This window comes from Lynx canadensis, chromosome B2 (genome assembly GCF_007474595.2).
Source record: "Lynx canadensis isolate LIC74 chromosome B2, mLynCan4.pri.v2, whole genome shotgun sequence".
Classification (NCBI taxonomy): Eukaryota; Metazoa; Chordata; class Mammalia; order Carnivora; family Felidae; genus Lynx; species Lynx canadensis.
The window spans coordinates 75,830,751-76,085,456 of NC_044307.1; the positions used below are offsets into that span (position 1 = coordinate 75,830,751).

Consider the following 254,706-nt stretch of genomic DNA (forward strand, 5'->3'; position numbering starts at 1 on the left):
TGATGGTGGGTTTATGGTACTCATAGCAGAAATTAATGCCTAATTGCAATATAGGTGCTTTTGTTTTTGATAAGCAGATACATATACAGACAGATTCTGTCAGGGTCCTTATTATCCCCTTCAGATTAGCATGAGAAATCATTGCCCACATGTTTTTCTCATTAATATTACATTAAATGTATTATATATAAGTATATGTGGATTTAAATATATCTATATGCCTAAAGATTTTATTAAACTATACTAAAATGTATGTAGATTCCAACTATTTCCAGTTCTTACTTAAAATTCATACAAGAGATATACTCTGCTGCATGGAGCAGCGTTGGGGTATGAAAACTTCCTTGAGAAATAATTCAGTCCATTTCTTTGCCCACAGCTAAACCTATTTGCTACATTATCTGGGCAGAAAGAGAATACTGATTTGTCTTAAAACTCCCTGTTCCAGTAGGTCCCTCAGTCCTCCTGAGTAATGCTAACATTCCTGTGTTCAACTGCCTCTTCAAACGCCACCCTCTACTCCAGGATACAATACTAAAAAAACACTATTGAAGGATAGAAATTAAATAACATAGAGTACATGATTTATTCTACAAATTGCACACATATTTCCATTCTGGTTTGCTCTTAGCACACCATGATTACCATAGAGGTGCAGCTGGATCATAACTTCAGTCATCTGCTTAAATAATAGTTATTAGGCCCTGGGCAGTATATAAATGCTAGGATCTTAGTCTGTGATTACTAAGGCTTCTTTTTTGTTTTTTGGTTTTTTTTGTTTTATTAATGTCTATAACTTCTCAAAATGAGCTCTGTGGCTAACTAGTTGATACTAAGCTAAATGACTGATTTAGTCAATACAGTGCCTGACAACGTGTAATCAAAATTCAAATAAAATTCAAGAACAAAGTTGGTTAAGAAAAAAGAAAACAATGCCGTCAAAATTATATGAGCTCATGGGGCGCCTGGGTGGCTCAGTTGGTTGAGCATCCGACTTTGGCTCAGGTCATGATCTCACAGTTTGTGAGTTCGAGCCCGGTGTCAGGCTCTGTGCTGACAGCTCAGAGCCTGGAGCCTGCTTCTGATTCTGTGCCTCCCTCTCTCTCTGCCCCTCCCCTGCTCATGTTCTGTCTCTCTCTCTCTCTCTGTCTCAAAAATAAATAAAACATTAAAAAAATTTTTTTTAAATTATATGAGCTCACATGAAACCAAGTATGTTGCTACAGTGTAACGTAATTTTTGTTAGTCTCTTATATACAAAGAAACGACATTTTTAAAAATCATATTGTTTACCTAAGATTGGTAAAGTCTCTGATGCTAATAAAATGTACAAGCTATGTAACATTCAGCTTACTACATACAGAAGCTTTAATCATCTGCATGGCAGTTCTATATTAAGGCACAAGCCAAGAGCAATTGAAGAATTTGTCATATAGACATCCAGATCGAGTTTCTACATTGAATTAGATACAAATAGACTCTATATTTAGATCAGCTCTCAGAGTGGTACTTTAGTTATTATCTCTATCTTTTAAAAAAAATAATGGTGGAAATGAGTCATTTTAAAGGCAATAAGCTTTCAAAAGTACTCTAATTGACAAATTCATGCTAAAAAAGGATACCATATAGATTGGCACAGGAAACAAAATACTATATGATGATTTAATTACCCAGAAATTCACAGGTACTCCATCTCAGGGAAGAATTCATCTTAATCCAATAACAATTACCTCCTATAAAGTTCTTGTCTGTCGTGGGTCGTTTCCTATTATGTAGGTGTTCAGACTTTATAAATAAAACCATGGTTAGAAATGTCACATTATGGCATCCTGATCGACATTTGACCTGGCTAACCCAATAAAATTTAATCACGGATTTTTAACCTGTCTTTTCTATAAATGCTAAACAAACAAACAAACATAGCTAATTACTTTTACTGTCATGAAATATTCTAGTCTAAAATGCATGAAATACTAAAAGCAACTTTGTAGTGGTGGAAGCATTAATATAATGGAAGACCTTGGAGGGAATATATTCCACGGAACAGAAATTCTCATTTGAAAAGGGCATGCATTTGCCTGAGCTGTTTTCTTCCTGTTACATAAGGACCTGGGAGTGGGCCAATGGACATCTTGCCACAAAGAATTGACAGATGCCTACTGAGTAAAAGTGGAAACAAGCCAGGGAATCCAAATTGGCACACTTCATATTGACTATGAACAAAACATTTGCTTTATGAAAGATATGCAACCGGTTTTCCAGTTTTGACAGAATTCTTATAACTTTATTAGCACATTTATTGCTTCCTTCTCTGAGATTTCTTAATAGCAATTCATATATTCACTTATATCAAGTGCAATGGTGTTATATTTTATTACAGACTGAAAAATAAACTCCAATATGGTATGTGGCCAGAAATATTGAATACTTCAAGATTACAGGCATACACCCTTGCTTTTGAGATGGCATTAGAAACCTGTGTGTCCGCGTGAGAATTATCAGTTAGTAAAAGTAGTAGGAAAAAACCCAAGTTTTTCTGTAAATATTCATTACTCCATAATACCACAGTTTACTGGTGCATTTGTTATGAGGATGAAATCAGGAAATGCACTGCTTGTTGCATTTAGTGAGTAGGTGTTTAATCGCTGTTATTTTGCTTGAAATTCACCCTTCCGCCTCAAAACAACAAAACAATAAAACCTGGGTACATCATGAGTGCATCGTGGTGTGAAGCCTAAGAATTTGGTGTGAAGCCTAAGAATACAAAACTAATTTAAAAGTAAATATATATTGGGGCGCATGAGTAGCTCAGTCGACTAAGTGTCCGACTTAGGCTCAGGTGATGATCTCACAGTCTGTGAGTTCAAGCCTTGCATCAGGATATGTGCGGACGGCTCAGAGCCTGGAGCCTGCTTCAGATTCTGGGTCTCCTTCTTTCTCTGCCCCTTCCCTGCTCATGTTCTGTCTCTTTCTGTCTCAAAAATAAATAAATTTTAAAAAATATAAATATATATTTTTAAGGAGAAAATAAATCATAACAAATTAAACGTTTTTTAAAAGCTGATTTAAAAATCCAGATAAAACATCATACTTTTTGATTGCTTTCTCATATCACAACAATTTTGTAATAGCATTTTTCTACATTGAGAAAAGAAAAATAATTCATTTTTTTTTTTGCATGGTTGATTGAACTTTGGTTTTTATTCTATCTAGTCCAAGGAAGTGGTTTTTGTTTTTTGTTTTTTTGGGGGGGTCATAACTCATTATTGAAAATGGTATGTTAAATTTTAGAATTGTTGCCAATTTTAAGAAAATATTTATCAGGTTTCTTTCTTACATAAGTTGCAAGATTTGGGGGGATTTCCACTTTTCTCTAAGTGACTAATTTTAAATACCCTTTAACTGGCAACACTTGACCAAATTTTGCTGATTGTCTTCAAGTCATGATGGTTGGTAGAGTGGACAAAAGCTGTTTCTAGAAGCTATTCTCATACCTGGTCGACCAGCAGTAATTTACTATACGCAGATGTGACTTAGTACCCCATGATTTGAATAAATTTGAAAAAAAAAGTATCTCCAACTCAACTTCCCCTCAATCACATCTCATGCTGAGGAGAGGAAGTTAAAGTGGAAAGGAAATGACCTTACAGCCAATCGCAGTTAAAATATCTTACTCTTGCAAAATTTACAAAACGTGACCAGCTAAGTACATTGCTAGGGCTCCTCCCAGGGCTTTAGAAGGGGTCCATGTAAGAGAGGGGCCCTAAAGCTTAAACTTCATTACCTTCACCTGAAACTCACCTGTACTTTTCATTTATCTTCATCTTTTTCTTGCCTGCTAAGCTCTGGCCACCTCTCTCTTGGTCGCCTTCATTGCTTCAGCTTCCCATGTTCTCACATTGACCTCTATCCCTACATTGAAATTGCTCTCTTGAATGTGGTAACATTTAATAGCTTTTCCTTTATTCTCATATGACTTGTTTTTATAACATTTTGGGCTATGGATCACATATTCCTTGAAAAGGCCATTTCCTTCGTGTTTTTGGTGACTCCTTACTTCCCTGTTTGTTCTTCAGCCTTGCAACCTTCGTTTTCTTCCCCATTCTGGCTTGTCTTCTTTCACCTCCCATATTATAGGGATCCCTAAAGTCCAACTATATGCCTTCAATACTCATCTCTCTGTGAACTTTAGAAACAACCCTCTGATCTTGTGGTTCCAAGAGTGATTTCGAAATCTCTAACACCCATCTTGCCCTTTCAATATGTTACAATTTCATTTTTCCACCCATCCAAAGGACAGGCCTTTTCAAAGTCACATCAAGGCCTTAAAATCAAATATTCAAAACCTAGCTCATCCTTACCCTCCCTAAACTGACTCCACATTCGTGTCTAGGATATAAATTTTGGAGTAATTTTCTGCAAGGCCCTTTTTGTCACATTTAAATATCAGGTTGTCTCTAAAATGATTCACTGAAAATATCCCTTTATCTATTTCTCAGTATAAATTCCCATTTCTTTCTATTTATAAGCTTTGAACCTAACTGCCAATGGTGTACCTTAAGTAGCCAAATGTTACCCATCTTTCAGAGGTTTGCTCATGACTCACATCTTCCACATAGTCTTTCCTGAATTTTCCCATTAACACTTATTTTATCCACATAGCAAATTCCTTCTCTAAACTGGGTCTAATTTTGGTCCTCCTAAGTTAAAGAACAAGACAGAATTTAAGGACTCCAAGAAAGCTTGAGGCCAGTCAATTTCTCTGCCATGCCTTAAATTATTCTCTGCTGAGAACAATATTTATATTTTGATATTACCCTTACAGGTGTTTGATACTCTGTTGTGAGTTTTTTCCCCAAATGTCCAAGCATATTTGAGCCTCTATTTTGGGGGGTGAGTAAATAAAGTTATATGCATCCAGGTTATTGCTTCACAAGAGAAGGTGGCATTCTCACTGTCTTTCTTACCTCTTATGTGACAAAATGATAGGTCATAGTGCTACAAACGTAATTCCATGTCCTCATATGAAGAAGGTTGGTGGGGGGGAGACCCCCTCTATTCTCTGAAAGTAACAATAAAACAGCAAAGAGAAACTGCTTTTCCATTTGCTACAGTTTGTGAAATTTATCTTCCTGGAAAGGCCTTAAGAGATCCCTGCAATAAAGAATAAGTCAACGAATTCTATTCATTTCTCACTGGTGAGGACAAATATGCAGTTGTAGGGTTGACATGGACTTCAGGGCCATGCAGGAGAAATTGACCAAGGATCTTCCAGAAGCTATATCACTCTTCTCTGAATTTCTCCTCTACTGATAACCTATTTTGGGGGGGAGGGGGTGGGGGGTGGGGTTGGGGGTATGTAGGAGAAGCAATGCATTCCTGATACTTCCTAGAGATTTGGTACCAGAAACAAAATTTTAAGAAACGATTTCTTTATGGAGGTGTCACATTTCAGCCCACAAACTGAGGGAAAGTAAGAAACCCTTTAATATTTGAGTTCCAGCCTCAATGGGGGCAGGGTTTTAGTTAATGTATTATGCCATCTGTATTACCTAATTATTTACTGACTTCTAATTATGTATTATCTCCCAAAAGACTATAAGCTTAGAAAGGGTTAGAAATGTCTCCTCCTCCTCCTCCTCCTCCTCCTCTTCCTCCTCCTCCTCCTCTTTCTACTCCTCCTCCTCCTTCCTTTTTGAGTTGCCAGCTAGTGCTTGTTAAATAATGGATACTCAGTAAATATGTGCAGATTAAATAATTAAAAGGATTTTTTTAAACATTGACAACAATTCTATATATCTGTTGCTTGTAAGGGAATAGATTATGTTCAACCTTGTTTGCCTAAATAGACTTTGTAAGCTTAATGCTTATTATATTTCTAGGAACTCTTGAAACATTGGGAAACATGGGGAAAACCACTAAGATTTATGAAAGTAATGACACATGCACAATACTCCAGTTGTTTGGTCCTTCATTAAGACCAGAAAATCTGTCAAACTCTACCATCTGCCATCCAGAGAATCAGAAGATTAAAAAAACACAAAAATTAAATCAATTGATGAGTCAAAAAAGAGATAAAAGCTAGAAAGGCAACACATACAATGACTAATAAAGTCTAAAACAATGGCAGAGCTGCAGGGGTAGAGAAGGAGGGGGTGGTCGGGGGAGGTCTGATGGTGATTATCTAGTTGCCATGTCACTGCCAAACTACACGACAAGAAGATGTAGGGGGAAGATGACGAAATTAACTATTTTCTCCCCTCATCATTACCAACCTCCTGTTGCTGAGACACAGGAAAGTGTTTAATTTCAGGGAGACTGTTGTGTTTCAATAATATGACTGTCTCTGTTTCTTGGTTAAATCTGTAATCAATGGTGGGAAAAAAAGTGAAAAGATCGAGAAGCTCTGATTTATTCACAGGAATATAGTCACATCCTAACAGGAGCATGATGATCTAGGGTTGTTCATGTTTTTTTCAGGATAACCCAGCCCTGAAAAGAAACATGCTTGTGAAGAGAACTAGAGACTGACATCACATAATCCAAACCCACACCCCGATTTCACGGGTGAGGAAACTAGGGCACAGAAAGGAAAGTAATCTTTGTCCAAGATTACGCTGATTTCACATCTTAATGGAAAAATTCTTCATTCTTAATATATGCTATTGTGCCACAGTGCATTTTAGTATATTCAGGTCATTTTATTATAATAAAAATAGAATAATATGAGTTAGTTGTGATTGTACTATTAAAATATGATAAAACTTAAAATTAAGTAAAAGTGGCTAGCAACCATTACAATTACTTTGGTTTTAATAAGAGAAACTGAAGCATAAATAAAGTGTAACTGAGAGTCAATGTAAAATAACAACACCTGAAGTATACAGTAGTCCCCCATTTATGGTGGTTATGTTCTAAGACCCCCCTACTGGGTGCCTGAAACTGTGGATAGTACTGAACCCTATATATATACTATGTTTTTTTTCCTATACATACATACCTCTTTCCATTCATAAAGTAGGCACAGTAAGAGATTAACAATAATAACTAGTAATAAAATAGAACGATAATAACAATATACTGTCCTACAAGTCATGTGAATGTGGTCTCTCTCTTCCTCTCTCTCTCAGAATATCTTCTTTATGCTGTACTTACCCCTCTTGGAGGATATGAAATGATAAAATGCTACGTGATGAGATAAAGTGAGGTGAGTGATGCATGCATTGTGATGTAGCCTTAGGTGACTATTGGCCCTCGGAGGATAAGTAGGGAGGATCAATTGTTTCCGGATGGCGACTGACCTGGGTAACTGGAACTGTGGAAATCAAAACCATGGGCAAGCCAGTACTATTGTACCCTGCTTTTGTCTCTCAAGTGATCTCAGATTGTATATACTTTTACAACCTAGTTAAAAACCCTAATATAGTTATGGATTTATCCATTTTTAAATTTAACTCATTTAGAATAAAAAGGAAAGACAGTAGCTACACTTGTGGTGAGCACAGCATAATGTATAGATTTGTCAAATCATATGCTATCACTATGATGCACACCCGAAACTAATGTAACATTTGTGTCAACTAGACTTTAATTAAAAAAAAAAAGAAAGAGGAAAGAAAACATTTGAAACATTTATATTCTACTGTTGTAAAAATTCAAATATAAACATTTTATTTAGTACCTTAATTCAGAAAGTTTTGAAAGGATTTATAAGCTTTGTGTCTGTAAAGTGCTTAGGAATATCTGGCACAAAGTATCTTTAAAAGATTTTCTTTTAAATTTTCTTAATTATTATATTTTTTTAGTTTTAGAGAGAGAGTGAACAGGAGAGAGGCAGAGGGAGAGAGAGAATGAAGCTTAAGCAGCTCCTTGCTCAGCATGGAGCCTAACACAGGGCTCGATCCCAGGACCCCGGGATCATGACCTGAGCTGAAATCAAGAGTGAAGCATTCAACCAACTGAGCCACCCAGGCCCCAAGATTTCCTTTTATTTATTTATTTTAAAATTTTTCTTTATTTATTTTGAGAGAGAGCGAGAGAAAGAGCATGTGCTCAAGCAGGGGAGGGGCAAAGAGAGAGGGAGAGAGAATCCCAAGCAGTCTCCATGATGTCAGTACAGAGCCCAACTTGGGGCATGATCTCATGACCTGGTGAGATCATGACCTGAGCCCAAATCAAGAGTTGGACACTTAACCAACCAAGCCACCCAGACACTCCCCCTCCTTTTGAAAAATTACTTTAAATAAAGCTAATATAAGCCAAATTTCCAATGATCTCCAATCTTAGTTTGGCCTCCCACAGATAAGAATTTAAGTGCAAACAGTTTGTTCGGGAGAAGAAAGTCACAACCAGAGGAGAGTGGGAAAGTGAGACAGGGAAGGAAGGCAGCCAATATAGGGTGAGTGCATGAGGAGGCAGCCATCACCATGTATGAGTGAAACCTAATCCCACTGGGAAAATCCTGAATGCCAGTGTAGACCATGTACTCCAGAAGGATGCGGGAGCTGGGATAGTTACACACCAGCTCCCATCAGTCATTGAATGAGGCCTGCTCTGGGGAGGGGCAACATTTCCAGCCTTTGTCAGGCCTACCATATTGGAGGCAGAGGGGTCTCACATAGCAAGTTCTTGGTGCAGGTGTTGGCAACTGGAAGCCCAGCCAGTGTGCCTCACCAGCACCTGCGGCACCTCTCCTCCATTCTGCCCTTCACTCTAAGGGACATTGGTTTGTCTATAAATCTGTATATCCAAATAGGATTTACTCTTGGAAATAACAAAATAGAAGAGCAAATTATCCTACCAACAGACTCCATCGTGTTGGTTTGTGTGAGGGCTCCACAGAAGCAAATGCCCAGTGAGAAGATCCAGGCTCCCTGTTTCAAGCTGCTCTGATGATCAAACACATAATGCCGTGCATGGAATCACAGAGTATGAATTAGTGGGAAAGGAGACGAGGGCAAGGAGCCGAATCTACTGAGTGTATTTCATGGATCTAGGGGATCCAGATATCTGCTAGCAGGGCTCTCTCCCTCCCAGTACCATGAGTAAAATGATAGTTATTGTTGGGCTTTATGGTCACCCTTCTTAGTTTGTCTGTTCATGAAACCCTAACATCCTGTGGGCCTCCAAATCCCTAGTTTATGAGGCAAGGAGTTTTGTAGTCCAAAGGGAGATCAAGCAGCTTATCCTTGGTCATAAACTTAGTTAATGGTTCAGCTAAAGTTGGAACTGATTCCACATGGTCGAGGAGATGGCAGGATTCCAAGTAAGAAATCTGTGCCAGCTCACCCACTCTCCTCTAAGGGGTATATATTTCCATTCTCACCCACCCTCTAATTTGTCTCATTCTTTTTTTTCTTTCACATAAAGGTTCCCAAATTGGCCAAATGGCCAAATGACCAAATAGATGTTTTTCTTCTTAGTGTTCTCACTCCGTGGTGGCTATAGGTTATGACTTGCATCTTCTTTTTTAGGACAAAAGAAATAAAGTGGTGAGTTAAACTCATGGCATTGGAGGATGCAAAGAACATTCCTACCTGCCTTGTATAATTTGTATTCATCTGTTTTTCAGCTGTATGCCCACATAAATAGAAAAATGGATTTGTGTGTCTTATAGTTTGCCCCAGCTCTTCCCATATTACTTTCTTTAGAACGTACTCTGACATTTTGCCCTGAAACATCCTCATTCATTATCCAAACACTAATAATCAAAATTATTTAACTTTGAAAAATTAATTAAAAAGATTTCCTAAGTTGGGAGAAAAAACATTCAAGGAAGAAATGTCATGTTTTAACAAGAAAAGGTGATAAAAAGTGGAAAATCACGTGCTCAAGTAAAGTGTGATTTTCACCCTCTTGTTGGATGCCTGGCAGGATTGCTTAAAAGAGGAAAAAGAGGATCAATTATGTGATTTATATTTGCACGTTGAAATTTGTTCCTAGCCTGAAATCAGATCTCTCTGTTTACTCAGCCATACGATGGAATCATATTACTCCTCTGGCTGATGACTCACAGGAAACACTGGGTGATTTTTAAACAGAAAAGTAAGCATAGCATTCTTTTTTTGAGCATCCTGAAAGATAGGGAGATTAAAAAAAAGGATGGAAAATGTCTTCCCACAGTCACCACTTGGTAATCCTCATCAAGTTCTAAAGAGAGCAGAAATATTGACAGATTTCTCTGGTCTATGCAATGGGAAGTATGAAAAGATGCTGTTACATTGTAAGTGGATTTGTTGAAAGGTTTTCTTCTCAGCTATAACTCCAGGGTGTGTGTGTGTGTGTGTGTGTGTGTGTGTGAGAGAGAGAGAGAGAGAGAGAAAGAGAAAGAGAAAGGGGCATAGGACTGGGAAAGCAAATCTTATAAATTATCACTAGGCTTCTTATACATTTCTCTTTTATATCTTTGGAGAGAAACATCATGAAGGTTTACAGTATATAAACATATAGACTATGATTATAATGGAAAAGCAAAATACAACAGTTATCAAAATTGCATATTAAAAGCTTTCATAATCCAAACATTACATTAAGTCATCTTTGGCAGAATATCATGTATTTCTGTAAAAATACACACACACACACACACACACACACACACATATATATTACTTAGAACCCAACATATGCATTTTACTGTGTTTTAATTGCATCAAGAATACTGGTACTCAGCAGAAATTGGATTTAGGATTGCCAAGAAAATCCTGCCAGTTTAGGGTTTATTTATTTACTTTGCTTGGTTTTTCAGTTGATGCTATTTCAGTTATTCATTTAATGCTCTTGCTAATTTGATCTATATCACATGTCTCTTAATCTGTAGTCTAATAGACACTGGCTTTTAGGTATATACTTATGATAGAAATTGTAGTTCATTTATTCTCAAGCATGCTATTCCTATAAAATGCTTCAACATTCAAGTCAGACCAAAGAATGGGCATCAAATCTTGATTTCCTAGTGAACACTCACGTTCTTCATTTACATCTTAAACTGGAACTTGAGACTCATGGAGTACATAGGGACCTCCGATTCTTAAATGAGAATAAAAATTATGAAAAGATAATATCAACTTTATAGACACTCGCAATTGCCAGAAATATCTGGGAATAGTGGCAAATCACCTTAACTATTTCTAACAATGATCCACTTAAGCAGAAATTTTAATTAATGACAGAAGAAAAAGAACAAAAGCATGAGGTTATTCTGGCATTACGTACAGACATTCTGGTCTCCAGGTAGAAAATGTAGCATGTTGTAATCCTATAAAAATAGAATCCCCTGAGTCTGTAGAACAGAACCATCCAACAGAACTATCTGTAATAGTGGAAATGTTCTATATCTGCTTTGCACATTACAGTAGCCACTACTTATGCGTGGCACTAGAAATGTAGCTTGTGCAATGGAGAAACTGAATTTTAAATTTGATTTCATTTGGTTAATTTAAATTAAAATATCCACAAGTGGCAGGTGACTACCATATTGCAAAACATAATTCTAGGAGAAAAAGCTCATGTTTTATCCTCAGAGAAAAACTATAGGAGTGGCAGAGATGAGACAAAATTAGAAAGTTTGAAATCAATGGAAATGGAGAAAATATTTGTAAGAGACACATCTGAAAAATAGTTGTTAAGTAAAATATACAAAGAACTCTTAAACTCAACAGTAAGAACACAAACAACCAGAGTAAAAAAAAAAAAAAAAAGAAGGCCAAGGACTTTAACAGACACCGCACCAAAAATGGTACAGAGAAGGCAAAGAAGCATATGAAAAGATACCCTACATCAAATGTTGGCAGGGAAATGCAAATTAAAGCAACCGTGAGATGTCACTATACATCTATTAGAGTGGTCAAAAATCCAGAACACTAACAACACCAAATGCTGGTGAGATGGGGAGCAACGGGACCCTCATTCACTGCTGGTGCGGAATTGCAGAACGGTGCAAACACTTTGGAAGACAGTTTGGCAGCTTCTTGCAACACTAAACATCCTCTTACCATGTGACCCAGCAGTAGTGCACCTTGGTCCTTGCCCAAAGGCGTTGAAAACGTTATGTCCACACAAAAACCTGCACGTGGATATTTACAGTGGCTTTATTCATAACTGCCAAAACTTGGAAGCAACCAAGGTGCCCTTCAGTAGGTGAACAGATAAAATCAGTTGGCATAATCTGAAAATATATTAAATTACAAAAAATTTTTGTTACTGTTTTAAAGAGAGAGAGAGAAAGAGTGTGAGCAGGGGAGGGGCAGACAGAGGGAGACTCAGAATCCGAAGCAGGCTCCAGACCCTGAGCTGTCAACACAGAGCCCGATGGGAGGCTCAAACCCACAAAACGTGAGATCATGACCTGAGCTGAGGTTGGACACTTAACAGACTAAGCCACCCAGGCACCCCGTGAAAATATATTGAATTTTAAAGTAGGCTCTAACCCTACAGGTTTGGAGATCCTTTTAAAAAAAAGATTTTTTTCAAGTCAGGTGTGATTTCTCTAAGAACTTTTGACTCAGCTAAAAATTCCTTGAAACCTTCTCCCCTCATAGAGTTCTTTGGCACTGATGTCGACTCTATGCGTATTCTTCTATTCCTTCCTTCTCAGCCTCCATTTCTGGTTCCTTGCTTCCTCCTTTTCATATGCCTCCTATCTGGGGCTTTGTCCCCTGAATCCATGACTCTGTCTTTGACATCTGCTTGTTCTACTCAGTCTCTCTGTTCACTTTTCACTCCCATAACTATGTTTTTGATTCCCAAACCAGCCTCTTGAGCTGCAGACTTACAGTAGGCTACTTCATCCTAGCTACTATTTTTTTCTGCCTGAATGTTACACATAAACCCAACATCAGAAGATTTGGCTCAATAACCTCTAATAACTTCTGACACTATTAGGCTACAGGTCAATCCTATTGTACCCAAATTGATCTTATCATTGACCTTTTTCCACATCTCACCTTCTGTGGGTGGCAACACTATTCTACTCTTGAGACTAGAGATACTGGTGTTTATCATAGTGTCTTTTCATTCATCCTCTGAAAGCAATTCATTAAGAAACCAATCCTTCAAAATACCAATCTTCCCCTGTAAAAAAATTTTTGTAATGTTTATTTATTTTTGAGAGAGAGAGAGAACACAGGGCAGTTAAGGGGCAGAGAGAGAGGGAGACACAGAATCCGAAGCAGACTCCAGGCTCTGAGCTGTCAGCACAGAGCCCGACGCGGGGCTTGAACTCAGGAACTGGAAGATCATGACCTGAGCCGAAGTCAGACACTTAACTGACTGAACCTCCCAGGCGCCCCTGTCAATGTGTCTTATATTCACTCTTCCTGCAGGCCAAGCTGGAGGCCCAGGTTTCTAAGGGTTAAGGCACTCTGGGCCTGGGAGTGGAAAGGGGGTTGGCTATGACTGACCGATCAAAGCACAGGCCACTTGGGGTTCATGTTCCATGAATCAATGAGAGGTCAAGGCAGCAAGTCTATGGGAGAGCATTGAGAGTAACAATGAGAAGTGTGGGGAAGGTGTTGTAGTGTAGAACTTGCAAGATGGAGAAAGCAGCTTTGAGAGACAGAATCCGGAAAGAGTTCCAGAAGCAACTAGATGTAGGGTAAAGGAACTTTTATGAACTTCCGTTGATGAATTCAGGGACAAGAAGCGAGCTGCTGAGATTAAAGAGTCTACTAGACATGCTTTTTTTTCTTTTCCCGGATACACCACCCTAATCAGCCCTCATACCCATATTACTACTTAATTACTTTATTACTGCTTTGTCTTAATTGTGTTACCTGTGGCAAGTTAGGAAGCTATCAGAGCCTCAGAGCCTCAGCTGCAAAAATATTCAAACCTATATCATAGAGTCATTTGCTCTATGTGAGCACTTAGAGTTTGGCATGTAATAAATGTTAAATCATTGGCTATTACTACGATAGTGTTATATTAATATTATTACTTCCATAACAGTTTTTTCACTTGTCCATCTATCCCCAGACTCTATCACCTCCATTCCAACCTGCATTCATTTTGTAATCATTTCTTCATGGTACTTCCTCTGGCCTTCAGTTATTCCCAAATTACCGGACGACCAAGCCCAAACTCCTCTGACTATCATGACCTCCAATAATCAAGCCCCTCCCACTCACCTGGGTATCTCTTTGCAACCAGTGCTTCACCTCTCCTTCCTTCAGCATGACTTACTATCTCTTGCGGAAGTCATGACCTTTCATGTCCCTTCACCTCTGTTTATGTTGCTCTTCCTCCCTAGAAGGATGTCCTTTCTCACCTTCGACCTGTCTCAATTCTAGCCACCTTCAAGGCCTACCTTAAGTTCTACCTCTTCTATTACAGCAGAGATAGTTTCTGTTGTGCTTTTCCTAAGTGTATGTCTAATAACATCAAGCAGAATACCTGGCACAATAGGAAGTGTTTGATAAATATTTCCATCAGGGCGCCTGGGTGGCTCAGTAGGCTGAGCGTCTGTCAGGTCATGATCTCGCGGTTTGTGAGTTCAAGCCCCACATCAAGCTAGCTGCTGTGCTACCTGCTGTCAGTGCAGAACCCACTTTGGATCCTCTTTCCCCCTCTCCTCTCTGCCCCTCCCCTGCTCACACTCCCTTTCTCTCTCAAAAATTTAAGGGGCGCCTGGGTGGCTCAGTCAGTTAAGTGTCCGACTTTGGCCCAGAACATGATCTCATGGTCCATGGGTTCGTGCCCCGTGTTGGGCTCTGTGTTGACAGCTCAGAGCCTGGAGCCTTCTTTGGATTCTGGGTCTCCTTCTCTCTCTGCCCTGCCCCTGCTTGTGCTCTGTCTCTCTCTATCTCTCAAAACTAAATAAATGTTAAAAAAAGTTTTTAAATAAATATTTAAAAAAGAAAAAAAGGAAAAAAGAAACATTTCTATCCTAATTGTCCTTGCTTTAGTACTCAACATCATAGATTTTAGAACTTGCTATTGTTTAACTGATAGTTTACGAATATATGTCATATCCGTTTAGAAAGCCTTCAGCTATGTGTCACAGAAAACCACATTAATGGAAGGTTTAACTCTATGGATATTTATTGTGTGCTTCCAAAGTTTCATCAACAACTCAAAAAACCCTTTGGTTTCATCATTATCAGACTGTTGGATTTGTATCTATGTCCTTTTTACCTCACCATCACAAGATGGCTGCTCCGGGTATTACATCTTCACATGAATGTCCCAAGGTAGAAGAAAGTACCAATGGCAACTGTGTCATCCCTAGCTAGACAAGCTAGCAAAAACGTAATCTGGGAAAGGAGAAAGGGGATGTCTTAAATCATTCATCACTAGGGACAGGACACATTGCTACCCAAACAAAACTGGAATTCTGTTGGGAAAAAGAAAGAAATGCCTCTTGAGTAGCCATCTTAGTGCCCACCCCTCTTTTGTATTCTTATTCTGTACTGTAGTCTCCTTGAAGGGAGAGATAACATCTTTATTACCCAGAATGCACGGTATAGTCTTGAAAACATAACAGCATGTAGCAAGGGAATTGTTTGATTGTTGAATCCTTAACTGCCATTCAGAGCATTTCCTAAGCCCTTACCTTCTACCTTTGCTTTGATCCTTTTCAGAGTCCAAAGTGGCTACCTATTTGGAAAGTAAGAAAGGCTCAACAGGCACAGTGGGAGTTAGTAGACACATAAATTTAACATACTTTCTATGGATTCCTGTAGAAACTCAGAAGCCAAACTAGAAATTTTGAGAAGCTTTTTTGTTGCTATCTGCCTGATGTAAACATTATGTGCTTAGCTGAGCTGGGAGTCCTTTAATTATCTTTTCAGGAAGACTTGTTGAGAGTTAGATCCTAAAGCGACCAACCAGAGCATCCTCCTGACAGCCCATGCTCTAAAACAGGAGTCAGCTCCAAATAATAGTCCCTTTTCTGCACATTATAGTATTTATCTGAGCACAAAATAATTAACATCTCCAGCAAGTAAAATCTCTGATTGCATCAGATGGTCTCAGCAATTCTCAGGTCACCACCCATCTGGCTGTACTAATTTTGCCATTTGCCAGCATGTGGGTTTGTGTGTGTAGTGAGGGGTGGGTGAGGGAGCAGAGGACCTTCAGGTGTTTGGAGTAACACGTTACCACATGTGCATGGTTAGATTTGTAATGTGGACCCAGTGGCTCCGTCCCTCTGCTCAAGTAAGAGTGGGACAGATGCTCCTGGTCACATCACTCTTGGATTTAAACCCTGATACATTTCTTGCTCAGTGCCTCTGGAGAGCATCACAGCTTTGAAGAGATAAATGTTTTATGATCAATTGGATGAAAAACTATAGCCTAGCAAACTCCTCAGCTATGAAAGGAAAATTCTAAAGATCAAGAAAATAATGACTGTGCTGATTTTAAGCCAGTGGAGAGAATGTTATGTAGAAAAAGAAAAAGAGATTGCTATATAGATTCAGTCTACATATGTATGCCCAGATTATGCATATGCAGATTAATTTCTACACGTTGCCTAAAGATTGCAGTGAAGGTAAAAAATTCCAAGTGTTACCAGATTATTTGGTCACATGACACTCTCTACCCAGATGCTTTGGATTCAAAGTCTTCCTTTCAACTGCTTTGAAAGTACATAAATGTGATAAACAAATCTGCATAGGGGTAAGAGGGAACTGGCCAGATTTATACAATAGTTTTTGGGGAACCTAGGAAATATTCAACTCAGGGTTTTGGATTATCTGAAGCTGGTGATCGTAAAGCTATCTTAAGAAATCATTAAATAAATATAGACGACATAGTAGATGTGTTACTATAACCCATGAATGGTGATTCGGTATATATGTTGAAACACAGTAAAAGAAATAAGATGGGCTATAGATATTCCACACAAGCTAAACATAGTACTTGCAACAAATATTCACGTAACAACCAATTAGAGTTGTAACTTTTTTTCCGTTATTTCAATATGCCTTTTTGTTTAGTTTTGTTTTGCACACACACAAAAAAGTCAACCCAAACTGGAATGAGCACTTGATATGCTCTCATAGGGGATATGATGATCTTGCTTTGACAGTAACAATTAAAGATCAAAGTCTCAGGTGGGAGGTGTGTGGTGACTGGGAGTGGCAGAGAGAAAAATGATTAAAATGGCCCTATACAGTGTTCATGACTGCTCTTTGCTACTGTTGGCTTAGGGTTCATTTTCTTAGACTTCATAAGCCCATGCTGATGTTTCCACGAAGAGTGACAGAGGGCATTAGAACAGTCAGCGTGGTAGTTAGAGTGGAGGTTCTGGATGGATTGAAAGCTGGCCCCACTAGGCTATGACTTGGGCAAGTCGCTTACCCTTTCGAAGTTTTGGTTTCCTTTTTTCTGTGAATTGGAGTAATAATAGTAACTGTCTTATGGGATTAAGGGCAGATTGAATAAAAAATCGTATACATTGTTTAATCCATTGTAAGCCTGATAAATGTTTATTATTACTATTACTATTATTATTTCAGTTATAACTGGTGAAAAAAGAGAGGGGTATAGGAAGGAGGACTTTTAAAACCTATTCCAGACCTCATCCATTCAAAAGAATGAAGGCTTTTTCATTCAAAAGAAAAGTATCTTGATTGTCATACTGAGTGCCTGCTGTAAAGGGATAGGCGTAATACCTTTGGTACAACATAAGATGGTAGTAAAATCTCACCTAGGTGAAATTTGCTTTTCAAATTTCTCACCTCCCTTTGAGCTATCCTCCTCCAGGGTATTGTTTTCTCCCACTGCCCTGGTGGTTTAGAGCCAATCACTGAAACTCACGTTAACGGGCAAAACTGTCAGCTCAGTCACCCCCCTACCAAATCTCCTGTGCCAAGTCCCTTTCCTTCAAATGCCTTTTTTGATGACTGACTTAATTCATGCTAAGCTGTTAAACTATCTGATCTGTTGGTACATTGTATTAACTCTTCCAGATAATAAACCAGTATTTCAATGGTAGGGACACAGGGCCTTCCACAAAGGAGTCCTTCTCATGTGGAATTTCATAGTTCAAAGTGGGCTTATGGGGTAAAACCCTTGGGGCAGATAAGATGTTCAGCACCTGTGAAATCAATTCTCACAGGAAGTTCTGTCTGTATACAGGAATAGCTTGGTGGGAGGTAATGAGGTCCTGTCCTGATCTGATGCAGCATACAATTTAGTTGAAGAGATAAGAATTATATCAATTAAACAATAATTCTACTAATAGAATAAAACCCAAGCACAATATTGTTAGATAATAATTGTCAGGTAATATTGTTCTGAGAATACGTAAAAATGCAAAAATTATTTAGTAATGATAACTCATGTTTTATTGAAATTTTATTATGAAAAGTTTTATTATGGCAAAGTACCACATGTAACATAAAATTTATCATTAGTGGAATTTAGTGTATTCACGGTGTTGTGAACCGTCACTAGTCTCTAGTTCCAGACCATTTTCATCACCCCAAAAAGGAACCCTATGTCCATTACACTTTCCATTCTTCCCTCCCATGAGTCCCTGCAACTACTGACCTGCTTTTTATTTCTATAGATTTGCCTATTGTGGATATTTCATATAAGTTGAATCATAAAATATGTTGCCTTTTTGGATCTAACTTCTTTACTTTCACTTAGTATAATATTTAATATTACTAAGCATAATATTTTCAAGGTTCTATGTTGCAGCATGTATCTGTACTTCCTTCATATTTATAGTTGATGAATATTCCATTTTATGGATACACCACATTTTCTTTGTCCATGCATCAGTTGATTGACATTTGGATTATTTCTATGTTTTGGCTATTGGGAATAGTGCTTCTCTAAATATTCATGCTCAAGTTTTTGTTTGGGCACCTGTTTTCAATTCTTTGGGGCATATACTCAGGAGTGGAATTAATGGGTCATATGATTTAACTATATTTGACTTATTGAGGAACCACTACACTGTTTTTCACAGTTGCCATTTTATATCGCCACCAGAAAGTACGCGGGTTCTAATTTCTCTACTCCTCACCAGTAGTTGTTATTTTCAATTTTTTCTTGATTCTAACCTTCCTAGGTAGTGTGAGGTAATGTCTCACTGAGGTTTTGATTGGTATCTGCCTAAAGACTAATGATGTTGAGCGTCTTTTCACGTGCTTGCTGCCATTCATGTCTTTGTGATAGTGTTTTAAATATCTTACCTCATTTAACTCTTAGCATAGACCCGATAGGTATTTTACAGATGAGTAAATTGTAATTTTACTTTGTAATTAAGATCAAATATATTGTCCAAAGTCATCGCAGAATGGGGTTCAGATTTTCATACTCTGGATCTAAGGGATTTGAGCCTGGAAAATGATGGACTTGGGCTACTGAAGAGTATCTGAACCTCCTACGTTCAGAAACACTTCCAAGGACAGCACAGTTTCCCATCAAGGCATGTTGGAAGGAACTCACCCACATGGCAGGTCAGTTGTAAAGGATGAGCCACACACAGCTGGGTTCTTGCCTGAGGCATTCAACTTCCACAAAGGAGGCTTTGGGGAGCCTCTGGAGGCCATTGGCAATTTTTATTTCCATTTTGTTTCTCATTATTAAAAAAAAGAAGTAGCCTGTCATAATTGCACTGAGATCTAATTTCTTTCACGAAAAGCCGTTTTATTTGATTAACTAGAACACTGAGGCTGGGATATAAAAGATGAAGATGTTAGACTTACATAACCCAACCGGAACAGAACCCAGACTGTATTTCAAAGAGCTTCTGATCACTCAGGATGTTCAAAGAGCTATGGAATAGGACAAGTGAATAAAAAAAGTAGATGCCCTGGAGCCAGTGCTCTTTTAACCCATGGACTGACCAACTCGACTCGAATGCCTGTGCATATGTGAATGTGCAACAGGCTTGTCACGGGCATGCCGTTGGCACCTGGCATTGGCATCTGGTAAGACTTTGTATATTGTCTTGGTTAACTACCCTGCCTCCTCTTTAGATTATTCTGCCATTGATTACATCATTTGGAAACTAAGACAAATAATGCACATATAGTAACGAGAGTTCCTACAACGTGCCCTAGAGATAGTAGTTTCTAGGAAGAGCCCTGCATGGTGAAAAATGCCTAAAGTCAGGTGGAGATTGAGCCAAATGAAAGGGAATTTTAAGTTCCAGTCTACTCTGACCTCAAACACTGAAGAATCTTTTATTCTCTATGAGATGATATTAAAGGGATGTATGGCATGGCAAAGAGAGTCAAATACACACCGGGACTAGTTAGAGACACCAGAGGTTTAATGTCGATAACTTTTAAGTATATTGACAAGCCCTATTAACAAAGCTTGCGGCTCATGCTATGTGGGAGCACCACATTTTCCCAGGTAATTGTGTGAGTAACACTTGCCTGTCACATACCACCTGGACCGTGTGGGGTGTTTTCATTAGCACTCAGAGGCAGATCTCCATCCAACACCAGCGCTTTCTGTTTAGTTTAAAGGAAGTGCAAAATATAAATGTTTACCAAATCTGGACTGGACTGCCTCTTCTCCAAATGAATTTGGTTGTGAGGTTTTTCTTAAATGTATTTCAATGTGGATAGAGCAATTGTGGACCGAAAATAGTGAGATTCACTTGGATACCTTCTCTCCTATGATCTGAGCCTGTCAAGGAAAGATGAGGAAATTGGCAGGAATTTTCTTATCAAGGATGGTGACTTTATAAATCACCATATAAAGTATACAGACTTATGTTTTTAAGAAGTACTTTTTAAGGCAAGTGATTTTAAAAAATATTCTCCCCTCCCCCCAGAATCTTCTGTCCTCATATTAAATGACAAAAATAAAAACTCCCAGCAAAACTAACATTTACGTGAAGAGACAGCATTAGTGAAAACAAGCAGGGAGCATTTGCTGGTGCCAGGCCTGATATCTGGAGCATTTGTTTCCTGGAGAGTTGGTGAGATAAAGTGAGCTCTTTTGTCATCTGGATCCAAGATACGGATGCCTGAAATCCTGTTTCGGTGCAGAGCTTAATCAGAGTTGGATTTGAAGCATGGAAAGCACAAACTCTTTGTAACAAGATCTTTATATATATGACGGCTGTGTTTAGCAAGTACAGCCCAGCTGAATCTATTTGAATTCCCCAGATGTTGTAAAAGTATTTATGTAACTATTTAACAATAGTTATAGGTGTATTTGAACTATGCAATTCCAAATTCAAAAACAAAAAACCAAGAACCAAGATACTGTATGTTAAAAGCTTATGGAAAATCACAAATAGACACTGCTGGCTTTTTAAAAATCTTCTCTGTCCTAAAACACACTTCACTAAGAGTAGTACACCATATAAACACAGCCGGTAGTTTTTCTGTTTGATGCTAATCAAAAAGAACTGTAGTAAGTTTTTTTCCCTTTTACTTTCCATATTATTTTAGTTTAACTTCCCTGTTTTTCCTGATAGGTGGAAAATCAGAATATTGCTGAAAAAATGGAAAGTGTAGAAAATTATAAAGAAATAAGATCACCTATAATTACAACCCCAGCTATTACAAATTTTAATGTTTTGGTCTATTTTTCTAGTTTCTTGTCTATGTATGAATGTGTACACATATCTAGGTACTTGATTACCCACAAAGCTGAATTCATACCTTAGATGCTTTTTGTTCCCAATTTTACTGAATTATAAAATGAGATTTTAACATGTCTTTGAGCATAATATTTTAAATGGCTGCGTATTATCCATTAACAATTTCTGTATTATTGAATAGATTGCTTTTAATTTCTGTTCTTATGAATGATTCATAAGTATTTTTCTATGTAAATTTTTGATACATAAGTTATTTCCTTTCGATAGTTTCTAGAATTGGAATTGGTGAGTAAAATAGAAAAGTAAGGCTTTTCTAAGGTTCAAATATATTGTGCCTTCATTGTTCTGAATGAGTGTGCCAATGTAAATTGTATAAATTCCCAGCACCGGTGGGAAAAAATGTGCCTACCTCTCTCACTATATTCTCATTCAGACTATCTATTAGGGTTAAAAAATTAGTTTCCAGTTTGACATGCCAGAAATGGTACTTTGTTGTTGCTTTAGTTTTCTTTTCTTTAAAATTAGTTAGAATATGGGGGCGCGTGGGTGGCTCACTTGTTTAAGCATCTGACTTCGGCTCAGGTCATCATCTAGCGGTTCATGGATTTGAGCCCCACGTCAGGCTCTATGATGATGGCTTGGAGCCTGGAGCCTGCTTCGGGTTCTGTGTCTCCCTCTCCCTGCTCCTTGCCCACTCACACTCTGTCTGTCTCTCTCTCAAAAATAAATAAACATGAAAAAAAATAAAATTAGTTAAAATATACATTCAAAATTTTTGGTAAATGGCAATTTGCATGTTTTCATTGAAAAATTGTTCATTTCCTTTGACCATTTATCTTTTTTTCTATTAAGTTTTTATTCATTTTTTTGTTTTTAAATAAAAAAGACACCTGTTATAAAAATTTAAACAAAAATAGAATTCCGAACAATAAAAACATGAAAATTACCTTCTACCCAACAGACACATTTTGTTTAGACATTTCTTATAGACATTTGTTTTTACAAAATATACGGCTATACATATACATCTATAGGATTTTTTAAAACGTGAATTATATCATTTGCTCTTTCACTAGAAAGCAAGACATGTTTACTTTTCAGTACTGACAGATATTTGGCATGTTTACTTTTCAGTACTGACAGATATTCCTCACTCATTTACAAAACCTTGTTCTGGGAGCGCCTGGGTGACTCGGTTGAGTGTCCAATTCTCTTGATTTCGACTCAGGTCATGATCTCACATTTCTTGAGTATGAGCCCTGCCTCAGGCTCTGTGCTGACAGCATGGAGTCTGCTTAGGATTCTCTCTCTCTGCCCCTCCCCTGCTTGCATTCTCCCCCTCTCTCTAAGTAAATAAATAAGTAAACATTAAAGAAAAAAAAAAACCTTTGTTCTGAAGTAACACAGCTCATTCCACCATTTATTTATTTATGCACACACTGTACATGTATTTTTATGCTCCTTGTGAGTAAGAGGCTCGGGCCTTTTCTAAGTATCTTCCCCTAATTGAATGTAAAGTATGGATTTAATTTTCCATTATGTCTCTTTCTCAGGGGAGAGGCTTCTGTCTTACAGCTAAGAACACAGTTCTCACTAAAAAGGGCAAAATAAAGTGCTCTATCTAATAGACACCATTCTCCTTGCTCAGAAATGACAGGACAGGATTCCTGGAAAAGGCTGACAGCCTTCCCCCACCCACAATCCGAAACCAGAAAAGAGGAGCAGAGCTCTTCATGACTCTAGCCATGGGAAAAGAGGGTTGAGTCACCATCCTGCAGCCTTTCCTCTGCCGAACTGGTGGCTAAATGCTTGTAGCTGTTGAGCAGGTTGGCACTGGCCATATCCAGAGAACACGCTGGCTGTCTCTAGTATAGGAACTAGTATATATGACCACAGGCCTGTGCAGCTATACGCAGCTCAGTGTCTACCTCTAGGAAATAGTTCAAGAGGCCATGTGAAGAAGAAGCTATAAGGCTCAGTCCTATTTCACTTCCTGCCTTGGAGTGTTCTTTTTTTTTTTTTTAAGTTTATTTATTTATTTTTGAGGGAGAGTGAGAGCGAGAGTGAGGGTGAGAGAGAGAGAAAGGGGCAGAGAGAGAGAGAGAGAGAGAGAGAATCCCAAGCAGGTTCCTCACTGTTAGCCCAGAGCCTGATGCAGGACTTGAACTCACAAATCATGAGATTGTGACCCAAGCCAAAACCAAGAATCAGATTCTTTAACTGACTGGGCCACCCAGGCACCCCATTCCTTGGAATGTCCCAATTGCACTGCTGGGAGAATTGGCACAGTCACCTGCCTGACCTGTCTCAGGTGAGCATGATGAGTGGATGCTGTTATGTAGACCCATCATTCACTAAATATTACTCCTGGAGATCCTGGAAGAGGATCATAGAAAAATCCATTCATTCAACAACTAAACATTTGTTAAGTGCCTCCACAATATTGGAGTTTGGAATCTTCTTGGGTAGCAGGGACACAATGATGAAGAAAACATGATCTTTTCCTCTGAAGAGCTTGCTGTCTATTATAAAGACATTGAATGTGCACAAATGATGATAATAACATATGATTGGTGTTGCGCCAGAAGTGTATCCAGGGTGGGGGAAGCACAAAGGAGGAGATTCCTACTTAGGGAATGAGAAGACTAGGAAAAGGTTCATGGAGCAAGTGCTGTTGGAGCCAAGTGTGCTGGTCTTTCCAAACAGACTCCCTGTGCATCCCTGAAGCTATATCTGACTCCACAGCCAGGACCTGGCAGTCGTCAACTAGCATCCAACAGCTGAGCATGGCCACCCCAGTACCCAGGATTTGGGGTAAGCCCTCAGCCTCTGCAGAAGAATTTCTAAACTAGAGACAGTTGGTCTAAACCTAGAAACATAGTGTGATCTTTCAGTGTCAACCCAGCCCTCAAAAAGGACATGGATGTGAAACCATAGTGAAATTTCGCTTGGCCTTAATCTTTATTTAGGTTTTCCCATAAGCAGACCATGACACAAAGCAAAATCTTCAGGAAAGACGGAGTGGAAAGCAGATTGATTACACAGACCTTTGTGCCAGCATTATGTCCAGCTCCTCCCTGGTCAGGGGTGGGGGAGGGAACACAGCGTCCACACCCAGCTGTGGATTCAAAAGGCCTTGGTTCCACCGTCAAGACTCACAGTGAAGAGGGAACCAGAAATGTGGTTTAGGACAAGAACCTGATCAAGGTGGGGCATTTCTCAGCGGTAACACTTTCTGACACTGTCCCGTTTCATTTTATGAGGAAACTGTTGTTATTAGGAATTTCAATAAGTTAGATCCTTATTACTACAATTCATTCTATGTTTAAAATTAAACTTCAATCTACTAACAAATTAAATTCAAATAATTAAATCTAATATTATGGCGCAAACTTACCATGGGGAGAAAAGTCTAGAATCTATTATTTCTCACAGAAAGAGCATTACTGCACACCACTCATTTATCTGGGGACAGAAACTTCTAATTATAAAGTCAGCATTAGAGGCAGAGAGACATTCCTGAGGGTCCTGGAGCCCCTGGAACTTTTAGTCAGACCTCCACAGCCTGGAACAGCCTCCGCCAACAATAGAGACAGGAGCGTTCATACCTGCTATGTTCTGGTTAGCCCAGTTCAACCCCTACCCACTCACTGTGATCACTGAGGTTTTTAGAAGCCATCCTGCTGAGGAGGTCACCTAGAAAATGGCGACCCTGTTTGGAGCAGCAGCAGGTGATAGATGCCCTGTCTTGGAGGCAGCACACCCTCAGAGTCGAGACCACAGACATTGGACTTGATTGCCTGGGCTCCAATCCCAGCACCATTACCAGCTGTGGGACCCGCAGTTAAGTTACTCAATTTAACTGGTGCCAATTTCCTCATCTGTAAAATGCAAATAAAATTATCAGAAAAAATACTGCCAACCTCAGTTCTCAGGTTTGTGAGACTATAGATGGATTCATCGTTGTGCAATGTTTGTTGTAAATTCCGAAAGGGTCAGATTTCTATAGGAGCATGTCAGCAAGTGTGCCTCCCGTGGATGAGATAACGCTAGGGAAGCCCCAAAATTTCTTCTGAGTTTATTTTCAGAAATGCTTAGAGTTCTGATTTCTTAACTCAGAGGTTTGGAAATTTTTGCCCACAATCAGTTCCTTAACAGCTGTGTCTGTATAATGTAACCTGATATTTGATGTTATGAGCATATATCTGTTCATAATGTCTATACAAAACCTATCTTTTGGGGCACCTGGGTGGCCTAGTCAATTAAGCTGTCTGACTCTTGATTTTGGCTCAAGTTATGATCTCACAGTTGTGAGATCAAGCCCTATAAACTCTGTGCTGGGCATGAAGAATGCTTAGGATTCTCTTTCTTTCTTTCTCTCTCTCTCCCTCTCTGCCCCTCCCCTACTCACGCTCAAGTTCTCTCTCTCAACAAAACAAAACAAAACAAAAACACTCACCACACCTTTCAACTAGATTTGACTTGTTAAAATCTGAGATTTTTAATTGCTTAAAATTTTTGCTTGTAGAAATTGGCTAATTTCATTACATGAAACTTTGCTATGACCATCACATTATCCTGAAGTCCTTATATATTTTCCAGTTCATAAGAGATGTAGTTGATGGAGTAGAAACAATATATAAATATTATCTATTACCTAAAAGTAGATTTATAAAGTTTAACCCTGATCCAATAAATGATTTTATGCAATGGATTATTATTACTTCTGCTCCTATGGCAATTTAAAAATGGAGCATAGTATGGGTGAGAAGATTGCCTAACATTTAGAACGTGAAGTACAGTTCATGTGGAAAGTTCCTCATCATATTGATATGGGCTGCTTTTTCACACCTAAAGTGTTTCACATGGACGAGTATGTAAAATTAAATTCCCCTCAATAAACATTAGCACCTATCGTAGTTTCTGCACTAGTTTAAAAACTAGAAATACTGGGGCAAGACATCAGTGTAGCTCAGTCAGTTATGTGCTGACTCTTGATTTCGGCTCAGGTCATGATCTCATGGTCATGGGATCAAGCCCACATAAGGCTCTGTTATGGGTGGAGCTTACGTGGTCTCTCTCCCTCTCTCTGCCTCTTCCCCTCTCACTCTTTCTCTGTAAATAAGCATTTAAAAATAAATAAATAAATAAATAAATAAAAATAAATAACTAGAAATACTTGAATGATCTTTCCTGGAGAGGAATTCATGATATGACAAAGGAGAAAATCCTCAATAACTGACAAGGTGTGTTCAAAGTGGTGAAAACATAGTGAGAGAAGGAAGAATGGGGCAGGACTGTTTTGAGCAAAGGCAATTTGGGCTGAGCCTTGGAGCATGAGCAGGAGCTTAATGCCTTATCGGGTGGATAAGAGCAAGGGTAGGGGGATAGTAGAAGCAGGGTTTCAAAATATCTGAAAAGCAGTGGTTCCTCCACTGTGTTTGGAAGAGATAGAAGATAGAGGGGCTGAAATGAAATTGGGAAAGTAGCCTGGGACCAGGATGGAAAGAGCCTTGGGAGTTGTATCAGTTTCCTATCGTTGCTGTGATATATGACCACTTAGTGACTCAAAACAGCACATGTTTATTTTCTTACAATTCTGAAGGCCAGAAGTCCAAAATAAGTCTAATGGGGCTAAAATCAAAGTGTTTGGGGCTGGCTCCTTTTGGAAGCTCCAGAGGAGAATCCATGCATGGCCTCTTCCAGTTGCCAGAGGCCACCTGCATTCCTTGGCTCACGGCCCCTCTTCACATCACTCCAACCTTTGAGTTCCCTCACCACATCTCCTACTACTATCTTCTGCCTCCCTCTTATAAATTACCTTGAGCCCATCCAAATAACCCAGGATTATCTCCCATGTTGAGATTCTTAATCACATCCACAAAGTCCATTTTACCAAAACATATTCACAGATTCAGGAGATGAGGATGGAGTCGTGGAGGCAGGACATTATTTTGCTAACCATAGGTATCACACAGTTGTGTAGAAGTGTACCTATGGGACTATCAAGGGCCATCAAGGATTTCTACACTGTAGAATGACGTGGTCATATTTTTATGTCAAAAGATAACATCTGTGGGGTAGAGGCAAAGATTCTGGTGGGAGAAGGTGAGGATCTGAACTGGGAAGGGCACAAGGGGGGAGAAAAGGGGACATGAAATGCTCATAGTAGAATGTAAATACTCAATAACACTCTGAAAATTTTACTGTTTAGTTCTTTCTCAACCATTTCTTTGCTGAAGGAGAGGAAGAGAATGTAATTCTTTCTTACACTCTGGGAGAGTTCAAAAACCAAGACTTCCATAACCTTAGAGAAAGGGATTTGGCTATTTTGGCTTCTTTTGGTTTAGGCTCTAGATTTATTGAGTCATTGAAGTCTGTTATAAGAGAACATGGTGCATGGAGAGGGATAAAGAGGCTGCAGGGATGAGAAGATTGAAAAAAGGAGCATGAGATGGGCGTACTATATGGGACCCCAGAAGCCTGGGAATTAATCTGGAGGAAATGACCCAAGAAAGGAAAAGCCCAGTGCTTAGAGAGCAGGCCTTAGGAGGGATTTAAGTCTGCTTCTATCTTCTTCTGTGATGGTCCAGCAATCACTGAGCAAGAACCTCCTGAAAGATGAGACAGAGACCCTCCTGAGGCTCGCCAAATCATTTAATTTTCCTCCTGGACACACAAGAAGTCTACATTCTCCAGTCCTCAGCATCTAGGTGGGACCATATTCCTGGTTCTGGCCAATGGGATGTGGATGGAAGTAGTGAGTGCCACTTATAGACCTGGAATATAAGGAATCACTGTGATTGACCCTGCCTTCCCTTTTACTGCACCCTGGAGATTATAAGTATAAAGACAATGAATCTACAGGATAGAAAGAATTTGGAGAACACCCGTCCTAGAAGGCTGTGTGATCAGGAGTACCTGCATTGGACTTTGCGTAAGTGAGAAACATTTATTGTGTAAGCCCCTGAAATCTGGGGTATATCTGTTAATGCAGAATAGCCTTGGCTGTCATCACTAACACACCAATTGACTGTACTTTTATTCCCCAAGAAAGCATCACTTTGGGGGCACAAGCCCAGTGAGTTTGTAGGGGGAGGGACATACTGGAAATAAATATGATTTTCTGGGGTTCTTTTTTATTATTTTCAAGAAAGAGAGAGAGGGAGACCACATGAGTGGGGGAGGAGTAGAGGGAGAGAGAGAGAGAGAGAGAGAGAGAGAGAGAGAGAGAATCTTAAGCAGACTCCACTCTCAGCACAGAGCCCAATGTGGGGCTCCATGTCACGACTGCCAGATCATGACCTGAGCTGAAATCAAGAGTCGGACGCTCACCTAACAGAGCCATCTGGGCTTCTTTCTGATTGTCCCCTGGTTGATCAGCCTTTTTCCCCTTGGGGTGCCTGTGAACCCAAGAGGCATCAGATTCTGGACACCTAGTAAAAAACACTGGGATGGTGGGAAGCCTGGCCTGTACTTAGGGGAACTAAGCTGGACTTGCAAAGTCTGCCCGTGCAAGGGACCCTAAGATGGCACAGCAATTACCAACACTTTGGGTACACCGTGTTCTTTCTTCTTTTTAAGATTAGAACAGGGGTGCCCAGGGGGCTCAGTCGGTTAAGTGTCTGACTCTTGGCTTCAGCTCAGGTCATGACAGTGCAGACAGTACAGAGCCTGCTTGGGATTCTCTCTGTCTTCTGTGTCCCTCTCTCTCTGCCCCACCCCTGCTCGCACACTCTATCTCAAAATAAATAAATAAGCTTTAAAAAATAAAATAAAATAAATAAAATTAGAACAAACAGCACCCACACAAATGCTGTTTGCTGCTTTCATGAGCATAATCCCTGAAGCCAACTTTATTTTGGCTCTGCAGTATGTGCTCTGTCTTAGCCTGGGTCCCCCCTGCCCCAGGCAGAGCCTGAAACAAAGATTTGTGCGTGCAAGGTTTATTTAGCACGTGATCACAGGGAGCAAGAGTAAGGGACCTGTAAGTATAAATAGGAAAGAAGAAAAAAACTACTGCAAGGATATTTTATCAAGTTATTCACTACTGGGGACCACTGAGGCTTGATCCCACCAGGGCCTGTGGAGGGATGTATAGATATTTTCAGAACTGTCTACCAAATGATTGGTTGGGGAGAGACATCTATCCATAACCTGTTGGCCAAGGGTGGCCCCAGAAGGCAATCACTCCCCTGACTTCAGGGCTGTGTGTGGGAGCATGCCTAGCGGCCGCCCACAACATTACAACAGCTGCCCCAGGCAGGCAGCAAAAGATGCTCAGGGCGTGCTGGAGGCACGTGCATCTGCGGCAGGCGTCTGATACAGAGTCTCTGTCCTAAAATACCCTGATCTCTTCATGGAAAATTCTTGGGGGCAGGAATTCCTGGCTCTTATTTTGCATTCCCTAGAAGGTGCGAGCCAACGGTACAGATCTGTTCTCTGCCTGATGTTGCCTCACCTCTTCGGTGAGTGGATGACTCTGGGAGGCAGACCCGACCCACCAGAAGGTCCTGGCAGGGTCGGGTTCAGTCTTCTGTGGTTGTGAACAACTTGCAGTGGCTTAGGTAGGGTAAAGGACAGCTCAGACCTTGAACCCCGAAAGAGTATGGCACAAATGGAGGCAATCTGAAGACCCATCTTACACAGTGGTGGTGTCAGCAGTAACACTCCCACCGGGCTGTTCTTTCCCGGTGACAGTCTGTATTCCCTGCTTCCTGCATCAGTTCCTCCGAGATTCCTTGTTCTTGTCATGCTTTTGCTTGAATTCCAGCATCCCTTTGGGTCTATCTTTGAACGCTTGATACACTTCCAATAAATTCCCTTTTCCTTAAGTTAGCCACAGACTGATAGAACCAATAGTGAACAAATATAAGACAAGGTGGGGAGTGCGGTGGGGTGGAGAAGTAACACATTACCCTGCCTAAACAGGTTGGAGCTCACCACATGACTCTGCAATAATTTGTGTAACAAACTACTGGATTCAATATCCAGTATATAATATGTGTATTGCGCGTACATGTGTGCATTATGTATATTACAGCGCATCTATGGCACAGTAGAATTAAATTGTCTATAGAAACCAGCTCTGGCATAATCTTGCTAGAATTAACATTCTTTAAGAAAAAAAAAACCCTCTCATTTCTGCCTCAGCAGCTTATCAGTACTAGTCTTATTAGAATAAGAGTAATACACCTGATTTTGTACGGACCTATAGATTGTTCTTGGTGCTGCTCCCGTCTAACTTTCTCTAATGATATAATTAAAGAGGTATCTGGAAATGTGGATTGAGTGCATACATTTGTTTCAGTTCTCTTCTAAAACCCTACTGAGAAGATGGTAAAGGAATGCAGAAAGGCACACATGCTCAAGGGCAGAGAGAAGGAGGGAACGGAGAACTAGTAACTGAGTCATCAGTTTGAAGAAAGCTGACACCTGAACCAGCAGTGGGAGAAGACAACATTGAGAAACAAGCTGACTCATGCTGCAGAACCCCGAGAAGCCTCAAGAATTAGAGGCACCAGTTATCTTTCAAGATGAGAATGTGGGGTGATGCTGAAAACAGAAGAATTAGTTGAAAGTCTGCATTTGCAGCAGTTAGACTTCCCTACGCCAGCACATGCACCAAGCAAACAATCTCTCCCTGACCAGGGCTGAAGGCTGGAAAGGTCCACCCTGGTAGGTTCTAGATTTGAGGACAACAGGCATAGCTGAGGGGTGGGTGAAACACTATACTGAAATGACAGCGGGATTCAATGTGTCTGTTACGAGGAAGCATCTTACACTCTAAAAACTTTAGCTAGACTATACATAATCAATTGCCACATAAGTTTCAAAAATTTTAATATCTAAATGTCTATTTCAATATAATCTTCTTAGCTATCATTTATAAATGCAACTTCAGGCCCTTGTAGGATCCAGTCCTGCCTGGCTTTTGATAATCCTCTGCTCTGGGAACAGGATGAGTCCATGACCATGGATCCCGGCTCAAGAAAGGAAATCTGCTCTCAATAGACCAACCACTCAGATACTGTGAGTACTTCTAGTGTTCAGCTCTGCTCATTGATTCTTCACAACACAGTGGTTGTAGAGCACATTCTCTGGAGTTGAGTCGCTTGGGTTTGAACTTTGGTTCTGCCAGTTACCCAGTAAGGGATCTTAGACAAATTACTTAATTTCCCAGTGCCTCAGTTTCTTGATCTAAAATGAATTTTTAAAATGCTTCCAAATCTTTGAAGTTATAATATGTTTAGGACTTACCTGGGGTTTCTATTTTAAAAAAAAATCATCTTGGGGCGCCTGGGTGGCTCAGTTGGTTAAGCGGCCGACTTCTGCTCAGGTCATGATCTCGCGGTCCGTGAGTTCGAGCCCCGCGTCGGGCTCTGTGCTGACAGCTCAGAGCCTGGAGCCTGTTTCAGATTCTGTGTCTCCCTCTCTCTGACCCTCCCCCATTCATGCTCTGTCTTTCTCTCTGTCTCAAAAATAAATAAACGTTAAAAAAATAAAAATAAAAATAAATAAACTTAAAATTTTTTAAATAAATAAATAATCATCCACAAAATTACACTGTGCTCCAAGGCAGAATTTCAAGAACTTCCAGTCATGGAGTGAATTTTTGTGCTGCCTCAAAATTCATATGTTGAAATCCTAACCCCCAGTGTGATGCTTTGGGGAAGTGGGACTTTGGGGAGGTGATTAGGTCATCAAGTAGAGCCCTCATGATGGGATTAGTGCCCTTAGAAAGAAGACCCCAGGGAGCTCTCCAGCTCTTTCCTCAATGTGAGGATACAGGATGATGACAGTCTGCAACCCAGAAGGAGGTTGTCACCAGAATCCAACCATGATGGCATTCTGATCTTGGACTTCTAGACTCAAAACTGTGGGAAATATACTTCTATTGTTTATAAGCCACGCAGTCCATGGCAATTTGTTATAGAAGCCTAAACTAAAACACTTTGTTTGCAAAACCATATTCTTTTCCATGCCCACAGATTTAAATATCAAATGGAATTCTGAATAATAGAATATGTGGGTTTTTAAAAAATCAAAACACTATGGCCTAAAATGCCCACTAATACAGGTGGAAGGAATGGTGGAGCAAAAAAGTTACCTTTTGAAACCATTTTGAAACCATCATCATAGCTATTGATTTAGGTAAGAATCATCAGTGGATTCCAAAATTAGTGGTGCACATTTGGTGAGAAACAGGTACTTATATAGTCTCAAAGTATCTCCCATAAGTACTTATTAATCACAAAGGGAAAACAACATCACAACGGAGGAACCGGGCAGATACTACCTTAAGAAAGTGATTAACTTTAATGTCACAAATAACAAGACAAAGTCATTTCATATACCACCTTTAGGATGCCTTGCAAGAGATAAAACATCACTGTTGAGATATTCTCCCCAAATTTGCATAATCTGAATTCATCATGAGGAATCATCAGATACACTCAATTTGTGGAGCATTCTACGAAATAACTGGTTAGTGTTCTTAAAAAATGCTAAGGGCATGAAAGACAAAGCAAGGCTGAGGGACTGTCACAGATTAATTTTTTTTTTTAATTTTTTTTTCAACGTTTATTTTGGGGACAGAGAGAGAGACAGAGCATGAACGGGGGAGGGGCAGAGAGAGAGGGAGACACAGAATCGGAAACAGGCTCCAGGCTCTGAGCCATCAGCCCAGAGCCCGACGCGGGGCTTGAACTCACGGACCGCGAGATCGTGACCTGGCTGAAGTCGGACGCTTAACCAACTGCGCCACCCAGGCGCCCCTAATTTTTTTTAATGTTTATTTTTGAGAGACAGAGAGAGTCAGAGCACAAGTGGGGAAGGAGCAGAGAGAGAGGGAGACAAAGAATCTGAAGCAGGCTCCACGCTCTGAGTTGTCAGCACAGAGCCTGACATGGGGCTTGAACTCACGAACCGAACCAGGAGATCATGACCTAAGCCAAATTCTGCACTTAACCAACTGAGCCACCCAGGTGCCCCCATTTATTTATTTATTTTTAGTGTTGGGACTGTCACAGATTAAAGGGGACCAAAGAGACATGCAAGCTAAATTCAGTGCATGATTCTAGAGTGGGGCCTAGGCCAGGAAAAGAAACACAGGTATAAAAGACATTATTGGGATAACTGGTGACATTTGAATATCGACTGGGGATTAGATAATAGCTATTGTACCATTGTAGCATTTTCTGATTTTGTTAACTGTGTTGTGGTTATGAAAGAAATTGTCCTTGATTTTAGGGTATGCACTCTAAAGTATTTAGAAGTAAAGGAGCATAATGTCTGCCACTTAGTTTTAAATAACTGAGAAAAAATGTGTGTGTGTTTGTGTGTGTGTGTGTGTGTGTGTGTGTGTGTACAACTGAGGAAACAATAAATTAAATGGAACAAAATGTTTAACAACTGGTGAACCTTGGTAAAGGGAATATAGGAGTCCTTATAACCTTTTTGTAAGTTTGAAATGATACAATATTAAAGGTTATAAAAAATATACTATAGCCAAAAGATTACCTCCTGGATATAATATTCTTTAGATGGCATTCAGTGATTAAGGATGATCTCAATAGACCAATTTATCCTGTCATCTCACCTTTGGAAACTTAGAGAAAACTTGCTTTCAAACTGTACTCATGCTATTATCAAAGCCAAGATATCTCCAGACTCCCAAAGTCCACTGAACTTGCAAGTATGAAGAAGGGAATCAATTGTTTTATGAAGTATTCTTCTGATAAAATTTCTTGCAAATAGTTTTATGTTGTGACTGTTGTAGAACAGTGTGGCACATTCTGTTAGTTGCCACCCCAATATTCATCCTTTCTTGGTAACAACCCCCCTGGTTTTTAGGTATGAATACGATTGTTCACAATAAAAGCAGTATTTCCTAGCTTTCCTTGCAGCTAGGTGTGGCTATGTGGCTAAATTCTGACCAAAAGACTAAAACGAAAAATTATATAGCAACTTCTAAGACACCTCCTTAAAAGACATCATTGACCCTTTTACTCTTTCTCTTTGTCTGTGCTACCATAATATTACCTGGAGTGTAGATTGATGGCCGGATCTCTAGCAGCTATCTTGGGCAACAAAGGCAAGGTCCATATCCTATGGATGATGGCACAAAGAGACAGAAGGAAACCATGTGGGTCCCTCATTAAAAAAGAGTTGTCATGGGGCGCCTGGGTGGCGCAGTCGGTTAAGCGTCCGACTTCAGCCAGGTCACGATCTCGCGGTCCGTGAGTTCAAGCCCCGCATCAGGCTCTGGGCTGATGGCTCGGAGCCTGGAGCCTGTTTCTGATTCTGTGTCTCCCTCTCTCTCTGCCCCTCCCCCGTTCATGCTCTGTCTCTCTCTGTCCCAAAAATAAATAAACGTTGGAAAAAAAAAAAAAGAGTTGTCATACCAACCCTGGAATATCTATCTAATAAACTATTTTATATGAGAGAAAAATAAATTTCAATTTTGTTTAAGTCACTGTTAATTCAAGTTTCTATTATGTATCATAAGACAAATGGTATTTTTTTTAAATAAGGGGTGAAGGCCTGACTTAGACTCATACTTTCTTTTTTTTCAAATATTTATTAATTTTGAGAGAGAGAGAGAGCGTGTGCAAGAGCAGAGGAAGGAAAGAGAGAGAGGGAGAGAGAGAACCCCAAGCAGGCTCCACACTGTCAGCACAGAACCCAATGAGGGGCTCAGTCTCACAAACTGTGAGATCATGACCAGAGTCAGACGCTTAACTGAATGAGCCACCCAGTCACTCCAAGAATCTTAATTTCTATAGAGTTTTCAGGAAATGAAATTAAATGAGTGGATCCCATCAATGTCTCCCTCTAGAGGCCAGCAGAGCCTTCATGTAATGCTAGATGATGAATATTTCTGAAGATGAATGAAAATTCTTTTTGTAAAGACAATTCCAAAATGTTACCTACTGCAACATTAATAATTCATCCCAATTTGGTATTGTTTTAATGAATATAATTTGCTTCAAAAATCACATTAACTGTATTTCTTTCCCTACAAATTTTGATCAAAAGCAATACAATCCTTATCTAGTCTCGCAGCTTGTTAAAGATGGAATTTTATAACGATACTGTTTGTTTTCATGGCATTGTTCTCTCATGGATCATAAAGTAAAGGGAATTAGACAACATGGCTTGAGTTATACTATAGGAACAAACAGTTCTAAAAGTTCACTCGTTTAAAACCACAAAGGTTTACTTCAGCTCCATATCTTATGGGTCTTGCTCCATATCTTTCTTATTCAGTTGATGGAATCTCCTCCATCCAGATAAGAGGGAAAGGAACATGACAAATTGCTTATTTGTTCTTATGGCTCTGATCAGAAATGCGACATTTCACTTCCACTCATATATCACTGCTTAAAGAAATCACATGGCCACAGCTGACTTCAAAGGGCAGGGAGTGCATCCTGCCATGTATCCAGGGTGAGCATCGTCAAATTACTGGAGAACACTAATGATGATCAGATATAACATTTCACAATTAATTCTGAGCTCATGACTTCTCATTTCAGTCTTCTCCTGAATTTGCTTTCAGTAACTTTTAAATATAAGAAACTTTGATTGGTTAATAGAATGAGCCAGCTACATTTATTATGATTATGGAGACAAATTGTCCTGAGGAGAGAATAAGATCTAACTCTCCTGATCTGCCAGTGTTTGTTTGTAACTACCTGCTGATGAAAAACAAAATAGCATGGTTTCTCAGTGTCTTGTCGGGTCAGTGTAGCTTATGTTATCTCAGATGAGTGGTTCATTAGGTGTGCAGGAGTCCTGTGGAGTTCCTAGAATGCAGTTAAGGGTTCACAAAATGCTTTCTTTTCCAAACATACCCGTCTGAGACTGCATTTTCTCCATGCCCTTCAACCAAGGCAACGTATTGCAACAAATTGAATGCAGAGCAGATATGAGAATCTAGTCATCTTCTATTCACCCAGGTGTTAAAGAAATTCACAAAAGAAATTAGTTCTGGAAAATTAGGGACGCTTAGGTGGCTCAGTCAGTTAAGCCTCCAGCTCTTGGTTTTGGCTCAGGTCATGATCTCGTTCCTGAGTTTGAGCCCCACATCAGGCTCTGTGCTGCCAGCGCGGAGCCTGCTTGGGATTTTCTCTCTCCTTCTTTCTCTGCTCCTCCTCTGCTCACTTTCTCTCTCTCTCTCTCAAGAGTAAATAAACTTAAAAAAAAGAAAATATAGCCATTTTTATATAAATACATATTTTATGTTAATACACAATGGGTACTTATTTTAAATGAATTTATATATATATATATACTTTAAAATTTCCTCAGTTTTAGTTTTTAATAAAGTAAATATATTTTTAATGTTTTATTTATTTTTTTGAGAGAGAGAGTGCAAGTGGGGCAGGGGCAGAGAGAGAAGGGGACACAGGATTCAAAGCCAAGTAAGGGATGAACTGACAGACTGTCAAGTGAGCCTGAAGTGAGGCTTGAACTCACAAACTATGAGATCATGACCTGAGCTGAAGTCAGATGCTCAACCAAGCCACCCAGGTGGCCCCTGAAGTAAATACTTTTTAAAAGTTTATTTATTTATTTTGAGAGAGAGTGAGCACATGTGTACAAGCAGGGAGGGGCAGAGAGAGAGGAAGAAAGAAAATCCCAAGCAGGCTCCACCCTGTCAGCACAGAGCCCCATAAGAGGCTTGACCTCAGAAACCATGAGTTCATGACCTGAGCTGAAATCGGGTCAGACGCTTAACCGACTGAGGCACCCAGTCGCCCCTAATAAAGTAAATATTGATGGATTTCATCTACATTAGCTAGAGGTCTTTGGAGCCCTCATTTAACTTTTCATTTTGAAATAATTATTCTCATAAGTTTTAAGAGTTTATAGGGGTCCTGAGGCTAACAGGCTTGTGAAAGTAAATTAAAGGAAACCTCCTTTAAAGTGGAGTCAGAAAGCCCTGGGTTGTGGGGAGGGAGATTTCATGTACTACCTCTTGCCATAAGAAGCATACCTTGCATTCCCCAACAGGAAGAAGCTTACTCTACATAGGAGGCAGGAGGACAGAAGAGTTTCTCCTTGCCTAGCAACAGCTCAGCCAATGGGAAACCACCACACTCAGCCAATGAGAAGTTCTAACAGACCTTCCCAGCTTCCTTCTATCCCCAATAAAAGCAGCCTCCCGTCCATTTTCTGGACTCGCCTGCCGGTCACCATAGTTTGCTTGTTTCAAAGGGCAATTCTCTGCCATTCTCCAAGAAACTAATTTTGCTGGTAAAAACATTGGCTCTTTTGTTTTTTTAAAGGTCAACAGACTTAAGAAACACCATCTTAGATAATACCCTGCTTGTTAAATTTCAATGTAAACTTTCAAAAGACAGAACAACTAAATAGTACTTTCTCTACAATGAAGATTTTAAGAATCACTGAGATAATGATAACAAACTTGTATTTACCTACTCAAGGAACACTGCATTGTGGAACCACATCCCATTGCTGGGAAGAGTAGTTTGACATGCCTGCATTAAAATTTCAAATCAACTGCCTATTCAGATTACAAAAGAGTATGTTCAGTTAATCTATTGAATACTACAAAATAGGAATAGTCACTGAATGAAGATACGCCCAACTACAAATAACTAAAATACCTTTTATAGGGGATAAAAATCACATAAGAAAATTCACATCCTCATACCAAAAGTCTGGATGCCGGGTATTTCCACAGATGGTTACCAAAATGTTCCCAGGATCTTTACATCCTTCCAACCTGCTAGTTTCAGGATCTTAGCTCATAAAAGCTTTCATGAGCCCCAAGTCTTGATACCAAAAGTAAATACAAGATTGAGAAGTAGAACATGGAGGTCTGGTGTGTTTCCTCCCATGCTTTCCTTTTAGGCAGCAAGAAAGACTTTTCCCACAATCACTCTGCCACCATAACACTGACTAATTTTTAAATATCATTCGTCAGAAAATAAATAAATAAACATTTTTTTACAAAGGGGTTAGCTGGGTGACTCAGTCAGTTAAGCGTCCAACTCTTGACTTTAGCTCAGATCATGATATCATGGTTCGTGAGGTCAAGCTCCTCATGGGGCTCTGTGCTGACAACGTGGAGCCAGCTTGGGATTCTCTCTCTTCCTCTCTCTCTGTCCCTTCCCTGTGTGCTCTCTAAATTAATTAATTAATTAATTAATCACCATTTAAATATCATTGGTCAGAATTGGATCACATGACTGCCTAATCACTGGCAAGATCAATCATGATTCTCTCCTTGTGACTGAGAAAGAGGATAGTTTTTCTAAAAGCACTTGACTTCTTAATATCTGCACACAATTGGGGTTCTTTTAGCAAGAATGAGGGTGGAGATGGGGAATAGCTATGGAAAAGGCAACCAGTAGATTCTTGTACAATCCTGACAACTGAAATGCCTCGTTGTAGTAACCAAGACTATTATGGGTAACAGATAAAATTGAGACAAGTTTTATGAAGATCATACTTGTCTGTTTTTCTTCTTTCAATCAACCCGTCATTACTGAGAGCCTAATGAATGCCTAGCAGCATTAAAGATGGACAAAATCTCACTTTCTTATATATTCACTGATAGTTCATTCTTCACTTGTAACCTATAAATCCCCTTATATACTTCATTCAATAATAACAAAAAGCCAATTCTACTCAATTTCATACTACTACATTTGGTTTCCCTACTTAAATTATCACGCAAATATTGCTGCTGCCATATTATAGTATGACACCTTTTTTTAATCAAAAAAAATTTTTTTATTTTACAGAGAAAAAAATATTTTAGAGAGAATTTTTTTATTTTAGAGAGAAAAAAAATATTTTAGAGAGAAATCCCCCCGTGAGGGGAAGGAAAGGGGCAGAGGGAGAGAGAGAGAGAGAGCCTGGTGCTTAACTGACTGAGCCACCGAGGTGCCCTGAATAGTATGACACCTTTCAAACCTAATACTTTCAATTAAAATTTGGCTCCCCATTAAACTGGGAGTCATTTACATATTTAAGGAAAATAAATATTATTCTATAATCCAAGTAATTCCCTAAGTAATTAATAAAACTCACAAACAAATACAGAAAAATACTATTTAATATATCTTTCCTTCTCTGGTACAGCCCACGACCAGCTGTCTGGTCTCCCACTAATAGTATGAGCCACCCACAGTAGGTAGGTATCTTCTGCTATGACTTTGTATGGTCCGGATATAGCAGCAATAATTATAGATCATTTAGGAAATGGTCCTGTCTCATTTTTCATTTAAGGCTCAGCCTAAATATCATCTCTTCAGAGGCCTTCCCTGATCACCCTGCTTAAAAGAGGCTTCCCTGATTACTTTGTATTAAATCCCTCTTCAATTCTGTCTATACCACTGTTGCAACTCTGTGATTATCTCCTTTATTTATTTGTCTATTTTCTGTTTCCCAACTAGAATACAAGCACTATGAGAATTGGAAATAAGATATGTTGGTCTTATTCAAACTGTATGTTCAATGCTTAATACAGTTTCTGGCACATGGGGTTGATCAATAAATGTTTAATTGAATTTAATTTTCTTTTCTGAATCATCTCTCTATTTTATGTTTTATTCTAAAAACAAAATTAAAAAAAGAAAAACAAATAAAAACAAAATTTAAAACTAAATCTTGATGTTTATAATATTTTGGCCATTGATATTTAGTTAATATAGATATTAAAATTGTATAGTTAATGGATATTTGACATAAAGTGTCAGATGTGACAAAACATGGTAAAGTATAGTTTTGTAATGAGACAGATCAATCTTTTATGTCAGGTGAATACATTTTTTACATATTGTATTTTTATTTTATATTGTTTATTAGGAGGAGAAATTAGCCTATTTGGGGCTAGCACGGAAGTTTAGAAACATCTAGAAGTGAAGCCATCAAAAACTCTGAATGTTTTACCTGTCAAAGCTAAACGTCTGCAAATACTTTGTATCTTCAATATACTTTGAATTGGAACCACCTCTCATAAACTCTTCTTGCGGCTTTCATAATATACATGCAACTACAATATAAAGCATATTGTCTTTAGGCCATTACACACTACACTTCATTGTTGTCATTAACCAAGTAACAAAGTTGCTGGAGGGCACAGTGAAATCTGGCTGTTTTCAATGGAGATATTCCCATGTATGAGTGTGATTAGCACAGACTTGTTAAATCTCTCTCTGAGCCATCTGTGAGCACCTTCTTGGTTTAAAACAACACACACCAGCTCCACTCGGTTCCCAGTCAGTTTTACCACAACGGTTATCTTTACCTTAAAGCTGGGAAGATCCTCAAATGCCTGAAGCTTAGAAATGCCACCTTTCACTAAGAATCGAATCCTCGAACTGGAAAAAGACTTATATGAAATCAACCATCTCAAATAAGATTTCATTGGCATTAAGTGTTGATCCTAGAAGTTTCAATCCAATTGTAAGGGGGGAAAAAGAGTATTTTAGCTTAGTAAGTTTAGAACCCATTCATGTGTTTAACTTTCTAATAATGCAAAATAAAGATCCTAGTCACTTGAAAACACTTGGCTTGCACTTTAGATCAATCTCAAATTGAAGTGATACAAGTGTTCCTTTTATAATGGCCTCAGTATGAGGGCCTGGGTTCTGGCAAATTAACAATAGTGGAGACTTCAGAGACAGATATTGACAGTTTGTCAACTGCACTCAATAGTTTGGAGGCATTGGGATGAGCACTGGGTGTTGTATGGAAACCAATTTGTCAATAAATTTCATATACATAAAATAAATAAATAAATAAATACATACATACATACATACAAAAAAAAAAATAGTTTGGAGGCCTTAAGTCCTTCCTGCAAATTCACTACAATCTTTCCTTTCTTTCTCTTCTTTCTTTCTTTCTTTCTTTCTTTAAGAGACAGAGAGAGACAGAGCATGAGCGGGGGAGGGGCAGAGAAAGAGAGAGACACAGAATCTGAAGCAGGCTCCAGGCTCTGAGCTGTCAACACAGAGCGTGACACGGGCTCGAACCCACAAACTGTGAGATCATGCCTGAGTTGAAGTTGGACACTCAACCGCCACCCAGGTGTCCCAAAGAGGGATATTTTAAAAAACCCCAATTCAGAAACATTTCCAGTAGGCTTGATTCTGACTGCAACTTTGGTTTTTGAAGCCCAGACTGAGTATGGTTAGGAATCAATACTTTAATGTCATATTTAAAGTTTTTATATCGTGGGGCACCTGCGTAGTTCAGCCAGATAAGCAACCATCCTCGGCTCAGGTCACGATCTCACAGTTGGTGAGTTCAAGCCCCACGTTGGGCTCTGTGCTGACAGCTTGGAGCCTGGAGCCTGCTTCAAATTCTGTGTCTCCTTATCTCTCTGCCTCTCCCCTGCTCATGCTCTGTCTCTCTGTCTCTCAAAAATAAACATTAAAAAAATTAAAAATAAATAAATAAAAATAAATGAAGTTTTTATATTGAGCTATATTTTGCATACCATAAAATTCACCCATTTTAACTGTACAAGTTAATGACATTTAGTAAATTACAGAGTTGTGCAACTACCACTGTGATCCAATTTTAGAACATTTCCATCACTCAAAAAAGATCCCTCACACATATTATGTATAGGGTTTTATATTGGATTTTTCACAATCTTTTTGTCTTATGAAAACATAATTACATACATAAAATAAAATATCAGAAATAAATTAATGAATTTGACTCTATTGTCGCTCAGACACAAATGAATAATTATCCTAGAAATGAGCACACTTTATATGTACAGTCTTTTAAAAAGGAGTCAAGCTAATGAGGCAAATATTATAATTTTCCTTAAGTAATGTTAATAAAATCATGGAGAAAAAAGGATGTGTATAAACTGAGATTGGTCCTGCTTTTGTACAAGCAAAACTGGCATTATTCAGGAGGCACATGGTGGCAATAGCAGACATGAGTCATCACATTCCCCTCATTCCTTCACACTTCTTTTTCTCACCTTCCTTTCTAAGTGGAGACTAAGTCATACCCTAGTTGAGGTCATCCTGTCCATTGAAAAGGGGGGGCAACATCGGATCACACTCAAAATGGGAACCTAGTTCAAACTCTAATTTTTCTTTTCATTTGCAATTATTTCCTGGATAATAGAGAAGCGCTTATCCATTGTTTTTATGTGGTTTTGATCTTTTCCATTTGTCCTCTCCTAGGACCACTGCCTAATACTCTTTCTCCAGAGTATTCTTCACTTTTCTCATCTTATGGTCATACAAAACTCAAAACAAAACAAAAAAACTTGTTGGGGCACCTAGGTGGCTCAGTTGGTTAAGTGACCAACTCTTGATTACGGCTCAGGTCATGATATCACAGTTTGTGAGTTTGAGCCCCTTGTTTTGGGCTCTGCATTGACAGCGAGGAACTGTTTGGGATTCTCTCTCTCTGCCCTTTCCCTGATCACGCATGCTCTCAGTCTCTCCTCTCTCTCAAAATAAATAGATAAACTTTTTTAAAAAGTTTATAAAAACAAACAAAACACGTTAGGTACACAGGCACCATATATAAGGTAAATTTATAATACTTTTTTTTTTTTAGTAAATTACAAAAGTTGGTGGCTTAGATGTCTGTTAGAATATAAACTCCATGAAGGTAGGAAGCTTTGTTTGTTTTGTTCACTGACATAACCCAAGCTTCTAGAAGAGTGCCTGGCACATAGTAGGTGTTCAATAAATACTTGTTGAATGAAGTTTTTATATTTTTAATCCCAGAAGATTATGTACAGCAGGCTACCTCATTGATATGTTATATAAAGCACATGTTTTAGAAATGGATAAATTTGTAGAAAGGCACAATCTACCAAGTCTGAAGCATGAAAAAATAGAAAATCTGAACAGGACAGTTACTAGTAAGGAGATTGAATTAGTAATCAGAAACCTCCTAATGAATAAAAGTCCAGGAACAGATGGCTTTACTGGTGCAATCTACCAAACACTCAAAGAAGAATTAATGCTAATCTTTCTCAAACTCTTAAAAATATAAGAGGAAGGAACACTTCCAACCTCGTTTTATGAGGACAGTATTACCCTGATACCAAAATCAGACAAGGATATCATAAGAAGAGAAAATTTCAAACCAGTGTTCCTGATAAACATAGAGGCAACAATCCTCAACAGAATATTAGCAAACTGAATTAAAGATTACGTTGAAAGGATCATATACCAGAATCAAGTGGGATTTATTCCAAGGATGCAAGGATGGCTCCATATCTATAAATCAGTCAACATGATACACAACATTAACAAAGTAAAGGATAAAAATCATATCATCTCAATAGATGCAGAAAAAGTATATGACAAAATTCAACATCCCTTTATGATAAAAACTCTCAACAAAGTGGGTATAGAGGGAATATACCTCACCATGATAATGGCCATATATGACAAGCCTGTATCTAACATCATACCCCATGGTCTAAAGCTGACAACTGTTCCTCTAAGATCAGGAACAAGACAAGGACAACCGTTTCACTGCTTTTCTTCAACACAGAATTGGAAGTCCTAGCCAGATTAATTTGCAAGAAAAATAAATAAAAGATATCCAAAATGCAAAGGAAGAAATACAACTGTCTCCATTTGAAACTGACATGACATATAGAAGTCCCTAAAGACTCCACCAAAAAATGTTAGCTAATAACTGAATTCAGTAAAGTAGCAAGATACAACATTAATACATAAAAATTAATGGGTTTCTATAAGCTAATAACAGAATATCAGAAAGAAAAATTAAGAAAACATTCCCACTTCCAATTGTATTAAAAAGATTAAATTCCTAGGAATAAATTTAACCAAGGAGGAGAAAGATCTATACTTTGAAAACTTTAAGACATTGATGAAAGAAATTGAAAATGACACAAATAAATAGGAAGGTATTCCGTGTCCATGGACTATAAGAATTAATATTGTTAAAATTCTTTTGATACTCAAAGCAATCTACAGATTCAATGCAATTCTTTTCAAAATTCCAATGGCATTTTTTCACAGAAATCAAACAACCCTAAAAGTTGTATGGAACCACAAAACACCCTGAATAGCCAAAGTAATCTTGAGAAAGAGGAACAAAGTTGGAGTCATCATGCTTCCTGATTTTAAACCGTATTACAAAGTTATACTCATCAATACAATATTGGCATAAACACAGGGACCACATAGATCAATAAAACAGAATAGATATCCCAGAAATAAACTCATGCACATACAACCAATTAATTTATGACAAGGGAGGCAAAAATATACAATGAGGAAGGAACAGTCACTACCATAAATGATGTTGGGAAAACTGGACAGACACATGCAAAAGAATGAAACTGGATCAATATCCTGCACATACATAAAAATCAACCCAAAATGGATTAAAGACTTGAAAATAAGAGCTGAAACCATAAAACTCCTAGAAAAAAAAACCATAGGCTATAAAATCCTCGAGATCAGTCTTGGAAATGAGTTTTTTAGATCAGACACTAAAATCAAAGGCAACAAAAGCAAAATTAACAAGTGGAACGACATCAAACTAAAAAGCTTCTGAGTAACAACAGTAACCATCAACAAAATGAAACGGTAACCTACTGAATTAGAGAAAATATTTGCAAATCATGCATCTGATAAATCTGATAAGGGGCTAATACCCCAAAATATAAAGAACTCTTGCAACTCAGTAGCAAAAAAGCAAACGAGCCGATTAAAAAAAATGGGGAGAAGATCTGAATAGACATTTTCCCAGAGAAGATGTACAGCTGGCCAATAGGGAAGTGAAAAGGTGCTCAACACCACTAATCATCAGGGAAATGCAAATCAAAACCTCAATAAGATATCACCTCACACCTGTTAGAATGGCTATTTTCAAAAAGATGAGAGATAACAAGTGTTGTGGAGGATGTGGAGAAATGCAAATGGTGCAGCCACTATGAGAAACAATATGGAGGTTCTTCAAGAAATAAAAAATAGTGGGACACCTGGGTGGCTCAGTTGGTTACGTGTCTGACTCTTGACTTCAGCTCAGGTCATGATCTCATAGTTTGTGGGTTTGAGCCCTACATCAGGCTCTGCACTGACAGTGAGGAGTTGGCTTGGGAGTCTCTCTCTGTTCCTCTCTCTCTGTCCCTCCCCTTCTCTCTCTCTCTCAAAATAAATACATAAACTTAAAAAAATAAATAAATAACAGGGGCGCCTGGGTGGCTCAGTCGGTTGGGCGTCCAACTTCAGCCCAGGTCATGATCTCACGGTTCGTGGGTTCGAGCCCCGCATCGGGCTCTGTGCTGACAGCTCAGAGCCTGGAGCCTGCTTTGAATTCTGTGTCTCCCTCTCTCTCTGCCCCTTCCCTACTCACTCTCTGTCTCTATCTCTCAAAAATAAATAAACATTGAAAAAAAAATTTAAAAAAAAAATAAAAAAAAAAAAAAAAAAAAAAAAAAAAGAAAAAAAATAAATAAATAACAGAACTGCCATATAACCCAGTAATTGCACATCTGGTATTTATCCAAAGGAAATAAAAACATCAGCTAGAAAAAATATCTGCACCCCCATTGCAGCACTATTGTCAAAGCCAAGACATGGAAACAATCTAAGTGTCCATCAATAGATGAATGGATAAAAGAAAATCAAAACCACAATGAGATATCATTGTTATATATATATATGTATATATATATATATATATATACATATATATAACATAAGAAAGTAATACATACATATATATATATATATATTACATAAAAAAGAAGGAAATTGTGACATTGGGACAACATAGGTGTCCCTTTAGGGCATTATGCTAAATAAAATAAGTCAGGGAAAGACAAATAACATTTGATCTCACTTATGTGGAATCTTTAAACAAACAAACAAACAAACAAACCCACATCCATGTATACAGAGAAGAGATTGGTGGGTGTCAGAGGTGGGGGTGGGTGGGTGTGCATGAAATGAATGAAGGTGGTCAAATGGTACAAACTTCCAGTTATAAAATAAATAAGTCCTGGAGATACAATGTACAGCCTGGTGACTACAGTTAATAATAATCTTCTGTATATTTGAAAGTTGCTAATAGAGTAGATCTTAAAAGTTCTCATTACAAGAAAAAGAACCGTAACTATGTGTGGTGATAGATGTTAACTAGACTTACTGTGATCATTATTTCATAATATATACACATATTGAATCATAATGTTGCACACTTAAACTAATATCATATGTGAATTATATCTCAATAAAAAGCACATATTTTAAATGCATTAGTGGGACTCATACAGAATTCTAAAATAGATTTTAAATGTAACATGAATAAGTTATATTGGCCTTGGACACACTGGAAACAAGCCTCAACATCTGTTTAAATAAGTGGAATAATGAAATAAGTATGTAAATGGAACACTTGGGATATTCTCTTTCTCAGTTTACCTAAATTTGGTCAAGTATAGATTTTAACCATATTTTTATTAATTGGTTATTCCTGTTTTCCTTCTGGTAATGCATTTTTTTCACAACTTTAAGACAATTGATATTGTCGCAGGTTCATTTCTCATCATCACATTACCCCCTCCTTTTTCACCCCAGATCTAGTCACCTTGATTAAACTTGTTTCTTGAGTAATCACGGGTGCATACATTCCAACTGCATGACAATCCTCCCCATGGCTTCTGATCGCATTTCTTCCTTCCTCCTTGGGGACCCCAGGCCATTGTCCAATCCCCTTTATCTAGAGGCCTCTCCTCTCCTGCCTCATCTCTTCATCTTATAAACAGTTTCCTGCTTTTTGCACCCTAAAAACAAAACCCCTCTACTGACCCAGCATCCCTCTTATCTCTTTTTTCCCCTCAAAAAGGTAGTCTCAACATACCGTTTTTATTTTTTCACCTCTACAGCTCAACTTACTGTACGAAAGCTTTGATCTCCAGACCCTCAAGATATTTTAAAGTCACTATACCCCCTTAATTGCCAGATTCAATTAACATGCATCCTTGTCTTGTTTGACCCCGTGTTGGCATTTAATACCTTAGACGTTTCCTTCCTCATTGCGAGTCTTTCATCCCATGTTTCCTCCACACCTGCTCCACAAGTGCACCTTTCATCACCTTCACCATTCCTTTTCAGGGAGGTTTTGTTTTGCTTTGTTCTCTTTTGCATCTCTTCTCACTTCACAGTCAAATGTTGCTCTCCAGAGCTCTGTCCTTGGTACTGTTCTCAAACTACAAAATTCCCTGGGGAGACCAATCAGTCCCTACCGTTTTAAACCACTATTTCTTTTCTTATGACTCCTGCATTTAAATCTTGAACTCTCTACTGAACTTCCGACCGTATATCTCTGATTGTCCTTTGGATATCTTCTCCACCTATATGTTACTAGGTCTTTAAAAATCTATTAATTGTATTCCCTTTCCCCCTGTTACAACTGACAACTGTTCCAGAAGAAAGAGGTTCCATGAGCTCATACCCTTACGTGAAGATGAAGTGGAGCAGATCCTACCAACCAAAAATAGAACACAGCATGACTCAGAAATAAACATTTGTTGTTTTAAGTTTATGAGAGTTTGGAGTTATTTGTTATTGCTACAGAGTCCTGCCTGACCTAACTGATGCAGGATCCAAAAACCAAATTTATTATTTTTTCCCTGTGCACGATTAAAAGAATAAAACAACATAAATGTATCATTTGCTCTTCCTCCTATATTTCCCGTTTTATCCGTCTTTGTTTGAGCCATTGGCATTTACCCACTTAACCAGGTTGGAAACCTGGGGAGCATATGTAGACTCCACTTTCATGTCCACCCACATTTTATGATTCAGGTAGTAGTGTAGATTCTATTTCCTAAGTATCCTTCAAATATGTTCTTTCATTTCCATCCTTACTATACATCTTCTCATTACCTCTTGACTGAGCTATTGCAATGACTTTGTAAGTGATCTCCTTGTTTCCAGTATTAGGCTTTCTTAAATCTGTCTTCCATATGGCTGTCAGAAAGACTTTAATAAAATGTAAACTTTGACCATTCCACTCTCCTGCTTAAAATATCTCACCAGTGCTTACAGAACAAAGCCAAAATGTTTTATTATGGTATATTAGGCTCCTATCAGCCCAAGTCCTTCTATCTCCTCAGCCACATCTGTTCCAGCAGTCCCTACCCTCCAGAAGTGCTGCTCCTTCTCCTCTGCCTCCTGCACCACACGCACAGACTACACTATTTCTCTAATGATCCTTCTAGAAATCCCAATTTAGATTTCTTTTACCCTGAAAGGCTTTCCTGGTTGTCCTGAATAGACTTGTCAATTCCCTCCCTTGTACCACTTCTCTGGTTAAAATGTGCTTTTGAATCTGGCACTTTTCAAACACCTTTGCTTATCTGGCCATTGCAATGGTCATAGATCACAATGACTACAACCTTCTTGAGGATAGGGGAGGATATCTTATTCACCATTACATCTGGAAAGCACAGTACTTATCCCATTACAGACACCTTAAAAGATGTTTATAAAATTGAATGGTGAAACATTTCATCAGATAGCTTAGTATCTGTTAAGGGTTTAGGTTTTTAAAAATAGCTTAAGGGGCACCTGGGTAGCTCAGTTGATTGAGCATCCGACTCTTGATTTTGGCTCAGATCATGATCCTAGGGTCATGGGATCTAGTCCTGGATTGAGCCCCACGTTGAGCCCCAAGTCAGGCTCTGCACTGAGCTTCAAGCCTGCTTGGGGTTCTCTCTCTCTCTCTCTCTCTCTCTCTCTCTGTTTCTCCTCCACTTCGCCACTTGTGTGTTCTTTCTCTAAAATTAAAAATATATATAAAAATTTGCTTAAAATTTGTTGAGGGCTTTCCATGTGTGGCATTATAGCAGGCATTCTATAAATTTGATTTAGCCAACAATAATTCTAGGGCATTAAGACATGCATTAGGTACCTATCTTACTGATTTCATTATCTGAAGCAAACAATATCTCTCTTAATATGTGGATCATTATAGATCTTGAAGGATTAATTACATTATTTTCCTACACAGTAGCTGAATGAATAGCAGAGACACTATGGCTTACATCCAAAAGTTTTATCTACAACTTTTAAGAAGTTCAGCTCTATTATTTAAAACATTTCGAAAAAAATGTGGCATTTGTATATCGTCTTTCCTTTGAAGCATAACAGTTCTTACCAAGTATAATGGCCCTTTGTAATAAGCGAGGGTTAACTTAAATAGGAGAAACAGGGGCACAGAGAGGTTGACAACTTGTCCCATAACTTTTCAAGATTTCATTATCATTCTACACAACCCTGCCTCCATAAAATAATTTTCTCATTATCATTGAGAAACAAAATGCCAGCTAGTGACCGAAGTGTATACATGAAATTCTAGACTTATCTTCAGGGGGCCACTGATTAGATGTTGGGGAAAACCACACAAAGATATGAGAATTTAATACAGAGCTATCTGCCTAAATCACATGACTCCAATCTCCGGCTCTGGTGGCTGGAACAGTCTTTTACGATCCACCTTTTGTGAATTTTTTTATTCTCTACAAATAACAGGCAGAACCCAGTCTATCAATACATTAACAAAGATATCCCTTTGTCAGGAGCCCATTGATTCACCCAGTTTTCATTCTGCCAGAAAGAGGAGTTAAGGCCATTCCTTTTCATTTAGTCCGCATCCCAGCCTTTAGAGTACGGGGATGCCGAACTACTTGCATTTACCACATTCTAAAAAGGCCCGAGTCAAGCAATTACCAGCCACTTGGCCTTCTTGCAGAAATACACAAAACGTGTAGAATTGCTTCATTTTATCCCCTCCTAGACTCTTCACTTGGAAATTGGCTGCTCGGGCGAGTGTTGTTTTTTCCCCCCGCAGCCATGTGTCGAAGAGCGATTAACACTCGCTCGACAAAACCCATTCCCGGGCCATTTGGGAGTTGCACGCGTTCGCACCCGAGGTTCGGCCTGCCGCGCCTTCACGCGCAACCTTTTTGTTTCTGCGGCTAGCTGGGGAGAGAGGGGCGGAGAGGGCGCGAACCGCTCAGTATGCAGCAGGCAGCCGGGGCTATATAAAGCTCGGGTCTCGGACCTGGCGGGGGAAGAGGTCTGGCTTGCCCGAGAGCAGGCAGCCGCCTTCCGCCCAGCCCCAGCCCCGCCGCGCCATGGAAACCTGGCAGCCCTCGGCAAGCGGGGCCGGCGAGCGCGCGCGCCGCCGCCGCCTGCCGCCCGCGGCCCCCGACCGCCCCGCGCCGCGCGGGGGCGCGGACTCCGGCTGCGGCGCCTCCCCCACCCCGGCCCTCCCGCCCGCGTCTCCCGAGCTCCTCCCCTCCGCTCTCCGCCCCCCACCCGCCCCCGGTCCACGCTCTGCTGCGGGCTGTTCTCCCGGGTCTGGGCTCACATCTCCCCTGCGCGCCTTTTGCCCCCCACCCCGCAGATCCGCAGGCCTCTGGAGACCTTGGGTTGATGCCAGAGGCGACGGGGAGGAGGGGGCGAGGCACCACGCGGCGGAGGCGGTGAGTGAGCCGCGCGCCTCGGGCCGCGCCTCCCAGGGGCGCAGATGATGTACCGGGACTGGGTATGCCCTGCCCGAGGGGGACACACGCCCGGCCTGCCCCTCGCTTAAGATCGCGCCCGCCCGAGGCCCTACCAGAGGCCCTGTGGGTCCTGATGCTGCGAGTTTGTCATCCAGAGCAGCGGACACACGGATACGGTCGGGAGCGAGGCTGCTGACAGCCCCGGGGTCACATTCCCTGCCGGCGCGAGGAACGCTAGATCGCGCGCTTTCCCAGTTTCTACAAGGTGAGTGATAACTGCGATTCGTGTCCTTTCGTCCCCAGATTCCGGATGGCCCCGGGATGACCGAAGCCGCAGGAAAGCTTTCCCAATACAGACACCCAGTCAGGTGAGTGACAGGCCTCCCCGAAGGTCTCCCGTTCCTCCAGCGGGAATCGCACCGCCTAGCTCCACGGCTGGCCTTGCAGCATTTCTGTCTCGGGAAATCTGTCTTCAAGGATCGCAGAGGTCCTTTACTAATCGAATTGACGAATGTAGTTCACGCTCTCACCTAAAAGAACTGTTAACCAGTGCACACTGAGCAAACTCTTAAAAAATATATTATAAAGACGGAAAGTGGATGGTGTCGTGAAAGTAGACCGGTGACAGCGTGTGCCAGCAAACCAATTTTTTCTTTTTCTTTTTTTGAATGCTGAAGAGGTCAGGTGAAATTGACTTCACAACAGGCAGACTGTGTATATTCTTTTTTTTTTAAAGGTTTTTTTCCCAATGTTTATTTTTTCGAGAGAGAAAGAGAGAGACAGAACGCGAGCGGGGGAGGGGCAGAGAGAGACACACACACGCACAGAATCCCAAACAGGCTCCAGGCTCCGAGCTGTCAGCACAGAGCCTGTTGCGGGGGCTTGAACTCCTGAACCCTGAGATCATGACCTGAGCCGGAAGGCGGAGGCTTAACTGACCGAGCCATCCAGGCGCCCCAGACTGTGTATAATCTTATTCTCTTGCAAACCAGACGGAAGAATGGTGTTCAAAGTGGCAGTGTTACGGCAAAATGAGCTTGACATGTAAGAGAAAATGGAGTGTAATGAAAATCCTAAAGATCGCTAAACACTGTAAAAAGGATAGAAGTTACTCGACATAACAATGAGGAGCTACTCTGCTGTTCCTAGGCACAGGAAGTCGGCCTTTCTGTAGAATCCTTTGTAGCTTTTATTCAGGTGAAAGGTTATTCTGCAGTTTGCTTGCTTCAGAGAGCTGTGAAATGCAGACATGTATGATATTCATATGTACGTGCTTATAAACAGCATGTAGAAGGCAATATATGTTGGTTAATTTCTTACCATGTGTCAACACTAGTAAGGGACACAGGGAAAAAATAATCACACCCCTTTAACAAGTGTTGTCATGGTTTAGTTTGGTCAGTTTTACCTGTATGGGCCAAACATAAGCACCTAACTCTGCCAGAGGGAGTGGGGAAAGATCTGGAAAGTGTGTATGATAGGTTGTGGTTACCTAGCTGAGTCTCAAAGTTAGCCAGATGGATGGTAGGTGTGGGAAAAGGGGACAGAAGAAATAGCATAGGAAAAGGAATACAGAGTCATAGAACACCATAGCTCCCTCTGGGAGTATCAAGGAGCTGGAATTTGGGTAAGTGAAGGTGTGGTCATTCCAGCAGGTAAGCCAGAGGCCGGATCTTGCACACCATGGTAGAGAGTTTTGTCCTAATCCTGTATGTGGCATTGGGAACCCATGGACTTAATTCTGTAGATGCTATTGGGGGTTACTCAAAGGATTTTAACCAGAAGAGAAGTGTGATCAGATTTGTGTTTCAGAAAAAGCACGAAGAAAATGGTATATAGGCTTAGTTAGAACACCGAAGTGAAGTTGGAAGTTATTGTAATTCAGGCAAGATATGCTAAAGAGCCATTCTGACGCATTGGAAGTGGGGCTGGGACTGACAGAATTTGGGGAAGGCTTGGGTGACATAATAGGGTTATAATGTATTGGATATAGTAGGTAAAGAAGAGGTAGAAAGACAGAATGGCTCCCAAGTTTGTGTCTGATGACTAGATGAATGCTGCACCAACAGAGTGGAAATTAGGGCTTAAAACAGATTTGGGGAACAAGATAACGAGTCTAGTTTTTCATTTATCACATTCAATGGGCCTATGGGATATCCAAATAGATGTGTCCAGTAAAGAGTTGCATCTATAGGTAACGGGCCCACAGTCAAGATCTTAAGTGGAAATACGGACAGCTTAGAGTCTTCAGTAAATGAATGTTTGGGGAAATCATGGTGGTGAGTGAGGTCTTCCAGGGGACTTCGGGAGGAGAGATGATCACTCTTGATAAAACGCTTGGGAAGGCCAGTTTTAACCTGTATACACAGAAAAAGGGATCCACAAAGGAGACTGAGAAGAACCATTCAGCCCGGGGGAGAATTCAGGAAAGTGTCAAGTCCCTGAAAAAAAAATGGTCAGAGATTCTGGGAAGAGTGTGGTAACAATTAAACAACGTTCTTTGGATTTGACAGTTCTAGTTAAGCATTAGAAAATCAATTGTTTCCTGTATAAGAAATTCCTTTCTTCTTCTGAACTACTGTAGCCATTAATTAGTACTTCTTTAAGTTTATTTTATTTTTACTAATTTCTATCTTGAGTACTATTGTGTGTTTCATTTTTAATTTAATCATCTTCTTGAGGATAGGGACCATGATTTTTTTATCTTTGAATGATGAATTATGTCTGGCACAAGGGATCACTAAAATATTTACTGAACAACTGAATTATTGATGATTGCTTATTTAGGCATCAAAATTAAAAACTTTTTTTTTTTTTTACCAGTTGTCTAGAAACATTTATAAACTATATTACCTACTTTTCTGCTCTTTAAAATGGAGTACACTGGGCACAATGTAACCTTCTCTTTGTTAGAACCACTCTGTTATAAATGGGTGCCTGGGGCTGGGGCTAATTACCCTACACTAAAATGACTGCACTGTTGCTGGTGAGTCAGCCATATCCTTCTTTTCTTTTCCTTGTATGAAAAATAATAGAAGGCCATATGGCAAGATTAATATTTGTCAAAAATTTGAAAATATGAGGTAATTGGGTTACATGAAAATTATTGTGTAAAGCCAGTATTATTCTCAATATCTTAATATGGATTTTACAAATTTAGTTGGATGGGGAAAAGGAAGGGAGATGTGATCAAGGTTGGGGTCAGAGGAAGCTTTTTTATACCCCTGGTGTGAGTGCATAGAAAAACTTTTTAAAATATTGCTTTTTGTACTTTTCTAAACTTACATTGGCTACATCTGTAACTAACAGTTAAATTTGTGGGTTTTAGTTGAAATACTAGATGATTTCCGCTTTTCTGGAAGGTGCATAACATTTTGTTGTCTTTATAAAATTGGCTATCAAAAATTTTAATGTAATAGTAGAATTCATTTTTTTCCCAAAGGAATTTGGAAATTGGAAGACAACCTTCTTCTGTATATTGTAAGAATAAATATATCAGTAATACCTGAAGAAAGCTAAATACTGATCTTATGCTCATAAAGGGTTTAGTGTGAATTTATTTGATCCAATTTATAGCTTGGATAAAGATTTAAAAATAATTAACTAGTTATTGATACTTTGGCAAGTAGACTCCCATGAAACCTGTGATAGTAACATTTTAAAACTCTATCTAAAGGCATACATCAATTGCTAAGTATATGGAGCTCTTGAAATTTGAACATTTCATGAATATAAGGATTCTGAATGTGACAAAATAAAGCATATTATGTTGTCTGCTTCTTTCAGACTATTTTGGCCCAAATCAAAGTGTTATGATTACTTATATCAAGAAGCAGAAGCTCTTCTGAAAAATTTTCCAATTCAAGCCACAATTTCATTTTATGAAGATTCTGATAGTGAAGATGAAATTGAGGAGCTGATCTGTGAAAATTAATCTGATTAGTTACTTTTGATGACATTAAAAGCTTATAGAATTTAAATTTAGTGTACAAATGTATCATAATCCTTTAAACTAATTTATTTGTATATAAATTATTAATAAAATGAAATATTTTGGAATTACAAAGTAGTTTGGCTTTTTTTTATCCTTACACTATAATCCAATGTTGGAATTGAAAAATAAGTGCAGTGTACAAATGTCTTGATTGTATTGTAAACATTTGAGGTTTACAAAAGATAATTTTGATCTCTTCATCAAATTACAAATTTAACTTTAGTTATAATTCTGCAAGTATTTAGCTAAAACTTTGCAGAGAGTGACTATATTTAATTTTCAACCTAATCTTGTAACATCTGGTATTTCTTACCGATCCTCATTAGATATTGTAGTTGCAGATGAATATTATTAGATAATGAAGAAAGTCACCTTATGTTACTAATCACACAATATTATGTGTTTGCTTGCAAATGGTGAAAAACATTTTAAATCATTGTCCATAATTGAGAGTGGGAATTAATGTCAGGGCTATTACATTTTAGAGATGTTTAATGAATGAAGAATCAAGTCATTGTCACTTTAATACTCCTCTGCTGTCCTTAAACCCAGTAGTAAAATAGCATGGGTGTTCAATAATTGTAGTGCTACATTGAGGGATTCCCAGAACTAAAACAAAACAAAAAAAAGTGAGTATGACTTACATGGAGTCAATAAAAGGGGAGCCAAAGGCCAGAATTTGATATTTTTCCATTTCTGTCCAAGGGGGAACTAAGAAATTTGGCAGATATGAAGTGATTTTCAACAACATCACCTTCCTTTGTTCTGGTTCCTTGCTCCTAATATTGTCATGTAAAAATTTTTCTCGTGGGAAGTGAATAAGAAATTGTCAGTGATTAGCTTTTTTAAGTTTTTTTTTTAAATCTTTTTAAGTGTTTATTTATTTTGAGAGAGAGAATGTGAGCAGGGGAGGGGCAGAGACAGACAGAAAAGAGTGAATCCCAAGAAGGCTCTTCCCCTTCAGCGCAGATCCAAACGTAGGACTTGATCCCAGGAACCATGAAATCATGACCTGAGCCAAAACCAACAGTCAGACGCTTAATGGACTGAGCCACCCAGGTGCCCCAAGCTTTTTTTTTTTTTTAATGTAGACTTATGAAAGAACACCTTATCATTTAATGAAAGAGAAAACAGGAGCACATTGCAAGGTAAAGGTAACATAGTAGATAGACTATGGTTGTGAAGTTCTTTAGCTTAAATACAATTTTTCACAATAAGCATTTTAATTGCCAATAAAATGTTTCCTAATATCCCAGAATGGTGATAGGTAGAGGTGAAGGTCCAAGATGGTTACCTGGCTAAGAAATCCTCTTACTTGAATGGCTAGATTCACACAATTTGCCTTCTAACCTTAAGGACAAGGCGGTTGAAATAGAGTAAGTTCAAATCATGTGTCAGAGTCAGGAAAAATTAGTAATGGCCTCAATTAGGGAGAGTTATTTACAAGTATATTTTTTCTCCTGAAAACGTTTTCTCTTCACTGGATTCTACACTCAGGAGGTGTGTGTACCCCAAGGGATATACAAAAAATCCACCAGATCACGAATCTGGACTTTGATCATTAGGGACTGGTTTTTACCTGCATAGTATTCGAGCTTCTCTCATCAATATGTTGGAATAGTATGAAGAACCACCGCCATTTATTGATTTATTGGCTACTACTAACCAACCAGGCACTATACCAGGTAGTTTACATATGACATCTCATTTAATCCTTACTGAAATCTAAAGCCATTAGGCAGATGGGGAAAATGAAGCTTTGAGACACTCAAATAACTCGCATAAGGCCTTATTTATTAAATGCAGAGAGATGGCATTCAAACTAAATCTATTTGACTCAAACATAACTGCTCGTCACTCCATCTGGGGTTGTATCAGTAAGCAATTCCCTGTGTCCTTCAGTGAAGATAGGAAGTTAGATGAAGAGGAAATGCTTGTGAGTGGTGATCGGAGCAGGAGACTTTACTTCTTCGACTCATTCGTTAGTCATTAGCGGGGGTTCTTAAAGGTGAAGCTTCACCTAGTAGGAGTGGCTGTTTGCATTTGACACCTTAATTCTTAAAGGTTCTCTTTCCTGTACAGACAGGTGTCTTACAGTAGAGAGTTTCAGAGAAATCAAAATGCTTTGAAAGTGTTATTTTGTGCCATATTTCAAGTAGTGTGGTGGTAGTGCTTAACAATAGACAGACACTTGTGTCCTGGTTTAACAGTCTATAAGAATTTATTTTCAGATTCTGTCAGCACCAAGGCTAAGGAACAGCTTCCCTCTGTCTTAAATGCTACCACGGAATAGCTGTCACCTCCCTGCGGTGCTGAAATTCAGACTTCAGGACTAACGAAGCATGCGTACTTCTCTCTGGTTCCTCCCCTGCCGGCGCTCCGTTCTTTCCTTTGGCTCCGCCCTTCGCGGCCTCAACGTGCTGCGTCATGGCGCGCCTCACCCCGGGCGACCCCGGAAGTGGGTCGGGGGCTTGGCCTCTGCCCGGCCTCGGAGCCGGAGCGGTAGGTGTTACGGTAGAGGGGGTCGATCCGAGAGATCTTGTCCGGCGGCGGACCCCGGGCAGGGCCCGGGCCAGGGGTCCAGGATGCTGAACGTCCCTTCCCAGTCTTTCCCGGCCCCCAGCTCACAGCAGCGCGTCGCCTCCGGGGGGCGTAGCAAGGTAAGCGGGTGACACCGTTGGTCTCATTCAGCTCGCCGCCCGCCGGTGTTCCTTGCTACCCAAAGGTCCATTCTCTCCTAAGGACCCCTCTTCCACCTCCTGTCCTCCGCTCTCGCCTTCGTTCCCTCCTGCCCTTGCTGACGATCTCTTTCTGATCCACTTATGTCTGCAATCATTGAGTTCTCCTAACCTCCCTCCCTCTCACCTACTAGCCCCTTTCTTTCCCATCCGCAATTCCCTTAATGTGAAGTCTTTTCCCGCGAATTAAATTTAGTCGTGTATGACTGGGCCAGCACAGTTCTTGACGTTATCATATAGGTATTCAGTATTAGCTTCTTTCCCTCAGCCTATCCTCATCTCCAGTCTTTTGTTCTACACTTGCCGGAAGGAGTTGTGAGTGATGTGGTTCCCTAAGAGAAGGGAAAGGTTGGGAAGTAGCGACATTGGCCAGTGACCATCCCTCCAAAGGTGGCAACTAGGGAAGATTGGGGAAGCGAGAACAAATGTCTACAGTCCTCCGGAGGGTTTATGGACACTTCTTTTAGTCATGCTGCCTTTCTACTTTTGGTACCTGTTTAATCACTGCCTTTTCTACTGATACCACTTGCTGACTTTGAAGCTAATATGATACTCTTTAACTTTTAGTTAAACATAGTTACTGTTAGCAACAGGTGGAATACAAATGTATTTTATATTTACAAAATTTAATAAAATTGTCTCCTGTGTTCATTGCAACGTAGATAATTACTCCAGTTATTTGTTATTTCCTCATTCTATAACTTCATGTTTTGTTTTTGAAACTTCCACCTGCTTGGGCCACTTCCCCCCACCCCCCAATTCTGAATTCTTGGATCTTAGCATTATTTAGGATCTTCACCGACTTTTTTTTTTCCCCCTTCCACTTAAACCTGGAGTTTGACTCTGGATTAGAATTATGGATTCAGGAATCTGTAGCTTTCATTAGCTTTTCAGAAGTCTGTAACTCTAACAATAGTAATAACATGGCTAAAATTTATTCGGTGCTTACTGTGTATGGTCTAAGTGTTTTGAGTGCTTCGTGTGTATTAACTCATTTAATCTTTACAGTGATCCCATGAAATGAGTGCTTTTGCTATCTCTATATCACAGAAAGGGAACTGTTTAAGACATGTTGCTTTGGACCCCAAAACTTGATGTGATGTGACTCTGGCTGGGACATTTCATTTATTGCTACATGTATCATCCAGCCATCTAATCATCTGACCCCTCCTCCTTGATGTTTGACCCGTTTCTCTCCTTGAGCTAAATTCTTGGCTAAATAAGTATAGCCTTTGCAGAGAAAGAATATCTGAATTAGAATATGAGTTTCTGGCCTTCTGTTCAAACTACAAACAATGTTCTCAGCATCATTCTAAAAGAGAAAGCTCAGAAGCAAAGACAAAAGGTTCACAGATGGTGATGACAAAGGTGAGTCTTTGGGTCCAAAAAGAGAACAAAATACAATTATTGTGCAATTCAAGGGGAAACTCAGACAACGCCCCCTCCCCCTCCTCCTCCCCAGTACTTTATGAAATAAGGTAATCTTGCAGTGTTAGAACCTGAGTCTGGCTTGTATGACATGGGTAGACGTTGAGAAAACAGAAGCTAGTTGGGGAGGTTGTATATCATAATAGTTAAAAGCATAGATTTTTGAGTGAGAAAGACCCAGATTCTTTTCCCAGGTCCCATGACTTAATCTCTGAGTCTCATTTTTCTCAGGTGTAAATGAGAATAATAGTGCCCATTTTATAGGGCTGTTCATAGGATTAAATGAGATAATGTTTCTCTTAGCACAATCTTGGTATATGGTATGCACTCCTCTGTGTTACTTGCCCTTAGGCTTTTATTCAGACCCCATGGATTGTTGTGGGATTGTTGTATAAAGCCCTCAGCACAGTGTGTGTTACAGAATATGTACTCAATATATGGTAGCTTTATTATTTCTACTGACACTAGTAAATAAATATTTATTGAGAACCTACCATATGCTGGAGATGTGGTCTCTGTTTCCAAGGAGGTTAGTCTAATAAGCTAATAGGCTGCACAAATAGTTACAAATGTCATAAGAATTGTAACAGTATGTTATGACCACAAGGGGTTAGGGTCAGAGAAGGCTTCTGGAGGAAATAATGTCTGTGGGAGAGAGGAAGGGAATTGATCCAGGCAGAGGAGCAGGTGTTTCATACTAATCAAGGAATCAGTTCCCATTTAGCTAAAGCATGTAATAGGAAGGAGCAGAAACTAAAACTCAGAGCTAGTGGGGCGCCTGGGTGGCGCAGTCGGTTAAGCGTCCGACTTCAGCCAGGTCACGATCTCGCGGCCCGTGAGTTCGAGCCCCGCATCGGGCTCTGGGCTGATGGCTCAGAGCCTGGAGCCTGTTTCCGATTCTGTGTCTCCCTCTCTCTCTGCCCCTCCCCCGTTCATGCTCTGTCTCTCTCTGTCCCAAAAATAAATAAACATTGAAAAAAAAAAATTTAAAACTCAGAGCTAGTGAGGTAAACTATGATCAGATAAGAAGGGCCTGGTAAACGAGGGAATTTAGAGACATTATTTATTGTAGAGTAGTGTGGAGAGCCACTGAAGGAGGGAGGGCCCATGATTAGAGTTGCTTAACTACTCAGTAGATTATGGAATCCTCGTAGATAAGAGAGAGAAGTGATTTTGGTTTGGGATGGAAAAGATCATTTTCTCATACTTTACTTCATTTACTGGGACCAAGAAACCTAGAGAATTTCAGGGATGGTAAGAAGGGGATGATGTAGTTGGTAGGAAGGAATGTGAAATTGCAGTGGTACCACAGACCTATTAGTTTGGTTATTTGGGGGGAAATGACTGCCTGCAGTAGGTAGGATTCCGGAAAGTGAAATTGATAAATATCTTAGTCTATTCCGTCTGTTGTAACAGAGGGCCATAAATTTTATAAGGTGACTTACAAACAATGGAAATTTATTTCTCACAGTTTTGGAGGCTGGGAATTCTAAGATCAGCGCACCAACAACTTCAGTGTCTGATGAAGGCCTGATTCCTGGTTCATAGCCATCTTTTCCCCACATCCTCACATGGCAGAAAGGCTGAGAGCCCTTTGAGGCCTTTTTAATAAGGGCACTAATATTCATGAAGGCTCCACCTTCAAGACTTAGTCACCTGCCAGAGGCCCTACTTCCTAATGTCACATTGGAGGTTAGGATTTCAACATATGAATTTTGGAGGGGCACATACATTCAGTGTATAGCAATATGCTTCCTTGAGTGTGCCTTCTTTTACATTAAACATTTCTCTGGTACTGTGTAACAAACTAGTTATATAAGTATAGGCAGGAGCTTACTTCCGTGTGACAGAGCCGGAACTAAGACTTGTTTTTTGACTCCAGGTTCAATGTTATTGTTTTACTAGATACCATTCTGATGACTGTTTGTGTGACAGAGTTTCTAAGCCCTACCTCATAGCCCAGGTGTTTTATAGTGTTCTATTTATAATTCGAATATAGCAGAGATGATTTTGACAACCACCTAAATCTATAAAAAAAAATGTAGAATTATTGATTTGAATTTTCTTATTTTTTTGAATGAGGGTAAGAGTAACGAAGCAGCCTTAAGAGAAGTGGGAGGAAGGGGAGGGGAGAGCAGCTGACTTGAAGAAGCCACATTGAATTCTTCTCTTTTCCTTTTTTCAGGTCCCTCTAAAACAGGGCAGAAGTCTTATGGATTGGATTCGACTCACTAAAAGTGGAAAGGATCTAACGGGATTAAAAGGCAGGTTAATTGAAGTAACTGAAGAAGAACTTAAAAAGCACAACACAAAAGATGATTGTTGGATATGCATAAGAGGTACGTGGTTATTTATTATGTACTGCAAAAGGTTTTGGCTGGGCTTTCCAGTTGAGTGCCATATGACCTTATGGTCCTATTACTTGGTGTTACGATACACAATAAGAGAAGAAAAATATACCTTACACTGGGCTATAAAATAATTCTGAATTTGCACAGTATTTCTTAGATAACTATTTACATAGCATACCTGTGCTGTACTCCCTTTGAAAGAAAACAAGTGTTTGTTGGCAGTTTATTCAGTAATACTCTCTGTATAATAATGTCCTGCCTTAGTGCCTTGTAACAGAATCTTTTTGAATGGGAGAAATTGTTCTGCCAGAAAAAAAATGTCTCTGAGAATCGAAAGTAGATCAGAAAGACTGTGTTTAAGCCAAATCTTCAGTTCTCACATGAAGCAGTTTTTATTATTCAATATGTTTTTCTTAGCAATATTAATTACCTAATTTTTATAGCCTGTAGAAAATTAATTTTTTTAATGTTTATTTATTTTTGAGAGCCATAGCAGGGGAGGGGCACAGAGAGGGGGAACACAGAGCTGGATGTGGGGCTCGAACTCATGAACCGTGAGATCATGACGTGAGCCGAATTTGGACGCATAACTGACTGAGCCACCCAGGCGCCCCTAGCCCGTAGCAAATTAGAAACGCCAAACCAGAAATAAGTGGATTGGAGAGAGTGAGCAGAGGTAGAGGAGGGGAGCTGATAAAAGCAGACCTCATGGTAATCAACAACCTGACATCTCGGAGAGGAACAGAAGTAATAAAGGGCATGGAAATGTATGGTGGGCCTCCATAGCGAGGTCACTGAGTCATGCAGACGTGGTTAAATATGCCCACTACCCTCAGTTTAAAGAGTCATTTAGTCATGCAGTGCTGTTGCACAATTGTGATTTTATCATTGTGTAATTACGGTATGTTGTCAGTTATCCTGATCAGTATCCTGATCATATCCTGTAACCAGTATGAGAGAGACCGTGTCATGTCAGTCATACTGTTCAGTCCTTCATGCCTGGCACATAGAGGACATCAATGTGTGCTTGTTGAATGAATGTGCTTAACGTTGTTAAGAAGTTCTATTAGGGAGGTGTGTGGTTGTCATAGTAGGTTGGTGATGTGATCAATGGAAAGATACCAGTAGGGACGATGAGTTTGCTAGAGATGCACAGACAGAAGCACAAACTTGGTGGCTTAAGCCACAGACAATTATTGTCTCACAGTTCTGGAGGCGAAAGTCTGAGATCAGGGTGCCTTCTGAGCGCTGTGAAAAAGAACCTGTTCCATGCCTCTCACCTAGCTTCTGCTGGTTTGCTGCCAATCTTTGAAGTTGCTTGGCTTATAGAAGCATCAGCCCAGTCTGCCTTCAGCTTCACGTTGCATTCTCCCTGTGTGCTTGTCCGTTTCCAAATTTCCTGTTTCAATAAGGACACCAGTCATGTTGGATTGAGGCCCTACTGTACTCTAGAATGACCTCATCTGTTATATCTGCATTGACCCTATATCCAAATAGGGTCATGTTCTGAAATACTGGTGGGTAGGCCTTCAACATACGAATTTTGGGCTGTACACGATTTAAGCCATAACACCTAATTGAGAGTGAAAGTGTTTCCAGTGGCAGGGAGGATGGACTCTCCTAGCAGGTGATGACATAACAGAACAGCTGCTCAACCCCCCCCAGAGCTTCTCAGGGGAATACAACTGTGGCTAGTACCCACAGGCTGGAAGGAGGATTCTGCTAGATGCAAAAACCTCCTTTTGCCCTTTTACAGGGTTTTTAATACCCTCTTTGCTCTCTTTCCATGCTGCCTACCTGTTTTAACAGGTATAAGTATCTGGTACACAGTGACCGCCCCACTCTGCCTGAGTGTTCTCTGCTAGACTGGGCGAAGTGGAGGTCGGTGTCTCAGGAGCATCTCTCAGCTGGTCCAGGCCACAGGCACGTCTGAATTCTGTTTCTACAGTAGGAAGCCACTTCTCCAGAAAATTCACTTCTCCTCCGTATCTTAGTGATGTTAGATAAATGAGGCACTAATGAAACACAGTCATACTTTACTATTCATTTAATGTACTGCTGGAGATAAGGGACTTGTTTGCTATGTTTGAAAAGCAGTATGCACACTGCTCCCAGTTATGTATCTCCTGTAAGAATTGAATGTATGGTAAGACTGGTAAGGTTGTTGATTTGAGGATACATTTATTAAAATTTCTATTGGAGGATGTGTTCTACTCTACTAACAATAAGGCTTTTTTTCCCCTTTGCGTAAAGTGTGTCTTCTTTTTTCCTTCTTGACAAGTTCAGTTTATGTTATCAAGAAACACTCAATTTAGGCCCTTCTCTTTGAGCTTTCTCTCTAGTAGGAGAGGATAAATGACTGACTGTTAGACACATCTGAGTGAAGTGTCATAAGAAGTTCTAAAGAAAATGACATCAGATTGGAGGGAGGGAGACACGTGATAGTGATAGCCTGAAAGCTGGGGACAGGTTTTCACCAGAAAATGAGGAAGTGCATCTAAGTTGAGGGAAAGGCCTAAACTATAAACACAGAAAGGCTTAAGATATGTTCTGGATGACCTCAGCCGTAGCAATTTCTTACTTGACACATCCCCAAAGGTAAGGGAATTAAAAGCAAAAATGAACTACTGGGACCTTATGAAGATAAAAAGCTTCTGCACAGCAAGGGAAACAACCAACAAAACTAAAAGGCAACCAACGGAATGGGAAGATATTTGCAAATGACATATCGGACAAAGGGCTAGTATCCAAAATCTATAAAGAGCTCACCAAACTCCACACCCGAGAAACAAATAACCCAGTGAAGAAATGGCAGAAAACATGAATAGACACTTCTCTAAAGAAGACATCCGGTTGGCCAACAGGCACATGAAAAGATGCTCAACGTCGCTCCTCGTCAGGGAAATACAAATCAAAACCACACTCAGATATCACCTCACACCAGTCAGAGTGGCCAAAATGAACAAATCAGGAGACTATAGATGCTGGAGAGGATGTGGAGAAATGGGAACCCTCTTGCACTGTTGGTGGGAATGCAAATTGGTGCAGCCACTCTGGAAAACAGTGTGGAGGTTCCTCAAAACATTAAAAATAGACCTACCCTATGACCCAGCAATAGCACTGCTAGGAATTTACCCAAGGGATACAGGAGTACTGATGCATAGGGACACTTGTACCCCAATGTTTATAGCAGCACTCTCAACAATAGCCAAATTATGGAAAGAGCCTAAATATCCATCAATGATGAATGGATAAAGAAATTGTGGTTTATATACACAATGGAGTACTACGTGGCAATGAGAAAGAATGAAATATGGCCCTTTGTTGCAACGTGGATGGAACTGGAGAGTGTTACTCTAAGTGAAATAAGCCATACAGAGAAAGACAGCTACCATATGGTTTCACTCTTATGTGGATCCTGAGAAACTTAACAGAAACCCATGGGGGAGGGGAAGGAAAAAAAAAAAAGAGGTTGGAGTGGAAGAGAGCCAAAGCATAAGAGACTCTTAAAAACTGAGAACAAACTGAGGGTTGATGGGGGGTGGGAGGGAGGGGACGGTGGGTGCTGGGTATTGAGGAGGGCACCTTGTGGGATGAGCACTGGGTGTTGTATGGAAACCAATTTGACAATAAACTTCATATATTGAAAAAAAAAAGATATGTTCTGGAACTTAGGTTAAGTGTTGGAGAATTATAAGAAAGAAGACTAGAAAAGTATGCTAGGTTAGATCGTAAAGGGCCTCAAAAGTCAGGTTGATGTGTTCTTTAAAAAAAAATTTTTTTTTTAATGTTTATTTATTTTTGAGAGAGACAGAGACAGAATGCAAGTGGGTTGGAACAGATTGAGAGGGAGGCACAGAATCCGGAGCAGACTCCAGGCTCTGAGCTGTCAGCACAGAGCCCGACGCGGGGCTCGAACTCACCAGCTGTGAGATCATGACCTGAGCCGAAGTCGGGCGCTCAACCGACTGAGCCACCCAGGTGTCCCAAGGCTGATGTGTTCTTAATTTAGATGGCAGTGTGAGCTATCGGAGGTATATGAATGTGGCGACAGTGTCATCCGAGTATGTCTCAGAAAGATTAGTCTGGTGGTGGATGTAGCGAATTAAATGGGACAGAAAGCATTCAGCTCATTATAGAAGTTCAGGTGGTAATAAGTGAACCAGAATGTTGACAAAGACAATGCAAAGTAGGATGAATGGGAGACAAACAGGTTACTGGTAATTTCTAAAACAGTCCTAAATTACAGTAAGCATGTGACTAAATGCAGTCACCTTTTTCTTTTTAGCTGTTCTAATTAAAAATATTAATGATACTTTCTGAAAAGGGGAATATATGGCAAATTTAGCTTTGAAGGGCAGAGATGTTTGGGCCCAATTTTTAATCAAACCTATACCATAGGGAAACATGGTATCATGGTATCATTTCTCCCCCTTGTTAAAATATTCAAATTCTTTACTTGTCTAACAATTGCCTCATTTTTAGTTCTGTTCAAACTTCAGCTGATTGGGTTAAGGGAGACACAATTAGTCTTTTTAAGAAATCTTAGAAAATATACACTTTGGTATGGGTTTTAATGGCTAATATTATGGAGATTATTTTCCCTTTTGAGTATATATCAGTATTTTTGCACATGTTCAGGTTTGTTGAGTCCAGTCATATTCCTGGAAATGATGGTGCACAAAGAGCACTTAGCTGGCAGCAGACTAAAGCATGAACTAAAATGTGAACACTGGCCTAAAACATAAGACAGTATATGGAGTTTCCAATTTGTTCACCTAGTAATCACCATTTTCTGTGAAGTGTGTAATTATTGTAATGTAATAGGAGGTAATTGGAATGTTGAGGGAATGGATAGGAGAGAGAATGCTTTTTAAAAGATCTTGTGGAATTTACCATTAATGCAGACTTTTGCAGTTTTCCTCATTATTGTTGTTTCTCTCTCAAGGACTAAAGGTGATTTATAAACGTGTGAAACTTTGAGCAAACATCTAAATCACTCATCTGTGAGAGCTTCACAGAGCCTAGATCAGAATTTGTTTCCCCTGTAGTATATTTTGTTGTAGTACGTACTCTGTGGGTAGTGATGTAGTGATGTATTAAGTCATGAAATCATTTTTTGGCACCATGGAATACGGCCTTTAATCGTGGTGAGAGTGAGGGCGAGTGTAGCCTGATACTCAGTAACAGTCATTTGAATGACTACTATTTAGAAAAAGTTGGTTACTGTTAAGTAGACTGGCCACTCTGTTACAAACTTAGAGGAGTAAGTTGTTCATAAGGGATTTAATGGGTTTCGTTTACTACTTAGAAATAAACATGGTTTGATTTCTCCTAATGCTGATTATCATATACCAGTAAATTGAAGAGGCCTGCTTGAGACCACTGTAAAAGTGACTTTGGGGGTGCCTGGGTGGCTCATTCGGTTAAGCATCCACCTTCTTGATTTCAGCTCAGGTCATGATCTTGTGGTTTGTGAGATCAACCCCTGCGTTGGGCCCTGTGCTGGGAGTGCGGAGCCTGCCTGGGAGCCTGCCTGGGATTCTCTGTCTCCTACTCTCTCTGCCCCTTCCCTGCTCGTGCTCTTTTTCTCTCTCAAAATAAATAATAAACATTAAAAAAAATGACTTCGAATGGGTCGGTGTTTTTCATGTTTCATTACTGATTAGAAAATATTGGCAAATGGATCCCAAGAAGTAGTATTTAGTCCTATTGTATTTCTAGTCCAGCTTCCTAGATTTCTAGGTACATTTACAGTAAACCTTTTAAAAACTTATTTGTGAGATGTTAGTGTAGATTTTTGTGAGTACAGTCAATCCTCATTATTCATAATTTCAAATTTGCAAATTTGCCTACTCACTGCAATTGCTTGAAACCTCAGAAATCAATACTCACAGTTCTTTCATAGTCATTTGCAGACATGCACAGTGCAGGGAAAAATTTGTTTGACCCTAGCACACATTCCTACTTGAGGCCGAACAAGGCGATGCTCTGCCTTCTTATTTCTGCTCTCATACTGTAAAGATGTGTCTTTTTTTGAGGTCTGTTTAGTGCCATGTTTTTCATATCTTGTGCTTTTTGCTGGTGGATTTTGGTTTAAAATGGCCCCCAAGGATAGTGCTGAAGACCGTGATGTGCCTTACAGAGAAAATACCTGCATTAGATAAGCTCCGTTCTGGCATGAGTGACGGTACTGTTGAGTGTGAATTGAATGTTCATCAATCAGCAATACATGTTGGATAAGGTGTCTTTAAACAGAAACACACTGCAAGCACAGTTATATGTTAATTACTTGAGAAAACTGTGACCAGAGGCTTGGAAGAACTTCATGCTGTCTTTTCCCCAAGGAGCACTGTTTCAGTATTTGCTAATTCATTGTTCACGGTGACTTTGTAGAACATAACCACTGAGAAGAAAGAGAATTGACTAGGCTATTTTGTATTTATACTCCAGAAATAATAAAATAAGCTTTATTCTTTTTGGGTTAGATTAAAAGTCACCAGGAATAGAGCTGATTTTTCCAACAGTAGGCTCTTTTCTTTAAGTTTCCATAGGTCCTTGCTTTACTTTTATTTTGAGAAACTGCAGTATTATTTGTCTCCAGCAAAGAAACCTTTTTTCCCCCCTAAGAACAGCTTTTCAAATTTGGAGCTAACTTTTTAATTTATAACGGAATGCATTATCACAGTCATACTGAGTGTATCTAAACAATAATGTATTGTTATTACAGTTAGCTTGGCTATGCTGTACACGGTCTGCTTTGTGTGCTGTTCTCGTTACTGCTCAATGGCAGATTTCCAAACACCTCTCTTCTGCTATCACTTGCTTGTTTAGGAAATACAAATCAACATTTTTTATAGCTACATTTCCCCTTACTCATCATTTCTTTTTTTTTCTTTTAAATATACTTTATTGTCAAGTTAACTAACATACAGTGTATACAGTGTGCTCTTGGTTTTGGGGGTAGATGCCCATGATTCATCACTTACATACTATACCCAGTGCTCATCCCAACAAGTGCCCTCCTCAATGCCCATCACACACTTTCTCCCGCCCCTCTCCCCCATCAACCCTCAGTTTGTTCTCTGTATTTAAGAGTCTCTTACAGTTTGCCTCCCTCTCTGTTTGGGGAACTATTTTTTTCTCCTTCCCTTCCCCCATGGTCTTCTGTTAAGTTTCTCAAGTTCTACATATGAGTGAAAACATGGTATCTTTCTTTCTCTGACTTATTTCACTTAGCATAATACCCTCCAGTTCTAGATAGAATTTCATTCTTTCTCATTGCCAAGTAGTATTCCATTGTATATAGAAACCACATCTTTATCCATTCATCAGTTGATGGACATTTAGGCTCTTTCCATAATTTGGCTATTGTTGAAAGCACTGCTGTAAACATTGGGGTACATCTTCCCCTATAAATCAGCACTCCTGTATCCTTTGGTTAAATTCCTAGTAGTGCTATTGCTGGGTTGTAGGGTGACTGTTCATGTCTTCTGCCCATTTCATCACTGGATTATTTGTTTTTTGGGTGTTGAGTTTGGTAAGTTCTTTATAGATTTTGGATACTAACCCTTTATCCAATATGTCATTTGCAAATATCTTCTCCCATTCCTTCAGTTGCCTTTTAGTTTTGTTGATTGTTTTCTTTGCATTGCAGAAGCTTTTTATCTTGATGAGGTCCCAATAGTTCATTTTTGCTTTAATTTTCCTTGTCTTTGGAGACGTGTCGAACAAGAAATTGCTGCAGCCGACATCAGAGAGGCTGTTCCCTATTTTCTCCTCTAGAGTTTTAATGGTTTCCTGTCTCACATTTAGGTCTTTCATCCGTTTTGAGTTTATTTTTTATATGGTGTAAGAGAATGGTCCAGTTTCAGTCTTCTACATGTTGCTGTCCAGTTCTCCCAGAACCATTTGCTAAAGAGAGTGTCTTTTTTCCATTGGATACTGTTTCCTGCTTTGTCAGAGATTAATTGGCCATACATTATTGCGGGTCCAGTTCTTTGGGTTCTCTATTCCACTGGTCTATGTGTCTGTTTTTGTGCCAATACCATACTGTGTTGATGATTACAGCTTTGTAGTAGAGGCTAAAGTCTGGGATTGTGATGCCTCCCACTTTGGTTTTCTTTTTCAACATTACTTTGGCTATTCGGGGTCTTTTGTGGTTCCATACAAATTTTAGGATTGTTTGTTCTAGCTTAGAGAAGAATGCCAGTGCAATTTTGATTGGGATTGCATTGAATGTGTAGATTGCTTTGGGAAGTATTGACATTTTAACAATATTTGTTCTTCCAATCAATGAGCATGGAATGTTTTTCCATTTCTTTGTGTCTTCTTCAATTTCTTTCATAAGTTTTTTTACAGTTTTCAGCATACAGATCCTTTACATCTCTAGTTGCATTTATTCCTAGGTATTTTATGGCTTTTGGTGCAATTTGTAAATGGGATCATTCTTGGTTTCTCTTTCTGTTGCTTCATTATTGGTATATAGAAATGCAAACTATTTCAGTACATGTATTTTGTATGCTGTGACTTTGCTGAATTCATATATCTGTTTTGGCAGTTTTTTGGTGGAGTCTTTCGGGTTTTCCATGTAGAGTATCATGTCATCTGCGAAAAGTGAAAGTTTGACTACTTCTTTGCCAATTTGGATACCTTTGATTTCATTTTGTTGTCTGATTGCTGATGCTAAGACTTCCAATATTATGTTAAACAACAGTGGTGAGAGTGGACATCCCTGTTGTGTTTCTGATCTCAGGGGGAAAGCTCTCAGGTTTTCCCCATTGAGGATGATATTAGCTGTGGGCTTTTCCTATGTGGCTTTTATGATGTTAAGGTATGTTTCTTCTATCCTGACTTTCTTGAGGGTTTTTATTAAGAAAGGATGCTATATTTTGTCAAATGCTTTCTGCATGTATTGACAGGATCATATGGTTCTTACCTTTTCTTCTATCAATGTGATGTATCACATTGGTTGATTTGTGAATATTGAACCAGCCCTGCAGCCCAGGCTTACTCGTCCATTTCTATTCTGATCTGTAGATTTTTACATTCTGATCCAGAGATTTCACATTCTCCACCATCAAATGCAGATAATCTCATCTTAATGATATTTTTGGTGAATATGTGAATTACCTGATTTCTAACTTCTTATCTTTAGACTATTAGAGTCTACTGCCTCCTGTTTTGTATTCAACTCTAGATTGAGTCCTGGTTTAGCATTTGAGGGTTACTCACTTTAAGGGTTATTATGTAAATTAATTCATTAAGAAATTACTATGGGGTGCCTATTACTTGTAGTTGTTTTTTTTTTGTTTGTTTTAATTAACAATCATATAGGCAATCCTTCTGAGACAGTTTTTATTTATAGTAACCATGAAACATGGCTTTTGCTTTTTTTTGTTGTTACCTTATGTATAATTGTCCTTCATAAAAAATAGAGAAGATGGAATCGAACTATTCCTCCATCTTGGCTGATTCATTTAGTCAGTTTTTCTTGTCATGCACTCTACCAGGTTCTAGGGATAACTTGGAAATATAAAGTGGAGATGGCTTTTAATCTTATGGAATTTACAGTGTGGTAGGGAACACAAAGCATTAATCAAGTCTGACAAGTATCGTGAAGGAAAGGTACACTGTGCTGTGAAGACGGCAGAAGATTGAGCAGAGATCTGAAAGATGAACTAGAGTTAATTAGGCAAAGAGGAATGGGAACAGTATTCCAGGCTCCCAGAAGAAGCATGTGCAAGGGCTGGGTGGTATGATCATATGAGAGAGAGATCACGTGCACACACATCATAAGTGTTCACTGTGAATATAAGGTGTTTAACATTAGTGATAATCTCTATTCTTTCTTCTCTTCTCTTGTATTGGAAAGACACACTCTTTTCAAAAATGCCTTTCTTTCCAAGACATTTTCTTTCCTAAGGCTAGTCTCTTTGTGCTCTTATCAGTCCTCTCCAGCCTCCTCATGATCTTGGGCATTTGCCCATCCAACATTGTTTAGCATCTCAGTTCTTTCTTTTCTTTCTTCCAGCAGTTTCTTCCATTTAGTCTCCTCATGACTTTGGCCCTCTCTCACTGTTTCTTTCTCTGGGCTTTCTTCCTTAGCACTTGGTGCTGGACCACTATTAGACCATCTATAGCATTTTTTTTTTTTGGCCATTTTTAATAGTCTCCCTATTTAAATTGAGTTTTGGGATACTAATACATTGCTTCTCTCCCTACCCCAAGCATCTGGCACAGGGCATGGCTCCTGGTTAGTGTTCAGTAAATGCACCTTGAATCATATGTATACAGTAAAACCTTGGATTGCGATAACTTGTTCTGCAAGTGTACTGCAAGGTGAGCAAACATTCCTAATAAATTTTAACTTGATAAATGAGCAATGTCTTGCAATACCAGTAATATATGATGCCAAACATCACATGATCACAACTAAGCCAATGGTTCTTCTCTCTCTCTCTCTCTCTGTCTCTCTTTTTCTTTTGCTGTGGGATTGTGGGTGATTGTCTCCATGCTCAGATGCTTGGTCTCAGGCTGTGGTGTTCAGCAGAAATCAGTGATTTTTCAGAACATTGGAAGGTGCCCACAACTGGCACTAGTGTATTTTTTGTCACTTCAAAGCACCTATGGACAGACAGTCTTTTGCTTTTCCATAGAAGAGAAAGCTTAGGAATACTTTGCTTCATTCTACGTCAGGCTGCCTGCAGATATAGACCCTTTCCTCTGCTGCCTTATTGCCAGTTACATTAAATACAGTATATGACAAGAATTTATTAATACTATACTGTAGTCAGCATCCGTGCAAATGTATACAGTGGCCCCCATGCAGGAAAATGTTGAAAAGAAAGGCAGTAAGGAGAAGGAGGAAGTTTATAGAAGAAGGAGAAGATTACGGTGGTAGTTAAGAAGGAAATCATCAAGAAGTATGAATGAGGTATGCGAGTAGCCAAAATTGCAAGATTTTATAAGAAGTCTATGTCTGCATCTCGTCTGCAGAGGAGGAGGAGAGAAAGGTGGAGGAATCCCTCACTTCAAGTGAGATTAGGGAGATGTGTAAAATGTGGGAAACAGTGCAAAATTTTGTAGAAAAATACCGCTCAAATAAGGCTGTAGCAGTGTAAGTGATGAATCTGTTTAACAATAATGCAATGTCACATTTCCATGAAATCCTCAAAAGGAGGCAAAAACAAGTGTCATTGGATAGGTTCCTTGTTAAAGTTGTATGAAAAGAAAAAGATCCCATAGAACCAATAGATAGCAGTGATTCCATTAGTGATAGTGAAAGTTGTCATACACAATAACCCTCCTGTCTCTTGTCTCCTTCACACCAGCTACAATGGTTTTCAAAGGTAAGTGCAGGTTAATTTTTTTCTTTATATTTCATATTTTCTTTATTATTTTGTATTATGTTACAGTTTGTAATCATTTTTATATGAATATTTTTGGGTTGTGGAACGAATCATCTGAGTTTCCATTATTTCTTATGGGGAAATTTGCTTTGATATACACGTGCTTTGGATTACAAGCATGTTTCTGGAGTAAATTATGCTCACAAACCAAGGTTTTATTGTATTTTGATATGTGTAGGAGTTATAAACCACATTATGGTTTTAATTATTTGACAAAATAGTAACCAGTTGAGAAACCTGATATTTGATGTTTCTACGTTATTGGCTCTTGGAGTTTCTTAATCAGTTTGAAACTGATATTTGATGTTTCTACGTTATTGGTCCTTGGAGTTCCTTAATCAGTTTGAAACTTTATTATCTGTGGATAGTTTTCTTATATAGATTCAAGGTCCATTATTCATTTTTGAGCCCCATTTTAAAATGTATTAGTATTTCCATTAGACTCCTTTTTATGTTTCTATCTCTGTGAGGAAATTTCCCCTCCATTAAATGTCATCTACATTTTCTACTAGATTTTTTAAGATGTTAATTATAGTTATTTTAAGATCCCTGTGTAATAGTGCCAACATATGCACGATCTTAAGTCTGGTTGTGTTGCTGTTTTTCTCTTTTGACAATGAGTTCTTTTGTCTTTTTTTTTTTAATGTGACTTTTAATGTTTGATTGAATGTCACGTGTTGCACACTGGTGAACAGTAGAAACCCAAGGTATTTACCCTTAGAAACAGGTGCACTTTTACTGGCAGACAATTAGATCGAGTCAGTCTAGGTAGTAGTTGAGCCGGTTTGGGGGTTTATTGTTGCTAGTGTTACCATCAGTATACCACAGACTTCAAATTCCTCCAGCAGTGAGTTACTGCTAACTTGTTTTTAGTGTGCAGCCTGCAGCGTTGGAGGGTTTTCTCATTGTTCCTGTTCCGCTCTTAGCAGACCGCTTGCCTTACATACCCATATAGGGTCTCCTTCCATGCTCTTGTCCCTCTCCCATTGGCGGACTTCCCTTGCTTGTTACTTGGTGCAAGACTTGTGGTGGAGACAGAAGGGGTTTTGCAATTTCCCTGTTTTAGCCTCAGTCTTAGGCAGGTCCTGTGCACCTGCCCCAGAGGCTGAACTTTTCCAGTGCTTCTGTCACTTCCCCAATGGAGATGTCCTCTGCCTTATACTCAGTGCAGGATCTAGAAAGCAGGCAGGTTTTCTGCCTCTCCCCCACCCCCTTCCTGACAGCTGAGCTTTGCCTTGTATCTGTAGAGGAGGAGGAGGACAGGGCAGAGGGTGTAGGCTGGGAGCAATTTCCCTGTCTTCCTTGCAGTGCTAGAAGACCTCTGTTTTGTATTGGCACAGAATCTGGGCACGAGTGGGCTTTCTGTCCCTTCTCCAGTGTTTATCTTGCATTTGCCTGGTGTTGGACCAGAATAAAAGAGGAGCTGTGTTTTCTTCCCTTTGCAGCAGCAGCAGCTAACTTTTGTTTGGTATCAATACAAGGACTCGAAGGTGAGAGACTTTACTGTACCTTCCCAGCAACAGGCAACTTTTGCTGCGTGTCAGGATTCAATCTGAAGCATAGGTGAATTTCTCACTTCTGCCCCACCAGTAGCTGATAACCACCTTGTATTCATGCAGTCCGAAAGTATAGACAGACTTTTCTTGGCACTTCTGCTCTACCCTCAAATCTTAGAGCAGGCACTACACACCGGTGCCAGCAATATCCCTTTCTCAGCTCTGCTCATGCTGGTTCTCAGGAGCATCTCAGGGGGTGGGAGACTATGAAGAAGAAATTTGTGAGTGGGTACAGGATTTTCTGTGTCTGAGGCCCTCAGATTCTAAATTGGCATCAGTGCACATTTGACCCTTAAGCATTTTGTTAAAATTTCAGTTGTTTTATAGCAACATCTCTTTTTTCTGTGCTTTGTCAAAGATGAAACAATTCTTGTGTCCCATCTCCTCTGAGGGGCTCGTCACTCTGGATTTTAGATAAATGGTTGACTTATGACCTCACCTCCCTGATGGGCTCAAAAACGTTTGGTTTTTCTGGATTGTCTGGCTTTTTCTTTTTGTTAAGAGTAGGAACAAATTTTTCTTGTGGCTTTCTCGTCTGAATTTTGTCATTATATCAAGTAATCTTTGCAGCTGACTTGCTTTAGAAAATAAAAAATAATCCAAAGCACAAGGACATATTTTCTTCTTTTTTTTCCCCAAGTAGTTAATAGCAAGTCAGTCGAGTGCTGGTAGCTATCACTGGTAGAACTAAAGCATGGGCAGACAGGGAAATGATCCCATGGAATAGGGAAAACCCATCTTTTAGAGAGAGGGTGTCTTGCTTAATAGGATGTAAACTTTAAATCCAGCTTAAGTAGATAGCACATGTGACTCTTGCTAATGATGTTTGCTCATTGTTCTCCCTAAGAGAGGTTTGTGAATTGTTTTCAAAATATTTAGACTATAACTGATTGCTCAGACCGTTGGTTAATTTTTAGTGCTTTTGCTGATTAATTTCCTTTTAGATAAATATCAGGGTTGTTTTTCCTTATACTAATGCCACATGAGATGATCTTTGATAATTATGCCCTGTTGACCTTCTGAAGTGCATAGAGGCCTTTTTCACATTCTATTTAAATTTTCTCATGCAAACTGAGGCATTCAGGTCAGACTGTCTTAGCTTTTTTGTAGATTGAATTTACCATCATTGAAGTTGTTTGGTGGAATTAGAAGCTCCAAGTTGTATTCCGGACAGTTGTTACCTAACTTTTCTCTAGGTTCTGTAAAGTAGTGCTGGTCCCATTTTTCATTTTTCTTTTCCTTTTTAAAATTGCACCACAGGTTGACAATTTGTTTAGAAACCAACCTTAATTTTAGAGGCTTTTTTCAAATGTTTGTCCTTTTATGTCGAGAGTGATGAAACAGGGAGCTAAATGGAAGCTGTCTGTGTGTGGACAGAACTTTTCTATGAATTGCTGCACTGGCAGGTGTCCCCAGCCTCCTGTATGCAAGTCTTTAGGGGTAGAATCCTCCTCCTCATCTGTAAATAAGTATTCTGAGGGCTCTGTGGGAAATGGGAGCTGCTGGGATGGTGGTGGTAGGAGGTGGATCTTAATGTTTTGACATGTAAACTTTGCTTCAGGTTTTTAGTTCAGACCTCTCCTCCACTCCCAAGTGTGTTTCCTTCAGTAAGTGTTTCTCTGGTTCATCCTCTCCAGAGAGTAAACTACACTTCTTGCAGGGTTGGGGAGGGGCTGGTCGCTTGGTTGTGTAGGATGGGGGAGGGGATTTAAGGCTTATGTTGCTTCTTATATTGAATTTTGAGACCTTCATGCACCCTGACTTCAGAAGGGCCTGGAATTTCTGAGTCTTACAGTTTTGGGGGGTTATTTTGCACACATTGGCTTTTTATAGGTTCCCCTCCAACTTATACAAGCTTTATTTTTACCTTTCTTCATGCTGCTAAGTATGTTGTCACTCATGCATTTGGCTTTCAGACTTCTAAAACTTTATTGCTGTCATCTCCTCTTCTGATTTCTGTGTCTTTATGGCTTTATGTGTTATTTGTCCTTCACTGTCATTTTAGAAACTTCTCAGGAGTGTGGGAGACAAATGAATGCTTTCAATCTTGAAATGCTTTCAAATCTTGAATTACTATCCACCATCTTGTAAGCCTAGTTTCTAGTCACTGTTCTTAAATACCAAGGCCACGTTTACTTTAAGTTGTTATGAAATCCATTTGTCTTTCATAAATTTCTTTTCCATTTTTCTCCGTTGAAATTAGCAAGGTATTATTACCTAGTTTTCTAAAATAATATGCAGGGTTGAGTTTTAGGTTATAGCTAATTGTCTCCTATTGGACTAACACTCCAGCAAACACCAACTATAAGCTCAAGACAAAATATTTTTTAAAAATAACTATCTAAAGAAACTGGCAAACAACCAAAACAGACAGAAACTAGAGGTTAGGAGTTATCCATATTTAGAAGAAGGAACTACTGGGTGAGTTTCCCATTTCGGATGGTATTTAACTTGAAGTCATGCCCAGCTTGGTACTGTAAGGATGACTAAAACTCAGGGGAGACTCCCAGTCGTACTGGCTTGAAGAACTAGATGACAGAGTTTGGGGCATCTGGAACAACTGGAAAGTGAGGGAGAAAATCCAGAAAAAGAGAAATCTAGAGATGAATATAAACTGTCTAAATCTTGCATAGACAGACCCTGACTGTTCCAGTAAGGCTAAAAGCACCAAATAGAAGTTTCAGTTTTCATTCCCACAGAGGGGAAACAGAGTTTTGGGGTTTGAGTCCAATTAATTGCGTACTAAAACAATCATTCTCTTTGGAGGAAGGTAACAGAATTTAGAGTTTCTGCAACATATTATTTACAATGGCCAGAATATAATCCAAAATTTGCAGACATGCTGAAGAGAAAAGGCAATTATTGGAGAGTGACTCTGAGATGATCCAGATGTTAAATTTAAAAGGATTCAAAAGGATTTTAAGGCACCTATTATAACTATACTCATGAAAATAAAGGAATGCATGTATATAATGAATGAACAAATAGGAAATCTCAGCCGAGAAAAAGAAACTATAAAGACGTGGAAATTTAGAATTGAAAAATATAATACATGAAATAAAAATTTTTACTAAATGGGCTTAATAGCAGATTAGAGGTAACAGAAGTAAGATTTAGTAAACTTGCAGATAGATTAATAGAAGTTATATAATCTGAAAAACAGAGAGGAAAATGATTAGAAAGAATTTGAACAAAGGCTCAGGGACCTACAGGACAAAATAAAAATCTCTAGTATATGTGTAGTCGTAGTTCTAGAAGGAGAGGAAAAGGAGAATGGGGCAGAAAAATATTTGAAAACATGATGGCCAGAAATTTCCCAAATTTGGTGAAACACATGAAATTGTCAATTCAGAAGCTTAGCAGATCCAAGCATAATCAATACAAACCATATTACATAGAGGCACATTATACTCAAACTGCTAAAAGCCAAAAATAAAGAGAAAATCTTGACAACAGTCAGACACACACACACACACACACACAGAAACAATAAAAATGATTTGTTGAAGGAAAAAAACCTACAACATCAGCCCTGAATTCTGTATCTTTAAAGTTACAGAATTCCTTAAAGAGAAAAAGGAAATAAAGACTTTTTCAGATAAGCAAAAACTGAGAATTCAGCACTAGCTGACCTACACCGTAAGGAGTTTGACAGGAAGTTCATCAGGTTGAAGGGTAATGATACCAGATGTAAGCTCAGATCTTTAGGAAATGGTAAATATGTGAATAAAGAGGAAAAAATTACTTTTTCCCCTCTTACCTGTTAAAAAAAGGTAACTAATGTTTAAAGCAAAAATTATAACATTCTACTGAGGGGTTGCACAAAGTATAGGGAATGGAGAGTGGTAAATGGTTTTTATATTAAATGTAAAAAGGGGTACAGTATTAACTCAAGTGGATTGGTTATAGTTAAGGACATATACTATATATCCCTAGAACAATCACTTAAAAAATAATGTAAAGAGGTATAACTAAAAAGTCAGTAGATAAAATGAAATTCTAAAAAATACTTTGTTAACCCAAAAGAAGGCAGGGAAAGAGGAACAGAGACACAGGCAGAAAACTTGGAAGAAGAAAAAGAAAATTTGAGAATAAGAATGAAGACTGATAAAATGGTAGCTCTGAATTCAGCCACATCAATAATCAAGTATAAATGGACCAGTTATTTGAATTGAAAGAGATTGTGTGTTTGTGTGTGTCAAGACCTAACTACATGATGGCTATGAGGGATACACTGTTGGTTTGTTTATTTTAGTGTTTTGTATAATTTTGTCTTTAGTTTTACATTCCCAGTCAAAACATTGGTTTCCAAAGTACCTTAGGTCAACTCCTTTCCTTTTTTTTTCTTTTTTTATTGAAGTATAATTAACACACAGTGTTATATTAGTTTCAGGTGTATAGTATAATGATTCAACAATTCTATACATTACTCAGTGCTCATTACTATATGTGTACTCTTAATCCCCTCTGTGTATTTCACCCATCCCCCAACCCGCCTCCTCTCTGGGAACCACTAGTTTTTTTTTCTCTGTATTTAAGAGTCACTTTTTTTGTCTCTTTTTTTCTTTGTCCATTTGTTTTGTTTCTTACATTCCACTTATGAGTGAAATCATATGGTATTTGTCTGTCTGACTTATTTCACTTTGCGTAATCCTTCTAGGTTCATCCGTTTATTGCAAATGGCAAGACCTCATTCTTTTTTTATGGCTGACCAATATACCACTGTGTATGTAATATACCACATCTTTATCCATTCATCAATCAGTAGACACTTGGGTTGCTTTCATATCTTGGCCATTGTAAATAATGCTGTAATAAACATAAGGGTGCGTGTATCTTTTCAAATTAGTGTCTTTGTTTTCTTTGGATAAATACCCAGTAGTGGAATTATAGATTCTACAGTATTTCTATTTTTAATTTTTTTGATGAACCTCATACTGTTTTCCACAGTGGCTGCACCAATTTGATTTCCTACTGCCGGTACGTGAGGGTTCCTTTTTCTCCACATCCTTGCCAACACTTGTTATTTCTCATGTTTTTGATTTTACTCATTCTGACAGATACGAGGTGATATCTCATTGTGGATTGATCTGCATTTTTTTGATGATGAATGATGTTGAGCATGTTTTCATGTGCCTGGTGACCATTTGTATCTCTTTGTAGAAATGTCTGTTCAGGTGCTCTGTATAAGGGATACATTTTAAATATAAGGAGACAGAAAGGTTGAAAGTAAATGCTTAGAAAAACGTATACTGTCTAGATAGTAAGTGTAATAAGATTGAACTATATTAAAATTAGATAAAAGATATAACCAGACAAAGACAAGAAATCTTACTAAAGAGTCAGTTCATTAGGAAGACTGTTTATGCCTTGTAACAAAGTTTCAAAATACATGAGACAAACATTAATAGTATTGAAAGATAGACTTAAAATCCACAATCATTGTTGCATATTTTAACACCCTCTCTCAGCAGTTGCTAGGAGAAACTAGATAAATATCAGTAGATGTAAAATAAAAATAATGTGCTATTTCTTTATTGAACACAAGATGGCAAAGTAGTCACAGTTTCACTTGCAAAACTGGATCTGCATTTGAATACTGTGAAATAAGCTATGATTTTACTGTGTTAACCCAGTAAACATGTTTCCTTTAGAGCCCTTCATTTATTTTAGAGCCAACAAAATGAACTGTGGTGAATAGTGAAATAAATAGAAATACTACAGGGGCTCCTAAGTGGCTGAGTTGATTAAGTGACCAACTCCTGGTTTCAGTTTAGGTCATGATCTCGCGGTTTGTGGGTTTGAGCCCTATGTCTTAAAACTGGGAAAACTCGGGGCGCCTGGGTGGCTCAGTCAGTCCAACTTCAGCTCAGGTCACGATCTTGCGGTCCGTGAGTTCGAGCCCCGCATCGGGCTCTAGGCTGATGGCTCAGAGCCTGGAGCCTGCTTCCGAGTCTGTGTCTCCCTCTCTCTCTGCCCCTCCCCCGTTCATGCTCTGTCTCTCTCTGTCTCAAAAATAAATAAACGTTAAAAAAAAAAAATTAAAAAAAAACTGGGAAAACTCTAAAGTCAGTTTTTAGTCTGATTTCTCATTAGTACAGGACTTAACCTCTATAAGATCTACAGACCATCATCCATCATGTACTTAAATAGTACCAGTGTCTCAGAGCTCACTGCTTATTTAAAGGTTTGAGTTCAATGTTCAGTATCATTTTTATACCTAAAAACTAATGTTGCCATTTTACACAGAAAGAACTCTTCTCCATCTCGGTAAATGCCCCTCGTTTTTCACATATACTTTTTAATTTAAACCCTAACTGTTACTGCTAAAGACTAAGGCATCATGCAACGCAATGTTTAACTTTATGTGTAAGAATTTTAAAAACCCACAGTAAAACATAAAAGAAAAGAAAATATACCAGTTGCCTAACCTAGCTAACAGTATTACTGTGATTGAGCATTAAATGTAGTCCTGAACTTCCTAGCAGCCAAGTAAAAGAGACACTAGTAACACTGGTCACATGATCTGAACTTAAAAAGTATTAAAAAGAAACAAGCAAACAAAAGGAGACTCATTAGTTTTTTGAAAAGGAGAAATCACCTTTGAGTTTTTGATACTGATGTTGTGAAGAATCTGAGTCCCTATATAGCGGTCACTGACCGCAGATGCTATGGTTTAGCAATATGCAGAAACATTCTTTAGCCATCCTCCCCAGCTCTAGGTAACCACTAATGTCCTTTCTGTCTCTTGAGACTTGCAAATTTGGGACATTTCATTTAAATGAAAGCATGAAATATATGGTCTTTTGTGTTTGCCTTCTTTCACTTAGTATACTATTTTCAGGGTTCATCCGTGTTGTAGCATGTGTCAATACTTCAGTATTTTTTCTGGCTGAATATTACTCCACATATGGATATGATACACTTTCTTTATCTGTTCATCAGCTCATTGACATTTAAGTTATTATGAAGTATGTTGCTATGAACATTCATGTACACGTTTTTGCATGAGCATATATTTTTCTTTCTTTTGAGTATCCACCTAGGAATAAATCTGGATCACATACAGTCTATTTTTAACCTTTTGAGGAACTGCCAGACGTGTTCCATTCTCGGCAACATTGTGTGAAACTTCGTTTCAGAGCACTGTTTTTCAGTTACCACTCCAACTTCCCATAGGTAGAAAAAGCCTTTTCCCACCTGCAGAACCTGAATCACATATCTCAGATAAGTGAACTCACAACTGGATTGCAGCAAGCCTCAACTTATTCTCAGTGCCAGCTCTATAGCAGACACCACAGTGTAAGACTCAAGTGACATTTATACCTATTAATCTATCTCCCAGATTAGGCTCCCATACTTTTTCAGGTTATGTAACCATATGTGAACCCTAAAAGCTCACCGGTAAGGAGTGAACTGCATCCCCATGGTTCAGGCCACACACCCACTAATAATTCGTCATTTTTTCTTTGTTCTATTTTATGTCAGAGAGTCTCAAAGCATGATCCAGGGGTTCCTGAGGGAGCTCAAAACTCTTTTGGTGGGTGGTCCAAGGCCAAAAATTCTTTGTAGTAATACTGTTATCTGCCTTTTAAAAAAATACTTCTTTCACAGGTATATAAGATTAGGTGCAGAAGGTGACATGAGAATACAGGTGTCAATTATTAAGCCACGCTTTAAAGATATGTGCCAAGATTTAAAACAATGGCACTTCTCTAGCTTTTTTTTTTTTTTTGGAAAATATAGTTATTTTTCATAAAAATACCTATTATTTGGGATAATATATAGTGAGCTTGTTTTTATTTTTAATTTAAAAATATTCTTTAAATTTCTTTCTTTTCTTTTTCTCTTTGTCTTTTTCTCTTTCCATCTTTCGTTGTTTTATTAAAGAACAGGGACAGGACCCGTGGGTAGAAAGAGCTGCCTTTTTAAATTTCTTAATTTTCATTTATGAAAGGTAAAAACATCAATAGATATAACCATCATAAACAAAAGCTCCTTCGGGGGTCCTCAATTTTTTAAAGAGTGAAGAGATCTTCAAGTCCCCAAATTTGAGAACTACCGCTGTAAGTAAAAGTGGTATTTTTGTAGTCAGATTTAAAATTAATCTTTGTTTAAAATTCAAACATAGATTTAACTCTAAAGCCCCACATGGTATTCATTCAACAAAAATTTATTTACTGCCTATCACATACATGCCAAGTATTGTGCAGTATTTCTATGTTTTTAAAATTTATTTATTTTGAGAGAGAGTGTGTGTGCAAGCATAAGCTGGAGAGGGGCAGAGAGTGAGGGAGAGAGAGAACCCCAAGTAGCGTAAGTTTCTGAGGATGCAAAGCACTAACTGGTCATTTTAATGTGCGTAATTGTTATTCTAAGAACTTAGTTGAGAGCTCAGAGTTCCAGACCTATTAACACAAAAGAGATAGCTTACTGCAAAAATATTGGCACAGGTACTACCAGTACCTTGCCTAAAAAACTTAGTGTAGCCATTGTTCTGAGTGCATGTTTTCGATTGCACGGCAACTCTGCTAGGATGAGTTAGCTAAAAATGTACCCCTGAATATTGCTTGGGCATTTAAAAGGTGATGTATTTAAACATTAGAGCATATGTTCCTAATAAAACTGTTGTATTTTAACTTTAATTTTTAATAAGTTGTTCTTTTTTATCTATATTTTTCCCTTACATTGAGATATAATTGACATATAGCACTTTTTAAGTTTATGATGTACAACATTATGATTTGTATGTGTATATATTGTGAAATTAACTTGCTTTTATTAACAGTAGTCAGGCAATCTGTCCCTGGTCAGAATTTATAAAACAAAATCCAGAAAAAAAAAAAAGCAGTACAAAGGAGGGAACGGATAGATAAGATGGATGGATGGATGGATGGATGGATGGATGGGTAGATGAGTGGATGAGTGGATGGATAGATCAACTCATCAATAAAGTCAATAGATACTCTCCTTAAATCTTCCCCTGCAACTGAAGGTGACCCAAGTAGATGATCTAAAAGCACAATTGGACTGTAACCAGAGGATCTTGGTCACAGCAATTTTGTACCATTCAGGATTGGTGTTTTATGAATCTCTTCCTGCCTAGTTTTATGAATCTCTTCCTGCCTATTTTTGTTCTTAATGTCATTATTAGGATTTAGGTTTTGCAGAATTTATTAATAGCCTAGCATAAAGTTGAGATTATGTCTGTGGGCCCCCAAATACTATCTGTTTAATAGGCAATCAGTTGTATACATCTGCCATACTTGAGCAACTAAAGCTGTAGGAAGAAGTTGTGTCGTTGCAAAATTTAGAAAGTTGCAAAATTAGTTTCTAAAAACCAGGTAGTAAGGATATAGGAAGCTAGAGGCTTGTTTTTTAAAAAGCATATATAGTACAAACAGAATACAGTGAAGCACAGAAGGAGAGCATAAGGTTCGGTTCTTTGCATTTGTTTTCTTCTGCCACTTTCAAGTTTTAGTTTTCAGGAATGCTTTTGAAAAGGAAAAAGGAAGGACATAAAATAGAGGAAGAAAAAGAGAGAAGAGTGAGCCTCGGCACCAGACGAAAAACATCATTTGCATTTTTGGAGCTAGGTTTATATGTCATAATTAACAAATCATGAGCCAGATGTGGTTGGATCTAACATTTCTTGGGCCGAGACATTAAGTCTCAATTCCTTATAGTGAGGGATTGTCTAGGCATTCCTGGTCTTGTCCCTTTAAAGAACATGGGGAGTTGTTCAGGTCCAGAGTGAGTTGATGAGAGAGGCTGAAGGTCAGTCTAAAGGGTCGGGAGGCTGAAGAGAATTTGTGTGGGGTGTTTTAGGCTTTCTATGCTGATTCTGGATAGCTGGCAGGGCTGCCTGCCTGGTTGTCTTTCTGCTGGTTACTGACAGGTAATGAAATTCCATCAAAGACGGTGCGTGATCGTGTGTTCTAAGTCTCATGTTTTGAGAAACTCTAGTCAAGGTTTGGTTACAGGGGAAGTTTGGGATTCTTTTGTCTGGAAGGCATTCTGTCTTTAAAAAAATCAATTGGGAATAATTCTGATCCTAATCATTATCTCTGGCATTTGTGGACTATGGATTTCGAAGCACTAAACAATAGGAAAAATTCCTTCCAAATTTGGTGGAGAAGATGGATAGGGAAGAAGGAAGGGGGAAACTCCACCAGTTGCTTTTTTTTTTTTTTTCTCCTCAGACTTATTTGGAGGACTGCTGAAAGATTTTGTGAATTTACTTCTTTTTGTTGCCTAAATTGCTTTTTAAGCAGTTTTATAAAGAAATCTACCTAGTTGGTTATTCTCTAAAATTAAACTTGTGGAAAAACTACAGTGCCTTTTTGGGTCTGAAACCCAATCACTTCTTTCCTCCCAAGATTATTCTGTAGATGAACATTTTAAGTTATCTGAGGTGATTTAAATTCATGGAAGTCATAACATAGAGAGGGAAATGTCCTGGATAGAAGAAAACCACTTGTTCTCATGGCACCCTTGAGGTGTCTTCAGGGCTGGATTTATCTACTCTGTAGTTTTCAAGTAAAGGACTAAAAAGCAACTCATTTCTTTGAGAAGGCTAGCAACTCCTGGCCTTCTTGCTTTGAAAACAAAGCAACTCCTCCTTTGTTGTTTCCTGTTCTTTTTTTAAAAAACGATAACCATACATTTAAATGTATGAACAGATGAAATAAATACTCTGGGAAGATAAAGGGTTTATTAAGATCTAAACAATAATCTTTGTTCCTTGGGCAACTGCAGAAAAGAATTGTGCTTGCTTTCCCAGAGCATGCCTAAGTGGCCCAGGCACCCTTGATTGCTTGGTGTTCACTGAGATGATCAGACACATGGATGAGACCTTGATTCTTTTTCATCAGATTCTCCTATCAGGGCAGTAGAGGATGATGAAGTAGAAATATTAGAGAGAGAGAGCTTTTAAAAATTATAAACAGTGTTTGATTATTTCTTTGTGTTAGGAGGCAATTTTCTATAGGGTTTTCAGATATTTGCACGTCTTATGAGCAGAAGTACTGACTGTCTTTTCAAGGATGTGTGCATAGTAAACAACCTCAGGAGGTAGAGCTAGTGACTCTAGAGCAAAGGACCACTTGCCTACTGTTGGGTACAATAAAGAAAATATCTTCCTCCAGAACGAAGGACGCGTGTGCTTACTGCTCGTTATAAAAGACTCGACTTTCCTAAACTCAAATTTCCCCTCTTGTCATGCAGCACATTGAGTGTACAGGTATGATCTGACCCTCTTCCCAAAGGTCTGTAGGAATTGGGGTTCAGGGAACTCATGCAAATGCTGATATTGTGGGTACTGCTAGTGATGTGAGTACCAAACTGTCCTCTGTGTCTGATGTTTTCTGCCGAGGACCCATGAAACTGGCAGGCTAACTTGTTAGCTTGCGAGTATGATGAAATCTTTGACCGTTTATGTTTTTAATACTTAGAAATAATAATGATTTGTTAAAAAGGATGTATTTGAAAAGATTTATTGAAACTTACATTTCTAGTTTGTATAATTTTTAAGAAGTTTTTTTATGATATTATTTCCTCTTGTTTTAATACAGGGTTTGTTTATAATGTCACTCCATATATGGAGTATCATCCTGGTGGAGAAGATGAACTAATGAGAGCGGCAGGATCGGATGGTACTGACCTTTTTGATCAGGTAAGGTGGTGAAATTAATCATACTATTACACTGGGAGGGTTCTCTTAGATTTAGCAGTGTGATAGTTGTAGAAAAAAAATAGTTGCACAAATTTCATATGCATTGGCTTGAATTTTGAAACTTGGGAAGATGCTCGAGAGTAACAACTGTTTAATTTGTCTTTGAATTATTTTACTATAATTTTAGAGATGGTTTCAAATCTGTATCCAGGAGTCTCCTCTTAAGTGCTTGCTGTCTCCTCTGCTAGCAGCTGATTACTCAGTTTTTATTAATTTTGATTATGATGATGAGTGGCTTATGGACGACAGTAACAATTGGAAAAAAGAACAAGCCACTTAGCTTCTCTGCCCTTAGTTTTTTCTCATTTGGGAATTGTTATATATTTGGCTTATCTTGCTGTACTGAATCTGCTTATCATGTAGAAAATCAGATGATTAATGAATAGAAAACTTATTTTTCCTAGAGTGATAGCAGAGATTCTGAATGTATATTTCAAAAGACGTTTATTTAAATTAGTCATCTTTCCCCTTACATTGACTAAAAACAAACATTGGCTCTTATACTATTTTAAAGTTACATAGAGTTATGTTTACTGCTGTCAATAGAGTGAACTGTTATTTTGAAACAATCTTGAGAAGAACAGAAATTTGCTTTTGTCTCACATATACTTTATTTTGTATTTTGTGATGATTATCCACATTGTAGTACTGGGATTTTACCATTTCAGATACCAGAGTCAGATTGGGTTATTTTTAGAGTTGACTTCTGAACAAATATAATTTGATTTCTGTTCCTTCTACTTTTTCATCCATTTTAGGATTTAATTTTTGACCAGGTTGCCAGAAATATAGTTTGTTTTATATTTAAATGTACTTAATGTGCATCTGCTTAAATAGCAGAATCCTATTTGCAATTAGTGTTTTTCCTTGGTTGGAGAAAAGTCATGTTTGGCCATTGGTCATAATAGCATTCTCCTTGGGAGGTTCTTATTGCTGTTTTTTTTTTTTTTAATTTTTAACTTTTAATTTTTACTTATTTTGAGAGAGAAAGAGACAGAGAGACAGCATGAGCAAAGGAGGGAGAGATAGATAGAGAGAAAATCCCAAGCAGGCTCCACACTGTCAGCGCAGAGCCCAACGCTGGCTCCAACTCATGAAACTGCGAGATCATGACCTGAGAGCCATATGCTTAACCAACTAAGCCACCCAGGTGCCCCCTTATTGCTGTTTTAAGGCAAATTCTCATCGTCATTTGGTAGTTGTTATTGTCTCTCAATGCAAGCCAAATAGAAAAGTTTGGAAGCATTTGTGTGAAAAATTGTCTGCCATACTTTTTTCTTATATCTATTCTGTAACCTCTTGATTCTGAATATACTCTTCCACAAGAAGATTCCTCAGTAAAATCTAGTCCTATTTATATTCCTCAGTGTTGTGAAGTTAATATGGACCTTATTTAAGCAAAATTGTTTCGGAGAAGTCACAAGAACTGCTATAGTGTTAAATTCTTTAGCAGTTTAAATAGTATGTTAGTTACCAGATTGCTGCGTTCCCCTTGGCTTTCATAGGACCAGTGATGTTTATTTAAGACTTTCACTTACCACAGAAGTAAACAACTTTATATTCTAGATTCTGTGGTGAAGCTTTTTATATCTTTAAACACTGGAGAACTTATTCATGGCTAGTATTTGAGTTGCACAAAGAATATTAAATAATCTTTTCTCTGTCAGATTTGTCTTTACTTTAGATCCTGCTTCTGACCTCTTGTTGTGTATTTTCAGATGCTTGATGGGCAATTTGATAACCTGTTGGCACTTCAACTCATTTTGCTCTCAAATAATATCAACCCATCTACTTCCCTTTTATTCCCCCTCTGTTTTCCTCTTTCTGGTAATGGGGACTTGAAGCCACTTAAGTAATTTTTGCCTTTTCTCATTGTGCACCACTATCTGGTCACTAGCGAAATCCCATGATGCTGTCTTTAATTTTTTTTTTTTTCAACGTTTTTTTTTTTATTTATTTTTGGGACAGAGAGAGACAGAGCATGAACGGGGAAGGGGCAGAGAGAGAGGGAGACACAGAATCGGAAACAGGCTCCAGGCTCCGAGCCATCAGCCCAGAGCCTGACGCGGGGCTCGAACTCACGGACCGCGAGATCGTGACCTGGCTGAAGTCGGACGCTTAACCGACTGCGCCACCCAGGCGCCCCCATGATGCTGTCTTTAAACATTACATTCTTTTCTCTCTTCTCACTGCCTTAGATCAAGTCATTATCACCTTCTCTGGCCCTACCATTGTAACACTGTACAGATCCTTTTACTTTCCAGTACCAATGTAAATAACATGACAGCTAGATTAGTGTTCTTAAAGACAGTCATCTTAGCACCTTGTTCTACAGCTCTCTGATGCTCACCATTGACAATGGGATAAATCAAAAGTCATTATCATGGCCTTTGAGGCCTTCAAAAGACTGTATTAAAGTAAATATCCTCAATATGCATTTGGCTTTGAGCAAATGGAAGTACTTTGAGCCAATCACCTGTTCTATGATTGGGATACCTCATACTTTTGCCTCCTTGGATATCCTTCTTCTTCATTTATCTGTTAAAATTCTACCCAATGCTCTAGCCCCAGGGATAGTGCTTTACATGTTATTGGATGCTCCATAAATATTTGGTATATGGAATTTTAATTTATATTAATAAATGGAGGCTCCTTTATAATTATATATGTATATTGCATATTTGTTATTTTAGTATATATTTACTAACTCAGGAGTGTACACAAGCATTCTCATATCAGTATTATTTGACCTGATTATTTTCCTGATTATCTAGTATTTTATTGAATAATTTATTAGTTTTCTTTTACTGGTCTTTTACAATTCGACATCTAGGTTGTTTCCAATATTTTGCTAATATAAATAGTGCTGTGATGAATATCCTGGTACTTGCATCTTCGTGTGTATGTGAATATTTTCTCAGGTAAATTCACAAATTACTCAGTGAAAGAGCTGCATATTTTTAGGCTTTTAATGTATATTGAGAAGGTGTCCTCCAGAGGGTGTTTAAATCTAATTCCCACTGATGAGTCAGGCAACAAATAATGGCAGCTGTTTTCCTTGACGTGACAATCTCAGTCTGTTCATTTTCAAAAAAATGTCTGTCAGATACCCAAGTCTGAATAACCAGTTTGTTTATCAGTCATTTTTTTTCTTTTACATATCAATGGTCTTCTGAGACAAAAGCTCAGTTCAGTTTGCAAATCAAATAATTGCCTGGGTATTTTCCTTCAAGGTGAGGATCTTACTTTGCAGCAGAAGCGTTTTTGAGAACTTCTCATTTTGTTACACAGAATGTAAGCAAGACCTCTACTCAGACGTTGGGACTTAAGAAAATTAATAATTTCTTCTACTTCATAAAGCATATTCTTAAATGAAACCAATCCCCCGGCCCCCATGGGTATGTGATGGTGAAGAATATAAAGATTGAAACCTCTGCCTTGACTTGCCAGCATGCAAGCAGTTTTACCTAGCATTGCCTTTTTCACGTTATTGCAAGCGTCAACACTGGTGAAAAAGACAAATAACATCTTAGTATTATTATGAAACTAGTTGAGACCTCATGGGTATCTGAAAGGTCTGTACACGGCACTTGGAGAACATTGTACGCTGCCTTCCTGTCACTCCCTTACTGGCTAATTGAATCTGCTTAGTTTTCCAGAGCAGTCTAAGTATGTTTAGTTTTGCTCCGAATAAAATTAGAGCATCTCATGGAGTCAGAGTCATGTCGCTTCTCTGTCATTTACATCCCACACCAGGTTCATCGTTGGGTCAATTATGAATCCATGCTGAAAGAATGCCTGGTTGGCAGAATGGCAGTTAAACCTGCTCTTCCTAAAGGTAAGTTGTGCCAAGTGCTAACCTGGCAGTGATGTGTAACACGCACATACTTTTTTTTACTTAGATTTCGACAGATAGATTTAAATAAATCATTATATTGTTCTTATTTTTCACCGGCCTCCTGGTCCAGCCACTGTAAAGATTTTAAATGAATGAATGAATAAATGAAGCAATGACTTAACCTTAGAATATTGACAGGTTTTGAGAGAACATTCATACGTGTGAGGAATGAGCATTATGGAAGTGAATGGACTCTATTTACTTCTTATTTAGTTTTCATTATTAGTCTTTTATTCTGTTGTTACATGGGTTAGCTAGAACACTTGGTTAAATTTGAATTTTAGACTCGTTTTTGAGAATTTATTTTTTTGAATATGTAATATAGTCACATGACTCAAAACCCAGAAATTATGATGTTATACAATGAAATTTTTCCTCCCAGCTTTGTCTCCCATTTGCCTTGAACCTTCCCCTCCTTGCCCCTGTATTATGGAAAACCCTTGTTCTGATTTTAAACTACTTTTAAAATACACCCGATTCCCTACCCTAACCTTCTGACCTCACTCTACAATCTGTGTGGTGTTGGAGATCACCTCTTTGCCTCCTAAGCTTCTTTCAGAAGAGCACTCTCTGAAAATTTTGGACATGCAACAGGAATAGCAGAAATGCTGCCCTTAATTCTTGACTGTGGATAGAACGGTAGTCGTTTCTTTTAAGAAACTCCTGACTTTGACACTCAATTAAGAATAAATTGGCTTATTTGACCTGAGTTTTCTGTTTATTAGTTCAGTGAATTTTGTCACTCAAGGCCTCCGTCAGCAGTGTGGAAATAGCACAGGCATGCCCAGATTTGAACCCTAGCTCCACGGCCTATTGACTGTGCAGTCTTTGGGCCAGTTTCTACCTCTGACCCTCAGTTTTCATCTGTACAGTGATTCATAGGACTAGGAAGTAACATGAGTAAAGTTCCTTTCACCGTGAGTGTAATAGATGCTCAAAAAGGATTATTTCTTTTTCTTCCCATTGTTACAAAACAAATAAGCAGTATGTGTGTATACCAAAAGCACACTAATGTGACTTTTAGTGTCTGGAAGTTCTTCCAAACCAGTTTACGTTTTAAGCCAATTCCTTTCTCCTTTCAACTGACTCCTAAATTCACTAATTCACTGCCAGTGGGAGACACAGTATGAATTCGAGTTTCTGAATGACTACTTTTACCTCATCCTGACTGTTCCTTATCTCATTTACATAATCTGGTACTAATGGTCATGTCTTCTTCTGTAGTATCAGAAAGTATGCGGGTTCCTGAGGCTCTTATTCCATAAGGGACGTGAAGTTAGAAAAAGGACTTTTCTGGTTTCTTTCTTCCTCTCTGGAAATGAAAGACAGATGACTCTCAAAATACTTCACCAAATATGATAAACACCATTTAAAATAAGCGGATTAGTTCAAAATCTCCAGATATTTCCCCATACAAAAAGGGTAAGTTCAGGCAGCAATCCAGGGTGATAAGCTAGCTCTGATGCCTCCGTTTCCTTCTAGCACTTATCTAGATGATCTGGATATCATCTAGATTAAGAGCCATGCCAGAATGTTAACGGTCACACAGTGGGTGGAAGACCAGATTGTGGGTCTCTAAAAGCAGGGAGTTGGAACCGAGATCCCTTCCTATGGCTTGGACTCTTGAAGGTCTGTGTAATGAGTGAAATGGGAAAGCATGAAGAAAATTTGTCCAACACAAGGGAATGTCAGGTTATTTTGTCTGCCCTGACCTTATTTATGAGGTGACAGGGGAGAGGAAAGAGAGATTTCCTCAGAGAATTTGTAACCGCAGCCCTGCCTACATAAGAGTTGGGAATTCAAATATATTCCACCTATGTGGTCTCAGAAACCTCAAACCAAAAAATAAAATGGCCTCCCATTAGTAGTTTCCCAGGCTGTCTGTCAGAGGTGTATACACATTTTTAATCGTGAAACACACTTAAGACCTAAAGCCCTCAAAATTCCCACAGGTACACATCAGATAATTATTAGTGTCCAATAAAAATTAGACAACACATGAGGAAACAAATCATTGTTTCTTGTTTCTGTAAGAAACAAGAGCAGAATTTCACCCTTAGGGCTTCATTATTCATATACAGACTAAAACTAGTTATATTTGAAATGTTAAGGACAGTAAGAATCTATTAGTAACATGAGTAAAAAACAAGAGACTGTTAAAATTGTTAACAGAGACTGTTAAAATTTAATTGCGTTGAATTAAAAAACAAGAGAGAATTTCTAGAAATGAAAAATAGAGGTGGTGAGTTTAAAAATTACATAGCACAAGTAGCCAAAGAGTTTAGACATAGTAGAAGAGCTCAGTGAATGGCAAGATTGAGCAGCGTAAATTATACAGAATGTACCACAGAGAAACAAAGGGGTAAAAAAATATGCAAGAGGTGTGGGGGATCCAACCCTTGTAATCAGATTTCCAGAAGTAAGTAGAAGTGAGAATGAGGAAGAGGCAACATCTTGAAGGGATAATGGCTAAGAATGTTCCAGAACTAATGTCATAAATCCTCAAATTCAGCAAGTTTGGCAAATCCCAAACAAAATAAAAAGAAATCCACACATGGACTCTTTGTAGTAAAACTGCAGAACACTGAAGACAATGAGAAGATCCAGAAACAGCCAGAGAGAGACGGATTTAGTAACAGACCAGTGCTTGGTGAATTGACAGCTAAGTTACTAGTGTAATTTATAAGCCGCTATAGCTTGTTTACCAGAAGAACAGTAGAAGCCAGAAAACAATAGAACAGTATCTTAAAACTGCTGAGAGAAAATAACTGGCAACCTAAAATCATTCAGTAACGAGGAGGATTAGATACAGGTAGGTAAGACTGAAAAGGAAAAATTAAAAAATAAAACAGCAACCACAAAACCAAAATCAGGAGGTTGGAAGGGTCGAGGAGACAGGCTTTCTGAATCCTAATCATAAAGAAGTAAACTGTGGTGAGTATTCTTTCTCCTCGTCACCACCTGGCTCAGGGGGGTATGAACACATTTCCTACGCAGAATGAGATATGGAGTCAGATACTTTGTATTCATAAATTAAAAGTTTCCTTTTTAACACTGTCCTCAGCTGTCACTGTCCTTAAATATTGATTACTGAGGCAGCATAGGATCTACAGAAAGCACAAATTTCATGAAGCTGACATGCGGTCAGAGCACATCTCTGCCACTTATAAGCTGTTATGTTCTTTGGTACCAGTTGACAGATCTGAGAGTTTTCCCTCAGCAGTAAAATGGGATTTAAGAAGAAAACATGCTAACGTTATTGTGAGGATTAAGCAAAGGCATGTTTGCTGACCACTAGCGCCTAATAAGCTGCAGGGGGGTGGGCAGTGGAGCTGGTAGAAGTGGTTGCCGCGGTCCTAGCTACCTTCACCCCTCCACCCCTGCGGTACTGAGGCTGCTTACATTCTGTTCCTTTGTGTGTCCCTACAGTTATCAGGCGTAAACCAGCATGGACTGAAGTGTTTCACCTCGAAAGATGGTTCTGTTTCCGTAAAAAAGAAAGTATTATTATTATTGCCGGAGCATGTGAGGTTAGGGCTGTGAATCCAGGTTTCACTCTAAAGCCTTTTTGGAGTGTAAGTGTTTATGCTAGGGTGAGGCCAGTAGCTGGGAGTGATGAGACAACGTGAAAAGCATTAGGAAGCAAAGACAAGAATTTTACAAATCAGAAAGGTGTTGATTCCAAGTAAGTGGATCGTTTTTGTTATTTGTTTTGTTTTGTTAACAGTAGAGACTCAAGATACAGTTTGGACTCCAGGCTAACCAGCAGGAGTAGAGCATGTAAAAGGAACAGAGTAACTAAAGAGAAAGATCTAATGTGTCAGAAATAAGGAATGTTCCTGATAATTAAGGTGAAGTTCCATTTTAACATAAGTAACAATTGTGCCTTTCGTGTATGAGCAGGGATTGATCATTGAACTCTGCTGGGCCTTATTGATAGAAATTATTAGAACGGGGTAACTGTGTAATTGTCCAAACTGGGGCAGCTCTGAGCATGCAAGGAGGCTCTGTGAGTAATCGTGGTGAGACAACAGGGGATAAACTGTGACTGGCAAACTGCAGCATGTGTTCGCTCTCCGGTTGGAACTTCTGGATGAAATGGGAACAGAGGATGAAAAGAGTTGAAGGAGGAGCAGAGAATGAAAACAAAGATGAAGTGAGAACAGTAGGGGGAAAGAGACTGTCACTGGCATGGGGATTTGTGGGGGGGAGATGGGCACCCAGGGGCTACACTGAAGAATTTTAATGCATGGGCTTCTTTCAGTACAAGATCCCTCACACACTCTTTTAAGGAGGTGGTCTGCCAGACCCCAAAGCAGGGGAATCCAGAATTGCCATTTTATGGCCGTCTCCACAGCTGGGCAGTTCTGGGAGGATAGTTTTCAATTTATCTGGTGGTTTCTAGCGTGGCGGTGGTGAAATGCACAGGTATGTAGGAAGAAAACAGCAAAGCTAACTGCACCAGAATATAAAACATGATACTGGTGGATCTTTATCAAGCAAAGAATCAGTGTTTTTTGTAATCCTTTGTTTGAAAAGCATTACCGTTTATATTGTGCTTTAAAAAGATCAATAATGAATAAAAGGAGAAACTTCCCTTGGAAAGTTAAGCTTCGGTTCTTGATTATTTATTTATGTGGAACACTACATTGTCTGGCAAAGATGAAAAATGTTCTTGCTTCTCACCCTATTTTAGTTCTCAGCTGCCATTATTGTAGCTGCATGCCACATGTGGCTGTCGAATGCTAGGATGTGCCTCGTCCAAGCTGAGATGTGTTAAAAGTGTAAAAGACTGCATTTTAAGACTTCGTTGTAAAAAATGTAAAATATCTCATAAATTTTACATAGATTACATATTGAAATGATAATATTCTGGATCTATTGTGGTTAGTAAAAATACATTACTAAAATTAATTTAACCTGTTACTTTTTGTTAATGTGGTCATTAGAAAATTTAAAATTATGCTTATGGCTTGCATTATATTTCTTCTGAGCAGCACTGTTCAAGACCAAATTTTTTAAAGTGGGTAACTTTAATGAGTCGATTCTTTGCCTTACAAAAGGAAGCATCTATGAGTTCTATAAATGGAGGGATTCTCCAATTGAATAACCATGGCCTTTAAATAAGGTACATTTAAACAAAAACCTCAGTATCTCCACTTTTATTTTTATACTTAAAAAATTTTAATGTAAGTAAAGTAAGTAATGTAAGTAAAGTAAGTGTACTTTAAAAAATTTTAATGTAAGTCATATTTTAAAAATACTAATCATATTTTCCAGTGGCATAGTGCAGTGTCAGAAATGTCTCTCTGTGTTTTTTCTTTTTAATTTGTCTTAAGTTCGTTTATTTTTTAGCTCGAGAGAGAGTGAGCAAGGGAGGGGCGCAGAGAGAGAGAGAGAGAGAGTCCCAAGCAAGCCCTCCACTTGTCAGTGCAGAGCCCAAAGGGGGGGCTCAAACTCACGAACTGCGAAATCATGAACTGAGCTGAAATCAAGAGGTGGACACTTAACTGACTGAGCCATCCAGGTACCCCAAAAGTGTCTCTTCCTAATTTCTCATCAGTTTATCGTGGTTTCTAATATTTTGTTTTTTGTTTTCATACCCACTCTCTCAAGCAGTTACTGACTGTAAAGCACTTGGAACCATATCAGTAGAATACTTAAAGGTGGAAGAGGGTTTAGAGCTGTTTTAACACCTTTACTTTAAAAGTGAAGATGCTATATGTTAACTCACTCGAATTTAAATAAAAACTTGAAAAAATCCCAGTAAGTGAATAAAAATAAAAGTGAAGATACTGAGGTTTTTATGTATATGTACCTTATTTCAAGGCTGTAGTTATTCATTTGGAGACTCTTGCCATTTATAGGACTCATGAATGCTTCCTTTGGTAAGGCAAAGAATCACTCATTAAAGTTACCCACATTTGCATAATTTTTTTAAATTTATGCCAGTGATTTTCAACAGAGGTTGATTTTGCTACTCAAGGGGCCACTGTCTGGAAACATTTTGGTTGGCACAACTAAACTAGGTGCTCCTGGCATTCTAGTGGGTAGAGGAGAGGGCAGTGATGCCACAGAATAGCCTACCATGCACAGGATAGACTCCCACAACAAAGAATTGTCCAGCCCAAAATGTTACTAGTGCTGAAGTAGTGAGACCCTCTACTTTAGTTTTCTATTCTTAAAAATGATAGTATCCACAGCACACGTATGTGAAGCTGGTATGTAGACAAGTAACTATTGAATGGGCTGGCTGCTGGCTGGAAGTTCGAAGTAGAGTCAAAGTTCTCTAATCGAGGAGCTTCAGTTTCCTCGGTAAAATGGGCTCAGTGGGTGGGCAAAATATAAGCTCAGGTGCCAACTGATAGGGGGAAAGCAAGGCCAGCCGAGGCTTAACTAGTGGAGAGAAAGAGCAAGGTGTTGTGGTGATATGGACCTTACCAGATGAGTAAATTTGCTGTGTTAGTCAGGCTGCCTTAATTTGCTTTTGCTGCTGTCAGTCCATTGTCTGAGTGATTCCTGCCAGAAAGATATAAGGGAGAGGTCATTGAAAACAGGGGTGAGAAGTCCCTGGTCAAGGGCAGGTGCAAACCTGAATAGGAAGTGTGTCATGCTCTTTGGATGCTACTGACCAGTGTTTGGTTTAGGTTAGTATTTGTTTTGTTTTCAGGGAAAGATGATTTTTGAACATGTGTATATTCATGTGCAGGTGATGCCAAATAAGGAAGGAGTGGTTAACCCTAAGAGGATATGACAAGAATGGAAAATAACTGATAAATTGGGGGATTGAATAAAAAATATGAAGTATACCCTACCTACAGAGAAACCGCGAACTTCTAAAAATGCAGTTTATTCTGTGACTAGTTAAATGAGTAGTAGGAAGAAAACTGACCAGGAGTACGTACACATTCTAGTACTTTAAAATCTCTTTAACCCTGGAATTTTTCAGAGTATGTGTTTCAGCTGTTAATTACTTATTTTAATTCTGCCAGTAAACTATTTCTAGGGTGAGGGGTAATTCTGAGCCTTGAAGTTTAAGGGATGTATAAAATTTAAAGGTAATTCAGAAGATGATTACAAAGATGAGTAAAGGAAAGTAAAAGGTAAAGATAGTTTAGAAATATTGAAATCATTAAATTTTATAAGATTTGAGAAATTAGTGTGTAACTTGAAACGAAAATAAGACTTAAGCCTCATTTATGTTATGAGGAGTTCCATTTAGAAATACGGAAGAATTTCTAGAGAAAAAATGATTATTTAACATATTGTAGAGAGCCAGGGAGCCATCTTCTGGCAAGCCTGAGTAGTTAAGGGAATATAGAATGCTGCATTTTGGTCTTGGTGATAAGATCTCTGGTAATAAGACTGAGCTCATATCTGGTGGTTACGTGATACCGACCTTTGGAAATAAGAAGATGAGGTATGTAGCTACATGTTAAATGCTCAAATATATATACTCAGCATTTGTCTTCCTAGGATGCTTTTCTTCAGGGCCTCAGTGACAAATGCCTGGATATTGTCAAAATGTAGCTAAAATATTACCTCCTCAATGGAGTCCTTTCAAATTCCTTCCAACTAGAGATATCCCATTCTATGCTTCTAGGTATGCTACATACCTCTTTTAAAGCATTTATCATATTGTGTGTGTTCAAGAGAATGTATCAACATTTTATTTTTAATTCCATTTATTTAATTTTTTTGAATAAGTAATGCATTCACATGATTCAAGTATGTGTAATGCATTCAAGTATGTGTAAGTAATGCATATCACATGATTCATACCTCGGTCTCCCATCTACTGGTTTCCCCTCCCATGTATACACAAAGGTAACCATGTTATTCTAATTTCATTATGAATCCTTCCAAATTTATGGGTGCATAAGCAAACAATATATATTCGTATTTTCCTAACTTTTTATCAAAATGCTTTCACATTATGTCACTGTGTTTATTAAGATGATGGCCAACAAATATTTATTTTTTTAATATTTATTTATTTATTTTGAGACAGAGCGTGTGCATAGGGGAAGGGCAGAGATAGAGGGGGAGAGAGAGAATCCCAAGTAGGCTCCATGCTCTCAGCACAGAACTTGAGGTGAGGCTCAGACCCAAAAGCTGTGAGATCATGACCTAGGCCGAAGTCAAGAGTTGGATGCTTGACCGACTGGGCCATGCAGGCACCCTGATCAAATATTTATTTAAAAAATGAGTATACTGGTAAAACAGATTTTTTTCTTTCTTTATTGTGGGGGTCCTCCTGTGGCTTCACCCAACAGAGGTAAACTAGATTGGGGCCACAGTTGAAAATCCTTACCTACCCTTTTACCGCAGAAGAGTAGAGTGCAGTCCGTAAACTGCAGTGCTGGCTTTCAAAATTACTCTGATCTCTCCAGAAAGCAGAGGTTCTTATCAGAGTAATGGAGTTTAACCAACATTATGAGAAAATACAAATTCTTTTAGCTATGGAATTAATGATCTAGACAGAACATCAGATTTCTTGTCAGTCTCATGTGACTAAAAGGACTCAGATGTAAATATGCTTAATAATAAAAATAGTCTTTTATTTCTATGTGTCAGTGTTTTGAAAGAGTTGCAAAAGTAGAGTTTTTAAAAGTAATTTAGACCGTTTAAGTAGAAAAATCTCTTCCTACTGGTACTTGTTGTATTAAAAAAAAAAAAAAAAGATTCAGAAAAAATGACCTATGTAGTAGGATCCAGAAACTTCTGACAGGTTCAATCAATTCATGTCAGGCGGGAAGTAAATCATATAAGATAAACATATATTTTTCCTTAGAAACAAATTATGTGGGGCAGTTTTTCAAAAGCTGTGATCCTCTTAGATAAAAACAAATTGTTTTACTTGATAAATGACATTCATCAAACTGCCAAGTATGTGGTACACTGAAAATAGATTTAATTTACTTTTATCTGTGTGTTTGTTGGTTGTTCTAAGATAAAACAAATAATTACAACTAAACCCACTGATGAAAGTAAGTGATCAAGCAAGGACATCAGTGATCCCTTGCAAACTGTAATGACTAGATTTTTATTTGGCACTTGATAAGCAGAGCTCATTTTGAGGTATAAGTCAAGTGGTTTTTAGGTCTTTTGCCTTTCCAGAAAGTATTAACACTAGCAATGGCATAGTAAGAAATATGATGCTGAGTCTTAGAGGCTATGAAGTCTAATCTTGGCTTTGTTGCTAAAATGCTGTGGATTTCATTCAAGTCCTTGACCCCTGACTTTCAGTCTTAAATGAGGGGATCAGATGGTAATTTGCTGCATGTTGTTAAGATCCCTTTCAGCTTTGAAATTATTTTGGTAAAATAAAGAAAATAAAAAGAATAGTCATCTGGCCTCCTTAATCATGATTATTTTATGATAGTTGAGTGAAGCAGAGTTAATTGTGGTATCCCTGGTTGATTGAAAATCAGAACATAAAAGATTTGCAAGCCCTCATTTAAGTGGTTTAGTTTTTGTTTTCTATAAAACAAGGTCACCTCAACAATTGATATCTACCAGTTTACTGCTTGGATATTTTGTTGGCTTGTCATTCTTTTCTCCTCCTCCTCCTCCTTCTTTTTTTTTTTTTTTTTTTTTTAACTCTGTTAACTTGCTGAGGGTTTTATTTTGACCATATGGTGTAGCATCTTTGATGGTCAAAATACAATGTAGATTTGTGAGTTGGTTGCCATCCTGAAAGAAAATAACTGTTAAATATTACTGTGTTGTACATACAAGTGAAAGTCTTATACTTTCATCATTTTGCCGTTTAAATTTGGAGTAAGCAATAATCTTTTTAAATATTGACCTAGATTAGATTAGATAAGAAAGGTATAAGGTGTCTTTCTTTGGGTTGTTAGCGTGAACATTTTATTTATAATGTGTAATATAATAAATTCTGAATAATTTTGATTCCTTTGGAATATGATGACCTAAACAAAACCTGGGTTTTTATATGCTTTCTAAAGAAATTAACCAAGATATTAGAAAAAAGTATTCAGAGAAGTAGAGAAAAGCTCAGTGAAGTGGGAGACAAACACCTGGAGAAGAAATGGCCCAGCAATTTTCAGAATGAAGCTTCCTTGTTTGAAACATTGACCATCTATTTATTAGCCTTGTTTTTCTCCTCAGACCTGAACAGAAAGCTTTTCAAGGAAGGGGCTGTTATCTTCAAATATTAACTGATACTCTCTTTGATGTTATAGTATTATTATCTGACTTTTCTTTTCTAAATCACTGTACAGACTATCATGAAGAAAAGAAAGTCTTAAATGGTAAGTCATATAAATTTATGATAAAAAATGGATCTTATGAATTACATTCACATACAGAATTGTTTTACAGAATTATTTGGGGTAGTATTTGGATTTTTTTTTTGGGGGGGAGGATATTTTTTATACAAAAATGTCTTTACTTACCTAAACTTAGAGGCTTTGGCAGAACTTTATAGATCCCTTACTCCAGCCATTACTCTTAGAGTAAGTAGTCCCTCCTGGAACATCCCTGAACGTGGCGATCATCTGCCTGCAGCTTGAATATTTGTTAGTGATGAGGAGTTCCACCCTCAGAAGCAAGACAGAACAAGTCATATCCCCCAGGCATGGAGCTGAATGCCAGTGTTTGCATATAGATGCTGAATAGCCTATTACTACTCTTTCCAGGCTCAACAGCTCTGGCTTCTTCAGCCATTCAGTATGACCGAGAATTATGACTGACATTCTCCCCTCCCCACCTCCAATCAATCAATCAATCAATGAATACATAAATACATACATACATACATACATACATACATACATACATATGGTGTAGTGGTGATAGTTGAGTATTGACTCTTAGGAAATGCCTGGGGCTACATTGATTGAACTACTTGTTTAAGGTATGTTTTTTTTTTTTTTCCTCTATATTTATTTATTTATTTATTTATTTTCATTTTTATTTTTTTCAGTATATGAAATTTATTGTCAAATTGGTTTCCATACAACACCCAGTGCTCATCCCAAAAGGTGCCCTCCTCAATACCCATCACCAACCCTCCCCTCCCTCCCACCCCCCGCATCAACCCTCAGTTTGTTCTCAGTAAGGTATGTTTAGAAATAGGTTTTTTTCTCCATTTTGCAAAAGAAAGTTATAGAAATTCAGCTATAAGCTAGAGTGCCAGATTAGTTACCCTTCCTTTTTTAACTTGAGGAATACCGTCGTCTGTATTGTAGACTGACTTATTTCAGTTTTTGATGTAACACCTGAAGCTTTTTGTCTGATAGTATAGCACTGTATTAAATGAAGGGCCTATCTTGGGTTCCATATAATGATTGACTCTTTTGTGATAATAGGCATAAAACCATTGCTTAAAGACTAATTACTGATACACTGGGCATTTCCATTCCCACCACATATGGCTTCCAGAACCATTACTTTCCTGTTGCCCTCCTCTGCATGCACTGCATTTGACTAATACCTCGGTTCAAGGTGGCCTTAAGAATGGAATATTAACACATGTCCCTAAGTGTCTGGCTGGCACAATTACCTATCATGATCTTGTATTCTATAAGATTGTGATATTTATATTTATATTTATTAGCTGCTTCTCATTTTGGTTCATTCAAGACTATGTGGTAAGTCTGTGTATTTGCAGATGTGATCTGTCTGCCAGCAATGTCGTTATTCAAATAACTGTTTTAAATCCTGAATGAGATAGATTACTGTGGTATTCCACTAGAGACCTGATCCCTTCAAATTAACAACAGTCATCAAGCAGCACTTTGGGGAAAGAGAATATCCATTCAGTCCACCTAACTTTAGTTAATTATTTTACTCTACCCCTCATTCACCACAGATTCCTTCAACTTTTCTAGAATGATATTATATATAAGGTGTTTTATTTTGCTTGGCAGATGTTGAAATCAAAGCACATTCCACAGCCTATGACATTATTCTGTTCGAAAAAGACATATTTGTATGACATTGTATAGTCTTTTAGAATGTTTGGAAATTGTCTCCTTTGCTGTCTCATGAGATTGCAGGGCAAATTTCTTTACTAGTATGAATTTGAGGAAGCAGAAATGGTGGTTTTTGTAAGATCACAGTGCTAATACTAACTTCAAATCCAGATTTCTTGGTCCTAATCAGGTCCTAATAAGACCCTAATAAGATCGAAATTGAGTAACAATCTGTGAATCCTGTTGATAGCTTTTTCTTATGCAAAGTCTTAGATCGTGATGCATTTGTTTTTTATTTATATATCTAAGAGGCCTCCATATGATAAATGACATTAATCTCATAGTGAAATATCTTTTAAGTGATTTTTCAAATAATTTATTAAGGTTATCTTTTCTTATTTTTTGTCATTTGAGATAAAAATACATTTTCATTTTTTTTTAATTTTTTTTAACGTTTATTTATTTTTGAGACAGAGAGAGACAGAGCATGAACAGGGCAGGGGCAGAGAGAGAGGGAGACACAGAATCTGAAACAGGCTCCAGGCTCTGAGCTGTCAGCACAGAGCCCGACGCGGGGCTCGAACTCACGGACCGTGAGATCATGACCTGAGCCGAAGTCGGACGCTTAACTGACCGAGCCACCCAGGCGCCCCTACATTTTCATTTTTATAGTCCTGTTGTTATACTTTTAGTTTTCTGGTAGAGCATTCTTCTTTAGGATTCACTCCTAGTTAGTTCATAACTGTGGCTTTGTTATGTCCCATCTTTGAGACTTCTTTTGTTTATCTGAATATTAATTATGTTCTGTAGAGTTGCATAGGAAGAGATGGAAACTGAGTGAGTAAGGCCTGGACTCAGGGCTCATGATCAGCCTCATCCCCCAAAATATGGCTGTTTGATATCTTGTGCTTGCACTTAAGTTGGATTTAAACAGAAGCTTCTATGGCTGGAAAGAATCTTGAAACCTCTACACTAGTTTGCCTCAAAGATGCCTCCCCTCTCTGATTTTATATTACTGTGACTTTCTTTTAAAGTTTTTAATGTTTATTTATTTTTGAGAGAGAGAGAGAGAAAGCAGGGGAAAGGCAGAGAGAGAGGGAGACACAGAATCTGAAGCGGGATCCAGGCTCCGAGCTGTCAGCACAGAGCCCGATATGGGGCTCGAACCTACAAACTGTGAGATCATGACCTGAGCCGAAGTTGGTCGCTCAACCGACTGAGCCACCCAGGTGCCCCATATTACTGTGACTTTTTAAAAAAAAATTTTTTTTAATGTTTATTTTATTTTTGAGAGAGAGAGAGAGCATGATCAGGGGAGGGACAGAGAGAGAAGGAGACACAGAATCTGAAACAGGCTCCAGGCTTTGAGCTGTCAGCACAAAGCCTGACACAGGGCTCGAACTCACGAACCACGAGTGAGATCATGACCTGAGCCGAAGTCAGACGCTTAACCAACTGAGCCACCCAGGCGCCCCAACTGTGACTTTTTTTTTTTTTTAAACTGTTGGTGTTTATTATTTTTTTTTTTTAACGTTTATTTATTTTTGAGACAGAGAGAGACAGAGCATGAACAGGGGAGGGGCAGAGAGAGAGGGAGACACAGAATCTGAAACAGGCTCCAGGCTCTGAGCTGTCAGCACAGAGCCCGACGCGGGGCTCGAACTCACGGACCGCGAGATCATGACCTGAGCTGAAGTCGGCTGCTTAACCGACTGAGCCCCCCAGGCGCCCCCCAACTGTGACTTTTGATGTGAGACCTCCAGGATTCACCAGAGACGAAACATTAAATTTGTTTTCCTGCACAGTTTGAGGAATAGAAATGTAATTGTTGCAGTGATTTGCAACAGGCCTTTTAGCAGCAGGCCTCTTTTTTTTCCAAACCGATCCTTCCAGATACCAACAGCACAGTCCTGTTGTGGGAGGGAAATACAGAATGCTTTACAGAATCTCTAGAGTTCTTCCACATCTCTGAGTTCTCAACTAAAAATCACAGTTTTAGTGGGCTTTTAAAATGCTGTGTTGCTGCATGCTGACAGGATTGATTTCAGTGAGATTGTGGAGTGACTGGAACCCTCAGACATTTCTGGTATTAAATATAAATTGGTACAACCACTTTGGGAAATTGTTAAGCAGCAGCTAGTAAAGCCAGATCTACACACACCTTGTATACTTGCAAAAATGCGGATATATGTTCTTTAAGAATGTGCAGGTACATATACAAGAATATTTATAACAGTGCTATTTATGTATAATAGCCCAAGACTGCAAACAACCCAAATGTCCAGCAACAGAATGTATAAACTCTCATATTTGTACAATGTAGTATAAATACAAACTACTGATGCATTCAACAGCATGGATAATAGTTCAGAAGCCTCAAGGTTTGATTTATTGCTTACTATCAATCATACTTATTTGACATAATGCCAAACAAAAAAAGCCTCAGACCAAAAGAGAACATATCTTATGATTCCATTTTTATAAAGGTCAAATACAGGCAAAAACTAAGGATGCTAAAAGTCAGAATAATGGTTACCCTTGGGGGGACGGGTGGTGCTGGCTACAAGGTAAGGTTTTGTACATCTATGATTTGTGTCCTTTTATACTATTTTAATAAGAATTTTACTAAAAAGAAGAAAAAAAATAAATGCTATCTCGATTAATGGTAGCTGTTTTGTTTTTCTTTGTGAAGGCATGCTTCCCAAGAGCCAAGTGGCAGATACACTTGCCAAAGAAGGTTGTAGTTCTCCAAGGTATGGATTCTTGTTGTACTTTTTAAAAGCTAAATTACTTCTACACCAAAATAGACACATTAAAAAAAATAAACAGCTCTGAGTTTGAGTTCATGCTTACTGTATTAATCATGGTTTTTTGACATAAGAACTGTAGTGCTCATTTATCAGGCATTGTTGGAGAATGGGCTGTTTTCTGTATGTGTGAATTTTTAGTATAACTAAAGTTTGATCCATTTTAAACACTTATGTGTAAATATTTGTGTTTAAAAAATTTTAAGTTAAAAAATTTCAAAAATGTTTTTGACTTTAAAAACTATTTGAAAATATTTTTCTGATTATAAAATATACATTCATGGTGGAAAACTTGGAAAATCTAGAGAAATAGAAAAGAAAGTGATAAAATCAGTTGTAATCTATCAACTCTGGATGTATACTTAATATTTGGTCTTTTTCCACCCAGCTTGATTCATATAATACCTATTTCCATATTATTCTATTTTGATAATACTGGCATTACAATGTATTTTATGAGCAGTATTCCTGTGTCCTATGTCATATTCTGCAAAAGCCATTTTTTTGTCTGCCTTCCATCATATGACCATACCATAATTTATTCAACTACATTATTTTTCATATATTTAGTTTGTTTTACTGGTTTTTATGGAAATCCTTCAAAATGTATTGCATGGCAACTGTCTTAGTAAATTACGTGATCTCTATATATTTTTGTTAATGTTAACATTTCAAATGCCCTCAAGGTTATATGTATTCTTTGTAATTTTTTTCTCTTCCTTTCTCCCCACTGCCAGTCTATAATATAATAGCATCCTGCTATATTTGTTAAATTTATTAAAGTATTTCATATACAGTTTTAACTTACGGGCATAAGGAAATCTCCTCTAGGATTTACCCCAGGGTGTCCTTATGTTTATAATAAGTGCAAAAACAGTATCAGTTTAATGAACATCTATTACAAAATGGAAGACTTGGTTTTACCTTAACTTTTACTGTTGAATCATTAAAAGACCTTGATGAATTATTAATCTTGATAATAATATATTTGTGATGAGGAGTGAAGGTAATAAGCATGTAGATTTTGTCATGCTTCTTAAGAAAGTATGTTGTGTTACTGCTCTTATATAAAAGATTTTAATATAATGTATAACCTTTCTAAAAAGTATCTTTTCAAGGATATTGTTTGTTTCAATCCAAGTTGGAATAATTACCCCCTAGTTGTAAGACCTACCCCCATTATTTAGAACAAAGTTTACCTAGAGAAATATATTTTTCACTATAGATTTTAAGCTGCATATTTAAAATCATATACTTATGTTGTCATATTGCACATTTTTAAGCCATATATTTTTAAAATCACATAGTTAATGACTTAGTATGTGTTACTGTACAATTATTGATATAATTATTCATTCTTTTAATATTTTATAGCTATGACTGGTTCCAGACAGACTCTTCAGTGACTATTGTAATATATACTAAGCAGAAGGTAAACAATGTCTTTAAAATCAGAAAAAAAGTGAAGTCTTAATAAATGCCAGCTATTTTCTAAGCACTCTTTTTATATTATTAACTTATTTACTCACGGTAACTCCATGGAGTAGATCCTTTTGTTATCCTATTTTATATATGGGGAAAACAGAAAGATTAAGTAATTTACCCAATGTCACACAGTAAGTGGCAGATCTAGCAGTTTGAACCCAGGCAGCCTGGCTCCAGAGTATATACTCTTAACAGCCATGCTATAGCGTCTTTAAAAAAGCTAGACTACAAAGTATTTTATGTACTTTTCCACGCACACACGCATGTGTGTGTGTGTGTGTGTGTGTGTGTGTGTGTGTGTGTGTGTAAGCATGGATAACAAAAGTGAGAATCCCAGTTAACTTCATTGTAAGAACTAATTTCTTGTGCATAAATTAGAATTTGAAGGACAGTAGAGACTATGATACTTGGTTTAGTATGCTTAAAACACTAATGGGATTCAGACACCCTCTTGAAACTAAAATTAAGGGGTTAATTGATTTACTAAGTACGTATTGAATTTCTGCTTTATTTGCAGCACTATTTTAGAATTCAGGGATCTAATGATGGGCTAGATATGTACATACTTGGCTTTCATGGGGCTTGCATCTGAGAAATCAGATCAGTACACAGACAACTTACAACATCTGCAAACACATCCTTCAGCAACTGGCAAGGTTCCCACACTGGAGGAACCATGTAAATTTAAAGACAAGTTCTGGCAGCTAGGGATTTCTGAGAATGCATGCTACTTCTGCAGTAGCAGAACCACAGATGAGCTGTGAGTTCCTCTGACTGTTGCGGCATGATGTGACAACAGGAGTGATGGTAATCTGCTTGATACAGCCAAGAGGACCAGAGGCACTGCCTGAACCGCTTCCACTCCTTCTCTTTATTGTCTCCTCATCACACAGTCCAAAACCAAGAGGGCATGGCCTAAGGAGGTTGGGGTCTGCTCCCATTGGTAATGTCAGTGAGGCACAGAGGATGAATGATTAAGGGAAGGGGGAAGATTTCTATGTGGAATAATGCGTGCATTATACAGTATACATGATAGGTGCCACAATAACTTGTACCAAGGCTATGTAGAAATTAGAGCTGTCTAGAAAGCTGAAGTCAAGAGGCTGTGTAATTTGCACAGCATCATGCAGTAGTAAAAAGATTAAAATGAAGATACATATCTTGATTTCTGGTCTGATTCTAATTTTTTCCAGAGTATTCAATAAATATTTACTGAGCACTTACTAGGTACCAGGCAATATTCTTGACAGTCTCATACATTCAGAGCTTAGAGATGAGTGGGTGAGGTAGATATTAAGCAGAAACAAATACATAATTAAAATTGCAATATGTGCTTTGAAGGAGAACTAGGTTGTATGAGAGAGAAAAAACAGGAGTAATATTTATTCACCTTGTGGGTTCTATAAAGAAATGCCTTATGGGGGTGCCTGGGTGGCTCAGTTGGTTAAGTGTCCAACTCTTGATCTCAGCTCAGGTCATGATCTCACAGTTTTGTGAGTTAGAGCTCTGGACTGACAGTGTGGAGCAAAAGATAGATAGATAGATAGATAGATAGATAGATAGATAGATAGATAGATAGATAGATAAAGCCATATGAACATCCACTGATCATCTTAAAAGTATAGTAGTTATAGAAATTTGGGGCAAATTTTACATTTTAATCTTTCTCTTTCTGCTTTCTGTTTAAGGATATTAATCTAGACTCAGTAATAGTTGATCATCAGGATGATTCCTTTAGAGCAGAAATACTTATCAAGGATTATTCATATATTATACACGTTGGTAAGTACTTTATTCTTTATTCATGGAAACAACTCCAGTTTCCCTTACTTCTGGCAATAAACTTGGTCTACACTCTAGGTAGCAAAAATATTTTATCTGATGTTGTCATTTTGTTTTGTCATTTTTGATTTATCTTTTTTCTATTTTTTTCTTTACACTAACAGTGCAGGCAAATGGCAACCTGACCTCACCTTTCCCAAGTTTAAACAATTCAGTGCAATCAAAGTCAGTAATGATATGAAATATTTGTTGCCCTGGCTTTGTTAAATGTCTTTTACTTGATATCTGCAAACAAATCTCTGGAGACCTGTCCCATGCTCCTAGAACAGCCATCACTAAGTGCTCATTTCATTGGCCTGTTTTTTTTGCCAGCTCCACCATGGGAAGTGCAAGGCGGCACCAAAACAGCGTGGACTGTAAAGTTGTATTGTATCCCTCAGCTGCCTGTTCCTTCATAACCTGTTCCTTCATAACCTACAATTCACTCTGTCTGCTTTGAGAAATTAAAGATCAAAAGACAGAAACCAGAACTAAAATCTGGAACCAAAGATGCCAGGTTTAAAAAAAAAATTTTTTTAAACATTTATTTATTTTTTGAGAGACAGAGAGAGACAAAGTGTGAGCAGGGAAGGGCAGAGAGAGAGGGAATCACAGATTCCAAAGCAGGCTTTGGGCTCTGAGCTGTCAGCACAGAGGCTGATGCGGGGCTCAAACCCACAAACCATGAGATCATGACCTGGGCCAAAGTCAGACACTTAACAGTTTGAGCCACCCAGGCACCCCAAAGATGCCAGATTCTAAATCCACATTTCACCCGTAATGACTCTAGGATTTCACCCTTTTCTGCTCCAATGAAGGCGATATTGTTCTAGTTAGAAGATAGAAAAGAAACAAACAACAAGAAAATTATGTTTTAAGCAGTCATTCTTTTAAAAAATATTTTTTTTTTAGTGTTTTTATTTATTTTTGAGACAGAGACAGAGCATGAGCAGGGGAGGGGCAGAGAGAGGGGGAGACACAGAATCTGAAGTGGGCTCTAGGCTCTGAGCTGTCAGCACAGAGCCCAACGCAGGGCTCGAACTCAGAGTGTGAGATCATGATCTGAGCTGAAGTCGGACGCTTAACCACCTGAGCCACCCAGGCGCCCCTTAAGCAGTCATTTTTATATGAAGAACATCATTTACTTTTGCAAAACAGAGACTGATTCTCCAGACCTTGGGTGACTCAGGATTCTGTTTGCTGCCTTTCTGTATTTTTTTTTTTCCTCTTTCCTTTTTTTAATTTTAGTTTTTGGTTTTTCTTAATTTACATCTAAATTAGTTAGCATATAGTGCAACAATGATTTCAGGAGTAGATTCTTTAGTGCCCCTTACTCATTTAGCCCATCCCCCCGCCCACAACCCCTCCAGTAACCCTCTGTTTGTTCTCCATATTTATGGGTCTCTTCTGTTTTGTCCCCCTCCCTGTTTTTATATTATTTTTGTTTCCCTTCCCTTATGTTCATCTGTTTTGTCTCTTAAAGTCCTTATATGAGTGAAGTCATATGATATTTGTCTTTCTCTGCCTAATTTCACTTAGCATAATACCCTCCAGTTCCATCCACGTCATTGCAAATGGCAAGTTTTCATACTTTTGATTGCCGAGTAATCCTCCATTGTATTTATATACCACATCTTCTTTATCCATTCATCCATCAATGGACATTTGGGCTCTCTCCATACTTTGGCTATTGTGCATAGTGCTGCTATAAACATGGGGGTGCATGTGTCCCTTCGAAACAGCACACCTGTATCCCTTGGATAAATACCTAGTAGTGCAATTGCCAGGTTGTAGGGTAGTTTTATTTTTAGTTTTTTGAGGAACCTCCATACTCTTTTCCAGAGTGGCTGCACCAGCTTACATTCCCACCAACAATGCAAAAGAGATCCTCTTTCTCCGCATCCTCGCCAACATCTGTTGTTGCCTGAGTTGTTAATGTTAGCCATTCTGACAGGTGTAAGGTGGTATCTCATTGTGGTTTTGATTTGCATTTCCCTGATGATGAGTGATGTGGAGCATTTTTTTCATGTGTCGGTTGGCCAGCTGGATGTCTTCCTTGGAGAAGTGTCTATTCATGTCTTTTGCCCCTTTCTTCACTGGATTATTTGTTTTTTGGGTGTTGAGTTTGATAAGTTCTTTATAGATTTTGGATACTACCCCTTTATCTGATATGTCGCTTGCAAATATCTTCTCCCATTCTGTCAGTTGCCTTTTAGTTCTGCCAATTGTTTCCTTCGCTGTGCAGAAGCTTTTTATTTTGATGAGGTTGCAGTATTCACTCTTTTACTGTATTAATGAAATACCTTCAGTCCTGAATTTGATCAGAGTAGAAAAATGTTTTTTCTTTCCTGTTTTCTCCATTCGGTAGGTTAAGACTGGAACCTTAAACGTTTCTTCTAGAAATAACCTGTCCTATTTTTTCTTAGCATGAGACCTAATGTATATTGCCTCTTGGGGAAGAATTTTAAACAAACACTCTGGTATCTAGAAAAGTATACACTACTCATTAGCACTGCATGATTTTTCTTTAAGTAAAACCTCCTTGCCACCATCTATTATGTTTCAAATACTTTATGGCTAATTTTGTTCACACTGTAGCTAACAATATTGTAGCACACAATACAAAAGAAAAAAAAATTCCACAGTCAAAAATAGTCATATTTTTTACTCCAAAATATTGCAAAAAAAATACTTTTGGATGCTGATATTGGATTGGAAGGACTAATGCAGAATTGTAAGTTCCAGATAGCCTTGTTAACACAGTGAAGTTTGAAGCAGATGTCTGTGAAAATATTTCTTCCATCTCCTCCTTCTGGAACATAATTTTCATAAGGGCAGTGGTTTTTCTTTCATTAACTGTTGTATCCATAAAGCCTAGAAAGTAATACATACTCAGTAATTTTCTTTCAATAACTGAATGAATATTCAACCTCAGAGAACAATAAGAAAGGAAGAACTAAGCCAGACCCAAGCCAGGCCCGTATACACACCCATGCTTGTGCTCACACTGAGAGCACGTACGCTTCAGGTGCTGCATGCCTTCCCACCATCCTCCTGTGTTGGTCTGTAGGGACGGCAGTCTGGGACCATACTTTGGACTAGTGTGGGTTACCTACTTGTTGGCAATTGAGTATTTGCTCTTCAGTAGGGAGAGAAATTGAGAAGTTGAAAAAATGTATTTATATTTAAATACTTTGACATTTTGGTTGTGCAGTTTCTTTCTCCGGGCTCTCAATGTTTTACTTACCTTGAGAGATTTGAAACAGTGCATAAAAGAACCATTTAAATGATCTTACATGGTGTTCATAGACTGTATGAATTGAAGTTGGATTTTAACTAACATATTTTTCTTTCCTAGAACTAAGCCATGAAATTGAAGAAGATTTTTCTGGTAAGCTACCAAAAAATAATTACATGTATGTATGCACACATACACACACACTCACACACACACGCACACAGGGGAGAGAGAGAGGGAAAGGAGGAGAAAAATCAGCATTTGTCTTATTCTTCATATGTATATTTTCATATTGCAAAACAAAGATGTGACATTTTCTTTACAAACAAATATGTTAATGTTTATAAATATATTCTCCCAGGTTTTTTCTCACTCTTTAATTTCCCCTTATTCCTTTCATCTCTCTACCCTTTCCTTTTTCTCTCCTTAGAAAAAAATTCCTGTCTTCTTTCCATTCTTCCTTCCCTCCTTATCTCCACCCCACTCCTGACATGCAGCCTGTTAAATATACTAGACCAGACAAATTTTTCTTAGGTGTATATATTTAAATATGTAATGTTAACAGAGCTTATTAAATTATGAATTTTTCTGCATATAAAAGTGCAATGTGGATTTTACAAAGCTGTTAATAACATAAGATTCATAGAATGGTGGTTTTTTGGGTTTTTGTCCTTTGCTTTTAGCTTTATTGAGGTATAAATGACAAAATTATAATATATTTAATTGCATGATGATTTGATATATGTATACATTGTAAGAGAATTCCAAAAATCGAGTTAACACATCCATCACCTCACATATTTACTGTTTGTGTGTATGTGAGAACACTTAAGTTCCACTGTCTTAGCAAATTGGAATTGAACAGTATTATCAACTGTAGTTACTATAATTATACATTAGATCTTCAGACCTTATTCATATCTTAACTGAAAGTTTGTATGCTTTTGTCATCTTCTCCCCACACCCTACCCTTAGCCACTGGCAACCACCGTTCCACTCTCTGTTTATAGGAGTACATGACCTTTTCTTTTTTCTTTTTCTTTTTTTTTTTTTAAGACTCTACATATAAGTGATACCATGCAGCATTTGTCTTCTCTGTCTGGCTTATTTCATTTAGCATAATGCCTCCAGGTTCATCCGTTTTGTTGCAAATGGAAGGATTTCCTTTTTTTTTTTTTTTAAGGCTGAATACTTCATTAGAGATATGTACACATATATCTGTAAATATATATAGTTTTTTAAATATTAGTCCTTTCTTGTTTTAAAGTACTGTCAGAGTACCCTATACTGGTTCTATGCCTTCTTTTTTTCCATATAACATAGTAAACTCTGTAAATTGTATAAAGTCAAGGACCGTGTTTCCGTATTTGTTAAGCTTCAAATCAATGAATGTTCATTGAAATGAATGTATTTGACTAATCTATCTTAAAAAGTTATTGTTAAATTGCTATTGAATTATGTGTTTACAGTGAAAAAGAATAGAATGTTTCTAAAGACAAAATGAAATATACTTTAGGTCTTCAAAAGCATATTCAATTCATAAAATTTTATCAATATGTAAAGTCTATATCTCATTATTATACCCATATATTCTGCACTATCTTAAAAAGTCAAAAATAAAAAGATAATGTAAAGGGTTTTTAATTATTTAAGATTCATATGCACTTTTTAGTGATTCATGAGGCTTTTTCTGTGTTTACTAGGCTCAGTATTGATCTACTGAATTTAATCATAAGAACCTCTCAAATCTCAATTGAGAAATGTTAAGAGTATAAATAAATTAAATTTGCTCTTATGAGTCCATTCAATGACTAATTTATATGTCAGCCAGCCCCTTCCTTTTTTGTTTTGGTTTTTAGCTATGTGTTAATTACTTGCCATGTCTATATTTGAGCTTATATGAGAACTGTCAATACATATTAGTTTGGCCCTTGATAAATCAGTTTGAAAGAAGTTAACTTGAATCATAAAGTAAATTAAACTGGATTTAACATCACATAAGGCATAAACAATTTTGATATGTATACAAAGTCTTACTAATGATCCCTGTTATTCCTATCAGATCAGGACATTTGTATTGTTTGAGAAAGATTGATTTTAGAATAATGTATTTAGTTTCAATGAATACAAACGGAATTTATCTTTTCAGTGCGGGTTGTTGAGAATGTGGGAAAAATAGAAATTGTCCTAAAGAAAAAAGAGAATGCTTCTTGGAAACGTCTTGGTCACCCCCTCGAGAATCATAATTCACTTATTCTAAGGAAAGATACAGGTATGCTGTGCTGTTATTTTGAGTCCTCTGTTCATGAAAATATTTTGTCAGTAGTACAACTGTACCAGAATTTGGAAGGCCATTTTGAGATGAACCTTTAAGAAGTTGAGAAAGAACATAGTGTCTTTTTTACTCCTTTTTTTAAAAAAAAAATTTTAATGTTTATTTATTTAAGAGAGAGAAAGAGACAGAGTGCAGGCAGGGGAGGGACAGAGAGAGAGCGAGACACAGAATGCAAAGCAGGCTCCAGGCTCCGAGCTGTCAGCACAGAGCCTGACATGGGGCTCGAACTCATGAACCCCAAGATCATGACCTGAGCTGACACTGGCTGTTTAGCCAACTGAGCCACCCAGGCGCCTCTCCTCTTTGTTTTCTTTTATTGAGGTATAATTGACATATAACATATACTAGTTTCTGGTGTGTAATGTAATGATTCGATATTTGTATACACTATGAAATGATCATCACAGTAAGTCTAGTTAACATCTGTCACTGACATTTTTTTCTTGTGATGAGCTCTTTTAAGAGCTACTTACTTAGCAACTTTCAAATATTCATTACTGTACTATTAGTCACCATGTAGTAAATTATATCCCCATGATTTATTTACCTTTTAACCCATTCTCCTATTTTTCCCAACCCTGACCCCTGCCTCTGACAGCCACTAATTTGTTTTCTGTATCAGTGAGCTTGAGTTTATTTGTTTTGTTTTGATTTTTAGATTCCACATATAAAAGAAATCATACATGTTTGTCCTTCTCTGTCTGACTTATTTCACTTAGCATAATATCCTTAGGGTCCATCCATATTGTCCAAATGACAAGCTGACAAGGCTTTATTCTTTTTTAAAACAGCTGGATGGTATACCATTGTGTGTGTGTATGTATATGTATGTGTGTGGTGTGTATGTATGTATATAAATATATATACCACATCTTCTTTATCCATTCATCTATCAGTGGACACTTAACTTGTTTTCATATCTTGGCTATGGGGAGGTGCTTGTATCTTTTTATATTAATATTTTATATTATATTTTTGTTTTCTTCAGATAAATACTTAGAAGTGGAATACTGGATCATATGGTAGTTGTATTTTTAATTTTTTGACAAACTCCATTCTGTTTCCCATAGTGGCTGCACCAATTCAGATTCCCACCAACAGTGCACAAGGGTACCCTTACGCAACTCTTATTTTGTGTTTTTGAGGATATCAGTTCTCAGAGGTGTGAGGTGACAGCTCATTGTGGTTTTGATTTGCATTTCCCTGGTGATTGGTGATGCTGAGTACCTTTTTATGCACCTGTTGACCATTTGTATGTCTTCTTTGGAAAATGTCTCTTTAGGTTCCCTGAATTTTATTTTTAGATTTTAATCTATTTTTTAATCAGATTGTGTTTTTGCCATTGAGTTGCATCAGTTCTTTATATATTTTGGATCTTAACCCTTTATCACATATATGATTGCAAATATTGTCTCCCATTCAGCAGGTTGCCTTTTCATTTTGTTGGTGGCTTTCTATTATTGTAGAAGCTTTTTATTTTATTTTAAAAGTTTATTTTATTTATTTTTGAGAGAGCGAGCAAGCAGAGAGGAGGGGCAGAGAGAGGGGACAGAGGATCCAGAGCAGGCCTACACTGTCAGCACAGAGCCCGACGTGGGGCTCGAACTCACAAATTGCAAGACCGTGACCTGAGCCAAAGTCAGATGGTTAACTGACTTAACCCAGGGGCCCCTGTAGAAGCTTTTTAGTTTGATGTAGTGTCTAACTTTAATTTTGCTTTTGTTGCCTTTGATGTCAGCTCCAAAAAATCATTGCCAGGATCGCAAGTAGCTTACCATCTGGTTTCTTCTTCTTCTTGTTACAGGTCTTACATTCAAGTCTTTAATCTATAGTTTTCGTATATGTTATAAGATACTAGTCTAGTTTCATTATTTCGTATATGGCTGTCCAGTTTTCCCAGCACCATTTACCTAAAGGGACTGTCCTTTCCCCATTGTATATATTCTTGCCTCCTTTGTCATAAATTAATTTACATATATGTGTAGGTTTATTTCTGGGCTCTCTATAATCTTCCATTGATTTATATGTCTGTTTTTATGACTACCATATTGTTTTGTTTACCATAGTTTTGTAGAATAGTGAAAAAGGGGAGTATGGTACCTCTAGCTTTCTTTCTTAAGATTTAAGATTTCTTAAGATTGCTTCGGCTATTTGAGTTTTTTTGTGTGATTTCATACAAATTTTAGGATTATTTGTTCTAGGTCTGTGAAACATGCTATTGGTATTTTGACAGTGATTACACTGAATGTGTAGATTGTTTTGGGGAGTATGGACATTTTAAAATTTTTTGTGGATTCTTCCAATTCATGAGCATAGTATTTCCTTCCATTTGTGTCATCTTCAGTTTTTACCATCTATATCTTATACTTTTCAGACTACAGGTCTTTTACCATCTTGGTTAAATTCCTAGGTTTTATTCTTTGTGATGCAATTTTAAATGAGATTGTTTTCTCAATTTCTCTTTCTGATAGTTCATTATTAGTGTACAAAAATGCAACATATTTTTTTTGTATATTAATTTCGTATCCTGTAACATCAATTATTATTTCTAACAGTTTTTTGGTAGAATCTTTAGGGTTTTTTTAAATATGTAATATGTCATCTACAAATAGTGACAGTTTTACTTCTTCATTTCTAATTTGGGTATTTTTTATTTCTTTTTCTTGCTCTGGCTGGGACTTCCAATATTATGTTGAATAAAAGTGGGAGAGTCAGCATCCTTCTCTTGTTCCTGACCAGCTTTTTACCATTGAATATGATTTTAGCTGTGAGCTTGTCATTAGCAGCCTTTATTAATGTTGAGGTGTGTTCCCTCTCTACCCACTTTGTTAAAAGTTTTTATTATAAATGAGTGTTAAATTTTGTGAAATGCTTTTTCTGCATCTGTTGAGGTAATCATATGGTTTCTGTCTTCCATCTATTAATGTAGTGTATCACATTGATTGGTTTGTGGATGATGAACCATTCTCATATCCCTAGAATAAATCCTTCTTTACCATGGTGTATAATCATTTTAACGTATTGTTGAGATCAGTTTGTTAATATTTTGTTGAGGATTTTTACATTTATGTTCATCATGGTATTGGTTCTGTAATTTTCATCTCTTCTGGTGTCCTTGTCTCGTATTAGGGTAATACTAGCCTTGTAAAATGAGTTAAGAAGCATTCCTTCCTTTTCTTTTTTTGGGAAGGATTGGTATTAATTTTTCTTTGAATGTTTGGTATTATTCACCAGTGAAGATATCTGGTCCTGGACTTTGTTTGTTGGCAGGTTTTTAAATTACTGATTCAGTCCTTACTAGTAATTGGTTCATTCAGAATTTCTATTTTTTCATGATTAGGTCCTGAAAGATTGTATGTTTCTAGGAATTTAAATACATCCCATAGGTTGTCCAATTTGTTGGTGTATAATTATTCATAGATTTCTTTTATGATCTTTTACATTTCTGTGGTACCAGTTGTAATATCATCTCTTTTATTTCTGATTTTATTTGAGCCCTAATTTTTTTTTTAAGTCTAGCTAATGGTTATCCAATTTTATTTATCTTTTTAAAGAACCAATTCTTAGTTTCATTGATCTCTTTTATTGTGTTTTTACTCTCTGTTTCATGTATTTCTGCTCTGATATTTAATGTTTTTTTCCGTCTACTATCTTATTGCTTCATTTGTTCTTTTTGTCCTGGTTCCTTGATATATGAAGTTAGGTTGTTTTTTTGAGATTGTTTTCATTTATTGAGGTAGGCATTTGGTACTATGAAATTCCCTTTAGAAAACTGCTTTTGCTGTATCCCATATTTTGATATGTTGTATTTCCTTTTCATTTGTCTCAAAGTTTGTTTGATTTCTTCTTTTATTTGTTGACCCATTGATTGTTCAAGCATGCTGTTTCATCTCCACACATCTGTGAATTTTTCACTTTTGTTCTTGTAATTGATTTCTAGTTTCATACCATTATAGTTGGAGAAGGTGTTTGATATGATTTAAAATTTGTTCTGTGGCCTAACATATGTTCTGTGTGCACTTGAGAAGAATGCATATTCTATTGCTTTTGGGTGGAGTGTTCTGTATATATCTATTAAATTAGTTTGGCCTAATGTGTCATTTAAGGCCAGTGTTTCCTTATTGATTTCCTTTCCGGTGTAAGTGGCATATCGAAGTCCATTACTATTAATGTATTGTCAATTTCTCCCAATTAGGTCTGTTAATATTTGTTTTATATGTTTAGATACTCTAACCTCTGTTGGGTATATAATATTTACAAATGTTATATCCTCTTTTTGGATTGACCCCTTTATCATTATATAATGCTGTCTTTGTCTCTGATTACGGTGTTGGTTTTGAAGTCTATTTTGTGTGATAGAAGTATAGCCAACTCAGCTTTCTTTGGGTTTCCATTTGCATGGAAATTCCTTTTTTCATTCCTTTGCTTTCTATCTGTATGTGTCTATCTGAAGTGAGTCTCTTATAGGCAGTGTTTAGATGGATCCTGTTTTTTAATCCATTCAGCCACTCTATGTCTTTTGACTGGAGAATTTAGTCTATTTACATTAAAATGATTATTGATAGGTATGTACTTTTTGCCATCTTGTTAATTGTTTTCTGATTGTTTTGTAGTTCCTTTCTTCTTGCTCTCTTCCGTTATGATGTGATGACTTTCCTTAGTATTATATGTAGATTCCTTTTTTGTTATCTTTAGTGTTTACACTATAGGTTTTTGCTTTATGGTTACCATGAATGAGGCTTACATACAAAAATCTATATTTGTAATGGTCTATTTTCAATTGATAACAACTTAAATTTGAATGCATTCTACAACTCTACATTTTTGATGTTACATTTAACAAGAACTTTTTTCTCGTGTAAACCTTAAGTAATTATTGAAGTTGCAGTTGTTTTTATCATTTTTGTCATTAACCTTCATACTAGCTTTATAAGTGATTAATCTACTACCTTTGTTATATATTTACCTTTACCGATGAAATTTATACTTTCATATATTTTCTTGCTACTAATTAGTGCCATTTCTTACCAGCTTAATGAAGTCTCTCTAACATTTCTTGTAAGGCTAGTTTAGTGATCATGAACTCCTTTGGCTCTTACTTGCTTCGAAAACTCTTTTTTTTAATAGAGATTAAAATTTTAGTCTCTACTATCTAATGTTTAGGCATTACAAAGTTATTAGGTAGTGATATCTGAATAGGGAAGCCTACTTGTTCTTAGACTGTTGTTCAACCATTTACTCCTTCAGGTTCCTTTTTATGAAAGGTGCAAAAACAAGTTTAAGTTTATGCCTCATATGCACATCACCTTTTTTTTTATATTAAAGACAACATGTGGGGCGCCTGGGTGGCGCAGTTGGTTAAGCATCCGACTTCAGCCAGGTCACGGTCTCGCGGTCCGTGAGTTCGAGCCCCACGTCAGGCTCTGGGCTGATGGCTCAGAGCCTGGAGCCTGTTTCCGATTCTGTGTCTCCCTCTCTCTCTGCCCCTCCCCCATTCATGCTCTGTCTCTCTCTGTCCCAAAAATAAATAAAAACGTTGAAAAAAAATTAAAAAAAAAAATAAAGACAACATGTTTATTGTTTTCCTGTTTATTTAAACCATTTTCTCAGTTTACTCCTAAAAGATGTAATTCATTTCCTTCATTTCATTTCTTCATTCATTTCTATTTTTTGTTTATTTTTTAGGTTTTTAATCTTAGTATAACATATTTATAAAAAGAGAATGCATATTATAAGTGTTCCACTTGATGAATTTTCACATAATGACATCCTCTATATTTGTTTGTTTTAAGTTTATTATTTTGAGAGCGAGGGAGAGATAAAGGATCCCAGGCAGGCTGTATGCTGACAGTGCAGAACCTGCCTGACATAGGGCTCAAACCCACAAGCTGTGAGAGCGTGGCCTGAGTTGAAACCAAGAGGCAAATCGACTTGGCCACCCAGGTGACCCGATCCAAGAGTTTTAAAATTTCACAATATGGTATGCCTTAATGTGGGTCTGTTGTCATTTATCTTACTGGCTCTTTATCCTTTGTGTTATTCTTCATTATAGAAACTTAAGACCTACAGTTCTGGGAAATATTGATTTTCCTTGTCTTCATAGTCTGTTTTTTGCTGTCCAGAATAAGAAGTATTCTTATTTGAAGCCTTTTTAAATAAGTCTTCTAAATAGCTCATCTTTTCTCTCTTATTTTCAATTTTGTCCTTTTGTTCTATATTTTGTTGGGTGATTTCTTTAGCTGTGTCTTTCAGTTCTTCTATTGACTTACTCATTTCTACTATCATATTTTTAACTTCTAAGAACCCTTTTCATTTCTGTAGTCCTTTGTTTTAGTATCATGTTCTTCACAGCCTCTCTTATCTTTTTAAGAGTTACTGACAGAGTTTTAGAGTTTCCTTCTCCCTATTTAACCTGTGTCCCCAAAGTTTGTTTGTTTTAGTTTGTCTTCCATATTAGATGCTTTCTTTGAATGTCTTTTGATCCCTGACTACCTGCTCATATATCTGGGAGTGGAACTCTAAAAGCTGCTTAGAAACTTTGTGCATGTGGGTGAGACTTGTTAACAATAATATTACCTATATGGATGGGTTGCTTCCTTGGAAGAAGTTTGATGCCAGTATTTTGCAAAGTCTTAAGAATAGACAGTGTCCTACTTTGCACTCAAAATTTCAAAAGTCTTATGGGGAAAGTGGGCTGAATGTCTGTAAATTTAATTTCTTTTATTTGTTTGTTATCTAGTATACTATATTAATTTGCTAGGGTATTTGCATAGCAAAGTACCACAAACTGGGTGGCCTAACAAATTTTTCTCAGTCTAGAGGCCAGAAGTCCAAGATCAAGGTGTTAACAGAGTTGGTTTCTTCTGAGACTTCTTTCCTTCACTCGTAGATGGCCATCCTCACATGGTCTTCCCTTCATGTGTCTGTGCCCCTCATTGCCTCTTTTTACAAGGACATCAGTCATACTGTATTGGGGATCACACACTAATGACCTCATTTTCACTTATTTAACCTTCTAAAATAACTTATCCCCAAATACAGACACATTATGAGTTACAACTTCAACATAGGAAAATTGAGGGGGACACAGTTCAGGCTTGTAACGTATACCCAATCCAGAGACCCGTTGTTTTACCCATTCTAGAGAGTAAACTTCTAATATTTTGCCAGAATAGGAGAGGGCCAATATGTGGCTATTATAAGTAGGGCAGGACTTCATAAAGGGTGAGAGATGGGAGATTTCTTATAAGAACATCTGGAAGGTGGTTTCAGCTCCATCTTCACTCTAATTCCAGAGATAATTGGTCCTGCCAATTCCTGAGCCTTTGGGGATTTTTTTTTTTTTGTTATAAATGAGTTGAGTCTGGCTTTCTTTACTTCTAGTTTAGGATTCAGCTTTATTGAGTCTGTTGAATCAATCCTAGTTACTAGTTACTAGTTATCTCTTTACCTTGTCAGCTCCTAAAGTTTTGTTGCATTTTTTAATTTCCATTCTTTCGGTCCTTGTAGTCTTATGCCTTACAAAACAATCGAACAACCTCCTCTCCCCACAAAAAAAAAAAAAGAAAAAAAAGAAAAAATAAACTTCACTATTTTTTTAGGGGAGTTAGGAGGAATTAACTGCATGTATTCACTGTAGCATCTTTAAATATTTAAAATTATTATAGGGGTGCCTGGGTGGCTCAGTTGGTTAAGCATCTGACTGTGGCTCAGGTCGCGGTCTCGCAGTTCGTGAGTTCACGCCCCGCATTGGGCCCTGTGCTGACAGCTCAGAGCCTGGAGCCTGCTTTGGATTCTGTGTCTCCCTCTCTCTCTGCCCCTCCCCCATGCTGTCTCTCAAAAGTAAATAAATATTTGAATTTTTTTTAATATTATAAATATTTAAAACTATAAAGATATATTTGTGGATAATATTTAATTTCAGTAAAGTATCAGTGTTATTTTGAGTATATGTTGTGACTAGAAGGCTGTTTTAGGCACAATGTGAATTATTTTCCCAAGTGGAAGAACATACACTGACATGAGATTGAAGAGTACTTTTTTATAAAGAGACAGACTAGCAACAGCCAGTTCTCTAGTACAACCTGAACATATTCTGAGGTAACCCCAAGTGAACAGATGCTGATGAATTTGTGAATGACTCCCTGAAAGAAGCAAATTTCAAGCAGTGTTGTGAAAGTAACTCTCAAAAAAGTAATAAGAAACTATGAAGGGTTTTCCAGGAAGAGCTTCAGATTGTTCCTAGGTACTTATTGTGCTAGGTATTTTGCAGGTTGTAGAGAAAGAAAAATGTAGGCCATGAGTGAGGAAAAGTCAAATAGAATTCTTTTATTGTGGTATTAGGAAGGGAGAAAGAACATAGAGAAATAATAGTGTGATCTAGCAGATCAGAAGAAAATAGATAAAAGATAGTGATGATGAAAAGAGATACTATTAAAGTGAAATCTCTTCCCCTGAAATGATCTATCTAGTGATTGAAAAATCATGGCAAACCAGATAAAAGCCAAGCCCAAGAAATAAATGACGCTAGGAACTAAGAGTGACCTCTGTTTGGAAATTGTTAGAATGAGTATCTCTCAGGTTTTCTCTATAATTTCCTGAGGCTTCTAGAAACTCTTTTGTCTCTGTCATACATTTCTGCTTGAGTCATGAACCACCATGGTTAGCTTTAGCTTTCTTGTCTAAAATTGGAGCAGTGCGTGTATTTTTCATTGAATTAAGTTTTTCACCTTGGAAAATGACTAAGAGTTTAGGGGATACTTTTATTTATTTGACTGAATTAGCAAAGATAATTTCTTCTTCTTTTCCCCTCCTTAAATGGTGACAGAAATTGTAGATTATTTTATTCACTAGCAAAGTTGAATGCTTATATCATCAAATTATTGTGATTAACTTGCTGTCAGTAACATAAAATGTTTATAGTCCATCACGTGGTTCCTAGGTTTTCAGTTTGTTGAAATTATTGACTTTATGATACTAGCATGCTGGCTTCCTCTTACTGAAACGTCTTAACTAAAAGAATTGTTGTTTGAAATGATATGTAAGTTGAAGACTTAATGCAGTACCTTCTCATGTCAAATCTAGAATTTACTTATACAAAAGATTAAAATAGAGCAAAGAACATAATTAGGGAAGAGAAAAACTACTTCATTTTTGCCTTTAATCCAAATGTAATAGGTGATATTTTAAACTGTTTATCAGTGGGACTAGACTACCACTTATAAGTTGGATGCCTCCCACTTTTCCCCCCAAGATGACAATTATGAGCAAATGTGTGTGTGTGTGTGTGTGTGTGTGTGTGTGTGTGTGTGTGTGTGATGGTGAGGAACTTGTTTGTCTGTCAAGGTTCAGAAACTGATAGGTAATTGGGTTACTGTTTCTATACCCAACCTAAAATTTTATTTTAATGCAGTTACCTTTACTGTGGGGACTTTGATCACTAAAGTTAGTATTAAAGATTTGCCAACAAACAACTCAGTACATGAATATTGGGATACAAAATTGTAAAAAAGAATTTTTAAATTTTTGTCATAATTGTGATGTCAGTAGCCACTCATAAACCTTTATGTTAAATATATTTATTGAATCTGTAACTGTCTTTTTAATGTAAGTTGAACTATGTGAAATTGCTGATACTCTATTTTTAACCTAGGAAACTTGACAGTTTTACGTGGTTTGACCTATACTTTCATAACAGCTTCTTTTTAAAAATTTTTAAATTTTATTACTAGTTTTTATTTTTTGAAAGAGAGCATGCATGTGGGTTGTAGAGGGGCAGAAGGTGAGGGAGGAAGAGATTCTTAAGCAGGCTCCATGCCTGGTGTGGAGCCCGATGACACGGCTCAAACCCACAAACCATAAGATCGTGACCTGAGCTGAAAATCAAGAGTTGGATGCTAAGCCACCCAGGTGCACCTCATAATAGCTTCTTAACTACAAAAACCACACACACACACACACACACACACACACACACACACACTCACACACTGAGGTACTGTCTGTACTCATAAATGTGCTTGTTGACATACTGTAAGCAATCATTTAATTGAGACTTTCTGTAGGCCCATGATTCTGCAGGCAAGCTGCTTGCTCTCTCAATGGAACAGACCTTCTTGAAGGTGTAGGAAGAACCACCTCCTCATTGCTCCCCAAATTTTGCCTGTACATCCATGTTTCTTTGCTGTCTAAAATAAGCATTCAAAAGTACTAGAAATGAAGAAATACTGAAAATAGCAAAGAAAAACTTCTTGTGCTTTGTTCTCTTAAATTATCTCCTCTACCCAGCAGGCATGAAGTTGTCCTATACTCAGTAACATAGAATGCTTTCGCATCTTGCTGTCTTATTTTCATCTCTATCAAAATGGCCCAAACGTGAAATCTGAAGAAACACAGAATAGATGGGGCAGACTGTAACTGTGTAAGAAATTATTTATTGTGTTAAGAGATAAATGGAAGAAGTTTAAAACCTTAGAATTCAGGTGATTCAGGTACTTGAGTATACAGTGTTGGCTGCATTATTAGTTGTGGAACGAGAGAAGAAAGGTGATGGGTATAGAAGTGTTCCAGTTTAGTGACAGTCTTGCTAAATGGTGTGTGGTCTGAGACTCCATTGAATCTAGTCTTGGAGAAAGAGCCACCTTTCTACTACTGTTCACTGTTACTGTTTAACTCCACAAAATCCTCACTTTGAAAGATTTAATTCTCATCAGTCTAAGGTAGTAAAACATCTTAGTATGACTTTAGGAATTTTTTTTTTTAACAGCTAAGACAGAGGAATCTGTGTTTTATTGTCAGTTTGATATTACTAAATTACCAATTATGTATGAAAATTCTCAGTTTTTGAGCATTCTGCTTCACTGTGTTTTACCCCAGTATATGAAGAGACAGATGTATGCCCACAGATAACTGTCATCCTTAGCGTTGGAAGACAGGTTGTGAATGTATTCTTATTCATATATACAAGAATGGTTTGGGCGAGGATATTAAAACTGTACTACTAGAGATTACGTGCAAGTTTTATCAAAATTAGTGAAAAGCCTAAATAATTTTTTAAAAACAACAAAATAAATGCAGTTATGTAACTCTTTTAAAAGTAATATAACTCAGGGCGCCTGGGTGGTTCAGTTGGTTAAGTGTACAACTCTTGATTTTGGCTCAGGTCATGATCTCATGAGTCCGTGACATCAAGCCCTGTGCCTGCCTGGCATTCTCTCTCTTTCCCTTTCTCTTTCTCTTTCTCTTTCTCTTTCTCTTTCTCTTTCTCTTTCTCTTTCTCTTTCTCTTTCTATTTTATAAATAGATAAGCTTAAAAAAGAAAAGTAGTATAACTCAAATTTGTTATTTCTTCAGTATAGGAAGATATTCTAATGACTTCATAAGTTTGAATTATTTTATCAGTAGTCAAAATGTTATACATTTGTACAGTGCTTGAAAATAGTTTATACTGAAGTTTTCTAAACATCATCCGTGCAGTCAGGTTCACTGCTTATCAAGGTTCACTGCTCATCAAGGTTACTGTCTTGGCACAAACAGATGGCTAGCAAGTCCCCTACAGTATGAACTGTGACAGATTCTAAGTGAAATGTCTGTTGGATTGAATGGCTGTAAGTTGTGGTTTTTTTCCTGTATGGACATATTTAGTACGTACATATATTTTTAACTATTATAGATGTTAGTATGTTTTGGGTTGTTTTTTTCCCCCAAGACTGCATTTTTAAGTATGTAGTCCCACTAACTGATTGCCCTATGTTGTTCAGGAAGATCTGGGAGGAATCGATGAGTAAAGATAGATAGCAAATTAGGAGGTAAGTAAATGACATTTAGGTGATTGAAAGTAGTAATGAGTGCTAAGCAGAAGTATCATCGATCAAAACAGAAGAGAATGGGGATATTCAAAAAGAGATATATGTGGGATGAATCTTGACTTGCTGAACTGATTCCTTAATTTGTACGTTATATAGTAGGAACTTGTAAAGGATAGAAGGATAATCTATAAATTTGTGCTTGTACTGACATAGTTAGAATGGGAGGAAGGCACTAAAGAGCCATAAGCTAGTGTTGAACAGTGGTTCTCACACTTTTTGAACAAAGCTTATGAACTGGGGTAAGAAACTCATTAATAACTTCTTGCCTCTTTCCACATCTTCTCCAGCTGCTCTGTGACCTTGCACAAGCTATTTACCTTCTACAAGCCTCTGTTTCCAGTAGGGAAAATAAGAGTGGATAGGTGCTTTAAAAGTATGCTAAGTTGGAGTAGGAGTCGAAGACCAGATTGATGGCGGTGTGAACTCGTAAACCAGGGTTCTCTCTCTGCTCCTTCTCCCACTGAAGACTTCATCTGGATTTTAGCCTTGTGAAATTCTTTTCTTTAGAAGAACAGAAGAAACGTGTTTTTCATGTTTCTTTTCAACCAGAAGGAAAGAGTATGCCCAAATTATCATATTGGCCTTAGTATTTCAGTATTACCCTGAGTGATATCATATGTATGTTATTAAAAGAAGTGAGGTGTTTGGGATGGAAACTTTTCTGTCGCATGCTTTTGTTTCACCATCTTATATTTACTTCAGTTTCTCATTTTCTTGTCTAATTATTTATGCTCACGAAGCCAAAAACCTGACACTTAAATGATGGCATTGTGCAGACTGAACTAGTCAGCACATCTGCTTCATAGTCTTTTTTCCTCCTATGTTTCAGGGCCATCTGTCTATGCTGTCTCTCTCTTCAGTATAATTAAAAGATAAAAGCTTCCTTAAATGTTTCTGAAATTTTTAGAATCTGGATGTTCTTTGAAATTATAGCAGATTTATAGGCAAGATGTTGAAATTATTTCGTTGGTGTTAAATAGCAAGAATACTCTATGAACTCTAACAAGAAGTGTCAGTAAATTACTGTAACCCAGGGTTTTGTTGTGTTTTAAATATAATCGAAGAGATGCATACTTCCTGTAGCACATCCTTTCTGGCAGACACTAGAGTTGGCATTGTCATCAGAGGATGAACCTTTTCATCCATCAGTAAAGTTTTCAGAAGGGCATGATTACATTTCATTATAAGAAAGCACTAAGGCCCTTAGGCCTAGGCAAGACAGGCACTTGCCCTGGACTCCAGACTTGGAAAACTCCCCAGTGGCTCTCTTCCAGTCACACCCCTCCCATAGGATGAGAAGTGTGCAGGGCCAAGAAATGTCCACGTGCTGTTCACCCTCTTTCCTTCAACACTGCACTCTGAGCCAGAATTCATGCTCACATGTCCTCAGATCCAATTGCATTCAAGGAGTGGCCAAGGCTATTTATGAGGAAAGCAAGTAGATGAGCTTAAACATAGGGGATGTGTATCCACACCCACATAAAGCTCCACTCAGTGTCAGACAGGGTGGGGGGTGAGAGGAGAAGGGGGGCAGGCCATAGCTAGTCAGTGGGGGTGCAGCTCTCATCCTCTGCCATCTTCCTGCATGGAACTCCAAGAAATTCAAGAATCCTGAATTTAAACCTCACCTGCTAGGACATTATTTAACAGTTATTCATCTGATTTATAACTTTTAAATGTTTAGACATACAGTACATGGATCTCTGATTGTATTCTCACTCTGAGTCCCAGAAAGGAAGGGACAAGGAGATCACTTGAACCTGCATTTCTCCTTGTGGGTAAGCCTATGTCCATTGATCCTTTGTCAGTTGAATACTGGATTAGGTGCTCTAGGATAACTTTACAGTGATTCCTTTAGCTGTAGTCTGGTCCAAGCTATGCCCTGGCGCTAGAATGAGGTGACTCAAAGAGTGCCCCTTGGTTTTGGTGTGCAGTGCTATACTCGAAACTTAGGTGCGTGCTGAGCTACCATGGAAGCAAGTGGAAAGATTTAGTGACTGGGGTCTTTAGGGCCCACAGGGACAAGGGAACATGAGAAATTGGATGATACTGTGGCCAAAATGATTTCTTAGGATTATAAGTGAATTTCAGTTTTCCACTCACTATTGATTATTAGGTGTTGGGCCTTCACCCCCTAAAATCTTGAGTAAATCTGTACCTACTTAAATATTTTTAGGTGTAAAAAAAAAAAAAAAGGTGAGAGAATAATTAGGATAAGAAATTATCAGAGTTAATTCCTTTCCATCTCTGTAAATGCTGTTTTATAAGAGAGGAAATAACAAAACAAACCAGCATCATCAGTCTGTCTGGTGTACTATTTATGTCCAAAAAAGAATTTTGTAAGTGAAAATGTTAATGCTTCCAGAATTCCAATAACAAGTTCTTCTAACTTAAATGATATTAGTTTGTTCTATGTACAAATCATATTTCCTGAGCTTGGGATATTAATTTCAAATATTTTCAAAATTTATAGAAATACTTTTTTCTTTTTATTTGTTTATACATTAGTACCACAAACTGGGAATTTTCATTTTTCTCTTAAATTAATTTTTTGAATAATGAAAACTTACACCCTTATATATAAAAGTTTTGCTGTAATCATTTCTTAACAGTTAAAATTATATAATTTATATACATATATACATAAACATAGAGATATAGAATGTATATTTTTCCTGTGTTTATCAAAGAAATATTTCCAAATTATTTAATAGTACTGATATTGTTAAACCTTAAATACTTTGAATTTCAAGACCATTTGGTAAGAAAAGACTTTAGAATGTAGATTTGTTGATTATCAAATATTTTTCACATCTGTAATTTAATTACATAGCTGTGAATATAAGGCTTAAAAGATGAAATTATTAAAATGAATTTAAGAAGAAATAAATTAGGCTTTAATTTCTTAGAATGTAATGCTTTTATTTATTTATTTTTTTTTAATTTTTTTTTTTCAACGTTTATTTATTTTTGGGACAGAGAGAGACAGAGCATGAACGGGGGAGGGGCAGAGAGAGAGGGAGACACAGAATCGGAAACAGGCTCCAGGCTCTGAGCCATCAGCCCAGAGTCTGACGCGGGGCTCGAACTCACGGACCGCGAGATCGTGACCTGGCTGAAGTCGGACGCTTAACCGACTGCGCCACCCAGGCGCCCCAGAATGTAATGCTTTTAATATGTTATAATTACAGATATGAGGAAATAAGACTTAGTAAAGTCATTTTTCAAACTACAGAGGTATTTACAGTATAAAAATATAGATATCTCAGAAAATAAAATGAAAAAATTTCCAACTTTCAGATATTCAAACTACTGATGAATATTTATTCATTTATTTATTTATTGTTAATGTTTGTTTTTGAGAGAAAGAGACAGAGTGTGAGTGGGGGAGGGGCAGAGAGCGAGGGAGACACAGAATCCGAAACAGGCTCCAGGCTCCGAGCTAGCTGTCAGCAGAGTCCATCATGGGGCTCAAACTTAACGAACCGTGAGATCATGACCAGAGCCGAAGTCACACATTCAACCGACTGAGCCACCCAGGGGCCCCCTGATTAATTTTTAAAGCATGTAGGCATTTTAGTGAAATTTGAGCTTGCCTAAGTATAGAAGCTGAATCTGTGCTTTCACTTAGTCTAGTGTTACTTAATTTATTTATCAATGAGAGAAAATGAATCACTTTCTAGGTTTATACTACAGAAAGTGCCGGTTAATTTCCAAGGAAGGCGTTACTCATGATACGAAGCTTTTCTGCCTGATGCTGCCACCAAGCACTCATCTTCAGGTGCCAGTTGGGCAACATGTTTACCTCAAGTTAACTATTACAGGTAAGGTAAATAAAGGTTTTGGGGAAACCGTTTCTTTCCTTATTAGCAGTTGCAAATCAGTACTAATCCTTTTAGGAAGTAACCATTTAGGTTATTAATAAATGCTTCTGGCAACTGACTAATAGCCAGGTTCTAGGTTTGTAGATGCAGCATTCCTGCGTGTTGGAGCCACAGCCCTGCCTTATCACTGTAGGGAGCGAAGAAACTGCTGGTCAGAGAGAGTTCCACCAGCACGGTTACTTATTACTGAGAACACTAAGGGAAAGAGGGGAGGGAGTGCCTAAGTGGTCCTTCAGGGAGACAGCCACTAGAAACACATCCCAGTATCTCTTAGTAACCACGTATGGTTGTGTCATTTCGGAAGTTGAATGTGTAAAACTGAAAATGAGTGATGATTAGAAATGATTTCCTTACATGTGCTGCCAGTATAAGAAGTTCTATATAGTCCTTACTTGAATTCTTTCTCCCTCATTTTCATCCTAAAGTTACTTCATTTACTCATTTCAAATACCCTTCTTATCCTTCTAACATTGTCTTGGCCTTCTGAAGCTGCAGAAGGTCACATTCTCATGTCAGTTAGTCTTCCCTACAGTCAGGCTAGCAGACTGCCAGCCGGGGGTTGGTAGGTACAGTAGCTTCCCACAGCACTATTAAGTTTCCCTCCTCACCATCACCAGTGCCAGGCTGTCAGTCAGTAGCTGCTGTCTTCCCAGTGTGGTCATTGTCGATGTATTATAATTTTACGGGTGGATCAATTTTTAGATGTCAAGGAGCCATGTATAAAATTCTGGTCTTAAAAATGTGTGGGGACTCCTCTTTCTTTGGAATTTGGCTAGCTAAAATATAACACAAATTCTTATTAGATTCATGTTTTTTAATAGTATATTGTTGGAAGTAGTTGGATTAACATTTTTTCTTTCAGTTGCCAAAGCAATATATATTAAAAAATTAAAACAGCTCAAAATGTATAAAGTAAAAAGTGAAATTCTTCCCTTTCTTAACCCAATAATCCCAATGGCCATCTGTAACCATTGTTAAAAATTTGGTGCATAATTAAAATTGTTATGTAAGTACCTTCTTACACCTCTGTGTAAACTTTTGATGTCTTTTTTTTTTTGGGGGGCCCATTACAAAGTTTATATGCTGATGGACTAGATGGATGTCTACATTTATTACCATGAGTCCCTATCATACTGCACATAATAAATGTACATTGTTTATATGATGGGTAAAATACTGATTTGTTAAGTTTATTTCAGCATGCATAGGCTTCAGGTGTGTGTGTGTGTGTGTGTGTGTGTGTGTGTGTGTGTGTGTATACATCTAATGTGTATATGATTCTAACTACATGTTCTCTGTATATAGTATGTGTGTGCATCTCTAGGGAGAACATATAGTTAGAATCATATACATATTAGATGTACAGTTTTCAATATGTAGTGATAGCATCATAATATTTGTATGTTTCATCTTTATTCAGGGCTTTTGAGATTTTTAAAATTGAATTTCTGTGTCATGACTTTTTCCAGGTACTGAAATTGTGAAGCCATATACACCTGTATCTGATTCCTTACTCTCAGAGTTCAAGGAACCAGTTCTTCTCAACAATAAATACATCTACTTTTTGATCAAAATCTATCCTGCTGGACTCTTCACACCAGAGCTTGATCAGCTTCAGATTGGTTCGTATTCTTTTTTTAAACCTCATTTCTGTTCTAGATAAGAGCCCGTGTTATACTTATCCTCTGGTTATACCCATGTGGGAGTCTATCAAATATCTCAGACTCAACTTGTCTGAGACCAAAGTCGTGTTCTTTTTGTCCCACCTAATCTACCCTTACTCCCATATTCCTCATCTTTATTATTTATAGCATCACAGTTCATTTTTGACACCATCGGGAGGCTTGAGTTATCTTTGAATCTTCCCATTTTCTCCCTCCCGATCGAGTCAGCCACTAAGGTCCAGTGAATCTACCTCCCAGTGGCTTTTTAATCTTTTCTTTTCCTTCCCTTCTGCCACCTTCTCGGATCAAGCTTTCATCATCCCTCATGACCTCTAACTGCTCTCTCTCAGTCGCCTCTAATGGAGTCCTTCTGTTTCTGTTTATCTGCATTTCCAAGCTGCCCTGAGGAGAAATTTAATCATGTTTCTCTGCAGCTTTGAGACATCTGACGGGTGTCCATTACTTAACGGTTAAGTCCTCTGCATGGCCTATAAAGACTTTCATGATCTCTCCAGCTGCATCTCTCATGTAACTACTTGTATAAATACAAAGTACTTATGCTACTCAGAGTTCCACAAGCTTGTCACCCTCATTCATAGGTACATGCAGTTGCCTCACGTAGGACACCCATCAGCCCTTCCTCTACCTGTCAGGTACCTTTTTTTTTTTTTTTAAAGACCCAAACAAAATATCACTTCTTTTATGAAGCCGCCCTTCTCGTGAACCCCTCAGTAACTAACACTTTGTTCATAGTTCTCAGATAAGAATAAATAATGTTCCTTCTTTACAAAACTTTGCGTTTGAGGGTAAAGATTGTCTTCCTTATCTTTATAGTTCCTATACCTCAGCATGGCAATTGGCACATAATAGGCTCTCAATAAGTGTACTTTGAAAGAATTAATAAAAAGACTATGATGAAATCTATTGTGATTTCAAGACCCCTGTTCCTGTTTCTATTCCTTTTTCTGTACCTTCAACTTTTCACTGCCTTTTGTTTGACAGTAAAAGTGCCCTTCCTGTTTTTAACATAGCATTAGCAGTAACATCGAGGTGCCAGTGAGATAGGTCATTAAAATTTGGAAATAAAGAAAATTTATTGCTTTCTGGAAGTTAAGCCAGTCTCTACATAATGGATATGATTAGTCCTCTTTGGTTACAAAGATCAAAATATTGAATATGAATCAGAACCTAAAGAATCTTGGAATCCCTGCAAATCTAGTGAAGGTGACTATCATCTTGTGGTAGCCTGACATGTGATTATAGATAGCATGTGGAAACTGAACCAGTGTTATTATAACCTTTTAATAGAGATCATGTGAACAGAGCAGGGTGGAGATTTAGCCTAGAGCATGAAAGGGAAAGCCCAAAGAATAAGATGAGTGTTTTTTCAGTTTCATCCAGGGGAGCTAGACATGGCCCCAATACCTGTATCCCTTGGAGGGACACACTGGCATGATAGTGATAACTCATGAAAGCCTCATCATGGCTTAAATGAGCTATGCTATAAAATTATCCACGTCTTTGTTTCAACTCCATGTTCACCAAGCAACTCTTATATGATTATTTTGGCCTTCCAAGTGTTCTGATACTGAGAATGAGATGCCCTGGAAGGGGTGTGTGATGTTCAGGTCACTAGGTACAGATAGCCTTTTGTAAATGAATTGCTGTTCTGGCCGGTATACTTTTAACATCTTGTGAACTTGATTAAAATCCAGTATCTTGCCTGAGTCTAGTTTTATGACGTTGAAGGACTGGACTGTTGACAGAAGTTATCAAGTTAATGTCATTCTGTGAGCATCTTTAGTAAACAACCAGCTGACTTTTTCCTGAAGATGTTCTGATCTTATGGTCCTTTTGAACTATAACGGGGAGCTTCTGTTACCTTCCAATACTTAATTCATCAGTTACTGCAAGATCCTTACTATCCCGCTGTGGACAAGAAGGAAAAATTATGAACATCCAAGCATTTAAAGAAATAAAGCAAATTATTTGAAATTGTTTTTAAAACATGTTTAACTTTTCTATTTTTAAAATTACATTGAAAATTTCTGAAATGTCTTAAAGGCAGTTCTCTTATATGAGTGGTACAGAGTGGTTATATAAAAATGCACTACAGAAAATGTTTTGCTCAAATATTTTTATTCTAGATTGAGAAGTAGCATGCTCTAAGTACAGTTTCTGATCTTGCTTTGTTTTTATAGGTGTTCAATTCAGAACAGCTGTTGTTTTAATAGGTTTTTCAAAGATTTCATGAAGGTGAAGTTAGCACATTTACTAACGTAAGATTTTAGAATACTTTTCTATTTCCATTTTCTCTCCTACTAGTTTTATTGCTATGGCTAAGAATCCATATGTAAGCAGTGAGTATATATTCTCCACCTTGTACTGTGTAAGACAGGTATACATAGACACTGCTTTTGAGGTGCTTATAATTTAGCTTAGCAATCAGTCCTTTACTGAGAATTTGTACTTAAGTGCTTGTCAGTGGTTTGTAAATTAGAGATTCTAGATGGTTTGGGAAAATAATGTTGGGAAATGAGTGTCATAAAACCTCATTATTAATTTGGTTATAAGGATATAATCCAGACATATTTGGGGGCTTAATGAGTATTCCCCAAACTCCTTACATACCTTAAAGACTAAGATGTAGTCTGAAAGTTATGAATTCATCCTGTTACTCCTCAGTGTTCTAAATTTAGCTAGGCTAACATCAGTTTCCCTGATTTTTTTTTTCTTCTGATTTAGTTTATATTTCATTGTTTAGGAGATTTTGTTTCCGTAAGCAATCCTGAGGGCAGTTTTAAAATATCCCAGTTCCAAGAATTAGAAGATCTCTTTTTATTGGCAGCTGGAACAGGCTTCACACCAATGGTTAAAATACTGAATTATGCTTTGACTAACATACCCAGTCTCAGGTATGTAACTTTATCTTTAATTACTATCCTTTATGAGGCTATTAGATTAGTGTAAGGTATTCTAAATTAATTACTCAGTGGACCTTAATAGACGTATTCTCATTTCCTCATTTATCATTTCCTTACCCTACGTCTTCTAGTCCTAGCTGTTTTACTAACTTGATTCTTTTATTTTTGATACTTTGGGTTACCTAATTGGCACTAAAAAACATTCATGCCAGTTTACGTTTAGACTTTTCCATTCGTGCATATTTTAAATGTAACTGAAATAGTTCTTTTTGAGTTGTTGTTGTTTTTTCTTTTAAGGAAAGTGAAGCTGATGTTCTTCAATAAAACAGAGGATGATATAATTTGGAGAAGCCAGTTGGAGAAATTAGCATTTAAAGATAAAAGGTATTAAACCGGTGTTAGCTCTGCACTTAAATATTCAAAAATGTATAGTCAGTCTAGGCCTTATCTCCTTTGATTGGAGTGTTTAATTAGCCAGGAAGCCCTGTCAAAGAAAAAATAAACTAATCAATAATTCCCTCACTGCAAGTAATGTTAATATCCCTCCCCCAAAGAAATACTGTTCGGTAAGATTAATACGATATCATATATGTATTGATAAAATATATACTGGGCGTTATGTTTTAACGTGTTACTTATTCTGAGTTGAGTTTCACTGAAAATGATCTAGTATAGCCAATTTGATGATTCAAGATTTTCTTGCTATAGTGCGTGCAAATCAAATAAATGTGATAAGATGGATCAAGCAAAAATAAATATATTTCCTTACTACAAGATTTCTTAGAGCCTTTGTGACTTTAGAGGGGGGCTTCCTTATGCATGTTCAGTTAAGATTTTCTTCATTTTTGTTTGTCTACATTAAGTCATTAATAGCTGTTAATACTGGTGGTGCTCAGTACGCACCTTGGGGAATGCTGGCATAGGCAATAGAAAAAAGTTCGAGCCAGGCTGAACTCTGATAGAATGAGAAAGCATGGGAATCTGTTTCATTGAAGAAAGCCCTAGCACAGTCAGCTGAAATTAGATAGTTGAAATGGGCATATGCCCTGTCTCCCCTAAAGAGAGTTAAAAGCAGCAGGAAATTCTGAAGGTATTGTTTGGAAGAGTGAATTGGAGGAGCTGTCATACTTTGTAAAGCATATCTGTAGTCATCCAAAGCTATGTTTAAGAAATTCAGGACTTCATAAGGACTTCACACAAAATATCTGAAGTAAATGTGTTTAAGACTGTACAGGACAGATAAAATTCAAGGCTTTTCGAAAGTTCGAGTTAAAGATGTCAACAACTCAGCTGTTCTGGGACTCTGTTTCTTGTGACTACTTTCCGAACGTCCTCGGTGTGGGAATGAATGGCCACCTTTCGTTTTTCTTCCCTCCTGTCTTCCATCCTCTTCCCCTCTCTCTCTTCATAAATAACGTTCACAAATTAAAGATGACCTGACTCACTTATCCTTGAAGTATTGAGTCTTCTTACATACTTAAACCATAAACCTAAAAGTATTTGTATTTAGGTAGCCGTACGACAGTTTAGAGCATGATTTAAAGAAATACAAATTCCTAGGTTTTGAAGCGTCTTTTTCACACTTTTGAAAGTGGAAAGTTAGAAGCGGCATGTACCACAAAGCCTAAAGCCTAAATTCTGGTTTTCATTCTACCCTTCACCAGCTTGGACCTTACTCAAAAATTACTTAGCTCTGTGGGCCTGTCTCTTTATCTTCCAAATGAAATAATGGCATCTTTCCTACTTACTTTGTAAGGCTAATGTGATGATTGGAGAAGATTGTGTAACTGCTTTGGAAACTGATGGCCTACCTCAGATACTTGAATTGTGGCTTAGAAGAACTCTACGTACATGCGTTTCATTTCTGCATTAACTGAGCTCCTGTTTTCCTGATCAAACATTTTTTTTTTTCAACGTTTATTTATTTTTGGGACAGAGAGAGACAGAGCATGAACGGGGGAGGGGCAGAGAGAGAGGGAGACACAGAATCGGAAACAGGCTCCAGGCTCTGAGCCATCAGCCCAGAGCCTGACGCGGGGCTCGAACTCACGGACCGCGAGATCGTGACCTGGCTGAAGTCGGACGCTTAACCGACTGCGCCACCCAGGCGCCCCCCTGATCAAACATTTAAAAGAATTTAAACAGCATTGCTAAGCTTTTTAACTGTAGGGTTGTTTTAAAAAAAATGTTTCCGACAACGTTTTGACAAAGTTATTTTTGAACATAGTTCCCTTGTACGAGAGGATCCATTTGCTATTATTTTCATGAACAGACATTGTACTTTTAGACTTTCAGTAGGAGCTAAACTTGATTTAAGAAGTACTTGGTAAAAAGAAATGTGTTGACACCCTCTGAACATAAAGTGTGTTTTCTTTTGTTTCATTCTGTTTTGTTTTGGTCTACATAATTTGGGTTGGTGGATTGCATAGGCTGGAATATTGAGGGTGAGGAAAGGCCCCTTTTTTTTCCTATCTGGATGCCTGGCTCTAACAGCATTCACCAGGTGAGTGGACTCTCCAGCTTGCTGAGAGAAGTGATGGCGCTCTGACTTCTGGCCTACCTTTATCCTCCCTCTTCTCCTTCTGTTTCTCTTCTTGCCCTCCCCTCATGCTCCTGGGTGCTCGCTCTCTCTACTCACTAACCTCCTCCTTATTCTTGGAGACATAATTGTCCTTGCTTGAGGCACTCTGTTGGCACGGACTTCTAGTGTTGTATGATTGCCGCTCCCTGGAGACTCGTGTCATGCCCTCACTGGAAAACAAAAAGGCCATGCTTGTATGGAATGTTTACCAGGAATGTTACCATATTCTGAGGCTTTATGAGAAACCCAGCCTTAAAGGCTTATTGATGGGTTTTTAGCACTATTGTTGAGTCCCATACAAAAAAGGAAAGTAAAAACTCAGATTTAATATAAGGTTATTTTAATTAGTCACATCTGTATTTTAGTTAGTATTTAAGGGCATCTTTTATGTATTAAACCATCCTTTCCCACATCTTGACTTTCCTGTATCACTCCTAATTTTAGTAATAAAGTTTCTGATGACAAAATGTGACACCTGAACATATTAAAATAATTATTGGGTTGTAAATATCTTTTTAAAAATCCTTCTAAATTTTGTAGTTAAAGCAAGTGAAATACCTTACTCTGTAGGATTAGGTCTCAGCCTTCCACTCAGTCCTTGTGGAATAAGAAGGGACAGATAGGATGGATATTGAGGCTAAGATATGATCTAATACTCTGATTTTCAGCGAGCATGTTATGCTTGTCCTCCAAGTTTATCTAGATAATATTAACAGATGAAATTCTTAGAAAAATCACTGCATAATGGGAGCTTACTAACCTTGTGACCTTGGGCAAGTTATTTGATCTGACTGAGCCTCAGTTTTTCCGCTTGTAGAAATAAGGATATCAATTACCTACATCATAGAATTATTTGGCTACAGGGGTCAGTGAGACAGTTTGTGTAGGTGCCTAGCCCATAATTAGCGTATTTGTAACATTGATTCATTCATTAAATAAATGTGAGCTCTGCTATGTGCCTCTCTACACAGGGGCACAACAGTGAACAAGATACTATGTTGGCTTATTTTCTCATACAATCCAGGGAATGTATCTCTTCATTTACCCACATTGCTAAACTTAATAGAATTGCAAAACACAGGTACACTGTAAGTACTTTTATGGGATGTTTCTATTTCAGTCAAGTTTCCATGTCATTAAATATAAAATTTGAACAGAAAACAGCTTACTTGAATTTTATCCAAATATGTCCAGTAGTTAGGACTCCATTCACAACATTTCAAATCTAGCAAAATCTCACACATTTATTTTTCTTAAGAAATTTGAGAGGAAACAGAAGGCAAAAATGTGTGGTAGTAGCTATAGTTAATTACTATGTAGACTGGGATCCAAATTAAATTTTGTTTATCTCTCTCTTGACCTCTGAACAGTGTTATGCATGAGGTCCCGTCCCTGTAGAATGCCCTAGCTCTGTGAGTTCTCACCTTTTGCAAAATGATTTTTGAGGGGCGGGATAGCTTGACATTGAGATTGACCTCTGGACAACATTTTGTAATATATAAAATTTTTTTTAATGTTTATTTTTGAGAGAGACAGAGACAGAATGTGAGTGGGTTGGGGCAGAGAGAGAGGGAGGCACAGAATCTGAAGCAGGCTCCAGGCTCTGAGACGTCAGCACAGAGCCTGACGCAGTGCTCAAACTCATGAACCGCAAGGTCATGACCTGAGCCGAAGTCGGACGCTCAACCGACTGAGCTACCCAGGCACCCCTGTAATATATAAATTTAATAGGTATTTTCCCTTCCGTTTCAAAACAGTCATTTTTGGAGAAAACCTTCTTTTAATAAAGCTATCTCCTTGTCTCGCTCTCTGACACACACATGTGTGCACTTATACACACTCATCTTTTTATTTTGTTTTTTAAATAATGTAGTCTTAGGGCTCCTGAGTAGTTCAGTCAGTTAAGCAAATGACTTCAGCTCAGATCATGATTTCGCAGTTCATGCGTTCAAGCTCCATGTTGGGCTCTGTGCTGATAACTCAGAGCCTAGAGCCTGCTTCAGATTCTGTGTTTCTGTCTCTCTCTGCCCCTCCCCTGCTTGACATTCTCTCTCTCTCTCTCTCTCTCTCTGTCAAAAATAAATTAAAAAACATTAGAAAAAAAATTTTAAATAATGTAGACATACTGATTAAACTTTTTATAACTACATTTTCTACTTAGTATATTATGCACATTCTGTGTGTCGAATATTTTAATGTTTATTTTTGAGACAGAGAGAGACAGAGCATGAAAGGGGGAGAGTCAGAGAGAGGGAGACAGAATCAGAAGCAGGCTCCAGGCTCCGAGCTGTCAGCACGGAGCCCGACGTGGGGCTCAAACTCACGGACCGTGAGATCATGACCTGAGCCGAAGTTGGACGCCCAACCGACTGAGCCACCCAGGCGCCCCTGTGTGTCAAATAGTTTAAACCAGTTTTTGTCTGCCACCTCAATCTGCCTCTCCACCCTGTTCCAATGACTTTAGGGGACATTTATGTCTGAAAACATTTTTTATCATCACAACGGAGGGCATCTAGTTGGTAGAGTCCAGGAATGCTGCAACATACTACATACACACAACAATCTCCCACAACAAAGAAATAACCAGCCCCAAATTCCAGTAGTGCCAGTTGGGAAAACTGATTTTTAATAGCTGCACTATATGCAGTCATGTAACCATACCATGACTTATTTAACCAATCCCCTGCTGTTTGGCATAGTGATTACAAGCTGCTCTGTACCTCCATATGCAGGATAAAAATTCATCAGAAGAATCATCAGGTCACAGAATACCAAGGCTATTGATACATTTTGACAAATAGCCTCGAGAAAGGTAAATTACCAAGCACAGAATATTGTACTCCCCACACTTGATATGTTAGTGTCATTATTTTTCCTTTAGAAAGGATGAGGTTAATGTTTAGGGCATAAGGCAAGGCGAAAGAGAAAGGGATTCCAAGCAGCACAAGGACAGGGGATTGTGTACCCCGTTATGGGCACCGGTGGACCAGGCACATCACTTCAGTCACTTGTGTGCTCACTCTTTGCAAAATGTGCTTAATGTTGGGGAAAGATACAGAATGAGTAAGAATCCCCAAGTGGTGGTGAAGTTCTCAAGTTCGGCAGTAAGTGTAAAGTCTTGAGAGAAATGAGTCATATGTTCTAGAAGTCTAGGAGGAGGAGTGATTCTGTTTTTGTGAGGGTGGGGATGTCAAAGCTTCATAGAGGAAGGTCTGGGCTTTGGGGAGCAATTAGCATTTCTGTGAACAGGAAAAGAAATTTGTATAATAGGATTTTTTATAAGCAAAAAACCAAGAGGGCCAGTATGTTGAGTCCAATTATGTTGAACTGTGTGTGGAAAGGAAAACAATGTGAAATAACTTTGTAAAAATAAAACCATTAATTATATCCTTATTGGAAGGAATCTTAGTGGTGATCACTTCTAATCCTCTTATTTTACAGTCAACGAAACAGGGTAGTTAAAATCTGGCCATGGAAGACCTTAAGCGTAATTCCTGTATTACACTTAGTACATGGGAAGTTCCGGCAACCTGGGAAACACATCTCCCTTTATTACTGACAGGGTCTGTAGATAATGACTATGTTTCTGTACCCTGGTGTCAGCATTAAGACTAGCGATGTTTCAGTCTAATTGAGATAGCAGATGCCGATGATCTCAGAGGCACAAGTACATTGGAAATGTGCCCGAACCCCTTTCTTTTTCTCCAGCCTGTGATGTGCTCAAATATGTGGGCCCCTAATATGGACCCATAAGGGACTTTCTTCCTCCCAGATGTTCCTCAAATGGTGTGTTTCTTGGAATGTGTTTTTTTAAACGTCCATGTGTTCCCCTGACCAAAGGGCTCTGTGATTAAATAAGTCTGAGACAGAATGTGTACTATATTACCTTCTTGAAGATTTGTTGCGAAGTTAGCATATTCAAGGTTTTGAGAAATTCTGAAGAAATCTATTTAACTTTTCCTAACCCAGTAGTCCCATACTCATTTGAGAGGTTAGCCTTCTCTCATGGATTACCACTCACATCTGGAAGAACACTAGTGTTTCATCAGATTCATTTTGAAAAATGTCTCTGTAATATGTATATTTTATCAAATTTTAACCCCTACCTGTTTATTTTGTGAATTATTACCCTGTGAGCAAATAACTAGTTTTCCTGTTGTTTCTAGTATTTTTCTCTTTTTTATTGGTTTTTATTTTGATTCCAGTATGGTTAACATACAGTGTTTTGTTAGTTTCAGGTATACAATATAGTGATTCAGGAATTCTGTACGTTACTCAGTGCTCGTTGTGATGGGTGGGCTCTTAATCCTCTTCACCTGTTTCACCCATCTTCCCACCCACCTCCCCTCTGGTAACCACCAGTTTGTTCTCTATAGTTAAGAGTGGCTTCTCGGTTTCTCTCTCTCTTTTTGTATGTTTGTTTTGTTTCTTAAGTTCCACATATGAGTGAAATCATGTGGTATTGTTCATCCATCAAAAAATGAAATCTTGCCATTTGCAATAACATGGATGGAGCTAGAGAGTTTAATGCTAAGCAAAGTAAGTCAGTCAGAGAAAGACAAATACCCTATGATCTAGTATTTTTCTTTATCTAGAGAAATCAGGAAAAGCTGGGTCTCCAAATACCCTGAAATACCCTTCTCTAGGCAGTGACTAATCACAGAAGCTTTCTGAGCAGAAAGTTGTAAGATGGGTTCTGGGTTTTTAGAAGAACTAATATAGCCATGATGTGTCAGATAGATTAGGGCTAAGGATATTAGAGCAGTATTTTAGTCGAGAGATATAAAGGCCTATTGCAGAGTTGTGGCAGTAAAAATAGGAAGGCAGGAGATATGTGTAAGAAATGTGAAGGAGGTACATTTTGGAAGCTGATTGGCCGGAGGGGGAGGGAATCAGTTGTTGATGACTGCAGGCTCTGCAGTCATTTTAGATTGAATGCATACATTTGTATTTCAAGACTTTTCATCTTGGATCATTATCAGTCTACTTTAAAATAATTATTTTCAACATGAATAGATACTTCTCTAAAGAAGACATCCAGATGGCCAACAGGCATGTGAAAAGGTGCTCAACATCGTGCTCCTTATCAGGGAAATACAAATCAAAACCACACTCAGATATCACCTCACGCCAGTCAGAGTGGCCAAAATGAACAAATCAGGAGACTATAGATGCTGGAGAGGATGTGGAGAAACGGGAACCTTCTGGCACTGTTGGTGGGAATGCAAATTGGTGCAGCCACTCTGGAAAACAGTGTGGAGGTTCCTCAAAAAATTAAAAATAGACCTACCCTATGACCCAGCAATAGCACTGCTAGGAATTTATCCAAGGGATACAGGAGTACTGATGCATAGGGACACTTGTACCCCAATGTTTATAGCAGCACTCTCAACAAGAGCCAAATTATGGATAGAGCCTAAATGTCCATCAACTGATGAATGGATAAAGAAATTGTGGTTTATATACACAATGGAGTACTACGTGGCAATGAGAAAGAATGAAATATGGCCCTTTGTAGCAACATGGATGGAACTGGAGGGTGTTATGCTAAGTGAAATAAGCCATACAGAGAAAGACAGCTACCATATGGTTTCACTCTTATGTGGATCCTGAGAAACTTAACAAAAACCCATGGGGGAGGGGAAGGAAAAAAAAAAGAGGTTGGAGTGGAAGAGAGCCAAAGCATAAGAGACTCTTAAAAACTGAGAACAAACTGAGGGTTGATGGGGAGTGGGAGGGAGGGGAGGGTGGGTGCTGGGTATTGAGGAGGGCACCTTTTGGGATGAGCACTGGGTGTTGTATGGAAACCAATTTGACAATAAACTTCATATATTGAAAAAAAAATAGTAATTATTTTCACCAGCTTGTTTACTTCCATTGACATTTAGACCACATTTATTTACCAGAAGCAGGTCTACTTTCTCTCGCCCACTTGCTCTCTTTTTATGTTGCTTTGTTTGCACTTAATAGATTATCTAAATTTATTTTCAGGTAACCTTCTCAAGAGTTCTAGTCCTTTCCTGCATGTTGAGATCACAGGGCAGAAAAGAGTTTCAGAACATTTACTCTTATGCCTCACGGCTATAATTGTTGCATACAGCAAATTGGCCCTTATTCATAATAACCCAGAAGAGAGGATTCCATAGTAATCACCTGTATCTTAATATGATAAAAAGGAATGCTTCTTTAAAATATTCTTGAATCTTAATTTGGTATTGCTCCTATCCCACTTTAAGCTCTTCTAATCCTGTAGCGGCTAAGCAGGAGAGCATCCTCTTCACAATATCCCTAAAAATTATATCCATGTGGCTGTGTGCTTTTTCCATTAAGCGCCCAAAAATTATGACCGAGGGACCGCTGTGTGAATAAATACGAAATGCATGGGAAGGCTACACCCTTTATGTAAGGATCTCAGTTATTTATCACCCTTTAGTAGATGCCTGCAGAAGGTATGCCAATGACTAGGCTTTTTTTTTTTTTCTTTTAAATATCTCAGTAAAGGAAAATTAGGTGAGAGGGACACCAGTATTAATTTATAGATCTTAGCAGTTTTATTCCAGTGACCAACTTGTTGGAAATAGAGCCAGAAGAGACAAGTTTTTATTTTTAATTTAACCAGGTAATTGCAATCTTTTATCCAGTTGTCTGTGTATAATTGGAAATGTCTTAACATAATGGTTCTGCAGTTGCTTTTGGGTCTCCTTTGATGATCTGCTGAAAGGCTATGGATCTTCCCAGAAAAATGCACTTATGAATTCACGTACATTTTTTAATGTGATTTCATAGATGCCAGCATATGACTTTGTTCTTCCAGACACATTTTTGGTTTGTTTGTTTGTTTGTTTGTTTGTTTTTTATCCAATATGGCTTCTTTGTAAATAAGTTTCTTTATTCCTTCAAGTATTTTTGCACACTTACCTCAAGCCAAACCCAGAGCAGTGTACAAATAGTACATTCTGGAATTATCTAAAACTATTTTAAATTTTAAATGCCAGCAACGAAAAATAAGTTAGTGAAAGAAAGTATTTGGGGAAGCTGTTTTGTACAGAGTAGAATAGATTGCTGCTAAAACCTCATGGGGACCTTAAAGGTAAGAAATAGAACATAATTCTGTAGGGTTTTTAAATATAAAATCAGAATATTAGAACAGAGATGATATAGTTTTCCCACCTCATTCTGCAAATGAACAAATAAGACCAAGAGGCCTGGGTCTGGGTGAGAGCCTGGACTGGTTCTCCGAGCCCCTGCAGACACTCAGCGTTGGCCTGTGCTGCTCTGTGCCAGTCAGTTTGCAGGCACCTTACCTGAGCTGTCGCACAGCGACGTGAGGGCAGCGGCAACGGCCACGTCTTGTTTCTGTTCTGACATTTGGCTCCCTGGGCCCCCTCACAAGAGAAACTGTTCGCTTCTACTTTTTCTTAAGATTGATGTTAACATATGATTTATTTCTGCTCATCTTGAGAAAGCATCTCAGTTATTCACTAGGAAATGTAGAAAGTCATTTGATCTGCCAAAAATGGTTAAGAATGAATTGTTTGCTACAATGGAGATCAGGTACAACATAACATTTTTAATTTACTGTGATTCTTTACCAACAATTCACTTAACAGATCACAGAGCTGTGGGAAGAAATGGTCTGGAGTACGTTGTGAGATTTGGTTTGATGTTCTTCTCTCTCATTTTAATTCTGTACCCATTTTTTTTTTCTTTCATGTGTTTCGTTTCTTAGTATCTGAATGCCTCCTGTGTGTTGGCCACTAGGGATGCAGTGACAGCCAGAGCGTGATCCTTGCTCTCATGGAGCTTATGATGTAGCGGGCAAGGTAGACATTAATAGGATAATCATCTTGATCACCACATATTTACAGGCCGAAGTAAGGGCTGCGAAGAAAAGGGAAAGGAAAGCATTCCTACAACACATATAACAGAGCACTGTGGGCTGCAGTGCTTCCCCCTTTGGAAATGATGCTTGAGCTAAGAACTGAAGGGGGGTGGGGGGCTTAGTAGAAGCATTTCAGGAAGAGGATGGGCAGCACGTGAAGACTGAGCCAAGTAGACATACAGTTAGGAGCCAGGACTTGGTGAGGATATGCTTATGGCAGGTGAGGCAGAGAAAGGTCTCCTGGATGAATCCCAAGCTCCTGGCTTTTGCAACCAAGTGGACCATGGCGCCGTTCACAAAGATAACCTCGGGTGTGGGATAGGGAGATCATAAGTTGATGTTGAAGACAGCAAGAAATGAATCCAGTAGGCTCTTGGGTCTGGAGCTCGTTGGAGAGGTTTGGGTCGGAGATTAAAACGCACATGCCAGTGGTAATTGCTCTGTTCTGTGATTTATACAGGCAGATTATGAATAGAAATGTGGAGTTCTTTGAGATCCCTTGGAACTCTCTTTCTAGTGAGTTCAGTAAATAACGCCAGATTACTCTTCTTATTCGTAGCAAAAGTTAACCCCTAGTAAATATGGATTTACCTATATGTTTTTGTTAAACTTTTGCTTATCATCTGTTCTAGTGCTTTTCTAGCAAGTGTATCAATTTATACACTTCATACACTACAGTTTAGGTATTCAGTTGTTCTCAAGGGGAAAAAAAGAAAATATTTTCATGAACTTAAAACATGCTAATAATATGTTCAAATAATAGACTTAAAAAAATGTTTCTTTCCTCCAGATTTGATGTTGAATTTGTTCTCTCAGCACCCACTTCTGAATGGAATGGCAAATGGGGACACATTTCACCAGCTCTTCTTTCTGAATTTTTGAAAAGAAGTTCCGACAAATCCAAAGTCCTCATCTGCATTTGTGGACCAACCCCATTTACAGAACAAGGAATACGGTGAGTAGCAATGTGGTACGGAAAAGAATGCCCAACACTGTGAAATGAAAATCTTCCATAAGAAGCAATCGACTTAGCTCTGTTCTTCCCATTCATACAAACCTGCACTACAATAGTCGGTTACAGCCTCAGAAAATAGTAGTTTTTAACCTTCATGCAGGTGAGAGGTTGGAGGCCAGGACTATGCATAGAGTTAGATGTGGATGATGATCATTGCTAATGACTGGCAGTGTGGATACATGGTGCCACTTTCTTATCTGGGACATAATTAATAAGCATTGTTCATCTTGTTGCAGCTTTCCACCTTTCTTCATTCTCTGCAGTTAGGCAAAAGCTAGTAAATAATACAGGGATTGAAAGCCAGACGTCAAGACAAAAGGAGAGACTAGAACATAAATAAGCTAAGACTCCAAGTTGACACTGGATGACGAAGCATCAATGGTAGTGTTCATCTTACTCGAAATTCACCTGGCTCTGATTTAAATCTAAAATGACACTTTAGGGGCGCCTGGGTGGCGCAGTCGGTTAAGCGTCCGACTTCAGCCAGGTCACGATCTCGCGGTCCGTGAGTTCGAGCCCCGCGTCAGGCTCTGGGCTGATGGCTCAGAGCCTGGAGCCTGTTTCCGATTCTGTGTCTCCCTCTCTCTCTGCCCCTCCCCCGTTCATGCTCTGTCTCTCTCTATCCCAAAAATAAATAAACGTTGAAAAAAAAAAAATTTTTTTTTAAAAAAATAAAATGACACTTTAAAATATTTCATTATTTATGTAGGCACTGTTGGGTGTATAGGTGATTTTAAAATATGACTGCCTCAACTACCCTGTTTTTCCTTGTTTGAGATATGACTAAACCTCACATTTTCTGGTTACTTTTCTCTCTCACTATTTTTAATTTTAATTAAGAAACATATTGACCTCAGTACATGCATTGAGAAATGTTTCTATGTTGCATTTAAAAAAGTATTTTAATTAAATTGAATTTTATTTCTGGATTGTAATACCTTCAGAAAAAATGTTCTTTTGTATAAGCACTCTCAACTTCAAATTTTTTAAAAAATTACTGTTTAAACTTTTAATCTTTCAAAGCTGGAACAAAACTATTAAATTTATAGTGAAGACTAACAGTATGATTTGAAGTAAAATAATTTTTCAGAAAGAAAAAGGCTAAAGGCTACATTCTTTTACTTTGTTGACACTGCTATTTAAAAAAAAATTTTTTTTAATGTTTATTTTTTTTGAGAGAAAGAAAGACAGAGTGTGAGCTGGGGAAGGGGCAGAGAGAGGGAGACCCAGAATCCGAAGGAGGCTCCAGGCTCCAGGCTGTCAGCACAGAGCCCGACACGGGGCTCGAACTCCAAAGCCCCAAGATCATGTCCTGAGCCGAAGTTGGACGCTTAACCGCTTAACCGACTGAGCCACCCAGGCGCCCTGACACTGCTATTTTAAATGTATCTTAATGCTTACTTCATAGCAGACTGCAATTTAATTATCATTTTAAATGATGTGAATCATAAACTCTTCAGCATTGAAAGAGACTGTGTCTTTAAGGCCATTTAGCCCAATTAACTGACTGAGGAAGAATCCCTGGTACAGCCTCCTATTAGAAGTGTTGTTGTTTTCTCCCATGAACAATGGGCTATTTGCAGGCTCTTCATTTGCATACCCACTTCCTTGCATTCCGGAGCCTCAGTCTATGTGTAATTGAATAGAAGATAGCCAAGATCCTAGTACTTCTGCATTTATAAAATTGAATGTAATCTCTACAGCTTTATTTTCTCAGCTTTACCTCAGAGCTAATCTTTCCATGCTGCTAGCTGGCTTGACAAGAATTGCTCAGGGGGATCACTGGTCATGTATGGATCCCTGCTTTTGCTCACAATTGAACATGCTGCACAGAATTGCCTTGTGAGATGTAGCTTAATTCAAATAGTACAGACATACCTTTTTTTTATTTCTCTCTACTTACTGTGCTTCACACATACTGCATTTTTGTTACATACTGCAGATTGTGGCAACCCTGTGTCACACAAGTCCATTGTTGCTGTCCTGCCAACAGTGTTTCTGTGTCACATTTTGGTAATTGTCACAGTATTTCACTCTTTTGCATTATTCTCACGTGTGTTATGGTGATCTGTGATCGGTGATTACAACTTGCCGAGAGCCCAGACGATGGTTAGCATTTTTTTTTAGCAGTGAAGTATTTTTTTAATTAAGGTATGTACATTGTTTTTTAGACACAATGCTGTTGCACACTGAATAGACTGTAGTGTAAATAGAACTTTGCTATGCATTGGAAAACAAAAAAATTTATTTGACTTGCCGTATTTTGATATTTACTTTATTGCAGTGGTCTGCAAGCTGAATCCACAGTATCTCTGAACGTGCCTGTACTTGGCAGTTCATAGCCTTTGCCCTGTGACTTGTAATTTAGGACTCCTGTTTCTTTGATTTCCTCGTCTCGATCATCTTAATGAATGTCTTGTGTCTCTTACTTGACATTTATGTGGGTCTCTTATTAGATCATAGGTTTTGCTGTCCTGAAAAATGACTCCTTTGGGGGCGATTCTCACTCCTTCAGGCCCTCCAAAATGAATCTCATGTCTGCTACAGAAGTATAACCATTTCAAACACAGTCTCCATATTTGGTGAAAATTCGTTAGGTTTGTAGGATATGATAAGAGAAAGACTCAGAAACTGATTTTATTGTGATATAAAGAGCAAGATAATCACTTGCTCGGTAAAGGTGCTTTCATCTACCAAATCCCCACTGTGTTTGTGGCACAGATGAATAAAACAGGCTCTGGTGTCGAGGCCCACACTGTCTAGTGGTGGAAGCAAATGCGTGCATTAATAACTAAAATATGACTCTGAATATCATAAACCCTCTTACTAGAGGTGGAATCCAAGTGTTAAGGAAATTCAGGAAGACGCAAGTTACACCTGGGCAGGTGTGTATTGGAGGGAGAGTTGCTGCATGGTCGGAAAGACCTGTTGTTTGAGTGACGGCCAAAATGCTGCCAGTCACAGGAAGCGGGGAAGGGTTGGATGGGCCAAGGAACAAGCAGACCCATTAAGGGGCAGGTATGCAGAAGACTAGCCTGGTGTGGCCAGGCAGGGACAGAAAGTGTGGCTAGAAAGGTAGGTGAGTCCAAACAGTGAGAGGCTTGACCATTGCACGGAGTTGGCCCCGTGACTCCTGCGCACACCCTTACTTTGTCTGAATATGTGTGTTTGCCTAGAAGCCGCTGATTTGAGTTTGAATCCCAGCTCTGCCACTTGTAAGCATCTGTAATCACAAGTCATGTGTCCTAGAACCAAATACTTAAGCTTTCTAAGCTTTAGTGCACTCACCTGTACAAGGGAATAAATTATAATACTTAGGAACGTGAAGTGCATAGCACAGTGACTACATATATAGCAAGTACTAAATAAATGTTTTTATTTTCGACTTCGTTTTCTTCTTTTTTACTGAAGTATAATTAACATACAGTGTTATATTAGTTTCAGGCATACACTATGATTCAACATTTCTGTACATTACTCAGTGCTCAACCTGTTTCACCCACCCACCCCCCTCCCTGCCCCCCTCTGGCAGCCATCAGTTTGTTCTCTGTATTTAAGAGTCTTTCTTTTTTTCTTTTTTTCTTTTTTTTTGGTTTCTTTTTTCTTTGTTTGTTTTGCTTCTTGAATTCCACATGAGTGAAATCATATGGTATTTGGCCTTCTCTAGTTTCAGCAGCATTTTAAACAGAGCTACTTCTAAGATTTCAGTCTCTATACTGTTTTCCAAATTGAATTATACTTCAGCAACATTTCTGCTTGTCTTGTTCAGTTTGGGAGAATGAGAATAGAGTGCTGGGGGATCAACTCCTTACTCTGAAAACTGGTGAATAAAGGGGGGGGGGGAAGCATTTATTCTGCCTTTTCTGTGAGGTGTGCCACTGGGCAACTACATAATAAATTAGCAGATGTTCGTTTTTCTCTATGGAATTCCTCAGCTGATAAATGAAGAAAGAGTTACAGGAGTATCACCAACTTCAGTCCCTCATGAACTAATGGGTGTATACGTAGATCCCCAATGGTTGTTAGCATCCAAAAAGAGAGGCAACCAGGTATGATGAGCCTCCTGATGGAAGAACACTACCTAGGAGATAGTCTTGTCAAAAAGAATTGAACCCGTATCTGATCAAGCCTCAAGATCCAATTATTAAAATGTGGAAAATAAGAGACACAGCAACATATTATTAAAGTATACCACAGAGATGCAGCAAAATGGAGACTCTGGGTGGCGCAAGACCTAAAAATCTGGTTTTGTCAACAAAGAAATCACAGGACGAAGAGAGAGAGAGATGGAAGGGATCTCGCAGATCAAAAGATACCTAAAAGACATCAGCTGATCACACTGAGTAGATTTTAGTTGGCATTAAACAAACTTTAGAATTATGGCATTTATGAGACAGTTGAAAATTTGAACACTGACTAGATATTTGGAGAGAAAGTGCATACTAAGCGGGGAAAATGAAAAAATACTATGGTTATGACGGTCAACTTTGATCTTCTTTATTTTTAAACATTTTGCCAAAGAAACATGTACTTTTTATTTGTTTTCCAGGTTGCTGCGTGATAGGAACTTTTCCAAAGAGGAGATCCATAGTTTTACAGCATAATGAAGAGCTGTCATCGTCCTTTATTCAACTGTTTTGTCTAAATTTGTGATTACTTAGTATTTTTTAAGAGAAAATTTTTGTACATACTAACTAAAAGGTTAACTAGAATCCAGGTTTCAGTTTCTTCAATGAAATCAAATGTTCCTTCAGTAGAGGCAACTTGTTGACTTTATTTTGTACCATAACTTATTTTGCTATTGATATTTGACCTGGAATCGACCATGGCAACAAGTACATACAGGTGTCTTTTGTGATGAGTCACAGACTTCCTTACCATTTAAAGTGTATCACTGTACTACAGTAAACTCTGGTGTTTTATGACATGATAAAGTAAATGATCATTTTGATCACATTTCTATGCTGTAAAATGTCTTATTAGCAATACAGATTAAATTTTACATTGCACTGTTAACTCAGGAAATGATCATTTATGTCCTTGTTATTAACTATTAAAACATGGAATGTTTTAACTTATTAAGTGATCGAAACATTGTGTGTGTGTGTGTGTGTGTGTGTGTGGCATTGATACCGAGTAGAATAAACGTATACTTAAGTACTTTTTAATTCTTGTGGTAGAAATGTGTTTGAATTCAACAATATTGGATGAGTGTCTAAGGGGGACTTAAAAAGGCAGCAGGAAAAGATTCTGGAGACATTTCATATCTTCAGCTTGCAATTAGATGTGTGAGAGAGTCTAAGAGAATCTTAACAACTATTTCAATTCTTAGCCAAAATTAGGGGCATCAGGAAATGTAATGAAAGTATAGCATCTGGTCCCATGACCTAAAATAATCCTTTGGTGCTCTGGAATGGGTTAAATTTTAATTCTTTTTGAGCCCATCTAGAACACTGTGTCCTAAATGGTACCTTCCCTGGCTGGCTGCTTTCCCCACAGCTGGTAGTTCAGCAGGGAGCCCTCGTGAGCTCTGGTGTGTGGGTGATTCATTCTTTCCTCCAGCTGCTGTGCGCAGCCTTCAAATATTTTCACAGATTGGGATTTAGCAGAGGATATCAAGAAGAGTCACCGTGAGCTTTTCCAGAGGAAACTGTTGAATGCATGGGTGGCTACTGCTGAAGCTAACTCAGATTTTTTTCAGTCTTAGTCAATACAGCAGCTCTGTGTGCACAGAAATGGGGGTGCAGGGAGCCAGCTCCAATTTTCCTGAAAATGATGTGAATAGCTAAATCTTCACTGAATGATATACTCAGGAGAAACACAATAGATTTGCATTCCTGAAATGACAAATACCCAGTTGATGAAGGTGCATGTGTGCAGGTGGCTGGTGGAATCCTTTCCTGTGCCTTCCTCTTGGGTATCCATCTCCAGCCACACTGTCATTCACCCAGGCAGGACAGAGCCGTCCTGAGCCCTCGTGGCTAACACGAACGTTCTCCAGCTTCTGCCTCCCTGCCATCTCCTTTTTCTCCTCTAAGAGAGATCATGAACTCTCTAGGCATGCCTGTTTTGTAGTTTATTAGTAAATCTATCAATTCCACCTCACCCAACAGTTGTCTCATTTTTTCTGTCCTTTTTTGTCTCCAATCCTTTTTTTTTTTTTTAATGTTTATTTATTTTTGAGACAGAGAGCATGAACGGGGGAGGGTCAGAGAGAGGGAGACACACCCTTTTCTAATGACCTCAAACAAAATCCTGGTGTGTGTTACTTATTCCCAAATTGGAGTCTCTGAGAATCATTGAGCTTCAGTATTCAATATCCACACATCTCCTGGATGCTACATGGATGTTCCACAAGTACCCCCTCCCCCATAATCAACTCATACCACGGGCATTGCTCCCCAAGCCTCTCCTCTTGCATTCTCAGATTCACTGGGATTACCTTCCACCTAACTGGCTCTTCCAGAGCCATTTGGAACCAGTGTCTCTCTTTCCAAACTGACTTCACCACAGCAGCTAGCCCTGCCCTATCGTCCCTCAACTGGATTAGGACAGTAGCCTGGTTACAGTCTTGATCTCACTGAAATCCATCCTCCACTCTAGGGTCTTCTAGAAGGCCTTAGAGAGAAAATAATAGAGCTTCATTCTCCCATTGTATACAGCCATATACTGAGGGGCACAGGTGGAAATATGGATTGTAACTTCTTTTTTGATCAAAGACTAAGACTTTTTTGATCAAACATTAAGACTCCTACATCACATGTTTGCAATAAGAAAAGGGAATTCAAAATCACTTTTGCCTAAGAATTCTGCTTGCTTGCTTTAAAAAAAAAAAATGTAGGGGCGCCTGGGTGGCGCAGTCGGTTAAGCGTCCGACTTCAGCCAGGTCACGATCTCGCAGTCCGGGAGTTCGAGCCCCATGTCAGGCTCTGGGCTGATGGCTCAGAGCCTGGAGCCTGTTTCCGAGTCTGTGTCTCCCTCTCTCTCTGCCCCTCCCCCGTTCATGCTCTGTCTCTCTCTGTCCCAAAAATAAATAAACGTTGAAAAAAAAAATTAAAAAAAAAATGTGTTGGGGCACCTGGGTGGCTCAGTCGGTTAAGCGTCCAACTTTGTCTCAGGTCATCATCTCAAAGTCTGTGGATTCCAGCCCCATGACAGGCTCTGTGCTGACAGCTCAGAGCCTGGAGCCTGCTTCGGATTCTGTGTCTCCCTTTCTCTCTGACCCTCCCCCACTCATGCTGTCTCAAAAATAAACATTTGGGGTGCTTGGGTGGCTCAGTTGCATAAGCGTCCAACTCTTAGTTTTTGGCTCAGGTCATGATCTCATGGTTTGTGAGTTTGAGCCCTGTGTTGGGCTCAAGAAGCACGGAGGCTGCTTGACATTCTGTCTCTCCCTCTCTCTCTGCCCGTCCCCTGCTCACACTCTCTGTCTCTCTCTCTCAAAAAATAAATGAATTAAGTTTATGTATTAGTTTTCTACTGCTGCCAGAAAAATTACCACAAGCTTAGTGACTCAAAACAGCACCCGTTTATTATCTCACAGTTTCATGGCTCAGAGCTCTGGGCACAACGGGGCTCAGCTGGGTCCTCTGCAGAAGGCCTCCCAAGGCTGAAATTAGGTTGTTCAATTAGGCTGCAGTCTTCCCTAGAGGCTATGGGGAAGATTGTGCTTCTAGGTCATCGAGGTTGTTGGCCGGATTCAATGCCTTGCAGCTGTAGGATGGAGTTCCCCATTTCCTTGCTAGCTGTCAGCTGGGGGCTGGTCTTTTTGTAAAAGCTGCCCACGTTCCTTCCCGTGCTTTCTTTGTGGCCACTCCAGCACCGGCCCATCCAGTCCCTCTCGGGCTTCAAATCTTCAAATCTCGCCCAATTTCCCTTCTGCCATATCTTTTGCCCCAGCTGGAGAAAGTTCACTACTTTTAAGGGCTCACATGATTAGATTGGGCCCACCCACAAGCCAGAATAATCTCCCAATCGTAAAATCTTGTTTAACAGCTGCAGAGCCTTTTGCTGTTTAATGTAACATATTACAGTTTGCAGGCGTTAGGGATTGACACTTAAGGATGAGCATTCTGCCTACCACAGTCTACAAAGAGAACAGAAATTGTCCAAGGTAAGACTATGTTCTGTCTAGACACTGCTCTGGGCTCTCACTTTTTACCTCGGCGTGATAGAATGGGACAGGAGTGCAAGGCGCTGTCACACTCCAGAATGCTCCACTTCCATATTCATTCTGGAGGCAAAGGCTCGGTCACACTTCCTCTGTGGTCTGCTACCTCTGCCACATAAACTTGTCCTGTCTGGGGCCGTATCTACTGAGGAACCACATGAACCAGACTCCGGCCTACTATATTTAAAATTCTAATAACTTAAAAAAGAAAAGAGAAACCTTAACCAGTGCCAATCGCTTGGTATCTTTTGGCTCTGGTCTTACTGTGAATTCTTTTCACCCAGGGTTGCCAGTGTGACAGAGCTCAAAACAATACCAGAGCGATCCGTCCAAAACGCAAAAAGAAGGTTTTCTTTCCTGGTCAAGGTTCTCTTCTGCTACCCCGTCACCACTCGTGCATGGTGTGGAGGTTTTATCTGTGAGGCAACACACTAAGACTGGAGCCCTGCTGATGAGGCAATGGTTCCATACCAGGCAAGCTGAGAGCACCGTAGGCGGCCACATCCACGCTTCCCGCAAGCACTCGGTTCTTAGAATGAGATGTCACTCAGGGAAGCTTGCCATTCCCCAGAACAGTCCCTGGTCCCCAGAACATTCATGTCCAAATCTTTCTGTGGATGTATTTTTTAATTTCCTTTGGACGGATAACGAGAAGCACAACTTGGAGTCATACGGTAACTATATATTTGACTTTTTTAACCCTGTTTTGTTCTGTATATATTTCTTTAAAAAATGTTTTTTAATGTTGATTTATTTTTGAGAGAGACATAGTGTGGTTGGGGGAAGGTCAGAGAGAGAGAGAGACACAGAATCCGAAGTGGGCTCCCGGCTCTGAGATGTCAGCACAGAGCTCGACATAGGGCTCAAACCCACAAGCTGTGAGATCATGACCTGAGCTGAAGTCGGACGCTTAACCGACTGAGCCACCCAAGCGCCCCTGTATATATTTCTATCTCTGATGTAGAGAAAAATACTTACTAGTTAGATAATTGTGCTTTTGAATATACTGTTTCAAACTTTTAAGGATATGCCAGGGTTTCTTCCCAAAAATATTTGTGCCATTTTACAGTCGCACCAGTGTTTTATGAGATTTTCAGGTTTTCTACATCCTCATGAACTTCGAATTATTAATCTTTTAAATTTTAGAGTGTACTGGTATCTTACTGCGATTTTAATTTGCTTTTGTCTGATGCCTAGTGATGTTGAACATATTATCATGTGCTTATTGGCCATTGGTGTGTTGTCTTTTGTAGGGTATCTGTTTAAGTCTTCTGCCCATTTTCATTTTTTTTTATTTTAAATTTATTTATTTAAATTCAAGTTAGTTAACATACAGTGTAGTATTGGTTACAGGAGTAGAACCCAGCGATCCATCACTTCCATATAATACCCAGTGCTCATCCCAGCAAGTACCTTCCTTAGTGCCCATCACCCACTTAGCCCATCCCTCCACATTCTGCCCATTTTTAATTTTTTTTTTTTTCAACATTTATTTATTTTTGGGACAGAGAGAGACAGAGCATGAACGGGGGAGGGGCAGAGAGAGAGGGAGACACAGAATCGGAAACAGGCTCCAGGCTCTGAGCCATCAGCCCAGAGCCTGACGCGGGGCTCGAACTCACGGACCGTGAGATCGTGACCTGGCTGAAGTCGGACGCTTAACCGACTGCGCCACCCAGGCGCCCCGATTCTGCCCATTTTTAAATTGGATTGTTTTTCTTCTTGTTACTGAGTTGTAACTCAGCTAAAACTGAGTATATAAAGTTGTAACGTTATATATTCTCTATATAAGGCATTATCATATAGATTTTGTATTTTCTTCCGTTGTGTGGCAGCAAATCATGTGTGCTTTCACAGCTATTAGTGCTTAGGGCCAAAATAAGGTTAGAGCTATTTAGATTTGACCAAAATAAAAATGTGAAATAAGAGTACAGGTGGCAACTGTGAAGTTGAACTGTGAGTGACTGAAATTTTAGGAAGAGAACTCTAATGGCAGAGTTGGGGGAGCATTCGAGAACGGACAGGCTGAGAGGCAGGCAGCAGATGACAATTCTACTTCAATTCTACTTCAGTGGAAAACACATTAAATAATAAGTCTGTCACCATGCAAGTAAAATCCATATGCAATTTCTGTAAGCTTGGCTATCAAGAGGAACAAACCATTTATATGCAGTACATTCTGTCCATTGCTTTGTAGCAACTGGACACTTGGAGTTAAATCTGCAAATGAGATGGCAACATTTTTTTCTCCAATTCAAAGAGCTATGTTCTGAGTTGGGAATTTCTAATCAGCCATGTCAGCCCAATGTTGATTAGAATAGCAAAGGGAGTGTTTGTATCTGTAGTACTTGCTGAAGCAGCCCGCGTAGACTTCATTACAATTCCATTTCCTCTCATTTAGACCATGCTGAGAAAAGCAGTTATTTATGCTCTGCAGTTGCTCTTTAAACATGTCCAAGGGAAAAAGCCTGCTGAAATTTTTAGTAAAATATATTCAGGTGTTTGTTATGAGGATTTTCCACTTTCTGAGCAAGGTAATATTTTATTTATACAAGAAATGTCACAAGGCAATCTTCAGAAGAGCACATTCTTGTGCTGTTTAAAAAACAAAATCCCAGAAATCATTACACATCTAGATTTTCATCATTACCTTTCATATATTAAGTGTGGTGTTTTTAAGCATATCTACTTAAAATTTTAAATCTTAAATGTATTATTGTTAACCTTCGATGAGGTGGGAATTCTGTCCAATGAACCTTTAGAAGAAGGTATTCCAGCACCCAGCTAGGGAGTGGCAAAGGAAACAAAAGACAGGGTTCTCAGTACTCACTGGGGTTTCAGGAAGAACAGGGCACAAGGGTCAAAAGCAACGTGTTGCAGATACCATCAGCTCACTCATAACAAAACCCCGGAGCTCTGCCCCATTGCACTGGACTGACTTCCTGAGAAACCCACTGGTTCCGGGAGTCCCACCATACTAGCTTGGGATGCAGAGGAAGGCCTTAAGTTTGTGTACTGCACGAGGTGTTCTGCGAGATGTAGAACAATATTCTCATGGGAGACGTTTTCACTCTTAAAAGTTCTCTTTTTTGTTCTGTTGGTCATGAAATCTTAAATAAGAGTAGCTAATGTTTATATAGTGCTTTTCAATTCGACAAAGCAGCTCCCAACAACACTTGCAGGGGGTGCTGGTAAATGCTTAACAACCAGCTGTCAAAAAATCCACAAAAACAAAAAACAAACCCTGAGATGTAGACATAGCCAATTTCTATGGTATAAATCCTTCTTCCATGATGGTCCACTTCAAATGCAGGGTGACTGACTGTGGATTCGACAAAAGATGGGCATCATTGGCTCTGCCCAGAGGGTAACAGTCTCAGGGAGGTTACAGACCTGGCATTATGCATGTTTTCATTTATCTCAGACAAAACTGAAGAGGTGGGTATTATTATTTCTATTTGGTGAGGAGGCTTAAGAAAGCCAAGTAATGAGTTGGAAATGGTAGAGCTGGGTCTAGAATTCGCTTGGTCTGATGAGCTTGCCCACGGTCACACAACTGGTGGTGGCAGCTATTTCAGGGCCTCGGGGCCAGGTATTCTGATCGGGTGGCCTCCCTTCTCCTGAGGAAGCTCTCTGAATTTTGTCTTTCAGTCTATGAAATTACAGAGCTTTTCTCTATCGTCAGTTCCAGAAACCATCAGAAGCACTTATTTCATCTGTACTTGTTTAAAAATTATTCAGAAGTGAGAAAGAAAAATAATGGCTGCTCTGGGAGAGGCAAAAGAGAAAGTAGAGTGAAGACTCTGGACCCCAATCTGTCCCTGCTCTTCTGGGTGGCTTTGGGAAATTGCCAGGGTCTCTTGGTGCCATGTTTTTCTCCTATGATATAGTGGGGGTGATTGGTGTCTTGTGCAGGGTAGGTGCTTAATAAGTGTTAGCCACTGATACTATCTCAAAACATTCTGGCTTTTTATGTACTTGATGAAACAAAGAAGCTGAAATGTTCAGAGGAAATCTCACAAGTTTTTGGTAAGTTCAGAAACATGTGGAGTAATTAATTAATGAAGAGGGGCGCCTGGGTGGCTCAGTTGATTGAGTGTCCAACTCTTGATTTCGGCTCAGGTCATGATCCGAGGGTCATGGGATTGAGCTCCACTTTCAATATGGAGCCTGCTTGGGATTCTCTCTCTCTCTCTCCCCCTCTGCCATTCTTCCCCCACTTGTGCTCTCTCTCTCTCTCTAAAATAAAAAATAAAAAAATAAATAAATTAATGGGCAATGTACGAACCATTGCTATCTCTTATACCAGCTGCATGTTATGAGTTGTTACAAACACATTGCAGAGTTTTGACAAACATTAGGTTTTGATGATAGTGCTTCCTTATCTTTTAAAAAAAAAACAAATATTTCAGACACACCAAAAGGTAAAGAGAAAATGCAATGAACAAGCAAGTATTGCTTACCTAGCTTGAGAAACAAAGCATTTAAATATTGTTGAAGACTCCTGGGGACCACTCCATGATCCCATTTTCCTCTATACCACTCCCAGAGTTACTATTACTCTAAATTTTGTATTTATCCTTCCCGTGTATCTTTTTTTAATTAAGTATTTAATTTTAATTCCAGTGTAGATAACATACAGTGTTATATTAGTTTCAAGCATACAATATGGTGATTTTACAATTCTACACATTACTCAGTGCTCATCATAATTGTACTCATCATATTGCCCTTCACCTATTTCACCCATCCCCCCACCAACTCCCCTCTAGTAACCATCAGTTTGTTCTCTACAGTTAAGAGTCTGTTTCTTGGTTTGTTTCTCTGTTTTTTCCCTTTATTTTGTTTCTTAAATTCCACATATGAGTAAAATCATATGGTATTTGTCTTTCTCTGTTTATTTCACTTAGCAGTATACTCTCTAGCTTTATCCATGTTGTTGCAAATGGCAAGATTTCATTCTTTTTTGTGACTAAATAATATTTCATTGGGTATATATGCCACATCTTCTTTCTCCATTCATCTATGGATGGACACATGGGCTGCTTGCATAATTTGGCTATTGTAAATAATGCTGCAATACACATAGGGGTGCATATATCCCTGTGAATTGGTGTTTTTGTATTTTGGGGGTAAATACCCAGTAGTGCAATTACTGGATTGTAGGGTAATTCTATTTTTAACTTTCTGAGGAATCTCCATACTGTTTTCCACAATGACTGTACCAGTTTGTATTCCCACCAACAGGGTATACGGGTTTGTTTTTCTCCACATCCTCACCAACACTGTTTTCTTGTGTTGTTGATTTTAGCCATTCTGACAGGTAAGAGGTGATATCTCATTGTAGTTTTGATTTTCATTTCCCTGATGATGAATGATGTTGAGCATCTTTTCATGTACCTGTTGGCTGTCTGCATGTCTGTTCATGTCTTCTCATTTTTTAAGAGAAAGGATAAAAATCATATGATCATTTCAATAAATACAGAAAAAGCATTTGACAAAATACAACATCCATTCATGATAAAAAAAAAAAAACCTCAACAAAGTAGATTTAGAGGGAACATATATCAACAGAATAAAGGCCTTCTATGAAAAACCCACAGCTAACCTCATCTTCAATGGTGAAAAGCTGAGAGCCTTTCCCCTAAGGTCAGGAACAAGTCAATGATGTCCATTCTCACCACTTTTATTCAATGTAGTACTGAAAGCCCTGGACACAGCATTCAGACAACAAAAAGAAATAAAAGACATGCAAACTGGTAAGGAAGAAGTAAAACTTTCACTAGTTGCAGATACAGATAGAAAACCCTAAAGACCATCAAAAAACTGCTATAACCAATGAATGAATTCGGTAAACTCAATATATAGAAATCTGTTGAATTTATATACACTAATAATGAAGCAGCAGAAAGAGAAATTTAAAAAGCAATCCCATTTACATGTATACCAAAAACAATAAGATACCTAGGAATAAGCCTAACCGAAGAGGTGAAAGATCTACACTCTGAAAACTATAAAACACTGATAAAAGAAATTGAAGATGACACAAAGAAATAGAAAGACATTCCATGGTCATGGATTGGAATAACAAATATTGTTAAAATGTCTATACTACCCAAAGCAATTTTCACATTTAATGCAATCCCTATCAAAATACCAATAGCATTTTTGACAGAGCTTGAACAAACAATCCTAAAATTTGTATGGAACCACAAAAGACCTCGAATAGCCAAAGCAATCTTGGCAAAGAAAAACAAAAACAGAGGTATCACAATTCCAGACTCATATTACAAAACTGTAGCAATCAAAACAATATGGCACAAAAATAGACACATAGATCAATCAACTGGAATAGAAAACCCAGAAATAAATCCATAATTATATGGTCAATTAATCTCCAACAAAAGAGGAAAGAATATACAATGGGAAGAGGACAGTCTCTTCGACAGATGGTGCTGGGAGAACTGGACAGCTACATGCAAAAGAATGAAACTGGACCACTTTCTTACACCATACATGAAAATAAACTCAAACTGGATCAAAGACCTACTTGTGATACCTGAAAATAAAAATACTAGAAGAGAGCAGAGGCAATAATTTCTCTGACATCGGCCATGGCATCTTTTTTCTAGACATGTATCCTGGGGCAAGGGAAATAAAAGCAAAAATAAATTATTGGGACAACATCAAAATAAAAAGTTTCTGCACAGTGAAGGAAACAACAAAACTAAAAGGCAACCACTTACTGAATGGGAGATGATCTTTGTAAATGACATATCCAATAAAGGGTTGGTATCCAAAATATATAAAACCTATGTATATCTTTATACTTTTGCTATTTATGCTATCCTAAACAATATCCCCATGGAACATACATCTTTTGTTTTAAAACTTAATGTGAATGATATTGTGTATGGTTTTCTGCTACTTGCTTTAATAGCATGGTTTAGGAGATTATCGCATGTTGATAGATGTAGCACTAGTTCATTCATTTTATCTGTGATATAGTATTCCATTATTAGTAGATAATATTTTAAAAATCATTTCTTCTATTGATGGACATTTCATTGGGTTCCAATTTTTTACCATCCTCAAATGGTTCATATTCTTGGACATGTCACCTTGTTCATACATGTGAGAACTTTCTCAGAAATTTATATCAAGGAGTAGAATTTCTAGGTCACAGAGGGTGTGTGCACCTTCAAGTTTAGCAAGGAAAACAACTCCACTTTCAAAATTGGCTGTGTCAGTTTCCCTGCTCACTCCCAGAATGTGAGAGTTCTCTTCATTTCATATCCTTAAAATGCTTTTTAATCGTTTAACTTGAGACGTATTCCAGGTCTGATGGATATGAAATGGTCTCAGTGTAGCTTTAATATGTATCCCCCTGATGTGCTGGGCATTTATTTACCTGTTTGCTCTCAGATCCTTACTCAGCCTTTCCCTCTTGGAGTGAGCTCATCTCTGAAAAACACTTCCCAAGGTCTCTTGCTGACAGGCTTCCATTTTCATTCAGCAAATGGGAAGCACAGATAGGAGACTGAAGAGGAGAAACCAGGCTCTTTCTCCCCACCCACTCTGCTTCTGGTGGGGTCTCTACCATTCCAGCTCCCTTTGTCCAGCCTGGATCATGGCTGCAACTCTGCTGAATGCCCCCGCCCTTTCCATTCAGTGACTGCTGGGCAGCCCGAGCCCTTACCTTAGGTTCTGAGAATACCATCTCTTTTCTCTTTTCTTTCCTGCCTAGAGGTTCCTGCAGTCAGGTCTCCTGGTTGCCTTACCTTTTACTTTTCAAAGCCTCTACTAAATTTGAGTAGTAACTTTTCCTATCATTTAAAACCCTTTTCTACCCAGGAATTTTTGTTTTTTACTTTTTATAACATGTGCATTTCACAGTCACGTGTAATATTCTTCACGTGTCGGGTATTTAGCTCACCTGAAATCAATTTTCATATGTGATGTGATGTAGAGATCCAATCATTTTTTTTTCCATATGTGTAACCAGTTAGGCTTGAATCACGGTGTTCTGAAGCTGCCTCCTACCAACTCACGAGAGTCCATTGTTAGATCCTCAGGAACTTTGTTAGCTGATTGGTAAACACACTGCTGGCTTGTAGTGGTCACGGGCCAACACTACAACCCAGCTCTCCCCCAAACCCTGGGGAAACTGTTCTTTTAACATACCAGCACTCTCCTGCACAGAACTCTTTATCAAGAATGCTTTTTGTACAAGTGCAGATTTTCAAATCGAAGGCGACAACTCTGTCATGGTTATGAAATCAATTTTGTGGGTTGCAGCAGGAATTATTTGTTTAATAAAATGGGGATGAATAGAAAATGCCAGAATGCATGGCAGATAGTAATTGTAACTGTATTTCTTGAATCTTCTGTTTTAGTTGTATGCATATATTCGTGCGTGTACACACCACTGTTTGGTTTGTGATAAAAAATGCACTTGTTTTTTGAATTGTTTTTTATTTTTAATTTTTATTGAAGTATAATTAACATATAGTGTTATATTACTTTCAGGCATACAACACTGATTCAACAATTCTATATATTACTCAGCGCTCGCTACAATGGTGCAGTCACCATCTGTCACCGCATGTTACTACAATATTATTGACTATATTCCCTATAATGTACTTTTATTCTCCATGACTTATTTTACAACAGGAAGTTTGTGCCTCTTAATACCCTCTGGGAGCCACCAGTTTGTTCTGTCTATTGAAGAGTCTGTTTTTTGGTTTATTTCTTTGTTCATTTGTTTTGTTTTTTAGACTCCACATGTAAGTGAAATAATATGATATTTCTCTTTCTCTGTCTGATGTTTCATTTAGCACAATACCCTCTAGGTCTATCCATGTTGTCACAAAAAAGTAAGATCTCATTCTTTTTTTGGCTGCATAATATTCCATTGTGTATATATATTAACATCTTCTTTATCTATTAATAGACCCTTGAGTTGCTTCCATATATTAACGATCATAAACAATGCTAAAATAAACACAGGGGTGCAGATTTCTTTTCAAGTTAGTGTTTTTATTTTCCTTGGGTAAATACCCAGTAGTGGAATTATTGCATTGTATGGTATTTCTATTTTTATTTTTTTGAGGAAACTCCATACTGTTTTCCACAGAGCCTTTACCAATTTGCATTCCCACCAACAGTGCATGAAGTTTCCTTTTTCTCCACGTCCTCAATAACACCTCTTGTTATTTCTTCTCTTTTCAATTCTAGCCATTTGGACAGGAATAAGGTGATACCCATTGTGGTTTTGATTTGCATCTCCCTGATTGATTAGTGACATTGAGCATCATTTCATGTGTCTGTTGGCAATCTGTATCTTTAGGGTTTGTTTGTTTGTTTGTTTGTTTTGAAAAATGTCTGTTCAGGCCATATATCCATTTTTAAACTAGATTATTTATTTTCATTTTTGGTGTTGTTATATAAGTTCCTTATATATTTTGGATATATCATTTGAAAATATCTTCTCCCATTCAGTAAGTTGCCTTTTTGTTTTATCAATGGTTTCCTTTGTTGTGCAAAAGCTTTTTATCTTAAAGTAGTCCCAATGTTTAACTTTGCTTTTATTTTCCTTGCCTGAAGAGACATATCTAGAAAAATGTGGCGAAGGCTGATGTCAAAGAGATTACTGCCTATGTTTTCTTCTATCATTTTTATGGTTTTTGGTCTCACATTTAGGCTTTTAATCCATTTTGAGATATTATCACGTATGGTGTAAAAAGTGGTCCAGTTTCATTCTGTTGCATGTAGTTTCCAGTTTTCCCAGCACCATCTATTGAAGAAACTGTTTTTCCCCCACTGTGTATTCCTACCTCCTTCATCGTTAGTTGACCATATAAGCATGGGTTTATTTCTGGACTCTCTACATTGTTCCATTGATCTACATGTCTCTTTTTGTGCCAGTACCATAATGTTTTGATTATTATAGCTTTGTAATATAACTTTAAATCTGAAATTGTGATTCCTCCAGCTTTGTTCTTCCTTCTCAAGATTGCTTTAACTATTTGAGGTATTTTTGTGGCTCCATACAAATTTTAGTACTATTTGTTCTAGTTCTATAAAAATACTGTTGGTATTTTGACAGGAATTTCATGGAATTTGTAGATTGCTTTGGGTAGTGTGGACATTTTAACAATATTAATTCTTCCAAACCATGAGCATGGAATGTCTTTCCATTTATTTGTGGCATCTTTAAGTTCTTTCATCAATATTTTCTAGCTTTCAGAGTATAGGTCTTCTGCCTCCATGGTCAAGTTTATGCCTAAGTATTGTATTGTTTTTGGTGAGCAGAACCAGGTGATCCAAGGCGCCCCCACGTGGGCTGTGTGCACCTTCCATTGTGGCTGATCTGCGTTTGCCTTCAGCCCAGTTGGCTGCAATGATCCACTTTGGCTGCTGTGCGTACACTGGGAAGAGTTTTGTCCCTACACTGTTGAAGGGCCTGTCTGAGGCCACAGCAGGCTAATAAGCGGGCAGGATCAGCACTCAAGCTAGCTGTGCACTGGTGTGTACAGTTAGTTATCTCCCTTGCTCCCCAGGACAAGAGTCCCTTTGGAGTGGCACCAGCCCTTGCTGGAGCTGCTTTGGAGAGATGACTGCCTGCTGGGCAGGTTGGGGGTGGGGGGCAGGTCTTCAGGGGGAGGAGGGTGGGGCATGTGGTGCTGGCACAATAGGTGGAGGGTGTTTGCACTGGTTCCAGCTGTGGCTGGAGGAGGGAAAGAGAAATGGCACTTGGAATACTTTTGTTCTTGACCTTTCCTGAAGACTCTGCCCCTCCAGCTCACATTCTGAGATTAGTAAATAAATCTCCTCCACTATACCCCAGATGCTTTCCAAACTGCTGCTTCTGTACTGTGTCTTGGGCTGAGCTATTTATTATGTTGGCCCTTAAAGTCCCTTTAAGGGATTCAGTGTCCTATCCCCCTCCCCCAACAGCTCTCCCAGTTAAGCCTGCTGACTTTTAAAGTACCCAAAATTAAGCCCCACTGATCTTAAAAGCTACCATAGTTAGCCCGACTGGTTTACAAAGCCAGCTGTTATGGGGACTCAACTTCCCAACTCATGTTCTCAGTACTCGATCTGGATCCCTGGTGTGGGCGCTGATCCTCTTGCTTCTCCATGCTTGTAGTGTTCCCACCGTTTGTGGTTTGTCTCACCAGAGGTTTTGTTCCCAGCCACATCTCTGCCCCTCCTCCCCTTTTTGGTGTGGCCTTCTCGCTACAGTAGACCTGTGGAAGGTCTATTCTGTCAGTCTTCACTTTGCTCTCTGAGTTAGTTGTGCAGATGTAGCTACTATTTCGGTGTGTCTGTGGGATGAGGTGAGCTAAGAATCCTCCTACTCCGCCATCTTCCTGACCACCAGAAAACATATTTCTTGCTGTGGGTTGTCAGTGAAACAAGATGTGGAAAACACTAGACTACTTTGTCCTTTGCTTTTTTATTTGCACAGCCACTTCTGTCATTTGCCAGGTTTTCATATATGAATGCATCCATGCCTGAACTCTCTATTCTGTTCCTAGGTCTCTTTGTCTGCCTAGGTCTCTTGGTCCCTCTGCACCACACTGTTTCAATTCTTCTAGCTTTAGAAACAGCAACATAGCTGCTAGAATGAAGAAGTTCTCCAAAATTGTCATGTCCACTCTTGGTTCTTTGCTCTTCTATGTCAGCTTTAAAACAATGTTGTCAAGTTCCATAAACAATACTGTTGAGATTGTGACTGAGTTACATGGGCTTTATAACTTATTTTCAGGTAATTAACAACTGTACAATATTATTATCATTGAACATGGTCTACATCTCCACTTACTTAGAATTTCTTTAATGTATTCCAATAAAGTCTTTTTTAAGTTTATTTATTTTGAGAGAGTGACAGCGTGAGCAGGGGAGGGACAGAGAGAGAGGGAGAGAGAGGGAGAGAGAGAGAATCCAGAGCAGTCTCCACACTGCCAGCACAGTGCGCAATGTGGGGCTTGAACTCACGAACTTGTGAGATCATGGCCTGGGTTGAAACCAACAGTTGAATGCTTAACCGACTGAGCCACGCAGGCGCCCCTTCAATAAAGTTTTATAGGGGATTCTGGCTGGCTTAGTCGGTAGAGCATGTGACTCTTGATGTCAGCATTGTGAGTTTGAGCCCCATGGTGGGTGTAGAGATTACTTAAAAAATAATAAAATAATAAAAAATAAAGTTTTACAATATCCTTCATAAAGATGTGCACATTTTCATTAGATTTATTTCTAGTACCTTATATTTTGTTGGTCTTGTATATGATATACTTTAAAATATGTATATGTATATTTTGGTATGTAGGAATGCAGCTGGTTTTTATATGTTTATCATATGTCCAGTTTACATTCTAATCTCAATTACTAATTCTAATAATTGGTCTGTTTTTCTCTGGAGTTTCTATTTAGATAATCAATACTATCTGAGAATAATGATGGTTTTGTTTCTGTCTTTAAAATTCTTACCTATAATTTCCTTTTTCTTTCTTCCTATACTTGAAGTTGACTCCACACCACCTCCCAAAAAAGAGTGATAGTGAAAAGTCTTTAGCTTATTCTTAATTTTAAAGGAATGCTTCTAATGTTTGACAGCTTAAGATATGGCTATAGTTTTATGAATTTTATCAAGTTAGAGAAATTTCTTTTTATTCCTAGTTGGCAAAGAGTTTTGTGGGGTTTTTTTATTTTATTTATTTATTTATTTATTTATTTATTTATTATTTTTTATTTTTTAAAATTTACATCCAAATTAGTTAGCATATATATATATATATATATATATATATATATATATATATAGTGAAACAATGATTTCAGGAATAGATTCCTTAATTCCCCTTACCCATTTAGCCCATCCCCCCTCCCACCACCCTTCCAGCAACCCTCAGTTTGTTCTCCATATTTATGAGTCTCTTCTGTTTTGTCCCCCTCCCTGTTTCTATATTATTTTTGCTTCACTTCCCTTATGTTCATCTGTTTTGTCTCTTAAAGTCCTCATATGAGTGAAGTCATATGATTTTTGTCTTTCTCTGACTGACTGATTTCACTTACATAATACCCTCCAGTTCCATCCACGTAGTTGCAGATGGCAAGATTTCATTCTTTTCGATTGCCAAGTAATACTCCATTGTGTGTATATATATATATATATATATATATATATATATATATATATCACATCTTCTTTATCCATTTATCCATCGATGGACATTTGGGCTCTTTCCATACTTTGGCTATTGTTGATAGTGCTGCTATAAACATGGGGGTGCATGTGTCCCTTCGAAACAGCACACCTGTATCCCTTGGATAAATACCTAGTAGTGCAATTGCCAGGTTGTAGGGTAGTTTTATTTTTAGTTTTTTGAGGAACCCCATACTGTTATCCAGAGTGGCTGCACCAGCTTGCATTACCACCAACAATGCGAAAGAGATCCTCGCCACATCCTCCACATCCTCGCCATTTCCTCCACATCCTCGCCAATGTCTGTTGTTGCCTGAGTTGTTAATGTTAGTCATTCTGACAGGTGTCAGGTGGTATCTCATTGTGGTTTTGATTTGTATTTCCCTGATGATGAGTGATGCTGAGCATCTTTCATGTGTCAGTTGGCCATCTGGATGTCTTCCTTGGAGAAGTGTCTATTCATGTCCTTTGCCCCTTTCTTCACTGGATTATTTGTTTTTTGGGTGTTGAGTTTGATAAGTTCTTTATAGATTTTGGATACTACCCCTTTATCTGATATGTCGCTTGCAAATATCTTCTCCCATTCTGTCGGTTGCCTTTTAGTTTTGCTGATTGTTTCCTTCACTGTGCAGAAGCTTTTTATTTTGATGAGGTCCCAGTAGTTCATTTTTGCTTTTGTTTCGCTTGCCTCTGGAGACGTGTTGAGTAAGAAGTTGCTGTGGCCAAGATCAAAGAGGTTTTTGCCTGTTTTCTCCTTGAGGATTTTGATGGCTTCCTGTCTTACATTGAGGTCTTTCATCCATTTTGAGTTTTTTTTTGTTTGTTTGTTTTTGTTTTGTTTTTAACGTTTATTTTTGGGACAGAGAGAGAGCATGAATGGGGGAGGGGCAGAGAGAGAGGGAGACACAGAATCGGAAACAGGCTCCAGGCTCTGAGCCATCAGCCCAGAGCCTGACGCGGGGCTCGAACTCCCGGACCGTGAGATCGTGACCTGGCTGAAGTCGGACGCTTAACCGACTGCGCCACCCAGGCGCCCCATTTTGAGTTTATTTTTGTGCATGGTGTAAGGAAGTGGTCCAGGTTCATTCTTCTGCAAGTCGCTGTCCAGTTTTCCCAGCACTACTTGCTGAAGAGACTGTCTTTATTCCATTGGATATTCTTTCCTGCTTTGTCAAAGATTAGTTGGCCATACGTTTGTGGGTCTATTTCTGGGTTCTCTATTCTGTTCCATTGATCTGAGTGTCTGTTCTTGTGCCAGTACCATACTGTCTTGATGATTATAGCTTTGTAGTATAGCTTGAAGTCCAGGATTGTGATGCCTCCTGCTTTGGTTTTCTTTTTCAAGATTGCTTTGGCTATTCGGGGTCTTTTCTGTTTTCATACAAATTTTAGGATTGTTTGTTCTAGTCTGTGAAGAATGCTGGTGTTACTTTGATAGGGATTGCATTGAATATGTAGATTACTTTGGGTACTATCGACATTTTAACAATATTTTTTCTTCCTATCCAGGAGCATGGAATCTTTTTCCATTTTTTTTGTGTCTTCTTCAATTTCTTTCATTAGCTTTCTGTAGTTTTCAGTGTATACAAATAGTTTTGTTTTTAATGTTTAATGATGTTGATTTTACCAAATGATTTTTAAATTCTTCTTTTTAAGTATGATTTTACTATTATGTTAAAAGTTTTATTAGGTTAAGGAACTTTCCTTCTAAGTTTGTAAAGAAATGTGCTTTTTAAAAATGTTTTTATTTAAATTCTAGTTAGTTAACATATAGTATAATTTTGGTTTCAGTAGAATTTAGTGATTCATCACTTCCAACTTACAACACCCAGTGCTCATCACAAGTCATCTCCTTAATACCCATCACCCATTTAGCCCATCCCCTGCCCATCTCCCCTCCAGAAACTCTCAGTTTGTTCTCTGTAGTTTAGAGTCTTTTGTGGTTTGCCTCACTCTCTTTTTTTCCCCTCCCCTGTGTTCATCTGTTTTGTTTCTTAAATTCCACATATGAGTGAAATCATGTATGACTTACAAATTCCACATATGACTGACTTATTTTGCTGAGCATAATATCCTCCAGCTCCATCCATGTCATTGCAAATGGCAAGATTTTATTCTTTTTGATGGCTGTGTAATATTCCTATATTCATATATATATATATATGAATATTCATATTCCTATACATATACATATAATATATATGTATACACACACACACACACCACATCTTCTTTATCAGTTCATCAATGGATATTTGGGCTCTTTCCATAATTTGGCTATTGTTGATAATGCTGCTATAAATATCAGGGTACATGTGTCCCTTCAAATCAGTATTTTTGTATCCTTTGGGTAAATACCTGGTAGGACAATTGCTGGGTTCTAGGGTAGTTCTATTTTTAACTTTCAGAAGACACTTCATACTATTTTCCAGAGTGGGTGCTCCAGTTTGCATTCCCACCAACAGTGTGAGTGTTCCCCTTTCTCCACATCCCTGCCAACATCTATTGTTTCCTATTGTTAGTTTTAGCTGTTTAATCTATTGTTAATTTCAGCCATTCTGACAGGTGTGAGGTGGTAGCTTATTGTGGTTTTGATTCGTATTTCCTTGATGATGAGTGATATTGAGGATCTTTTCATGTGTCTTTTGGCCATCTGGATGTCTTCTTTGGAAAAATGCCTACTCATGTCTTTTGCCCATTTCCTAACTGGATTATTTGTTTTTTGGGTGAAATCATAGTATTTTTAAAACATTTTCTTCCATCTACTAAGGCAATCTGATTGTTTTCCATTTTTTATTTTATTTATTTTAAGTTTATTTATTTATTTTGTGTGTGTATGTATGTGTGTGTGTATGTGTGTGTGTGTGTGTGTAAGACAGAGAGAGAGACAGAGAGAGAGAGAGCACCCAAGTGGGGGAAGGGTAGAGAGAGGGAGAGAAATAAGCCCAATCAGCATGGAGCCAGACATCGGACTCGATCTCATGACCACAAGATCAGAACCTAAGCCCGAATCAAGAGTCAGACATTTAACTGACTGAGCCACCCAGGCACTCTTGTTTTTCATTTTAAATCTGCTAATGTAATCATTGATAAAATAAAATACAGACATATATTAAAAAGAGATTTTTCTGGGGCGCCTGGGTGGCGCAGTCGGTTAAGCGTCCGACTTCAGCCAGGTCACGATCTCACGGTCCGTGGGTTCGAGCCCCGCGTCGGGCTCTGGGCTGATGGCTCAGAGCCTGGAGCCTGTTTCCGATTCTGTGTCTCCCTCTCTCTCTGCCCCTCCCCCGTTCATGCTCTGTCTCGCTCTGTCCCAAAAATAAATAAAAAACGTTGAAAAAAATTTAAAAAAAAATAAAAATAAAAAGAGATTTTTCTGAACTTAACTCATACCTATGTTTTTGGGACCAGTTGGGTCATAATTATTGTTTGTTTTGTTTTTTTTAACATTGAGTTTGCTTTGCTAATGTTTTATTTAGGAACTTTATTGGTCAATGTTCATAAGTGAGATTAGCATGTTATTTTTATTATTTTTTTTATCATCCTAACTTGGTTTTAATATCAAAGTCGTACTGGTCAAATAACAAGTGCTTTGAAGTAGACAATGTTTCATCTTTTTTGACTTTAAGGTAAAATCCTTATATGGCAGGAATCTGTTTTTTCAACTGTTGGTAGATCTCATTTGTCAAACTGTTTCACCATCTTTCATCAGCAGATTTTTATATTCCTGCTTGGTTGTCTTTAATATTTTTAAGTTTCTTTGGGGCTGTCTTAGTCCACTGGGTTGCTATAACAAATACCACAGACTAGGACACTTATAAACAACAGAAATGTATTGCTCACAGTTCTGGAGGCTGGAAGTCCAAGGTAAAAGCACGAGCATGGTAGCACTTTGGGGGAGGCCCTCTTCTGTTTCACAGCCAGCACCCTCTCACTGGGTTCTCACAAGGTAGGAGGGGATAGAGATCTCTCTGGAGCCTTTTTTTTCACAAAGTATTAATCTCATTCATGAGGGCTCTACCCTCAGGGCTAAACCATCTCCTAAAGGCCCCGTCTGCTAATACTATCACTTTTTGGGGAGTAGGATTTAAATATATGAGTTTGGGAGGAAACACAAACATTCAGACTACAGCAGGGATTCTGTGGGTTTTTTTTTTTTCCTTTGAGTCACTTTTGCTGACGTATTTATCTACAAAATGGTTTGTTTCATCTAACTTTTGTAATTCACTGGGAAAAATTGTTCCAAGTATTTTTCTTATTTTTGATATATCTGTAGTTAATGCCATTTTGTCATTATTTTGCTCTTCAGCTTTGTTATCTACTAACTGTGGCTGCTTCACCATGACTCTTTTTCTTCTTGGGACTAGAGAGCAGAGCTTGAGAGGAAGAAGAAGAAAATGTACTATTCTTGAAATGAAATTAAGCCAAGAAAAATTGAGGCTGGCATTTCCTCTGAGAAGTACTAGACTCAAGTCGTTTTTTAAAGGGAAAGTTTGAAACCCTTCTTCTAAGCTATTTGGAAAGCCCTAGAAGGTATTTTCTAGGGGAATGTAGTCACAGAATGCTAATGTTTTTTTTATTGTATAGCAAATTTCTATGCAATCTTAGAGGCAAAAGAAAAAGGATATTCTATTTTATTTACATGCTATGACTCATTGCAGAGCTCGTAAACAATGCATTACAGCATGGCAGGCAAGGGAGAAGAAAGTAAGAGAGCAATGACTATCTATATAATTTATTTGTAAGTCACAGTCTGTGAGCTGAGCTCTTTTAGTATCTGGTATTTTGCCTACCTGAGGAGCCCCTTGGCATATGCAGCCAAGACCCATACAAATGGGTTTCCCTACCTCCACCATCTGCACGCACCCAAATGCTATGGAAGTATTAGGAAGAGTTTGTTTATGCAGTCTTTATTGTCACCTACCAATTTGGTCCCTTTGTAACTCAGAATTTGATGTTGTTTGAGCCCACGTTGGGCTGATACTTCTATCTCTCAATATAATGGATTTTTTTAATGTTTATTTATTTTTGAGATACCAAGAGAGACAGAGCATGAGTGGGGGAGGAGCAGAGAGAGAGAGAGGGAGACACCAAATCTGAAGCAGGCTTCAGGCTCTAAGCTGTCAGCACAGAGCCCAATGCAGGGCTTGTACTCACAAACAGTGAGATCATGACCTGAGCTGAAGTCAGATGCTTAACTGACTGAGCCACCCCAGGTGCTCAATAATGGATTGGTTTTTTTTAGTTGAGGATATCCTAGTTTAATGTACAAAATCAGTAGACCAACAATCAAGGTGGGTTACAATAAATGCTATATCAGAAATATGCAAAGGATGCAATGAGAGATAGAAAGACAATCCCTCACTCAGCCTTAAGGAGTCATAACAGAATTCCTGGAGGAAGAACAGCAGCTTAGGTTATCAAGCAGATAGAATCTCTTTCAGAGTGGGGATGGATGGGTAAGAGGAGTTACAGGAGGAGGAGAACAGGGTTTGGTAGGGCTGTATAATGGCAGTGAGGCCAGACCTATCAAGGAGCCAGTGTTCCCATCTGCTAAACAAGTCTAGGAATGAGGAAGGAGACATGAGAGGAGAGGCGAAGGGGGACGGGACAGGAGGGGAGGGGAGGGGAGAGACGAGGGGAGGGGAAGGGAAGGGAGGAGAGGGGAGAAGAGGGGAGAGGGGAGGAGAGGAGAGGAAAGAGTGAAGGGAGGGAAGGGGTGAGTGGTGAAGCATTCCTTTCTTAATTGGAATGGCTGGTGGTACCTTCCAGCACAGAAGATGCACACCAACTCTCGGGTCTCACACAAAGGGAGAGCAGTGCCACCTCTCTAGAGCAGAGACACCCTAAGAATGAGCCATCTGTTCCCATCTTACCTGCCTGGCTTGCCATCTTCGTGTGCTCTCAGATAACTAACTTGGAGATAAGATCTCTCTCCCTACCTATCCCTTGCCATTTGTTGCCTTTTTCTCCTACCTTGTCATTACTAGAAGAGGGAGTATCAGCTGAGCCAGACCAGGGTGGTAGGAGATTGGGGCCCAGACTGACCCAATCAGGAAAAAGCCAGACATTAGGGCATGAACACAGATGAGGGCTGTGTTGGCATACCAGCAGGCTGACCACACCATGTGCTTAGGGGCAGCAAATAGAGGACCTGACATTCTCAGAGAATGTTCTATTTCAAAATAACTTCAAAGCTATTGCCATAAGAAATATAAGAACATAATGTTAGAATTTCTAATTTTTTTTAATGTTTATTTCTTTTTTTGAGAGAGAGAGAGAGACGAGCCTCAGACAGAGCATGAGCAGGGAGGGGCAGAGAGAGGGAGAGACACAGAATCCAAAGCAGACTCCAGGCTCTGAGCTGTCAGCACAGAGCCCGACATGGGGCTCAAACTCATGGACTGTGAGATCATGACCTGAACTGAAGTCAGACACTTAACCGACTGAGCCGCCCAGGAGCTCTTGTATTAGAATTTCTTACACTCACATCAGTTTATATAAAGATCTTAATCTGGCCCTCTATGAAAGTGTGGTAAATTGGGACTAAGTCTCTAATCCAAAGGGTTTCTTGGGCAGAGAAGCTGTGATGAGCAGTCCCTGGCCGACCCAGTCACACGAATAACTGAGGTCTGTAGCAAATGGTGCAAAACAATTTTGTAAGCCACATCTCCTTTATTCCTCACTAAACCCTATGAACTGCATTGTATTAATAATTCTTACTTTGTGGATGGGAAATCGATGCTAGAGGACATTACATAACTACCCCAGTTCCTCAGCTGGCAAGCGTAACATTCAGAACTCAAACCCAGGTCTCTCCTGAGCCAATGTTCCTTTCCCTCACCCAAACCATGGCCTCGGGTAACTCTTATAAACCTCTCCTCACCTCAGCTCTGAGAGGATGGAGGTGAGGCAGGAAGCCTTGTCCTTTAATGTCTGACATACCAAGTAGAGCCTCAGGCAAAGGGAAGCACAACGCAAGTACAAAGCAAGAGTAGAGTCAGAGGTCAGAGGAGCTCAGGCCAAGCCAATAAATTGATCTTCAGCCAAGACCAGAGTCAGGGCAGCGGGAATGTTCAGGTAGGAATGAAGTGGCCATATGGCAGAGCGCAGGGACAGGGAGGGGGCAGGACTCTGCTGTTTTCACCTCAAAGTTTATTTGCATGCTGCTCGATAACCAGGAAAAAATTATTCCATTTCCCTATTCCCCTAGCTCTGAAATTGAGTATATAAGTGCCTGTTCTGTCAGGATGTAGAGATGATTCTAGTCCTCAAGGTATTTATATCTAGAAGGAAGATAATGCATTTAAAAGATTCCCATATAAGGCAGGATATTAAAAGAAAAATTTCTATTTCTTTAAAACACAGAGGGGAGGGAGCATTTTAGATTATGAACACCAACAAAGATTTTGAATGGGTTTGGTATCTGAGTTAGCTGGCCTTTGTCAGGCAGTGGGTTTTGATGAACAGAACTGGGAAGCCAACACAGTAGCCTGGAAGGGCCAGGGGTACAGTTTGGTTGTCTGTGTGAGGATGCTTGATGGCAGGTGAAGTCTGTGGCCAATCACGGAGGGTCTTATGTGTCAAGATAAGGGGTTTGTATATAACACTAAGTGCAGTGGAGACCCTTGAATGATTTCCAGCAGGAAAATGGCATCATGAGAAGATAAGTAGTGATCAGTGATACTCTCCCAGAGAAGAGCCAGTGATTTAGGACATAATGGCAGGGAATCAATACATTTTTTAAACTTTTTAATATTTTTTTTTATTATTTTTGAGAGAATGCAAGCAGGGGAGGGGCAGAGAGAGAGGGAGACACAGAATCCGAAGCAGGCTTCAGGCTCTGGGCTATCAGCACGGAGCCTGACCTGGGGCTTGAACTCACAAACCGTGAGATCATGACCTGAGCTGAAGTTGAATACTTAACCAACTGAGCCACCCAGGGTGCCCCTCGATGCATTTTTTGAAAATCAAGTTTGCTAGGCCCTGGTGCCCAGTTTGCTCAAACATTTAGTTTAGTTGTTGCTATGATGCTATTTTTCAGATGTGCTTAGTCAGTAGACTTTAAATAATATTGATTACCCTCCATAATGTAGGTAAACCTCATCCAATAAATAAGCTGCAGGCCTTAAGTGTTAACACTGAGGTTTCCTGAAGAAGGAGTTCTGCTCAAGGCTACAACATAGAAACCCTGCCTGAGTTTCAAGCCTGCTGGCATGCCCTGAAAGTTTTGGACTTAAGACTGCGCCATCAACTCTTACCTGAATTTCTAGCCTGCTAGCCAGGCCCACAGATTTTAGACTCACCAGCCCCAAGCCAGTTCCTTAAAATACATGTTGGCAGAGATAGTCTCGTGTGCACAGTTTTCTAGTTCCAATTTGGCCAAGAATGGACCTTGCTTGGCCTTTGAGATGAAGCTCATCACCTTGTGTGGAAACACGTTTCTGCTTCCCGCTCTGTTGACTGCTCCTTTGTTCTGCGTAAGTGTGTTGTAAGTGGCCCTCAGGCACAACCCCCAGCTTCCAGTATTTCAGACTCCACAGGGGATGGGTCAGGTCAGTGTCCTTCTATTGCGTTAGGAAAGAGAGGTTCTTAGGGCAATTGCCCTGTGTCGGCTGTGCTGGAGGCTGACCCACTTGCCACGAAGAACCAATGTGCACTATTGGAGCTAATCTTGCTCTGTCTCTTCTCTATGTGAGTGAAAACTTGTTCCATCCCAGTGCTTGACTGTGTTGTATTTTCACCCTTGGTACTCTGACGCTAAACCCTTCTCTCTCTTATATGTGTGTATGTGTGTGTGTGTGTGTAGACATTCATATCCATTCACCTATCTATTTCTATATCTCCTGTTGGTTCCATTTCTCTGGAAAACCCTAATACATGCTCCAACTATTTCCCAAAGTATTTTGAGATGGCTAAGCAACCACCTTTAGTATAATCTGGCTTTACATTTTGTAGGTTTAAACCATTTTTTACGGCAGTCAATGAACCTTCAGTAGATTTGGGTATCTCCTTTATTTCCTCCCAGTTCATGGCTTACTGTCCCCAGGTCACTGCCCCCCATCTGATGATCCTACAGCAAATTCACTAAAAGAATAGAAATGATGGGTCAGCAGACTGACCTCTGGAATCTGGAAATAAGATTTAGTCTGCAATTGATACTAAGAAGTATTAACATAGCCTACACTGCTGCCCATTCTGCCTTAAGATTTAGATATTATATGTTTATGACAATTATGTGGCATCTCTGAAGGAAAACAGAAGTTTGTGGAGTAAAACAGGATATACAGAGGTCTTAGAAGCTGTGACAAGAAGCTTATAGGAAGTGTGGTGATGTTGATAAAGGAAAAATGGAGAGGAAGAGATGGGACACTATTTCTCCAGGGCTAACAAACTATGGCTGTAATGAGGACTCTGTCTCAGGCCTCCCAGATGACACTGGTCCTTTCCATAGGCACACTCTGAGATTTCTCTGTGATATGGAAGACCTACTTCCTCCTCTTGGAGCCCCATTGTCTTGTCTGTAACATGACAGCATTGGGCCAGATAATCTGGAAGTTCCTTTCTAGTTCTGGCTTTTTACAACTCTGTAACTTATTTTCCCTAGTCAGCTATGTGATTTGGAAGAGATGTTATTTCAGTGGACTTTGTGTTCTCTTAATAAATGAAATTGAAATATTTATGTTTCGGTATTCAAATCCACCTTTGTGGGCTTCGATTAGCATGAACATGTTCTCCCTCCAAATTATGTCCAGGCAGACTTACCAAATCATCTAACTAGTCCCATTCACCCTTTACACAACATCCAAGATGTTTGCACAGTGACTAAGGGGAATGGAGGTCCCTCCCTTCAACAAACAAAGAAAATAGCTTTTAAAAGTCATAAATGATGCATGGTAAAAAAAAAAATCAGGCAATATACCAAATATAAGGAAAAAAGCAAAAAAGGCTAGAATTTCACACATCAGTGATCATTCTAACATGTATTTTCTATGTTTAGATGTACACACATACATAAATTTATGTAAATGAGATCATATATATGTAATTTTGCAATATTTTTAAAAATTTTGCAGTATTTAAAAAAATTTTGAAAACCTATAATTAAAATTTTTATTTAAGGGGCACCTGGGTGGCTCAGTCAGTTGGGTGTCCCACTTCAGCTCAGGTCATTATCTCACAGTCCGTGAGTTCAAGCCCTGCATCAGGGTCTGTGCTGACAGCTCAGAGCCTGGAGCCTGCTTCAGATTCTGTGTCTCCCTCTCTCTCTGCCCTTCCCCTGCTCATGCTCTGTCTCTGTCTCAAAAATAAATAAAAACATTAAAAAAATTTAACAAAAATTTTTTTATTTAAAACTATTTTAGAGTTCAATAATATTATTGTAAAATTTAAAAAATTATAAAATATTTAAAGGACATTGACATAAAAGGGAAGATTAACACATTTGCTTTCTCAACTCATAGTTGTACCATCCATGTCTAAAGATGCTGAAAAATGTGAAAATTGACACAATGGAGAATTCTCTGACTCTCCAAAGAGACTGGGCAAAACTGTAAATGAAACCAATGACAAAACCTTTGTTTGCCTTGCTTAATAGACATTAATAATTTACCCATTGGGTCTTACACAACAGAAAAATTTCAGAAAATACAGAGTATCAACTACATTGTCCCTCTGTATTGCCAATTTAGAATTGCCAGTTTTCACACCTATAATCTAATGTTTAAAGCAGAAATAATTGAATATCTTAAATGTGGACAACTTTTTGAACTAGAAATGAAAACTCCATGGATCATTTTCTAGGATATTATGAGACCAAAGGAGTACAAAGAATAATTCAGAGATACAGCCTTTAACAATTTTACTATCAGACATTGCTCAATGCCTATTGGGTGAAGAGTAAGTCAAAGAAACAGCAGAGGTACCAGTTTCCAGTATTACGGCAACTCCGTGCAGACTTTACTACAGACATAAAGACTGAGTTAATAGGGGCGCCTGGGTGGCTCAGTCGGTTGGGCGGCTGACTTCGGCTCAGGTCATGATCTCACGGTCCGTGAGTTCGAGCCCCTCGTGGGGCTCTGTACTGACAGCTCAGAGCCTGGAGCCTGTTTTGGATTCTGTGTCTCCCTCTTTCTCTGACCCTCCCCCGTTCATGCTCTGTCTCTCTCTGTCTCAAAAATAAATAAACGTTAAAAAAAATTTTTTTTTAAAAAAGACTGAGTTAACATCTCCTCTGCAGAATTGCACGTTTGCCTTACAAACAAACAGCTTAATTAGCAGATAGGAGACAATGGCGCCTGCTGCTTGCGTCTTCTTACTAATACTAGGCACAAAGAAGACTTCTTTTATGTGAATGCTTGGCCACAAGACACAGCAGCACTGAAATATTCAAAGTATTGAATAACTCTTTTTGAATCTTATGGTTTATCCTTCGGACAACCGTGTGACATTTTACTGAAGATACAAAAGCAGTGGTGTGTGAAACCACACCACAGTATGACCTTCACAGGGTGATTATGAGCATTTCATGAACGAGTTTTTGATCTAATCACTTTTTAAAAATGTTCATGTATTTATTGTGTGTGTGTGTGTGTGTGTGTGTGTGTACGCGTGTGTATAAGAGAGAGAGGGAGAGAGAGAAAGAGAGGGGAGGGGAGACACAGAGGGGGAGAGAGAATCAAAAGCAGGCTCCACACTGTCAGACTAGAGACTGATGCAGGGCTCATGAACCTGGAGATCGTGACCTGAGCCAAAATCAAGAGTTGGACACTTAACCGACTGAGCCACCCAGGCGCCCCTTGATTAATCACTCTATTTTTTTTTCGATCTTCATTTATTTATTTAGTTTTAATGTTTATTCATTTTTGACAGAGAGAGAAAGAGACAGAGTGCAAGTGGGGGAGGGGCAGAGAGAGAAGGAGGTACGGGATCCAAGGCAGGCTCTAGACTCTGAGCTGTCAGCACAGAACCTGACACCGGGTTCAAAATCATGAATCACAAGACCATGACCTGACCCGAAGTCAGACACTTAACCAACTGAGCCACCCAGACGCCCGGATCTAATCACTTTTAAAGTGATGAAAATGGTGCCTGGCCATAGTAAGCTCTTTATAAATGCTTATTAAATACATTTAAAAATAAATACGGTATGGCTTGTTTTTCCTTTAGAGGCCTGTCTGATTCACAGTGGGCAGGATTGGGGATCTCCATGTACCAGAGTCTCTCCCCTCCAGCACCTGCTTGCCCCAGTGAGCTGCTCTCTGGACCTGAGTCCTGGCTCACCACAGACAGCCTCAGCCTCCCACACTGGGTTGCATCTGGCTACATCTGGAGATCGACCATCCTACCTAGGAAGCAAAATTTCCACATTCATGAAGTGGAATGATTGCCTTTCAAATACAACAGGCATATTTTCTGAGGTACCCTTCCACCTGTGTATAAATATCAAGAAGATCAAAAGAAGACTGAAAAGAGCCTCAGAACATTTCTGTTCTGTTCTCTCAGAACAGAAATTACTCAGAGAAACAAAATAAGGGAAGAAAACTAAGTTCAGACTGGGAATAAACATTTCTGGATTATGTTACAAATTTGGTTGTTGGGACAAATCATCCTGTTTAAAAGGATTAACAAGTCTTCTTTCTTGTCTAGTGTTCTCTTCAGGCACTGTGAAGGCGTCTTGAGAAAGTTTGTCTCCTAAAAGCATATAATCTTTGCCTGCAGTTTGTTCAATAGAAGTGAGTAATTATTATACACTTGAATCAGTCACACCATGTTGGCTGAGCCTTCAAATTACTTCAGACTGGATCAGTTGCAAACCTTTCTTTTTCCTATTTAAACCATAATATTTGGGGTTTACATATGTTTAATTTCCTATGAGCTGTTAATGAGGATAATGTTCTTCTTCTGAGTTGGAATAAAAGAAAAAAATTCTTAAATAAGCCCCTGAGGCCTAAGAAGTCTCATGGAATTTTTAGGCCCTACAGACAGGAACCAGGCACTGAAGAAGAAATATTTTATTTTATTTTATTTTATTTTATTTTATTTTATTTTATTTATTTATTTTTGGAAGAAGAAGAAATATTTTAAAATAGGTATCTTTCTGGGGCGCCTGGGTGCCCCAGTTGGGGTTAAGTGTCTGACTTCAGCTCAGGTCATGATCTCTCAGTCTGTGAGTTCAAGCCCCACGTCGGGCTCTGTGCTGACAGCTCAGAGCCTAGAGCCTGCTTCGGATTCTGCGTCTCCCTCTCTCTCTGTTCCTCCCCTGCTCTCACTCTCACTCTCTCTCTCTCTCTCTCTCTCTCAAAAATAAATAATTGAAATAGATATCTTTCATATGCTGCATCCACCATATTTTTTATACATAGGAACATTCCAGTAACTAAATTCACCTTTAAAGAATGAGTGGTCTTCAATAAACGTTTGAGAAGATGCTATAATTGCTGCATGTGCCAAGAGATAACATGAGTGCTAGTCCATCGGCCTGCACAAAGGACTATCGCTCACTTCCTGGTGTGTAGCAGCAACAGTGACACCATCGGCTCAGGGGTAGAAGGAGGAAGCTACAATATGGCCTCCAGGGTGCCTGTGAAGAGTGACTTAGCATCTTCGAGTTAGTAGTTCAGGTGCTTAATACATGTTAGTGCCCTTCTTTGACGTCCCTACTTGACTCCAGTGGCCAGAGAGAAAGCTGGCAGTCTGTGTGATCTGTGCCCACCTGCGGGGACATCAGGGTCCCCTCTACATTCGGTACCACAAGTTTAGGAGCATAAACATTTACAAATGTCATCTCATCGATAGGCTCTCTTGCCTGGCATTTGACCTAATGTTGAGCGAGGAAAGCACGGTGGTCATTTTCTTTACAGTTTCCTCAGAAGGCCGGAGACATTCTCCAACACGCCCATTTCCCTCTATGCACTCATTATGGCTCACTGTCAAGTTACCTACATCTATCTGGAGTCTTGCAGTCTTCCGCACATTTCCTGCCCCGTGCTCAGAGTTGTGTTTCCTTTCATTTGTTCTGTGACTCCTGTGTGCAGACTTGGGGCGTGGCACCTTCCTACCCTACTTGGGCATTCCCGAGCTCAGTGAGCAGATACACTTGCACTGCATCTACGTCCATGTAGTCGAAAAACCTCACCTGGATTTCCTCTCAGCTCTGGTCTTGCTACATCCATGAACCCTAGTCACTGCTCATTCATTTGGGGTTGTGCTCACACATGTTGTTTTTGTTGTTCAGAATATCTTAGTTCTAAGCACATGGATGGGCCTCAATGAATACTTGTTGACCTGGTGCTGGGTTAGATTAAGTTGGCTTTCTTATTCACTCATCCCATCCGCGGTCATGCAAGGCTGTGGTGGAGGCAGGGCGAGATTGTGAAAAAGCAAACAAACGTGGGTTTTGTAGTCAGACATACATAGTTTGCTTTCAACCCTTGCTCCTTGCAGGCTCTGTAACCTTTGGCAAGTTGCCGTAGAATCAGAATAACAATGGCTCTTAGTAGTGAGTGTGACAAAGAAATAAGATGATATGAGAGAGCCTCTAGCCCAGTGCCTATATCCTGGCTCCCCTGCCTGCAGCCTCTTCCTATCTCCACACCTTGAACCCAGTGCAACATGGAGGCACTGACTCCAAGCAGCACGGACATCCTCTGACTTCCTCTGGCTCTTCTCACAGGGGGCTGGGCATCTGCAGCAATGGGCAATTGACACCGAGGCTCCTGGCAGATTTGATCCCTCTAATTAACAGACCTCATTAAGGACTATGAGGAAAAAAAGAAAAAACTATTTGGGGGAAAGTATTTGCAAGTCATATGATTGATGAAGAATGTGCCCTGAGTGTAAATAGAACTCTTCAAAACTCAAAAATAAGAGAACGCACTATTTTAAAAAATAGACAAATGATTTGAGCAAACATACCACCAAAGAAGATAGATAGATTACAAATAAGCACATGAAAACATGCTCAGCATCATAAGTCATTAGGGGGAGGCAGTTAAAATCATAATGATACCACTGCACAACTCTGAGTGGCTAAAGTTGAAAGGGCTGACCAGCCCGGGGTTTGGTAAGGATGTGGAGGAAACAGAACTCTCACACACCTAGTGGTGAGAATGTAAATGGTACAACCACTTGTCATTTTCTTAAAAATAAAAGCCTGCCTCTACTGTATGACCTCATCATTCCTCTCCTTGATATTTACTCAAGAGAAATGAAAGCATATTCACACGAAGATTTGTAAACAATTATTCGTAGCAGCTTTATTCATAATGTCTCCAAACTGGAAACAATACAAATGTCCATCAACAGGTGAATGAATAAACAAGCTGGTATATCCATAGAATGAAATCCTATCAGTGAAATAAATAATACTAGCTCTAAAGAGGAATTAACTATTAATACTCATGGTAACATGGATTAAACCTCAAAATAATTTTGTTGAATGAAAGAAGCCAGATCAAAAGAGTACCTGCTGTAGGCTTCCATTTACATAAGGTGCTAGAAAATGCAAACTAATCAACAGTGACACAGCATATGGATCAGTGGCTGCCACGGGGTCTCCAGAGAAGGCAGGCTGGGATTATGAAAGGTCACAAGGAAACTTTTGCTGGTGGTATGTAGTTTACTCTCTTAATTGTGGTGATGGTTTCACAGGCATATGCATACGCCAAAACTTTCCTACACTTTAAATATGGGCAGTGTATTCTATGCCGATTATACCACAATAAAGCTGTTAAAAAAAAATTTAAAGGAATAAGTGGAGACAAAAAGAAGACTCTGAAGCAGTCAGTTCTGAGTGGCGCCGTAAGCATTTCCAATAACTAAACAGGCCACTGTGTCATCTGGTGACAAAAATGCAATCACTTTTGGGGCGCCTGGGTGGCGCAGTCGGTTACGCGTCCGACTTCAGCCAGGTCACGATCTCGCGGTCCGTGAGTTCGAGCCCCGCGTCGGGCTCTGGGCTGATGGCTCAGAGCCTGGAGCCTGTTTCCGATTCTGTGTCTCCCTCTCTCTCTGCCCCTCCCCCGTTCATGCTCTGTCTCTCTCTGTCCCAAAAAAAAAAAAAAAAAAAAAAAAAAAATGCAATCACTTTTTAAGAACAATTCCTGATTTGTTGTTCCCATCCATTGGGACTACTCACGATCCATTGCTCGGTGGCTCTGAGATTGCCCAGCACCACCCAACCCTGTGGGAAAGAGACCACACTCCAAATCGGGCTCAGGGCACCCATTCATTGTAGCCACCATCAAGTTCCTCTTCTCACCTTTACATTTGAATGAGGAAAAAATGACATACAGTGTCCATTAGCTTCAGACAAAACCAACTTCATCTCCTCCCTCTCTCCCCCCAGAGACCTTTCTGTGTCCTTCTCTAACCCTGCCACAATCCTAGTGTCCCAATCTTCATGTGCCACAGTCCTCCGCAGTGTGTGTGCACAGGAAGTCGTTTTCTGAAGATCAGATTTACAAACTTTCTTTGGTAAATTTAAAAATGAGTAAATTTATGAGCACAAGAAATCAGCCTGATGCGGAAGTTATGTGTGAACACTTGACATAGTTAATAAGACACATCAAGGACAATTAAGACCAAAGCTTCTTTGGTGCAGCTGCTCAGAGGAAGATTTTGTGACCTCCATTCCAGACTCTTGACAGTAATAATCCTGAGTTCTGGCAAAGTCGACAAAGTCACTCTTCTAGAAGAGAAGCTAATAGTGTAGAAAGTGAATAAAGAAATGAATACAATATATAATGTGAATATCGGAAAAATAATTTCTAAAAATAGGGCTTTGGTTAGAAAAACACTTCGGGGCACCTGGGTGACTCAGTCGGTTAAACGCCCAACTTTGGCTCAGGTCATGATCTCATAGTCTGCGGGTTCGAGCCCCGTGTCGGGCTCAGTGCTGACAGCTCAGAGCCTGGAGCCTGCTTTGGATTCTGTGTCTCCCACTCTCTGCCTCTCCCCCACTCACATTCTTTCTCTTTCTCTCTCTCTCTCTCTCTCTCTCTCTCTCTCTCTCAAAAAATAAACATTTAAAAAATTTAAAAAAGAAAACACTTCAAAAAATAAAGCGGACTAGGTTTTATACCCTTGAGTATTAAGTCCTGGTTCAAAAAACTGCAAAACCTCATAAAGGAGATTCTCTCAGATGTCATACAGCAGAAAACTCCATTCTGGCAGTTGTCTGGTACATAAAGAAAGACAAGCTGGTCTAACAGGGAAGAGCAAGGATCTCTGACTCCTGCAACTTAAGTTTGAATTCTGTCTCCACTGCTCACTAGCTGTGTGACCTCAAGTTATTTTTGCTAAGTCTCATTTTCTTCCTCCATAAAATAAGGATCACAATACCTCCTGTCTCATAAGATTTATTTTCAGGTGTGTTAACATAGGAAAACATTCAGCAGTGTTTAGTAGTAAGGACTCAATAAGTATCACCTTTGTGGTTTTTTTTTGTTGTTTTTTTTAATGTTTATTTATTTTTGAGACAGAGAGACACAGAATGAAGGGGGGAGGGTCAGAGAGAGAGGGAGACACAGAATCTGAAACAGGCTCCAGGCTCTGAGCTGTCAGCACAGAGCCCGACGCGGGGCTCGAACTCACGGACCGCGAGATCATGACCTGAGCCGAAGTTGGAAGTTCAACCGACTGAGCCACCCAGGCGCCCCTGTTTTTATAGAATCTAAATGACATGTGCTTTAAGCCATTATCTCCGCTCAGAGTTCCCCAAACTTGCCCCATCACAACAATCTTTTGGGATGCTTGTTAAACATACAGATCCCAGGACACCGCCTCAGACCTATTGAACCCGTATGTCCAAGGGAGGTGCCTGGGAATGTGCTTAACAAGAGGCTCCAAAGCTCCAGGCACATTTGGGAGACATAGATGATGTTAGCAAAATTCCATATTCCCTATATCCTGGTCTCAAACTTGGGGATCTAATTGAAATACAGACTCCCAGAATTCCCCACCCCCAGGAAATTCTGATTTAGCTTTGAGATGGAGTCCATGAAACTGCATTTTATTTTATTTTATTTTCTTAATGTTTATTTATTTCTGAATGAGAGAAAGAGACAGAACGTGAGCAGGGGAGGGGCAGAGAAAGAGGGAGACACAGAATCCAAAGCAGTCCAGGCCCTGAGTTGTCAGCACAGAGCCCTACACGGGGCTCAAATTTATGAACCCTGAAGTCATGAACTGAGCCAAAGTCAGATGGTTAACTGACTGAGCCACCCAGGCCCCTCTATGAAATCTATGCATTTTATTTATTTATTTTTTTTAATTTTTTAATTTTAATTTTAATTTTTTTCAATATATGAAATTTACTGTCAAAATGGTTTCCATACAACACCCAGTGCTCATCCCAAAAGGTGCCCTCCCCAATATCCATCACCCACCCTCCCCTCCCTCCCACCCCCCCATCAACCCTCAGTTTGTTCTCAGTTTTTAAGAGTCTCTCATGCTTTGGCTCTCTCCCACTCTAACCTCTTTTTTTTTTTTTTTCCTTCCCCTCCCCCATGGGTTTCTGTCAAGTTTGAAATCTATGCATTTTAAATAAGCTTCCCATCCTCAGAAGAAAAGGACCCTCAGCCCACACTTTGAGAAGTGCTGCCCGGTGTTGTCATACCCCATTTAGACTAAAAAGAGAACTCTAAGAATAGTCTGTAATCTTGGGAGAAGTGTCCTATAGCTTTGCTTCTATTACCAATTCACAGAATACATGAACTAGAGAGAATTCATACCAACTTAAATTGATCCCTTCTATGCCAAGTTCTTTGATTTGGGGTCAAAAAGTAATTCAAAGTCTGTCATGCATTTGATGCGTCTGTTCGGGGTTTGCATGGTTGTGCCTACGTAGGCCTTTTTATCTGCTCTGATCACCGAATCTGATTTAATGACTTGTAGGCACCCTGAAGGTAAGGACTGTGCTTTCTTAGCCTGTGTGGGATGCTAGGCATTTCTTATGGGCAGAAGGCTCGAGAGAAGTATGAACAAAAGAAGTGAGAGCTGGCCTGAACACATCACTCAATTCCCAGTGAGGCTTTGGCTTTGTGGTGCTGGACTCACCAGCTGCCCCAGCGCCCCTCCTCATAGTTCTGGATTCACCTAATGTGCTGAGATAAAGCAGAAGACAGATCCTTATAGTCAGGTCAGGCTACGCGGACATCGCACAACACTGGATCGGTCAAAGAGAAACACACGTCATGTAAGCCGCCAAAGCATAGGTCTGGAAAGATGTGCCCAGATGTCTGAGCTGGAAAGTGTTGAGACCCGGAAGGGAAGTACAACTCTGGCAGAGAATAGCAGAGAGCATTTCTGCTGATCCAGTGGACCTTGGCCATGAACCAAGAAATACTTTCATTGGGATAAGCGCGCAGTCCTCCACATCAAGTTAAGAGCCATAACAAAACAGAATTTAGTGTATAAGTATAATCAAAACTGTGTCACCAACTTGGGGGAGCATCTTGCTAAGTAACTGACATTTCCAAATATGTATTAGTGTGTGTGACTCACAGACCTGAGGTTCGGATCACGTCATCCATCTCCTTTGGAAATGGACCTGCTCTACTCTTAAAAGCCAGCCCAGGCACTCAGTCTTATTTTTCATAAGGTTCCAATTCAAAACTACAGTTCTTGAAGCTCATCTAAAATGATAATTCAGGGAGCTTTCATTTCCGTAGCTGTCTTTTTTAATATGACAACATAAAAGCTTGTAAGTTATCTCTGATAAGCAGCATCATTTAGAGAGAATGAAGGATAAAAGTTTGGGAAGCTCTGAAGTTTATTTCCATCTCTATTCCTCATTTGCTGAGAGAATTCTGGCAAGTGATTTAAGCTCCTAGTTCCTGAATTTCCCCCCATGGTCCACAGCCAGTCACCGGGTGAATCATTTCTCACAGCTCTCCTAAGAATGGAGAGTAACATGTCTTTCTACAACTCCACAGGAATCATACCTGCTGAATAATAAAGAGGACAAATAGCTTATGTTTAGAATCATAGGTAATGTTGGAAATTATCAGGATGCAGGTCTTCTCACAAAAGTGCTAGGAATTTTAGTGTTCTGAATGAAAGGGTTTTTTTTGCTTGTTTTTTAATGGCCACGCTGGTTTACACCAATAAACAGAAAATCTCATTATCCTTTTTCTCCCCACACACCTGCCTCATCTAGCTTAGAGGCAAAAGAAAGATTAATTTATTTTTGTATCATGGACAGAGAGTTATTCAGGAAATTAAACCATGGATCAATTGGAAACAGACATAGTCGGAAGTGATCTCATCATTAAGTTATGTTCCCAAAGACACACAACTCTCCCAACTTACAGAATTCAAGCCAGTTCACAAACCTTATGTATTTCTTTCTTCCCAAACTTCCATCCATCTCCATTTCCCTAAATATTTGTTAGAAATGTTTTTGGCTGTAAGAAACAAAGCCCAACTAAGAGTAGCTTAAATCATGAGGGTATTGGGGCGCCTGGGTGGCGCAGTCGGTTAAGCGTCCGACTTCAGCCAGGTCACGATCTCGCGGTCCATGAGTTCGAGCCCCGCATCAGGCTCTGGGCTGATGGCTCGGAGCCTGGAGCCTGTTTCCGATTCTGTGTCTCCCTCTCTCTCTGCCCCTCCCCTGTTCATGCTCTGTCTCTCTCTGTCCCAAAAATAAATAAACGTTGAAAAAAAAAAATTTAAAAAAAAAAAATCATGAGGGTATTTATTATTTCCTTAATAAAGAGTCCAGAAGTAGATGGCTTTAGGGTTGTGTGATATTTCAATAACGCCATTAAAGACCCAGACTACTTAATCTTTTGCTTCACCATCCATAGAGTGTGGGCCTATTGTCCTCTTGTTTGTTGTCATTGGATGCTCATAAAGTGCCCGGTATGACTCCAGCATCATATCCTTTACATTATTTTCAATGGCAGAAAGCAGAAAGATAGGGACAGGTGAAAAAAGAGGTGGTTTGGCCACTGTCGAGTTATACAAGGAATGAAAAGAAGAGGACTTACTCCTTAGCAGGGTGTAAGTGAGGAAGAGTTAGAGATAAAGAACAGTAATGACATTGAGCACTTTATGTCAAGCACGGTGCTTTACAGTTGTTATCTTTTTAAATTCTCACAACAAAGCTGTGACATCAGTTCTATTAAAATATGCATTTTATAGAAATAAAAATTTGATGTAACAAAACTAAAAGTGATTTAAAAAGTGCTTTTGAATGACATTTATCCTACCATTCCATGTGCGATGTTTTCATTTTTGACCTGGATATGAGCATGTGTGACTCATACCCCCTTCAAGGAAGGAACTGTTGGCTCAGCTACTAGGAGCGTTGTCAGCGGACAGCCTTCAGATGGAGGCCCCTGCAGGCAGACGATTGCCTTTCCCAAGGTCACCCCTCCCTGGAGTGTCCACATGTCCAATGACTGAGTTGGGTGGGAGTGGCAGGACAGGTATTCTGGCCCAACAGGGGATAACCGATAGACTAATTCAGCTAGACTTCTCCCTCTGACCACCCTCCTTCTTGCCTTCCCTTTTCCACAGGTGATGATCCTAAGGCTCCCTGAAAAACATCTTAAACCCAATTCGGTCTCAGAGTCTGCTTCCCAGGAAAATCAAACTGCGACAATTTTGAATATCCTTTCTACCTCTTGTCTACAGGCATTGTATTTTTATTTTATATCATTGCAGACATACCCAAGTACTTTTAGTTTAATTTTTAAACTTAACATTCTATCATGAACATCTCCTCATATTCATAGCCTTTTTAATTTCCTGTTTAAGATGTAAAAATAAAATATAACCATATTACATATGTTTAAAGAAAGAAGAGAATGTTACCAAACATAGCTGATTGACATTTTGATATATTTCCTTAATTTTTTCTTCTGAATAGTTTTATAAGGTTATAATCACAATGTATAAACAGTGTCCTTTTTACATTCTTTAAATTTTATCTATGTATTTTTATACTCTCCCTTGAGCCAGAAAAGATTAAAGGCAAGTTATTAAATTATATAAATTTAGTAAAATGTAAGCCAGACATCAGCTAGGGCCTCCTATTCTTCAGATATTTTGGTAAACATATCCAATACTTGAACACATGACAAATGAGAATTCGGAGCCCTTCTAAGGTTTTGAGAATTTCCTACTACTCACTTACTCACAATTCTTGTTGCAGCTTCCTGTCTCCCTAAGGGAGACAACTGGCTCCCCAATCCTGCCATGTCAACCTGGGTGATAAGCACCTTCTCTAGTTGTCTTACACAAAACTCCCACAAAATAAACCAAAACCAAAATCCACTTTCAGAAAGCATTCTGTGACTTTTCTCACTTCTCTAAAGTTTGGGGGACCACTGGATGCAAAGCCTTCTGACATCTTGCTGTTCCCTAAGTCCTCTCTCTTCTCCTGGAGCAACTGACAAATTCTTCCCTTCACCTCACGTACGACAGTTCCACCCACTTTTGGGCTATTCAGGATGAGCGTCTATACCCCAAAGCAGGTGATTCCAATTCAGATAATTTCCTCAACAAGGGCAGGTCTTGACCTAAAGGAGTTTCCTGTTTTTCCAGGCTAAGAAAAGAGAAATGTTTTTGGATATCTACATTAAAATTAGAGGGTGAGGAAATAGGTCAGAGAGAAAACAAAAGGGAAAGAATATGATACCAGGAGAGAGGACAGGACATAAAGTGTATGTTATAAAGTTTCTGCATTTGAAGACTTGCTAGGGAGGGCTGAGGAGGGGTCAAAGTTAAGCAACATGACAAGGAAGTATTCCAATAACTTAGCAGCTGGTGGGACCTGAAGACCAGAAGAGATGGTGAAATAAAAGGTAACACCAGAGGGGTGCCTGGGTGGCTCAGTCCGTTAAGCGTCTGACTTTGGCTCAGGTCAGGATCTCATGGATCATGGGTTTGAGCCCTGTGTCGGACTCTGTGCTGACAGCTCAAAGCCTAGAGCCTGCTTCGGATTCTGTGTCTCCCTCTCTCTCTGCCCCTCCTTCGCTCACGCTCTGTCTCTCTCTGTCTCTCAATAAATAAATAAATATTTAAAAAAATTAAAAAAAGAGAAAGGTGACACCAGAATTAGGAATCTGGGACTAGGGAAAGTAGCCCCACCTTGAGATAAAATGAGAAACTCTGGAAGGAAGTTCATTTTGGAGGGTAAGGCAATGCATTTATCTTCACAGGTAAGAATCCAGCTGGATTTGTTTGTAAATGGACTTGGAGTATGTATAAACAGGGTACTGAGGGTGTTGTTTGCTCTATTCTGGCTCCTGGCTGAATATAAGCTTACAAACATAAGCATTTGTGAAGAACTATGGAATGACACTGTATCATCACATCAGTCCAAAGAGAAGGGAGATTTATAGTAAGAGGTGGGATGAATCAAAACATTTTTGGTAGGGCTCAGATGATAGGGTGGTGTGGAGAGATGGATTAATGGGACTGGTAGAAAATTGTGTCCATGAATTCTAAAGTGTCCACAATTAGGGTTTTTCTTTTTTGTTATTTTGCCTGTCAGAGTGTTGGTGTTATTTTGTGAAAGAGGAAAGCATCGTGCTGGGAATGAAAAACGATTTTCAGCCACTTGCTGCTTTAACTCTGTTACCCTGGCAACCAATTTTCTCAGCCAGGAGGGATGATTTTACTACAGAGACACCCTATATTGGACTATTGTGATTTCAAAGGAAAATATTTACAGCTCTGTCAGTATAGCTGTTCCAGTTGAGATTGTGACAGCATGGCCCAGTAAACTCAATTTCAATGATTTCTGAAGAGTTTTTCCATTATTGACTCCAAGTAACATCACTGTTTTAACCGAGAGCAAACCCCTGCAGGATGCATAGCCCATATTGGTTGGGGTTTGTTTATCTTTTTCTTTCATCTCTATCAATGATGAAATTAGTTGATCCCCTTTATAGTTGAAATCAAACCAAAAGACTAAAATAATTATGTGAGACAGTCGTGGCTGGGCCCAATGGACAGTTTTGTCCTCATCCCATGACCATCTTGGAAGAGAACTCAGGGGGCTTCTCATTTTTCCAAATGAAAAGCCTCTCCCCCAAGCATTGGTGAGAAATGGACATTCCACTGCAGGCTTGGTGGGGAAGCTGGTTGACATCAGAGAGCTCGGAACCTTTCACTTCCTCCCCATCTTGGGCAATTTTCCTCTCGTCTTCTGCTGTAGCCTGCTGCAGTCTCCCCTTTCTTCTCCCACCTTCCTCCCTCCAGCGTTACCTTCCTGGGGTCCCCTCAACTCCCTCCACATCTCCATTCTTAGATTGACAAAGGACACTATAAACTCCTCCAGCTGGGCCTCATGCTCATCTCCTCAAACTGTCCTATAAGGAAGCCACTGGTCACCATACTGCTGGCTTTGTGCTCAACAAATGAAAGCCATCTCTTACCAGAATCCTTCCTCCTTAGATAATAGGAGGTAATTATAAAATTTTTTTTTGTCAGTTGTTTGTGTTGAAAACTATCTGAGTTGTTTTAGATTTCTCATGTGTTTGGTTTGAAAACCAAGTTTCTTGGTTTTAGAAGTAAAGCACCTGTCCAGATTCCTACAGTAACAAAATCTGGATGTACTGTTCTGCACCAGAAGTATAAAGAGTGAGACTAAGAGACTGAGCCTCTCAGATCCAGATCTTTTTCCTCCTTCTAGTGTAAGATTGCTTCCAATCTTAACTAGCAAGGTGTGGTTCTGATTTGAACTGAACATTTGATGATAGCATTCAGATGATTGCTTTACTATTTATTATTCTTCCCATCCCATAGTGGTATTTTTTTTTGAAAGATGATCTTACTAATTAAATTAATCTGAATTGATAAATCATTTGTGTGTGACAGGGAGTTCGAAGGGGGAGGCACTGAGAATTCTTGCATATTTCCAGCCCCATTCTGGAACCAGCCTTACTCCACTCTCAGTGTAGTTCGTCAGAGAATTAAACACATAGAATCAGCTTGCATACCCTCACTACTGAATAATTTTTTACTTTTTTCCCAAACTTTCCTTAACTTCACCTAAAACAGAGGGTCTCTCATTCACTTTTTATTCATCTATAGACTTGTTGAGACAATGTTATAAGCTTTGGCCATATGGACAAATATTATGGAAAGTACGTTGTTCATGTTACGCTTGAATTTGCTTGTGGCAGAGCTTTTTTTTTTTTTACTTATATTGCACTTCAATAAACCCCCTAGACCCAGAATCTGAGGTTCTTTATTTTTTTAGGTTTATTTATTTATTTAGTAATATCTACACCCAACATGGGGCTTGAGCCCATGTCGCCAAGATCAAGAATCATGTGCTCTTCTGACTGAGCCAGCCAGGTGCCCCTGAGATCCTTTAGATTAACAGAAAACTACCACACTTTTATTTTTTGAGATAAGCAAAAACTATCTCAGGACTTCAAAAATTTAAATATTTGGCATAATAGGGGGATTTCCCTCTGGATTCTTAGTCAAAATACCATTAACATCAATGCTTTCTTTCAATTTTAGCTGTCTGAATTAAAATATTTTAAGAGCCCTTATTTTTACTTCCCTTTGAAATACATGGTGCTAGAAGATACTAATATAACACAGATGAAGACACAATCTATTTTCTCAAGCAACTTACATTAAAGTAGGGGAGCTAAAGGAGTAAATAAATATTATAGTATAATAAAGGCAAAGACAGAGGTAGACCTACAATGTTAAGGCAGAAGACTCAAGAGTGACTAACTGGCCTGAAGAGGTGGGAGGAAGTCAGGAAGTTTTCTCAGGGGTGTTGACACTGGTATTTAAGGGCCAAGATGAGTTTACTTCATTAAGGTGAGATATGCATGGGCAAGAGTGCTCCACACTGAGGAAGCTGCAAGAAGGTAAATAAAATACTGACTGGCAAATGGAACCATGATTTAAAAAACAACACAACTTATTGAAAATCTATTATGTGCCAGGCATTATGTGCCACCAGTTTCTAGGTTATTCATAATTCAAAGCTCTCTAGGGAATATTGTTATTATTCCTCCTTTCACAGGTGAGGACACAAAAGTTTAATGAGGATGAGTACCTGCCTAATGCTCAACAGTATGATTACACTGGCTGTTCAGCCCAATTGGGTCTGACTCCATTTCTCTTGTGCAGATTCAAAATGAAACTGAACTTGCACGAGGACATAGGTATTTCTGCTTGATTCGTTGTCCCAATTAGTGATACAATAATTTATGACAATTATGGACAATTTAATCAATTATGATAAATGAAATGATTACGCAGGGACTTGGGCGTTCGCACAAGCCTTTGGATGTAAAATATAGATTGAATTTGATAATTGGAAACTTTGGATGAAGCATAAATTCAAATGTATTTTTCTGACGTGTACGAGACCCATTTCTAGGACCAAGACTTCATAAAGAGGTCTTATTTCTATTTGTTTTATAATTAGAGATATGGTGTTGATGAGCTCCAGGTAGAAGCATTTGTGGACTTTTTCTCCTTTTTATCCTTAAGGAAATAAGCCAAAATGCTAAAATAAATTAGTAGTACATTAAGTTTGGAAGTTTTAAAAACACGTGTTATTAGAACACACACATACAAGTTATCATATTCTTCATGTAGGATATGCAACTGATGGAGCTTCACTTTCAAAGTATGCTTTTGCACATTTATATTCCAGACGATACAATTGCATTGATGGCAAGCCCACTGTACATCTTTTGAAATAGCATGTATTCTGATGTATTCAGGATCTATTTAGCACAGCCCAAGGATTGCCTTGGATTTTGTCCCTGACATTATAAATATAGTAGAGCAGACTAGTAATCATCCCATTTCTTCAAAGGGTTTGAAATATATAGGCACAGAATTACTGCCTAGATTTTCTCATTTCCAAGTGTGCTTTTATACCGCACTCTCCATACAGTCAGCATAATTTGAGGTCAAGTACTGTGCTAGTTATAGGCCACAATATTGGTTTCTAAGGATAGAAAAATATATCTGCCAATTTTAATGGGGCATCAAACCTCTATTCCACTAACCATCATGTAGTCTAATGAACAATAAAAGACAGAAATGTGGGCATTTGGCATGGGAAGGCATGGGGGAAACAACAAATTGTGCCACAGAGATGCTTCCAAAAGTATTTCACAAAGGTCTTACCTTCTGAGTCTCAAGAGTGAATAGGAGCTCTCTAGGAAGTGAAGTAGGATGATATTCCAGGAAGTGAGATGAGTATCAGTAGAGGAAAATGCACAGGTTTTAAAAACAGGAAGTTATCACCAGGTTGGAGGTGAGAGTATGTTGTATGGAAGGAGGAAAGCAGGAATGGCCCAGCAATAGCCCTAGGTTTAAAGGCAGGCTGGTGCAGAGTAGGAATGGCTTTGTATTCTTTGTATTCTAAACTTTTTAAAAATGTTTATTTATTTTTGAGAGAGAGAGAGAGAGAACAAGCACAAGAGAAGAAAGACAGAGAGGAGGGGACAGACTATCAAAAGTGGGCTTTGCACTGACAGCAGTGAGCCCAATGCAGGGCTCAAACCCACCAACTGAGATCATGACCTGAGCCAAAGTCAAATGCTTAACCAACTGAGCCACCCAGGTGTGGACCAAAAGCCAGTGCAGGGTATTTTGGCTAGTGAATGAAGAGTTCTGTATTTCAAGGAGTGGTGGGCTTCAGAGAAAGCAAGTCTGTGTATTCTTTTGATAACCTAGCCCTGTATTTGCAGTCTTATTTGGATATTGAAGTGAAATCATTCATGCTTTAACTCTCCTATCTCCTGTTTTCAGGGAAGATGGCAAATGGCTAGCAGCCAGTTTATATGTAGGAGTTCTGTTCTATCACCTCTCAGTTTTCTCTTTTCTAAGCTGAATTTTACAGACTCACTCTTCATTCCTTGCAGGGCTTATTCTCAAGTCTTTTGATATTGCCTTTTTAGCATTCCACTGACCTTGTGCCAAGTTCTTTTCCTCTGCCAATCTTCTTCATCTGAAAACTCATTAATTTATTTTTGACTAGGGAACATATTTATGTAATCCAACCATAAAACCCAAGAGAATCTTTCTCTCCCTGTCCTTCATCTGCTCAATTCTTACAGTCCCCTCCCGAAGATAATCACTATTGTTAGTTTCCTATTTGCCTTTCTAGAATTTTTAGCAAATAAAAACTGATGCAATATATGTGATTTCTCTTTTTTTTAAACAAGTGTTAGACTTCTCTACGTAAAGTTTTGCACCTTGTTTTTTTTTTCACTTAATGTCTTGAAAATATGTCCAAAGAAGTTCACAGAGTTTTTCTTTATTGTTATTCTTCCTTTTTTAAATGCAAATTTTAGTTAGTTAACACATAGTGTAGTATTAGTTTCAGGAGTACATCCAGTGCCCATCATAACAAATGCACTCCTTAATACCCATCACCTATCTAGTCCATCCTCCACCCACTTTTATCAATCTTCAGTTTGTTTCTCTGTCTTTAAGAGTCTCGTGTGGTTTGTTTCCCTCTCTTCTCTCTCCCCCTCTCCTTACCATATGTTCATATGTTTTGTTTCTTAAACTCCACATATGAGTGAAATCATATAGTATTTGTCTTTCTCTGACTGGCTTATTTCACTTAGCAGAATACATTCTAGCTCCATCCATGTCATGGTAAATGGCAAGATTTCATTCTTTTCTATGGCTGAGCAATATTCCATTGTGTTTATATACACCACATCTTCATTCACAGACCAGTCAATGGACATTTGGGCTCTCTGCGTAGTTTGGCTACTGTTGATAATACTGCTATACATTGGGGTGCATGTACCCCTTCTAATCTACATTTTTTAATCCTCTGGGTAGATACCTAATAGTGCAATTGCTGGATCATAGTGTACTTCTATTTTTAGTTTCTTGAGGAACACCCAGAGTGGCTATTCTCCAGAGTGGCTGCACCTGTTTGCATTTCCATCAACTGTGCAAGAGAGTTCCCCTTTCTCCACATCCTTGCCAACACCTGTTGTTTCTTATGTTGTTAACTTTAGCCATTCTGACAGGTGTGAGGTGGTACCTTCTTGTGGTTTTGATTTGTATTTCCCCGATGATGAATGATGTTGAGCACCTTTTCAGCTTCTGTTGGCCATCTAGATGTCTTCTTTGTAAAAGTGTCTATTCATGTCTTCTGCCCCTTTCTTAACTGGGTCATTTGTTTTTCAGGTGTTGATTTTGAAAAGTTCTTTATGGATTTTGGATACTAACCCTTTATCGGATATGTTGTTTGCAAATATCTTCTCCCATTCCATAGGCTGCCTTTTAGTTTTGTTGATTATTTCTTTCACTGTGTAGAAATTTTTTACCTTGATGAAGTCCCAATAGTTCATGTTTGCTTTTGTTTCCCTTGCCTTTGGCAATGTGTCTAGTAAATATTTGCTCCAGTGAAGTCAAAGAAGTTATTGCTTGTGTTCTCTAGGATTTTGATGGTTCCCTGTCTCACATTTAGGCCTTTCATACATTTTGAATTTATTTTTGTGCGTGGTATAAGAAAGTGGTTCAGTTTCATTCTTCTGCACATTGCTGTCCAGTTTTGCCAGCACAATTTGTTGAAGAGATTGTCTTCTTTCCATTGGATATTCTTTCCTGCTTTGTCAAAGATGAGTTGACCATATGGTTGTGGGTCCATTTCTGGGTTTTCTATTGTGTTCCATTAATCTATGTGTCTGTTTTTGTGCCAGACCATACTGCCTTAATGACTACAGCTTTGTGATATAGCTTGAAATCTGGAATTGTGATGCTTCCAGTTTTGTTTTTCTTTTTCAGGATTGTTTTGGCTATTCAGGATCTTTTGTGGTTCCATACAAATTTTAGGATTATTTGTTCTAGTTTGCAAAAAATTCTGGTGGTATTTTGATAGGGATTGCTTTAAATGTGTAGATTGCTTTGGGTAGTATAGGCAATTTAACAATGTTTATTCTTCCAATCCACGAGCATGGCATGCTTTTCCATTTCTTTGTGTCCTCTTCAATTTCTTTCATAAGTATTCTATAGTTTTCAGAGTACAGATCTTTTAACTCTTTAGTTAGGTTTATTCCTAGGTATCTTATTGTTTTTGGTGCAATTGCAAATGGAACTGAGTCCTTGATTTCTTTTTCTGCTGCTTCATTATTGGTATATAGAAATGCAACAGATTTCTGAACATTGATTTTATATCCTATGACTTTGCTGAATTTATGTGTTAGTTCTAGCCATTTTTTGGTGGAGTCTTTTGGGATTTCTAAATAGAGTATCACGTTGCGTGCAAATAGTGTAAGTTTGACTTCTTCCTTGCCTATTTGGGTACCTTTTATTTCTTTTTGTTATCTGATTGCTGAGGCTGACTTCCAGTGCTATATTAAATAGTAATGGTGAGACTGGACATTCTTGTCTTGTTCCTCACTATAGGGGAAAGGCTCTCAGTTTTTCCCCTTTGAGAATAATATTAGCTTTGGGTCTTTCGTATATGGCCTTTATAAAATGGAGGTATGTTCCTTCTATACCTACTTTGTTGAGGGTTTTTATCAAGAATGGATGCTGTATTTTGTCAAATGCTTTCTCTGATTCTATTGACAGGATCATATGATTCTTATCCTTTCTTTTATTAACATGGTATATGATTTGCAAATATTCAACCAGCCCTGCAACCCAGTAATAAATCCCACCTGATCATGGTGAATAATTCTTTTAATGTACTGTTGAATCTGATTTGCTGATATCTTGTTGAGAATTTTTGCATCCATGTTCATCAGGGTTATTGGCCCATAATTCTCCTTTTTAGTGGGGTCTTTGTATGGTTTCAGAATTAAGGTAACACTGGTTTCATACAATGAGTTTGGAAGTTTTCATTCTATTTCTATTTTTTGGAAGAGTTTGAGAAGAATAGATATTAACTCTTATTTGTATGGTAGAATTCCTCTGGGAGGCCATCTGGCCCAGGACTCTTGTTTATTGAGATATTTCTGATTATTGATTCAATTTCTTTGGTGATTATGGGTCTGTTCAAATTTTCTATTTCTTCCTGTTTGAGGTTTAGTAGCGTATGAGTTTCTAGGAATTTGTCCATTTCTTCCAGATTGCCCAGTTTTTTGGCATATAATTTTTCATAGTATTCTTTTATAATTGTTTGTATTTCTGCAATGTTGGTTGTGATCTCTCTCTTTCATTCATGATTTTATCTATTTGGGTCCTTTCCTTTTTTTTTTTTTTGTTTTTGTTTTTGTTTTTGATAAGTCTAGCTAGAAGTTTATCAATTCTGTTAATTCTTTCAAAGAACCAGCTCTTAGTTTCATTGATTTGTTCTACCGTTTTTGTTTGTTTGTTTGTTTCTATATAATTTATTTCTGTTCTAATCTTTATTATTTCCCTTCTTCTGCTAGCTTCAGGCTTTATTTGCTGTTCCTTTTCTAGGTCCTTTAGGTGTAAGGTTAGATTGAGTATTTGGGACCTTTCTTGGTTCTTGATATAAGCCTGAATTGCAATGTACTTTCCTCTTAGGACTGCCTTTGCTGCATCCTATAGGTTTTGGACTATAGTGTTTTCATTTTCATTTGCTTCCTTGTATTTTTTAATTTCTTCTTTAATTTCCTGGTTAACCCAACAATTCTTTAGTAGGATGTTCTTTAACCTCTATGTGTTGGAGGGATTTCCAAACTTTTTCTTGTGGTTTACTTCAAGTTTCATAGCATTGTGATCAGAAAATATGCATGGTATGATCTCAATCCTTTTATACTTGTTGAGGGCTGTTTTGTGACCCAGTATGTGATCTATTCTGGAGAATGTTCTATGTGCATCCCAAAATAATGTGTATTCTGCTGCTTTAGTATGAAATGTTCTGAATATATCTGTTAAGTCCATCTGGCCCAGTGTGTCATTTGAGGCCATTGCTTCCTTGTTGGTTTTCTGCTTAGGTGTCTGTTAGGTTTCTTGCTGTAAGTGGGGTGTTAAAGCCCACTACTATTATTGTATTATTATCAATGAGTTTCTTTGTTATTATTAATTTATATATTTGGGTGTTCAAGTTGGGGGCATATTTCTAATTGTTAGCTCTTCTTGATGGATAGACCCTGTAATTATGATATAATGCCCTTTTTCATCTCTTGTTACACTTTTTGGCTTTTTTTTTAATGTTTATTTACTTTAGAGAGAGACAGACAGACAGAGCGACAGAGGCAGAGACAGAGTGTGAGCAAGGGTAGAGCAGGGAGAGAGGGAGAGAGACACAGAATCCGAAGCAGGCTCCACGCTTTGAGCTGTCAGCACAGAGCCCAACATGGGGCTTGAACTCACAAACTGTGAGATCATGACCTGAGCTGAAGTCAGATGCTTAACTGAATGAGCCACCCAGGCACCCCATGTTGTAAAATCTAGTTTGTCTGATGTAAGTATGGCTACTCTGGCTTTCTTTTGACATCTATTATCATGAAAGATGGCTCTCCATCCCCTCACTTTCCATCTGCAGGTATCTTTAGGTCTAACATGAGTCTCTTGTAGGTAACATATAGATGGATCTTGTTGGTTTTTGGGTTTTTTTTATTCATTCTGATACCATATGTCTTTTGATTGGAACATTTAGTCCATTTACATTCAGAGTGATTATTGAAGGATATGAACCTAGTGCCATTGTATTACCTGTAGAGTTGGTGTTTCTGGTGATGCTCTCTGGTCCTTTCTATTTTGTTGTTGTTGTTGTTGCTGCTGCTGCTGCTGCTGCTTTTGGTCTTTTTCTTTCTCCACTCAAAGAGTCCCCCTTAAAATTTCTTGCAGGGCTGGTTTAGTTGCCACAAACTCCTTTAGTTTTTGTTTGTCTGGGAAACTCTTTATCTCTTCTTCTATTTTGAATGACAGCCTTGCTGGATAGAATATTCTTGGCTGCATATTTTTTTCCATTCAGCATGTTGACTATATCTTGCCACTACTTTCTGGCTTGGCAAGTTTCTGTAGACAGATCTGCTGCAAACATTGTCAGTCTTCCCTTGTAAGTTAAAGACTTTTTCCCTTGCTGCTTTCAGGATTCTTTCCTTGTCAATGCGTTTTGTGAGTTTGACTATATGTCTTGACAATGGCTGGCTTTTGCTGAAATTAATGGGAATTCTATATGCTTCTTAGATTTTGACGTTTGTGCCCTTCCCCAGATTAGGGAGGTTTTCAGCCATAATTTGTTTACATAAACCTGCCCCTCTTTCTCTCTTTGGATCTTCTGGGACTTCTATGATACAAATGTTATCATGTTATAATAAATTGCTGAGTCTGTCTTCGTGATCCCTGACCTTTGTTTCCCTCTTCCTTTCAGCTTCATTATTTTCCACATTTTTATCGTCTATATCACTAATTTGCTCCTGTGTCTTGTCCATCTTCATTTTTATGGCCTCCATTTGGGTTTGCATCTTGGTTATAGCATTTTTAATTTTGGCCTGACTAAATTTTAGTTCTTTTTTCTCTGCAAAAAGTGGTTCTCAGCTGTCTTCTATGCTTTTTTCAAACCCAGCTAGTATCTGTATGATTGTTGTTTTAAATTCTAGTTCAGGCATCTTATTTATATCTGCATGGACTAAATCTCTGGCCATCATTTCTTCCTGTTCTTTCTTTTGAGGTGAATTCCCCCATCTTGTCATTTTGGAGGAAGAAACAACAACAACAACAATAATAATAGTATGAAATAAAAAATTTTTTTTAAAAATCAAATAAAAGAAGTTGGATCCTAGGTGTGTTTTGGTCTTCTTGTTAAGAGAAGCTTGATACAAAAAAAGAGAGGGGCACCTGGGTGGCTCAGTCGGTTAAGCATCGGGTTTCAGCTCAGGTCATGATCTCACCACTCTTGAGTTCAAGCCCCTCATCAGGCTCTGTACTGACAGCTCAGAGCCTGGAGCCTGCTTTGGACTCTGTGTCTCCCTCTCTCTCTCTCTGCCCCTCTCCTGCTCATGCTCTGTCTCTCAAAAACAAATAAACATTAAAAAAAATATAAAAAGAGAAAAAAGAAAAGAGAGAAAAAAATTACTAATTAAAAAAATAATAAAAAATTTTGCTGTTTCTGTATCCAAGAAACAAAAACAACAATAACAACAAAAACAGAAGCAACAACAACAACAAAGCAAACAAACAAATGGACAAATAAAAATACCCAAATAAAGTTAGGTCCAGTTTCCCCTATACAGGTGAACATGGGGGCTTGATGGCTCCTGGTGGGTCTTTTGCCTGTGGAGAAGCTGTATCCTCTCCACCAAATGCACTCCAAGCAGGGGAAGCACTTCTCTCTGCAATCCAGGAGATCCTCAGACCTCACTGCTTGATCCAGGGGCTCCACCCTGCTTCCTCATGGGAGTACCACCAGGGACTGACCTCTGAAACTTCAGACTCTGTGCTCCATTGTTTATAAGAAAAAACTGGCAAAAAACCCAAAAAACAAAAAACACCTTTCCCCCCGTCAATGGTTTTGGGGGACAGTTTTCTTGTGCAGTCCCCTGTATGTGTTTTCATTCTTTCTATCTCGTTGCTTTCAGGGAGTGCTTTCTTGCACAAATCCAATGTGCTGCTCTCTCTCCCCCTCTTTCTCCTCTCTGCAAAAATGACTCCCTCCCTTCTGTGGCACTGTAGTTCTTCTCTTGCCCAACTTCTCCATGCCAGCTACCTGCCGTGTTCTTTCCCTCAAATTGTGAAGATTTTCTTTAATCCCCAGATTGATTTCCTGGGTGTTCAAAATGGTTTGATGTTGATCTAGCTATGTTTGGGGGACAAGACAAGTCCAGGGTCCCCTTACTATTTTGCCATCTTAACTCCTCCCTCTTCATTCTTTCTGAAGATGGCAATAATCTATTGTATGACTACAACATAATATAACCAACCCCCAATTGATGGACAGTTAGTTGTGTGAAGATATTTGCTACACAATTTCACACCTGCAAACATATCTGGTGGATAAATTCTTGGGAGCAGGATTTCTATGTTAAATGAAATATATATACAATTGTAATTTTAATAGATAATGCCAAACCACACTCTCCCACTATAATAGGAGAGATCTTGTTTCCTCATACACTCACCAGTACAGTGTACTGCCAACATTATGATGTTTCCAGTCAAACAATGAAAACTCTTATGCTGGGGTACATTATATTTGCATTTCTCATATAGGTGAATGTGAAATACTTTCATTTATTTAAGAAACATTTTATAGGCATCATTTTCTTTGAACTGTTTATTCATACCTTTGCTGATTTTTCTGTGAACTGTTTATATCCTTTGGCCACTTTTCTAAATCTTATTGACATCTTATGAACTTTTTATATATTTTATATTCATGTTGGATCCTTTTTTTTTTTTTTTTTTTGTAAATTGTATTCGTTCATATCCCCTGTCATGCTTCTCCTGTATCATGGGGGCTGGAAGCTGAAAAGTACATTTATTAGGCTCACTTTCCCCTCTGGATGCAATTTATATTGTATGAATAAAATGCACACCTATATTGCTTTGGAAAGTGGAAAGAAGGCAGAAATCATGTTCTCTTCCAGCAGTGAAGGCAGATGAGTGGGTTTCAGCTGCCAGGAGTATTTGCAGGAACCTTCAGGTTCCCCTCCTGGCCACCTTCCCCAGGACTATAGAGGCGCTGTGAAGTGGACTGCAGTTTCCTGGCATGCATCAACAACAAAAATCAGTTGAAAAATCTTCTATAGTTCAGTAAAGGAGCATAGTATAAAACTAATATTCAAAAATTATATATATATATATATATATATATAATTCTCTCTATATACATACTTATAGTCAATATAACAGAATGGTGGAATGAAAGAGCCTATTAACAATAGTGACAAATAGGGGTGCCTGGGTGGCTCAGTCGGTTAAGCGTCCGACTTCGGCTCAGGTCATGATCTCGTGGTCCGTGAGTTCGAGCCCCGCGTCGGGCTCTGTGCTGACAGCTCAGAGCCTGGAGCCTGTTTTGGATTCTGTGTCTCCCTCTCTCTGACCCTCTCCCGTTCATGCTCTGTCTCTCTCTGTCTCAAAAATAAACGTTAAAAAAAAAATAAAAAAAACAATAGTGACAAATAAGAGAAAATATCAGAAACTAAAGGTAGTAATAATTAGGCAAAAACCTATATGAATTAAATGATAAAATGCTCCTAAGGAAAAATAAAACTTAGATAAATAGAAAGGCATTCAGGAGTCTGGGTGGCTGAGTTGGTCAAGCATCTGACTCTTGATTCCGACTTAGGTCATGATCTCACAGTTTCATAAGTTCAAATCCCACATCAGGCTCTGTGCTGACAGTGTGGAGCCTCTTTGGGATGCTCTCTCTCACTCTCTCTCTGCCCACCCCTGACTCATGCTTGCTGTCTCTCTCTCAAAAATAAATAAATCAACTAAAAAACTTTTTTTTTTTTTTGGTGACTGTACCATGGATGCTTAAAAATATATAGTCTCTATTTTTTGTTTTTGTTTCTGTTTTTTTAAATGTTTATTTATTTTGAGAGAGAGAGAGAGAGAGAGAGAGCGAGAGCGAGCAGGGGAGGGGCAGTGACAGAGGGAGAGAGATTCCCCAGGCTCCACATTGTCACAGTGAGTCCAACGCAGGGCTTGATTCCACAAACCATGAGACCAGGACCTGAGCTGAAATCAAGGGTCAGGGGCTTAACCAACTGAGCCAGCCACCCAGGCGCCTTTCTACTTTTTGAATATCAGATATCTATTAATTTATCTATCCTATTAATTTTGTGATCTAAGTTTTCTATATTCTTGTCTTTTTCCAATTTATCTCCCATGGACTGAAAGATGGATTAAAGTCTCCTGCTAGAAATGTTTTTGTCCATTTCTGGTATTTCCTATCCTTTCTGAATTATGAAAATGTATCTGTGTTATTTTGTGCTTAAGTAAATATTTCTAGCTGTCACACACTTATCATTAATTGCAAATTTTAGGATTATAAAATGCCTTTTTATTGTCTCCTTTAATTTTCTTTTTCTGGTAATCCACTTACTCTGATATTACAGTTGAAATGCCTGCTTTCTTTTGGTTTATATTTACCTGATATGTGTAATTTTACCGAGACATTTATTTTTCATTTCTCTGAATCACTTTGTTTTAGCTTGAAACTGTGTTTTACCTTTTGATCTAGTCTACAATTCTTTTTCTTTTCATAGATGAGGTAAATCCATGTATATTTATTAATTTGAAAAATACTTGTGGGCTTCATCTTATTATATTTTTTATATTTGTTGGTTTTATAGTTTTAAAAAAGCATTTTACTCCATGATCTGTTTTCTTTATTTTGATATGGGTGTTGCATTTTATATTTAGAAAATTCAGTGTTTTGTGGTTACTTGTGTAATTATAAATATATAATCCCCTTAGCCCTTTAATTTTTTAGACACAATATCTCTTTTTCCCTGCTATGAACAGATGATTAGCTTATTTGCACATCATTCTCTCAACTTCCTCCCCCTGCCCTCCCAATTTTGATCAATAATATATTTTTAAAATTTACCTTTGTGCAACTTATATATGCTCGTATTTCTATTACTTCACTTCCAACTTTAAATGATTTCACTCAGATACATTACAGATCATTGTACTTACTCTTCCTCTCACCTTTTTCCCTTATGCCCATTTCAATCTGTGATACTTAAATTACTTTTATACTGCTGGGCATACAACATTTACATTTTTCTATTGCAGGGAGGGTATAATGTTTACCATTTTGTTTCTTTCCCTCTAATCTTTATATTGTCTTTTCTTATTTCTTTCTTTTCTTTTTTTTTTTTTTGTAATTCCAAATATGTGTCGGATTTCCTTAGTCTGTTTCTGTATCATTTTCTCCCTAATTCTTTTCAACTTTTAAAGAAATAAATTTCTTTTTTGTTTTGATTATTTTACCGTGTTTATTTTATTTGATTTGTGGTCCCTCCAATTTTGCCTTATTTCTATGATTTTTTTTCCTTTTGATTCTCTGCTTGTTTCCACTAGCTCACCTTTCATCAATACCCATTGATTCGCCATCCCTTCCCTGAGTTCTTACATTGCTGTTTTCTGATCTCCTTATAGAGAGTTAATAGCTTCAATCATTTTTTAAGCCCATGTGGCTTCCTGTCCTGTTTCTCTCTCTCTCCACTTAATCAATGAAATTCTATGTTTACTTGCAACTTTTGCCATCAGAACAGGGATATATTATCCAGGCAATCTCTGCAATGTACAACAATTCATGAAAATAGATGGAGCGTAAATGGAAAGAAATACTGCTTTCTCTTTAATGGAAAGATAGTGTTTGACAAATATTAATAAAACATAGGGTTAGACTTCATGGAATTTTTATTGACAAGACATCAAGTTTAAGCTTGTGTTTGAAAGAAGATTATAGGATCTTCTATAGAGTATAGGAAAGCAGTATGAGAAATCACCTAGTAGAAATGTAATGATTGTGGTCCTTGGAGAGAACCTAAGTCAGCAAATTCACTATTGTCATACAACAGCTGGGAACCCATGAGACCTAAATTGTGAAGCAATACCAACCCAAGTTCTTGTATATATGCCCAGGGAGGGATGTAATACCAATAGTTGTGAATAAGATGGTTTAATGAATTTTTTGTATTTTTTAAATAAAATATATTAATCTAAGCTCTATAACCATGCTTATCTTGTATTCTAAATTTTACTGAAATGCTCAGGAAAGGAATATGCTACTTGGACACTTATGAAATAAAATATATCCTCATGGATGTGCTATGCATTCCTCCATAAATATCTCATAGTACTGTATGTGGCCTATTCCACAACTTTAGAAACTGTAGAAATCTCTAGTTAATAATATGCATGCTGAAGTACTTAAGGGGTATGTACTGATGTCTGTAATTTACTTTAAAATGCATAAAAATAAGACAGATTGGTAAGTGGACAGAGGGTGGACCAATGGATACTTATATGAAAAATCAAGTATAGTGAAATGTTAATGATAGAATCTAGGTGATGTTCACTATAAAATTATTTCAACTTTACTGTATACTTGAAAATTTTCATTGTAAAATGTTGGGGGAAATATGGACATAAAAGAGGGGCACCTGGGTGGCTCAGTCGGTTGAGTGTCTGACTTCGGCTCAGGTCATGATCTCACAGTTCGTGAGTTTGAGCCCCGTGTCAGGCTCTGTGCTGACAGCTCAGAGCCTGGAGCCTGCTTCAGATTTTGTGTCTCCCTCTCTCTCTCTGCTCCTTCCCTGCTCACACGCTGTCTGTTTCTCTCAAAAATAAATATTTTTTAAAAATATAAAAAAAAGAAATTACTGTAGTTGTTACAATATATAATTACTACAGTTTAGTCGCTGATTTCATGGTATTTAATTCCAATTGGTAAAGCTGGAGGAGTCAGTCACAACAGCTTGATGATTTCTCTCTATTCTGCCTTTTTCTCAAAGTTGTCTGATTGGCCTGCTAAATTAAGAGGTTGGGTTGTCCTAACTCAAATGTCCACGGTAAGAGGCTCCTGGCCAGGATCCCTTAAAGAATGGAGGGACTAACACCCAGTGGAGCCAATTTCAGTGGAACCACTGCTAAAGCAATTCTCCTATTACTATTTTGAAACCAGAAAAATTACTTCCCAAGCAATCTTGTCCTGGAATTTCACTGGAAACAGCACAATTTTTGTAGGTCATGGAGGAAACTTCCAAAGTGGGTATCCAGTTTTGTAACCCCCAGTTAGTCATCCAATATGTGGGTTCCATAAACTCCAACACTCTAAATTTTGGTCTCTTATCATACATGGTAAGTCTGGATGCTAGATACCAACTTCAAATAGGATATTTCTAGAGCTTGACCAAATGTAGCAACTCAAATGGGTTGTTTTAATGAGGCCAAAGGGTACTGGCCTAACAGATTTCTTATTTATTTATTTATTTTATTTTATTTTATTTTATTTTATTTTATTTTGAGGGAGAGAGTGTGCACATGTGCGTGCAAACAGGGGAGGGGCAGAAGGAGAGGGAGAGATAGAATCTTAAGCAGGATTCGTGGCCAGCACAGAGCCCTATATGGGGCTCGACTAAAGATCATGAGATCATGACCTGAGCCAAAATCAAGAGTTGGATGCTTAACCTACTGAGCCACCCAGATGCCCCTGATGGATTTCTTTTAAAAGCTAGTTGCTAATTATGGCCTTCTGTATAACATATAACTTGCTAACATTCAAATCTCATAGGTTAAGCCAAAGGTGTACATTTTAGTGGTGGATAGGACCACAATATGGTTACACAAGATGGTTTCTTGGCTTTCAATCACTTTTGTTAAAATCAGAAAGAAAAAAAAAATTCTGACTGTTGTGAGTTGAATAGTGTCAACACAAAGATATGTTGAGGTCATTTTCCTTGGTACCTGTAACTGTGACCTTATTTGGGAAAAGGGTCTTTGCAGATGTAATTAAAATATAAATTAAGATGAAGTAGGGAGGGCCCCTTATTCAATATGACTAGCATTCTTATAAGAAGAGAAAACAGAGAGATAGGTAGAGAGGAACACCGTGTGATGATGGAGGTAGATATTACAGCAATGCATCTGCAAGCCAAGGAATGATAAGATATTGGCAACCCCCAGAGGCTAGGAGGGAGGCACAAGACAGACTCTCCCTCAGAGCCTCCAGAAGGGACCAAACTTGCCGGTCCCTTGATTTCTGACTTCTAGCTTCCAGAACTGTGAGAGAATATATTTATGTTGTTCTAAGCCACAGAGTTTGTGGAACTTTGCTGCAGCAGCCCTAGGAAACTTAGATGCTGACCATACTAAGGAGACCAGTGGATATAACCTCAAGGATCAATATGATCATAAATAATCTCTTCCTGTTTTCTACAATCTCACCACTCATTTCTTCATTTCTTAGAGCCACACCATGCTATCAGTGATGCTTTAAACTTCACTTAGAAAAGATTGTGAAATAAAAATATACCAGTATTTTTTAAAGATTCACCAGTAGAAACAGGTGACCCCAATTTGTGGGTCATGTAGGTGCTTACTGCGACAAGACATTAGCATAGAGATGATTTTACATAGAGAAGGAAGCTTATCACTCCCTTGATAAAATTCATACTCTCCCTGCTAACAGGCTTCCTTTCTCCAAAAGAAAGAGAAAATGGAGAAAATAATTTTCTAGAAAGCCAAACAAAATTTAAGTAGGCTCTGGCTTATTTTATTGTTTCTTTTTGAAGTTTTTATTTCAATTCTAGTTAGTTAACATACAGTGTAATATTAGTTTCAGGTGTACAATACAGCATTTCAACACTTCCGTACAATACCTGGTGCTCATCACAAGTGCCCTCCTTAATCGCCATCACCTATTGCATCCATCCCTCCCCCCAACTCCCCCTCTGGCAACCATCAGTTCCCTATAGTTAATAGTCTGTTTCTTGGTTTCTCTCTTTCTCCATCTCTCTGTCTCTTTCTCTCTCTTTCCTTTTGCTCACTTGTTGTGTTTCTTAAATTCCACATATGAGTGAAATCATATGGTATATGTCTTTCTCTGACTGACTTATTTCACTTACCACAATATACTCTAGCTCCAACCACATCATTACAAATGGCAAGATTTCATTCTTTTTTTATGGCTGAATAATAGTCCAGTATATTTTTATACCACACCTTCTTTATCCATTTGTCAATTGATGGACACTTGGTCTGCATCCATATCTTGGCTATTGTAAATAATGCTGCTATAAACATAGGGGCGCATGTAGCCCTTTGAATTACGGTTTTTGTATTTTGGGGGTAAATAACCCAGTAGTGCAATTGCTGGGTTGTACAGTAGTTCTATTTTTAACTTTTTGAGGAAACTCCATACTGTTTTCCCCAGTAGCTGCACCAGTTTGCATTCCCACCAATGAGGGTTCCTTTTTCTCCACATCCTCACCAACAACTCACACAACTTGTTTCTTGTGTTGTTGATTTTGGCCATTCTGACAAGTGTGAGATGTTATCTCATTGTAGTTTTGACTTGCATTTCCCTGATGGTAAGTGATGATGAACTTCTTTTCATGTGTCGGTTGGCCATCTGTATGTCTTCTTTGGAGAAATGTCTATTCATGTCTTCTGCCCATTTTTTTTAATTGGATTATTTAGTTTTTGGGTGTTGAGTTTTATAGGTTCATTATATATTTTGGATACTAATCCTTTATTGGATATGTCATTTGCAAATATCTTTTCCCATTCCATCGATTACCTTTTAGTTTTGTTAATTGTTTCCTTTGCTGTGCGGAAGCTTTTTATTTTGACAGAGTCCCAATAGTTTATTTTTGCTTTTGTTTCCCTTGCCTCAGGAGACGTATCTAGAAAAGAAAAAATGCTACAGCAAATGTCAAAGAGGTTACTGCCAGTGTTCTCTACTGGGATTTTTATGGTTTTAGGTCTCACATCTTGGTCTTTAATCCGTTTTGAATTTATTTTTGTGTATAATGTAAGGAAGTGGTCCAGTTTCATTCTTCTGCATGTGGCTGTCCAGTTTTCCCAAAACCATTTGTTGAAGACATTGTCAATTTCCCATTGTTTATTCTTTCCTGCTTTATTGAAGATTAATTGCCCATATAATTGTGACTTCATTTCTGGGTTTTCTATTCCATTCTATTGATCTATGTGTCTATTTTTTGGGGGCGCCTGGGTGGCGCAGTCGGTTGAGCATCCGACTTCAGCCAGGTCACGATCTCGCGGTCCGTGAGTTCGAGCCCCACGTCGGGCTCTGGGCTGATGGCTCGGAGCCTGGAGCCTGTTTCCGATTCTGTGTCTCCCTCTCTCTCTGCCCCTCCCCCGTTCATGCTCTGTCTCTCTCTGTCCTAAAAATAAATAAACATTGATCTATGTGTCTATTTTTGTATCCGTACCATCTGTTTTAATTACTACAGCTTTGTAATATAATTTGAAGTATAGAACTATGATGCCTCCAGCTTTGTATTTCTTTTTCAGGATTGCTTTGGCTATTCAAGGTCTTTTGTGGTTCCATACAATTTTAGGATTTTTATTCTAGTTCTGTCAAAAATGCTGTTGGTATTTTGATAGGGATTGCATTAAATGTGTAGATTCCTTTGGGTAGTATAGACATCTTAACAATATTTGTTCTTTCAGTCCATGAGCATGGAATATCTTTCCATTTCTTTGTGTCATCTTCAATTTCTTTCGTCAGTGTTTTATAGTTTTCAGAGTTTGGTTAAGTTTATTCCTGGGTATCTTTTTTTTTTTTTTTTTGTGGCTCCTGGCTTATTTTAAATAGGTTGTTTATTTCTGCTTTTGTCCTGATTTTCCTCACTAAACTCATACTTTTCTGGTCTTAGAAAGGGAGCACAAATATACATGAAGCTATGATAACATTTTTGTCTTTAGAAACAAAAAATGACATTTTTAAAAAATCATTTAGAACCATGGGCAGATTTTCCTTTCTTTGTTGTGATTTGCATGGTAAAGTCTTTAAAATTGGGCAAAAGGATGAAAGTAGAAGAGTAAAACTATGGCAATTTTCCTTTGTCCATTCAAAGAGCCACAGTGCTGGGAACCTGTATTTCAGGGCACCAGGAAATGAGACAGTGGACTTTGAACTTTCCCAGACTCTAGGGTCACTTGCTATTATTTGTGTTTAACACAGCTACTAATTGGCCAGGAGGAAATAATTTGTATTACCTGGGCATTTCAAAGTGTGTGGCCTAGGATAAGCAAGATCATCTTGAACAATGACAGGAGCTGGGTTTTACCTGAGGAGAACTTTAAAATATAATGTTTTTTCAAGTTTTTATAATTTGCTATAAAATGTTTTTGCTCTGTTGCTACCCAGATATACCCTTGTGAATATGTTCTTACAGCTCTCTCAAAGCATACACTAGCACTTTGAATCACAACATCAAAAATCATGATTGAATTTTTTTCCTTTCTTTTTGTTCGAAAGGCCTCAGATTCAGTTATAAAGAGACACGTGGAGCCCTAGGGTGATGCACTGGCTTGCTTAGGAAGGGTCAGGCTCATAAACACAAGTGTGAGCTCATAAATGTACTTTTCTGCTGGATATAAAAGTGCTAGTGTTGTAGCTGCAGGGGAATTTGATGGCACCCTTACACTGGGTGATATTGGGAGAGCCCTTTAGTTGGGGGTCTATAAACAGCGTGGTCTTCTGAATCCCAAACCCTATACTAGTCGAAGACTATGTAATTAATTCATGGTTTTAGGTGTTGCCTCCCCAATCCTTATCTGTGTATCCACTGGGGTTAAAAAGGAAATGTTGAACATGTTTCCCTTTCCCGTTTTTCTTTTTTACACACTGAATTAAAGCCTTCATGTCCCCATTAGAATAGATGTTTTTTTCCCTAATATTTCTTCTTTGACTCTCTAGTCTCAAATAAAAATAACATCAAAACAATTTCTGAGCACATACTGCCTTTTCTTTCAAGGTTCTGTACTCTCATACTAATCCCATTTACAAACACATTGCCTAGATTTATTTTGAATTCCCAGAATTCCCGGGTCATACAACAACAATAATTTAGCCAGACATTATTAGGGACATTAGGGAAGGTGGGGGAAAGTTGGCCTATAAAGAAAATATATCTGCCAGCTCTATCAGCATGAAGACTGGGGCCTTGTTTCTTTCTTTGTTTTTTTTTTTTGTATACTCCATTGCCTTTTAGTGCTGGGTTGTCCAGCCTTACTCTACTCGCCTGAGGAGGCATCTCAGACCTTTATTTTTGGAACACAGCTCTGGAAATTGTTTTGTGGTTATTATCATTTACTTCACAAACTTATACATATTGCAGTACGTATAAGCCGTTAAAGGAATGAAGTCTTTCAAAAGGTATCGGGCCTTTGCCTAGCGTAAGCAATACTTAGGCTGTAGCTCTCACCATTTTGCTTGGAGCCAAGGTGCTCTTCTAAGAGGAGATAATGGAGTTTAAAGTAAAGAGAAAGATGTTTGCTTGATGAGATTGTTTCTTCAAAACACTTGCTACTTGAAGCTGGATGAAACTAAGAACAGAGAACACAGCTCTGGTAAAGAAGAGGCTTTGCTTATCTAATTTGTTTTATTCTGGTTAGGAAGAGCCCTCCTTCTCTAGGAATGCTTACAGAAATTTATGAAGATTGTAGAAAGAAACGACAGTCCGTTCTAAAAAGAACATGTAGGCTGATTATACTTGAATAACACAATCTGCCAAGACTATAAAGTGGCTTCTAGTTTCAACTGCCACTTCTCATTCTTTTTTTTCTAAAATTTTTAATGTTTATTTATTGAGAGACAGACAGAGTGTGAGTTGGGGGAGGAGCAGAGAGAGAGGGAGACACAGAATCAGAAGCAGGCTCCAGGCTCTGAACTTCCAGTGCAAAGCCTGTCATGGGGCTCAAACTTGTGAACCACGAGATCATGACCTGAGCCCAAGTGGGAGGCTTAACTGATTGAGCCACCCACTTGCCCCACGACTTCTCATTCTTAAGAGAATGGTGATAATTTAAAGGAAGTTGTCTTAGCTGTAGAACCTTCTGAGTTCTTTTTTTTTCTAAGGCTTTATTGAAGAAACTTAGAAATCAAGAGAGAGAGAGAGAGAGAGAGAGAAAGGGAGAGAAAGAGAGAGAATCCCAAGCAGGGTCTGCACCCTCATTGCAAGCCTCATGCAAGGCTTGATCCCACAAACCTTGAAACCATGACCTTAACCACAACCAAGAGTCAGACGCTTAACTGACTGAGCCTCCCAAGCACCCCTAGATTCTTGTGTGTGTCCCTGTGGCTCTCGTCCTCAATATTTCTATTGAATTAATTTCTGCCTTTTGTTCAGGGCACTTATTACTAAGTCTTTGTCTTATTATTTTTTTAATTGAAGTATAGTTGACAAATAATGTTACATTAGTTTCAGATGTACCACATAGCGATTTGACAAGTCTATACATTATTCTATGCTCACCACAAGTGTGGCTACCATCTGTCACCATACAGCACTATTATAGTACCATTGACTATATTCCTTTTGCTGTATCTTTTATTCTTGTGACTTATTCATTCCATGACTGGAAGCCTGTATCTCCCACTCCTCTTCACCTGTTTTCCCATTCCCTTCTACACCCCCACTCTGGCAACCACCAGTGTGTTCTCTGTATTTCTGAGTCTGTTTTTGCTTTTTATTTGTTTGTATATTCATTTAGTTTTTTTAAAAGATTCTACATATAAGTGAAATCATATGGTATCTGTCTTTCTCTGTATACTTAATTCACTTAACATAATACCCTCTAAGTCCATCCACATAATCATAAATGGCAAGATCTCATCCCTTTTTATGACATTTCAATTCGTGTGTGTGTGTGTGTGTGTGTGTGTGTGTGTGTATACCACATCTTCTTTATCCATTCATCTATTGATGGACACTTGGGTTGCTTTCATACTTTAGCTATTGTAAATAATGCTGCAATAAATGGGTGTTTATAAATCTTTTCAAATTAGTGCTTTTGTTTTCTTTGGGTAAGTAGTCAGCAGTGGAATTATTGGGTCATATAGTAGTTCTATTTTTAATTTTTTGAGGAACCTTCATATTGTTTTCTATAGAGGCTGTACAAACTTATATTCCCACCAACAGTGCATGAGGGTTCCTTTTTTCCCCACATCTTCACCAATACTTGCCATTTCTTATTTTTTCGATTCTAGCCATTCTGACATGTATAAGGTGATGTTTCACTGTAGTTTTGATTTGCATTTTCCTAATGATTAGTGATGTTGAGCATCTTGTCATGTGTCTGTTGGCCATCTGTATGCTTTCTTTAGAAAAATGTCTACTTAAGTACTCTGTCCATTTTTAAACTGGATTGTTTGGGATTTTTTTTTGGTTTTGAGTTGTAGAAATTTTTATGTATTTTGGAATTAACCTCTTACCAGATATATCATTTGCAAATATTTTCTGTCATTCAGTAGATTGCCTTTTTGTTTGGTTGACGGTTTCCTTTGGTGTAGTTCCAATAGTTTAATTTTACTTTTGTTTCCCTTGCCTCAGGAGACATATCTAGAAAAATGTTCCTGTGGCCAATGTCAAGATATTACTGCCTGTGTTTTCTTCTAGCAGTTTTATGGTTTCAGGTCTCACATTTAAGTTTTTAATCCATGTTGAATTTATTTCTGTGTGTGGTATGAGAAAGTTTTCCCGTTTCATCCTTTTGCATTTGGTTGTCCAGTTTTGCCAGTACAATTTATGGAAAGACTGTCTTTTCCTATTGTATACTTTTGCCTCCTTTGTCATAGATTAATTGGCCATATAAGCATGGGTCTATTTCTGGGATCTCTATTCTGTTCTATTGAGCTGTGTGTCTGTTGTTGTGCCGGTACCATGATGTTTTGATCGCTGTAGTTTTGTGGTAAGTCTTGAAATTTGGGATTTTGATTCCTCTAGCTTTGTTCTTCTTTCTCAAGATTGTGTTAGCAAGTTAGGATCCTTGTTGGTTCATAAATTTTAGTATTATTTGTTCTAGTTCTCTAAAGAATATTGTTGGTATTTTGATAAAGATTGCACTGAATCTGTAGTTTCCTTTTGGATAGTGTGGACATTTTAACAATATTAATTCTTCCAAACCATTAACATGGAGTATCTTTCTATTTATTTGTGTCATCTTCATTTTTTTCAATCAGTGTTTTATAGTTCTTAGAGTATAAGCCTTTCACCTCTTTGGTTCAGTTTATTCCTAGGTATTTTATTCTTTCTGGCATAATTGTAAATGGGATTAATTCCTTAATTTTTCTTTCTGCTACTTGTTATCAGTGTATAGAAATGAAACCAATTTCTGTGTATTAATTTTGTATCCTGCAACTTTACTGAATTCATGTATCAGTTCTTATAGTTTTTTGGTGGTCTTTAAGGTTTTCTATTTGTAGCATCATGTCATCTGCATATAGTGACAGTTTTACTTCTTCCTTACCAATTCAAATGACTTTGATTTCTTTTCTTGTCTGACCACTGTGGCCAGGAGTTCCAGTACTATGTTGAATAAAAGTTGTGAGAGCAGACATCCTTTTTTTGTTTCTGATCTTAGGGGAAAAGCTCTCAGTTTTTCACCATTAAGTATGATGTTAGCTGTGAGTTTTTCACATATGGCCTTTATTATGTTGAGGAATGTTTCCTCTAAACCCACTGTGTTGAGAATTTTTATCAGAATGCATATTGTACCTTGACAGATGCTTTTTCTGCATCTATTGAGATGATCATATGATTTTTATTCTTGTTGATACAATGTATCACATTGATTGATTTGCAAATATTAAATAATTCTTGAATCCCCAGAATAAATCCTACTTGATTGTGTGAATGATCCTTCTAATGTATTGTTAAATGTAGTTTGATATTATTTTGTTGAGGATTTTTGCATCTATGTTCATCAGGGATATTGGCCAGTAGTTTTCTTTTTTTGTAGTGTCTATGTCTGCTTTCCATATCAGGGTAATGATGGCGTCCTAGAATGTATTTGGAAGCTTTCCCTCCTCATTTTTTTTGAATAGTTTGAAGAGTTAGGTATTAACTCTTCTTTAACTGTTTGGTATAATTTACCCCTGATGTCATTTGGTCCTGAACTTTTGTTTGATGGGAGTTTTTAAATCACTGATTTAATTTTGTTACTAGTAATTAGTCTATTCAGGTTTTTTATTTCTTCCTGATTCAGTTTTGGAAGATTGTATGTTTCTAGAAATTTATCCATTTCCTCGAGGTCGTCTAATTTGTTGGCATATAATTAATTTCTCATAGAATTTCTTTATAATGTTTTGTATTTCTTTGGTGTCAATTATTAATTCTCCTCTTTCATTTCTGATTTTATTTATTTGTTCCCTCTCTCTTTTTCCAGCTAAAAGTTCCTCAATTTTGTTTATCTTTTCAAAGAAACAGCTCCTTATATCATGATCTTTTCTTTTGTTTTTTTAGCCTCTATTTTATTTATTTCTTCTCTGATATTTACTATTTCCTTCTTTCTACTAACCTTGAGCTGTTTGTTGTTCTTTTTCTAGGTCTCTTAGGTATAAATTTAAAAGTCTTTTTATAGTTATGAGTTAAAATCTGTTTCAATTACAGTTTATGCACTGAATCTTTGTCAGTTGGCTTGTAAGGGAGGGTTTGCTCCCATCCAGTATGCTCTGGCTCTTGCTGACCTGTTTCTCAGGACCTGAGGCACAAATAATCTCTCCCAATTGAGAACACCCCCAGTATGCTCCACCATAACACTGCCTGGGTAACCATTCAATCCCTCCCTCTACCCAGCAATACCAACTCTGGAAATTACAATGTAATTACTTAATGTTCAATATCACATATTTTCCAAAAGCTCTAAAATGAGGAATTGTCAGTCTGGATAAGGAGCCCCTCAGGATATAACTGCCAGATCAAGGAATCTCAGCATTTAACAAAGTCAACCCTAGAAATGTAATTTAAAGTTTTCTATAATTTACACTTGCACTTATAATTACCTTTTTATTGTCAGCCTTCTCCAAAAACTTGTATGTTTTGTGAAGCAGGAACTGAGTTTATTTGGTCCACTAATATGTCCCACTACAGAGCCAGGAATGTAAAGGAATATACCTACTACAGAGCCAGGAATGTAAAGGCAATTAATAATGTTTGTTTGTCTTCATATTGTCATAGTAGCCAGGACTGGTGCTCAGTAAAGTGGGATGAATCACTGATATTTAGTCTGTCTGATACATACTGGATTAACTTGCATTAACTTCTGAGTTTTCCTATTCCCATTTTTTGTATTTCCAGTCACATTTTATATTTCCACTCACCTAGAAGATGCTTTCAATTATTTTTTTATGCCAAGAACAGGTTTGGCATATGGAAAGAGTTTATGGAATGAATAAACAGTCTTGGGAAGGTTATCTGGCATCTATAGGCAATACTAATTTGGAAGCCTGGACATATAACAGAGAACAGGAAAACAAATTTAAGACCCCCCACTCAGACCCAAATGATGAAGGCAGAACTGAGATAAGAGGGAAATTTCCAGGCTTTGGCAAGATGGTTGAATCAAAGCAGCAGTTGCTCACTTTGTCTACTATTTTGTGAGTGATCTCTGCTCACTTTCTGCTGGAGGTTCCCCAGCCCACATGCCAAGGTTTCCATGCAGGTATTTTCTTAGGTAAAGGAATATTTTAAGATAGAGAATAATTTGGGGTGCCTGGGTGGCTCAGTTGGTTAAGCGTCCGACTTCGACTCAGGTCATGATCTCACGGTCTGTGAGTTCGAACCCCACGTCGGGCTCTGTGCTGACAGCTCAGAGCCTGGAGCCTGCTTCGGATTCTGTGTCTCCCTCTCTCTCTGACCCTCCCCCGCTCATGCTCTGTCTCTCTCTGTCTCAAAAATAAATAAACATTAAAAAAAATTTTTTTTAAAGATAGAGAATAATTAAATGCTTTTAAATTTTGTGTTTAAAATATTCAAAAAGGGAGCAAAGCAGAGTGGATAAGAACGTAGATTCTGGAGCAGACTCTAGATTTGAATTAGGCAAGCTATGTGGCCTTGAACAAGTTATTTGATTCCTTTCTTTCTCAGTTTCCTCATCTGGAATGATGGTAACAATACCTATGCTACTTCATATGGCTGTCATGGAGATGAAATGAGTTAATCTTTATAAATCTTATAAAGTACTCATAATAGGAAATGATATATAAATGTTAAATATAAACAATTGTCTTGGCGGGGAGGAAGATAAGGATATTGCCATGTATATTAGCCTCTGAAGTTTCTTATTCTGTTGCAAATATTCTATATTTCATGTCTTCTTTAGAGTATGCATATATCCATGATATTTCCTTGCGATATCTACTTGAGTTATCAATTTAAACCTTGCATCTGGTGTAGAATTAAATGGCACTTGCCCAATGAGATATCTGAAATGGAGCCCACAGTCAATTGTTCTTTGATAACTCAGTTTTCATTCTGCTTCCACAATCTTGGGAAACATCCGTTAGAAATTGGCAGAACTTCTGCTCTCTAATCAGCACTACACCCTGAGTTTTCCTTGGAAGCTGGAGGAAAGACCTGGTTTTCAAACAATGTAATTGCCGTTTAAAGACATACCTTATTTAGTTTGTCTTGAGCCAAATGATTTCACCTGGTTCTGGCAGTGAAATGACAGCTCAGGTTCTCATCCACACTCCAGAGTTTCTAAGGTGACCAAAGCAATCACAAGAACATTAATATTCTGGATTTAATCAGTAGACATACTGCTTTATGATTCACTTAAATTGTACAGCAGAATCCTTTCAGGAGGACTGAAGGAAAGTAATTCTCCCTCTGCATGAGAAAGAAGTACTTGTGAACTTTGTTGTTGTTATTGTTTTTTAAACAAGCCAGTATCTTACCAAGGCTGAGCCCAGAGGGATGAAAATGAAAATAAGAAGATATGGATAGAAAGTCAAAATGATTGGGAAGTCCAGGGACAAAGGTGGACTATATGACATTATGTGGTAGGGTTGTCGAGAGGCAGAGCTGGAGGCAAGATGGAGGGATATGTGGGCAGGAACTCAATGATCCATACTCCTACCTGGAAAATATTGGTATCCATACTTGACAAGGTTGTCCTGCTTGATTGACTACATTGATTCAAATATTCCATCCACCTGGCGAGATTTGACAGTGTTTGGCATGACCATCCCTGCTTTGATGTTATGAGCTTAGCTAATTCAGTCAAAGAACAGTTTATAATGAAAGCCCTTTATTTTGAATTTGAGAGAAATCTGTTGGATGGGAATGATATCTCCACTTGGGTTTCTAAATTCCATGCTTTTTCCTCTTAATATTCACCTAAACTATCTCTTTCAAGACCAAGTCCCAGGTCCTTACATATGGCCAATCTCAAAGGCGAGTCAAAATGAACACTTGTGTTCCGTTTATGGAGCCTCCCAAGAAGGCATATCGTTCACTCCACATCCTGATGCCTGCTACTTGAAATTTGAGCTTACCCCTTTCTCTTTCTTTACTGTATTCCTGGCTGATCACAAAAATGGGACTATCACATCAGACTCACACAAATCATAGATCTTACCTAGGGTCAAATTTTATTAATAATTTCAAGGAGACAAGTAATCAGAAGGCATAGCATAAGCATAGGCCAGTTTAGGACTGTCAGTGAAGGTTCCTAAGCCCTCTTTCAAAGTACTGGATTGATTCTGGCCCAGATGAATATATGAGGTCTCTGTAGGATGTGTGCTGGTCAAATCACTTACCCAGAAGTAGCCCATTTAAGTCTTGAAAACTCTCCATTTTATACTCAGCTGGTTATGTAGCTTGCATGACTTTTCAGAGAACTCTGCCCCCCAAATTCACAGATGCCAACTTTGTTTACCAGAAGCAATACAGGTAGCTTTGTACTCGTGCTAAAAGTTTTTTTAGGGAGACTCTTCCCCTAGCAATTCAATTATTTTACCTGGCATAAAACCTGTCATTAGCATCTTTATAAAATTAGACCATGTCACCTTCTTTATTTCCTGGGGATAACCCTATGGAGAATGGATTACAGACCTGCTGTTAATCCTGTCCCAGACATAAAGTGGCTGCTTACTTGGAAAGCCTGGGGGGAGCAATGCTCTGGGGAATCCAAAATGAAAGCTAACATCACGGAGTCCACTCTTCTTATCAAAGGAAAGAGCCATGTTATGAGACCTACCAAAAAAGCAGATAGTGAAAACTTTTCCTTTTTATTTAAGTTTTTATTTAAATTCCAGCTAGTTAACATATGGTGAAATATTGGTTTCAGATGCAGAATTTAGTGATTCAGCACTTACATACAATACCTGGTGCTCATCACAAGTGCCCTCCTTAATATCCATCACCTATTTAACCTATCCTCCCACCTCCCCTCCAGCAACCCTCAATTTGTTCTTTATAGTCAAGAGCCTGGGGGCAACTGGGTGGGCCTGGGGGCAACTGGGTGGCTCTGTCAGTTAAGTGTCCGACTCTTATTCCAGCTCAGGTCATGATCTCATGGTTCCTGAGACTGAGCCCCACGTTGGACCCTGAGCTGACAGTTCAGAGGCTGCTTGGGATCCTCTCTATTCCTCCCTCTCTGACCCTCCCCTGATCGCACTCTCTCTCAAAAATAAAATAAACATTAAAAAAAGGAGTCTGTTTTATGGTTTGTCTTTCTCTTTTTCTCCCTATGTCCATCTGTTTTGATTCTTAAATTCCACACATGAATGAAATTGTATTGTTTTTATCTTTCTGTAAGTGACTTATTTCGCTGAGCATAAGCTATCCACATTGTGGCAAATGGCAAGATTTCGTTGTTTTTTTTTTGTTGTTTGTTTTGTTTTTTTTTAAGAGAGAGCACAAGTTGGGGAGGGGCAGAGAGAGAGGGAGAGAGAGAATCCCACACAGGCTCTGTACTGTCCGTGCGGAGCCTGATGCGGGCTTGAACTCACAAACTGTGAGATCATGACCTGAGCCAGAACCAAGAGTCAGACGTTTAACTGACTGAGCCACCCAGGTACCCCAAGATATCATTCTTTTTGATGGATGAGTAATATTTCATCATGTATGTATACCACATCTTCTTTATCCACTCATCATTCAATGGACACTTGGGCTGTTTCCATAATTTGGCTATTGTAGATAATGCTGCTGTAAACATTGGGGTGTATGTCTCCTTCAAATCAGTATTTTTATATCCTTTGGGTAAATACCTAGTGGTGCAATTGCTGGATAATAGGGCAGTTCTATTTTTAACTTTTTGAGGAACCTCCATACTGGAAAACCTTCTGCTTGAACTGAGGACACTATTGCCCAGAGATTTCTTTCCCTCATTGTTTTGCTTGTGTTCCAGAGTTACATCATTTCTTATGAGAAGAAAGCAATCCAGCTCTAGAAAACACTCAGGCACAGAGAGAAACCACAGTATGAACCACAGGGAGCAGCTGCATTGTCTCCCTGGGAGATGTTCTGGTTTCATGGAAAGCCTAGTTGAGGCAAAACACCTTCAGATCTTATGGTGAAGTTGGTTGGAACCAACAAGTGTTGGTTCCACTTTTTATGTGGCTCTGAAATTGAAGCAGAATTAGTTGTTACTTGTGAGGTTTGGATGAGTGATGCTGTGTCATTAAAAGGAACATAAATAGATTCACCGATTTGCCCAGAGTACAAACTTATCTACTTTTGGACTGAAACTCAAAAGTCCAGATTCAAAATCTCATCTTTTCTCTACAAGGTAGAGACTGTGGCCATGTGACTGCTGTATCATGCATAACCGAGAACAATGGCTACTGCCCTCTGATGAGCATTTACTCTGTGACGGACTCCATTGTAAGCTCTTCACATAAGTGACCTCATTCTAGTTGCAACAGTCCTGGAGACAGTGTTTATCCATACTTTGCAGATGAGGAAACAGATGCAGAACAAGTTGGCACAGATCAGAAATTTGAACTGAGGTCTCTTTAACCCTGACCCCTGTTCTCATTGATTGTTACAGTGACTCTCCTCGATAGCTTGGATCCCATCAAACAACCTCATTTCAATAATTGATTTAAATTTTTTCCTCCACAAATGAACAAGAGTGAACAATTCTTTGGCCAGGGCACAGACAGCCATGACGTTAGAGCTGTCTTCAGAACTGAACATTTGTGGATTTTCCCATCTACATAGATAGATGTGAATTTTAAATTATTTTCACCTGATGCCCTTTCCCTTCCACTGAATATTCCCCCTCTCTCATATTCATTTTATTATGCTTCACTTTATTTCACTTCACAGATGTATGTTGTACAAATGGAAGGTTTGTGGAAACCCTGCGTGGAGCATCTATGAGTACAATGTTTCCAGTGGCATTTGCTCACTTTGTGTCTCTACGTCACATTTTAAAATTTCTTACAATATATAAAACTTTTTCATTCTTATTACATTTGTTATGGTGATCTGTGATCAGTGATATTTGATATTGCTCTTGTAATTGTTTTGGGCCACCACAAACCATGCCCACATAAGATGGCAAGCTTAACCAGTGACTGTTGTATGTGTTCTGACTGCTCACCAGCCATCTCTCTCCCTCTCTTTGGGCCTCCCTATTTCTTGAAATTTCAACAATATTTAAATTAGGCCAATTAATAATTCTACAGTGGCCTCTAAGAGTTGCAAGTCTTCTTCACTTTCAATTAAAAGCTAGAAGTAATTATGCTTAGTGAGAAGGCACGTCAGAAGTCAAATTAGGCCAAAAGCAAGGCCTCATGTATGAGTTGGCCGAGTTTTAAATGCAAAGAAAAAGTTTTTGAAGGAAATTAAAAGTCCTTTTTCAGTGAACACACCAATGATATTAAAGCAAAACAGCCTTACTGCTGATATGGAGAACATTTTAGTGGTCTGGATAGGAGACGAAACCAGCCACAACATTCCCTTGACCCAAAGCCCAATCCAGAGCAAGGCCCTAACTTTCTTCAGCTCTATGAAAGTTGAGAGAGGTGAGGAAGCTGCAGAAGGAAAGTCTGAAACTAGCAGAGGTTGGTTCATGAGGTATAAGGAAAGAAGCCGTCTCCATAACATCAAAGTTCAAGGTGAAGAAACAGGTGCTGATGTAGAAGCTGCAGCAAGTTATCCCAAAGATCTAAGATAATTAATGAAGGTGGCTACACTAAACAACAGATTTTCAGTGTATATTAAATAGTCTTCTATCGGAAGAAAATGCCATCTAGCCCTTTAATAGCTAGAGAAGAGAAGTCAATACCTGGCTTCAAAGTTTCAAAAGACAGGCTGATTCTCTTGTTAGGGGCTAATGCAACTGGTGATTTCAAGTTAAAGTCAATTCTGAAAAATTCTAGGGTCCTTAAGAATTATGCTAAATTTACTCTGCCTGTGCTCTATAAATGGAACAACAAAGCCTGGATGACAGCACATGTCTTTATAACATGGTTTACTGAGTATTTTAAGCTCACTGTTGATACCTACTGCTCAAAATAAAGATTCCTTTCCAAACATTACTCCTCATTGACAATGTACCTGGCCACCCAAGAGTTCTGATGGAGATGTATGACAAGATTCATGTTTCCAAGCCTGCTAATAGAGTATCCATTCTGCAGCCCACAAATCAAGGAGTAATTTTGACTTTCAAGTCATCTTATTTAAGAAATACATTTCATAAAGTTATAGTTGCCATGGATAGTGGTTCCTCTGGTGGATCTAGGCAAAGACAAGTGAAAATCTTCTGGAAAATATCCACCATTCTAGATGCCATTAAGAATATTCATGATTTGTTGTAAGAGGTCAAATTATCAACAGGATTAACAGGAGTTTGGAAGAAATTGATTCCAACCCTCAGGGATGACTTTGAGGGGATCAAGACACCAGTGGAGGAAGTAACTGTAGATGTGGTGGGAACAGCAAGAGAACTAGAATTAAGCGTAGAGCCTGAACATGTGACTGAATTGCTGTAATCTCATGATCAAATTCAAATGGATGAGGAGCTGCTTCTCATGAATGAGCAAGGAAAGTGGTTTATTGAGATGGAATCTCCTCCTGGTGAAGACGCTGTGGAGATTGTTGAAAAGACAACAAAGGATTTAGAATATAATATAAACGTCATTGATAAAGCAGCAGCAGGGTTTTAGAGGATCAACTCCAATTTGGAAGACGTTATACTATGGGCAAAATGCTATCAGACAACATCGCATGCTGTAGAGAAATGGTTTGTGAAAGGAAGAGTCAGTCACTGCAGCAAGCTTCATTGTCTTACTTTAAGAAATTGCCACAGCCACCCCCACCTTCAGCAACCACCATGCTGATAAGTCCACAGCCACCAACGCTGAGGCAAGCCCCTCCACCAGCGAAATGGTTAGTTTGCTGAAAGCTCAGATGATGGTTAGCCATTTTCAGGAATAAGGCATTTTTTTAAAATCAATGTATGTACATTATTTTTTAGACATAATGCTATAGCACGCTTAATAGACTCTTATATAGTGTAAATATCATTTTTATGTGCTTTGGGAAACAAAAAAATTCGTCTGACTCACTTTATTGCGATATTTGCTTTATTACAGTGGTCTGGAACAGTACTTGCAATATCTGTGAGGTGTGCCTGTATGTATATTTATAAATGTATATGTTATATTTTTGTTATTTATGTGTATATATGTGTGCTTATCCTTTTCTACTTTAGGTCTAATATGGCTTTGTCTTCAATTAATGAGGACTTGAAAAGGGAGCATGGTACTACCTTTTCATTAACTTCTCCCTTTAAACAGAGAGCTACTAGAAACCTGCCATGGAAAGATGTGTTTACTTTTCTTAGCTTCCAAGGGTAGAGAATGCCTGTGATGGCACAAGATGATTCTACTTCTGGGTAAATACAACCCAGTGATTATAATGAAGAATTTAGTTAAAGTACTGGAAAACCAAAGGCCAGAATTTAATTAAACAGAACATACTGAAATGCACTAAAAATCATGCTTTAACCAACCAATGCTCAAAATAACCAACCAATGCTTTAAAATGAAGATTAAGGCAGACCCTTGTTTCTCCAAGACATCAGTCCCACCCACGTCTCAACCAAGCATTTCTATAATTGATACACGGATCCTTATCCTAGCCTTCTAGTTTCTTTAAAGTCATGTGAAATGTAACAACTTTCCATTTCTGAGGTACTATAATTTCACAAGAAGAGCATACTTTATTTTTTTGTAATTTTTTAATGTTTATTTTGAGAGAGAGCAAGAGAGAGCAAGCGGGGGAGGGACAGAGAGGGAGAGGGAGAGAATCCCAAGCAGGTTCCGCTCTGCCAGCATAGGGCCTGGATGCAGGGCTCAATCCCACAAACTGTGAGATCATGACCTGAGCCAATATCAAAAGTCTGACACCTAACTGACTGAGCCACTGAGGAGCCCCAAGAAGAGCATACTTTAAAAACACAACATAAAAATAGCATTTGAGGGGGCACCTGACTAGCTCACTTAAAGGAGCATACAGCTCTTGTTCTCTGGGTTGTGAGTTCTAGCCCCATCTTGGGTGCAGAGATTACTTAAATAAATAAACAAACCTAAAAAAAAAATAGCATTTGATACTTATGAGTTGTGGTTATCCATTAACAAACACTGATAAAGCACATGCTATGTGTCAGGCATGGAGTTCTAAAAATGAGCAAGATACAACATCAGTCTTTGTGAACCTCATAGCTTAGAAATTAAAGTACATTAGGCTTGTAATGAGCACTGCTTCCGAGGTTTAATCTCTTTGCTACATTAAAAATGCAGTGATTTTAGGGAATTGGGGATGTGTTGCCCACCCTCGAAGTCTGTGGTGGGAATACAGGAGCACGAGTTCCTCTCCGCTGGCAGTGACAGGGCAGTGCTTGGAGCACTGGGGCAGGAGCTCATAGGGCCAGTTTTCATTTTTCTCCCACATGTGTTTCTGGGCAAGTCACTGACCCTCTCTGAGCCCTAGCTTCCTTGTGCATAGTGGGGAGAATCCTTGCTCGGCTCACTTCACCCAATCATCATGAGGTCAAATAAGAAAATACATGCAGAAACATTTTGAAGGTATTTTAAGGTACAAAGTTTTGTCTATTTTGCTCACGCCTATCTCCAGCATTTAAAACAATGCCCGAGGAGTGCCTGGGTGGCTCAGTTGGTTAAGTGGCTGACTCTTGATTTCAGCTCAGGTCATGATCTCATGGTTCTTGAGATCAAGCTCTGCATGGGACTTTGTGCTGAGGTTGGGATTCTCTCTCTGTCTGCCCTCTCTCTGCTCATACTCTCTCTCTCTCTCTCTCCAAATAAATAAATAAACATTAATAAAATAAAATAAAACAGGGGTGCCTGGTTGGCTCAGTCAGTTAAGCATCCAACTTCTGCTCAGATCATGATTTCACAGTTCATGAGGTCGAGCCCCACATCTGGCACTGCACTAATGGGGCAGAGCCTGCCTGGGTTTCTCTCTCTCTCCCTCTCTCTCTCTGCCCTTCTCTCTCTCTCAATAAATAAATAAATACTTTAAAAATAAGATAAAACAATCCTGAAATATACTGCATGCACAATGCACACCATCATTAAAAAAACATTCACATTTTCACTTTAAACAATTCAAATTTATGGTAATTGATTATTTTCTGTTTTACAAAAGGAAAAAAGTCATTTTGTGTAACTTCTAACAGTTACCGCCCCTCAGGGCTGGAAAAGATCTCAGGGAGCCCAGCCTTGTGGAGCCGCCTGAGTTCCCTGACTCAGTCCCTGCCAGGCCCTTGCACCAGCCTGTTCCAGATCACAGCCACTAGGGGGCCGCCTCGGGGCCACTTGGCAGAAGTTCACTCAGCTGAAACCCGCCTCCACCTGAGGCCACAGATCAAGTCTCCCCAGTTCTTTCACCTTCAAATATTTAAAGACCGTCGTCGCCTCTCCCTGCCCTCAGATCTCTCATGTCCTGGCTAAATTGAGTGGTTTCTCATTTATAAACTCAGGGTGCTTAATAACTACATTTCTTGTTAACAGGATAAGTAGAGATTTACAGTTTATAAATAAAGACCAAACAAAACCCTTTACGAGTGTACATCTTCTGTTACCCACAGCGGCTTTTACAAAGACAGCCGTTGTTGGCACTACATGTGGGTATGCATCTGAAAAATGTCTGCAAATGTGAAATGAATATTAAGGTTAGAGGGGATAACTGCTGTGACTTGTCATATCTGCTATTATAGAAGATAAATACAAATATTGCAGCAAAACTTATAGTAGAAAAAAACCAGAATCTATCTGAGTGTCTATCAATTATGAGATAGTTGAATGAATTATGGCACATACTTAATGAACCATTACAGTTACAGTAAAGGTGATGCTTACCAAAATTATACAATAACATGGAAAATGCTTATACCATAATGGGATTAAGTGAAATACACATATGTATACACACATTTTTACATACAATATGATTAGTATATAAACAGCCATGTTTTACAATGGTCTAAAAGCAAATGCAAAAATGCTAAAATTGGTAGTTTCATGGTGGTGAAGTTATAGATGATTTTCTTTTCCTCTTTCAGCTTTTCATAAAATGCTGATACTACTTTAAAAATAATAAAAATTTAAATGTTTTTACATTTATTTCAACAGTTCTTTGAGATTTTATGCACAAATACACATACCTAGATACATGCATGCATGTGTGTGTGCGCACACACACACACACACACACACACACACATCTTCCTTCTGTTCCTTCTCCTCATTATTACCTACCTTCTTCACATTGAGTCAATTTCTACAAATAGACACCTGCCTTTTGGTGGAATCAGAAATATTAAGAATAGTATTAGCAATAATTTGAGGAGAGGCAGAAGTATGCTGAATGCTTTCGCACATAGGGGCACATTTCTATCCTTGTTAAGCCTTAGTTTCCTCAACTGTAAAATGGGAATAGTGATGATAACAGCAGCTATTTCATAAAATTATTGTAAGAATTAAATGCGATGTCTGCAAAGCACTTGGTAAGGCATGGGGTAGTGCTGAGTGTTATTGGCTTCTATTCTAAGATAATTCTAAAATTGCAATGGATTGAAATTGTGTGTGTGTGTGTGTGTGTGTGTAAACGTGTTAGTTGTTAAAGAAGGCTTGAGGGAAAGGTGGCCAATGGTGACAAGACAGTGCCTGAGAAGTGGAGGCAGCTGTCCCGAGGGAAGTCCCCCAGGGCCTGACTGTCTGATGCTCCTGGGAGATGAGGGAGAAACAGGAGGGTGTGGAATATACCAGACAGGTTCCAGACCGGCAGTGTTAAGGAGCCTGCAGCAATTCAGTGAAGGCAGTTGGCAGTGAGCTGCCGTTGAAGCAGGTAGGACTTTAGGGACTGCATGTGGATCAGTTTATGTTCTGTAATGGCAGGCATATACTGGCTTGGTCGTAAACTAAAACTAGAGAAAGAAATCTTTAATGTAAAGATAATGAGTGCAATAGTCCCCTGAGGCAAAGGGATCAGAGAGAAAAGTGGGAGAAAGGTAGACTTCGTCGGAAGGTGAAGTCATGCAGAGCTGCAAGATCTCATCTTGTCCTCACCTACCTTCCTGCATGGAGGCAGGCATGCAGACAGAGGCATGGATATGTGGGACATGCATGTGGCTATAATCTCTAACAGCAGAGCTAGAGATGTTTTTCCATTTTGAAATAATTCATGCATGCCTAATATTGGCTGTGATATAATTTAAGGAATAATAGAAAGCAAGGAGCCAGAACAAACCAGTCTCTGCTTTCCATTTGTTGTCAGTGAGTCAGTGAGCCCAGAGCCAATAAACAGAAGCTTCGTCATTATTGTGTGATAGTAAACACTTAAGAAGCCACCAGAAATTCACTCCAAAACTCACAATTTGATTTTGAGAAAAAGAAATACAAGAGCGTTCGAGCCTGGGGCTACAAGTTATCACCACGAGGCTATGGTTTCTCCTTGGTGCACTGTGTCTCTCTCTGGTGGTGTAAAATGTATTCAGCTTGACATTTCAGAGAGGCTCAGAACTCCATCTTCCTGACTGAGTGCCAAACACGAACAAAAATACATTAGATGTTTTGTCTGCTTGGTCCCACGCTCTGTAGGTGGAAGTCTGTGCAGTTCCAGGGGAACAATAGGCAGCAAGAGGAAAGCTCCAAGCAAATGTGCTGGCACTGGAAGGGAGGAACCGGATGGATACCGTGAGGAGTGGCCCTGTTTGCACACATGCAGGTGTATGGTGTGCCCTGGTGTCCTTGCTCCATGGAATAAAAGGAAACAGTTGGCAAGGGAGAGCAGTTTGCATAGACTCAGAAATAATTGTGCTAATTTAAAAACAACAATAGTATAAAGCCAAGAGATGGCAATGAAATACAGTTTATGCAGAATAAGAAAAAAGGTGACAATGTTCAAAGCATCTAGGAAATTAGGTGGAGAGCTACCACTATTAATGACTTGGGAGAGATTCATGATTAGAACATGACCAACTGCAGCCTGAACTGCTCACATCTTAGAAGCCTCAGCATTTCGAAACACGCACCATTCTATTTTCTGAAGCTTAATTGAACAACTATGTCAATGAAGTGAGTTGTGCTTGCTTCTCCCTTGGAGAACTTTGCATGGTGGAACACCTGCGTCCATGTGTGTGTTGTGTGTGATTTTGCCTTTGATATGGGTTGGTGACGGATTATCCTATTCTTTGAAGAAAACAATCAAGTCAGAGAGGTAACTGTGTTATACACTTCAATATATGAGAACAATGTCTATTTTTCTTTCTCATCATTTCCTTTAGGGCGTCCTTGCCTTGTTATTGGACTCTCTGAAACTGCCAAATTTTCCTCACCCAGACACATTAGCCGTTAGGGATGTGTCATTCTCTCAGACAGGTCTGCATTTTTATTGCTTCCTGGCTGGGCCCTTGGCATGGGTCCTCGTTAACCGGAAAATAAATGGAGCTGTCCCAGGTCCTGGGGCTACACTTAGCCCCCGCCTTCCAGATGGTGAAAGCTGCCAGCCAACCTATTATCAGCAGGTCATGCCAGAATCCACCTTCCTTTATTTCTTCTCTGCTTCCTTTCCCCCATCTCCTCTCTTTCTCTGCAGTAGATTTTCCTAACGTGTCCAGGTTTTCTCTCCATTCATTCTGTTTCTGAATCTTTGTGGGTTTTTTTTGTTTTGTTTTGTTTTGTTTTGTTTTGTTTTGTTTTGTTTTTTATTACTCAAACAGTTGGGACCATCCTTGCTGTGTTGCTGTGTTTCATCATTGTTTATCTTTTTCCATGAGAAATCTCTTCAACTAGATGGTGCCATCCTGAATAGCTGGAAGGAAATAGCTCTTTCACTTTCTTTTGTATCCAACCTCCCTTCCTAAAAGTTCTCCATTCCCAGTAGAGTCCAGGTGATAATTTTTTTTTAGTTTATTTATTTGAAAGAGAGAGTGAACTTCAGTGGGGGGTGGGGGAGAGAAAGAGTCCCAAGCAGACTCTGCTTTGTCAGTGTGGAGCTCCATGTGGGGCTTGAACTCACAAACTGAGATCGTGACCTGAGCTGAAACCAAGAGCTGAAACCAAGAGCTGAAACCTTAGCTGACTAAGCCACCCAGGTGCCCCCTAGTAGGGTCCAGGATAAAGCAAGGTAGTCACCACTAGATGAATAAATGAATTTCCCAAAGGATGATTCAGATACAAAAAATTTTTTTGCTTCTAGTATTTATGTTGATTTATTTTCTTACTCTATTCCCTAGTCTCTTATTTCATCAATTCTTTCCTCTCTCAAATCTTTCTTCAACTTCTCTCTTCCTTCTGGAAGCTCTCAATCTATAAACATGTTTCAGACTTTTTCATCTGAGACAAATAAATGAAGACAAAACAAAACAAACACAACCTGTCACTTGACTCTGCATCCCATTAATTTATTCAGCATACGTTACTGTGCTTCCTGGGTGCCAGGTGCTGCAGCTAGTCCCTGGTGGAGACAGAACAGTTCCTGCTCTCATGGAACAAGAGAGGGGGCCCCAAGAATAAACAGATAAAAAGAGAAGCTCCAGCTACAGCTTTGTTATTCAAGGCTAGGCAGTTTGGTGCCTCTGCTAGAATACCTCCCATTGACCTGAAGGCTGATGGGGTGACAGAATGTGGGGCTGGATTTCAGTCTCCTGGACTCCTCCTGTGCTTGCACAGAGGTCCCCAGCAGTCCCACTTCCAGCCCCTCCCCAGCCTCCTTAGAGGAGTAGCCTATAATTGCCGTCCTTACTCTTTAACCAACAGTAATCTGACCTGTTTCCACCACATGACCTCTGTGCAAAGACCAATGGGCTCAAGTTCTTAATCACCTAACCTTGGGTCTTTGACACTAGTGCCCATTTCTCCATCAGGTTCCACCTTCTCTTGTTCATCCCTTATTTCTCTAATCGTTCTTTCTCTGTCTTCCTTCCAGGTTTGTGTTCCATGTTTCTGATATCAACTCTTTCTCTTCTCTTGTCTTTTCACTTCGTGTTTCTGGGAGGCAGTCTCATCCGTTCCCACTGCTTTAGCCACACCTCTCCACTCCCAGATCCCAAATTGTCTGCAGATTGTCACTCCCTTATTTCTAAGACCTGGCTTCAGGGGGATGTGACCAGTGTAGCAGCACGACATTCCATGCTTAGGAAAGCCCTCATTTGAGATTTAATGCTCTGTGGCCACTATACTGAATTTCTTAAAATTTTCATCTTTGAATTTGAATCTGTTTTGCAAATCTATTAGATGTTTAGGGCTGCCAAACAAAATACCACAGACTTGATGGCTTAAACAACAGAAATTTATTGTTTCATTGTTTTGGAGGCTGGCAGTCCAAGATCAAGGTGCCAGCAGGGTTAATTTCTTCTAAGGCCTCCCTCTTTGGCTGGCATGTGGCTTCCTTCTTGGTGCCTCTTGCCATGGTCATCCCTTTGTGTACACAAGTGTCTGTGTGTCCTTACCTCTTCTTCTTATAAGGACACAAGTCAGATAGGATTAAGGCCCATTCACATGACCTCATTTGACCTCAATTACGTCTTTAAAGGCCCTATCTCCAAATATAGTCATATTCTGAGGTATTGGGGGTTAGGACTTCAACATAGGAAGGTAGGGTAGGGGCAAAAGTCTGGTGGGGCAATGCACTGAGGGCTTAGAATCTTGGTTCACTGTGGTCCTGCTGTCTGGTAAAAGTTCTGAGCTGTCAGCTCCCTCCTTCTGGCATGTTGGCTGCCTTCCTTCTGCCCTTGGAGGGGATCTGGGTGCAGGTGCTGAAGGGTAAGGGTTCAGCCATCCTTGCCCAGGGCTGGCAATGCACTCCATGTTTGGAGGTGATTTGGTGGGGTGAGCCTTGTGCCCACCCCCAATCCTGATGTTGCAACCTCCTGGGGGGTTACCTGTGTTCTGTGGATTGGGCAGCTCTGGGTCAGTCAACCCCTTTGGTAATTTGACTAAAGCTATCAAACCTGTTCCCTGGAAAATGCATGTACGTAGATATCCATGATTTTGTACATTTTAAGAGAGTAGTGGACTCCATGGACCTCTTGTGTTTTGGCTGTGCTTACCTTTCCAGCTTCCCCTCAGTACCGCTCTCACCATGATGCACCCCCCACCCCGAATCATTGCGGTCATTCCCTGAATGTACAGTATTTTTTCGTGCTTCCATATTTTTGCAGATGCCCTTTGTCTACCATATGCTTTTCTTCATTATAAAAAACTATATCCTTCAAAATTAAAATTATATTCTATCTTTTCAGTGAATCCTTATTGTCATTATCAAAGCTAAAACAAAGTGTCCCTTTAGGACCTCTATGCATCTCTTTTATAAGCTTTATAACACTGAGGTCTGAGTATTTTCCAATTTGTCCCTTCTACTAGATTGCAAGCAACTTTGAGTGCAATAACTCTGTTATTGTTCCTTGTCTTTGTTCCTCCAGTTTTATTGAGATATAAGTGACATACATTACTGTATAAGTTAAGTAATGACAGAATCACTGTATATATAAACCACCATAATGGTTTGACTCACATGTATTGCAAAGTGATTACCTCAGTAAGTTTAGTTACCATCTATCCTCTCCATATGGATACAGTAAAAAGAACAAGCAAAAACAGAAAAAAACTTTCCTTGTGATGAGAGCCCTTAGGATCTACTCTTGTGGCAACATTCCTGTGTATCCTACAGCACAGTCATCACGTTGTAGGTTCCATCCGTAGTGCCTATTCATCTTATAACTGGAGGTTTTGTACCTTTGGGCCACCTTCCATCAATTCCCCAAGAACTGAGTTTTAATCGTTGCTATTTTGACAATGCCTGGTGCAGAATAGAGACAGTAAATACAAATATTGATCGAAAGCTCAATGAATGTATGTGTGAATAAATGACCGAAGAAGGAGCAGCATGAGCTTGTGGTGAAGAGCATGCACTTTGGAGTCAGAGCCCTGGGTTTAAATCTTGGCTCTGGCAATGATTCGTATTATGACCTTGGAGCAATGACTCCTAAATCTCAGTTTTCAAATTCCAGGATGGGGCAAATAGAATTTACCTCAAAGTAAACTGTTGTCAATTTCTATGGACAAGCAACAGCTATAGCTACATGTAACTCAGTCTTGTCACTAAATTACCATGATCTTGAAAGCTATTTTGGAATGAAAAGACAAAAGTAAGAGACACTGAAGTTGCATTCTTATAGATTAATTCACAAAATACTCACTAAAGGTCCACTGACTGCAAGGTACTATGCTAAGACTTGTGGAAAAATTAAATATAAATCAGGCCAGGGGCACCTGGCTGGCTCAGTCAGTTAATCGTCTGACTCTTGGTTTCAGCTCAGATCATGATCTCACAGCTTTGTGAGTTGGAGCCTGGTGCTGGGTTCTACTCAGAACCTGCTTGGGATTCTCTCTCTCTCTCTTCTCTCTCTCTCTCTGCCCTTCCCCCCACTCGTGCTCTGTCTCTCAAAATAAATAAACTTTACATATATCTGTATCATCTATATCTATAGAGAGGGGGGGGGTGGCTATGGAGGAATAAGAGGAGACTATTTTAGAGCCAAACTCCAGGTAGGAAGATGTTGCTGACACTGGGGGAGAGGAGAAGGGAATGGGTGTAGCCGTGGGAGGGCAGAAATACTTAGCAGAGAAACAGGAGTTCGACCATCCTACTGACGGTGCTATTCCCACTGGATGCGGCAGTTCTAGCCTCTGAAACTGATGTTCAGTGGCCTCTGCCACATAGTGCAATGTGCCCCTGTTCTCTGCCTCAGGAGCCATTGGCACTCTGCCCCAAAGCGGCCATCAGATTCTGATTCTGAGGCGGAGACTGGTTTGCCCCTTTGCCTCTCAGCGCCCCCGATTTTGCGGCTCTGCTCTCTGATGTCGTGCGGTGCAGGCTCCACTGCATGGGTGACAGATTGCGTCTGCATAAACAGGAGCAGGAGCGATGCACAGAGTTAGGGAAGGACTCGAGAATCTCATCACAGATGGTCAGATTATGTCACTGAGAATTGCACTGCCCGAGGATGAGGGTGAGGATTATACACACACACACACACACAGCTGTAAAGATGTTTGCAAGATGTTTCATATGACACATAATAATGGAACTAGCTTTTTCAAAAAAGTCAGTGACACGGGGAATCTTTTTCTGACACTGAGAGATGAAGTTAATCACACCGCCGCCAGCCTGCCTGCCTGCCTGCCTGCCTGCGTGCTGCTAATGTTGCATTTTCCCCACTGCCCTGTGGTTCTGGTTAAACCATGGTTCTGGGGCACCAGGCTTCCTGAGTTTGAAGGGAAGCTCCTCCATTTACCATAATCTGTGACCTCAGGCAATTCATTTAACCTCCGTAAACTACACTTTCCTCATTTGTAAAATGGTAATAATACTGCCTGATAGGGCGCCTATGCATAGTAAAGGAAATGCCTCCCACAATAAAGAACATCTCAGTGAGAGGAACGCAGCAAGGGCTTTCTCCCAGATGCCAGCAGGATTTGCTCTCTTATCTCAGTTCTTTTTTTTTTTTCAATATTTTTAAAATATAATTTATTGTCAAAATTGGCTAACATACAGTGTGTACAGTGTGCTCTTGGTTTTTGGGGTAGATTCCCGTGGTCCATCTCTTACATACTCAAGAGCCACCGTCACTTGGGGCCACCTCCGACCACAGCCATCAACATTCTTTATCCGCTCCCTGAGTTATTCTTTCTCGGTAGCATTTATTGCCATGGCGCATACTGCATATTTTATTTATGTTTATTGAGTGTCTCTTTACTAGAAGACAAGCTCCAGGAGATAGAATCCACAGCACCCAGATCAGCGTCTGGCATGGAATAGGAATCCAGTAAAGATTTACGGGAAGGGAGGAGACAGCCACTTCTGCTAACTTGAAACTACTCTTTCTTGGTCCAGTCCTATCCTTTTGAGGCCCTGTTTGGGGGACATTTAGACTGTCCGTTGGCACCGGTACCTGGAAGCAAGAGAAGAAACTGAAATTGAGGTAATTCTAGCAGTTCGTGCTAGAGGAGCCCGGCCTTACTGAACTTGAATCCAACGCTGAGGATTTCTCATAAATCTCATTCATGCTGCCCTCTCCTTGCTCAGCTCATTAGTCAAAATCGGCCTGAGGGACCCACTGCAGAGCTGGGGAGGGTAAAGAGTTCTCGGATCCCTTTTCCCCTTCTTGGCGGAAAGCTCTTATCCAGACAGCGAGGGGCAGGGTTCGGCAAAGCTCGCCTCCTCTGGGCCTCGGCATCCCCGGGCCAGCTCGCCTGCAGGTCGGGAGCGCGCGTCCCCGCCGCACCGCGGCGCCAGGAGCGACTCGCCAAGCCCGGGGCCGCGGGAGGAGGTGGAGGCGGTGGCGAAGCTCACGCACCTCGGAGGAGCGGCGCCCGCGGGCCGGGGAGCGCCAGCCGGTAACCGCGGGCGGGACGGGGCGCCCGGGACCACGCAGAGCCGAGGCACTGGGTGCGGGAGGCTCGAGAGAAGGCAGGCAGTCGGGCTCCGTTGGGTTTGGGGGTGGACTTTAGTTGGGGGATGTTTGGGAGGATGGGAGTGGGAAGGGAAAAATTGAGGCTTTGGAGGTGCGCAGGAGAAGAGTGAGACCCCGTGGAGAGCACCCAAGTTTATAACCTTCCTCGCAGCCCGCTGATGTGAGCGTCCCGCCGGAGGCCGTCCGAAAAGGCTGGGAGCGGTGGCGCTCGGGGCTTGGGCTTCGGCTTGGGTGGGTTTCCTCCGTTCCACTGGGAAGGCCGTGGAACACCTTCCCCCGCCCGTGAGAAAACTTTCCACGCCCTGGTCTGCCTGCCACCTTTGTGCCCTACAGCTGAGAGCCCTTCTGGGCGCGGGGACCCTACGCATCCAGGGGAAGTGCGCTGTCCGCTGGCCCGGGGTGCCCGCCCCCTGCGGTGGGCAGGGTTCTCGGAATCAACCCTGGCTTGACAGTTAATTCATTTCGTTTGCGCTAGGGAGCCTGCCCGCAGGTCATTTTACTGATTAGAGGGAAATACCGGTTTCGTTTTTCTTCCTTTTCCATCCTTGCCGCATAATTAATTGAGGAAGACAAAAGATCGCCTCGTTAGAAAGTTGTTTTGAGGCTTTGTGGTTTCCTAAGCAGTTTAGAAGACTCGAGGAATCCCAGCTATTATTCTGGATTTAATCTCATGACATAAGGAAACATTTAATGGTGTCCTGCAAGCAAAGGGGGGTTGGGAGAAATTGCCAATGCTATTCCAGGGAAGAGAGGGGAACTTCCATCTATAAATCCTTATGAAAACCCCAAAGGTAAGTGATAGTATTTCCAGTTTGCACGTGAAAAATACTTAGGTTGAGATACAAGTTTTCCAACCGAATCCTCCAGTTAATAGTGGGAGTAGGCCTGGAAACTAGGACTGTGAGGCTAGTGCCCCTTAGGTACATCACAAGGGGTTCCTTACTAAGAACACAGGTAGGAAAGTGGCCTGGGCCTGCCACCGGTAAGGTCCAGGATGGGAGAGGCCACCATGAATTGGAGTGTCCACATCAAGGGATTATGCCCTGATCATCCAATGTTTATGGAAGATGACAGGATACCAGCAGGTGCAGGAGAAGGCAGAGTTGCTCCTTCTGGGAGCAAAGAAATAAGACCCCTTTAAGAGGTCTTGAAACCCAGGGGCGCCTGGGTGGCGCAGTCGGTTAAGCGTCCGACTTCAGCCAGGTCACGATCTCGCGGTCCGGGAGTTCGAGCCCCCGCGTCAGGCTCTGGGCTGATGGCTCGGACCCTGGAGCCTGTTTCCGATTCTGTGTCTCCCTCTCTCTCTGCCCCTCCCCCGTTCATGCTCTGTCTCTCTCTGTCCCAACGTTGAGGAAAAAAAAAAAAAAAAAAAAAAAAGAGGTCTTGAAACCCAAGACTGGGCTGGATTGCTCAAGGCCAAAAAAACAGGCATCCTAGAGCGGTGAAAGCATTCACCATCGCCCTAAAGCAGGCTTGAGAGAGGAGAACCCCAACCAGACTTTTCAAAAGAGGGGAAACATTGAATCCTGGCAGTGTTTCAGAACAAATTTTTAAAGGAGAAAGCTAAACACCACCCAGGAGAAAGCTAAACACCACCCAGGAAAGGATTTGCAAAGACAATTTATGTCAAACGATTTCTCTTTTCTAGAGACTTACCCGTTTGTAGATTGGGGCATGCCATACCCCGTTGTTTTTCAAATGTGGGTTATAACTCATATAGGGTAATGATATGAATGTAGTGAGTTGCACCAGCATTTTTAAAAAAAGTTTATTTTATTTATTTTGAGAGAGAGGGAAGAGACTGGGAGAGAGAGAGAGAGAGAGAGAGAGAGAGAGAGAGAATCCTAAGCAGGCTCTGCACTGTCAGCATGGAGCCTGATGCAGAGTCAGTCCGTGAAATGTGAGATCATGACTTGAGCCAAAATCAAGAGTTGGATGCTTAACCAGCTGAGCCGCCCAGGTGCTCCATCATCAGCATTTTTTTTTTTAAACGTGAAATTAAATAGCAGGGGAGAGAAAACATCAAGTGCATTGTATGTGCAAGGGAGAGTATTGTTTTATCAAATGTGTGTGTGTATTGTTCTGTGTTGTCCATCCTGCTGCCTCTGTAGGGGTGTCCATACCTATCCCTGGATGTCCCTCTTCATCCTTCTAGGCTACCCCCACTCTGCTCATGGTGGGGTTTCACTTTGCAAATTGTATCATCTGCACATTCTGGAAAATGTAGCCTTCCTCTTCCCCATTTCTCTAGGCCTGATATTTTGCCAATCAGAATTCCTCTATAAATTCCTTATTTTTAACCTTTTATTTATTTTTTTAGAGTTTTTATTTAAATTCCAGATAGTTAACATACAGTGTAATACTAGTTTCAGGTGCAAAGTATAATGATTCCACACTTCCATACAACACCCCGTGCTCATCACAAGTGCCCTCCTTAATCCCCATCACCTATTTCACCTATTCCCCCCACCTGCCTCCCCTCTGGTAACCATCAGTTCTCTATAGTTAAGAGTTTGTTTCTTGATTTGCCTCTCTCTCTCTCTTTTTCCCCCCTTTGCTCATTTGTTTTGTTTCTCAAATTCTACACATGAGTGAAATTATATGGTATTTGTCTTTCCCTGATTGACTTATTTTGCTTGGCACAATACTCTCTAGCTCTATCCATGTCATTGCAAATGGCAAGATTTCATTCTTCTTTTATGGCTGAGTAATATTCCATTGCTTATATATACCACATCTTCTTTATCCATTCATCCATTCATCAGTCGATGGACACTTGGGCTCTATAATTTGGCTATTGTATATAATGCTGCTATAAACATTAGGGTGCATGTATCCCTTTGAGTTAATGTTTTTGTGTTCATTGGGCAAACATCTAGTAGTGCAATTACTAGATTGTAGGGTAGTTCTATTTTTAACTTTTTGAGGAAACTCCATACTGTTTTCCAGAGTGGCTGCACCAGTTTGCATACCCACCAATAGTACAAGAGGGCTCCCCTATCCCCACATCCTTGGCAAAGCCTGTTTTGTTTTTTTGTGTTGTTGATTTTAGTCATTCTGATAGGTGTGGGGTGATATCTCATTGAAGTTTTGATTTGCATTTCCCTGGTGATCAGTGATGTTGAGCATCTTTTCATGTGTCTGTTGGCCATCTGTGTCTTCTTTGGAAAAATGTCTATTCATGTCGTCTGCCCATTTTTAAATTGGATTGTTTTTTGGGTGTTGAGTTTTATAAGTTCTTCATAAAGTTTGGATACTAATTCTTTATTGGATATGTCATTTGCAAACATCTTCTCCCATTCTGTAGGTTGCCTTTTACTTTTGTTGATTGTTTCTTTTGCTGTGCAGAAGCTTTTTATTTTGACATAGCTCAATAGTTTATTTTTGCTTTTGTTTACCTTCCCTCAGGAGACTTATCTAGAAAAAGTTGCTACAGCTGATGTCAGAGAAATGACTGCCTGTTATTTCTTCAATGATTTTTATGGTTTCAGGTCTCACATTTAGTCTTTCATCCAGTTTGAGTTTATTTTTGTATATGGTGAAGGAGAATGGTCCAGTTTCATTCTTTTGCGTGTGGCTGTCCAGTTTTCCCAACACCATTTGTTGAAGAGACTGTCTTTTTTCCATTGGATATTCTTCTCTGCTTTGTTGAAGATTAATTGATCATGTAATTGTGGGTTCATTTCTGGGTTTTCTGTTCTATTGATCTGTGTGTCTATTTTTGTGTCAGTATTATCTGTTTTGATTACTACAGCTTTGTAATATAATTTGAAGTATAGAACTATGATGCCTCCAGCTTTGTATTTCTTTTTCAAGATTGCTTTGGCTATTCGAGGTCTTTTGTGGTTCCATACAATTTTAGGATTTTTATTCTAGTTCTGTGAAAAATGCTGTTGGTATTTTGATAGGGATTGCATTAAATGTATAGATTATTTGGGGTAGTATAAGCATTTTAATAATATTGGCTCTTCCAATCCATGAGCATGGAATGTCTTTTCACTTATTTCGTCATCTTCAATTTATTTCATCACTGTTTTATAATTTTCAGAGTATGGTCTTTCACCTCTTTGGTTAGGTTTATTCCTAGGTATCTTATTGGTTTTCGTGCAGTTGTAAGTGGGATGGTTTTCTTAACTTCTTTCTCTGCTACTTAATTATTAGTGTATAAAAATGCAACAGATTTCTGTACATTGATTTTGTATCCTGCAACTTTATTAAATTCATTAATCAGTTCTAGCAGTTTTTGGTGGAGTCTTTCAGGTTTTCTTTATATAGTATCATGTCATCTGCAAATAGTGAAAATTTTACTTCTTCCATGCTGATTTAGATGACTTTTATTTATTTTTGTTGTTTGATTGTTGTGGTTAGGACTTCCAGTACTATATTGAACAAAAGTGGAGAAAATGGCCATCCTTGTCTTGTTCCTGATCATAGAAGAAAAGTTCTCACTTTTCCTCCATTTAAGATGATATTAGCTATATACGGCCTTTACTATGTTGAAGTATGCTCCCTCTAAATCTACTGTGTTGAGAGTTTTTATCACGAATGGATGTTGTTCTTTGTCAAGTGCTTTTCTGCATCTATTGAAATAACCATAGGGTTCTTATCCTTTCTTATATTAATGTGATGTATCTCATTGATTGATTTGCAAATGTGAACCACACTTGCAACCCAGGAATAAATCCAAGTTGATTATGATGGATTATTTTTTTAATGTACTGTTGGATTTGGTTTGCTACTATTTTGTTGAGGATTTTTGCATTTGTGTTCATCAGAAATATTGATTGGCCTATAGTTCTCTTTGTTTGTGCTTTCTTTGTCAGGTTTTGGCATCAGGGTAATGTTGACTTCATAAAATGATTTTGGAGGTTTTCCTTCCTTTTCTATTTTATGGACTAGTTTGAGAAGAATAAGTATTTATTTATTTAAACTTGTTTTACTTTTTATTTTTTTTTAAATTTACATCCAAATTAGTTAGCATATAGTACAAAAATGATTTCAGGAGTAGATTCCTTAGTGCCCCTTACCCATTTAGCCCATTCCCCCTCCCACAATCCCTCCCATAACCCTCAGTTTGTTCTCCATATTTATGAGTCTCTTCTGTTTTGTCCCCCTCCCTGTTTTTATATTGTTTTTGTTTCCCTTCCCTTATGTTCATCTGTTTTGTCTCTTAAAGTCCTCATGTCAGTGAAGTCATATGTTATTTGTCTTTCTCTGACTAATTTCACTTAGCATAATACCCTCCAGTTCCATCCACGTAGTTGCAGATGGCAAGATTTCATTCTTTTTGACTGCTGAGTAATACTCTATTGTATATATATATATATATATATATATATATATATATATATACCACATCTTCTTTATCCATTCATCTGTTGTTGGACATTCAGGCTCTTTCCATACTTTGGCTATTGTTGATAGTGCTGCTATAAACATGGGGGTGCTTTGAAACAGCACACTTGTATCCCTCGGATAAATACCTAGTAGTGAAATTGCCAGGTTGTAGGGTAGTTTTATTTTTAGTTTTTTGAGGAACCTCCATACTGTTTTCCAGAGTGGCTGCACCAGCTTGCATTCCCAGGGAATAATAAGTATTAACTCTTCTTTAAATGTTGGGTAGAATTCACCTGTAAAGCCATCTGGTCCTGGACTGTTGTTTTGGGAGTTTTTTGATTACTGATTTGATTTCTTTGCTAGGTATCAGTCTGTTCAAATTTTCTATTTCTTCCTGTTTCAGTTTTGGTAGTTATATGCTTTTAGGAAATTGTCCATTTCCTCTAGGTTGTCCAATTTGTTGGCATATAGTTTTCATAGTATTCTCCTATAGTTGTTTGTATTTCTGTGGTGTTGGATGTTATTTCTTCTCTCTAATTTGTGATTTTATTTATCTGAGTTCTTTTCACTTTTTCTAGGTAAGTCTGGATAGAGGTTTATCAATTTTGTTGATTTTTTTCAAAGAACCAGTTTCTGGTTTAATTGATTTGTTCTAATGTTCTATTGTTTTTGTTTTTGTTTTGTCTCTATATCATTTATTTCTGCTCTAATCTTTATTATTTCCTTCCTTCAGCTGGCTTTAGGCTTCATTTGTTGTTCATTTTCTAGCTCCTGTAGGTGTAAGTTAGGTTTTTACTTGAGATTTTTCTTGCTCATAAGGTAGGCCTGTATTGCTATATACTTCCCTCTTAGGACCACTTTTGCTGAAGCCCAAATATTTTGGACCATTATGTTCATTTTCATTTGTTTCCATATATCTTTTTATTTCTTCTTTTATTTCCTGGTTGACTCATTCATTGTTTAGTAGAATGTTATATAACCTCCATGTCTTTCTGGTCTTTCTAGATTTTTTTCTGTGGTAGACTTCTAGTTTCATAGTGTTGTGGTCAGAACAGGTACATGATATGACTTGGATCTTCTTGTATTTGTTGAGACTGATTTTGTGGCCCAATATGCTATGTCTTCTGGAGAATGTTTATTTTTGACCTTTTAATGTTTTTGGTATGGCAGTGACTTAGCAAGCTGCTTCCTAGTGCCCTAGTGCCCACTTTTGGGCACAATCTCCTTTACTTCTCACAGCTAGGTGGATGTTGCTATTTACATTTTACAAATGGGGCTTCCCAAAGCTAGAGACATACAAATAATTTAGCCATTGGTCCCTGCTCCCCATTACAGATGGCCCAAAGAGTGTCCTGCCTTTGCAGAAGCATTTTGCAAAGTCTCATACTATCCCTAAGGATAAAGTAAGGGAATAGAGGATGTACAACAAGGCTCTCTCCCTGTCCCTGCACCTCCTTGGTATTTATTTATCAGGAGAAAGACATAGAGGAGACATTTATCAGAGATGTGGCAAGTACAAATCTGGCAGGATACTCCATGAGACACATTTTATATCTGGGCAAGAGATAATACTAGAAGGCTGAAGGCCTAGTCCTGCATTTAGGTTCACAGTCAATTTAAAAAGTAAAAGATGGAGTGACCCCAGTGAGAAGCAATTCATAATTCACGTAAAAGAAAAAAAAAAAACCCAAGGATTTCAGTGGCTCACCAAGCCCTGAAAGGACCATAATGTGAAGTAGCTACTCAGTCGCAAACTTGGGTTGCAATGACAATGACAGGTCTTTTTTTTTTTTTTTAAACAGACATTTGTGTGGAGCTTATTATGTGCCAGGCATAATTATGAGTGTTTCACAATTTTGTCTCAATCCCTGTAACAACTTCATGAAGTAGGGAATATAATTATCACCATTCTCCGGTAACAGATGAGAAGGCTGAAGCACAGAAAGATTAAATAATTTGTTTAAGATTACATAGCCAGTAAACAGTAGAGCTGGGATTAGAACCTGGGCCCTTAACTACTACCATCTACCTCAAACCTGTGATGACTGGATCATGGGAGCCTAGGCTCCCTCCACACAGCATCCTCTTCTGGTGGCCCCTTAATGGAGGACTGAAACTAACTTTGCAGCATCCAGAGCAAAGTGACCTAGATGATGAGGATCTGAAGACTAGGCCATGTGAGGAACAATAAGTATGTAGCCTGGCAGAGAGGAGCCTTGGCCAGTTATGAAACCAGTCCTCAGATATCTGGAGAAGAGGAAGTAGGTTTGTTCCCAGTATCAGATCAAGCCAATTTTAGGTGATTTTCTGTCAGGACTGAGAGAGTATTTCCCCCCAGTGAGAGAGTATTGACTTCCATGTCTCTGCCCCTTTCAATGCTCAAATTCCTCAACTTTACTAGATACATAAAAGTAAATAAACTTTAAAAATAATTGGAAATTATAGTCTATGCATTTGTATGTATGGGTATGTAAGTAGGGTACTGAAGTAAAGTTTTGACTGAGCCACACATTCAAATTATGTGAAATTCCAAAAGACAGTGCTAGACCACCAAGTAGAAATTTTAGTGTATATATTTGAGAACTTTTGCATAACATACCCCACTGGCTGCTTCAAGAATATGAGGATTATGAGAGGAGGCTTTATTAAAGAGATTTGTTCAGAAAGATCATGTCCTTCATCCCAAATCCAGCAAGGGGGACTTTTGAAGAAACACTAGTTGAACTGTACAGGTGTTTCTTGCATTTGGGGCTCATGTGGTGGCCTGGGCAGTAGGATCACCTGCCTTCACAGAGTTTGTTTGGGCAAAAGATGTCATAGACCTTCCTGTGGGACCAAGTGGGACCATGTAGGAAAGAGGGCTGACCTGGAGCCACTCTAAATTCAGCCCAGGAGTGAGGGCACCCCAGCAGCTAGAGTTTCCAGAAATCCAGAGACTAAGGAAGAGTGAGCAGTCAGCTGAAGGAAAGTGAGTATCATTAAAGTACCCATAAACAGAGGGGCCATATAGTCCCGGCCCCTACTTTGATTTTGGCGGGGTGATAAACTGACCAGCAGTTGCACATAAAGTGGAGAATAAGAAAAGAGATCAACATTCCTCCAATCCCTGCAGAGACTAGCAGGCAGCAGGACCTAGCTGGCATAGGGAAGGAGATTTAATGTTATAACCAGGTTGGAGTTTCTTTTATTTCCAGACTGCAAACTTGAATTCTTTTGGGACTTTGAAGTGGTTGCTTGAGCAGAAAGGTCTACCCAAGGATCTACTCAAGTGTTCATCTGAAGACAGGGAGGATGAATCCACTGAATGCATTTTAAGGGGCAACAGAAGAGAAAAATAAAATTGATGTTTGATCAGGTCCCACAGCTGCACCACCTCAGAGTATGGATTATATATGCTTAGGTCGAAACAGTAAAGAGTAACGGTCTATTCGCTTGATGTTACATGTACTCCAGACTTGGAGGTAGGAGCGTTTAGAAAAGGAAAGAAAATATTTACTTGCCCAGAGTGCAGGGGTGTTAGGCTTCAGAAGATTGACTCATCAAATAAAAATACAATGAATACTTGAAAGAAAATACCCCATAAGATTTTCAGAGTTCTCAAGTATCCATTAGTCTTTTGTTCATGGTTGAAAGCAACTTTCGCACATGATTACTGTATTCCCCAAAGTTATGACTTATCTTCAGACACCCCATAACAAACAATCAGGAGAAAAAAATGGTTTCCCTTAGGGAGCCCAGGCTTATGGGACATGTTCAAGGTTTTGTTATCTGGGGGACCAACTTTCAGACAGGATGGTCACGTTATTTTTAGCTTATGTCAGGGTGCAAAGTGATTTTTCTTCTTGACTAGAGAATAAGAACTGCTTAGTCCTATTAGAAAGAGGGGAAAGTATGCATTTTTGCTTCTCCTTCCTTGCAAACATGATTCTTCAATCCATTATGGTGTTGCTGAGATGTGAAGTAAAAAACCAGAAGTTGAGCATCTTTTTATGAAATACTAAAATTATGGATTTTAGTTAAAGTCTGAGTTGAATTGTTGCTTGTGCCTCTGTTACCAAGATCTATGCGATTTTCACCTGACTGGAGAACATTAGTAAATTTTGTAACCCTTCAAGTGAAAATAATTTATAAGCTTCAAATAATCACTCTCCTCAAAGGTGCCTTTTGTTTCTTCATGTCCTTGGTAACAGCAAAAACAACAATTAAAGGCAGAGGTGGGGCAGGCTGAGGGGGCTGCTTCCTACAGGTCAGCTTTACAGTTGCCTAGTTGATCAAGAAAGAAAAATTAGAGATAAGTGAGGATATGTGGGTGTAAACAGCACCTGTATTTCTATGAATATTTGTGTAGATACCCCCTCCCCCAATATAATTCTCTTGTGTGGAAGAAAAAAGAAAAAAACAAAGCAACAGGTGAATCTGAAGATCGGGATGCTCTATCATGTAAACCGACATATATTCCAACCAGTGCTCCTCTAAAGTCTCCATTAAATTACCTCAGTAGGAGAGGATAGTTAACCCATGTTTCTGGGAGTCTGAAGCATAGGCCAAGGCCACCAGAAGCAAATATGTATTTCTCTTGAACATTCATTTGATATTTGCAGTTTATCTGTACTTATTTAATTTGAAAATATAACCTTCTAAGTCTTTTAAATGCATTGTTTTGAACGCATTTTAAGGGGCACTGGAAGAGAAAAATAGGATTGACATTTGATCAGGCCCCACAGCTGCACCAGCTCAGAGTATGGATTATATATGCTTAGGTTGAAACAGTAAAGAGTAACGGTCTGTTTGCTTGATGTTACTTACATGTACTCCAGACTTGGATGTAGGAACATTGAACCGGGAGGATGAGCCAGGTATGTCCTGAGACTTGGGGGGCTGATATCCCCAGTCCTCGGCAGGCAGAGCAAGGAACTGGCATTTCTGACTCTTGCTGTGCAAGGCTCTGTCTGGCTGTCTTCTGGCCAGTCCTTCCTTGCAGTTGAGAAGGCCCGGGGGAGCCTGGAGCCTGGCTGGCCTTGCTCTGCCAGACTCTGTCTGCTTGTAATTAGGGACTGTACTAGGTTGGCAGTGGGTACGGTAGGTGGAAAAACTAGAAAAGACAGAGACATACACCTTAGTTTAAGAATCCCAGACAAAGGAGGATATGATGATCATGAGAAAGTGTAGCCTTCCTATGGTTCGGTCTGGAGCTCTTAAATAAACCACTGCTTTGGTTTAAATTTCCTTTTCCGTGGAACAGAGGTTGGAATACCTGGTCCTTCTCCTTTTGGCTTATTTGTCAAAAGAATGATTCAGCTCAGGGCTGTAAAGAACAGTGTGTGCTGTTTGGAGACAGATAGCATGAGCAGTAAATACAAAGTAGGCTCGTTTGCCAGATCGTCCTCAAAGTGATTTAAGATATGGCCAGTCTCATTCTCCTTAGCCCTATCATGGCGAATGTTTCACAAACTCCACTAATTAAAATGGAAAGGGTGGTTGTTTCCCTAGTATTGTTAAAATGGTAATTCACCTGGCCATGATGTTTTATAATAACAGCTCTATAAATCAGCATGAGAGTTCAGGGAGAGGCAAAGTCTGATCCTGAGGGAATCTGACTTATATACTCATTATTAAAGTGAGAGATTCAGGTAATCCACATGACAGGATTTGAATGAAGGGAGACAATCCTCATGGGCTTGGGCAGGACTCTGGTGGGGGGGAAGTGGTGACTGAGCATTATTCTCAAAGGTTGGCAGGAATCCAGAGTAGGGGGTAGATGGCAGTCCAGGCTGGCAGGTGGAATAGAGTAGGCAAAGCTCAGAGGACTGTCTTTGAGCCCTCCCCCACCTGGCCCCTTGCTGTAATGAGCCTCTCTTTCATGATAATCCCATTCACGTATTGTCTGCCTGTGTCATCAGGCTTTTGCATTGCACCTTAACGTCTCTGTGTGTGTATTTGAAGGGGTGATATTTAACAGAGGAGAGTTTGGTTTCAAATAGAAGTCTGAATTCTTTCAGGGCATAGGCCTTGACTTTTGAAACCCCACAAAATCTTTCATAGTGGAACTCATAGTGTTTAAAATATCCTCGTTGGGCTGAATGGACCCATACTCATTTTAACATGTTCTTCTTGAAGGACATGTTGATGAGAACATCACAAATTGTTGAAGATGGCATATAGTGGGGTAGGTTAATGACATTTCAAAAAGGGTTTTCTTGGGGCGCCTGGGTGGCGCAGTCGGTTGAGCGTCCGACTTCAGCCAGGTCACGATCTCGCGGTCCGGGAGTTCGAGCCCCGCGTCGGGCTCTGGGCTGATGGCTCAGAGCCTGGAGCCTGTTTCCGACTCTGTGTCTCCCTCTCTCTCTGCCCCTCCCCCGTTCATGCTCTGTCTCTCTCTGTCTCAAAAATAAATAAACGTTGAAAAAAAAAAAAAAAGGGTTTTCTTTCCAGAAATTTTTTGTTGTTTAGTTACAGTAAAAGTGGTTGGTTTAGTAAGTCAATTTTCATGGACTTTCTAGGACAGTTTATTATTTATTTATTTTTCATTTTTATTTATGTTTTTTAATGTTTACTTATTTTTGAGAGACAGCATGAGAGCAGGGGAGGGGTAGAGAAAGAGGTAAAGAGAGGATCTGAAGCAGACTCCAAGCTGTCAGTGCAGAGCCCAGTGTGGGGTTCAAACCCACGAACCATGAGATCATGACCTGAGTTGAAGTCAGATGCTTAACTGATTCAGCCACCCAGGCGCCCCTATGACAGTTTAAATAATCAAAACTGTATTAGTTTGCTAGGGCTCTTATAACAAAATATCAAAGATTGAGTGGCTAAAACAATAGAAATTTATTTCCTCACAGTTCTGGAGACTTAAGTCCAAGATCAAGGTGTCATCAGGGGCTGGTTTCCTCTGAGGGCAGAGGGAAGGATGTGTTCCAGGCCTCTCTCTCTCTGGTTTGTAGGTGGTCATCCTCTCGCTGTCCCTATGTGCACAAGTGGCCCTGGCATCCCTCCCTGTGTCCTTATTACTTTTTGTAAGAACACCAGATTGGATTAGGGCTCACCCTAAAGGCCTCATTTTAACTTCGTTCCTTTTGTAAAGGCCCTGTCTTCAAATGTAGCCACATTCTAAGCTTTGGGGGTGGTTAGGGCTACAACATACAAATTTTAGGGGGACACAGTTCAGCCTGTGACAGTACTATATCCACACTGCACTGTATACACACACACACACACGTGTACACACACACAATTTTTACAAATAGACACACATCATTGAGTTCGTGATACAAATGGAAAACACTTGATATTTTATTCAGTTACAGAATCATAGATTCTGTAGAAGAAAATCTCACCACATCCCTCCGAGTCCTTTCCTTTGCTTTCAGAGAGGATGGATGTCTAAGCCATTTCGGGCAGCTTTCATGCGAATGCAATGGACCGAGGCAGTGTAATACAGACCCACGTAAAAGTATCTGCCTCCTATGAACATGTTGATGTCATTGTCAGCTTTCCTTTCTTGCAGAGGACTGCCTTTACTGTGAGATTATCTCTTTGTTGCTTGGAAGGTGCTTAAAATGACTTTTTGCTTATGGGATGATAATTATTAATAATAGTCGTTTTCAAAAAATGTCCTTATTTGGCAAAATAAAAATATTGGCAGTCCTGTCTTGCAGATCCATAAATTCTAGCTGGTCTCCAGAAAACATTCCCCAGAGACTGGAGCCCGTTTTAGAAGATTATGGTGTTTCCTCTTTGTGACTTTAAATGCAATCCACAGGAAGGCTCTGGAAGCTTGGGAATAGTACCTTGTAATGGACTTCTGCTGAAATGAGGTTGGCTAATGACAGGTACAACAGAAGGTGAAGCTGGTCAAAAGGAGAGCTTGTGAAGCAATCAGTGTGTCTCCAGGACTGGTGGAGGTAAGGGGACCCGAGCCAGGGCTGCACCAGTATTTTCCCCCCACTGCCCACGGCTCTCTCTGGTATGCAGGAGGAAGATTCCTCACATCCTGGATAGAATATTCCTTTTACATGGAAAGGACTCACCACAAGGGCTCTGGAAAAGAACAAAGCTGAATCCTTGAAAGCTGGCCATAGCAGAAGGACCCACACCGGGAGGGATGCCTGGATGTCCCCCGGGTGGTCTTTTGCTTCAGGAGCTCTCAATTATACTTTCCCCAAGGACATTGGTTGGGAAGTGCTGATTTTTATTATTTCTTATTAGAAAAAAATTTTTAGAACTTTTAAAAGTTTTGGCAAAATATGTATAACATAAAATTCACATTGTTGTGCAACCATCACCACTATCTGCCTCCGGAACATTTTCATCATCCCAAACTGAAACTCTGTATCTACTAAATGATAACTTCCCATTCCTGCTTCTCCCAGACCTCAGCAACCACCATTCTACTTTCCGCCTCTGTGAATTGAGTACTCTAGGTTCCTCACGTAAAGGGAATCCTGCAGTATTTGTCCTCATGTGTCTGGCTTATTTCATTAGCATAATGTCTTCAAGGCTCATCCATGTTGTCGCATATGTCAGAATTTCTTTTTAAGGCTGAATAATACCCATTGCATGGATATACTGTGTTTTGTTTATTCATTCAACTGCCAGTCTGCATTTGTACTGCCCCCCGCTTATAGTTACTGTGAATAATGCTGTTGAGGACACTGGTGTACAAATAGCTGTTGGAGTCTCTGCTTTTGACTGTTTGGGGTATAATTCCAGAGCTGGAATTGAGGGATTATAAAGTATTCCATGTTTAAATTTTTGAGGAGCTAGCAGCGGCACCATTTTACCTTTCCGTCAGCAACGCACAAGTGTTCCAGTTTCTCTCTATCCTTGCTAACACTGGTTATTTTCTGGTTTTGTTTCTGTTTTTGTTTTATAACAGCTATCCTAATGGGTGTGAAGCGAAAACTCATTGTGAAATACTGCTTTGTGATAGTTGGTGTTTTGATTTGACTCTAGTACTTTTAAACATACTTTTTCTGGGAGCACCTGGGTGGCTCAGTCGGTTAAGTGCCAGACTCTTGGTTTTGGCTCACATCACGATCTCATGGTTAGTGAGTTTGAGCCCCGCTTTGGGCTCCATGCTGACAGTACAGAGCCTGCTTGGGACTCTCTCTGTCTCTCTCTCTCCGTCCCTCCCCTGCTCTTGCTCTCTCTCTTTCTCTCTCAAAAATAAATAAACTTAAAAAAAAACAAATAACAAATAAAAAACATACTTTTTCTGAAGGCTTAGGAATAGAGCAAAAATAGTATTGGGGACCCAGAAAACCTTAACTATAACAGAGTGGTCAACTTGGGATTCCACTGTTTTGTTCAATATGCCTAGAATTTCTTGAAGTCCAGACCAAGGAAAGTGAAGTCCAGAAAGAGGTAGGAGTTAAACTTATGGCATTTCTGTGGTGGGGACCCCAGCCCACCATGGGAGTGGCCTCATTTGTGGCTACAATAGGACGTCCGTGTTGGGATATAGAACAAATAGCACGGCATCCTGGCACTTGTGTAGTGGGGTAGAGTAGAGCCCTGTTTTATTATATTGCATAACTCCTTTGCTCTATTCCACAGTATCAGTTAATCTTTGGGTCTTAAAGTTTGTTTCCCAGACCACGTAAAGCATGTTCTCTGGTCTGCTTGGCCATTTTATTCCTTATTGTAATTCACCGAATTGATGCCATGGTTATAAATCATTCTCCTCCACTTGGTTAGTGTGTCCCAGTTCATTACCTTTCTCAGCCCTGGAGGATTGTGAAAACCTAGCTTCCTAAATCTTCAGAGCTGGGGCTGAAGCCCGGTTGCTGGGAGCAGTGTGCCTGCCGCCCCCACACCTACCTCAGAGCTATGACTCGTCTCTTCTCTGGAAATCCTTTCCAGATGGAGGCTTCATGGCTTCTTTCTGGAGTGTGTTTTCCCCTGTGTGGGTATGTTTCTCTTCTCCATGTCCAGCCAAAGTTTCTGTTAGATGGGAGAACTCTGCTCTCAAGTTCAGGGTTGACTAAGAGAATGAAAGATAATTTGGGGGCGTCTCCACCGTAGGAGAAACTAATTCAAGTATTGCATTTCTGCTATGAGCGAGGCCTTGTGTGGGTTGCTGGAAATACAACAGTGAGCAAAGCAGAGGAGGCCCTGCCCTGTTGGTGCTTATGGAAAAGAGACAAGAGGGAAGAGGAGGGCACTGGGGGACTGGTCCATGCAGTCCTATCATAGTCTGTGCTGTGGTGCAATGCAAAGATCTATTACCATCTCCAAAGATTCTCCAAAGGGCTCAGGGATAGTCATTGTGTCCTAGTACCTAGTAGTCATGCAGTAAGCATTTGCTGGATTGAACTAGGGAGACTGACACAGTCAGGAAATGCTAACTGAAAATTACTTTCTAGTCTATTTACTACTATGTGGCTTCCCAGGGCATTAAGGGGAGGAGGTGGATTTAGGAATCCAAACCACTGCCCTCTCTGAGGCACCAGCTGGTGGAAAAGGGATGCCCACTTGTTAATGAAGCATCTCTCCATTTCAGGTGTTGGCTGAAGTTTATCTGCACAAAATCTTAAGTCCTGTTTCTGGTTTTGGAAGTTGTTCTTCTATTGGCATTGATTCTGATTTTAAGACCGAGGTAGACCCCAGGCTTGAGAAACCTGCTCCATGTTTTGCTCCTGGAAACAAGTTATTGCGTCCAGCAGAGACATGGGGATAGACAGGAAGAAGATGCACCCAGAATTTCTCTGCCAGCTGTCAGTCACCACATTTTTGAGGTCTGATGGGTAGCTGAGTACTTTCTAGGAAATACCCAAGAACTGCATAAAACTTGATAATGTAGAGAAATTTGGGAATATGTCCATTTCAGAAGGAAAGAGGTGTGTGCATGTGTGCGTGTGTGTGCGTGTGTGTGTGTGTGTGTGTGTGTGATATCTCTAGGCTGAACTGAGTGGCTAGATTCAGACTTCAAAAGTCAGATGTACACTCAAGTCAAAAGATAGTAGGAAGAGAATACTTCAAGGTCCCAGAAGCAAGATCTCTTTAATTGGAAGAAATAAAAATCCACAGCATGTGAAAGAAGTTGCTTACTTAAAATGGATTCACAGAAAAGAAATCTGCAAACTTGAGATTTAAAGTGATGAGTACAAGTAGAAGGTAGTGGGTCACACAGAATCTACAAAAAGGAAAAGTAAACTGGAGAACAAGACCATGTCTGCATTTTTTTAAAGCACTGTCCTGGGAGGAGACTACAGAGACTCTGATTTTGGAAGTTAAGGCATAATTTCTTGCTGGGATACGTTGCTTTTAGAAGTGCTTTAGGAATACCCAGGGACTCTGGTCTATCATGAGCCTGACTCATAACTTTGTAGACTCTCATCTGATCTCTGTGTGGTCCTACCCACTCAGGTGTGGGCAAAGTGGGTGCACCATTAGTCTTGACTTGGGGCCTAGTCACATCTCTGTGCAATAAGGGAATTAAGCTTCTAAAGCTGTGATTCGGAAGTTCTGACCTTAGGCTCCCCAGCCACCAGAATCGGCCTAGCCAGGCTTTACCTTTGGTTTCTCAAATGCCTTTGCTTGGAGAGAGAAGGGGTGATGGGTGAAGAGAGTGACTTCTCTGTGTTTTGCTGGGGACGGTTGTTCCTAGGAATAGAAGGAAGAAAGAGATAAGAACACATAACTAATTAGAAATTTATGGCCCAGACCGGAATGGAGATTAGCATCCTGGGTGACATGCCCACTACTGGAGTTTGGGGGTTGACGGGAAAGAAGATAATGTGGCTGCAGTTGGGAATTTTGATCTCAGATCTGAATGGGTTGTTAGGTCTTCCTCCACACATGCTGGTTACTGTGGGGCTTTGGATCTGTGACATTGGCCAGCAGCTTCTTGGAGTGACTTTCTGGCCATGCTGTCAGGTGTGTGTGTGTGTGTGTGTGTGTGTGTGTGTGTGTATGTGTGTGTGTGTGCATGCACATGCACGCTCATTTTTTAGGGTTTATAAGCATCTTTTGGATCTTTCCTTAATGTTCCAGTCCTGTGGCTGAGTTGGTGGTCACTTGGAAAACACATCTGTTGATGTTTACACCTTAATATGGAAATCAAGGTCCAACTTCAAGGAAACAGCCCCCATGGGCATATGAACCCATCATGGCCCTGCAAAGGTATCGATGAAGAGCCTTTATTCACTCCATAGAAAGGTCCATGTCCACATGCATCTTCCCAATTTGAAAGAGGTGGAGAGAATTGCTTGACCTGTCTTTACGAAGGGCAGAGTGTGCCCAGGAGTGGTGTGGGAAGCTGGGTTGGAGGAGGAAAGATGAGATAATTGGAAGAAGGGATGAAAGTGTTGGGAATGTGTATGGGAGAAGGGGTGATGTTGACACGGCCGTGAGAGTGTCTGACGCCTGCTAATCATTCTGTCTGTGTTTGGGTTTGAGATATTTCTCCCTCCTCCAATGCTATGAATTGGCCTAAACTACCACATGTGCACCTGGAAAAGGTAACTTCCTTTTCAGGTGTGGCTTTGAGGTGCCCTCACAATTCGTCACGGTTGCTGTTATTGGCAGGAGTGCTTTCAGCTGCTCAAAAGAGCAATTGGTCTCCCTGCTGCCCCAGGAAGCTCACTTAGGATTCATTTCCTCTCAAGAAGTTGTTTCTGGTGATGCTAATATTATGAAGAAATCTGACATTCAGGGAATTTGGGGAGGGGGTTGTCAGGAGCAGCAGAGGCACCAAAGGCAGCTGTGTTTGCTGTGTTCCGGAGACAGCAGCTGCCTGCTTGTCAGCTCCCCTGTGAGCTCGCCGCGGTGCTGTCTCCCACACGGGGTGTTAGGTCCCAGACACCGGGTTCCTCACCATGTGACAATATCAGACTCTGGAGGCTGACATGCTGGCATTTCCCAAATGGGGAAACGGTGCCAGCTCGTGTTTCTGCAAAGCTCAGATAAGCAACCCCGGGCTTTGAAAATGGACATTATACAAAATACTGCCAGACTGCAGTCTTCTGTTTCTTTCATGTCCTTGGGGATTTGGTGGCCCAGGCTGATTAATTTGGGACGTGGATGAAAAATGTTGCCTTCTGGGCTTTTTCAAGGGTGCTTGGTGACTGCTTGAGAGGAGAGGCCAGAGACACTGTCCTCCAAATCTAACTGTGGGGTTTAAGAACCAAGATGAAATAGCTCGTGAAAACAGAAGCCTCACCCCTGCCCCCTTTTATCTAAAGCCTAAAATGGTGGCTGCTCTGGGAGAGGTTGTCCGGCTTGTCTTTCTGCTTCCCTGGAGAACCTCTGATAGGCTGGCTCTGCTTTTCACTCCTTCTTGTCTCCAGGTGTCTTTCAGCGCTCTACTCCTCTCTTAAAGGACGGCCTTTCCTCTTTCAGGATCTTTGCACATGTGACTTTCATTACGCTTTGGTCTCTATCCATCCCTAAATAGTTCTTTTAGATGAACAGGAATAGTGTAAGGGAGAGAAAAGAAGGAATGGGAAAACACTTTCTCTGTGGTGGGTAAGGGCTTGAGATTTCTAGATATCTGCCTTTTTGTACAGATATAGCCTGTTTGCTAGTTCCTGGCCAGCCCTGTGAGGGTGGTGGTAATGCTTCTTTCTGACTTGAGAGAGTAGCAGGGAGACCTGCTGGGCCTGTGGGCCTGGGTAGCCACAGATGGGGGTCACTGCTGTGCAGATGGGGACAGCAGCTGACACAGAGGATGGAAAACACTCACTTTTATTTCCTTCATTGTTTTATGTACTTTTGCTATTTTTCTGTTATCCATTTTGACACTAGATGAAGCCTACTGCCTTTCTTTGCTCCGCTTAATACATTGGCTATAATGCCTGATTTCCAATAAAAATGAGATGATCAAATCAGACTTCATACTATTTTGCTTAAAAAATTGGAGAGGTTGTTACCATATTTTTGACTTGATGGACTAGCGTGAATCCCATGATGTCCCTATTTCTCATTAAAACTTTTAAAGCATCTAAATGAATGCCTTTTGAGTTATTTTTATTATAATTGTGTTCATTTGTGTAGGGCACACAGATCAATGAACCACATAGTGAATTGGATAAGAATTGGCTGA

The 254,706-nt window shown here is 39.0% G+C and overlaps 2 protein-coding genes and 1 pseudogene across 5 annotated transcripts; all 3 read left to right on the forward strand.

The window, feature by feature from the left end:
• Positions 1–50,675: 50,675 nt before the first annotated feature.
• RIPPLY2 (ripply transcriptional repressor 2) lies at positions 50,676–55,036 on the forward strand. Its single transcript, XM_030317091.1, has 3 exons — positions 50,676–51,026; positions 51,351–51,415; positions 54,834–55,036. Exons 1-3 carry the CDS (start codon positions 50,676–50,678, stop codon positions 54,979–54,981), a joined length of 564 nt encoding a protein of 187 aa, XP_030172951.1. The 3' UTR covers positions 54,982–55,036.
• A 2,450-nt stretch (positions 55,037–57,486) lies between these two features.
• On the forward strand, positions 57,487–150,770 carry LOC115514156 (cytochrome b5 reductase 4). 4 transcript variants are annotated; one of them, XM_030315918.1, is made up of 17 exons: positions 57,504–57,701; positions 59,085–59,147; positions 61,393–61,546; positions 86,099–86,199; positions 90,016–90,097; positions 100,405–100,434; positions 104,792–104,852; positions 106,281–106,338; positions 108,080–108,173; positions 111,571–111,603; positions 113,600–113,722; positions 129,336–129,476; positions 131,006–131,158; positions 133,965–134,115; positions 134,422–134,508; positions 145,378–145,542; positions 150,152–150,770. In XM_030315918.1, exons 1-17 carry the CDS (start codon positions 57,627–57,629, stop codon positions 150,204–150,206), a joined length of 1,626 nt encoding a protein of 541 aa, XP_030171778.1. In that variant the 5' UTR covers positions 57,504–57,626; the 3' UTR covers positions 150,207–150,770. The 4 variants fall into 4 exon arrangements, 3 of the variants coding, with proteins under 3 accessions (XP_030171779.1, XP_030171780.1, XP_030171778.1); XM_030315919.2 differs by lacking the exon at positions 59,085–59,147 and having other exon boundaries at positions 57,487–57,701; positions 150,152–150,680; XM_030315920.1 differs by lacking the exons at positions 145,378–145,542; positions 150,152–150,770 and adding an exon at positions 135,881–136,027 and having other exon boundaries at positions 57,501–57,701.
• A 2,895-nt stretch (positions 150,771–153,665) lies between these two features.
• On the forward strand, positions 153,666–226,302 carry LOC115514953 (annotated as a pseudogene).
• Positions 226,303–254,706: the final 28,404 nt, after the last annotated feature.

Coding starts and splice junctions, on each gene's coding strand:
- RIPPLY2 (XM_030317091.1), top strand. CDS start 50,676: ATGGAAACCTGGCAGCCCTCGGCAAGCGGGGCCGGCGAGCGCGCGCGC. Junction 51,027..51,350: donor GGCACCACGCGGCGGAGGCG/GTGAGTGAGCCG, acceptor TTTCGTCCCCAG/ATTCCGGATGGCCCCGGGAT. Junction 51,416..54,833: donor CAATACAGACACCCAGTCAG/GTGAGTGACAGG, acceptor TGCTTCTTTCAG/ACTATTTTGGCCCAAATCAA.
- LOC115514156 (XM_030315918.1), top strand. CDS start 57,627: ATGCTGAACGTCCCTTCCCAGTCTTTCCCGGCCCCCAGCTCACAGCAG. Junction 59,148..61,392: donor CACAGATGGTGATGACAAAG/GTGAGTCTTTGG, acceptor TCCTTTTTTCAG/GTCCCTCTAAAACAGGGCAG. Junction 106,339..108,079: donor TAATATATACTAAGCAGAAG/GTAAACAATGTC, acceptor TTTCTGTTTAAG/GATATTAATCTAGACTCAGT.